The 288,358-nt window shown below is 44.4% G+C and overlaps 1 protein-coding gene, 2 long non-coding RNA genes and 1 pseudogene across 6 annotated transcripts; 1 reads left to right on the top strand and 3 right to left on the bottom strand.

The window, feature by feature from the left end:
- Nucleotides 1-56,119: 56,119 nt before the first annotated feature.
- Nucleotides 56,120-57,779, bottom strand: LOC102528687 (uncharacterized; annotated as a pseudogene).
- An 821-nt stretch (nt 57,780-58,600) lies between these two features.
- Nucleotides 58,601-177,028, bottom strand: SEMA6A (semaphorin 6A). Of its 3 annotated transcripts, XM_015238875.3 has the most exons (20): nt 176,169-177,027; nt 115,669-115,806; nt 113,442-113,559; nt 109,332-109,392; nt 108,286-108,348; nt 107,471-107,572; nt 102,077-102,167; nt 99,061-99,180; nt 98,274-98,362; nt 97,200-97,417; nt 93,626-93,757; nt 91,308-91,463; nt 89,653-89,829; nt 89,133-89,273; nt 88,967-89,047; nt 86,632-86,690; nt 84,220-84,240; nt 84,033-84,083; nt 78,957-79,121; nt 58,601-60,344 (listed from the first exon to the last, which is right to left on the bottom strand). In XM_015238875.3, exons 2-20 carry the CDS (start codon nt 115,766-115,768, stop codon nt 59,146-59,148), a joined length of 3,144 nt encoding a protein of 1,047 aa, XP_015094361.1. In that variant the 5' UTR covers nt 115,769-115,806; nt 176,169-177,027; the 3' UTR covers nt 58,601-59,145. The 3 variants fall into 3 exon arrangements, with proteins under 3 accessions (XP_015094361.1, XP_006204012.1, XP_015094362.1); XM_006203950.4 differs by lacking the exon at nt 84,033-84,083 and having other exon boundaries at nt 176,169-177,020; XM_015238876.3 differs by lacking the exons at nt 78,957-79,121; nt 84,033-84,083 and having other exon boundaries at nt 176,169-177,028.
- LOC140695009 (uncharacterized) lies at nt 60,339-64,787 on the top strand. The gene is made up of 2 exons (XR_012070689.1): nt 60,339-62,029; nt 64,520-64,787. It is a non-coding gene; the product is annotated as an uncharacterized lncRNA (long non-coding RNA).
- On the bottom strand, nt 132,347-135,012 carry LOC140689523 (uncharacterized). Of its 2 annotated transcripts, XR_012064566.1 has the most exons (3): nt 134,963-134,988; nt 134,039-134,205; nt 132,347-132,817 (listed from the first exon to the last, which is right to left on the bottom strand). It is a non-coding gene; the product is annotated as an uncharacterized lncRNA (long non-coding RNA). The 2 variants fall into 2 exon arrangements; XR_012064568.1 differs by lacking the exon at nt 134,039-134,205 and having other exon boundaries at nt 134,963-135,012.
- Nucleotides 177,029-288,358: the final 111,330 nt, after the last annotated feature.

Genomic DNA, 288,358 nt, shown 5'->3' with positions numbered 1-288,358 from the left:
GGGGGGTAAGGCAGGAGTCATAGTTCTTTAAGTTCAGATGTGGTTGTGGTTACAGGGCACCAACTTCTGTAGCAGCTTGCACACGCCGGTGTGGTTCTGCTGGCTCTCCCAGGTGGTGCGGGGCAGCGCCTGGCTCTGCAGATCCCCCAGCTCCCACCAGATCTCCTGCAGCCTCTCCCAGGCCTGGGCCAGGAAAACCCCCGCTTCGCCTGCAGGTCACCTGCACCACCGAGGTGCAGAGACATTGAGCAGGGTCTCCTTGGGTTCCAGGTATCATGTGAGTCTCAGATCCTCTGTGCAGGTTCCAGTTTGTCCTTGTGGGTTCCACCCACATTCGCTTCTCAGCCGATGGTGTGGCTGACCCAGAGTGACTGCCAATCCAACGCGAGACATGGAAGCAGCGGGCTGTGTAGACTGCCTCTCTCCACTGCAGACGGTCTGACTCCCTCAGACTCTAACGAATCCTGTTCTAAATCACCCAGAGTGAATCTGCTTCTTTGATCAAACCCTGCCTGATCCAATGAGTGCAGCAGATGACATCTGCCTCATCATGTGCAGGTTCGGTGGTGGCACCTTGTCTAAGAGACATATGCAAATGATAGGGAGAGGCATCCACCACTCGTCTCTTTCCAGGGTTGTTGTGTCCAGGCTTGGGGTAGATGGAGAGGCGGTAGGATTTGTGTGTATGACCACGACTGGAGGAACAACCTGCTCATCACAGAATGGGCACCATGGAGACGCAAGGTGACTTCCGCTTGCTTGGCCGGACTGCGGGGATGCAGCAAGTTCCTTTCAGTCCAGCAGACGATTGCTTGGCTTCTGTGAACTGGCAGTGGGAAGAGGTCCCGGGGAATCCCATTTCCCCCATTTAGGGGATGCATTTACCTACAAAGGGCCACCACAGCTGTACTTGGTCTTTGAATGATGTGGCCCAGGACCGGGTGGGGGGACGGGGTGTTGCACACGTGTCCCCTCGGGAGCAGCACTGGACCTGCGGCTCCTGCATCACACGGGGGCTGACCCACAGCCATCACTGAGCATCAGGGCAGCGCGGATCTAGGGAGGGATGAGATGAGCAGAAACATACATGCTGGAAGTAAAACACGCGACAATGTCCATATTCACGTGAGGAAAACACGGGGCCATGGAGAAGGAAGTGGAATGGAAACAGGGAGCCTCCCCGGGGGCGCACTTTTACAGAATGAGAAGCCAAAGCCTGGCTGGCTGTCACTGTGCAGAATGCCGTCACTGTCTCATTCTTCCCACGCAACGCTGCGCTATTTTGGGTTCTGTTATTCCCCCCCACCCAACCTCAGTACGCCCGAGATGCCTGACAAATGAATGTGTAAGAAAATGCTTTCTTTTGCCCAGTTCAGATGGAGAATTTATTGCGGGAACACTGCCTCCTCCTCCGTGCCGTCATGCTCTGCCCTGCTGAAGATTCCTGCCAAGTCCAGAAGCCCAGGGCACTTGCCTGATGTGGTCCTGTGCCCGGGACCTGAAGCCCTGTTGCTGTTTGCTGGGAAGACTCCTTGTCTTAGCCACAGATCCGAGCTGAACAGAGAAGCATGCCAGCCACCGTTTGCAAAGACCACATCCCTCCCCTCTCCCTGACACACAGTGTGCCAAAGATTTGTCTAATTTTCTTGTTAGAAAAACGAAATGAGACAAAACCGGAAAAAAAAAACCCACCAAAAAAAACAAAAACAAAAGACTTGGAACTCTTTTGAGGACAAGGAAGGAGAAACCAGAGGAGGTGGAAACATTCAATGTTATCTTCCTCCCATCTGTTCACCTAAGTGAGCTGTTTAATCAAATGAACAATTAAGTACTTGTATAAACCGGGAGACTGGCGATCACCCTCGTTCAGCCCACTCCTTCCTCGCTGCCCTTCTTGGCCCGGCCCTCTCAGTCTCAGGGAGACTGAAACCTTCATCCCTTGTGAGCATCTTCCCACTCGGGGTGAGGGCAGAGCTGCAGGCTGGGCCCAGGCAGGCCCTGGTGCTCGGTAGCTCTCAGCCTGCACCACCCAGGCGAGTGTGGTGCCAGCTCTCCTTGGAGTAAATTGCTCTGCCCACGACCCTGGGGCCGGGATGGCCCCCAGCAGAGTCCCAGAGGCCACGTTGTCTTGAGGATGCGATTTTCAGCAGTGGGACAAGCCGTGAAACAGAAGGAAAGAAGGTACCAGCAGTCTCCAGCAGGGCATGCATTCCCCTGAGATTCAGGGCACAGGACATGGCTGGACACTGGTCACCGGTCAGCTCGAGCCCCCATCTGCGGAGATCAAGTCATTTCTCTCTGGAACTTGATGACACTTCACCTTAGAGAAAGGGAACTGAGCCAATCTGGGGCGTCAGCTTGGGCTTCATCTAACTGTGATAATAAAAAGTTACATTTCCCTAGGAGAGTTCTGCAGCGACAGCAGAAAGATGACTGCCTGGGTTTTAATGTTCCACTGACAATTACCCCCAGCCCACCTCGTTCTCGTGGCACCCCCCCCCCCAGGCAGATGCTTCTCCATCCTGCCATTTATATGCTTCTCTGTGAGGGACTCAGACGTAAATGAGACCTCCAGTGCTTGGAAGGTTTATTTTGTAATATAAAATGCATGACCTCCTCTCTACACATTTTCCATCCTGCCTCACACGCCTCTCCTTTGACTCTTCAGCCGGACGCTTTACTATTCCTACGTTTCTCTGTTGCTTCTAAGACCACATTGTTGCTACTTGAAAAACTCCTCCAATAGGACCAGTTTTCCAAATTGATCCGTTTGTGATGTGGACACAAATGCCAAATCCTTCATGAAGACCCCAGTGCCCCCGTTCCCCACCCAAGAGTGATCTCCATCTCCTCCAGGTTTCCGTAGCTGTTTATTGTGACTGACTTTCGGGGTCCCGTTCATTTCTGCACGGTTCAGTGGTTTTCTGGCTTCTTGGTATAGTGGCTGAGTATGTGGAGGCAGGTTTTCTGGGTGCACACTCTGGCTTCGGGGTTTGTTGTGTGACCTTGGGTAAATTAACTAACCTTTCTGTGCATCAGTTTCTTCACCTATAAAATGAGATAATAATTAACTACCATAGAGAACTGATGTGCAAGTCAAATGAGCAAATCCGTGTTGACTGTGTAGAACAGTGACTGGCAATGTTAGCTGGCTGCTGCTGCTTATTTTATCATCATTGTTGTATCTTCTTTAGACTTTTTGACAGCAGGGGCCCATCTTACCCGTCTTTCTGCTCCACCACATGGCACTTTGCATTATCGATGCATGTTCATTTACTTTGCATATTGATAGATGTTTATTTATAAATAAGTAGATGGCTCAAGAATAATTGAACCTTCCATTTCTTACACAGTGACCCCATTTTCCTCCCTTTGTTTTAAGTCACAGGGGACTTGATAAAACTGACTTAGACTTTAGATGACACTATTGCCACATTTTCTTAAATGTAATACATCAGATGAGCACCCTTTCCATGTCAGCATGTCGGCCCCATGCTGTCATTGCTCAGAGGTGGTATCAAGAGTCCATAGCCCAAACCAAGCCTTCCAGCAACAGAGCATTAAGAGGCAAATCAGCGTCGGGCCGAGGCTTGCCTGTGAGTGCCTGGCGTCTGGCAGTATTCCTCGGCCCACTCTGCAGAGGTTGGCCTAGTATGGCCAAAGGTGCATTCTAGGAGTAGAAATTGGTGATTCAGATGCACCTGGGATCTAGGAAGGGCCTTGGAGAAGCCATGGGATTTTTGTCATAGACATAGAGGGACCCTTCAAGCCGGGACAGTACTGCACACAAGTACTGCTGTCTGTTGTCCTCTGGATCTCTTTGTGAAGGGACCTGGTGGTTGGGAGCGGGCGGGAGGTGGGGAGAGAGCGTGGGGGTACTGGAGAATAATAACCACAGTGAAGATTACCGGGGAGAAAAAGGAGAGACTGCAATTTTGACATCTTTTTCCACTGCTGTTACCATGAACGAAACAACAGTGGAAACTGCCTGAAGTATTGATCACCTGAGAGGGAGGGAGGGAGGGAGGGAGGGACGGACGTGTGTGCCCAGACTCGCCAGGTAGGTGCGGCAGGCTGGACCCATCTGGGGATGCAGAGGAGGCGGGCGGCCAGGTGAACGTAGGTGATGGAGGTGTCACAGCATCTGAGTTATATTGAAGCCGTCATAGTCCTTCTTTTCTTTCTTGATGAAAAATCGGTAAGTTTTACACCGTGGCAGAGCAAATGGGACTATGACTGATGGTTCACAACTCATGTGGTTTGACAGGGGTTTCATGTGTCTCACTGGCACAAGCTATATTGCACTCAGCTTCATGGAGAGACACACGGAGGGGAGGGGAGGTGCTGTGCCCGCTCCATCCTTGAAGTCACGTTCATAGCAGGTGTTTATTTCTTTAAATTCATTCACCCAACCAGAAAGCAATCTTTGAGCTGGGTGGGAGTCTCGAGATGCTTACAGAACTGTGTAGGAAGGACCAGGTGGACCCAGGAAATCTGACTTGGAGATGAGGAAGGAGAGGTCTTGAATAAATGAGAAGAGTCTGTAACGCAGCAGAAAATTTCTGCATTATGTGATGTGTTCAACCTCGAATAACAGGCACCAGAGAATGGGGGTGTGTACCCCCCACTGTGATGACTTCTCCAGAAGGGGATCCAAGTAGAGCCCAAAGCAGCAGCCAGCCGCCCCAGGGGCTGCATTTGGTCTGCTTTCGCACCCATGAACACAGCAGACTTCTGTTGAAAGCAAATACGATTACGTTGGTTTAAATAATTTAAGGGCCAAATAAAATATTCGTAGAGTCGGTTGGGGGGCGTGGCGGGCACTGGCTGTACCTGTCTGATGCATCCTGCCCGCATATGTGGTGGTGGGGAGAGTATCCTCAACGTGTCCAGGGACGATGAGGCCACTACAGCTTGACTTCCCTTCCTGCCCAGGACAGTGGGAAGAGACTTGTGTCAGGGCTGAGCTGTGTGGCAGTCAGAAAACTCCACATGACCTCCTTGGGCAGGCCCTTTGCTCCCAGACTTGAAGTCAAGGTTGGGTTGTGTTCAGCTTGTGCTGGGAGCTGCCCACTCGTAGGATGGAGGCTCCAGATTAGCGGGGGAGGGTGCCACATCCCACACTTTGGCCAAGCTCATCCCAAGTAACAATCCTTCTGATGGCCTGAAAGCTCTTCATCCAAGATGCAGGGTCCCTTCCTGGTCACAGTACAGCCAAGAGAAGACCCCAGGCCCTGTGGCCTCCTTGCCCCCAGCCCAGCAACCACTCCCATGACCCTGAGGAGGTATCAGACAAATCCACTGAAAGACTAACTGAATTGTTTCTTGCTTACTGGGTGACAGACTCAGCTGGAAGACAGAATGGAGGGGCGTCTGGCAATGTCCATCTGCATTTTAAAGGAATTCACCCTTGGACCTAGCAACCCCACTTCTGGGCATCTGTATGCAGACATACCCGTGTGTATGTTCAGTGCACGCACAAGGCTCTTCACTGTGATAGTGCAATAGCCAAAGATGAGAATCAACCCAGGCATTCACTAGCAGGGAATTGGTCAGATGGTGGTACATCTGCACAATGGAGTGCTGCACCCCAATAAAAAGGGACGAGGTGGATCTGTAGGAACTGATACGGGAAGATCTCTAGGATGTATTGTAAAGTGAAAAAAAGCAAGGTGCAGAGCAGTGCCTGTTGTATACTGCTTTCTGTAATGGTGTTCCTCAACCTTTTCTTCGTTATCTTCCCCTCCAAGAAGCCTGTTTAAGCTATTTTTCCTAATTGCCACCCCCATGAAAATTTAATACCATGTTTATCTGTTTGTGTGCTGTATGCATAATGTGTATCTGTGATTTATACATAAAAAGAGTAAGAATTTTTCACTTCTGGAAACCAATTTTCACCCCCATGGGGGCGGTACCACCCTTGTTGAGAATGCCTGTTCAGTAAGGGAGGGAGGAAATAAGTGTATTGGGCAACAAACTGGAAGAATACACTCGAAACTCATAGAGATGGTTGCCTATAAGGAAGGGAGAGAGCAGGGAGAGGAGGGCAGAGGTGTGAGCAAGATTTCTCCAGGGCTTCAGTTTTATATTATTTTTGTTTCCAAACTATGCAAATGTATTGCCTGTTCAAGAAGTTAAGTTGAAAGACATGAATTCATTTTTTTCTAAATTAAACAAACAAAACAAATGAAGGACATCTGAGGCACTGCCAAACCAAACACACACCCAGAACCTGCCGCTCTGTCAACACTCTCCTCCAGACCCCGCAGGGTCCTGCCCGGCGGGAGGCAGAGCCGGGTAGCCAGTACCACCTGGGCACCTCCGCCCCTCAGCAAGCGACTTCTGTCCTCCGAGGTTTATTTTTCAGCACAAAAGGCACCCGAGAGTCTATTCTGCACTCTTATCAGTGCTGTTTGCACACGGGTTAGTTTTGAAGAGTGTAGCTTCCACTTTGAAAGCATGGGGTGTTTGAAAGGCAGAGGGAGAGGCTGCCCTGGGGCCATGGGGAAGCACTTGCCAGCCAGCCTGTCCAAGGGAGTGTGAAACGAAGGGGGCAGTCACTTGTGTCCTCCCTTCCTCCCACGCCTGCCCCAGGCTCTTGCCAGGATGGGACTGGGATGGGGCAGCGCAGCCCTGGTGGTGAGAGAGAGGTCAAAGGGCAGAGACCCTGGGCCCACTCGGCTTCCCAGCCCACCCGACCAAGGCCGGGTCAGCTTCCTGCAGCAGAGCGTGTTTCCTCCTTCCAGAAAGATCGCTCTGGCGGAGGAAAGGCCAGGCTTCAGGTTGATTAGTAGACCAGAAATTCCGCTGTGGCATTAACAAAACAAAACAGAACAAAAAAATTGGGCTCACACTTCAGTGTATCAGCAACTTTAATTTGATTGTGTAATGAGGCGAAACGATAAATAAGATTTGCATGATTGCGCCCTTTCTTTTGCTTAAATATCAAACATTGCAGTGCGTATGTGGAATAAACGGCTGCCTTGGAATGAGTTTTGGTTTTTAAATGCTCCAATAAGTTACCTAGGGAGGAGAGTCAGTACATTAGGATCAAGTCCTGGTTGTGCCCCTCAGCCTCAGTTTACCCATCTGTAGAATGTGTGTAAAGTACCCGTCACATCTACATGATAATGCTGTTGTGAAGAGTGAACAGTTGACACAAGAACTGTTTCAGGAGAGTAAGGTATTGTCATTGTTGACAGAGCTGTTTCTCAAAGAGAGAGGGGGTCTTGCCTTTTAGAACTAAGTAGAGGACTCTGACCAAACTCATTGAGCTGAATTGAAGTATCTCTGCTCCATTGAAAGAGATTCTAGAACAAACACTTCCCTTTTGTAAGTGGATTAATTTCTCAGCTTCAGAAACACAGAAGCCACTTATGAGTGGATGGTTCAGATATCCATGGTATTTTGTACAAAATGACAGCTTCTGATGTGAAGTCTATACCTCTGGCCGCATCTCCCTGTTGGGCCTCAGGTTTGTCACTTAACTTTTCTGCTTTCTCTCCTCTTTCTATCTCTGAGTTTTGCTCTTTGAAATACCAGCTGGGAAATGCAGCATCTCTCAGGCCACACCAGTGCTGAGCTCTTGACTGTAAACATTACGGGCTGCTGCTTTCAGAACCGCCTAGCCTCTCAGCATCTTTCTGTATCGTAGTGAATTACCCTCACGCTGTCCATCTCGCTAACATGCGTCCCTGGCAGAAGAAGCTGGGTTTTTTTTTTCTTTTAAACTAAAGAAAGAAATTATATATAGTTGTTGTATGTCAACCAAAATATTGCACAACCTAAAAGCTGAGTTCTGTTTTATTTGGTGGACTTTCTGAGAACTCGAGCCCAGGAAGTGGTCTCTCAGATGGCTCTGAGGGACTGCTTGGAAGAGGTAGGGGAGGAGCCAGGATACACAGGAGTTTTTCCCATGAAGACCAGGTAGTTGGAACATCAAAAGATTACTGTTAGTTAAAGAAAACCAGATATCTCAAGTTAAGGAATTTAGAGCTTTTCTGTGTATGGGAAGGTACAAAGATCTGGACTCATTGAAATCCTCATTCCTTTGATATGCACCTGGCTGTCTAGGGCCAGTGTCCTGTTTCTCCACATCCTGAGTCCCCTCAGGGGGCACCTTGGGGGTGGCTGCAGTGACCGGGCTGCCTGCTGGTCTCCATCCTGAGTTCCCTCCGGCTCGCTGTCGGGGGTGGTGGAAGCTGGCTGATGACTTGATGGCCTCAGCATCCTTTGTTTACTGATGTGGCAGGCAATATTTTTCATTCATGTGTAGAAAAAGTTCTAGAACAAACAAAATCTATGCAGAAGAAGACATCACTCAGAATCCTACTATTTAAAGATATAGAATGTTAACATCTACACTTACAGAAATCTACGTATTTATTTGTATATATGCCTATTGTGTGTATATACATATATAGAGAGAAATATAGATGTATGCATATGAGTGTATATACTTATATGTGTATATTTAGGTTTATATAATTTTGTTTGCTCATTTTACTTTCATACACAAATGGAATCAGAATGCACATACTCTGGTGTGACTTGCTCTACACCTTTTCTAAAATTTGATAATATGTTGTAAACAATCTTCCATATTAATAAACCTATTTCTTATCCATTGTTCGCGGCAGAAGTGCCCCACCCCCAACACCCTCCTTGAGCTGGGAGCAGGACGCGCTGTTCCAAAGAGATAGGAAACTGGTGAGAAAAGTTGTTCTCCACGCTTCCCCTTTCCTCCAGAGTAGCAGACCACCCCAGGAAGGATGCACCGAGCTGCTAAGAAGAGAGCTTTTTCTCTATTACATGTGAGCCATGCAGGAATGACATGAACCTGAGGCTTTTCTGTTAATGGCAAAACTTTTCCAGGTTTGTATTCCCAAGTGGGGCAGCAGACCCGTGATGCTGCAGGGTTCCGGGGCTTGCCCTGGGGCGCAGCATGGCATCCGGCCCTCCTCACCTCTGCGGAGCCCTGCTGGTTTTCCTGGACCCTCAGGACACCTCTTTGGGAGAGGCAAGAGAGGCATTCAAAGGGCTTCTTTGTGCTTCTTTTGTCTGAATCTCCCTGGCTTCTGATTTTTTATTTTTTTTATTATTATTATTATTTATTTATTTATTTTTTTTTTGCACAACATCCCTGTGCTGTTTTCGGCCAGCTCTTTACCATTTCTGCAGTTACCGCGTCTCCTGGCTAGGATGGCTGCTGCCGCTGTGGTCTTCTGGTAGTTCTTGTTTACCTCTAGGGGGCTTTCTTTCTTTTACGACAGGATTATGTAGCACACTCAGCTCTGTGCAAACTGTTACATTCTTTTCCTGGGGCTAGTCAGCAGCAGAGTGCAGAGATGCTCTGGAGTCTCCCTGCAGACTGAGCTCTGTCCCCGAGAAGGCCCCTGCCGCCATCCTGCCGGGACCTACTCCAGGAGGTAACTGGGTGTCTGTAGAAACGTGCTTTATGAGGGAGAATGGCCTGGAAGGGTGAGGTTGAGGAGGGCAAGGGTGTCCCCTAAGAGTCAGGGAGAAAGCGCTGCCAGTTTCTCAAGAGCTAAATGCCAGTTGCAGAGCCACAGCTAGGGGCCTGCCTGCAGCTGGTGCTCTGGGCAGGTGAAAACAGATCTTGGGAGTCTGGGAGCAAAGGGCCTGCTTCTCAGAGAGGAAGAACAGAGGAGGTTTATCTTCCCAGAGCAGCGGTTCTTAACTCTTTCTGGATCGCGCATCGCTCAAGAAATAAGTAATAAGCCCCGGAAAGAGACTGATAAGAGACCAGTAGGGGTCTTCCCTGTCACATACACACACGGTACAGACATGTCACGGACAACTTCAGGATGCTCACAGACCCACTAACACCCAGCCAAAGACCTGCTGGGAGTCGAGGCTGGGAGAAATGTCTGGTTAGAGCTTTCAACGGAGGAAGCCCGAAGCCCTGGGGAGTGACTCTCCACACCCAAGCCAAGTAGAGGACAAGACCATTTTCTGGATAACTTAGGTAGAACCTCCCTCCCTTCCCCCAACATTTCTGTACACTGGGAAGTCAAACCATAAGTTTCTGGTTTGCTAGGTACACAGTGCCTTTTCTGCCAGCCCTGGACTCTTGGCCTGGAGACCCGTGGCCGTGGCTTTGTGGATAGTTCTCACTGGAGAGGATTCAGCAAAGCGGGGAGGATGTGCTCCGATCAACCAGGATTTATGAACCAGAAGATAAATCCTGCAGCACTGACTCTGAGTTTGGCCTGTGATAACAGGGGCCCCCTATAGCTTCAAAGCTGGTGTGTTTGGACTGATTTATTGCGCAGACTGTGGGGAGCCACGGACCTCCTCTGCTAGTGGAGGAAGGAAGGCTTCCTGGCCTCCGTTCGGATACATTTCTCTCCTATTGGCAGGACAGCCTCATGGCTCAGACCATATCTGTCCCTCAGCAGGGTTGCTGGTGGTGGCCTTGGCCCGAGCTGTCTTTCAGCACCTGGCCTGAGGCCGGGGGCCAGGCCAGTGAGGGCAGCAGTGTGAAAGGGGTTCCACTGGCTTGGAGTCCCGCAGGACCCAGAGATGGCCTTGGGCAAAACTGGAGAGCCTCCAGCTTCTTTCAGGGCCGCTTCCTCCCACCGCCTCCTTAAAGGTATCTCCCTCCCGTGACGGCCCAGCATTGCCAATTCTGCTTTTGGAGAAAGAGCCCATGCTTTGCCTGGCTGCTTTGCAGCTCCCCCATCTCTCATTCAAAGCACACCTACTGGCAATGTCCTCCCTTCAGAGTTGAGAAGTTACTTTCTCATCTGAGCTTCAAAATGGCCCTGTGAAGTGAGCAGACTGGCCTCAGCCCCAGCCTCACTGCCTGGTTTACAGACAAGGGACCCAGGATGCTGAGAAGATGGGAGTTGGTGTTTGTTAAGCAAAGGTGTGACTTCTGTGGACCCTTGGGTTTGGGATCAAAAGGACCTAGATTCAAACTGAGGCTCTGATACTGGCTTGCAAGTTCGCCTATTTTAGTTTTGGGGACCATTCTGAGCCTCACTTTCCTTAGAAAATGTACAAAATGGGAGTAAAATTGTGCCTAGGGTTGATAGGAAAATTAAGTGAGATCCCATAGCAGATGTTCTGTTGTGGTGGAAATACTCTATGGAAAGCCAGTGCACCATGTTTTGTTTTTAATTGCCTGTATACCACTCACGTGGTGGCACCTCTTTAGAGCCAATTTCCATTAATGATGACGCAATGTGAAGTTGAGGTGATATGGCCAGGACATTTCCCAATGTCCTCACACTGAAATGACCTGGCTCATTTATTTTGTTCCTCTGCTGTTTTAAATAGCTTGACTCCAAAGGGCACTTTCCATTCTCCTTCCCTTGGCAAATGGTTTGGTGCGTTTGCCAGGATCTCCTTGGCTACTCTCAAGTGTGGGTTGGTGGAACATGTTAATACTGAGGCAGACAGATCCAAGCTGAAGATTTCACATTTTCAGCATGCACATGATTTCTTTTAACTGGGAACTCTCCATTAAAGCCTCTCACAAACTCCTATTCTGTGGGTTTGCAGCTGTCAATTCTCCCTCTCGCAGCTCCACTGTCACTGGCTGCTCCCCGTCACTCCTCTGATCGCTTTGTGGCTCCTCATCACTTACAGCATCACGTCTCAGACCTTGGCTGCTGAACTGGACAAACATGCTCAAGGGTCTCAACACGATCCAGGGTGCCCAGGAGAGGGCGCTCTTTCCTCCTGCCAGTTATGCCCTTCCTCACCAACAGCCCGCCTTCCCAGATAGAATTCCCTCCGCAAATACCCCTCATTCCTCAGCCAGAAGCAACCTGCCGGCCTCAGAAGCCCCTAGCTCGTGTCTTTGTCTTTCATATACCACTTACCACTTTCTACATGGGAGAATATTCGTTAAGTCTAATCTACCTGGCTTAGCACCCCTTATAGAAATCTCCTTGAAGGCAAATTCCCTTCCTGATTTATCTTGGTAGCACCGTGATACAGTACCTGTCACATATTTTCAAATGAATTAGTAAATTGAATGGATAGATTAAAATCTTCTAAGTATGGAATAAAGTGGTAGAAGTAGGTTGAATTATTGAGACGTTAGGATCTATTTGAAGCCATGTGGTCATATTAAGTGTATGTCTTCAGCTAAGCTCATCTGGTCTTCCTTCATCCATATCTTTAGGGAACCTATTTGAATGAATAATTAAATTATTATTAATATTATATCAATTATTTATGATTTCTGACATACTTCTCAGGTCTTTAGAAACAGTTTTTTTCCCCTTCTAGGTGTCTTTATATTCCTACCTTGAAATCTAGCTTACAGTATTAATTTCTTGTTCCTAGATGTGCATAGATGTATCTCAGCCCAACTCCTGTCTCAGTGACCAAAATGCATTCTGGACAGCACCAGTCCTGGGAGATGTTCCATGAAAACAACATATTTTGTCATCCAGTCATTTCAAGATACACTGTGTCCTGTTCCTTACTCTGGAAGATTCCCAGCTAGTTCTCCAGAAGAATGCTGTGTTGACTGAGTAGGCTTCTGCTTCAACTCAGTCTCTCTTTACTGGAGCCTCCACTGGGTATCAGGCACCCAGGCAAGGTGCTGGGGTGCACAGGAGAAGGACACTGTCTCTGCCCTCTGGAGACACACGAAAACCAATCCGTACAAGGCAACATAATATGAGGCATAATCAGAATGAGGACAACAGTGATGCGGAGGTGACTCAAAGGAGTAATCCCTCTGACCGCTCCGAAGGGGCAGGGTCACCTCTGAAGCCCACTGCAGCCTCCACCCAGTGGGCAACAGACTGAGTCTCCCTGCCGCTCGGCCTCATTTTTCACCATCATCCCCTCCCCCACCTCCTGCCACACGCAAATTTCAGAGGCTCCCATGTCTTTCCCCTCCAGCCTTCCCACCAGGTAAATTTAGGTTAAACCATATGAGATTGCCAGTAGTCAACCATCTTGGACCTAAAAATGGCAACTTCATACAGTTCAACTCAGCACTTCTTTGTTGGCCTCAGCGACCCTCCATTTTGGGTAGCGACCAAGGAGGAGTCTGCACAAGAGGAGGCAAAAAGACCATCCCATCTGGGCCCCTGCCACTCCATCTCTCTAATCCTCTTCTGCTCTTCCTCCTCTTGCCCCCCCTGAGGTGGAGTGTCTCCCACCTTCCACCTCCAATCCATTGTTACCTCTGAGTACTCAGAGCTCATCCACTCACAGTTTGACTTACCACTTGCTACAGAGACCCCAGACCAAACCTCACACTCTGTTCTGAGACAGAGCCCTCCACATCCTACTGCTGGATATACAGGCCATAGGTCTTGCAGAGGGAAAAAGAACTGATGGCTCTGTCCACCCGTGATGGCCCCTCACCCCAGAGCAAGAGCAGACACAGCATGGGTGAACTTGCACACCCCTTCCCACTGCTGGAGACGTGGCTTAGGCCCCCGCCCCTCCTCACTGCCGAAGGGCACCATCTGTAGCCTTCGTACAGCTCCCTTCAAGCAAGGACTGTCAGGCTGAGGACGAATCTCTTTGTAAGGATGGGAACCTGAGGCACTGAGAAGTAAAACACCCACCCAGCAGAGCAGACAGGAATCCTGCTCAAAGCTGGAGCTCAAAAAAAGTGTTACTAGCCTGGATTTTAAAAAGACAAATTCAAAACCAGCTCTCTTATTAGTAATGATGTTGCTGGGTGTCCACTACTGCATGCAAGGCTCGGGGTGTGAGGTCCCTGGGGACAAAGGGAGGCTAGGAGGCCCCTCCCAGTGAAGGCGATGAGTTCCATAACCAAGGGGAGAAACCAGGTTGGACACAACAGGATACATTTTTGTCTTCAGAAATCCGAGGACTAAAATATTCTCATGTATGCCATGGTCACATTTTATGCAACGGGTGCTTTTTTGAAGATCTGGCATAATTCAAGACAAATTTTCCCACAGCAGTAAATATAAAGTCAGGGGAACATGTTCCAGGAGAGCATAAATCTCTAATTACTATGTTGTCCTTTTGCTTTAAAGCTGCCTTCCCCCCGACATTATCTTTAATATTTGGCAGAGCCTTTCCCCACATTAACAGCACCTCAAAGTGTATGCACACGTTTCATCGTGACATTTTACCCCATCTGACTTCTCTTGCAAAGATTTGATTTGGGAGCCCCTCAGATCAGCCTTAGCTGAGCATCCCCATTCAGGGGTCTTTTAGGTGATACTGCTACAACAGATTTTTTAAAAAATAGTAAGTGGTACATCAGTAAAGATTAATATTAGTAAAATAGTCGCTAAGATAATAACAAACTCTTTGACACACATAAACAATGAGAAGGTTCACAGATTCCAGATCCTGAAAAAGGATGGCAGGCATTTCTGTGGCCTGACGTGGGAAAAATACACCGTGTTTCCAGGGACCTCTGCTGCTCCTGAAGTTATGCTGCTCTTGATGGCTTTTTTGGGAAAGTTCATATTCATTCCAATTCTGTGCATAACCTGCGACTGTTTTCTATCACCTGGTTCAGATTTGCTGTGATAATGAGCTGGGACCCCTCTCCCGTGTGTCTGCCAAGTTGGTCTGGAAATCCTGTGGGCAGAGAGGAGGGGCAGGGCTGAGCAGATGTGGGGGCGGGGTACGGGGCAGGCTGGACCAGGGAGACAGCTGGTGGTGATGAACGGAAAGTGAGTTTTCCACCCCAAGGGTGCTGCCCTGCCAACTGGCCGCCTCTGCCAGCAAAGGAAATGAGTGCTTTTAACTGTCTCCTCTAACTGTACAGGAAGACACCCCGGGCGATACTCCAGGGGTGTAGGTTCCCTGAATAGCTCTCCGGTAGTGGTTCTCAAAGTGTGGTCCCTGGTCAGCAACCTCAGCACCACCTTGGGGTCTTGTTACCACACGGATTCTGACCCAGCACCACTGGTGGGGCCTGAGCTTCCGCATTCCTCGCAAGCTCCCGGGAGATGCAGATGCTGCCGGTCCAGGGGCCGCACCTGGAGAAGCAAGGCGTTCAGGTTCTTTTCGGGCCCATCAGCTCCCCGCCCCCCACCTCTTCACCCATTTGCGAGTGCCTGGAACCCGCCTTGATTATACAACAAGAAGGCTAAGCACGGCTGAAGGGACAGCATCGGTGAGGACTCCTCCACAGGACACAATGACTGGCGCATCACAAAGAACTCTCCCTTTTGATGGCGGAGAGAGGATGAGGGGCCCTGACTCTGACCTGCAAGAGAGGACAGAGAGAGGAGTCTGAGGAAGCCAGAATCACTTTGGAGACTGGACCATTCTGTGCAGAGTGGGCCAGGGGAGTCCTAGCAGCCACCGCCGCTCGGAGCATCTCGGCTCCACGCTGCTTCTGCAGTTTACTGTGTCTGACTTCACAGAAGGGGCTTTGTTTAGGGAGAGAGCTAGTTGAGACATCGAGGTATGTGATTCAGACCGTGCCGACTAGGAGAGTTTCCAGAACAAAGACTTAAGCAACCCAACTCTGCACAGAAACCCCCATGATCGGTTTTCGGTTTCTAGGGACTGTCATTCTGGACGGAGAAGTGGACAGTCCTGCAGGAGTGTGCTTTCTTCTCCGAAAGCCACAGGTCCCTTACATGTCAGAATATCGTCCGCTTTTGGGGGAAATGACATGACAACTAAGTTTCACGCAAAATTCACGTTGGTGCACACGCAGAAAACAGCTGGAAATATGCGATAGCTGTGCGTGGGATTCCTGAGAGTTATTTTTCTTCTTTAAACATGCCTTTTACTGTGGTTTTACTGATGTGCGTACCATAAAAACATTCGTTTTAGAAGGCCGGTTAGTCCCTGAACCGTTTCTCTTGTGCATTGTATCGGTAGGGGTAGAATAAGCTCATTATTCCCATACAGTCAGGAGAGCGGGAAGTGATTAAACCTTTTGATAAGAAGATAAATGATAGGAAATCCATCTGAAAGCCCGTACTGCCCGAGTCAGAGTTTCCACACTGAGCCAGCACAAAGCCTGCCTTCTGTGCCCGGCTCCTGGGCAGCCTCCTCCTTCCAGCTGTTGCCCCGCTTTGGCTGTGACACTCATAGAGACCCACACCTGGGGCAGGGGAGTTCCGTGAGAGCAGGACCCCGGGGCGTGGTCAGGCCCCGGGTTCTGCACTCCTGTCATACTCATCTCTCTGAGGACCGTTTGTCGTTCAGCGTGTGGCTCCCTGATGCTTGATGCGTCCGGATGTTGGAGGTCGGGTCTCGTGCAAAGCCTGGCACACTGGGCACTTGGGGATACTTGTTAGATGGATGGACGTATAGATGGACAGACAGATGGATGGGTGGACGGATGGAAGTTTATCAAGCTTTAAAGTGGCCTTCATTGAGTGCTTGGCCCTAGGCCAGACTTTTGAACGAAATTGGTACATCTCTTGCCCCTCTAAGGGGCAGGCTTCCCCTGGGGGGAATCAGGGAAGCCCTTCTTTCCCAGGAATTTTGTGTACACACTATGATATATTTTAAAATGCACTGAAAGTTATATCTGCAGAGCCCCACACTCTCCAGCAACACAAACCACCTTCACTTTGTCTGCTTCAGGCACCATAACTCACAGGCAGAACCTCGCAGGCACTCAGTGTGTATGGTCCTCCAGCTCCCAACTGCCTCGACTTCACATCATGCAGAGCAGTGTCTGGACTTCCCGTCCCCAGTTTAATATCCGGGAAGCAGGGAGTCACTGGAAGGTGATGGAAACACTACTCCATTTGTGTCAGAGCACGTCGTCGTCCCGTTCTGTGCTTCTGCGCTGCAGGTAAAGCATCGCAGGGTTAGGCTGGCCAGGCACCAGCCAGAGTCCACTCGTTGCATTGAAACTTCTGAAATTCAGTGTAGCAAAGACAAGGATTTTTAAAAAATCTATTTGTCATTTCTCTGGGAAAAAAAATAAAAAGAAAAGCTCCCTCTTCTTCCTTCTGTATAAGTAAATATGAACAAAAGAAAGCCCCCCGAACTTCACATTAGGCATCCTGTTTGTGCTCTTCATCTCTTGTCTGACAAATTAACAGCTTTGTCACTTCCACAAGCCGTATTCAGCTCTTCACTTTTGAGATTAACTGTGATAGGTTGACAGAACTCCAGAGAGCACTGAAAAATGCATTTGACTCTATCGCCAGCTTACTGGAAATTTTGTCTCACTCATGTGAAAGCAATGGCAGTTTGTAATCCTGAATCAGGGGCTTATCAAATTAGAGCTTTCTCTGATGTCAGAGTAAATTAGAGCACAAATTATTTTCTTGAACAATATTTATAAAATGAGGCCGATGGTCTCATTTGCTGTCATGTATATGAAATGATATTGTTTACATGGGTTTATTTTTAGCAGATCCTTGACCTGGGAGTGCTGGATAAATTGAGTTTGGGGACCCCAAACTTACCTGCTAATGCTGGCTGATAAAATAGAAAAAGAGGGACACATCAATGAAATTTCTCTGGGCCTACAAAAATCTTTGGTTTGGGAATCAAGAGATCTAAGTTCTCATCCTGGCTTTGCCGTTCATTTACTGGCTCTTTGTCCAGAGGGAACATCTGTTGATTTTGCCTGCCCGTCACCCATGCCCTTGTCTTCAAGTGACAGCATCTCTTTCTCACTCACACACCACGTTTTCCCTGGGACTGATCCCACATCCTAGCCCCAAGGAACGTGAAAGGCCAGGACATTCAGAGCCAGGGTGATTAGTTCAGCACTGGGTGTGCGTTGTAAACCAGGTCAATGATATTCAAGCTGTGACTTTTACTAGAACTACTCATTTTTGCTGGGATTGCCCACTTGATAGAATACAAGGCTAGAGATCCTGGTGGCCATTTTTGCTCACAGGAAAGCAAATGCATTGCCAAGGAATGGAGAAACATATACTTGGGACAACATTTATTGAGCACCTGGATACAGCCATACCTGCACAAGTAATGCCTGGACTTTTCAAATACAAGAGCTAATTAATGTTCCACCTATTTACCTTTTTCTTTTCCCACCCTCTCTTCTTTCCTTCCTTCCTTCCTTCCTTCCTTCCATCCATCTATCCATCCATCTGTCCATCATTTTTTCTGGCTTGGATTTTTTCATATGCAACCAGAAGAAGAATGACTTTAGCAATTGCCTTAACCTCTCTGGGCTTTAGTATACATTTGATAAAATTTAAGTGAAATGAGTTTCCTTTTAAGAGTAGCTATGACTCAAATACACGTTCTAGAGACAGTGAGGCACTTTGGAAAGTGTATTTATTCTGGGACACCAGCTGAACATTCAGGGACTGGGTAAGAGGCAGTACATCTCCAAGTCTTTCTAAGCTCTGGCTCCAGGGAGCAGTGGAGCTTCATTGTCTCCCTGGCCATCTCATCTGTCCTGCCGGGCTGGTGAACAGAATGCTCTCACCAAGTCAGACCTGTCCAGAGGGTGATAACTTAATCCTTGCTAGCACACGGCCGCCCCTGAAGTGTGTGTAACTGGCACATTGAATGACCCAAACTCAGTGGGGTGTAGGTGGAAAACAGCTTTACTTTCTCACTGTTGACTCTTCACATCTATTCTGTGGACCAGTTTTTACCCACTCGTGGGATGAATGCTTAGACAAAACCCACGGCTTTTCCTTTCTTCTTAGATAATAAAAAGTCTTCTAGTCACTCTAAGTTTTAACAATAGTTTCAGTTCAATAATTAAAATACCCAATCTGCCGTAATAATTAAAACGTCAAACTTAATTCAAACATTAAAGCTCTCTGTCCTCCCAGCTTAGGTCTGAGCTGTGGGGGAGAAAGAATGGTTGGCTTCTTCCCCATCCCCCAACTCCTCCTTGTCTTCCTCCTCCTCCTCACTTCCCCAGGCTGCTTCTGGCTCCTTCAGGGCTTGGAGATGGAGACAGGTGTGGGTAGAAAAGCTCACATTTGACTGGCATTGCTGTAACCCACGTCGTTGCCTCCTGGTTTGACAAGTTCCCAGCAGGGACCATCCTGTTAGGTCTTGTGGGGGATATAATCTTCTTGGGAGCATCCCCTTCTCTCTTTCAGCCCCTGCACAATCAGCAGTCTGCTGGGCCTGCTGGGTCCCATTTCTCTCCAGGTGGTCTGCGTGGGCTGGGTCTAGGATTTTGCTAAGCCAGTTCCCTTCCTGGGGTCTCGCCCCTCCTTCTCCATCCCAGTGTAAGATGGAGCACCTGCAGAGTCACAGTACACTTACACCTCTCTCCAAAGAAGTCTGGCGACTTCACTCACCTCAGCCATTTTGTCTTCTCCTGGCTAATGGACAAATCTTCACGATGGTCTGTGCAATGGTCAAGCACCCCACTTTGGGTTGGGGCTTCCTTGGCTCCTAGTGTTCACTGATATATCTCAGCCTCTGGGGCTGGAGCCAAAACTGAGACGGAGTAAGTCCCATTTAATATCTTAGTCCATGCCTTGGGTCCAGGTCAGAATTTTCTGGCTCCACTTCTAACTGTAAGTGGAATCTTCTTGGTAGATGGGTAGATGAGCTTGGTCCCCCAGCTCATCTTTGGGCTTTCCCCCTAAATCCTCTCTCTGTCCAGGAACCAATAGGATCTGGGCCATGGGGGTCCCAGGCGTGTGAAAGGAATTCACCTTTGCGCAGGAGTGTATATTCAGATGCCCTGCCACTTTGCTCACTTGGGAGGACTTCAATCACATGTGATGGGAATTCCAGCCACTCTTACCAGTAACTTGCATCATTATTTAGATTCTAACATAAATAATCGGGCTAAACACCTTTGTGAGTTAGACTCCTTAAAGGAGATCTGAGAGGTTAAGTAGCTCACCCAAGATCACACAGTAGAACCGTGGCAAGCACTCGGAGTGTGACCACCAGTCCATTACTTTGCCTCTAGACCTTGCAGACTCCTTCCTAAGCTCATTATCATCCGTTAAGATCCCTTCTCCCGTTTTGCACACAGCCGCCGGAGATGTCTGCAGACTCATTTTAAACAGAATGCAAACATTTTCAGAATTCATTTCCATTTCCATTTCCAGCTCTGAGGAGGTGTTAACTTCGGAGTACTTCGCTGATCATTTTTCCTCTAGCAGCAATAATTGTTTTGAAGAACTTGACACACATTTCACCAGGGCTCAGTGCTACCGGGCGGGCAGGGAGCAGTGAGGAACTGAATTCCAAGAGCTAAATTTGCATTGTGCTGCATCCCAAGAGTGAGCTGATCACCCCGCTCCCATTAACGATAATGATAGGTGTGCATTAAGCTCTTCCTCGTTGCCAGAAATATATTTCATCCTTTGGGGAATCTGTTCTGATCCTTGGCCCTTCTGTGCACCCAGCCTCCACAGCATTTGCTCTGTAATTTACAAAAGATGTGTGTTGCACCTGGGTGCCTCAGAAAATTTAAAATAATTTCAAAGTATTCAACACCAGCCTTAAATTAAAGCTCCCCAAATCCCTTGCCAGACGAGTATAATTAAACTCAGACCCACACAGGTGAGTCTTTTAATACATTTTCAGGATCGGGGGCCTGGGCTGAGTTGGAGGCAGGAGCAGTTTGGGGACTGGAAGGGGAGAATGATCATCCTGCTGGCAGCGAGGCATGCTGAGGGCGGATCACGGTCTATAACAAAGCGTGGGAGAGCGCCATTATTCCAGGGTGCTCTGCCGGCTTAACAGACGTCTTCTTATTCATCTGGCTCCACCCATCAAGGAGAATAGCTTTTGCTTCCCATTTAACACCCTGGCCGGGAAGGTTTAGACTGACTTCACCGCAGGCTTCTTAGCGGAGCCAGAAAGTGAGGGAACCAGAGCTTCTCCCAGTGCCTGGGTCACCTGCTCAGTCAGGGGGGCTTCCGTGTGCACAGCACTGGAGTTTGGGACGTGAATGAGCTGCTACAACAACAACAACAACAACAACGCTTCCCGTTTTACCTTAGGTTTTATTTTCTAAAACAGTTATTTTTAAATCCAAGTCCCTGGAACCTTGGGTACCATGAACAGCACCTCTTTGGGAATTGGTGGGGCCTGGTTTGAGTCGTGGCTCTCCTACCCACTGGTGAGCGGCCTCCAGTCGGTCACATCCCTTCTCACCCTCAGTTTGCGCATCTGTTGGGGCAGGTGGAAAGCCCTGTGCACTCGGCCACAGCTGTCTTGACAGTCAGACGGAGCTGGACACTCTTGTATGTTTCTGGGGTTGCCCTACGTTCGTGGGGCAAGCTGGGCAAATTCACATGATGCTGAGTCCTTGGTACTTTACCCAAGGCTGGCAGATCACCTCAGTCTTCCCCTTATTTCCACCTCTAAAATCAAGGGTGCTCCATAGCTCCCAGGTAAATATGTCCTTGTGCGCCATGGTAGATGGAATTCAAAAACACTCCATTTAGACAGTAAAGAAAAAGATGAGCTTAGGACCTAAATGACCCAAGTAATGGCTTTACCTGCTTACTTAATGGGACTGGAGGCTCCAATTGGGATGGTCCCCTTGAATTGCACAGTCCAACGTGTGTGTGTTTGTGTGTGTGCATGTGTGTATACATATATATATTCTCATTAAACATTTTTATATTGATTACATGTTGAAATGATAATATTTTGGAAGTACTGGGTTAAATAAAACATTTATTAAAATGAATTGTTATTAAGGAACTTAATAACAAAAACAACAACCCAATCCAAAAATGGGCAGGAGACCTAAACAAGCTATTCTCCAATGAAGACATACAAATAGGCAACAGGCATATGAAAAAATGCTCAATATCGCTAAGTATCAGAGACATGCAAATCAAAACTACGATGAGGTATCACCTCACAACAGTCAGAATGGCCATCATTCAAAGTTCCATGAACGATAAATGCTGGAGAGGGTGTGGAGAAAAGGGAACCCTCCTACACTGTTGGTAGGAATTTACTTTGGTGCAGCTATTATGGAAAACAGTATGGAGATTCCTCAAAAAGCTAAAAATAGACTTACCATATGATCCAGCAATGCCACTACTGGGCATATATCCAAAGGGAACTCGAATTCAAAAAGATACATGCACCACAGTGTTCATAGCAGCACTATATACAGTAACCAAGACACTGAAGCAACCTAAATGTCCATCAATGGATGACTGGATAAAGAAGTTGTGGTATATTTATACAATGGAATACTACTCAGCCATAAAAAGAATAAAGTAATGCCATTTGCAGCAACATGGTGGACCTAGAGATTATCATACTAAATGAAGTAAGTCAGAAAGAAAAAGAAAAATACCATATGATATCACTCATATGTGGAAACCAAAAAAAGGGGAAAAAAAGGACCTTATGAACTCATCTACAAAACAGAAACAGACTCACAGACATAGTAAACAATCTTATGGTTACTGGGGAAAGTGGGTGGGAAGGGATAAATTTGGGAGCTTGAGATATGCAAATGTTACCCACTGTATATAAAAATAGATTAAAAAAACAAATTTCTTCTGTATAGCACAGGGAACTATATTCAATATCTTGTAATAACCTGTAATGAAAAAGAATTTGAAAACAAATGTATGTATATACATGCCTGGGACATTGTGCTGCAAACCAGAAATTGACACATTGTAACTGACTGTGCTCCAATTTTTTTTTAAAGGGCTTTGATAGCTAAAAAAAAATAATTTAATTGTACTGGCTCTACTTTTTTAAAATGTGGATACTAGAAAATTAAAAATTACATGTGTTTTCTATTGTATCTATACTGGAGATATCTTTTGTGTCCATTGCAAGAGACAGATACACTGCAGGATCAGCTCAAACAAGGGATTTTATCATCTGAATCCATGTGTTATTGCTTAGAAACCTCAGAACCCAAACCCCAGGGTGGATGCAGCTCAGGGTGACTAGATCTGGAAGGGATTCCTTGGTCCACAGTGGCTCAAGGACCTCTAGCAGCAAGGTCAGAAACGGTCTTCAGTCTATGTGCTTCACTATCTCCTGTCCCTGCGTCTTCTCTCTTCTCCCATTCCCAAGGGGTGGCCTCTCTCCAGGTTTCCTGTTTATTTTCCTGAAAGAGAGGGGATCACATTTGCCTAACTAATGTCACGATTCTCCCTCAAACTCTCTGTCAATCCCAAAAGCATCCAATTATTGTTTGAATTCTGGACAAGTGCAGAGAGAAGCCCAGGTGAGACGTTCACAGAGTGAGAGGAAATCATGGCACTGGGGAGAGAGGGCTCTTGTCACGGGCTGAGTTTTGTCCCCCTCCAGATTCGTGCTTTGAAATCCTAACCCCCAGGACCTCCAAATGTGACTGGATTGGCAGATAGGGTCTTTGAAGAGGTAATTAAGATTGACTGAGGTCATGAGATGGGCCCTCATCCGAAATAACTGGCGTCCTTATAAAAAGGAGAGTAGGACGCAGACCTCTATAGAGCGAACACCACGTGCTGACACAGGGAGAAGACGGCCCTTGACAAGCAAAAGCGAGAGGCCTCAGAGGAAACCAACCCTGCTGACATCTTGCATCTCAAGACTTCTGGCCTCCAGAACTATGAGGGAATGAATTTCTGTTGTTTAAGTCACCTTACCTGCAGTACTTCTTTTATGGCAGCCCCAAAAAACTAGCGCAACCCCCGAGGATGAACTTGCCCCAGGCTCAGCTTTTCTGTCTGCTCAGCCTGCCTGGGCTGCAAGCTTGTGACGGATGAAGGCGGCCAACAAGATTTCCCGACAGGAAGCCAGGCCAGGCAGGTGTTCCTTCCTCCCTGAAACTGGCTGGAGGCACAGGCCGTGGGGGGCCCTCCCGTCACCCTTGCTGCCCTGGCACTTCAGCCAGCCGCTCCTTTCTGCTCCGTTAGCTCCTGGAGGACGAGGTCTGGTTTCCACACCTGCTGTTTACTCTCTTTCCCTCCAGAGTTGGCAGCGGAGACACAAGGACTTGCCCTGGCTGCTCAGCAGCTGCAAGGCAGCCATTTCTGCTTTGAAAGTCACAAACCTGGGAGCGATGAGAACTGCTACCCCTCTGGTGGAACAGGCCCCAAAGAGCAGATGGCCGGGACCCTGAGTGCCAAGAGAAAGCTTAGTTGTCATCCAAGGCCTTGAAACTTTTAAAGTGACTCAGCAAAGCTCTGTACACAAAACTTTATCAATTATGCATCATAAATAAGTCATTTAGATGCACAAGGTACTAATTGAATATTACTTTAATTCATAGCAGTATGGAGTCATTATGAACCCCCTCCATACCCTTTCAAAATGCAGAGTCGAGCAGAATGGACTGCCCTTGAGATGCCTTGCCATTGGGGAAAAATGCCCAGAGTGTATTAATGGGAGAAGGCGGAGAGATGCCTCTGCAGTCCATTTCTGTACCTGTGTTTGCCTATCCTTCTGTGATTGTAGAAATCTGCAGGCAGCAATCCCCATTCGTCTTCTCTGCTGAGTTTTTGAATCCAAAGAAGGGACAGCTGTTTGGCTCCTGGCAGCATGCAACACCCCTCACCAGCACCGGCCTCCGATGGGTATGCGTGGGCCTGGGATGTATGTGGATGGCTCCACCTTCACCTCCAAAACCCAGGGCTTATCCAGAACCTTGCATTGTCTTGGAAAGTTCCTTATAGAAATCACTTACCAGGTATCTTGTTTCATTGAAAGAAAAGGATTTCATGAGAAATCAGAGTGGCAGTAATTTAGTTTTTAACGAGAGGATTGAGATACTTACAGATGAGATTCACTTACTTGTCTCCAACGGGTGACATCACCAGAAACTTTTGTTTTTCTGCTTCATTTTTTGGTAGCAGGCTATATTCATTTTTTAATAATCATAAAAAGAGACAAAAGCATATAAATGTCTCCTTTCCACACTTGAATCAGATGCCCTGCATCGTGGCTGTGGCAGACCATCCATCCACGCTGCAGGGAGTCTGGGATGGCATCCAAGCCGCGTGACCCACCAAGCCCATCGCTTGGAGTCTGACTGCCAAACAGGCCTGTGTGTTGGAAAGAGCATCCATGGGAGAGAACATCCAAAAGGTGGCCTCAGGCCAGGGAGAGGCCCTGGGCAGAGCCGGCTGGGAGGCGGAGACTTGGCCGCCCATCTCAGCCCAGTGTTCTCTGCCCTTCCCTGACCCGTCTCCTCCGTGAGGTCTGCTTGTCACTGCCAGACGGTGCGAAAGGAGCTGGTTTCCCTGAGAGCATGGCACAGTGTTCCTGTCTTTAGGGCTGGAGGGACAGGGGTGAGAGAAGTAGAGCTGCAACTATCTGCCTGCAAAATCCACATCTAAGTGTTCCCCCAGCCCCCTCCTGGCAGCAGCCAACTCTCCATCTTCCCACGGGCTTTGCATTTGAAGGAGGAGGTGCGAGGGAACTAGGGAATGAACAGTCAGTATTTGTCAACAGTGAGCCAACAGCTCTACGTAAAATAATCCATCTGAGTTGGCGCCAGGACTCAGAGAGTTTGGGGTGGTAATCCACTTTTCAAAATGGGGAGACTGGGGCTAAAGATCTAAGAAATAAGTCAACTAATGTTACGTAGCCAATAAGAGAGACAGTCAAGATCGGACTCTAGGTTTTCTGACTTTGAAATTCAGGCTCGTAGCTTTACTTCTGGTGCATCCTTCAGGGTTAACTCGTTCCGTTACCAAACCAAGCTTGGGTTCGCTCGCCCGCTCTCAGTAAAGCCAAGCTACTGACAAAGCGAAAGTACAGAGTTTACTGGAAGGCGTCAATCAAGGAGGATGGGTGGCTCAAAAGGGCTCAAAAGCCCTTAATGCCCCTGAGGGTTTCAGCAAATCATTTGTAAAGCCAAGGTAAGGGAGGGGTATGTGATCGGTGTATGTGATCAGCTCGTGCATAGTTCCCCAGTTGGTTGATCGTGGGGTATCACCATCAGAGTGATGTCACTGGGGTTAAGGTTATCAATCCTCAGGGCTCAGGAGGCAACGGGCTCATGGTCATCAAGTAGTTAACATCTTCCACTTGGTGGAGGTTTTCACATCTGTAAAACACCTTAGGAAATGTACATCAGATACTGTTATCTGGGTACTCAGAGAGAAGCTACAGCAGAGAACATGTGGGAGGGGTCTGTCCCAGGAAGGCCCAGGAGGGACCTTCTATGAATCTGGCTTACAGTTCTGAGCCTTCAAGTCCATTATTTTTCCTAAAATTTACTTCTATGAGCTGAGAGGCTCTTTTGCCTGGCTTTGCGGTCTGCATAGATATGGAGACAGCGATATATGGTCCATTGGGTGTTATCCTGCAAGAGCAAGGGGAAGGAGAATTGCAGATAAAACGGGTTGTGTGGCTTTGTCATCCTTCCTCTGGTGGACATGGACATCCCCGAGCATGGAGAATGTGGTCTCCCTTGCCCAGCCCTGCACTCCACCTCACCCACCACTGCACCCAACAGTGCTCTTCCTTCTAGTAGAAGTTTAAAAAGTGTTGAACCACAGTCAAATTAAGGTTGTGAACAGATGAGCCTTTGATTATATGCCCCAGTGTGAAGTCTGCACGTGAATGGTGTGTTGGAATCCCGTAACCGCTGCAGCACATTTAATAATGTAACTCATTGTTCTTTCAGCATAGTTGAGAAGTTCTTGTAAGTCCAGCTGCTTAGTCACTGTTTTTATATAGCCAAATGTGACATTTCTGGGTTCAGCCGGAGGGGTGGGTGGGTGGTAAGGATTGAAGGCAAGAAAAAGAAAACTAAATACTCTGAAGAAATTTAGCCCAGAGAAGCAGACCCTTTTTGAAGGCATTGGAGTGATAACCGAGAGCAGAGTTTACCAAATTTCTTTCCTTTCTTTGCCATCTTTATGATTTTTGTCAATACAGTAGATCACTGAGCTATCATTTATTTTATATTCTGATTTAACTTGACTTTTTTTTTTAAGCATTTTGGCTTCATCTCAGGCAATAATGTCCATGAAATTACTTACTAGTTGTCTGTTTTTCTAAAATGCCCTTAAATTAGGACAGCGAAACCAAAAGTATCTGTGTGGCATTTATAAATCATCTGAGTGCCACACTTTAGTAATCGAGACCTAAGGGGAACAGGAACTCTTTCTTCCTCTGCACAGGACGCTCTGGATTCAGGGCTTTAAAAGAGCAGGAAGCTGCCAACTCCCACCCTCCCTGGTATTGGGAAGGACGACGACAGCACGGGCAGGTCCTGAGTGACCACTGGGTGGCGCCTACCCTCTTGGGGTGGGAGCTGCATTTCCTGAGAACCCAGAAGATCTTGGTTGCCACTTTGTGAACAGTCGCCATGCTTTCAGAACCCAAATCTGGACATATGGCTTGGTCACAGGATAGAATATCTAAAATGAGACAGCCCTAGAGAAGACGGGGAGTGAGAGCTTGTGGGGTGGGGGGTGGGGCAGCTCTTCTCCGTCCCCTTGTGCGCCTGGTGCTTAGGGTTAAAGTGGACCCACCCGGGGACAGCTTGTGCCCTTTGCTGCCTCGCTGGGTTGTATGGGCTGGCTTGAAAGTAGCTGTACATTTTCTAAAACTTTAATTCCTTGTTTCTTATTACTTGATACCCTCAGGCTCCTTCACTAGCATGCACTGCTGTGGTCCAGACTAACTGGAGGGAAGGAGGGGGGGGGGAGAGGGAGGGAGGGAGGGAGGGAGGAAGGAGGGGAGAGAGAGAGAGGGAGAGAGGGAGGGAGGGAGGGAGGAAGGGAGAGGTGGGAGAGAGAGAGGGAGAGAGAGAGAGAGAGAGAGACACACCCTGGGTGGAGTTGATGTGATGCAAGGAACACTGAGAAGGGAAATAATGTAGAAGCCCATGGGTCCCCTACCATCACCCTTCTCCAGCTTAGAGAAGGGGGCCAAAAGAGAAAATAAAAGAGCCCCCATGGGGGTGGGCGGTCTTTATATTATTTGGGCAGACTGAACTGTTTATGGTGTGCTTTTCCTGTCTCCATCACCTCAGGGAATTTTCTTTGTGTGTGTTGATCTTGATCGGACTCTTGATTGCAAGTGACACAAGAGCCTGCCCAAGTCCTCAGCAAAACCAGGATGTATTGATTTATGTAGGTGGCAATGCAGAGGGGTAGGACTGGTTTCAGGCATGGCTGGGCATGAACCTCAGACAGTGTCTGCAGGACTCATTTTCTCTTCATTTTTCATCTCTGTTGTTGTGACCGAGGTGGCTTTTTTTTTTTTTTAAACTATGGCACTTTTTTTTTTGTTAATTGAAGTATAGTCAGTTACAATGTGTCACTTTCTGGTGTACAGCACAGTGTCCCAGTCATGCATATACAGACATATATTTGTTTTCATATTCTTTTTCATTATAGGTTATTACAAGATATTGAATGTAGTTCCCTGTGCTATACAGAAGAAACTTTTTTTTTCAATCTGTTTTTATATAAAGTGGCTAATATTTGCAAACCTCAAACTCCCAAATTTATCCCTTTCCACTCCCTTTCCCCTGGTAACCATAAGATTGTTTATTATGTCTGTGAGTCTCTTTCTGTTTTTTAGATGAGTTCATTAGTGTCCTCTTTTTTTTCTTTTTTAGATTCCATATATGAGTGAGATAATATGGTATTTTTCTTTCTCTTTCTGGCTTACTTCACTTAGAATGATGATCTCTATGTTTATCCACGTTGCTGCAAATGGCATTATTTTATTCTTTTTACAACTGAGTAGTATTCCTTTGTATAAATAGACGACAACTTCTTTATCCAGTCATCCATCAATGGATATTTAGGTTGCTTCAGTGTCTTGGTTACTGTATATAGTGCTGCTCTGAACATTGGGGTGCATAAACTTTTCGAATTAGAGTTCCCTCCAGATATATGTGCAGGAGTGGGATTGCTGGATCATAGGGTAAGTCTATTTTTGGCTTTTTTGAGAAATCTCCATGCTATTTTCCATAATAGCTGCACCAAACTACATTCCCATCAGCAGCGTAGGAGGGTTCCCTGTTCTCCACACCCTCTCCAGCATTTATCGTTCATGAACTTTTGAATGTTGGCCATTCTGACTGGTGTGAGTTAATACCTCACTGAAGTTTTGATTTTCATTTCTCTGATAATTAGCAGTACTGAGCTTTTTTCATATGCGATTGGCCATGCCTATTGGTATGTCTTCATTGGAGAATAGCTTGTTTAGGTCTTCTGCCCATTTTTAGATCGAGTTATTTTTTGTTGTTATTGTTATTAAGTTGTATGAGCTGTTTATTCTGGAAATTAGACCTTTGTCAGTAGCATCATTTGTAAATATTTTCTCCCATTCCATAGGTTGTCATTTTGTTTTGCTTATGGTTTCCTTTGCTGTGCAAAAGCTTCTAAGTTTAATTAGGTCCTCCCACTTTTTTTTCTTTTGCTTTTGTTTCTGTTGTCTGGGTAGATTACCCTAGGAGAACATTGCTGAGATTTATGTCAGATAATGTTTTTCCTATGTTTTCTTCTAATTAGTTTATAGTGTCTTGTTGTTTGTTTATTTTGAGTTTATTTTTGTGTATGATATGAGGGAGTGTTCTAACTTCATTGCTTTACAAGCTGCTCTCCAGTTTTCTCAACACCACTTGCTGAAGGGACTGTCTTTATTCCATTATATATTCTTGCCTCTTTGTCAAAGATTAATTGACTGTAGGTCTGTGGGTTTATTTCTGGGCTCTCTGTTCTGTTCCATTGATCCATATATCTGTTTTTGTACCAATACCATGCTGTTTTGTTTACCATAGCTCTGTGGTATTGTCTGAAGTCTGGGAGGATTATTCCTCCAGCTTTGTTCTTTTTCTTCAGTATTGCTTTGGAAATCCTGGGTCTTTTGTGATTCTGTATAAATTTTAGGATTATTCTAGTTCTGTGGAAAAAGTCATAGGTAATTTGATAGGGGTAGCATTGTATCTGTAGATTGCTTTGGGTAATATGGCCAATTTAACAATATTGATTCTTCCAATCCAAGAGCATGGGATCTCTTTCCAATTTTTTAAGTCATCTTTAATTTCTTTAATCAGTGTTTTGTAGTTCTCCATGTACAAGTTTTTCACCTTCTTGGTCAGATGTATTCCTAATTATTTTATTGTTTTGGATGTGATTTTAAAAGGGATTATTCCTTTACTTTCTTTTCCTGCTATTTCATTGTTAGTGTAAAGAAATGCAATTGATTTTTGTATGTTAATCTTGTATCCTGCTACCTTGCCGACTTTTATCAGTCTAGTAGTTTTTGTGTGGAGCTTTTAGGGTTTTCTATATATAGTATCATGTCATCCACATATAGCGACGGTTTTACCACTTCTCTTCCAATTTGAATCCCTTTTATTTCTTTTTCTTGACTGATTTCTCTGGCTAGGACTTCCAAGACTATGTTGAATAAAAGTGGTGAGAGTGGGCATCCTTGTCTTGTTCCAGATTTTAGTGGGAAAGCTTTGAGTTTTTCACCATTGAGTATTCTGCTGGCTGTGGGTTTGTGATAGTTTTTATTATGTTGAGATATGTTCCCTCTATACCCACTTTGGTAAGAGTTTTTTTTTATCATAAATGGGTGTTGAATTTTATCAAATACTTTTTCTGCATCTATTGAGATGTTCATGTGGTTTTTATCCTTTCTCTTGTTGATGTTGTGTATCACATTGATTGATTTGCATATGTTGAACCATCTTTGTGTCCCTGGGATGAATCCAACTTGGTCATGTTGTATGATCTTTTTTATGTGCTGTTGGATTCTGTTTACTAATATGTTGTTGAGGATTTTTGCATCTATATTCATCAATAATACTGGCCTGTAATTTTCTTTTTTGGTAGTGTCTTTGGTTTTGGTATCAGGGTGATGGTGTCTTCATAGAATGAATTTGGAAGTACTCCCTCCTTTTCAGTCTTTTGGAAGAGTTTGAGAAGTATTGGTATGAGTTCTTCCTTGTATGTTTGGTAGAATTCCCCAGTGAAGCCATCTGGCCCTGGACATTTATTTATAGGGAGGTTTTTTTAATTGCTGATTCTATTTCATTTCTAACTTCTTCCAGTGCTAACATGGCGGCAGGAGCACCAGCACCTACACTGTCTTTGGTTTTCCAGCAGGTGTTCAGCTGCAACTCACTTCCCACAGCTTTTCAGCAGATTCAATGTTGCAGGAAGGTCAAAGGCCATTTCCACCAAGTTCAGGTCTAGCTGCGAATTGCAAAAGAGGAAAACTGAAGGGCAATGACCAGGCATATAACTTAGTTCAGAAAAATCTCTGGTGGTGTTTGCACCTTTCAGGACAAACTAATTTATGGATTTCCATCACCACATTGGGAGGACTTGGACTGTCATATTTCTGCTCAGTTTACAAAATATACTTTAAAAAGATGGGGAAAATATTTCAGAAAGTCAGCAATACAACAGCCCTTTGCAGTGACTGAAACTTTTAGAAACACTCTCTGCGCCAGATTCACTAAGGCCAAGGATGGCCATGCATACGCAGTGCCGGTAGGCCCTGCCCCATTCTCCAGGCTGTCTCTTTGACTGGCTTCCCCTCCTCAGCCAAATCCCCTAACTTGTTTCCCCATTTGAATTTCTACTTTTGTTCCCTAATGTATCTCACAACATAACCCAAGGGTATGGGCCAAATAGGAAACCAAAGGGACTTGGTTTAGAATTTCCCGCAGAGAATATAGAATAACTCAGACTTACTGCTTGACACTGACATTTGTTTTCTCATAGAATCTTTATAATAAAATCAATATTGTTCATGTATCTGTCTGGAGGAAGGGTCTCAGACAGCTGCACAGGGTCACCTTTAGCCCTGAGATGATAAATTGCAGCCTCCTGTCCCGTGTTGCTCCTTCTTCATGCCCACTCATCCTCCAGCCTGTCTCCTCTGGTCGCTGCCTTTAGCAACCATCTTCTTCCTGCTGAACGCAGGCCAGCCGCTGACTTGGCTGGGAGAACCAGGGCTTTGCTGCCTGTTTACTTTGGGATGATGCAAAATAAAGCCGATTTGACTCTCTTGGGATTTACTGAGAGTTTTCACTTTTCATACCCCCTGTCTGGTGAGACTGCCATAACACTTCCATGAGGAAGGCTGAGAATATGACTGGCTGCATCACAGCCCCGAAGAGCAGTGGCTGGAAACACCAACAGTCATTTACTTACCACGTGGGTCTGCAATCTGGGAAGTGCTCCACGGGAAAGGCTCATGTCTACTCCAGTGGAGGATAAGCTGAGACAACTTGACTGGAAGCTGCCACATGAACTTCCAAGACAGCTCCCTCACCTGGCTAACAAGTTGGTGCTGGCTGTCCAGCTAGGCTTCTCCAGGGGCTAGTTGGGTTTCCTCACAGCATGGTGGCTAGGTCTCAAGAATGAGCATCCCAAGGGGTGTAATGTGAACATTTGCCATTTTTAATTTTTATTTTTTTCATAGGAAATACTTTATTTATACAGCATATATATATACAGAATACCTGGGTGCTCATTACACTATTCATTCAAGTTTTCTATATATTTAAAATGTTTCATAATAACAAACTGGAACATAATAAAATTTAAAGGGGCCTAAATGCAATGAGATACCCAAAACGGGTCCTGCTTTTAGCTACGGAAGGTCTTCCACATTGTCCTCTATGAAGTCTGACTAACAAAGACGTCTTAAATCCTGGCCACGGTGTGCCTCCAGGCCTCTCTCAGGCAGTCTCTGTATTCCCCTTCCCTCCATCTTCTCCTAAAATTTGCCATTTTTAAAAACCTGAGTCTGGACCCCTGCATAGCAGAATTTATGCCAGATTCTACTGGTCAGATTTTCACAAAGCCCCGATTCCAGGGGAAGGCACCAAGACCTACACCTCTCAGTGGGAGGAGTGGCAAAGAATTTGTGGACCATGTTTTAAAATTGCCAAATTGAGATGAGGAAACTGAAGCGCCCCAAGAAGTCTAGTGACTGCTTTGAGATCACTTCGGTAGACACCTTCTGAGGTGCCTGTTACTGCCTTCTCTGACATATGCTCCTTATTCATGGTGTGGGCCCGGAAGCCCTGTTCATGCTGAAAACAACTGGGGGCCATAGGAGTTCCATGGTTGGTGTAAATAGCGCCCCCTGGAGTTTTTCAGTGCTGCCATCCTGAGAGCCCCACTGTGACTGGCTCCCAGGAATTTGGAATTGGGATGCAGGCAGATGGGGACTGATGCTGGCTGCAGTTTACAGAGACAGACCTGTCTCTGGGTCAGAGGACCCAGAGTCCAGAGCAAGGGGGCACCGCTGATCCATGTTCAATACAGGGAATGTTATTTCTTTTCTCTGGGCCTCAGCCTCCTGTAACTGAGGAGGGTGAATGATGTTACTACTCTGTGTTCTTGTGAGTCAGCGCAGAATGGGAATACACATGCTTGGCCCCCAAAGCATTTTCAGTGTCTTGTTTCCCGGTATTTTGATTCCTGTTGTAGGACTGCCAGACGACTGAGAATAGGGCAGGAGGTGGCTCATTTTGTGGTTATGCAGCAACGTGAAGTCACAGATTCTCTACTTCAGAGTGGAAAGGCTGAGGCTGAGCTCCAAAAAGCATCAGGATGCCCCAGGCAGTGGGGCAATGGGAAGTTCCAGTGGGGCCTGTCTTACCCTGCAGGTCTGCTTCATGGGCCAAAAGAGATCATGGCTGGAGAAGAACTTATCAACCATAGGGCAGATCATGACATTGGTTTTGGCACCACTGCTATATCCCAGTGGCTCTCAGTTAGGGTGGATTTGCCCCCGGGGGTCACTTGGCCGTGTCTGAGACATTTCTGGTTGTCCCACGTCGGGAGGGAGTGTGCTGCTGGCAGCTAGTGGGTGGAGGCCAGGGATGCTGCTAAACATCCTATGAAGCAGAGAACTGCCCCCTTCTTCCCCAGTAAAGAATTCTCCAACCCAAAATGTCAGTAGTACTGAGGGTGAGAAAGCCCGCTATATCCTATCGCCCGAGGAAAAATCTGAATTTACAATGTACATTGACTCAGAGTTTAGGTTATGGCTTGAGTGTTTAATACTGGGCTTTTCTTTCTGGGTTATGGCTTTGTGGTCCAGATGACAGCTGAAATCTCCCTGTATCTTGAGTTATTTTCATGCAGTTAATTCAGATTTCCAAGTCCACACCACTTGGTCCAAGATTTCTGCAGACTCCCATGTGTGAGCTTCTGATCTTCTTCCTTTACTGCATGTGGTGTGTCTGTTCCGCCCCACGTCAGCGCATATGTGAAACTCACCTTCTGTCTCAATCTCCATTGAAGTGTGAGTGTGCACACACACGCCATGGGCACTGGACGATGTGTGTGTGTGTGTGCAGTACAGTATTTGTGTGTGTGTGTGTGTGTGTGTGTGTGTGTGTGTGTGTGTGTGTCAGAGGGGACTGGGATGGAGTAGAAGATTAATAATGCAGCAATATTCTTGTTCTTGGAAGTTTCTCACCTGTCCTGCTAATGGGCCACATGGTAACCAAAGGGCTGCCACAATGGGTGTGTCAAGAGAGAGTGAGCAGATGTAATAATTGGTGGCTATAAGAGAATGATATTTTAAAAATGGAACGTTCTGTGAATGAAAAAGCCAAGGGAAGTATTTTCCAAACTTATTTGACCATAGCTTTCAGGGAAAAAAATCTGACACTCCAGCCCATCAAATATGTGTAATTCAAGCAAAAGTTTCATGGAAAAAAATACCCTTATTCCATGCAATGCTCGTGGATTTTTCTTTTGTATTTTCTTTTGTAAAGATGCTGCAGCTCACAAAATTCACTTCATGACTCACCATCCGCTCTGACCTGCAGCTGGAAAATGTGGCGAGGGTCATACCCTCGGGTGAAGGCCTGGGCCATGGAGGTGGGTGGTTGTGGGGGACAGTGAGGCTGCCGGAGGTGACAGAGTTGGGGAGAGCGAAGCTCAGGTACCATATGAGCCTTCACAGTGGTGTCCAAGTTCCCCAGGGTAGTGGTGGGACCAGTGGGTCGGGGAAGGCTGTGCTATGTGAACCCACATCATCAGTGAATAAACGCGAATCATCAGGATGCCACTTGATGTCTGAAAGGAGAAGGGAGAGACAGCAGGTTGGAGACAACCTCAGAGGTAGTGTTTTTCTCTGAATGGAGGAGTGTTGGTGGTTTAGAAGACTTCTAATCACCCTTCCAGTCCCAGTCACCCACGACGCAACACAGCTGCGAGGCACGGGTGGATAATCCTTTTTGTTGGATTCATTATTTTGATAAATATTTATTCGGCACCAACTAACTTAATACCAGATCCATACACTTCTGCGTCCTGCTTTGTTCTCCTGAAGAGGATCCTAGGGATTCAGAGCTACACCTGGGGCGCTTTCTGATCACATTATCGTTTTCCTCCTGTACTTACCGTCTGCATTAACACATAAGTCAAGTGCAAGAAAGCAATTAGAACATGTAAAATTTTGAACTTGTTATAGAGGACTTGATCCCATTATAACATAGATTTCAGGGCAAGATTGTGTGACTCCTGTAGTCCCAGAGTGGCTTAAATGCCTGCAGGAGTGCTGGGAATAAGTGCACAGTGGATGTACAGACTAATGACGAAAGACTCGGGTCATTGGACTCTAATTATTACTTCAAGCATAATGTTCCTGCTTGAGGCCCTTTGGGAGAAGCCTGCGTTTGAAAAGATCACAGTTTACTTACCTCCTTCCTGGCTCAGTATCCATCTCTAGCTCTGCAAGAGGGAGAGAGAGCTTGCCATCTCCAGCTGGCGGTCCACTGGCGGGGTCTGGGCTCTGCTGGACCCGTGTGTGAGTCCTGGCTCAGTTGCTCACCAGCGTTCCCAGCTAGATGTCGGTTTTCCACTTACAATATAGGGTTCTTGCAGAGATAAAATAAAATTCTGAACCTAAAACACATAGTAGAATCCTTGGCACAAAATAGAGCTCTAAAAATATTATTTCCTTTCCTGTCCTTCCCTTTATCCTCCCTCCTGATGGTAGATGGCTTATTGTCAGTTCTTTTCCCCTCTCTGTGTAGCATTTCCTTTATAACGTTGACACTCCTTCCACTAGAGGTAGAATGTATTTTTCTGCCCCACTGATACCAGGCTTGGCTACTAGATTTGATTGGGTTTGGTCACGTGACTTGCTTCGGCCATTGGCATATTAGCAGGTATGACATGAGTGGAGGCTTGGAACATGTTTTTGTGGTTATGCAAGTGAGCTTATTCATGTGTACTCCCGCTATTTACCATGAGAACAACATGGTTCACAGAGCTGCAGGGCCAAGGGGGATGGGAAACGTGGAGAGACCTGGACCTAGTCTGCAGCTCGGAGTCGAGTCCAGCTGAACCCAGCCTCCATCCGCTGAACCCCAGCTGATCTTTGGAGAGAGAAATAAATGCTTACGGTTGTAAGGTTGTACATGTCTAAGTTAATACAGCATTATTGTAGCAATAGCTAACTGATAACTGCCTTATGGTTTTCACCACCCATAATAAGTGCTGCATAGTTTAAGTAGCAGAGAGAGTAACTTTTCCAGGGAAACAGTAGAACAAAGTAAATCACTGGTGCATAAAAGGGGCTGGAGCTTTATTCTTCTGCTCGGCCCTGACAACGTTTTGTAGTGTCACCTACTGCAGCTCCCCTCCGTCTTTATTTGTGGGCAGGGGATTTCATATCCAAATGAAACTCTTTGGAGATGGCACTCTTACCTTTAAGATAATAATTTCAGGATTATTGTTTCTCTGAGATTAGACCCAAACCATGGTTAGTAGAAAAAAATAAGCTACTTTGCATGGAACTAGATTGCACTGACCTCAAAAGAATACTAATTCTTGCTGGGAGGTTGTTCACTCTGAGCTAATCAAAAAGTAACCTGAGCCAGCACAGTGGAGAAATTAAAGTGGGTCCTTGTCATGCATGGGACAGAGCGCCCCTCTTTCCACTTTGCAGTCTGCGAAGGAAGCAGAGGACAAGGGGGCACCACCACACACATCTCCCAGGGACATCATTCACACTGGCCTGCAGACTAGTCTCTCATCCGGAGGGTTGTATCCAAATAGATGGGGCAAGAAACAGGAAGCAGCAGCAGAGAGAGGGGCTCCAGGAGAAAAGGGATGAGTGACCCAGAGATAGAGTTAGGAGACCTTGGGATCCCCCAGAGCAGTCGGGCAGTTTGTGCACAGAGCATTGGTGGGTGAACGAGGACTAGAATTCCAGATGTGCTCCACTGACCGAGCCAGGCGTCAGGCAGAAGCCCTGTCTGCCTGGAGCACCTTTGGGATGGAGGAAGGAGCTTGCTTTATTTTTCTGACTCTCACACAAGCACAGCATGAACTGGCAGCTGCTCTGGGGAAGAACAAAGCACTGCTGATGTGGACCTGTCCCCATGGGACATCCTCTGAAGGCTAAAGTCTGAGGTCTGGTTCTCCCAGCCCCGAACTGGTAAGGAACAATGTTAGGTAAATACAGCTACACTTTCCGGCCCATCTACCGTGTCAGCTGTAGGGATACCTTCTTGAACTCTCAGTCAAGCATCCTGCTGGGTTCAGAGTGCGCTCCTTCTAAGGAAGGCGGGCGTGGTGTTGCTTCCAAAGAGAAGCACCTGTTTCCTGATCACCAGGGAGCGCCCGGCCCTTCCGCTTTGGTCTGCGATTCCTCAAGCCCCAGGGACCATCGGGCGCGTTTCTCTGCTTGTCCAGGACCCCCCCTTAAGTGGTGAGGGACAGCCCCCTGTGAGACAGAAAGAAGGGAGGGTCCTGATACACCCTGGTTACAATTCTGTTCTACTTCAAAAGTAAAAATCAGCTTCAGCTTTTAATTTTTTCCGGAGAGCTCCCACCTTTGAGTTTCCTGGTTTTATTTCTCTTTCCTCTGTTTGTATTATACTCAGGATAGATCCAAGTTGTATGGGGGCCAATGCTTACACAATTTGGAGGGCCTGCTTTATGAAAAAAAATATAAAAGAACAATGTGGAACCAGGTGTAGAAGTGGGTCTTTGTTTAGTATGAGACTGGATGGGGCTGGTGTAAGTGCTGGGTCCTGAACCTTGAGCTTTCTTAGCTTCGTGGTAGTCGGCCTCTGACCACAGCTGATTTAACGTCTACCCCTTTTGTCTAGGAGGATGCTCGCCAGGAGCCAGAGCCTCACTCCTCACAGGGGTGAGGGAGAGCGCCCCCTCCTTCCTAGGCTCCCTGATGGGGCGTCTGCCAGGTGGTCCTGGCCTGCACCGCGGGGCAGGGGCACCCTGCCTTCAGGGCAGCCAGCCGTGTCCTGTGTCACCCTGGCCGGGCTGCTGGCACAGATTCATCCCTCCTGACCGGAGAATGAGGGGGATCCTCGTGCAGAGGTCTCGGCACGTGTCAAACGTCCCCCTCAGCCCTTTGATGGTCCCCTGAGTGGCGCCTACTGGTTGAACAGGGGTGCTCTGAGAAGCCGGAAGCACCTACGGGCATTTCCTGTTTTCTCAGGGCGCACACTCAACCTCCCGAAAGGCCACTTGGGCTAAAATGTTCTCTTCTCGGGCTTCCTTTTCTTAAAATGTCCGTGGTTTACCATTCTTTTAGGTAAGAAACGACATTAGGGCTTTTTGCCCTGCAAACAAATCTAAAGGAGAAGAAAAAAGCTGGGGCATGGTGGTGGGGGGGTGCTTTACTGGGGAGTTATTCGGACCTCAGAGGGGACAAGAGGGGAACCGGACCCGGGTGGAACTCTAGCTGGCTGGAGTTAACGCCCAGCTCTTGGAGCCCTGCTTTTGGATCAGTTCGTCCCAGCTGTTTGTTATCCTTTAATCACTTCCCTCCAGGACAGCCTGACCAGCCTAGTTGGGGTCCTGGGTCCACCCCTTGTTCATGATGGATCAGGCCATCCTAGTAGTCCTGATAGTGCCCTCAAATGAGGAGACAAGGTTCTGCAAAGGAAGTGGGAGAGCTGTTTCAAAGAACAGGGGAGGCGTGCAGCGTGGAGCCCGCACTGGATTATACTCTGCTTCTCTGAGCATCCCCCTGTTCCACCAACAGGTGCCCCCAGAAAGCACCACCTTCTTTTGCAATCTGCCGTCAGCAGTGCCACTTCACCATTAGACTAATTCACAGAGTTCAGGGTATGAGGAGACGGGGACATGGGCCAATTTGATGGGAGGTTGGGCTTCAGGAAAGTGGTAAGAGGCAAACCTGGGTGCAGGATCCCAGCGGAAGAGAAGAATCTGAGCCCTAGAGAGGCGTGGAGAGTGTGGGAAGTTAGTGCCCGACGAAGGAGGAGGATCAGCCCTAAGCAGAAACGGTTGAGTTCACCAGTTTGTCTCGGGAGAGAGCACTGAGATTTTCCTGTCACGAAGCTCTATCCTTTTACTGTAGCCATTTTCAAACCTGTATCCAGGCATCTCAGCCCAAATGGGGGTCAGGGAGTAAAGGAGGCAAGCTCAGAGGAGAGAGCAATTTTGTCTTGATTAGCTGAGTCTAAGGCTCTGAGGAGCATCTCTACAAGGGATTCTGAGAGATCTGAGACATTGATCAGGGGCAAAGCCACCAGGGAGATATTTGTGGGGAACTTATAAAAGCCATGGGAGACTGTGACAAGTTGGTTCTCAGGGAGAGCAGAGGACAAATAAATCACTTCTATATTTTAGAAAGTCAAACAACGAACTTCAGACATCACGGAGCTCTTTACTGTATCAAAAGTCACAATTAATGCTCAGGGTCTACACACCGAGGTCTTGGTCGTCATAACATGAGGCTGTCGTGGCTGGATTGCAGGCTGCTCCTGCTTCAGGGTTTCTGGGATCACAGATCGCTTGCATGGTCCACCTGTAGAAATACTTCCTTTTCCCACCAGGTCCTTCAGGTTCAGAACACTTGCAATGAGCAGATGTTTAGAGTGGCAGTCTTGGTGAAGAATCTTGGGCTCTGAAAGGGAGGCTGGTGATGCTTGCCAGCGAGGAAGGGGCGTTTGGTTATTGTCAGAGGTGGAGCAGAGGTGAGTGGCCCCATCTCTCTTCCTGTAGAGGCCTCTGTGGCTTCTTGCCTCTTCTTGGCTTCCTAGCTCCGCACCCCCCCCTCCTTTAGAACCTGTCCACATCCCCCCAAACCACTGGGCTCGGCCTGGAACCACCAGCCGTGGTCTCTAATCTATTCTAGGCTCCTGTCCTCACTCAGCTGTGCTGCCCTTGGCTTTCTGTCCCACTAGAAGCCTGCTGCACTGATGCGAGTGAGCCACTTTTTGTCATTGTTCTTCTAACTGCACAGAGAAGCAGAAAGCACCTGTGTGTCCTTGACCAAGGAACATTTTTTAGATGGCTCCCAAATGCATGCAGCTTTTCTTTCTTTTTCTTCCCAAATGCTTAGATTTATTCTTGGAAGCAGCCCCTGCTGCTGACTCGACTCTTCTTGGTTGTGCCCAAGTCGGAGCGCTGAGCCAGAGTCCCTGTTGTATGTTTCATGAGGAGGAAGTATATGCAGTTCTGCTTCGCAGAGACCATGGGGCTTATATGAATATGCCCTTGTTTCAGCTCTTGGTTGCTTCGAGAGAGGATTTGTTGGCCAGTTTTAGATTCTCCGCAAGCCTTGTGGGCTTTGAGGATCTGAAGCAAAAACACAAAACCCATAATCTGAGTTCATTACTTCCTGCTTAAACATCTTTGATAGTTCTCCTGCCAAAGCCTAGATTCTTTATGATTTTTAAAATTTTTTATTGAAGAGTAGTTGACTTACAATGCTGTGTTAACTTCTGGTGTACAGCCTAGTGATTCAGTTGCATGTATATGTTCTTTTCATATTCTTTTTCATTATAGGTTATTACAAGCCATTGGCTATAGTTCCCTGTGCTGTACAGTAGGACCTTCTTGTTTATCTGTTCTGTATATAGTAGTTTGTATCTGCTAACCTAAACTGCCAATTAATCCTTCCCCCTTTCCCCTTTCCCCTTTGGTAACCATAAGTTTGTTTGCTATGTCTGTGAGTCTGTTTCTGTTTTGTAAATAAGTTTATTTGTATCATTTTTTAGATTCCACATGGTATCATATATTTGTCTTTCTCTTTCTGGCTTACTTAATTTAGTTTCATAATCTCTAGGTCCATCCATGTTGTTGCCAATGGCATTATTTCATTCTTTTTATGGCTGAGTAGTATTCCACTAGATATATATGTATACACATACCATACCTTCTCTATCCAGTCATCTGTTGATGGACATTTAGGTTGCTTCCATGCCTTAAAGCCCATATTCTTTAGCAGTACATAAAAGATCCATCACGGTTTCACTGCAGCCAAATTGCCAAGCCACCATGTCTTCAACTGTGACCATGCACTCTACACCCCACAAGTGCCATCCTACTCCTTTCTGCCACAACTGGCTGCTCTTCCCCGACCCTGGTATCATAGACACTGGCATCCCTCCCAAGTGAAGTTTCTGGCTCCCTTCTGTGTTTTCATGCTGATGGTCACCCCTCTTCTGGGACACTTATCCAGGTTCATTTTAATTATCTGCTCACATCTACCTTCCCTGACTGTGAGTTCCTTGAAGGAAGGCTCCAGGTTCTTATTCTCACTTTTAAATCTTCAGTGTGGAGTCTGGCCAGAGCTGGTACCCAGTAAATATTTGATAAGAAAAATGAACAGTTCTGCAAGGGAACCTGTTTCTCATATACCAGAAAATTAGTGCTTTTTAAATGGACACACGTCCCTGCAGGGGGCCGGATGTTTGGGGAGGGACTCACACCCGTTCTCCTCCCTTTGCCTGGCTCTCTCTGGCCAGAGGGACCAGAATTCCCAGGAGGGAATCCAACGCCTCTCTGATGACCTGTTTCCTGTTACTAGCTAAAGGAAACTATATCCCATTGTTTGCTTTCTTTTTGTTTTCTCTTGGAAGCCAAGAAGTTCGGCGCTAAGCCAATGCCTCCTGGTATAATTATTCTATAGACCACCTCCCCCTTTTGCCTTCTCTCTTTCTTGGCTCTTGCCTTCTGACTTTAGTTTTGAGGTTGCATGGTTCTTTCATATCTGTGCTGTTCATTGAAAGTGGTGTCACATCCTTTTAGAAGCAGGTGGGACGTAAATAATAAATGAGAGATGAGCACGTGACACAGTGATCTTCTCGTGCTTCATGACAGCCCTGCCGGCGAATGCAAGAGGTGCCCCACTTCGCTCTGCGGGCGTGTGCTCCTGGCCTCCTCCGATGCACCCCCTGGATTCTTGGTCACACTCACGAGGCAATGTCACTGTTTATATCATCCCTAGCTGGATCTGGGGAGAAAGTCCATTAACTCTGTCCTTCTCCAGAGTACCTCTCACAAATTTTAGAGAAGGCAGTCTGTGTATGCAATGCATTCCTCTTTACTGTGGATGTGTCACCCTGATTTGCCTGCTATGTGCTTTGTAGGAGATTTGGAAAAGGTAGGGTGATTAGAAAAGTATTATGCCTTAGTGTGACCACCTTTCATAGCATCTCTGGTCACACACACACACACACACACACACACACACACACACAATTTCACATGTAATTTCAAGGGGGTCAGGAACTCTGGTTTAAAAGTCCACTCTCTACAGGATGCTTCAATAGGATGTTGTTCTGAATCAGGGATAGCTATATCCCAGTCATGGCTACAACATATGTGGATGAATAAATATCTGGGAAATGCCAAGGAAATGCTGAAAACAGAACAGCGTGATAGTTTTGCTTTCCCTGCTTTAAAACGACCATAACTATCTGTGTTGTACGGAGGCAAATGCAAATATTGATTAATGGAAGAGAATAAGGAGAGGGACCCGAGTACCTTTGCAAACTGTATGATAAAGGTGATGACATCACGGGTTCCGTCGCAGAAGCAGAGCCACTACCAGTGACAGAGAGTGGTGTAGACTGGAAGCCTTGGGGTGCCCGCGTGTTCCTTCAGGAGCCGTGTTCTACTGAGCCTTTGTGTATATGCGCTGTTTCTTTCTTGTGAAACAGCCCCTCTCTGCCATCCACCCCCAGGCTCAACTGTCATCCCCCCGCATGCGCTTATTCCCACTCATCTTTCAAGACACAGCGGGAGAGCCACCTCCTCCAAGAAGCCTTCTCAGAGCCCCTCCAGCCCCGCCCCCTGGGCGGAGGCCCCGCCCCTGGCCTCTCTGTGGGCCGCACGTCACCAGAGCGCTTGGCGCGCCACCTCCCTCTCGTCTCGGCTTGCCCGCTCTTCCAGCCCCTAGAAGGGCAACATGCCCCAGGACGAGCCACCCCTGTCTGCTCACGGGATGAACCCATTTCCAATTTTCTGACAAACATTTTGGGAAAATGCATTCGATTGTCGTTTTGTGTGTATGTGTGTGTGTGGTCATTAGAATTATGTCACAGTTCTTGTCAACCTAACACTAAAAACAACCAGAGAGGCCTGGCCAAGCCAGGGGTGTGTAGTCTTAAAACTCCTGTCCCCTCCGCACTGCACTCAAGCCCCGCACACCTCACCCCGTCTCCGAATACAATGCATGTATTGAAATTCTTCCCTCCTCACCTGACAGCTGGGGCTCTGATACTCTGGAGGAAAAAATCTATTGCAATTTTTACCATTAAGGAGTAAAAATACATTGAGCACCTATTGAGTCACATTAGCCGCGGAGAATGTCATGTTTGTTTAAACACATTCAAGGCACAGAGACCACTTACAGTGTTGTCACTCAGCCTAATGCTCTCACATGCAGAGTCTGGGTGTCAGAGCGGGCTCAACAAATTGGTATTTACAGTCAGAACAGACCTTCGAACAAAGCTAAGAAAAATCCAGCACTGCCTTCGTGTGTCTGAAACCTCAGGACCGTGTGAACTCCAGAGGAAAGGGACCCTGTCCCCCCACCCCTCTGTGTGACAAGTCAAGGGGAGAATGGGAGGGCTGACTGCCATTTATTGACAGCCAGTGTGTGCCCACTATTTTCTTAAATTATCTGATTTAATTCTCTCCTCAAAAGCCTTCTTATTTTTTTAAAAGAGGAAGCTGGGACTCAAAAAGATTCAGTGATTTTTCCCAAGGACCCCAGCTTAAAAGTAGTAATGATCAAACTCCAAAATCAGACTTGGCTCCTCCCTTCTGTCTTTAGATGGTGCCGGAGACATTGGCCAGTGGGCAGGTGATGCCCGGGTCTGCATGGAGGTTCCAGGGCACAGGTACACTGTGATCTGGCTGGGCAGGATGGCTGCCAGGCCTCCAGGGACACGGGCCACCCCAGCTATGGACTCCAGACCCCAGGCTCCAATCCCAGATCCCAAGGCTAAGACTCAGCCTGGTCAGACTGCCAGCTGTTTGCATCAGAAAGTGATGTAGATAAACAACAAGGTCCTACTGTACAGCACCAGGAGCTACACTCAATACCTTGTGATAACCTATAATGAAAAAGAACATGTGTATATGTACATAGAACTGAATCACTACGCTGTACACCAGAGACTAACACAACATTGTAAATCAACTACACTTTAATTTAAAGAAAAAAGGAAAGAAAGTGATGTGCTTTGGAAGCTCAGATTGCCTTTCTGAAGTGGCCACTTTAGATCCATGGGCAGGGAGTCAGAGATGGGCAGTCTCTAAACTTAAGACAGGGCACTGGAGGCCAGGGGGCCCAGGGACACAGAGATTCTTCTTTCCAGTTCTTGATTTCCAGTTCTGGGTTCCAGGCCATCATATGGCCCAATGAACTCTTGCATCCAGTATTTGAGAGACCCTCATTTCCTGATAACAAACTCCCATTTTCCTTCATTCAATCTTGACTACGTGTCATGTTGGTTTGGTCTCCAAGTTGTGTGCTTTGTCCAGAGGGTTCAGTGCCCCGGCCGAAAGATTCCCTGAAGCTGGGTGCAAACCGCCATTAACCACCACGCCTTCCGCAAGGGCTGGCAGGAGGACTGGTCTGAATGAGGCAGCCCGCAGCCCCACTCGCGGTAGACTTAGGGCTCGTACAGCGGCTTCTGCTTCCCGTCTCACTTCCTGGCATACACCACATGCTGTCCCCTTCCAATGGCACTTACCTGAGACCTTAGGGCATATGGGTGTTTCCCTGTCTCCGTCCAGCACAACTTCCACGTGGACCTGCGCTTTGGAGGGTACATCTGGTGACATTCCTTTTGTTCAGGTATGCGTACCAACCACTGAGAATATCCTTCTTAAGATTCTGGGGAAAAGACTTAGATCTAGCTTGGGTCACCTATCTCTCTCTTGGTGAGGAGAGGACACCCAGCCTTAATAGTGGTCCCATCAGGACAAACACCTAAAGGGGCATTAACTCTTGAAAAGGGAAGTAGGATGCTGTAATCAAAACTAGAGGCAAGGGAGCAGGGCACCCAAGTGCCTGCCACTGCCTGAGGTTTTCACATGTAGCCTCCGTTCATTCTCACCTGCCTCCTCCTTGTACCAAGGCAAATGGGAAAGGTTGCTTTGTCCTCTCCCTAGGTATCCCCACAAGCTGCGTTAAGAACTGAATTTCCCACCTTCCAATGAGGTTCCTTATATTCACTGTGATCCAGTTCAACCTGCAATAAAAAATGTGGCGGGGATGGGGGGCTCGTTGTGGGCTCCCTCTGGGGCCCGCTGTGCCCTTCAGCGTGAGCTGGGACTCACGAAGCCTCAGGGATAACCGTTGTGCGCGTCAGCTTGATTTTGTTGGTTGGGCATTTCACAAGCTTCTGATCTTAGTGAAAAGCCTTCAGATTCTGAGTTCTTCCCTCTTCCAGGGCAAGTCCTTACACTGTCCCATTTAAAAAGGCAGTTATTAAGTATTTTGATGACCCTCAGGACTTTGACACCGGTTCTCCTCAAAGATCCTGAAAGCGCAACAGTGGTATTGTTTGCAGATTGAAGAAGTTTCCGCCCAGAACATCATCCTTACTCAGTCTGGGGGGTTGAGGAAGACAGGTGTGGTGGGCGTGGCCTGCTGCTGCTGGGAGGGGGTCCGCCACCCTCTGCCCTCCGGCCCCACTGTCCTGTCTGGGCTCTCCCCAGTTCTCGGCCCTGAGAGTGGGTGAGAGGACCTCCGAGTGACGGACTTTGCATGAGGCGGCAGCCCTCTCCCACCCTTGCCCACCCACAAAAAGATTCCCAACTTCTTTAAAGCAACATTTTCATCTCCAGTTTTTGAATAAGTGAAACTTGAAGCTTTGAGGCCTTATTTATTTTAGAATCACATTTAACTCCTTCCCACGCAACCCAGATGTTCTTTCACTTTTCCTATTTTGACTTTCTCTTGACACGAGTGATGAATGATGGAAATCAGGGCCAGGGGAGGTGGCACGGCCAACAACCCCGTGCTCCTTGGAAGGTACCCGACCTGCGGATACCCCAGCTCTGCATCTACAGTCTCTCTGGCCGCTCTGGACCCTGGTGATCTTGCAGCTGAACTTGGGAAACGTGTACGCTTGCTGATTCCAGCACACTCTGTCAGCTGGCGTATGCTGGCACATCACAGAGATGGATGAGGAGCCAGAGTAAAAATAAACCTAAAATAAATGGGATTTGAAGACCTTGAAACAAATTAATTTAGACATGATTTGAAAAAGAGTGGGTTGGCTTTTCCCCCCCCTTAATTTCTTAGTTGGGATTTGAAGATTTTCCTTTTTTTTTTTTTTTTTTTTTTGCTGGTAAAGCAAAAGATTCACATTCTATTCCTGTAATTTCTTACTTCAAATTGCTGCAGAGAGTCATGAAGGATCCACGTGGCTCAAATATTTTTCCTTTGTGTAGAGCGGGCACTTAGTTAACGAGAGGACACTCAGACTTCTGGGGACGAGAGAACTTCTACCCTCCTGGCTTCCACTGCGGGGAGGGGGAGAGGCAGATATTAAACACTGCAAAAAAGAAAAAAATTCAGTAAGTAGAGAAGAGCCCTGGTCCTTGAACTCCCTCTAAGAGATATCCTGTTACATTTTTTTCAGGGTTTCCTAGGAAACCAGTTCAGTGTAAAAACGTATTCTTTGTCTTCTGCTCTTTGCAAAATTGTTTGAACCATCATATCTCATAAAAGGTTGCTCCACCGGCAATTTGAACAGCATTAAAAAAAAGCTTAATCTGCAGTTTGCTGCACCACTGAAGGTGAGACACCTTTATCGGAAGCTTGAATGCTTCAGATTGTATTTGCTGAAAACGGATAAGATTATGCCATTATTTCTGAAGCGCCTGTGAAATCAAATCTTGTTGTCTTTTCCCCTCCACATCATGTCTTTTTTTCCCCCCCAACCCAAGTTGCATTAAAAAAAAATCTCCTAAGATAGTTGTAGGAGATTCTTCTTGGCACTTACACAGCGGAGCATCAAAGAAAAGAGAAATAACCTCTCTCCCTCATATTCAGCACGAAGGTGCTTGGTGTCCCCAGCACCATCACCAGGTCCCCCATGGCCCACTCTGCTGTCCTGGGTCACCTCTGATTTATATTCCACTCTCAGTGCATGTTTAGTTCTTTTTGTGCTTTTGCAAACGATTGAGGTATTTGAATGGGCGCTGGGATGGAGCTCTCATGAAGGTCAAGGGTTTAGGGTATTGGAAGATGTATTTAGCTGTTTGGTTTTAACACTTGAAATTTTAGCAGCTAACTTCATCTCCCATGTGAAAGCCCCTTGGGAAACAGGACGAGCCTCTCTGCAGGAGTGACGTGGGCGTGCACATACGGAAGAGCTGCGGGATAGGCTGCAAGGTGTTGTCTGTGCTGTTGGAAGAGTGTCGCTAGGGATTAGCCTGACTCCCATCCCTCGTGTCATTAATCACGTAGCTTCCTGCAGTGCTGGCTGCCTCTAGGTTTCTGATAGGCCTTCTTTATCATGTTAGAAAAGCGCCCCCCATCCCCCCTCACCTCCTAAGACACAATATGGTTAGAAGCACTGGCTATGGGGAAACCCAGTGTACACCAGTTACCAGCTCGGTGGGCATGGGGAGGTTCTCTCATTTCTCTGTGCTTTGGTTACTTTGTCTGTCAAGTGGAAATGACAGAGGTAGGATCCTCGTGAGGATGAAGTGAGCAAATGCTGGGGAAACACGTCACCCAGTGGCTGGCACCTGGCAAGTGTGTGATCAGTGCTACTGCTGTTGTGACAACTCTGGCACTATCAACAGTAATTTTACTTCTGTGTAGATGTGTGTGCAGACTCAACTCTTACTATCTTAAGTCTGATGGTAACTTAGTTTAGCAAACAGTTTATTGTGTACTTGCCATTTGTCAGGCTCAGTGTTGACTGTAGACTTATAAAGCTGAGAAAAATTCAGTTCCTGTTCTTAATATGCTTATAGTCTCATGGAGAAGCAAATCATTCCACTGAGTTGTGGTACCTGTTAGAAACCTTTAAGTAGGGGCTGCTTTGGGGACGGGAGAAGGAGGGAGAGACAGCTTTGCCTGGGGGTCCAGGGAAGCTTGGGGAAGGCTGGGTGCCTAAGCCTGGTATCGCTGTAGCAGTTATGGTGGTTGATTATATTTCATTTTTGTAAATGTATATATATGTGTATAACTCACGTATTTGTATGCACTCTGCAATAAGATTGATGTGCTTTTATGTGCAGAGAATGTGGCAGGCTGCTGATATCCTCTATCCATCCCCCTTTCTTTTCAAAAAGTCCCAGCACACTCCTGATTATAGCAGAGCCCAAGGCACTAACGTTACAATTCCCAGCCACCCTTGGGGCCTGACATAGTGCCATGATTACCCTCCTGTCCCGCTAAAGCGTTCTGCGCAGCTACTAAGATTGGCCCTTAAAAACGGCTGGGGATGCTCCACCACTCCCTCCTCTGTTCTTCTTGTTGACTGAGACAATAGCACGCTTAGAAAGGCTTCTTGGCTATAAAGTAGGAAAGCACACACTGAAATTTGCAGAGCTGCCCCACCGATGCTGGGTCATGTGCTTTCGGGCTGTTACATGAGAATGAAATAAATTTCCATCTTTTTTTCAGCCTCCGAGCTCTGGTGTTCCTTCTTTTTTAGAAGTTGAGCCTGTACTTCACAGAGTATGGTGTCATGTCATGAATTAGAAATTGGGATGCCTGCATCTTGCCTCCAGCTTGGCCACGAACAAGCAGTGAATTATTGAGCAACCTCTCATGTCTTGATTTCATCTTCTCCAAAAAGAGGTGTTGAACCAGAACTTTCAGCACCATGAGATATATAGCCATGACTATCACTTCCATGTTTGGTATAGTGCTTTACGGTTGTAACTAAGCAGTTTTCCTCCTGAAAGAAATGTCACAAACTCTTGGGATGAGAGATAGGGATGTGTTGGGGACTGAGTGAGTGGTACTGCCGTTCAGGCTAACAGTAGCTCAGACTGGAAACGCTCTGGACCTGGACAGGACAGCACTGCAGATGTGCTCAGGGAAACTGGCTGAGCGGGTGTTGGCTCCAAGTGCAGGTCACCAAAACACATAGGCAATCCAGGGCCACCAGGCGTAACATGTTGGTACCATGACCATTGCCTCATTGGCCAAGGCAGCAAGTGAACTTACAGCTGTGTTCCTGGCAGTGCATTCAGGGGCCCATAATGAAGGCCAGAGAGTCCTGTGCGGAGGTAGCAGCTGGGGCCAAGCAGATAGGAGGAGCCCTGGGTAGCAGGGAAGGCAGGACACAGTGACAGCACAGATGTTCTCCCCAGCCAGCCATCCGGGAATGGAGGAGGAGAGCAGCGCTGTAGTGTTCGGAGCCCCCAGGCCTCTAAACAGCGTCGTGTGGCTGAGATGGCCCCACCGGTGAGAAAGAGCCAGAACTCTATCGGAGCAAGCAGGGCTTTTGTTTAATCAGGTCTGGCTGGCTGCTTTCGCTGGCAGATAAAGAGTGTTTAGAAGAGAGGGAAAAAAAGAGAGAGAAAGAGAGACATTTTCATTATCAGCGGGATGGGACTCAAAGTCTTTTATTTAATTTGAAGGTTTCAAGAACTCGGATCTCATTTTCGATGCCAAGTTGGAGAAGAAGGACACAGTGGGATTTTGAGTTTTGTCAGCACCAGGAAGCATTCACCTCGTGTGACTTTTATGCGCTCCTGGGAGGTAGACGGGGCGGCCACCGTTGTCCACTCTGCAGATGGGGAAAGCGAGATGCCGAGAGTCTGAAAGACTGCCCTACAAACTGGGAGGCCAGCTTGGTCTAGAACCCAGGCCCACAGACACCCAATACAACGCGCTTCCTTCTCAGCTACTTTGCCTCATCAGAAGCGCAGACTCCAAGATGCCAGATGAGGGATGACTGTCCCTAAGAGCCTCTAGGGGCTGGCCTTGGTGGAGCTGGTCTGGGAGCATCTCACCCTCGTGACACTGTACCCCGCTGAGCCCTGCTCTGTCCCTGGCCCCAGGACTGTCTGCTGCTCTGGCCAGGTAATTAGAGAGGATCTTTTTGGGTCACTCTTTCCTGAGGACAAAACAAGCCCTTTGGTTTCTTGATTAGAAAGCTCCACAGATTGAGTGACAAGGAAAAGGTTTTGATCTTGCTATTATAGTCACCTAATTAAAATGAGAGGCAGGTGCTCTCACACCTAGTAATTTTCACCTCACTTACTCTGGCTTCAATTACAGCCCTTCCCTACCGACTTACACTGTTTAAATTACAATGTCAGAAGGAAATATGACTATTTACCTGTTTCTGTTCATACATATAAGTCTGACACAGTATCTTTTCTCCTCAAGCAAGAAATGTGATCGCAGGCCATCTCTTCACCCTAGAAACAGAGGGGATAAATCTTTGGTTCTTCAATAAAATTAAAGACCAGGAAGAAGTCCCATCAGCCAACACCTGTGTCAAACTTCAGTAGACAATTCTATTTCACAAAAAAAATGTATCCTTTCCCGAGGCATGGAGGAGGCAGGTCTTCAGAACAACTACATCATTTGGGATTGTCTTGGAGTGCACACGTTGGACAGGAAAATTTCTTTTTCGAAGTTAACTGGTTATTATTTCAGACCCTTTAGATCTGGGCAGGTTAATTGCTTCAAAGGTTATCTTTACTGAGCATGTAATTATATGAATAGCGCCGTACAGCAGTTGGAGTGATGTATACATTTGATACCAGAGTTATCAAAGTGGGTGGCAGCCAAGCCTTCATCTTTACTAAAAAGCATATTTGTGTGCTGAGAAAAGGCTTGCAGACTGGGAACAGGGCTTCAACTGGCAAACAAAGAAACAAACAAATAACAGCAACCCACCAACTAAGCAGGAAGAGAACAGCTGGGTCAAGAAGAAGGGCTCTTTTCCTCTCCCTCTGAGTGGAATCTGTCTGAGGTTATCTGTTGAGGAGGCAAGGGAAGATGCTGGCCTCTTCAGAATATTCTAGAATAGCTCTGCGTGGAGATTGGCTGGGCCACGTTGTCCCCAGGGCAGGAGGGAGCCCAGGCGCCCACTCCAGAGAAGATGGCCCTACCTCTTCTGTACCATGTGCCTTCACACCATGTAGCTTCTGCACTCCAGGCCAGTTTGCGGCAGCAGCAACATGGAACATAAGCAGGGGTGTGGCAGTGGAAGATGGGTACCCAGGCGGAAACCATCTCTACCTTCTGTCTCCTGCTGAGAGACTTTTCTAGGCCCTCAAACAAATCATCCCACCATGATAGATGAAGTCAAATTGTTTAGTTGGAGTTGGTACCCAGTGCCAAAGTCATCAACGGAGCTAACATAAGAAGTCAACAGGGATGTTTCTTCTCTTTTTCTTTTCTTTTCTTTTCTTTTTTTTTTTCTGAAGCTCAATAGTAATCTTTTTTTTTTTAAATTGAAGTGTAGTTGATTTACAATGTTAGTTGCAAGTGTACAGCAAAGTGATTCAGTTATACATATACATAGATACGTATATTTTCTTCTCAGATTCTTTTCCATTATATGTTATTACAAGAAACTGAATATTGCCCCTGTGCTATACAGTAGGTCTTTGTTGTTTATCTATTTGATATACAGTAACGTGTGCCCAGCAGGAATGTTTCTTACCTGCCTCCTCCTTTCACATTCACTTTACGTCAGTCTTCTACGAAGGGAAGGGTGGGCAAATTCTTTGCCCTTCTAGGTACAGAGCACTTCTTCTCTGTTCCCATTTAATCCTGCATTCTCTTAAGCTTCTGAAATTCCTCCAATGACCCGTGGGGCTCGGGTAGGATGAGGAAGCTATAAAAGCTGGGATTTTCACCCTTTTCTTCCACTGCGGCAGCCTGTGTCACTGCCCCTGAGGTGGCAGGGTGCATCTCAAGAAGGGGGGAGGGTCACTGATTTTGGCTTCAGTCTCCCTTTTCCTGCTTTGTTGACAGTTCCTAATAACACTGCTGGCATCAGGATTTTGCAGACGCAGGAAGGAAACGATGTGTTCCTTAATGATGGAAAAATATTAGAGCACAATACCCTTAAAATAGAATGTGTGCGCCCAGCCTTTATTTCGGGGACTTGATTGTTGTAACCGTTCCTCCCGGGAAATGCTGTGGGAGGCTCTTCCCCTTTGGTGAAGCAGAGTAATTGTGTAACCCGAGGTGTCCCCGGGAGAGCTGAGGGGATGATGTCAACACACAGGGTTTTGAAACAGCGCTACATTTTGATGTTGATCTTTGCACCAAAAAATCCCTCCTCTCCAAACTCCGATTTCTGTAAAGTGAGGATAATCACATATGTGCTGCTCACCCCACTAGGCTGTTATGAGGAACAAATAATATAATGGACAAGATTATGTCTGCAAACTGTAAAATGCCACCAGTATAAATTGTCATTGTAATTGATGATCGGAAGCCCAGTCTCTCTTGGGTGATACCATTCCACTTTTCATCTTTTAAGAAACAAACCTTAGCCCTGTGGTTGAAATTCCTGCTTTGGTACTGACATGAACCAGGTGTGCAAAATATTCAGTGTCTACAGCAGAGAACTAAGTTTGCCGAGATCCACCTACTTTCTCACTACTCTGGAACGTGGTCAGGGTAGTTGTCGTGATGAACAGGATAAAAGAGTTGTCTGTCTCTCAGACAGAGTTTTCATCATCCTTCTCATCCTGGGAGACCTCTGGGAATCCTGCCTGAGCTGCTTTCGTGTTGGTTGCCTGGCACTGCTGTTGTGTCTAATGTCACCTTCATCTGGTTTTTCTTTTTTTTACTGAAAGTCATCAATGAAAAAAATGCCTCTGACTTCATGGTGACCTACTTTCCCCTTCATTAGCGTCTCCTTATTTAGACCATTATTACGGCTCCGTCAGCGGGACTGATGATTTGCTCAGGGGATGGTGTTAGTGATTCTCAGGGGAGGATTTCCTTCTATCTGAAGGAGATTAAGAAGAATAAAGAATCTACTAGCCATCCCAGTCAGTGTCCATAGGCTGCTGCAAGTGACCGTGTCCAGGCTCCTCTGCCAAGGCCCTGGATCCCATTCCTGACACTGTAGTTTACGACAGTTCACTTTTGACCAGAACGTGCTGAGGTGGAACCCATGTTTTACGAGAAAGAGGAGTGAAAGACCTCTCAAAGGTCTTTAGCAAACATAGGTTCTGAGCTCGGGGATATGTCTGGAATTAGACACCAAGAAGAAAAGGCCCCGTGACAGCATTTGTGTGCACGTGTGTGCAGAGGGGGATGGGCAACCCCCCACCTCCCCCACTGCTCAGCTGCCTCTCTTGATTTACTCAGATTTCATTTCCATTTGCTAGAGGGACATCTGCACATTTTTCTGCCTCAGTCACATTTAATGCACATCAGTTCAGCCCTAACCCTCTGTTGAGGTCAACTGCCCCCACCTCCAGGCATCCCAGGGGGGTTAGAGATAAGGATACACAATAGTCTAAATGGAATATTGAAGATCCCCATCTGTCTGGCAATCCTGATCAATAAATGTGCCCCCTTCCTTCCTGATCCTGTAGAAGACGCGTCACCACCTGGGTTTAAGACGAGTGTGTGACGTGGATTTCTAAGGCTTACTGAGTCCAAGCACCCAGCTGTCACAGTGTTTCAGCCAGGACAAGGATAATGCTCTTAATCATGTTATTTTGTTACTAAAGGGTTCTTTGAAATTCCCCTCACCCCTTTCCCTCCGGCAAAGTGTACCAGCGTCTGAAATTGTAGGTGCCTTTCTGACACTTTTATTTCACTGGCTGAATGACTTCTTTGGAAAGACCTTTTGTTGAGGCAGTCGGACCTCGGCACTGCAGTCCAGGCATCTTGTTTGGCCTCTGCCAAATTACTAGGCTGAACAACGAGACCAGTTGGTGTTTACTTGATGTTGCATTTAAGAAAAGCAGGCAGCTCTAGGATGTCAGCTCTGGCCCCATGAAACACCTAGTCTGTTGGCTGTGCTGGGACAGCCACTCCTGAGGGCCAGCAGTCTGAAACATCTGGCAGAAACCAGCAACGCTGTAACAAGCAAGCAAGCAGATGCAACAGTTACAAAGCTGGGTTATTGGAGGCACTTCTCCAGGCTGAGCTGGACATCCCTGGGGCCCCAGGTAAGATACAGACTGCACCTCTTCTGCCTCTGTCACCTCTTTGTCAGACCAGAACAAAGCTGACTGCAGCAAAGGCCACCATGCTGACTATCAGGTTGCACCGCAGGGATTGTCTGCAGGGTGTTCTGAGCTCCAACCCCTACACCCTTTCGTCAGCCCAGATGAGGGAATGTGGGATGCCCGGCTGGGGAAGAGTAAGATGTGTATAAAGGGCTTCGTGGGAGAAAGGATGCCTCAGTGACATGGAGGTGCTGTTTGGGAGGAGCGAGTGGCGGGTCTTCCTTGCTAGTATTATGCTGAAGGTATGAATGAATGCACGTAAGTGACTATAAATTTGTCCCCAGAAGAGCTGTTCTACTGCCAGCTTTGGGATCAAGAGCAAATCCTTTCATTCAATGGACCACAGCGTCCCCATTTTTTAAAACAAAAGGGTCAGACTAGCTGTCGATCATTCTTACCGTTTGACATTTAGATGTAACTGGGCAGGGCAAACCTGCCAGTCACATAAGGAGAGGGTGCTCTTTGGACTGGCAAAAGAAGGGGTGGTCACAGAGCTGATTCAGTTCTGTTTCCTAAAGAATCTGAAGCTGGATGTGGGGTTTTCACTTGCGTTGCTCCTACCAACTTGGCAGCCACTTGGCACGCTGCCTGGCAGCCAGCAGCCTCTTCCTGGACCAATCCATTTTCCACACTACTGCCAGGTAGCTTTCTAAAGCACAAACACACATACTTGCTGCTTTATACACTGCAAACACGCTCCACTGCCCATCAGCTAAAATCTTAGCATGTGGTACCCAGGCCACTCCTGGTCTGGTTCCAACTCCCCCTTCCCAGTCCTACCCCCGCCAGGTTCTCTTCTAGACCCAGCTCAAGACCTACAAAACTTTCTATTTCCCAATCATGGCATCCTCACCCTCAGTGCCTGTGTACAAGATATCCCCTCTGCCTGGGCTAGCTGTCCAGAGAACTCGTTCCGTAAGAACCAGCTCAAATGTAGCCTCGTGCACCAATTTCTGAGGCTCCTGCTCAGCACTGTGTTCCCTCCTCCCAGCGGCAATTACAGAGGCTGTGCCCACCTCTCCTGCTACATGAGGAGGCAGAAACTATAGTGTAGTCCACTTTGTGCCTGACCCTATGGGTGGGATTCAAGAAACGCAATTGGAAATGACTTATCAAAAAGTGACGGGCCCACTATAGGTGTAAGTTGAGGTCCAAGGGCAGCTTCCCACACTCAAACTGACCCAAAACACTTGGAAAAAATGACTTCAGAAGGTCAAACGTAAAATACTCCAATTGAGGACTTATTTAAATCATTATTTAAAAATCTTCCAAAAGGAAAAACCTGATGTAGGCATTTCATAATGCTATCCTGCAAAATACAAATCAAGCGCCACATCCCAATGTACCTCCGACCGTGTCTTCTGGGTAACAAGAGATAAATGCTAACAAGGAGTAAAATCCGGCACCCTCTGCTTTATTAATATGTAAAAAGACTGGAGTCACATCTGTGCAAGGATCTATTTTTAGTGGACCCTACATACTAAAATCCTAGCCTTGATCTCTTAAACTATCAAGCCTACCATAAATGTTTGATGATGAACAAGCCCATAAAAGAAAATGCGTAAAATGAATTGAGGGAGTCAACGCGTGCTCTGCCTTTTAATTACCGGTGGCTTCTGCTCCGATTCTGCTCCAGGCTGGGTGCAGGCAGGGAGAACACATCAATAATTTGGGGAGCAGAGTGTGGGGACTGCAAACAAGTGGGTCTAACTATGTTGTGATTTATGTTTTGGAAACCAAATAGAGATGGAGGAAAGAGTGGACTCCTGGCCCAAAAGGGGCCAGGTGAAAAAGGGAACAATTATGAGATAAATAAAAGCATTCAGGACACCAAAGAGAATGTAGAACAGTCTTGTTTTATTACTTTTAAGTAATAAAGAGCCTTTTCCTGGCCTTTTTTTTTTTTTTGTCTTTTTTCCCTTTTTTCTTCTCTTTTTTTTCTTTTTTACAACATACATTAAATCGTGAATCAGATGTTAGGGGATGTGGAGATGGAAGGAAAATTGGTGACATCACAATATTTTTACAACTTTACAACAAATATAAATCTGAGTTTGTTGCATCTACCAGTGTCGAGCAAGGGTGGAAAGCAAAGGCACACTCAGGTTCATGGACCCTCCCCCCATACGCCATGGGGAACAAAAGAAAAAGGTAAAAAAATGCGAAGACCCGCTCAGTACTTGCGGGCATTTTAGGGTTAACACCACAAGTGATGGGCTGTGGGATGCAGGGATTGGGGTGGAAGTTAGGACCCAGGGCTAAACAGCTGAGGCAATGATGGGATGAGAGAGTAGGGGCTGCACCTCAGTACCCTGGGAGTGAAGCTTGGGGAAGAAGGTAGCAGGGTGATATGTACCCATCACCTTCCTAAGTTCGGCATTTCTAGAGAAAATAGAAGGGAGAAAACAATATTTCTATTTCTAGAAAAGTTTCATGGTTTCAGAGTACACTGATTCTACTAACAAAACAATACAAAACAAAACAAAAACCGATAACATAACACAAGAATGACAAAAACCGATCCCAAACAGTAGCAAAACTGCAAAGGATGTTTGGAACAAAGGCTGTGCACGTGCCCTGGCTATATACATCCAGGTCTCATTCTGATTATAGAGGTACCACTTCTCACCAGTCAATTCAAAATTATCCCAAACTGTTTTTTTTTTAAAGTTTTCTTTAAAGACAAAACTAAACCCAGAAGGTCAAACCAGAAATGAAAAGGAGACAAAGAGACCATCAAATATGGTTTAGCTGTTTAAAAAAACAGTAACAACCAACAACAGTGCGCCTGGTTTGCACTATTTGACAATTCTTTTGTTCGTGATAGAGTAAACAGACGTCCCTTGTGTGTGCTCGAGCTAATGAAACCCAAGGGGAAAAACATGCGCCCCACCCCTCCCCCTCCAAACAATAACAAGAAAACGGATAAAGAAATTACAAAAATGAAAACCCTTTTGCCCCAGTCAGGGTTTTTTTGCAGCATCCATTGTGGTTGGCCTTGTACTTGGAGTGGCTCATTAATCACTGCAGGGACCAGCCTGCCTGCATCTATTTCCACTCTCATTTCTTTGTGCACATTGCACGTGCGTGCTGAGCACATGGCTTGGAGACTCCTCCCAGGTCTCCTCCTGCCCAGCCTCACACGGGGTGTTCTCCAGGCAGCGGACACAGCAGAAAGGAGGACTGGGACGTGAGTCCCTTTTCTGCTGGCTAATGAGGGTATCACCATGTTGAAATGATCTGAAAATATAAGGGGAGCAGGGAGCTCTGGAGGGAGAAAGGGGATTTGCCACCCACAACACTGGGGTCCATGCTTGGCAGCATGGCCAGAGGGTGGCTGCAGTTGGCACAACTAGAAGGAAGTGTGAATCCGAGGGTGTGGTGCCGCCCAGCTTTCCCAGGCTGCAGGATTAGAACCATCACCGCTGCATTCTTCTTCCATCTGCTGGACGCTAATCTTCCAGAGGGCTGGAGTGGGGATGGGGAGAGGGAGGGAGGGTTAAATAAATATCTGCATTTATTTCCAAGGGGGGAAAAGTTTATCATAATGACAGTTTACAAGTGTACACAACTCAGGGTGTAAGGCACAAATTTACATGTGGAAAACAGGCTATTCACAGATGTAACCCCACGAAAAACCTGTGTGATCAAACCATTAATTTATGCAAGATAGCAGCCAGCGTATTAATTAGTTCACACCATTGGTGGATTTTGTTTGCTGTCTCACATGCAAGGTGAAATGAGATGGCGTATCACAAGCTGGTGCCTTCACAGAAAGTAGGAACCACTGACAATGCCATGCTGGCAGCAATGGGACACGATGTGCCATTCTGAAAGTTCCTCTCCTGGTTGCATTAGAAGTTAGGATCTGGAAGGACTTCTAAACTAGTTACTCTTTTGCATGTTACAGGCCAGAGACCTGACCAGCACATTAACTGGTAGATTGAAATAAATATTCCCCTCTTAAGGTTTTCCTTTAGCTAGAGATAAGACAGTCCAAACACAAAGCGCAGAATTCCAGCTCCAACTTATTTACTCAGTGAATTTATTGTAAAAATAAAGAAACTCAATTATTCCAGTTAATGGATTTCACGTTAAATAGTTTTAACTGTCAAGGGGCTTTCTGAAGAGCTGTTCAGAGGATGGTATGTGGCAGAGTCCTTTCCTTAAGGAAAAAAAAAGGGTGAACAATAAATAAAGAGTTACTTGCGTTAACGGTCACGTTATTTCATTAAAAAGAGAGGAGCAGAAATCTATGGCATAGTCGCCCAACATGGCATTCATCTGCTATAACAGAAAGCTGTAACACTGGTGGGCATTTCACAGTATCTGCGCATAGTAAACTTCTGCCATTGTTAAAGTCTGAGTTAGAATTATCAATGAATTCTTTTTTTTTTGTCTTTTTAAGTTTCATGATTTTTAAAAATGTATTTGTGTTTTGCAGGTTGGGACGCTAGCCCCGCTGGGCGGCGCCCCGTGCAGTCCCGGACAAAATGTTGCACTTGCTGTTCACGTGTGTGTACGTGTACGTGTACGTGTGTGCGCGTGCGTGGTGTATGCGTGCGTGCACGCGGGCGCGCAGGCGCACATGTGGGAGGGGGTGGGTGGGTATGTGCTTTTGGCTCATGTTTGTGATGCTGACTGAAGTCTTTCGTGAGTCCGACCTGTTGTGGAGTGTGGGGGAGAGTGAAGGAAGAGGATGGAGGTGAGTCCCGCGTCGCGAACCTTCACCGAACCGCATGGCCCAATTCTCCAGAGGCCCCCCCGCCAGCGTCGCAGGGGAGGACCCAGCGTCCCGGGCGCCGCCGCGGCCGTCCTGGTCGGGTGGGTACTCAGCAGCCGAGAACCTCGCCGAGCTGAGCGGGCGCCTCGCCTTTCCTGCTGGTTCGACACCTGACCCCTCCCCCTGGGATTATGTACACGCATCATTGGGCTTCATGGATGTGGAAAGGGGGGCAAAGGAGGGTTTGGGGGGCACGTCCGGCTTTAGGGAGGGTGTGCGCTTCAGCCCCGCCCTCGTCAGTGAGTTGTAGGCGTTGAGGCTGGGCTGCCTCGAAACAGTCACGGCCTGGCCCGAGGGCTGGGAGCTGTGCACCTGGATGGAGTCCACCCTCTGCGGGGCGGGGGGCGGGTTGTCTCCCCGGCCAAAGCTCTGGTTTCTGGAGAGATGGGAAGAATTGGAGGAGTTAGTATTGTTTCTTTTGAGCGTGGCGGCCTGGTGGCTTCTCGTGAGCGAGTTCGTGGGGTAGCTCCTCTTATAGTCAAGCCCGTAGGACGAGGAGTGGTGCATCTCCAGGCGCTTGCTCAGGCCGTTCTGAGACAGGGAGGCTCCGGGAGGGCCCAGGGAGGCCTCCCGCTGGGGGACTTTGGGGGGCAGGCTGTCCAGGTTCTCTACCAGGTTCACCCCATGGTTGGGACTCTTGCTGCTGAGATGTTCCTTGATGGTCTTATACTCCAGGGTGGCCGCCTGGTCCTCCAGCGCCATCTGGGCCACCTCGCTCATTTTGGGCTGGTCCACGTACTCATGCTGGTAGCCCTGCTGCGTGATCGGCAGCACCACGACGCTGGGGATGTGGCTGGGGGAGGCCCGCAGGGGCAGGTCCGTGGGGATCACCGGGGAGCCCATGGGGGGCATGTCCTTGGTGCAGGCGTTGATGAGGTTCTGGTTCCTTTCCCACTCGCGGCTGCCGCGGCTGGGCTTGCGCTTGTGCTGCAGCGTTGGGGTGGACTCTGGGGTGGGCAGGGCGGCCAGGTCCAGGTGGTGCTGGTCGGCCTTGATGAGCATCTTGGCCGTGTTGCTGGGAGTGGCGAGCTTGCCATTGTGCATGAGTGGCGTGAGGATGGCTTCCGGCTTCGGGTCTTTGGACTGGGTGTCCCCAAAGAGGCCGCTGAGCTTGGTGACGCTGCTCATGGAGCCGCGGCGCGAGTGGCTGAGCTCCTTCTCCTTGCGCTGCACGGAGGCCACGTCTTTGCGCCGGTGATCGCAGACGCAGTAGACGATGATGCCCGAGAAGACGGCCCCCATGACGAAAGCCAGAATGACCGCAATGGCCAGGAGGGTGACAGGGACGAGCTGGTCATGGCCTTTGAGGTAACTTTCCCGAATCACTCCTGCAAAAGATACCGCACATGGTGTTGAGAAATGAAAGCACACCGCGTGGCTTATTTTTTGTTTGGCATTCACCCTGTTAATTAATAACAGTAATAAGTGACAGTAGCACCTCTGCAGAACTTGTCATCGAGGCGCAGCTTGACAAACATTAGCTAATTAATCCTCCCCACCCCACCCCCAAGCATGTTGTTGCCTTCTTTGTGTGCTGGAAAATGCTTTTCCCTCTTTCTAGTACGTGGTGCTCTTTCTACTTTGCTTCACTCTTTGGAATATAGCAGCTTTCCCCTTTCCAAAATGTACCCCTCTTTCCCTCTTCATCTTTTTGTCAGTCTTCCCCCCTTAAAATTGGGAGACATTTTGAGTCTGGGGGAAGAGGCAACAATTTCACACGTGTTAAATGAACAAATCTTGCGACACTCCAGGCTTCCAGGGTCTTCTTCTCGGGTGACTTCTTTGTGAGTACCATGGCCTTCACTTGGAGAAAAGCTATGTTAGCATTTCAGGCAGCTGGGGAAAGGCTGTGTATCACTTACAGTGAAAGAGAATAGTTAAGGCTCAGAGATTACAATGTTTATGCTGATTTTTCATCACCTCTCCAAAAAAAAAAAAAAAAAAAACCAAACCCCACGCACACTCAATTTCAGGTAAATACATTGAATATTTGAGTGAAGTGGTTCCCTTACTTGAACTGAAAGAATAATAAGAAAAAGAGAGCATTTGGGGCCCTGTAGTGGGTTTGAGAAGTGTCAGGTCTCATCATTACGGCTAGACTTTGCTGTCACGGTGAGGTTCTTCAGCAGAGCTAATCTCTTCAATTTAATAAAAATTACGTGACTATAGCCGTCAATAATCTTACACCGCATTAACCAAGATGCTGTGCTCCTGAAGAACGTTGCTCTCCCCGTTCCTGCTTAATCAGCCACCAAGCTGAGAGACTCTAATCAAATGCAAACACTGAAGCTTTTATTTTTTTAATACCAAGTGAGACAACACACCACAGTTGTCAGATCTTAAGTGCTTGATGCAGTAGCTAAAAAATAAAATCTCAAATACCTCAGTTCCTGCCTCTGGAGAATGAAAGAACATGAATACATTAGAGGCTCTGCCCTGGCTGAGGAAATGTAAACATTGTTCCTATTATGGAAATGATAGTAAGACAGAAAATGTACCTTCTCTGGTCTCAGGAGACACATTTTTCATCTACTGAATCAAGTCTTTCTGGGATATGTTTAATGTATTTTACTGGCACTTATCAGTGGTACAGAATTAGAATGAAATGAAATAAAAATCTCTACGCCTTCTGAAACCCACAATGTACAACCCTTAAACTTCTGCGGAAACGCTCTGTGTCACAGCTGAGACCTTGAAGTAATGCAGCTTTGTCGTGGGGTTTTTCCACTAAAATATTTTAGTTAGTGAAGCGATGGTTTTAAGACTCAAACTGTATACTGAAGAAAACATAGCCTTCTCTTTTCTTTGTGAACAGTCCTCCCCTCAGTTGTGACATCACACTTGGTTGCTGTGGAAATGATTGTCCTGTGACAAAGGATTCTGGCTTAAGGTGGGGAGTAAATAGAAGCAGCGAATACCTCTTGAGAAACTAAGATTCTGTGATTACACACATGAGCTTGGTAGTGAGGGGCAGGAGAAGCAGTTCACCCCAGGGAAAAGAGAGTGTAAGATGGTAAGACACTGAATAATTTCCAAATGTGACACTTTTCAAATATTTCCAGATTTATCTTCATGAACTTTTAAGGGGTAGAAACTGAGAAGCAGAAAACCAGCAGGAAATGCAGCTATAACTCACACCTTTTATGATGTGGAGCTACCCAGTGGAGTGTCTTGCATCCAAATATATTTTAATACCTACTCACCAAGGAGCTGTGCTAATGAAAATTTCTTCCTTATATTTTCATTTCCTTATTGTAATGCTAAAATAGCAACTGATTTTCTTTCAGTTTTGATTTTGCGTGGGGTTCTACTGAACATCTTTCTTTTTTTTAACCACCTACATAGAATGGCACAAAAACATACACCTGTGAATAAAATGGGTTTAATTTCGCTGATTGACTTGGTGATGTCAGTGGGATGTTACGCGGGCTAGACCCTACAGATGCAGAATACTAGATAAACTTGTTCATAGCAGTGGGTTATTTCACGGATCCCTTCCAGGCAACTGTGTTTATGGGAGCTGTGTCTTTCCGGTAAACTTGTAGTAATAGGTAGTTAATATAATTGACTTTGACATTTTACAATTTAAATTACTGTTTCAGCTTAAGAGGACCATAGAAAGAATAAGGCTAGCAATCCATTTCTTTCATTTATTTTTTAATTGGGAAAGCTCCAAAATTGTCAAGTACATCCATTGCTTCTTAACTTTACTTTTAGCTCCCAAATAGTCTTCTTTTATGTCTGAAGGTCCTTGACTATCTTAGACGCCAGGACCCCACTTGCTCTTTCCCTGGGAAAAACTCTTTTTTTTAGTGGATGACATTTGAGTTCAGGTTTTTGGTTGTTAACAAATCAAGCGGAGTCTGACCTTTGAGAAAAATGGTATCCCAGACAGCTCTGTCTGTCTCATTTTGTTATGTAAATAGTGAGATATCTACCATGAAGCAGGTGGCTTCCCTCATCTGCTTATGCAAGTTCAGAAACCCTATGTCCAAAGTTAGAAACAGATCAGAGATTGAGTTGAAAGCAAAGTCAAGAAGATAAGACATTAAAAGTTACTTCTGGAAAATGCTGTCCAAACTTAAAGCTTTCTGCTTATATCATGACAGAGGGCAAAAGCATAGCTGTGGAAATGATCAGATCAACTTTGTGCCGTTGGTCACTGTGAAGGACTGAACACCCCCGACTTGTCAGGCTCGGGGTGCATTCAGGCAACATTAGAGATCTCCAAAGGCCTGGAGTCTTAGGCTCCCACTTACTGCTGGGTGACCCTTTGGCAGGTGACTGAACATCTCTGGGCCTCAGTGTTTTCATCTGTAATGTGGGGTTAACACACTTCATCTTAATGCCTTAAAGGGTTGTTACAAGAATCAACTAAAGTAATGAATAAGAAAGAGCTTAAGTGCTGTAGTTTCCTGGGCAAATCTAAAGGTCAGAGGAAGCTGCGGAAGAGAAGCGGTGGGTTAGTAGCTCCCCAGGGCTTCAGAGGAACAGTCACTGCTGCGCTGTTAGATGACGTTTGCTAGGAAGGAGAGGGATGGACCTGTTCTTCGCAGCTCCAGGCCTTGGGCTTTCCAGACGTTGCCAGAGGGATGATATGTTGGGGCAACATCAGGGAATGTGTACCTCTGTTTCAGGACTGCCTGTAGTCCTGAATTTTGAAATAAGTAAAACAGCAACAGCGTGAAGTGTTGAGCAAAACACAGCGATTATTGTTAGACTCCAAAGTGGGGTAACAATCCTGCAGTCAGCTCCTTGAGGAGAGGGACCATATTTTATATGCATTTATGATCCTCCCCATCCCCAGAGCTCTTAGTTGGGCACTTAATAAATGATTATTAAATAAATGGGTTTTGCAATACATTGTAGTGACGTTTTAAAGTGGACTTCTAAACTTGGTGGGTCTTCTTTGGAGTGACCAGGCATAACCATGCTTCTGAAGTCACAGAAACAAATTATATCTCCAATCATATAACAGAACATAATCATACTAACATCTGTTAGACAAAAGAAATTTATAAGGGTGCTCAGCATGTATTCAAAATAATAATAAAATAAACTATTTTTAAAATGAAAAGACATTTGTTCTGGGGTAACTCCAAAAGAGAAGAAGAGGGCAAATGGGTTATTGGTATCAACCGAGTACTCCAGTGGAACTGGATAATTCAAATGCAAAGGATGCAGGGTTGGAGCTGGATGAACATCATTGCTTCAAATGCTGCACTGAAACCCTGGGGAAGCGGGAGGGCCTGCGTCGGGCGGTACACTCCTCCCACAGGAGTCCCCCACTGGAGAGGGACCAGTCAGAGTTGGTTTCCCCACTGGGATATTGAAATGCCTTCCTCTGCCAACTCCGGGGCCTTCTGCTCTCACCAGTTGAAAACGGGGCATTAGTAATGAAAACAGTGTCTGAAGAGCCCTCTGCATTGATTCATTAACCGCCAGCTATTTCTCACCAGTCATGAGGTGCTAAATGGTTATTCTTTCCACCTTCCTTTTGCAGGAAGCAAGACACACAATGGCTTAGAGATTTCTCTGAAATCATGCCTTAAATTGGCAGAACTGAGGAAGAATAGAATCTCCACTGTTCCCCCACCCCGCCCCGAGGTGAGAGTTTCCAGGTGCCGGAGGGATGCTAGAAGGTCTCAGGAGGGCAGTCTGAAACTCGTTAGAGGCAGAAGCAATTAAGAGATTATGAACAGCCCCACTCTCCAGGCCCTACAATATGTAATTTAAACTAAGAACAATTATAAACTATAAAATAAGAGGAAGTCCAACATGGTTCTGATTTTTCCTAGAATGACCACGTCAATGCGTTTTGAAATTTCAAACATCACTTTCCTTATTTAAATAATGCTTTCTGGTAGTCTTGCTCGTGGGTTCTCTACCGTTGCCTCTAGTCTGCACGGGGGGCCCAGCGCCAGGCTCTGGGACAACGTGCCTCAGAAAAGATGCTCTCCTAACTCAAGTTTGGATTGTGATGTGACTGTCGCTCTCTTGGACCAACAAGGTTTGGGCTCCAGGCATCTCGTGGCCGCCTTCGGAGAACATCTACTGAGCATGGACTAGGTGCTGGGGAGACAGAGGTGAAGGAGGCACAAACCCTGAGGTCTAGTAGGGGAGAAGGCGGGCGCGCACTCAGACAGTGCACCCGAAGTGTGGAAGCATCGTGAGATGCATCGCTTCTACTTCAGTAGAAGTAGAACAAAGGCTTTCTGTAGGAGGTGGCGTTTGAGCTAAGCCTTCAGGGTGGGTAGGTTGTCTCTGAAGTGGAGTGCAACTGGGACCCAAGGCATGGGAGGGAGGAAAGTGAAGGCTGTGTTCAAAAATGGCTCGTCCAGCTCCCTCCTACTGTCTTACGCTCTAGGCACCAGCCCTCTGCTGCATTCTCGCTTGCTTCTGGGGTTTCACACAGGCTGTTCCCTCTGCCCAGAATATCCCTGCTCACCTCCCCAGAGGTGAGGGGTCGGAGCAGGGATATTTAGCTTACATGAGCTTCTCCAGCTCCCTCAGACAGGTTAGCTTTAGCTCTTCCTTCTGTAAGTGTCCCCTGAGCTCTGCCCTTCCCTGTCCTGAAATCATCACCCTATGATACTGCCCTATGTTTCTTTTTAACACCTAAACTGCTCCAGACAGCTCCAGGAGGGAGAGATTTCCTGCTGAATCCCCAGGCTTAAAGGTGCTCAGTAAATAGCTGTTAAATAAATAGTGAATCCATGAATGAACGGGTACTTGCAGAGGAGAAGTAAGAGCGAGAGTTAAGCACTGTTTGGAAGCAGGCTGTGAAAAGCCTTGAAAGACTGAAAAAGATGTTTAGAAGACATGTCAGTTTTAGAAGGAAAAGCTATTGGTTAATTCACATGCTATTTCAAGGGCCTTCTTGCCTGAGAAAGCGGACTTTCAGCTCACTGTGTTCCATGTTGAGTCCATTATAGAAAAACTACAGGCTTCAAAGAGTCAGTACCTTGGTACCTTTACATCAAAAAGCACAGCTGGTCCACCTGAATTTAATTATTACTGGTTTTAAAATGAAGACTCTGTCTTCCACTATACTTAACCCCTGCATCATACAGAAATAGCTGGGAGATGTTATCTGTCCTATCAAAAAACGAAGCAAAACAGACAAATAAAAATGCGTGAAATCTGTTGCACCTAGTAAACTAAGTTCCAAGGAGAGCCCTACTCATCCCCACCGCGGTTACCTTGCCGAGTGAGTACGTGAGATCTCAGGCAGCCAGTACCTTGAAACGGTTAAGTGCACACTTTCCCCTCTCACCCCTGCTCACTGGACTGCCTGTTTCAGAGCTGCTGTGATATGATGGATGTGTCTGTCTCCATAGTGAAGTGATTAATAGGCATCTGTGTAAAGCGGACCCGGTAACCACAAAGACAACAAAGCCTCTCTGTGTCCTTTAGAGAAATATGCAAAGGCAGAAAGGAGGATGGACACTTCCTCCACCACCGAGCCAGAGCAGGCTTCGCGTTGGGTCTGAGAGCTCGGAGAGATGGCAAAACACCAAGAAAAGCCCCAGAGTGGGATCCCCTAAAAATAGACTCTTGATTCTGCTTTATAGTGAGACAAGCCTGTAATTTCCTTGAAATCCTCATAACAACTTGGGTGAATGGAATCTAACAACCCAATTTTTCTTGTTTGAAAATCTTATTGCAACAAAATGCCAGCCTCACAGTCCTGCAAGGCAGTATGAATGAATGAACTCATCATGGGCCAAGCATCACGGCCGCTAACCACAGAGGGCCCGCTGTAATCCCTAGTAAGGAGAGAAGGCAACAAATAGGGGAAAAACCCTAACTGGCGACAGTTTATCCTCAAAGCCACACCCCAGCCCATGGAGATGACCACAGGGAAAGTGCAGTGGGAGCTCTCTGTGGTTATCTCGGCAGGAAGCAGCCTTCTTCTTGTCTTACGGCATAATGTGAACCAGATGGCTTAGAAATAAACTCAAGCGCCAGCAGCAATGGAAATGGGCTCAGAGTTTATAACTCAAACTTCCCTTTTTCCTTTTCTTTTCAATTTTTTTTTTTTCCTGGCAGGCAGAAGTCTAGGTACCGGGAGGGCCATGGTCTTCAAGATGTATCAAATTCATGACCGACCATGCCAAAGTAGAGGCAGCTTCCTGGCTGGTGAACATCCTTGGTTCAGAGGCTATTTGAAAACTCACATACTGAAATAACACTGTGGTTGTCTGCAGATGAATCCACTTCCACTTCTATCACCCAGTCGATACACTTTTTTTGGTGGTGGTGGTTGGGATGCGATCACAGAGAGAAAAGGGAGAATGAGTATGTAACTCATTCGATTTCACATGCTTTTGGAGGGGAAACAGATTCATTTTCCCCTCTGTGCCATCGGGAGTGCTGGGTTCACTGTTCCTCCTCTGCTCCCTTATTTTAGACTTGGCACTGCCAGTGGGAGCCCTGCACCCAGAACAGCGACTGAGGTCTTGTCACAATAATACAGTTCTTAAAAGCCACGCTCTGGAATGTTCCATGTTCTAGATCTGTTACTGTCTTTTAAAGGTAATGCCTATTTCAGATGGGCAAAGTTTTAGGAGAATTTGCATGGTTTATTTTCTTTCTTTTTGAGGTTTTCTTTCTGTTAAGACTAGAAGCTCAACATCTAATAATTTTTAAAACCAGGCAAAGCGTTTCTACTTTCCACTTTCCTCATCTCATCTTCTTCCTTTGCTCTCCTAAGAGACATCAAAGCTACAAAACAAGGAAGTGGATCTCCTCATAAAATTGTGAAATTCAGGTGATTCTTTGGCTTATTTGCAGTGCTTTGATTTTTTTTTTCTGCAAAGCAAAGAAAACAAATAGGAGGAAATAAGTTTGTTTAAATACTCCTAAAACTGCCAACGTAAACTTGCTAGAATTATAGTTCTTGGGATGTGGGTTATAGATGAGGCTGGGTGTTATTGGTTAAGAACTTAAACCTAGGACTTTGTGACCTCAAAAGTTAAGTATTGGCTCTATAACTAACTAGCTTTGTGATCTTAGGCAAGTAACTTGGTCTCTCTAAGCCCCAGTAGCGTTGGCAATGAGATGAATGTTGTTGGAAGGACTAAATAGATTAAATAAACAAATGCACGTAAAGCGGTTGGCATTGTGCAGGGCACGTATTAATGCTCGCTTAATAATGTAATGTTTCTAGAATTTCTGACAAGTTACCTGCCTGCTACATCGTCCCAGATAGACTATTTTAATGCTACACTTTGGTTAGGTTCAATTGTGTTAGCCAAGAATGGAAAAATAAGGACTTAAAAATATACCAAAATCATGGAAAGTGACCTTAAATAAGACAGCCCATACAACTTGAAAAGTGTCCTCAATCAGTGTTACTCAGTCAGCATCACCAGAAACTTGTTAGAGATACAGATCTTTGGGTCCTACCCAGGCCTTCGGAAGCAGACTCTCTGGAGATTGGGTTAAGAAATTTATGTTTTAACAAGGCCTCCAGATGATTCGTATGCTCACTGAAGCTTGAGAAGCACTGCCCTAAATGATGTGAATAATATTCCAGAAAACACATCAATGTTTTGCTTTAAAGTCCGACCCCAGACACCAGTGAGGCAGTGTATAGCCAGACTTTCAGAATTATTTGTGAAATGAACGAACGAATGAATGAATGAATGCAGTCTTCCTTGGTGTTCAAAGTATGAGTCTTTAGTGGGTCTCCTGCATGACGTTTTCTGTACTGTGGTTGCCACATTCTGAGAAGGAATACAAAATTGATGTGATTTCATTGGAGAGGCAGACAAATGTAACAGTTCCCCTTGGTACCCGACAGAAGCTTGACATATGTCCTCAAGTGTTGGGCCACTATACTTCTGTAACAGAATCAGCTCAATCTGCTGGAGCCGAAAGTTGCTAGAAAAAGGCCTGCAGTCTCTTTGTTTGCCCTAGCATAAACACGGGGGTTTCTGATGCTCCCATCACTGTCATAGATAGAGGCCATCAGGTAGTGTTGGTACTACAGAGCCCAGGAGAGTCCTAGGTTGGGCCAGCCCAGTCAGTTCTGGGTCCCAGGGACAGAAGCAGCAGAATCTTAGGAGGAACTCACTACCGAAGAGAGCAGCCTCCTTTAATGCCTGCATCTCACGTCACCTTCAAATCGCCTTGGCTCAAATGGTGCACAGCCACCAAGCAACACTGGATAATGGTTCTGGGGATCCTTCCCCCTACCTCTACGTGATCAGACAAGAGAATAAGAAACTCAGGAAGATTCTCTTCCTTTCTCCTGTGGGTGGGAAGAGGGACCTGAGCTCATGTTTTGTTCCCTAAATGAAGGCCCTGCTTCATAGTCATAAAAATGCCTCGCACAACAGTGCACTCAGCGGAACTCCGTGCTTACAGGTCTGCTGAGTTGAACTGAATCTGCAAATCCACAGACTTACATAAGACATTTTAAGTTACATTAAATTTCTGCTGTATGCTTTTAAATTGTGGAGTGCAAGACACATCAGCACTTTGGCTATATTTATTACCTTAACAAATGTCAGAGGGTTGTGTCCAGTGTTATCTGTTATTTATGAATAACAGGAGGCTCTCGGACTGGAAATGACAAGCTCTAGTATGTCCAGAAGGTTAGGCATAATGCGCTTTGCTGCCCTATAAATTTCTTGACACCATTTTCCCTCCTAATAACGCATTGTCGGTGGTCACTATACAGAACTTCCATGATTTCTGTACAGTTCATAATGACCAACCCTGCCTTCAGTGAGGAAATGTAACTGCAAATAAATGAAAAAGAATGAATCTTTAAAAAATCGTAAAATTAATTGCAGTGGAAAATTCCTGTTATCTCATTAAAAAGGAATCTCTTTACAACGATAGTTTCCAGGTTGTTCTAGACTTACAAGAGCTTAAGAAATATTAATTAGGGATGACAAAACTTCATACTGCTCGTAATTAGCTTTCTGACAGCGATTAGGAGCCCAGGTACTGTGTACCCAGTATCTCTGAATTTATCCTACTGAATTTCACTAGTTGACTCCGGGGCCTTTCTCTGATGAAGGTGCTGGGAGATTTGCACCCACATGATGCAGTTCTTGTGGGTCTGCTCAGGCCGGCCGGCAGTGCAGTCCACACGCTGTGCAGGACTTTAACTCAAGTGAGCACAGCCTGTAACCTCCCTGGGACGAGCGCGTGGATCCAACTTTTCTGTCCTCTTTCTCTGTACGGCAGTGGCATGAACTGTGTACTCTGAGCAACTCTTGAGGCTTTTGAGGCCATTCTTACGTATAATGTCAAGAAAGGAGAAGCTGTCCTTAGGAAGTTTCCCAGTGTCCACTATTTTGCTCTTGCTAGACTACTTTGTGGAGCAGTGAGGTTTGCAAAGGAACACCTATGACAGGCATTTTTCCCCCCTAAACTCCAAGAAATGAGGCTATCAGAAAGTTTTGAGAAAAAACTAGTATTATTTTCCCATTACACATGGTCCAAAGTATAAATTGACTCTTCACAATTTTATTGTTAGGGCAAAACAACTTTTAGATGAACATAGTGCAGCCGAAGTAATTAAAGAGCAAATTTTTAACTACACCAGATGTTCAGTTAATACGATCATGACTAACCTAGTCCCCAAAGTCCTTGGAAGTTCCATTAAGCTGTCAGAAAACTGTGTCATTTGTGTGTGTTTTCGTGCAAAAGATAAGGAGAGAATGGGAAAAAAGACTGAAGGAGAAGGGTGGGATAAAATGAATTCATGTCAAGGGTGACGTGGCTGCAGATTAAAGTAAGAAGTACCTCTAGAAGGTGAATGGATTTTTTTTTCAACACCTGAAGGTTTAAGTTGCTGATTTTAAAAGGAAAAAAATTAAAGTCTCCATAATCATAATTTAAATCCTTAATTTTTTTTTTTGAGAAAAGAAAATGATGTTAGCTGAAGGAAGAAGGTTTAATTGGTATCTTTGGAAAGGAAAATTCGAATATTGGTGTGCAGATTCAGGTAGGCAGGGAGATGAAGCAGCTTTCTACAGGGCTGACATTTAACTTTTTTTCCTTCTACCCTTTCCACAATAATCTCATCAAGACCTCAGATAAATTCAGCAAGTTGTCAAGAGGATACAAAATTAATTAGATCAAATCTACATCTCTGCCTGCCTGGCTGTAAGAAGAATTACAGCCAACCATGTGGGCTTTGCGGTCCCTGCCCCCCTCCCCCCACCACGCTCTCATGGAAACTTCCATGTCGGGGCAGCAGAGCCCAGCACCTGACTTGCCCTCAAGGTATCTTTTTCCTTGGTTTCTCAAAGGAAAGCCAGAGAGTACAAGTAGATTACTTTTCTGGCAGGTGATTAAGAAATGCTAATATAGTAAAAGTAAATGGTAGCACCCTGGATTCTATTATCATTTCTTTGTCAGTTCCCCTGATTTCAAAATCTGTTCTGGATGAAGTCAGCCGCGTGCCACGCGCCCCAGTGGTTTAACCAACGTGACAGGGACAGCCAGGTCTGGAGGTGGGCTTGCTGGGGGCTTTACCTGGGACAGCGCTCCCAGCTTGGCAAGGAGCAGGTATGGAAAATGCCAGTGATGTGGAGAAGCGCCCTGCAGATCCAAAATGGATGCAAAATTCCGTTTCCCAAACTTAACTGTGTATAGGTGACGAATAACCCAATGTAAGTGGACATTTAATTTATTATATATCCATCATCTACCAAACTCTTGATCTCTGCTTTCTCTCCCTTCCACCCATCTTCCAATCACCCACTGCCCACAGGTGGAGCCTCACACCCTCAGCATGACTTTTCAGGCTCCAGACTAGCATTTCAATCTCAGTTCCCCTTCTGGCCCGTGATATACTTCTCTCGCTCCCAGAATTCACTCTGCCCTGCTGCCAGCCAGGAGCCACCTGTGTGCAACCTCTGCTAACCTGCAAGCTCCTTGAGGGCAGGGTTTGTGTCTCCTGTAATACGCAGCATAAGGCTTCTCTGTAGCATGTTTGCTGCATGTCTACTGAGTGCGTGAAGAACAAAAGGCAGGAAGGCTGCCATTCTGCCTTTCTCTGAGACTAGGGTTTCTGCCACCATTACTGCATTTTCTATTAAATTAACTATTAATTTCTTGTGCTTTTTGGATTCCACTTCATCTCCTTCAAAGTTATGGAAATGAGGAATGGCGGGGGGAAAAGGCAGCCATAATAATTAAAGAAGAAAAATAAAAAATACAGTTTATGTAACAGTTGATACAAATTTGAGGTTAAATTAAAATTAGAAAGGAACTATTTCAATCATGTCCTTGTTTAGGAACAGTTTGATTTCGAAGCCTTCTTCAACTTAAAAGTGGCATTTGAAAGCCTGCTTTCAGAAGTAATCTTTTCAATTACTCTAACGTATTTTGCACACATATATAATTTGTAGTGGCAGTTCTCTGGAATTAAATAGAATGATAATATTTTTCACAGAATGGAAGTTTCACTTTAATTTCTCTAACATGGGTTATTCTAGATTTTCAGAGTTTAAGGGCAAATTTCCTCCAGATCTTATACTCACTGAGTAAGTTATCAGCAACCTCTTCAACAGGATTACCAGGTAGCAAATAAATAGAGTACCTGGTTAAATTTTTACTTCAGGTAAATAATAATGTTTTAGTACAAGTATGTCCCATGCAATAGATGGGGCATACTTACACTAAAAAATGACTCATGGTTTATCTGAAATTCACGATTACCTGGGCACTCTGTATTTTATGTGGCAATGCTTCTCTTCTACCTCCAAATAATGAGCTTCTCGTAATGGTTCCCATAAGTATTCTTTAGACTCACTCTAAACTTCTGGAGATTAGAATAGTTTAACAGAGCATAATAAAAAGGATACTAAACCTTTACAGGGCAGACACAGCACAACTTAACAAATTAAAAAATATACTAATGGACTAAATTTCCAGAATTGTATATATATTTTTTTCATTATTGGCCACAACAGCAACTTAGATGCCAAATTTCTTACAAACTTTGAAGGACACCTTTCCTCTACCCTCAAAAACTGAAATAAGTAGACTCCAATTCAAAAGAGTAGTTGAAACAGTAGTGGCCAGTTCCATATCTCCTCATGTTCCCTTGGCCCTGACCGTCATGTTCCTCTCTGACTGAGTTAGCTGTCAGTTGTTAGGCGGCAGTTAGAGCCCCCTCTCCGTCGGACAGAACCCCTTCCAAGCCAATCCTCTGAGTCCTCTTCCAGGACTGGGCTGCTCTCCATCACATTTAAAAATGGCTGTGATCCTATAGGTGTTACTAGTAAAAGCTATGTAAATTACCACGGGGTTAGTTTTTTTGAAATAAAGCTCAGACTGCTCAAAAGAGCCTGAGTTTGCCAGCTTTTCCCCCCAGATTTTAAAGACGAGTCCCGTCCCAAGCATCCTTCACTTCCCTGACCCTCCCTGTCAAGGGATATGTGACTCTCATATTGGTACTGAGCAGGAGGACTAAGGAAAACGGGCTGGGAAACTGCTTCCAAAAGCTGTGTCCTCGGTGCATTCGGCCAAGTGTCTTCAGTTGTCTGATGCTTTTTCTGAAGTCTGTCGCACAGGGCTGTGCCTTGCCCACCAAGACAGCAGTGGCCATAAAGGCTTTCGGGTGCATGTTTGTGTCTTGGTGTGCTTCGTCTGTCTGGCGGCTCGCTATTTCTTGGACAGAAACCATGTCTATCTCTTGTACGGCCTCTAACTCCTTACTGGCATCCATACTGCACTGTGGAGCCAGTAATAAATTCTGCTTGACGACTCCTCAGAAAACGTTGTTATGTTAATGTTACTGAAGAAATGGCAGAGAAAATACAGTCCAAGTTGAGGAGTCAGGAAGAGAAGAGAAGCCTATTTTTCTTCCTTTACTACCGCCATCGGCAGTAATTTCCTCTGTACACAAGATCACCTTCATATGACTTGATAGAGGCCAAGAAATCACTTTCCCCGTCGGGAGAACTGAGATGCTTAAAAATCCTCAGTCCATTAGATTCGAAGCATTGCAGATTGTTAAAATGCAACAGCAGTTGGGCTAGGCTCTGTTACCAAATGTACTCCCTTCAGGTGGGATTTCTTAGCCTGTTCACGAAGATAGCCTGGCTCTAAGGGCCTGGGACTCAGAACAGGTCAAGTTTGAAAGAGAAAAGCGAAAGGAGGGTCAAGTGTAGGTTGCTGCCAGGCCAGGGACCCCACGGGAGCTCAGATACGGGGAACGGGGCCAGGAGGCAGGCATGCTGGAGGGAGACGTTCCCTGGGCCACCACCTGGGAAATAACCAGCTTCAGCCTGCACCTGGATGCTCGCCGTTGGTCTGGAGAAGCATCTCGCCAGATGCTTGACAAGCCCAGGATGACTAACTTCTTTTCAGTCCAAATCCATTTTCCTCTAAATTCCTCCTTGGCCAAACTTCTCATCCCTCATCACAGAGCTCAGTAGGTGGACGAGAAATCAGAGGAGTGCTAGCCCAGCCAGCGGAAGGTAAGGCCCTTGTTAAGTCTCCCCTTCCAAATGCCAGAAGCAGAGTTTTGGGAGGAGTTTAACCCAAACTTGCGTCACCAACTCCTAATGCCACCATTCTAGTGAAACCCAGGAGTCTCACCTACCATGTTATTTACCTTTAGAATTTCTGTATCCTTGTACTTCTTGCATTACTGTTTAGTCAATATTTTAAAAATTACCTTCAAAGTGTCTTTCAGGTGGAAACTTTATATCACTATCGTAAGTGGAAAAAAGGGTCACTTTTCATAGCTAGAAGGTAACCACAAAAATAACACCAACCGAAAGCAAAACCGTGTTCATTCCCACTAGCTCCAGCCACATGGCAAAGCCTGTTCTTTTGTCAAAAAGGGACAGTAGCGAGTTTCTAGATTTGTAAACTAAGACTTTTGCTCTGACATAACCGAGGAGACGGATAGAGAAATGAAAAGGGCATTAACTTTGCACCACGTGATTCAGTATTCTTGAAGGCCATGCCTCTGAGCCATCTAAATCATCACATGCAAGATCCACCGTGTCCTACTTGGAGGCGGTGATGTACTGAGGGATAAATAATTGGCTGTAAAGAGGACTGTTGATAAACTCTGTGACTTATAAAATTCCACTCTGGATGGGTATGTAAGTGTGGACAGTCTACTCACCATCCTTTCTAGACCTTATGCATCTCACTGGAATATTATTTCCCAAACTAAAAGTTGCTGTTACAAAGTAGCTTGCACATTGATTAAAATATATTCAGCATTTACTGTACATTTTCGTTTAAATTATTCATTTGATCTCTAATTTAAATTCTATTTCTGTATCTTTTCCTTGTCTGTAATGAGCACATCTTCTTGACTAAATATAATAATGTGATAATATCTTGTTTCAAAGATTTCCCAAAGTACATAAGCTCACTACAGTTCTGGCATTTCCAGTCAGATGGGAACATCTTTGTATATATCGACTGTTTCACCTGTTTTCTGAGAGCTCACAAGAACTCTGTAAAATAAAGTGAAGTAGGGGATTTTCTTCTGATCTGATTTATTCTTGCGTAAAAGCAGCAGTGGTCCACGTTTACATCATACATCTATGCTGCACGGCTCCCTCAACAGATCTGTACATGGCTAATTTCCTCATGCATCTTGCAGTCTTCTTGGAAATCAGGTTTTATAGCACTGGTACTTTTGGTCAGAAACAAGAGGCACAAGAGTGGCTATTCTCAGTATTGCTTAACCTAGAAAAGAAAGCTCTTCTTTTGCTGTGGGAAGGGGGTGAAGGGAGAGAAGCCAGATCTAAAAATAAACTGGATTTTCTGTCTTATTCCTGTGTAATTAGAGCCCCTTTGTAACTGCTCATTACCACCTCAGGAGTTATGGGATGAATAAATAATATATGTTTTCAAATGTGGCAAAACCAAGAAAGAAGTAGCCAGAGCTGCTTCTAATTTATCAACTTGGTGATTAAAGGGCTGGCTCTGGAGGCCCCAGACATCTAGAGAGCCAGAGAGAAAACAGAGCGGCTGGCCGTGTCTCCACAAATGAATCTAGGGCTTGCAAGATACCAGGCAATTTTAAAGAAAAGCAGCAAGGACAGGAGACATTAGACAAGGCCAGGAGGGTAATGAAGGGCAAGGCCAGTTACTGGGAGAGAAAATTACTTCATTTTCTCTGATAATGCTTCTGTGTGCTCTGCAGGTCTCTTCCCACGCTTTGTTAGTACGACCGCGCATGTCTGTCCAGCCCCGGGCTGCCACCCCCAGGGTAGAAGGAAAGAGCCTTGGAACGTCCCACGGAGGGGCGGAGGGCCTGGGTCTGTTACCTTGAAAGGGGGAGGCTGAGAACAATGGTAGCAGAAGGGGGTGGGATTGCAGGTGAGGAACGGTGCTTGGACAGAACGTGAGGGACGCACAGGATTAAATCAAGACGAAAGACACAGCAAGGGAAGGAAAGAAAAAGGCAAGCAAACATACTCTGGAAATGCAAAAGCATCTGGAGGGTGAGGCGGCACCAGGAGTGGGACCGGCCCCTGGGTGCTCAACGTTTCTGCGGAGCAGAGCTGTGGGCTCCTCGGCTCCCTGGGCTTTGTTCAGCAGCCAGAATAGAAAGGGCACGGGATACTTGCCTCCTCCTCAGCTAGCTGGTCAGCAGACACATTTTCTGCTTAGCGGGGAAATGTGCAGTGTTTTAGCAACAATTCCAGAGTATATTTAGCTGCGAAAGCCGGGGCACACAAATGTCACATTCCCAAGAGACAATTGGCCCAGTGAGAAGAGCACGCGCCAGAGGCCCCCAGAAAACCCATGAAACCCGCGCGTCGCGGGAGATGCTGCACACACGGATGTGACATCGCTCAGGCACCCAGGGCAGGGAATGAAAAGAAGCGAGGGGATCACAGATTGGGTCAAGTTAAAGGACGTCATCATGAGTCAGAAAAGAAAGAAGACTTTTCCAACAGAATAACGCCATCACCAAGTCATACCACACAGCGCTTGGCAAAACAAAACAGAGGTTCAAAATAAAATCATGAACAGTAAACAGAAACAGTTCAGAGCAAAATGGAAATTAAAATCATAAAAAAAATCATGGTCAAAGGAACATTAAGCTACATTTTTTTTTAATTTCTAAAATTTCTGCAAAACAACTCATTGTCATTGCCCCATCAAATACCTAATCAGTTGTCACAAATCAAGCTCCGATTTGACCGGGCAAGGCAAGGAGAAATAGCACGAGAACAGTGATCATGTCAAACACCCATGCAGTCACCTCTGCCACCATTGTCTGACAATCGGTAGACTGCTTCCAGCTTGGTCAGGATTCATAATAAGACCCAAGAGAATGAACAATGCCGAATCTGAAAATGATCTGTCAAAGTGTTAATTGGACTGTTTGATAACCTCCAGCCCTTGGGAGAGTTAACGATTGGAGAAAATTCCCACCATCCATCTCAGTGAAGTGAAGAGAAAATGACTGTAACCAACAGCTAGCTGTTTGGTTGATATATTTCATGCTTTACTGGCAGGGCTGGCTGGTTTTTCAGAAAGTCGCAGTGGGCAAACACGAAGTGATTTTTACTGTGTTGTCTCTTCTCGAGAACTCAGCCAAGACTAACACGTCTGCGGTCTGGAGCCACACATAACAAATAATGGCACATGCTAGGGCATGTGGCCTGTTGTGACAGTTCTGTCCCATCACAGGTCGGCCTGGTGCTTCCTCGTGATGCTAAGAGCAAGGAGCCTACCGGCTTAAAAGAGGCTGCTGAGACAAAAGGCACTTAAAAAATTAAAAAAAAAAAAAAGACTGGGGTAGGACCTATTAATAAAAGTTATAGGAGAATAATAAAATCGTTTAAGGGGATATGTTAAAGAACAAGTTAAAAAGGCTACCTACCCCGTCCCATTTCGGCTTGGCATTAGCGAGTGTACAGCACTCTCTAGAGATGAGCCGCCAAAAAAAAAAATTAAAAAAAGGACAAAAATGTAGCGTGTGAGTCTGCCTAGAAACATTCTCTGAAAGTTCAGATGGACATATGTGTACAGAGAACCCTGGGGGAGGACGTGATGGAGATTGTCCTCCAAGGGTCACTGTGGCTGGTCTGCCCTCGAGACTCCAGCCCCCCGCTTGGATGAAACTCTTGAAAACATATAGAAATAAACAATTCTGAATGGGGGGAAACAGCTCGCGACATAACTGAGCTTTTCAGTCTCTGCCTTACAAGACTGTTTTTTGGACAAGTAAAGGCCTCTTTGGTTGCAGCTGCAACTAAAGTAGGATGTGTTACCAGAAGCAGCCAATGGCGAGAAAAGAGATGACATTTCCTGTCTCCAGTTGAGCAAAGAAAGCAAGGGAGAATTTAGGACAGTTCACAGTAGAGTCCCTTTCATGTCGCGCAGCTTCCTTTCCGTTTTAAATGCATAGCAATTCTGCTTGATTAAATAACATATTTTTGTTTTAGCCGTTGTCCTCTAAGGGCAACTAAGAACGTCTCAGGACCTCGGCTCTATTCAAATTCAGCACCATGCGAGAGTGAGGGATGCTACCAGCCTGAAAAGACTTTGCTCTGCTATTTCTCCATTCACTGATTAAACGGGCTTTTACTTCCATCACATGCACTTGCCAAAGCCCGCACTGCATTCCACTCCATTATGGTGGGAAAAGAGGATCCAAAAATCAGTGAATGAGCTAAGAGGAGTTGAAAAGGGATCTCAGGAGCCAGCATCTGCTCTGGGCCAAGCCACGCCCTTCTTGGGTAGAGGAAGCTTAGAGTCTGTGTTATTTGTTTTGTGTGGTTTCTCCTGGGTTGGAGAGTAATTTAGGATCAAGCCTAGCACAGGATTGGGTTGCAGCCTTTTTTGAGACACTTTCCATCATGGTGTGTTGGAGGTTTGTTCCTCAAATGCTGCTGTGATTCAGCTGGAAGCAGTTACCCAGTCCTCCCCACTTTTCCCTCCCTCGCCCCCAAGAGGAAGAGGTGCTTCCAAGGCCTTACCCTTCTTGTCTTGGTGGTTATGGGAAGACACTGCCCCCAAAGAGTCTGTGCTGTCAGGTGAATTGAGCAGATCCTTCCAGTCCAGCATTCCTCCCCTAGACTCATAACCCTCTTGAGCCGCCGAATCGGATGCAGTGGTGCTGGGCAAGAGGGAACTGGAGTGCCCTGTTTTCATCACAAATACAGTTAGGGAGAACATCACCGGAGACATCCACATTCCCTTCACTCAGAGGCCAGGAGGTGGGACACCCATGCTGGCTGTGAACGACTTAAAGGAGATTGCCCTAGCAATAGCGAGGCTGGCGGGTAGGGTCAGCAGAGGACCCTTTGAACTTGCAGTTGGGGGAAGAAGGGCCAGATCTTATCTCTGCTGCTTGCTGGGCAAGCCCGAGAATCAGTTAACCTCTCTGGGCCCTGGTTTTCCTTGTGCGCATAGTGGAGATGATGCCCCTTCCCTCCCACTGCTGGGAGGACAAACTGATGTAATGCTGGAAGTTCCTAGCAGCACCCGACACATAGCAGGTGCTCAGGAAATATCAGAGTCCTTCGCTGGCATCCCCACAGCCGCACTGGAGCGGAACGTGTCCGCTCTGGGGACACCATCTATGGCCGATGGGGCAGGTTTACGGCAGTGGGTGAGGCTCTCCCCCACTGCAAATGACTCAGCTGCCCTGAGCCTTTCTTGTGGAGCATGTGTCTAGTTCTCAGCTGTAGCTCAACGTCGCAGGCCTTCCTCTTTCTGGGAGAAGTGACTTCCTTCTAAAGGGGTCTGCTCCCACCTCCTCCCTCCCTGGAATGGAGGTCTCGGCTGCTCCGTGTTGCTGTGGCTGTGCCTTTTGTGTCTTATTCCAGCCAAGCTAGTTCCGTGGTTTCACGACTCACACTTGGGAGAGGGGGCTTTTGAGGCCATGCTGACTGCTACAGTTCAGATTACAAGGGGACGGCTGTCTGAGACCCCGAGTAGCCTACCAGAAGATAATGCCGGAAGCATGGCTAGGTCGGGGTTACGGCAGAAACCGGACGTTTCCTGGGAACGCATCTCTAAGCCTTCCCTTCCATCACCGCACAAGGTTAAATGCAGATCATATCTGCTGCTTTGATCTCAACTGTCACAATGATTTAAAGAAGCCCCGCTACCTGTACTCTCTGGTGGAAATAAATATAACCTCTCTGTGAGTTTTCAAGTAGAGTCTTTGGCTTATTAAACCACCTTACCTATAGCAGCCTCTTGAACAGTTTTTAAAAGGACATCAGGGCAACCACAGGGAACGTGTAATTGGTGCCTTTGCTAGAAAATAGGACAGATTCACAAGTGGCTCCCGCCTCCAGCTGTGATCACCAACACATGTGATAAATAAAATACTGGCCAGCGGAAAGATTGATGATAATGAATGCACTGCATTCTTCTTTCTTATAATTACTGTTGGAAGTTGGATTTCCAAAAGACTTTAATACTATAAATTATAGACCATATATATATTTATATAAATATAAATAATAGCAGGGAAAAAGCAAGTAATCCAAGTGGCTGATCTGAGTTATAGGATTTCCATGGAAGCACCACACTTAAATGTTACCACAAAGCTTTGGTAACATTTAAGAGGCCCCTTTCTGTGTAGAGTTTGGCTCCTACACAGCTTCAAACATTTGCTTTGTTGCAAATAGTCTAGTTCATATTGCAACTGCTAAAGACATGTTCGTTTAAAATTCAAGAATGCATCTTGACTTTTTGTTTTTATATTTCTGAATTTCACATCTCATCTCACAATACTGGTAAGAGAACAGGGGTAGGAAAATTATTAACCCGGGGTTGGAAATACAGAATTTCTTTTACTTCCTTTTTGCTTATATTGAGGTCCGTAATGTTGCCTCTGTGTTCTACTCTTGAATTCAACAATGCTCAAATGAAATAGATGATCAGCCTAAGAGAGAATTCAACACCCAGCATAAGCAAACAATTAGAAACAAGCTTTGTAGGGAGTTAGCAAGAGGGGAAGGGGGGGAAAAAACCTCTCTTCCAAGTAGCAAGAATTTCTTTTACCTGAATTGATATGCATTTGGAGCACTTTCAATTTAACTGTGTTCAAAGGGCAATTTTATGGTAATGCCATAAGTATGGTTTAGGGAGAACATTTTTTAATACGGTAATCTAGGGGAAATATATGCCTAAGGGACACATTCTCTGTAGAAAGATTTCCTGGACCATATGCTGCAAATACATGGAAAACTCATTGGTAATGGAAAGCTATGGCTATGAGAGGGAATTAATGGGGACCAGATGGTAGTTAGGTAGGAAAATGTTCTACACAAATGTGAGAAATCAGCTCCTTCGTATTGCTGGAGTGTTAGTCTAATACCCAACTCATCTCCATTTTCTGTGTGTAAATCTAGAGAAACCATGCATCCGATGTACTCAAAAGAAAACAGAGCAGCCTGAGGTTTGTAATCTTTTAAACTTCTGCTTGAGGACAGGACATGTGTGTCAGTGGTGAATCAGACAGCTGGAGAAAGCAACGCCTGATTCTCCCAAGTTTTAGAACTACCGTGTAAGAGCACTGTTAAGCAGCAGTCCTTGGTTTTAAATTGGAGCGGTGTATTATCATTACCCCTCCAAGCTTACACAGCTGTTAAAAGGAAATCACTTATATTCCGTCTTAGAACCTGATTCTAAAGGTTGTATTATTTTTGTGCGTTCCTTAAAGACTTTTGTAACCAAAACGATGCTACAAAACCAGGCAGTCCTTTGTAGATATCATATTACATGTCAGCAATTTGGAACTTAAAATTTTATCTCGTTAATCAAATAAGAAAAGTCATTCTCATCAGTGGAAGATTCTTCTTCTTCTTATAATATACAAAAATAGATTTTTAAAGTTATCTTTAATATGCATCATAATGTTTCTCTATATCTACAAGTCTTTGTAAATCCAGAGGTTAGAGACCGTTCAAACTACTCTGACCTATTAATAATGATTGTAGCCAATTAGACACAAAAAAGAGACATTAAGTCAGTATAAGAGGAAGAGAAAAGGAAGATAATCAGGGTCCAATTCACTAAAAAGGGGTTCTTGTATATGTGACTGGTGTTGCACAGAGCTTTTGCCCCACAGAGAGTTTGCATGGTTTATTGAATGATCCCTTTTCAGAGTGAGGCAGTGCTGGTTCTGTGGGTCACTCTGTAAGTCTTCACTGAGCCACTGAAATTTTATGGAAACATCTAGAGGACACAGCTAGAAACAGTGGGTGCACTTTGGACTTTGGGGTTGACTTCTTGGTCTACACCCATGTTCAAAAAAACCCCCAGCAATTTGGTTTTAATAATCTAACCACTTTCCACTGGAGCGATTTAGCTTGAAATGGACAGCATCGTTAGCTGAAAGGAAAATTTCAAATCTTTAGTTTCATCACAGAAACCAGTGATTGAGCTGAGGGTTGACCGGGCACTGTCCTTTAAAGTGTTAATGTGGAGGAATTAATAAGTTCTTTTCCTTTTGTAAAGACAGTAAGAGAGATCCATAAATGGGAGAGTGATTTTTGTTCATAAAGAGCACCCCGTGGTTTAATTATTCTGTCTACAGGAGAAATTACCTGGGAGTTAGAACTGGTCTTAGTATGACTGATGAATGCCGGGGAGGTTGCTGGTTCAATTAGACTCAAGACCCGAATCTCTCAGTATCTGATACAGATTATTCAATTATAGGAAGTGATTGCAGAGTATGATACTGGAGAAGAGCAGATGCTAAGTGGGTTCTCCTTCTGAAGAGCAAGCTAAACTAGGCGGCATTTGCCTCCTGGGGGACTTTTCTTCCAGACGCTGGTGGTTCAGTATTGTGGCTTGAATCTGAGAGGAGAGAATGTTGCAGGTGGATGCGTTCAGTGGGCTCCTCTGCTCCGCGATGCCTGACTTCACGACAGGAGAAACCAGGCACTGTTTTCCAAATCTGCATGGCCCCATTTTATGAGATTGCCTTCAGGACTTTCAAAGAGGCTAATTAGACACAGGGAGTGAGAGTCTCCACAGCTCTACCAAACACCTCGGTAGCCATCTTGAACTGTTTTTTTGAATCCTGAATCCACCTTGCTTTCTTTTCTTTCCTCTTTTTTTTTTTTAACATTTTTTATTGATTTATAATCATTTCACAATGTTGTGTCTTCTTTCCTCTTTTTTCTTTATTTTTCCCCTTCCTTTATTACCTAGGTCTCCATTAAAAGACTGCCTCAGAGCTATTACTGTTACATGTCTTAAACATAAAAATGATAAAATGTCTGCATGTCAGTGAAACTTATCCCCATGATAATGTAGAAGTTTAAATTTGCCATTACATATATGTTTTTTTCTATCTTTAAAAAAACAGATAAATAGTTTACCTTAAGAAACATTTGGGGGAAGCTTGAGAAGTGGAACCTTTTCTTATAAAGCACTCAATATTTTGCTTATGGACTGACTGGTTCTGTTTAGTACAGGATCTGTGTGTTTCAGAGCAGGAACAATGGGATGAATCATGTTGCCACATCATTTCCAGTGTGTTACTCTTCCTTGTATACATTTAAAGAAATCTCACTGAAGATAACGTCTAAATATTCATACTCTTTCTGAGCTTAAATTTCAACAGCTATACTGGAAAGTTCTGCCTAATAAGAACTTGGCATCTGCACTCTGCATGGATTTTCCCTGCGGAGGGTGCTGTCCTGAAAGTCAGCATTTTGGGGAATGGTACTGTCTGTCAGTTAATGGAGCTATGTATGTCCTGTTAGTTATAAGCACTGTTCTTTTATCTGGATGTATGTATGTCCAGTTTCTTCTCCCTCAAGAACTCATTAAATGTATTCACCAAATTCCCTAAGGTTGGCATCTTTCATGTTACATGGATTAAAAATGTAGGGGTCATTCTCACATGTCAGTTGTCTCATATTATAGGTAGAGTAATTTTTGAAGCATCATGAAATCTATGAATAATTTTAGTGAATTGGGGCCCTGATATAACAAAGAATGTGGTCCATGATGTTTAGGAATGAAGACTATATGCTACCAAAGGATGAGTGGCTTGAAGAATAAAAAAAAAAATCCAAACTGACCATGTACTGTGTTGTAAGACATTTCATGATCTGGTAGAGGAGTTGAAATGTCTATAAAAAATGATGAGAATTAAAAAATTAATTTAAAAAGAATTGTAAGATTTGAAAATCCTCAAGAGGGTTAGTGAAACAGGATTTCCCAAATAGATTTCCGTCGATATTAAATTATGAATAATGTCTTCCTTACCATTCAGTGCCACGAAGGAATCTGAAAGACAAAAGGGAGGAGAAAGTCACTTAATGTTTAACAATCTGCTCTGTGTGACTTCCATACTAAGTGGGAGGGAGCTAATACAGAGCTGTGCCAACATCTGACCCCCAGTACTAAGTAAGTGCTGTTTACTTTCTGCTTGTAATGTCAGATGCTTTATATTAGGTCTGATTTCACATCCCTGTATCTCTTTCCCAAGTGAGTCTCCTCAGAGCCATGCCTTTGTTGCCAAAAGGCGGAGAAAAGGCAAGATTAGCGGAAGGAATAGCAACTGCAATTACATGCAAGCCCTGCTCCACACAGAGGGACGTGCACGTGGCACAGTAGGTGACACCTGGACCACACTTACGGCACCTCTCCTTACATTATCTCATTTCGTCCTCCCAGCCGTGCTGTGAGGAACTGTTTAGGATCACCATGTTCTGAACTCAGCGGCGGGGCTTAGTTAGGTGATTCAAAATAGAAAGAAGCACACACACACACACACACAGGCAACATGTATATACATGTGTGTGTGTCTGGATCAGATCACTGGTTCACTCAGCCTGCTACTCAGCCTCTGAGACTGGCTCTTTGTGATTCCTCATTTCCACTGAAACTCCTGTTAAAATGTCATTGTGTACCACATATCTAAATCCCCTGAGCCCTGGGTGTGAACAGGTATGTCTGATAGAAGTAGGTCATGTGCCAGCAGGAGCCCCGGAGCAGGGAGGTCACCAGGAGAGGCGTTACCTCCTGCCTGGAGCGGGTGGACTATGCGTCTCAGCTGGAGGCTTAGCTTGCTTGCTTACTTACTTAATTAATGAATTAAATGGAGGTGCTGGGGATTGAACCGAGGACCTCATGCATGCTAAGCATGCACTCTACCACTGAGTTATACCCTGCCCCCTCAGCTGGAGGCCTGACCACTGAGGTTAAAGAGGAAATCAATGGCTTGGGACCTGAGGGTCTGCGCTGTGCTAGATACAGAAGCTCTGCTAGGTTCCTCTGCCCTAGGACCCAGGCGTGGTGTGAGCCTCCTGGTGCTGTGGACGCTTTGTAGGGCCACTAACACCCATTTTCATATTTTTCAAATATTTACCTATTCAATCGAAACCAACATCCCTATTTTTCTACAGATGCCCATATCACCAGATCATAAAAATATGAAGAAAATTATCCACTGAAGCCAGCTAGTTAAGTTCACTTGCATAGACACACAAACCGAAACCTGTTTCCTGGAAAATGGAGTCAAAAGGCACCAACTAAGATCCACCATGACGTATCACAGTGTTTCACTGCACGCACCACACACATCTTGTGGTGACGACACTGTCTCCTGTGCTAATTCTTAATGCAGCTTTGTGTGTGGAGACATAGTGAGAAGCTTTTGCCAATATGTATTTACAAACAGAAAAGATACGTGACCAAGAATTTGGAGATGAGGTTGTCTGCAGACCTCTTTATTTGATTATGTCTGTTCCCCCCCAAAAGATAAGGTATTGAATGACACCTTAGAGTCTGTAATTTCAGGACTCATGGCTCAAAGATTTAGAGTCACAGCCATGATTTTCATTATCAAATCAAATATCAGAAGTAATGATGTTTCATTCGTGTAGGGGCTATTTTTGGTCTCATTTTGAATGCAAACTTCTTGAAATTCATCACATAGAACATTTAAAACATGGCCGACTAAACATTTTCCAAGAGTATGGCATTATTCTCTAAATTAGCATTAACAAAGCGTTTTCAAGAGGATATTGATATCAATCAGATCATTGGGCAACTGGGAAGAGCTTTCACCAGGATCCTTTTTATAAGGTTCTACCTAGAATGTCAGCATTTAATAACTTTTGAAATGAACTCTGAGATTAGCATAGTAGGCTAATTCTTAAAGAAATTATACTTAGTGGGTTCTTCCTGAAAAGTTTTTCTACTGCAAATGGTAACAGACATAAATCTAACTTAAAGAAATAATTGCTTTTGTTAGTCGATACGTTCAAGAAAAATAAAACAGTCCCTGTTCAATTAAAAAGCTAGAGTACAGTGACCAGTCTTTTTATTATTTGGCTAAAAATTATGGCAGTAGCATATTTGTAAAAACAACAAAATTGGTTTTTAAATGGAAATGCTGATACAACTTATTTCTCTGCTATAATTAGTATCCTCTAGAGTGAATTTGTTGCACAGCATCATCATAATGAAATAGGTGCCAGGGTTTATGCAACATTGGCAGCACTGGCTTTAAAACACGCTGTTTTCTTTATTTGATATTTAGCAGCTGATTTCTGCTATTCATGTCTTAGAGGCAGCTACGCTCAGCTCCACACGTGGGGGGTCATGTTTCTGTGCCATTCAGTAAAAGCATCTCTGCCCGAAGATACACCTGGCTAAAAAAGCGGTACTTACTGTGACAGTCTCCCAGGCCGTCCGTGTTGCCACGCTCTACGTCCTGTTCAAAAGTCAGTCTTTAAAAAGAGGGAGGGAGGAGAAGAAAGTTAGGAACAAGTTCAATGATATGAGTCTTTATTTCAGGACAAGTCTTCAGTTTCACTAAAGAAACTAGCACAATTTGATAAATTTGGGGCAGGTGGGAAAAGAGGAGTAGATAACAGCTTGAAAATATATCTCTGAATTTACAGAGATGAGTCCTTTACGAAGCTCCAAAGAGAAGCCATGGTTTAGGGAGTTAATTCAGGTATTATTCAGGGAGTTAATTATTTTGTGGATTACATGTATCACTCTCTGCCTCTAATTCCCTGAGCATTTCTTAATGTTTTGAATGTTAACATACACTCCTTGTATAGGTGATATAGAAGTCTATAAATTTAAAAAAAAAAAGGTCTTTTCCTCCCTATTGTCTCTTTCATTCTAACTCTTGGCCTTCCTAGACCTTTATCTGTTTCGTTGCTTAGAAATAACTTTGTATAACAAAGTGTTCGGTGGGGGTCAGTGGATATGGGGGGCCCATGAGGGGACAGACTTGGTGGTGCATTTTGCTGAGAGCACTCAGGTACTGGGTTCACTCCTGGCCCCACACCCTGTCCTCAGGAGTATGACCTGCACGTCCCTGTACCTGGTCACACTTCTTTCAAGTCCAGTAGGTTGCTTTTGTGCTGTATAAACTCTGTGACAGTTACAAGACCAATCTATTGTCTGTTTTGATTTTTAAATAAGCACCCTGGAATAATCCAGCGGAATCTTGTCGTTTTTCAGGGGCACTTTGCGCTGCTTCCTACAACATAATTGAAACACCTATTTTGCAACTGCCTTCCCAGTTTATTTATGAGCTATCGAGGAAAACTATTTTGAAAGTCACACCTTGATCTAATAATCCCCTGTGTCTGCCTTCCAATGTTCTATGCTGTGTTAAAAAATCAGACTCAAGCTTAAAGGCTGAAGATGTCTAGTGGCAGGGAAAGGCAGCATTCACCAGGCTCTGAAAGCCGCTCTCCAAGTACAGTTCCACACGTTTTGAACAAGGATGTGTGTATGTAGATCCTTACAGAGAACAATTTTGGAGTTCTCATATTGATTTAAAAATGATGTTTAAAAATCATTCTTATTGCCTTTGGTCACACCTGACTAAAGAAAGGAGATAGGCTCTGAGAGCACGGTGAGGGAAGCTGAGAAAGGACCTTTCTCCTTCGCTCCAAGGGTTCCCAGGAAGAGCTCTAATGCGCTAGCAGAGTAGTGTGTCAATATCGCTATTTGCAAAGCTGATCTAATAATTCGTGGTGAGTCACCCCGTTGCATTAGTCACATTTCCAGGTCAAACTTTACAGTTATCATTAGCTCTGCTTATGCAAATCCTTTCTCTCAAAATTACACAGGTGGTGGTCATGAGCTCTGCCCTTCTGTGTGTTCGACTGCTTGTTCTAAAATGGGTGAGGAGGCTCAGAGAGATGTGAGGATGATCCTTTTTGCCCTTTGCATCTCAGGAAGTTGAAGAAATGGCTAAGAAAGAACTGTGCTGCCCATCTGGCACCGTCCTTGAATTGCCATAACCTGTCAAGGATGTGCACTGAATATTTTCCCAAATGTTATTATGGATTTCACATCCACTGAGGTAAAAGTATAAAACCTTTTAAATAATACCATCCCAGCACTGAGAGTCAGGGTAACAGTTGTAAGCACCAGAAGCACATGCGTGGCAGACTGGCTTGATCTAGCGGATCTGCTGGAGAAATGCCAAGAATTGATTGACTACCTAATGAGTAGTAGGGTCAGCTGCTCTTCAATGCAGGAGGGTTTATTGGATGTATACAGCATGCTTGCAGAACAAACACGTCACTTAGCAAATGCTCTGTAATTTCTTCTCAGCCCTGTATGGTCAATTAGAGTGGCCAGTCTTGCTGTGGCTGGACAAACCACATCACTAATCTAATTGGTACCCTCTTGCTCCTTTTCTCTGCTGTTCTCGCACCGACATGATCAAGGCATGTACCAGCCTGTCCCTCTCCCCAGGGAACACTGAGAAGTCCACTGTGTTGTTTTCCTCTGTGTTTTTAATCAGTCTGAGGATGGATGATTACTCAGTAGGGAATCTGCCACCTGTGACGGGGTGTTCGTGAAATGGGAAAAGGAAGGAGAATGGCTGGCAGTCACACTGATGAGGTTTGTCCACGGAAGGCTGAGCAGCAGCGGTGTGTGTGAGGCCAGCGAATCGGACGGCGTAAGTGAAGTCTAGAATGCACAGCAGCCAGAGGCTGCTTCATACCCTCCCACGGCCCAGGCTCCTTACCTGCTGCCGGGTGACAGGTGGGCGCAGGCCCCTCCTTCCTTCACCCACCCGCAGTACGGGTCTCTGGAGGCGATGCACGTCCTGCGGGAAGAGGGTGACCGTGAGCTACCCAGCACTCCTTTCTCAGCTTTGCGACTTTCTAAAGGGCACTGGGGCAAATACGTACTTTTTACACTTGCCATGTCGTTCACACCGGCCAAGAGGGACCTTTATCACACAAGTGGAGAACGCAACATACAGAGAGCTGCTGGCCTTGTCCAGCTGCATGCCCACAATCCTCTTGTCTTCTACTCCGTCATAGCTGCACCTGGTTTTGTAAGGCAGGGCGAGACCGCTAGTGTCCGCTCTTGGGTCAGTTATCTTTTTCCTGCCACCGCCTCCACACCCTCCTCCCAGCCAGCGAGGCTGGTCCTCATCGGACCCAGCTGAAGGTGAAATGGATCCTTACGTGTGCACCCAAACACACACACACGTAAACACACAATGTTTGAGTTATCTGTGTAAACTCACGCATTTTTGGTAAGGAGAAAATGATGCTTTTAACATATGAAAAGATTTCTACAAATAACGACTTAAAGTCACGGAAAGATGCATAAAACCTAAGTCAGCCATGATTTATCTGAATGGAAAAGATCATCATAGCGAAACAAATAATTACTAAGAAAGAACCAAACTGTTCTACGTACTTTTCAGGGTTGTAAACGCTCATCTCCTCCAGGAAAAGGCTGTCATTTAGGAAACCACTGTTTCCTATCCTGGCCAAGAACTTGAGGATGATTCCCTTCTCAGATCCGAGGAAAACCACAGTGTGATTCTGATACGGCCCGGCAGCGGTGTCCACTGCAATTTTGGTCAGGCGGTATCTACAATGACAGGACCACATTTTTTATCTCTTTGTTGGTCTTTGATTGAAGTATCCCCTTTTCCACTTCAAACAGTTGTGCTAGGGCTTTCTAGTAATAACCTCAAGAAAAATGTATGCATATAAATAATGCTCTCAAGCTGTTCTGGTCCTTTATTTCCATATGCAGAGCATTAGTATGGCTCCGAGGGGAGGAAAGAGGTATGTACATGTGGAGGCCAAGTTACATAACAAATACACAGCCATAACCATCTGAAACCACTCAGCAGTTATGCCTTCCATGAGCAGCAAGGGAAGACTGATGTCTCCTATGAAGAGGAGAAGAAATAATAAGTGAACTCATTTTAACATTTCACAGCGCAGAGTACTAACCACTATAGGATCACAGCTAACATTTCATTGAATGTTGAAAAGAAAAGTCATGGCTACCATTGTTCCAGACGCCTCCTCTGGGGTGCAAAGACCTGTCAACAGAATGTCAGGTTGGAAAGCTTTCTGATTGTGTGTGGAGGGGCTGAGGTTATGACAGATGGGGAGGTAGGGTGCTAATGACACTATTAATAAGTATAAGGACGTATGAGCCAAACAGGATCCATTTACAGCCAAAGGTGAAGGCCATCAGTCCTGTCACCTGTCTAGGATAAGTCCTATTGGGCATCCTTCTCTCCTCTAAGCTCCTATAGCTGTTTGACACTCCATGGGTACCCATTTGTCCTTGAGCATCGTGGCAGGAACGTGGGCCCTCCTGCAGGTTACATACCATGGTTTCCATCTTATTGGCAAGAGCCGTTATAGTGCCTGAATATCTTTCAGTAAAGTCACCTTTTAAAAATGGGGGTAAAGTTAATTAACATTTGGTTTGATGACTGCCACAAGTGGATGGTACTTGGGAAAGCCTGTTGAACTGTTTGGAAATAAGCACTAAATAAATATGAGAAGGAGGAGTATTTAATGCCATCACAGATTTTGAATCAGCTACCCCTTCTCTGTTGGCCCCCACTTCAGATAACAAATGCTAAAGCATAAACTCTTTGTACTGGGGCACTTGTGCAAATGCTCCATTAGTCATGCTCGGTCTGACAGCTGACAACCCAGGGACAGTACTCAGAGGGGATCTGCAGCCATATCCAACCCAACAGGTATCCACATGCATTGCCGGATTCTCCTTCACTGCTCCTCTGCTTTTACACAGATGGGACCAGTGGGCTAACCGGGAAGGAAGTATCTTCAGTCCCTCTAATTGCTGGCATGTGTCCAACCAGCCTGCAAATATCCAAACTCTGCTCTCTGGGAGTGTGGTTATGGGGGTTTGGTGGCATCCACCCAATTGCCCAGCACTTCATTGCTGAATCAGTGCCCAGGATAACAGAAGATGTCTGCGGCATTTCAAATCACAATCCACTGATCATGTACTTTTTCTCTGAACATGAGAGAGGAATAGGGGAAATCCACTTAGGACATGGCTTGCTTGACACCCACCTGACCATCGTCCTCAGGAACCATGGCCTGTTGATGATGGAAGGCACAGCCTCATCCATGAGCGGGTGTGTTTTGATGAAATTCAGGGTATCATCAGGAAATTCATTGGAGGTTGCGTATCTTTCTAAGGAGGATGAGCCAGCACAGCAGCCTGGCCTGAAAAGAAACAAAGGGAGAGAGAGCTTATTTCATGCTTTATGGCAAATTTTTTGAATGCACTGCTTCTCTCTTCATCTGGCATGAAGGAGAATAAATATACCGTAGGCTGAGAAGAGGAAGTTGAACAATGCAGAATGCCACCAAAAAACATCCTTAGGTTTCCTCTAGGCCACCTCCTCCTGCCACAGAGAAGCCTCAGCCAGGCTGTCCAGGCTCGGCGAGGGGCAGCCTGGCTTCCCCACCGGAAGCACAGACAAACCCATCAACAGGGATGGAGCTTGAAACCGGTGAGGGAGGGTCTGGTTTGCACATGTCTCTGGGACTGCTCTGCCTGTTCTGCAATTCCCCTGCAAGTTCTTAAGGCATTTGCTCCACAAAAGGAGACCAATAACTGGGCTGACCTTTTCACGAATGTAGAAAACGAAGTCGTTCAAAAAGCCACCAGCCTTACATACTAGCTAAAATCAGTGTAACCATCTCTCGTTACCCAGGGGTCAGAGAACATTTAGGTTTTGATTTTTATTGTTTCTGTTTGATTTGGACATGTGTGAAAAGCCAGTTAAACACGGAAATTCTTTCCTGAAAAGGCATTTTTTAAATTATTGAACAATGACAGTGAAAATTTGTTTCTATAAGAAATCATATGATTTCAGGAGTTAAGGGACATCTCAGCAAAGTCAGATCAGGGAAACACCGGTGCCCATCCTGTCCAGACGCCTGGTTTGCCCGCTGGTGCACAGGGAAAAGTGGACCCTGGCAACACGAGCAGGATCTAGCCCCAGGCACATGCTGTTTCATGGCACTGATGCAGCCAGCCAGTGAAGGCATCCTGTTGTCTGTGAGAGGCAAGCATGGGGAAGGAGGAGGGCAAACTCTGTCCCCAGTAGAAAATCACTTTAAGTATGTGTCCTCGGACAGCTGAGTGACCATCTTTCCTCACCCAGGGGGTCATACTGCATAAGCACTCCCTGAAGCCTGATCCCTCAGGTTTAACTTCCCTTCCTGCTTAGCTGGAAGTTAGCTGACAATCCCAGGCAATGACTTAGAGCATCTGCCTGCAGTTGCCAAGGTGTGCTGTTTGCACCTCCTCTGCTCTCCGTAAGTAACAGAGAATGCACGTGCCAGATAATTCAGGTGACGAAGACGGATGAGCCAGAGGGGTTTCTCCCCTGGGTATAGCGTTTCATATTATCTAAGTTAGTTCGATTAAGTGAATTGTGTTAGGTATTTGTGTGCGGGATTGAAGGTTGGAGGAGAGAGTTGGAAACCAGAAAATGTAAGAAGACTCTGGGTTTCCTTCCAGAGGCACACAGATTAAGTGGAGGAAGCTGGACACACAGGGATGTTCCTGTATCACTTAGATTTCAGAAACCATAATGGAGGGTGCCGTGTATGTCATATAGAGAGGGCAGGCGCAGGGCTGGGGGAGTTTCATCCTGTCCCAGTAAGAAGGAATTAATTAACTGGTTTAGCGTGAGGATTCGATGGAGGCTACCGGAAGTTCTCTGCATTGTCTCTGAACAGTAAGTAGGCTCCTCATAAAAGCAATTTTGGAGCACGTTGTGGGGAGGGGAAAATCAACGGTGCATTTGGGCTCCAAACAGACCAGAACCTGGCAGACCAGAGACACCTTAATGGCCCACTACCCGCTGGTCTCTACCTGCCCCTGGCCTGGAGTCTGGGATCAGCTCTGAGTGAGTCCAATCCAGAGAATGCCATTTATAGTTCACTTTTTATTAAGGTTTAAAGACATGGGCCTCTGTAAAATTGAAGAAAAGCAGGGAGGAGTGGTGGGAATCACTGACCCAGCTCTGTGAACTTGCACAGTACATTTTATACCTCTGGCCTCAGTTTCCTCACCTGTAGACCATGGGGGCATCGGACCAGATGGTTCCGATCATCCAGGGATTACACTGGTAATCCACAGATACAGAGGTTAAGCAAAAGACTAGAGAGTCACTGTTTCGAATACAATTATAGGTAATTGGGGGTTTTGATTAAAGGAATGAAGGCAAATGGCCTCACAGGCCTTTCTTTGTTGTTGGCATTTGTGTCTGTGTGGTCAGCATGGAAGCACTGGTGTGCTGTTCATAAGATGCTCATCACCAAGGGAGCCAATGGCACCATTTCTCAAAACTCACAGAACTGTTTGCACACACCTGGGCTTAGGCACTCGTTCATCAGGAACCGGCGTCCACGTGGAGTCTGGAGACTTCTGCTCTTTGAACCTCCCAGTGAAAACGTTGGCAATATCAAGCATGTCATAGGCACAGACCGCAGATCCCGGGATGCTGCAATATGACATTTCACACAGAGTGTTACTCATACAACACTTATGCATGCAGTTTGGAAAACATACTCCGAAGAAACTTTCCTAGTAATGGCAGGTGAAATTAGTCTGTACCCTGAATCCTGTAAGTGTAAGGGATCCCAGTGCATTAAGAGAATGTTTCTGTGAATCAAATTTGCATCAGTGGCCTTAAAGAAAGGGCTGGTTACAGCAGACTTGTAGGAAAAAAACCTCTTCTTGTGTCTGGAACTGCTTTTGTTTACGAAGGAGGAACGATTGAGCTGGTGATGTAGAAGTTTCATGAATTTCCTGATAGTAATTATCAGTCAGTCACCCAAAGGTAAAATCGCTGGAAATCATTCTACATCTCTAATATTGCTGAAAATCTAGCGTAAAGGTGCCCCTACTGTCCACACATTCCTTCTTTAAATTTGGTTCCCCAGGCCCAGGACTTCAGGAGTGAGAAACTCTTTGTGAGGAGGCCAACCATGTTTTATGTTAGTCCCTGCACATTTCAGTTTTTACTTCCTGTTTATTTGCATAAGACTAAAGAATTTAAATCTCTAAAGCACCAACACTTTGCAAATAAAGTGCTCTATTAAGTGCTAAATAATAATAATGACAGTAATCTCTACCTATAATTACACCCTTGCCTGGCCCTCCTAGAAGGACTTCGGTTTTTTTTTCTTTCTCTCAGTGATGAGTTGACATGAATTATTCATTCCTCCAGGTACACTGCTTGAACCCATGTTTGTTTCTGACTATGGACATTCCTCGGTTTTGATTAAATAAATTTCAGACACTGGCTGGCCACCAGGTTCAGTCAGGCTTTGAGGTATTGGGCGACTGCACAGCAGAAGCACCCGGGACAAGGCACAGGCGCTCCGCAGCGTGGGGACACCGTCCGGGGCAGAGAGAACGATTTAGTCCTGATTTTGCAAATGTTGAAAGGATATGGAAATTACTTCATGTATCATTAGGAGAACTTTATGCCACCTTTAATTTTATAACACAATTATTGAAGTATTACTAATAAAGCAAGAAATAGGGAGAGGATTAGAAAGCTTATTTAAAACAGGGTGGCAGGATGAATTGCTTTTAATGTGTGTGTGTATGTGTGCGCGTATTATTCACAGAGTTAAGTGTATAATGAAACAGCGATCCGCATTTGGTTTGAAATTTCAGAACCCCCAGTCTTATTTAATCTTGTAAGACTCTCTTCACATCTCGTTTTCTTAAAAGTAAGAGCTGTACTTATTTCCTTTAAATATTAAGAAAAAGAGGATAAATATTGAAGTATTTTATGAGGCACTTCATGATGACTGAAGATACCCTAGGGTGTTAAAATCTTCCTAAAGCTGGAATCATTTGTAAAATCATTTTTCCTTCCCTACTTTACTCCCTCCTTTTCTTCCCATCTTCTGTTCATTCCACATGTATTTATGGAATCCCTCATCTCAGGCAGCGAGTGCTTGGTGAGTAACAGAGTCTTGCTCTCAGCTGACTCACAGTTCTGAACTGGAGGCAAATAATAACAAAAACAACAGTAATGGTAATGCTAACAACGACCCCTGTTCTAAGTCAGTCTGGTAAGAGCCTTGTGGATAAGAAGTATGCACAAGGCTCCGTGGGAGGTGGCTGCAGCTGAGGCTTGGAGCCTCCCCAGGGGTTCGGCGGGGTTGGACGAGCAGACTTGGCAGAGCAGGGCAGGAGCCAGTCCAGGGAGCCAGCTGAGCTGGAGGAGGAGTGTGGGCCTGACCGCGAGGGGCCTGCATGTCCCCAGGGCACAGAGGAGCACCTCGGGATTTGAAACAACCGGACGTGACCACCTGTGCCTGTGTGGTGGACGGGATGGAGAGGGATGGATCCAGAGGAGTAAAACCAGAGAGGGGCTATAATTCATAGATGAAACTGGGTATGCGTATTTTTGCCAGCTTCTGATTTTACAACATACGGTTTCTGGGACTGCATTAGCACGCACTTACTGAACGTTTCTGAGGGGCCTTTCAGGAAATTCTTTAAATGGAGTATACATAATACGCAGGAATCTACTACTCTGTTGTGATCACAAAGTAACTCACCCCCTCAAAAACCAAAGAAACTAGAAATGTGCTCTGAAATTCCACTAGCACCTGCATCCCCGTGTTCCAAAACAGTGTCCTTTTTCAGCACTCCTGGATCCATGGCTTCCGAAGTATGAACAGTCCAGGCAGACTTTTTATATCTTTTCTATCCTCAAGTTTAAAAGTTCCTTCAGAGGGTGACAGCTGACTAAAATCTAACTGGATACTTCTTGTTACCGTAGGGATTCATACTTTCTTGTATCTTCGGAGGGGCACTCTTGACTCTTGCCCCCCAGATGGCCGAGGAACAGTATTTCCCCTCTCCACTTGCTCTGCTCTGGGCTCTCGCGGTTTTGAAGCCCTTCCTACTAGCTGCTGTCCTCGGCCTCATCGTGCATGTGCCTGCGTCTAGTCACTCATCACGCTCTTCCAAGGCTTTGTGAAAAGGACAATCCGAAACAACACAGTGCATTCCTGAAGCTAACAGAGGACGTGCAGAGTTCTCCACAGAAGCGAGAATACAGCACGTGTATTTCCGTTTCAGGAGCATCCCGCACAGCGGTGCTGGGGCTCTGAGGTCTGCGAGAGCCGAGTACCGGGGAGCACGTGGCCCTCTTCCTTCTGTTCTCCACACATTCCCACTGTTCCGGGAACAGTGATAAGTGTCTTAGCTTAAATAAATGAAAAATAGGAACGAACAGGCTGACCCTCAGTATTTCTCAGTACAGTGTTTGATGACTTAGAAATAGTTGCTAGAACCCCCCAGGGTCAGACAGTGGTGCTGTGGCTGGGACTCGGTTCCTCTGACAGCATAGTAGCCAGTGCTCCTTAGGTGGGACACCAGGTGGACTCATCTAATCCCTGAACTTCTGTCTGTAGCATTTCAATAAGTTTCCAATATTTTTACTTCAGAATTTACTGATCCACTCATAGAAATGTTTTAAGTCAAATAAAATGTTAGATGACATAGAACAGAAAGGAGAAACACTGTTGAGTTCCAGAGCTGCTGCTTCCACCTGCTGACTACCTGGACCAGGTAGCATAATTGAACTCGGTTTCCTCAAGTGTGAAAAGGAGGCAGCAGTATTTACTTTCCAGGATTACCAGAGGGATTGAGAAAGAACACATTATCAGCGTTTATACCTGACGCATACAAAGAAGATGCTGTTATAACTTATCTAATTACTTTCCCTGAAATCCTAAGCCAGTAGTGCTATAAATGACGTTAACTTGTTGATAACTGAGCGTTAAGTTCTCAGCTACAAATAGTAGAATGGCAATGTTTTTGTCTGTGGCAAATCTTGTGGATTAGACAAGAACCCCTCGAGAAAAGGAAGCCGGAAAGGATGGATTAGGTCCACACAGCCAGGGCACGGTTACCTGTTATAAGGTGTGGAAAAGGTTGCCAGGACAACGTCACGGCCATTAATCCGAATCACGTCTGTGACTGCCTGCAGTATGTTGAAATAAAAGTGAGAGTCTCCAGGAACGGAGCAGTTCAGGCGAGCCTTAAGGAAGGATGTCCACTGTTTCTCCAGAACTCTCTGAGACCCTCCCATGTCATTCTTACAAACCTGGGCCACTCTTGGGAAAACTACCTGCAGAGGAAAAACACAGGGGAAATTAAACTCACTCACTTTTCGATGAGATCTTGGTAGAATTTGCCTTTCTTAGAAAATAGAAACAGAACAAGGTGCTTAATTTAATCCCATGTTTCTAAAATCAGTAGCAAAAATAAAAGGAAAACCTCAGCATTGGAACAACATGTTTTGGAAGATAAGGCTGTGGCATTTAATACAGAGCCATAAATCCTTCAGGGGATCAGCTCCCAGCCACATAAACTCATTTCCATACAGACTGCTTAGCTTTTTATTTCCTCAAACAAAAGCGTACTTTGTATGCACCGTCTCTGCCATCCTCACTAGCTGCCTCTGGGCCCTGAATCTCATGCTCCGAATGCCTCTAACTGTGCAAGCCGCCCTGGTGCTCAGTTTGTGCCCTCCGACCTAGTGATCCTGCTCCACTCTCGGGTAACAGCAGCTGGAATAGACATCCCCTACGTGTTCTGTTGCTCTTTGCAATGAATACGATCAAGACCCTTGGTTTGCCTAAAGACACTGAGTATTTACTCTGCCTTTGTGGAGCAACTCGATTTTTAAAAAGGAAAAACCTGACGAGTAGACCTGGAAACCACATCTGAAGTTACCTGCAACTCAGTATGAAATCAGCGAAACATCTATCTATTAAGTTTTCAGTATAAATATTTAAGAAGTTCCCTGTAATCTGTTACCCTTCGGAAAAAGCATACGGGGCTTCAGGGAAATAGTGTTTCACTTCCACCAATCTCTGGCTGGATCTGCTCAAAATGGTGAATTTGTTGTTAGATTTATAGTCCTTATTTCAAGGTCATTCACAACAACACTGGCCCCAAATTGAGACATCCTCCCCTCTTACCTTTCCCATCGTGTTGTATTCCACCGCTATTTCCCTAAAGAAGAAGTAGATGTAGTCTCCATAATCCACCGCTTGGACAAAGTACGGTTCTGTGGACAAATGGGTGCACTTTAACTGGGTACATGTCACACAGAGTTAAAAGAACTTCAATCAGTTGCAACCAAAGATATGTTATTAAATAAAAGTGTAGGGCCATTAGTCATTTGGTTAACACTAACCGTCTCCAGTGACTTCACACATGAACGTGCTGGTGGTTTCAGAAAGCATTTAAGCTTACAAATCTTATCTTTCAGAAGCAGTTGCAATCAGCAATGAAGAGTAAATGAGCTTTGCATATCTCTGTAATTTTATTTTCCACAATGGAATGCTCACATTACAGAAAGGATTGTGTGCACATCTCTCCATGTCATCCTTGACTCATACAGGGTTGTGAATAGCTTTTTTCCTGATCCCCACCACCTCCAATCCCCTGTTCCCTTCCATGAATGAAATGTTTCGTTGTTCTCATGTGGGGCTCTGAAATGAGAGCCTGAAGCAGGAAAGATGAATGTAATGTATTCTATTGTCGTGGCATTGGTAGTTTTGATAATACTCCAGAAACTCATGGGAAGTGAAAAGGGGAGGTAAATAAATCAATTGGAGCAAAAGATTGCACTTCCACCTTCCCGTCTGTCAGAAGCCATTACTGAAATGAAACTACAGTCCGCTCTGTCCAGACTCTAAATGTCCCTGCAAGTTACATCTCTCCCCCACCTCCCTTCCTTTCTTCTTTCAATTGTCTGTTCACCTTTCAGCCATTTTGAATCATGCTTGACAGTCCGTAGGGTTGGGCTGTCTCCAAGACTCCGGTAAATGACTGCATCAATGGCAAGGAAGTCAGTCACTGTGGCCGAGTACAGTTTTCCATCTTAGAAGAAAAAGGAAAGAGGTGAACGGGGTTGGAGCAAGACAGTGGGCATGGGGGAATCGGAGAGACACCCCCCACGGAGCTCTCCTACACCAGGCCAGTAAGATAGGACAGCTGGGGAAAATCTGAGAGTCGCTTGGAAAATACTTGGCCCACGTTCCCACCCATTTTTAAACTGGAATCATGAGAGCTGAAACGTTTTTCATGTTTAAATTGCATGGCAATTTCTAAGCAGCAGCAGCTCTGGAAACAGGGCAAATGAAAAAACGTTATTTGCTTCGCTTGATTAGATGGACCTTGACTGAAATCTCAAGGCCACAGCCCCTTGGACACTGCAACTGCCACCACCCCGTGGTAAACTGGATTAGGTGGGAGCCCAGGGGAAGATAGAGCCTGATTGTATCACCAGAAAATTTAACTACAGGCAGAAGTAAGGGTGCTCAGCCTGAGCGGGTGAGGGAAGTTGAAGAAAGGGGATTCATAAGCAAAAAAGAGCTGATTAAAATCGCTTCTTCTGTCTTGATAGTTTCTGCTCTGTTCTACCTTCTTGAGAGCCACGAAGCCCTTCCAGTCCAGCTTTATGTTTAAGAGATATTTGCTTCGGTATTTCCCAAGTCCCAAACTGAGAACATTCTGATACACAAGAGGCCAAAGAGAAGAGTGGGGAAGGGATGATGCTGGGTTCAAACTGGTCTCTCCTTAAGAATTCATGCTTTTAGGGATGTACGCCTGAGGATATGTCCAGGGCAGAAGAGTGTGAAGGTTATTCCTTAAAATGTTTGGTTTCTTCTCTGGATTAGCAAGCATTCTTCACACAACTAATCAAATGGGCTGTGCTGGAATAGCAAAATCTATGTCGATGAAGTGGAAACAGTAATTATATTCAATATAAAAATGAATTCCTCTTGCATTTTTAATGGTTTACATGTCTTCATTAATTGTGGCTTCAAAAGCATCTTCACAAGTGGCCTATATATAATACAGTCCTCTTTAAGCTCTTCTATTTGTGCGATTAACAATTTTTTTTTAAAGCTTATCCAAGCATACCTGAGCCAAGTTCTTGATGTCTGCTTTTGGTCTTAACTGAAATTTGCTCAAGCTCAAGATAGAGCTGTCCTGATGTCTACATTATTAGCAGTAATATATCAATAGGTGTTGACTGGGGTAGATTTGAACTGCAGACAGCAAACCTTTCTATTGATACAAAAATCACTACTTTTCTCATAGAATCATAGTCCCAGGTCACACAGATGCACTTGAGAGATGGGGGGCTAGGGGAGGGCAGCGTGTGTGTCTGTGTGAGAGTGTGTGTGGTTATCGCTCTTGACCACTTCCCAGCGCTCTTTGTGTTTTGCATTCTACACTGGGTATCTCAGCAGAACTTTTACTTGTAAATCAGGGTACTGTTTCGCCATTCTTGGTAGTATGACAACCGTTCAGGTGCAAGAAGTGTCTTCTGTTTATAAGGGCTGAGCGTTTATGAGATTTCAAACATTTCAGTAAACGCTTATTCAGATATGCCTGCTGGAGGAGTGGCAGTCTTAGTGTGGTCAACCTGCTCCTGGAAGGCTGGTGGCCTTAGTAAATGCTCTGTCCATTCTCCTCTTTGTACCTCAGGCTGCCTCTTTTTAGTTGGCAGTGAAACAGACGTTCTCTCCTGCAGCCCGCATCCTCCATGGTACCGACTAACGCAGGTCCCAAGAGTCAGAAAGTGCTACAGAAGAAGTTATGCGCTTAGAAATACCCTCAGGCACTCCCCACTGGCTCTGCCCAGCCCATGCGCACAAGCAGGTTGACAAGACTGTGTGTTTCTCACGGGGCAGCTTCCCAGCAGTACTGTGCTCAGCTCTGGGGAGAACTCGAGGAACCTTCCTTCTTAACTTGCCACAGGCCACTTATTCCGCCTGTGGCCGCAGATTCAGGCCCACAAATGGATGGCATTGAGGATGGGTTCAGGGGGCTAACCGTGTTTCATAATCGAAGCCCTAAAGCCCCTCATCTAGCTAGGGGTGCCACTTCTTACCTTCGTGGTGGAAATACCAGCTAACGCTTCATTACATGCTGTAGCGATCACTCTTATACCAACACTCCCCCCCCACACCCACCTCCACGAACACAGCTGGCAGTGAATTCCTACATAAATTAACACACACACACATACACAGAAATCCCACTGAATGTGATAGCTCATTTGCTGTTGTTCTGTATCCTTTGCAATGGAAGGAAGGGGTGAGGGGTGAGGATGGGGAATATGGGTCAGCCTCGGCTCACAAGCATCATCGCTTCGGCCATTACAATTTTTCAAACACCAGAGATGGGCATGTAACCTGATCGGCCAACGACATTTGGGAAGATGTGGCTGGTGACTTGTGAGTAGGTCTCCCGGAAGCCTCCTTTTATCTCTTTCCTTCTCCCCTCTGTATGTGGACAAGAAAACCCATAGCCCTAGTTGGGGCCTGGCAGCCATCCTATGCCTGTGAGAAAGGAAGTGGGGCAGGGAAGTGACAAGGACATGCGTCCTGGATGAGATTATTGAGTCCTTGAATCAACCCAACCCCAAAGCCTACCCTGCCTTAAATAATCAATCCACATCAGTGGTTCAAGGTGGGATTTTCTACTGAGCCCAAACATGCCCTAACCAACATGTCACATGGTCAGTGCAAAGCAGTTGTTCTTTCTGAAGGCACAGAAGCATGGGTAAGCGTGGCAGAGACTTCTCTTAAAAAGCAAAAGTACAATTTCCGTATGAATTTCAAATGGAAAAGGCAGCCTTAATTACAGTATTCACCAGAGAATCAAAGTACAACTGTGACGCTGCGAATTCTCCAGAGTAGATCTGCAGCCACAGGCTGAGCACGCGAAAGCAGATGCAATGAAGAGAAATCAGGGCATTTACCTGCAAACAGTGCAATGTTGGCATGTTTGGCATCATAAGGGCATCTGGCCATTCCACTAAATTCATCCCCAAAAGGTTCCAAAGTATCCATCTGAATGAAATAACAGGACTCAATTAGGAACAACAAGCAACAGTATTAGTAGCAACTGATACTTACAAGGCACTTAACATGGTAGGGACTTCATGTGCATGGTACAGATAATCCTCTAATACCCTCTGAGGTAAGTCTTTTGGTTCCAGGTGAGGAAGCTGAGGTTTAGAGAGGTAAGTCACTTGACCAAGATTTTACAGTTAGGAGACTGAAATTCAGTCTTGTCTACTTGACTCTGAACCATTACAATGAAGAGATTCCCGTATCCTCTTGAGATGCTCAAGAAGTAAGCAACTTCTCCTTGGACAAAAAATTTCTGAGGCAGTCACCAGGAGAACTTAATTCCCCTCTCTCCTCTCCCCCTAAATTATCTGCTGAGTCATGAACTCTACAAAGAATGACCTCAGTTTGGGTTTTGCTTTGCCTGAGGAGTCCTGTCTCTGTGGGTTAAATCCTAGGAGAAGACGCTGGAATTCTTCTCGGGTTCTCTGGTAGAACAGCATGGCATCAGCAAAGGTGCAAAAACGTGGCTGCAAGCAGAGCTCAGCTGGCCTTTGCACCTGCTTCAGAAATGGCGACCCGGCTTCAGGCTGTGGAGACGAGGAAGAGAGGCCCAGAAGCTGAGAGGCTCCTACAGGCCACAGGCAGGAAGGAGTGGGGCTGCTCTTTGACTTCCATCTCCTAGTGCCCAACCTGGGCCATGTTCGTGTGCGCTCAAGGTATTACTGGCCTGCCTGTGAGCGTCATTTGGTCATCTTAGTATATTAAACAAACAAACAAACAAACAAAACTAGCCCTATTTTAAAACAGGGAGATTGTCTATGAAAAACCTGGATTTCTTGCTTCTTTGGAACAGGTGGAAAGGTCAGTTCAGGCCCTTCTTACGCAGGGGGCAGCAAGCTACAGCTGAGTAACAGCCACCCCTGCCCTTTTCTTCAAACATGTATGAGGTGTCCGGCACCATGGCCCCTTCACCCACAGAATGTGTCGACATCCTGCTTGCTTCACTCCTGCAAGTTACCTGCCCGGTTCTGCAGGCGTTTACAGGTGTGGCAAAGCCTCACTAGCTGTTCACCAAATTCCACTTCCCTTTCCAGCGTAGCACACTAAACCGCATTTCCCTTCCTCCCGTGCAGTCAGGTGCGCTCACGTGACTGAGCTCTGGCCAATGGAGTGTGAGTGTGGGGCTCTGCACCACTTCTAGGTCTTGCCCCTGAAAACCTTCCAGGGTCCTCCACTCTTAGTTTTTCCACATTCTTTCCCTGGGTACAGAGGACCCAGTGGAGAATCCCAAGATCCTAGGACATGGCAGATGTATGAGCAGGATGGAGCCTGGCCTGAATAACCTCCTCTAAAACAAAGCCTTTCTCGCTGAGCCACACTTGACTGTGATGTGAGCAGGAAATGACCCTCTGTGGATCAGCCACTAACACTGGTCAGTGGTTGGCCTACCTGGACCAGTGATTCAGGGGATGGTACTGCATGGTCTTCTTCCTCACACCATGGCATCTTCCTAGCATTTAGACCCCAGCACCACAGAGTGCATACAGTGCTCTCCTCCACATTAATAACGTTCTGCCCCCTACTGTAGTTCACTCTTCTTTATGGTGTTACAGTATTTGTTCATCATCTGGCAGTCGCATGATTTGACTATATATATGAAAACTGAAAGAAGATAAACCTAAGACAGCACTGGTGCTGACGGAGGATCTGCATTTAGCACTAAATCCCCGGGGCCTTAGATCAGAGGACTTGGAGCTGCTGCCCTGGAGGAAAGAGCAAGGTTCTTACTGAGCAGCCGCTGGTGTCATCCAACCACGTGCGCCTGTTGCTCTAAACCCACAGAAATCCTTTCAGTGATATGACAGGTCCCTTCTACGTGTAACTACTTTGAGATATCCCCTATCGAAGCCATCCTGTTTGTTTAAACTGTAGCTGAGAATCAACATAAAGCAGTTGTGTTACAAAGATATTTTTAGGGGAAAGATGTTCAGGTCAGATATCCTTTAAAGCAAATGCACTCTTCCCCCAGCACATTTTTATGAAAGTCTTTTCCTAATATTTTATCCTTATAGGAGCTTCCTGTGGAACTGTGACAGACTTTGCCGTCTGTGGCAAGTGTTCAAAGTGGTGCTTAGTACACGATGGTGCGGTGGAAATGCCTTTATCCCCAGCAGTGCATGCTGTAATCCTGGCCATGGGGGAAACTGTAATATATACAAGGGGGATATATATATTTTTAAATGTGCCTGCCCCTAAAAGAGTGGCTGTAACTATAGCTATAACATACATGGGCAGGAAGCACTGAAGAATTAATGTAATGGTTTGTGAACTTGGAAAGGTCCAGAGACCAAACAATGCCATGGTGAAATCCTCTTGCCATAAAGTAAGGGCTAATCCTTGTAGTAGTCATCAAATCTCAGACTTACCAGCAGCCCCTGGGAAACTGAATCACTATAGAGTGCAGATAATTATACGAAGAACCTGACTTTTGCAGAAGTTAAAGAGGTTTAGAGAACAGGAAGGGAAAGGTATGGAGTTAGTTTTAGATTTATAGCGGGCAGCCTTCTGAGTTCTTCCCCAGATAATCTTATTTGGGCCTCTAATCTTTCTAATACATTTAGCTTACTTCTGTTATAAAAATTGTGTAAATCAGGGCACAGTGCAGTGGCAGAGACCAGAAATATGTCACCTTCTGCTTCCAGTGAGTTCAATCAACCTGATGCATCTGTGCTCTGAGACTTGGGTTTTCCAGTGGAAGACTGGTCATTGTTTCTGCTTTGACCCTTTGGTCCTGATCTGTTGGTAAAAAGCACTTAAGAGAGGGGCTCTCCATTCTCCCTGCAGCCAAATACATTATGTCTATGTCCTTGGCAAAGTCCCCCTGTGCCCTGAGTCTAAAAACGCTTTTCTGAGCAACGCCAAGAGTTCTCACTACTGCTCGCCATGCTAGGCATGTAGACAGGACTGTGTGGGGAGAACATCCTGTCTGTGTTCTTCAGAGGCCCAGGCTCCTGGAACACGTGTCAGCAGGTGTGGCCAGAACAAGGGAGAGGTGAAGGCATCACGCAGAGGTGAAGCATCCTGGGGAACAGAACACGTGTAGGAAGAAATGAGCCGGACCATGGGCAGCCTGTGTATCACAGTGCCAAGCAAACCTGTAATTTGTCATAAAAGATAGCTTTCCAGCTAGGGAATTTGTTAGGATTTGTTAGAAGCATTCATCTTAATGAGTCCTAAACAATGACAAACAGGGATGGAATATTAAATGGTGGGATGAAAGTCAGAGTTCCATTGGGCCATCACTGGCTCAAAGTTTGACAGGCATGGCCGCCTCTGTTACAACCTGAATTGGATCTTGTCATTATTTAAAATTTTGGTATCTGATGATAGTATTTTTTTGCATTAACTCAGATTTTACAAAATATCACTGAAAAGATCATTTCTCTTGATTGCTAAATTATTTTTTTGGTGCCTCTTGCATTTTGCATCTGAGGGGAGTGCCTCCCTTGCCTCCCCTGATCCTGGCCCTCCTGGTGCCCATCTCCAAACAAGATGGAAGATGAGCACGCGGGAAAACGGTCCCTCCCTCCGACGTCTGCGCTAAGACAGAGTCTTTTACAACCATCAGACCGAGGCTGTCCAGCCGTCTGGTCCTGATGTCGGCCCCTCATTTCGCTTCTCATTCTTCACACCCCTAATTTCACTTTAGGCTGGTGAAACCCAGATCTAGACATCGTTCCATGTCTCTCTCTCTAAACCAAGGCTTACCATCCATTTCCTTGTTGGGGATCTCTGTTCACATCCTGCACGCTTTGCCATCCACAGTGCTTGGCACACTCATAATGTGCGAACCTGGACCCCCACCCTCTCACAACCCTCTCAGCCACACTGCTCTTCCTTTATTCCCCATCTGAACTGCTGGCCGCCCCACCCACCAGGAGAGAGCCTGGCAGTCAGTCGTTGGTAAGTCCTTGCCCTCCTTATCTTGTGTGGTTCATGAATTATTAAGTCCTCTTGGTGTTGCTCACTCAGGTATTTCCCAAATCTCTTCTCTGCCCGCATCCCAGGGGCCACCTGCCTCTATAGTCTCTTTGTTCTTGTCACTTGTCACAGCTCAGCAGACCGTCTCTCACTCCGTGCCTTTGTTCGTGCTGTTTCCCTACCTGGGATGCCCTTCTCCCTCCATTTGGTAACGTCCCCCTCTTCTTTGAGACCAGGGGTGAGCTTTATCTCGTTCACCCCTTACCCCACAAAAACTAATTGAGCTTGTGATTGGAAGCACTCTGTCAGGTGTGGGCGGTCCCCTGCGTGGTCCCTGTGCTCACAGAGCTAGGGTCTCTTCTGGGCCGGGGTGTTCGCAGCCCAGAAGAACAGCAGCGGGAGGGAACGCGTGCAGGGGGGGTCCTCTCCCCCCTTCTGGCACCCTTCCCCGACTCCTCGTCTCAGGCCAACGTCAGCACTTTTCTGTTGCGCTCCCGTCGTGCTCTGCGTCATGTCGCGTGGCAGCCGACCCACACAGCTGTGCTGCTCTCCCCAGCCTGGCTTCCCAAGGGATGGAGGCCTCCTACCTGTCCTTACCATGTCAGTGCCTGGTCATAGGAGGAACCGGATACGTGTTTGCAGAACGGAGGGCTGTCGCAGAGAGAAGGGACAAGGAGAGCTAAAGGTTTGGAGCCAGGACCTTAGATCATGGCCGCCTCTGCTCCTTCCACAGTGCCTCCATCAGCTGTGCCAGAACTAACTAGATTTATTAATGCTTTGAGAGTTAACTGCTTTTCCTTGTCTGAAGGCCAGGGTAGGTAAGGCCATTGTCAAGTAAGCCGAGTGCTAAATGGATGTAAATTCCTGTGTTCTTGAAACATTTTACCTAGAGGAAGGTCTACGGTTTCCAACGGCATGCTTTCGAGATACCTTTTAAAATAGGACTCATTCACAAGATCAGAGTGTTTTTGTGCTCAGAGAGGAGGTGGTGGGGGGAGGGAGAAAAAGAAAGGGAGCCAGAGGAAATCCGCCTGGTCTGTGTGGTACGCACACTGGCCTCCTGGACAATAGAGAACAGGGCCTTAGAGAAGCGAACTTTGCTGGGCAGGCTCTTTAAAGACGCGTCCGTCAATCCTGAACAAACAGGAAGCTTGGCAGCCTGCTCAGGATCGCTCATGTGGAGCAAAACATTAAGTCGAACGTTCGAGAGGAACCCAGGTGGTGCTGAATGAACCCTCTTAGGCGGCTGCAGACACAACCCTGGTAAATGATGAAATACCTCTGGGCTGTGTGGCTCCGAAGGACAAAACAGCATTTACCTTATAGTTTCTGCAGGAGGGGTTGAAGGCATTAGTTCCACAGACAAACAAGGTATCATCATTTTTCTTGAGAAGAACCTTAATAAAGTTGTGACACTCATCCTGAAAAAGAATTCAGACTCTTGGTGACTCTGGTGCATTCAATACAGAGACCCATTCTTCACTGTGGACCATGATCCGCTGACAGCACGGTTAAAATGAAGGTGGCTGAGGAGCCTCCCCCCGTGCAGAGTTCGAGCTCCTCCCGATGTTCAGCCCACGATGTGGACAACAACCATTGCTTTTTCAACAGTAAATAAGAGCATGGCATAGAGGGGAAGTGTGTGTTTATGTTACAAGAGGAAAGCAGGCCTGGAAGTTCCAAACTCCCATCATACTAATTTTAACGCCAGATGCTCCGGGATCCCTTGATATGCAAGGTTCCTGGCTGAAGTGTGTTTTTATGTTGTTCTCTGACCAAAGGCACAGACCCCCATGTGTCTGGGGCAGCCTTCTTGAGCTCTTCTGCAGACTCCCTGAGGGCTCTGGGCTGCGAGGTGGGCTCCTGACGAGGGCACTTAGAGAGGTCGGGGTAGCCAGCTTTGTGTCCATAATCCCTAAGGCCCCTAAATAGTTCATGATGCAGCCCTCGCAGCTGTTGTAATGTTTCATCACATTAAAAGCAAAGTATTTTTGCAAATTAAAGCCTTCAATACGTTGATGGAAGAAGCAATTACTGGGGGAAAAGGGACTAGCGTGATCCTGTCTACGGCTGGAGATAACGGTCAAAAACTTAACCCAGAGTGGCAGCTGCAGGAGAAATGAAAATTACCTACCTTATGTTTTCCCTTCATTCTGCATGTGTCTACATCAGCCTGTCTAGATTTCCATGTCAGTTTCTGCAGGGATCAAGAAAGAAATCAATTAGAGCCCAGAGGTTGCTGCATTTGATTTTTAGAAGTAAGAGTTCCCTGGGGGAGACTAGAGGCTGAACGTATATTTATTGAAAGCTTTCCGCACCCTTTCTCCATGATTAATTCACCAGAACAACGAAAGATTAGAGTTGGGAATGCTCATTTAATTTTGAGCTCATATCTATTCATTAAACTACAAAATGATCTCCTTCTCTTTGAGATAAAGATGAAGGAGAAAGGAAAGAAGAATAAACAACAGTGTGGAAATTTCACAGAAAATACCCAAATTAACTTGCTAAATTATGCTTATTTTGATAAAACACGTTTCCTTGCCCTTTCCTTTCCGTTGATAAATCAGTTTTCATAAAGCGGGCTTTTTCCTTAAAATATGGAAGTCATTTTCTTAAATATAAAGGGGACATTCACTTTAGGTGGACAAAGATTTAATTCAGGTTACACTCCTCATAAATTCATGGACTGAAGGGATCATCTACTTCTGTAGCAGATTTTATTAACTAAAATACCTCCATGTGGAGTTATAGGGGAAGCTTAGGTTATATTTTATGTCTGTCTGAAATGGATAATGATCAAATTCCTGGACCATAACAGTCAGCTCAAGCTTAATACTGCAAGACATGGAAGCACAACAGTGAAACAATTGTGCAACAGAATTTTACAGATGAAAACTGATAGTTTCCTGGACAAGCATCCAATATTTTACTAAAGGAATTTAGGAATTACCTAAAACTCTATAAAGTGTATGTGCACACATAATTGATGAATTCAATAGGAAGTATGTAACTGTTTCTGACTATGTGTTAAGCCCCAACGTACCCCCAAATAAGGATCTCACAAAATGTCCCAAATTATTATTGGCCATATCATCTCAATCAGTGCATTTAAAATACATAGTCTCTTCAAGAACTATCCTAAGTTTATTTCAGAAAGATGGTTTTAAAACTACTTACTTTGCTACAGTAAATTTCTTCTGTGTGTGAGGTGTCTATATCAACAGTATAAATATGGTCCCTATAAACAAAGAAAAATGAATACATTGTCAAGCACGAGAGTCAAGACAGTCCATTTTCTCCTGAGTACGTGTCTCATTCAAAGCAGATAAATCCACACCCATGTTATTAAAAAACCAGACATCCACGTGCAAGAAAAAGGGAAGCGTTCAGCCTGCAAGAGACACCTTGGGGTCACACTCAGCACTTTCTGACAAGTCGTGGCATCCTGCTGCAAGGGACATCTTTTATGCAAACTTTTTCCTAGTCTCCCTCATACTGAACGGAACTCTAACTTGTACGTATGTAGTTAAATGGGCCCCCCAGCAGGAACATGGATGGTTCACAAGCCCTTTCAGTACCTTCAAATCCATGGACCAAGCACTTGGTATTCACAGACCACAGTTGTTCATCAAGAGAGCTAACAAAAAGCTCATCTCCATCTCTTTTTAGAAAACATACTTGCAGCCTTAGCTTTGATGATTTGATTGACAAGATGGAAGATGATAAAAGTAAAATTGTTTCCAGAAGCCAGTCTTTTTTTTCACACAGTGATGGTCAATTAAGGTCTAAAATGTACTTGAGCTGAGGTTTACATTTCTTGCTTCTGTTCACCTTCCTGTTTTGCTGAGAATTTAGTTGTCTTTATGACTGGCTGCCAATCTCCCCTTGGAAGGGGAGAAACAGAATCAGCAGCTCAGGTGTGGGGCTATATTTAAACATCCCCTTCTGTGTGAGCTGAGCACAAGGGTGTTTTTGTCTGGAATTCAGAAGAAAGAAAAGAAAAGAACTCCGCTCAACTGGGGAAATGGGGGGCTACTGAGGGGAAAGCAAAACAGCTCATTTTCCCTTGAAATAACATTGACTTTTTCTAAAACGCAGGAAGTCCTGGGGCTGGAAAATTACCCACAGCTTTAAACCAAGACCTCAAGGCTCCCATACAGACTTTCAAGCCCCCTCATTACTTGAAAGAAAGGGAGAGGGGAGAAGAAAAAAAAGCGAAGAAAGAAAGGAAGTATCTGCTGTCAGGATTCACTTCAATTTTTTCCCCCCAGTTCTTTGGAAATCTGTTTGCTGTTGCTTTTGGGGAAAGTACAACAGAGAAAAACAGAAATAAAAACAGGCTCTCTCATGTGAAAATGAAAGGAGGGAGCAAGGCGGTTGGCCCACGAAATTCCCCTGCCTGCTCCTGAAGTGTGAGGGAGTGTGTGCGTGTGCGTGTGCACACGTGTAAGGGTGGTGAGGGTAGAAGGGGAGCTTGTTTTGTGAATTGCTGGATTGGGAAGTTCTTTAAACTTCAGTAGGGTGCCAGCGTCACGCTGCCCTTCAATTCCAAGGCAGTTTTACGGCCTTCCTTTATTTCTTCTGGCTTTATTGGCGGTGCTGCGGGTCAGGGTCATTACTGGGATGGAATTGCCTATTACTTTGGTACCAGGTTTGAGATGACTCGAGGTTCTTCCCTGCCCCGCCTCCCCTCAAAACTCGAAGCAGGAGCTGAATCTATGAATTGTAAATTAACAGCTGATTAACATGCGTTGGCAGTGCTTCAGAGAGCTCTTGGATGGCCCCCTTTTGGCATGGCCTGTTTATGTTAATTAGCAGTTCAGAGATTAAACAACAAAAAAAGAAGAATTTACAAAATGGATAATAATAAGGCAGAACTGAAAGGGGTCCTGGCCATCAGGCTTCACTCAGTCCCTGGGTTCGGGACGGGACCTGGCTTCTGATGACTGACACCAATTGTCTGGAAGGACTGGGGAGCTTTTGGAAAACAAGACTCTGTGAATGAACTCTCCTTCTGGACAATGGCAATCTTTTTCAGCATCCAAGAGATCGCACTGCCCCGTGAACAGAACGATGCCTTATGCTAAACCACAGCCCAGGGTCATGGGTTATTCCCAACCCCCTGTGTGTGCATCCCAGTGTTCCTGCGCTGCTCTTAGTGAATTAAGTTATCTGAACGCAAGCTGACTTAATCCTAGAACTCCCTCTTCCCCGCTCCAGTGAGCACCCCTGAACTGTGTTGCCATGGCTTGAGTCTGGGGAGAGGATTTAACTTTAAATCGTGTTACCTACTGCTTAGGAACACGGATCTCTCGGGGCAGTGCCAGGAAATGTGACATTAAAGGGAGAGGAGAGACCCTAAATACGGTGACCACAGGAATACTTGAAGAATTTCTCCAAGACTGTGTATTGAAGGGAAGTGGCTGCATGCAGAGTGAATACCAACATGTCAGTGCCAGGGTGTTACCAATGTGACCTTTAACTAAAGGTGGTTCTGTTTGACAGTCTTAAAAAAGTGAATGTGTTTCTCCTTTTTTCCCCTCCTGTTCCTTCTTTCTCCCTTTCCTGTAGGGAGTTAGGATAAGACTGTCTTGGTTTTAACAGGCTGTAACAATGGTTACTTTTAAGTTTGCACAGCACCTTGCTCCTAAGTCAGGTGCCACCTCGGGCGTGTAGCTCACAGCCATGTTAATTCATCGGGCCCACTGGCAGTCTGTTACACCAGTTCTTTTCCCTTAGAGACTCAATTGTAAAGTGAACAATTCATAGAAGATTATTGAGTTAAGCTATTTCTCACAGATGCAATGTTTAATCATTTGTTTTGACCAGCCTTTAGCTAATTGGGTACAAATGTAATCTTCCAGCCCTGCTACGTTTAGGAAACTAAACATGGTATTTAAGAAGGCGCTGATACCCTACCAGAAAGGTGGCCACTGAGGACCTCAGTGCCGGGCTTTTGAATGAATACCCACAATGGCTCTGGTCTTGGGCAGCAGCTATGAGACGGTTATTACCAGGACAGGTGATACCACTCCTACTGCTCAGTGGGCTGCACGGCACAGGGAGTGGTGACCCGGACTCCCAAGCAAGACTGTTCCAGCTTAAATCCTGCCTCTGTCATTTTGACCCAGTCATTTCCCCCCTTTGCACCTTGGTTTCCTCCTATAAGACACACAGATAATAATAGCTCTGTCTCGTAGGGTTTTCTCCCAGGATTGAATGAATTAACATTTATAAAGAACTTACAACTATATTTGCAATTTATATAGCACATTCAGCCAGTATGTACTATATAAGTATTTGTGAAGTAAAATTTGTTAAAAAGTGCTTTGGCATGGCTTCTTGTGACCAACTGTGTGGTGCTCGCAAGATGTTTTAATCTAGCTGGTGGTTTTTTACTTTATGTTGATAGCTTGTATTTTCAGAGCATCTAAATTGTGTTGAAGGAATCCAGCACTGTTGTTTTTTGCCTGTTCTTTACCTATGTTCACAGCCAGACAAACACTACAAACATAATGATTAATCAGCCTAGATCCAGACAAGACCACAATGGAACCCCATAAGATAGTGATCTTTGTTGCTGTTCATTTGGAAATATTCTGAATGAGCTCTACACTCACCCTAACAGGGGATCATATCTATTTAGAATCCCAAGGGACTTCATTAAAATAATCTAATCTAGTTCCTCATTTAACAGAGGACTTTTATGGCCAGAGAGGTTGTGGTCCAGGTAAATTAAGAGAAGAGTTAAGCGCCTAAATCCATGTGATCCCTGTTGAGGCAGGATTCTTACCACACCATTTAGCCATAAGGCAGGGCCTTTTTAAATGACATTTCCCCACTGGGTGAGTATTAATTCTTAACTAGAGTCAAATCAGAAACTTCTAAAATGGGTGCTATTGCCATCCTGCTAAAGTAATGATATATACTATGTATTAACTACAGAAATACAAGTTCAATATACACACATTCAACTTAATTTGATACATGTTTACACATTCACCATAGTTTAACAAGTATCAAGGAGAAAAGCAATTTGTGTGTTTGAGTAAATATTTGTGTATATATATACACACAGTGTTCAAGATAAGTAGTGGATTATTTGCGTCTCAGCTCCAAAATACGCAATTACTTCTACTCAGGTCCACATAATAAACGGACACAGAAGATCTTGAAAGAATGATTGCTTGACAAACGAAAGTACCCTGTAAATGAAATAGCACTTCGGGAGCAGTGATCTTTAAGTGATGCACTGCGGGTCCACTGAGGCCTTAAGTAGGTACTCACCGAGCAGCAATGTAGAGGGTTCTGTTCATGATCAGAATCATCTGGATGTCCAGCCTGTGCCTCTGCGTGGTGTTCCGTCCTGGCTTGTGGCCCACAAACACCGGATACTGTTTTGTATCTGTTGGAAAGAGATGGGGGCAAGAGAGGGAAACGGAAATCAAGCCAATTATTGCCAGGACAGGGAGAGGAGGGGGGCCGACCACAAAACAAAACCAGAATTAAGTGAGACCATGCCACCATCTTCCATCCCCACTGAGTCTGCTGTTTTAGGAAAGGCTGTGATCAAAGAGTGCTCTCTAATGATCAAGTTCCAGTCTCATTTCCGGGTGCTCATACGCCTGAACTTATATTCCTAAGTGTCATCATTTCTGACTTGTCCCTCTTTCTGGGGGTGAAACTTGCAAGGGAACCCTTTACATGAAGGTTCTCTTTTCTTCCACAGTTTTCTTTTCATCTTCTTTAGAGTGCTAAGCCTGAGGGGCAGTCTGCCAAAGATCTTGTCTCGGGGCAGAACTGTTTCAAAGCAGCCTTCCCATCAATCACCACAAAGGCAATGTGGTCTGGAGGCAAGAGCCCTCGTCCAGGAGCCAGAAGGAAAATGCAGTGTCCACAGGCGCCCAGTTGGAATAATCTGCTATTGAAGGCGGCCCCACTAGGTTGGTTGGCATTCTAGGAACTGTGGGAAGTTCGCTCTTGAGTTAAGCAGTTTGGCTGATCTCACAGAAACAGGGGCTTTGACAGGACAGGGTCAAACTGAGTGTAGCCAGTCGGGTGATCGGGAATGTTCCCTGACCTGGAGAGTCAGTGGGCATACTTCTCCTCTGCTGCAGTTCTTCTTAGCTGAGAGGGGCAATTCGTAATAATATCTGACCTTTGGAAATACCTACATTTCAAAAATCTCTCTGCCTTTAAACCTACAACCTCTAGAGCACGGGTAATCCTCCAGAGAAACTAGGGAAGAAAGGAAGATGAGTTGCATCTGAAAGGCAGTTTTTTCGGAGGTGAAGGGGGTGTAAATAATGACTTGAAATCCATGCACAGATTTACGCTCAGACACCTGCACTTTAAATCCCTGTAGTATCTGAGCAGGGCTCACAGTGGGTGTCTTCTGAGAGCCTCGGGGTACCTCACTCACAGTTAAGCTTGGTATGGGGTTATTGTGTACTTTCCCCTCCACTGCTTGAAATTTCATTTCCCCAGTCATCAAGGAGGTTGCTAAAACAATCATGTCTCTCTGCTACTATCAAGGATTTGAGTGACTATCGAAGCACAGTTTCCTGCAGCACGTGGGCTGGGGTCTCTTCCGTGCAGGGGCACCAAAGGCGGAAGAATACCTATCACAAATGCAGATAAAGAAATGCTTATTAAGGTTTGGTACCTTGAGTTAGGCAGACTCTGCCACGTCCCGAGTGATGACCCTGACCTCCAGTTTGGCCCTTAGTCATACCCTGACTTTTGTTCTCAGACGTGTCAAGGCCGGCTACATCAGCTACCTGTAAAACTACTTCCTTTCACAACCCAGACCGTCCAGCAGAAAGCTGCATACTGATGGATCTCTTTAGTATCCTATGTTAATGTTAAAACACCTTTTTTATGGTTTATTCAGTGTTTGGGAATAATTACTGTGAAGATAAATATTTGGGTAAAAAATGCTTTTCCCTTTACTGTGATAAAATATTTTGTCTTTTGGAGAGAAGGAAAAAAAGCAGTAAGTTGTCTGTTTCATCCCACACGCAGGTAGAACTTTCCTCTTTTGAGGAGTCAACTGAATTGTTAATCATGTTGCTTTCTCCCCTTGACAATGAAGCAGAGAGCAAAAGAAAGTTACGAACTGTTAATATGAGTCCACTGTGAATTCAGAAATCACTTTATCCAAGTCTCGCAGTGATATAACTAAGTCTAAAAATGAGTTAATTTTTGTCCCTAAAGTACTCCGAAACAGTCTTCTTATTTTCTCTTCTTACCTCGTAACAGTGCCTCTGTGTTAGTTACCTATGAAAATGTGCGGTACTGGCCGCACCCCAGATGACAGCGATGCCTTCCACAGCTGGTTTCCAGGCAGATCACAGCCTCCGTGCAGTAACTGAGACTGCATCGGAGGTAGACTCTAATTAAAGTGACTGGCAAGTCTCCTATTTTATTAAATTCTCAACTTTTACGTTCTGCTGGTTGATGCAGGCTGAAGCGCCTGCCGAGGGAGAGTCAGAGTGAGACGGTGGGTACTTACAGTTGCCATGCGAAATACTGATTGGCTCAGAATCTTCTGGGAAGCCAGCCCCAGCGAAGTGTAGCAGTGTGAAATATAGCAGCAAGGCTTCTGACCTCATAGTAGTTCAGCGGGGGGACCTTATTTCTCTACTTCACCCTGCCGAAGAGCAAAGAAGAAATTTTTTTTTTTTGCAAGTCAGCTTTATTCAACTCCATAACATGAAATGGTATTGGAACTAAATTTCAGAGAAAAGGGGCCTCTGTTTCATATCTTTTCCACTGTGAATTCACTGATTATTGTGCTTTTTTGCGTCAGGACCCTGCATCCATTGCTGCACCTCCCATCCCTATGCCTCTGAGCCCTTGCAGGGCTCCTCCCAAACAAGTGACTCAGAGCCTCAGTTCTTTTGTCCTGAGCCATCAGCATTATGGGTGGCTCTGTCGCAGTTAGGAAATGGCATTCTCAAAGTTGTGGATGATTGAGAAAGGATTTTTTTTTTAAAGGCGGATACGGTTTTGTTTCTCAGCAGGTTTACAGCAGCATGCCAGCCCCAGACATGTTTTGTTCTGCCACCCCAGGATCTTTGAAAAATTTGAAGTCGTTGCCCAATATGGAAAAACTAGGAGGTTTCTAACCTCCTTTAGAGAAATCAGAATAACATACCGACCAAAAGAACTGTTCCCTTCAGGCACCATGGCCCAGTCCACCACACCTACACACACCCTCCACACACCCACACGAATGCCTGTAACTGGCTTGGTTTACTGATTTTCATTACCTGCTTGACCCCTTAGTTGAGACTTTTACTCCTAGTTTATATAATTCTACAGTAGTTCTGTGGTGACCTTAGACATAGATAAAATCACACACTCTGTGTTTAAAAGGAAAGAAATGGATCCTTTCAGACTCTGTGAAGAATATTATAGGGAGCATCTGAAACCACATCCTGAAATGGTGGTGTTGATTTTAAAAAATCATATCTCTGTGTATTTTAGTGTCAGATACTACCTTGCAGTGAAATAGTAGTGAATAAAAGTGCCAGATACACTGTTCTCCCCATCTGCATTTTCTTAAAGATGCTCTTTATGTGTAGAAAAATTCTCCTAAATCTTAGCAGTAAAATGCTCCCATGTGAGACTGCTGGCTCCCGTGAAAGAAGGCTCATAAGGCAGTGCATGTCGCATAATTCTCAGGCATATTTCACATAAGTGTTGATCCGCTGGGGAAATTAATGGAAAATGGGGATATCTTTTTATCTTAGTAAAGCCTTTGAAGTAGCCTGCCAAAGATTGTCTTTTTTGAACAGAGCTACTTCAGTTGTCCATCCATCATTTAAGATTTATATGTAATAAAGTCAAACTTAGAAACTTAGATGTCTGTGAACGTTAATTTGGCAAACAAACTGCTAACTTACGCTTTTTAGAACACACTTAATATTAGATACCTACGTCTCTCTCTTCTTCATGCCAAAAAAAGCATTAACAAGTCCCGAGTGTTGCATCGCAACTTGTAATTTCACAGACACAGCTGGGTCTTAATCATTTCTTCAATTGAAAAGTGCACGTTAATTAATTTGCTTTATCTCAAAAATCAAAGAGGGAGAGAGGTTGAGAGAAAAGCCTAAGCAATTCCGTATCTCCATCTCTGATGTATAGATTACAGTTAAACTCTAAGTAATTACTTGTTCACAAGGGGGGTCCATTACCAAGAGACATACACATGTATTTACAGACAGGTTAAGAGTACTATTCATTCATTTATTTGCTAGTTCCTCCTCTTCTAGAGAATCTAAACCCAAAGGAGAGAAGCCCTGAGTCTGCGTGTTGTGGCTCCTGTTCAGTGTAACATTAAAGAGGAAAAATCAATAACGAGTAAGGAAAACACAACCAGATCCAGTCAGAAGGAATACGGGGAAGAGGGAGCGGCAGGGTTTACCAAGGACTCAAGAGCAGTGTTACAGAATTATTCAGAAGCCCGTGGCCCCGGCGCACTCATGGCGCGAGGTGAAAGTGTCCAGTGGTACCAGCTAATCGCGGCCAGTCCACATGAACGCTTTTATAATTTTCTTCAGCTGAGGTTTTGATGTATTATTCCCTTCCTACACAACTTTGGGCTCTAGCCGTTGTAAATATGTGGACAATATATTATTTCCTTGTTGAAATGATTACTTTGTGGAGAGATCTCAATTCAATCACACTGTCATTTCCCATCCTGCAGAACACGGGCTAGGTCTCCCCCGAAGCCCACAGCGTACAGACCTGCACCAGCCCAGGAGAACAAAAACAAACAAGACCTTTCCACTGGATTTCAAAATCTTGAGTGAGCCGGGCTGCTGGGATGAGGTTGTTTAAGTGATTCTTGAAACTTTTTGTAAAGTGCTGCCCACACAGGGCATTTTTATAGGCATCTGCAGACATATGCTGACTTCCCTGTGACTTGTGCTCACAGACGCTAAATGACTGAGACGTAATCAGCTCCCCAGACAATTAGATAATGGGAGGGCTGTCAATCTGGGGATCCTAAACAAAAACATTTACTTCAAAAATAAGCTCATTATGCCTGAATTTTCCATCTAAGTTGTCTCAACCTTCCATTATTCTTAACCTGAAGAGAAATGGCCTTTGTAAAATACACGATTACTAAAAAGTGATGATCATACTCTCCCCCACCTACAAAGTCCATGGACAACCTTCAGAACAGGCAGGTGAGGTTCATGGGTGAAAAAGGCTCCCTAAAACAAGGGAGGGACTGTTTCCACCTGGAGGGGGCAGCCCCTGCTCGGCTTCAGCGTGCTGGCCGTGCGCACTGTTGGCCCACAAAGGCAGAGCTCTCATTGTTTGTTTTTCCTTAAGAAGCCAGAAATCTGGAGTTGTATGTTAAATCTCCTATTTTTCCTAAATGTTGGCAAACTAATTTAGTTTTCTTCTTCTCTGTGAGCCAGCTTTGGCCAAGTCCTGCCAGTTTGTGCGTCCAAGTAGAATGGTGTGGGGTCAGGAGTTGAGGAGTAGTGGGCAGAGCATTAGAACTAGTACTGGGGTAAGCATGAGCGATGCTCCGGCCGGGTGGGCTTGTCATGGCTTTCCAGTCCTAGTGGCTCTTCTGAAATTAACCTGATTAATCAGAAGTCAGGTGTGGCCATTTGTGACATCATTCTCTGACTTTACAGTCATTTCTAGTTCTAGTGAAATTCCCTTTGCTTCATACTTTTCTGATACAAATGACCTCTGTATGACAAGGGAATGGGCATAGATGGAGGCCCCAGTTATTGCTCATACACACAAATGAATCAACGTTGGTTGTTTTAAAGACCCATCTGGGCTGGTCCACGTACTGTCTACACATCCAGCTGCAGCAAATATCAGTGTCCTTGCCCTTGGACTTGGCTGTGGATATAGCTTGCATCTGATTTGGTCCAGCAGCAGCATCTTCCAGAATGTTGGTATCCAATGAACATTTTAATGCTAAGTGGTAATAACAGGGAAATAATTGATCTGGAAACTTTTAAGTACAAAATGCTTTTAATAACACTTTTTTTTAGCACAGGGAAATATACACAAAATGTTATGATAACTCACAGAGAAAAAAATGTGACAATGAGTGTGTATATGTCCATGAATGACTGAAAAATTGTGCTGAACACTGGAATTTGACTCAACATTGTAAAATGATTATAAATCAATAAAAAATGTTAAAAAAACCCACTTTTTTTCCCTATGAGGAAAATCATTCCCTACCATGTTTCTTTTTTTTTTTTAATTGAAGTATAGTTGATTTACAATGTTCTGTTTCTGGTGTGCAGCACAGTGATTCAGATATAGGTTTATCTATTTTTTTCATATTCTTTTTCATTATAGGTTATTACAAGCTATTGAATATAGTTCCCTGTGCTGTACAGTAGGACCTCGTTGTTTATTTTATATATAGTAGTTAGTATCTGCTAATCCCAAACTCCTAATTTACCCCTCCCCCTCTTACCTCCCTGGTAACCATTAGTTAGTTTCCTTTGTCTGTGGATTTGTTTCTCTTTTGTAAATAAGTTCATTTATGTCATTTTTTTAGATTCCACATATAAATGATATCATACTTATATTTATCTTTATTTATCTTTCTCTGACTTACTGCACTTAATATGATAATCTCTGGGTCCATCTATGTTGCTGCCAGTGGCATTATTTTATTATTTTTATGGCTAAGTAGTATTCCTTTATATATAAATACCAAATCTTCTTTATCCAGTCATCTGTCGATGGACATTTAGGTTTGTTTCCATATCTTGACTATTGTATATAGTGCTGCTGTGAGCATTGGGGTGCATGTATCTTTTTGAATTAGAGTTTCCTGTGGATATATGCCCAGGAGTGGCATTGCTGGATCATAGCTACCATGTTTCTTTTTAAAAGCACCTTTTCTTCTGACATGATAGGAAGTTTAATAGTTAATCATTTACTCACACTGTCATTAAAAAAAATGGAAGGGTGTGACCCTAGGAAGTCAAATAGCCTCAGTGGCTCCTGAAGGGTTATAAAATGTAAAGGCTTATGAAACTCCTCAGGGCTCTAAGATTGTACAATTCTAGGTGATTCTGCCCCAGTGAAGAAAGGTGTGGGTATGTGACTGTGATTAGGGAGGACAGTGCATGTAGTGCCCTGACCTGGGACACTTCAAGGCCATGGGCACCACCAGGAGGCGTGGGGCTGGGACAAGAGGAGTAGGATTGAGGCAGAGTGGGGTCTGGAGCGCCACACAGTGGGAGGGGCCAGCGGAAATGCAGCTGGGCCCTGGGGATGGTTGTGCCAGGCACCCTCTGAGATTCTCGCGGAGATGGGGCAGAGGAATTCTGTATGAACCAGGGCAAGTGTTCTTTCTGGAGAGAACAGAACTGATTCTCTCCCCTCTTTCCTGGTTGCCCCTAACTTGCACGAGGTTGGGAACTCAAGGGTCAGTCATTGTGTCAGCGCGGGTGCTGTGTGTGGGAACCAGAGGGGTAGGAGAGGCCCTCTTCACCGCTGCTCACTGGAGGACTGCACTGTGGAAAGTTCCTCACGTTGGAGCAAAGAAACCCCAGCCTGTGACGCTGCCCAGTTTCACAGTGAGGACAAAGTTCTAGTCCCATAAGTGGTTCTAACCTGGCCGAACAGACTGCTCTTGTTACCATTTAATCACACTTGGACTTTAGTCGGGTTTTACACTAAGGGTACCATTTTCATTTTTATTGCTCCATCCTTCTGAACTCATCATCTTTGTCTTTATGGTGTGACTGTCTTTAAAAATCTGAATCAAACCTGTTGTAAAGGCTTTTACACGGAATTTAATGATTGGTAATGATACCCGGAAGCAGCAGGAGCAGAGGGCACAAACCCGAGACTGAGCACCTCCGCTCCACGCACCGGCGGGGACCTCGGGTGAGATGCTGCAGGCCTCAGAGCCTCGGCGGCTTCGTCTTTACAGTGGGTAAAGCAGCATCTGAAGGTTGGTTGTGAGATAATGTGCAGAAGAATTGTAGCCCTCCATAAATGTTTGTTTATTCTTCAGCTGAGATACTAAAACTTGCCTTTTAATAGCTTTTCTTGGAATTCTTTAAATTCTCAGACTGCCAGCTGGGGTTCTCCCTCTTCAGTGGGAGAAGCAGCCCGCTCCTCTTTCTCCTTCCCGGTCCCTAAGCTTCCTGTCTCTGGAGGCGGGCATCTGGGAGAGGCAGGAGGGTCTGCCTCAGGATGGCACAGCTCACGCTGTGTGAATTGTAGCACTCACGCAAGTGCAGGGGCAGATACCGATGTGGAAAAACGGAGAAAGGGTGGGGTGGACGTGAAGGTTGACGGAGCACTTCTCTGTGTGACGTACACAGGCGTGTTATTTTACTGAAACGTCACAGCCATCCAGAGAGACAGGCCTTATTATCTCCATTGTGCACACAAGGAAACTGAGGCTCACGGAGGTTAAGTCACATGTCCAGGCGGTACAAAGTCAACAGTTACAGCCCATCGGCACAAAGGGAAAGTCAGGACGCAAAGCCAGAGCTGTGTGATGCCAAAGTTTATGTCCTTCTCAGCACGTCAAAGAAGGTGGAACAGAAGGAAGGTTAAAAAGAGAGAGAGGCAGTCATAAATGGAGACTGCACTTAAGATCATAGTTGAATATTGGTTGATGCATCTATGCTTACGTGGACAGACTGGCTGAAAGTCCCTAATGGCTTCAGTAATAAAAATCTATAAAAGGAGTGCACAGTCACTTGCAAACATGCAGGCATGCAAAAGCTCGTTCCACTTCATGGCCCTGTGATTGCAGGCTTAAGGTGAAAGAAAGATGCACGTGCTTCGTTAACCACAGTTTCAGGAGGAAGTGATTATCTCGTGACACCAGTGTGTTAAGTTGCACTATCTGCCTGCTTGCAGCCCCCTCAACAGTGATGTTTTAAAATCAATGCATCATAGAGAACAGTGCCTGTTATGAAGGGTAAAAGCAAAGCTGCCTGTTTCAACAGATCTGGACACCCCTCAGGTCTGAGTGAGCAGACGTTGGTGCAGAAAATCCAGCTTGCTGAACGCTGGAGACGTGCTTCACAGAGATCTGCACTGCTGATTATTCCCGCACCACGGGGACATTTCAAAAATTAAGGAGTGTTTAAATAGCAGGTGTCCTTCCCTGGCCTGGACAGCCCTGTTTCAAGGACTGCAGCGTTCAGAGGATGCTGCTGTCCACAGCGTGCCTGGCCGGACCACAGAAGAACACCTCCCAGATGGAGGTAGGGGCTAGCATGGGCCCATCGAGCCCTGTAGAAACATCTGCTGTATCCAGCCTTCAGGAACCACGTTGGCCACCTGTTCGGTGATAGTGCGTCAAGATACACGCTTTATGCAAAATGAGAAAAGCTCTAGACTGTTACCAAAAGCGTCTGATCTTTTTCTCCTCTTCTCAGCCATTACCAGAGACATAAAAGCTCCCATTTCAGAGGAAAGGGAAATGCCGCAGACCTAACTTCAACATATTTTGGAGAAGGATGATGGCATTCACTGGAGTATAATAATAAATATCGACTATGTAATAATAGATGTTCCATTTTAGATCTGAAACCACTGTCACAAAGGAGCAGCAAAAACAGCTGTGAATTCAGAAGTCCTTTTAGAAAAAAAACTTTTTTTTTGGAAAGTAGAGGTTGGTTGTAAACCTATGATCTTTTGCGAAGAGAAGGCAAGTCTTGTCTTTCAGGTGATTCTTTGTTCTGACAGTTTTCTTTCTACCAATGCTCTCCTCACCTCTAAATACATGCCTGAGACAATGCATTTAATGCACTTGGCTTGGATGTTTCAGATACAGCCTAATAACTCATTAGGGCTCTGCAGTTATGGTCATGATCTTAGCAATCTACACCGAAAATACTGTGGCAGACTACTTGGATCTCAAAAGGCTGCAGTGGTCCTAACCACATTTACCAATGTCACACCCCAGCTTTTTGCCATCTCTGTCTTTCTCAACTTTTGTAATATTGCTGAACTCAAGCACCTACTCCAGAGACAGAAACAAATGCCCCCTCTGTTTTACTGTTGGAGAAACTGAGGTCCCTCGTAGTGAGATCACTGGCTAGACGTGGAGCAGCTCAAAAGTGGCAAAGCTTATCATCCTTGAGGGCTCCTGACTCCACCACCAAGCTCTGTCCCTCCGTTATGCTGCTTTCAGAAAGGAAGCCAAGGCTCATTCATTTCTCCTTGGCCTGCTGCCTGATGTTCATTACTTCCATTGCTTAATTTCCCCCTTACAGATCCCCTGCTTTCCGCTGGGAGCCGGGCTGTGTGCTGGATGCTGAGACAGACAGGGAGGGAGAAAATAAATCCCCTTGTCCCCTGGGATCTTGTGGTGTATTAGATGGGCCTGACAGTTCCAGCTTATTGTCCAAAAATAGAACACAGAAATAATAATTTTTTCCAAAGAAATGAAAATTCTCTTGGGAAGAGCACTGTCTGGAGGGTGAAGGTGATGCAGAGGGATGCGGGTGGGATGCTCATCGGAGATCTCTTTCGGGAGAAAGCCCCGGCCGGTTGCGTGCTTGTTCGCTGTGGACCTGCGGGGTTAGAGGAGGCAGGTGAGAGGACCCTGCAGGTAGAAGGACCAGGTCTAGAGACAAGGCATTGGAATGCACAACTCCAGGCCGACGGACTTTCACGCACTCACAACTGGACCATGTCACTCTTTGCTTAAGGAATTTCAAATATTTGTCTAGAGTAATGGGTGGACTTTTTTCACGTCATCCAAGTTTGTTTTAAAGAATTGTAACCAAGAATAAAGATGGCATCCGATTACTTTTTCCTTCTAAGAATATGACAGAAGATGAAGAAGAAGGGAGGTGGGGGGTGGGGGGGGGGACTCTGAGGCCACAGCTGAGAATATGGGTATTTATTCTTTCTAGGTGCTGAGTATGTGAGTGATTTTCACATTACTCTCCCTGGTTTTCTCTACATTTGTAATTTCATTAAAAATGGAAGAGGGCAAAAATAACACGCCTAAATGGAAGGCACTTTCCCCCAGCCCTTAGGAAAATATTTGCACAGCGACTTTAAAGGGAACCAGCTAGAGATATTAGTGACTGAAGTTTTCCATGAACCTTTGTTAAAATCTTGAGCTGATTTAAATGGAAACAGAGCTCTTTGACAGGACGGCTCTCCCTAGTAATTTCTCCTTGGTTTGCTCTCAGCGTGGTGAACAGAAAAACGGAATCTCCCAGCTGCAACCCTCACCTTCCTTCCTGCCCTTCCCCCGGACTGGGATTGCTCAGGCTTAGGTGGCTGCAGGGATGGGATCTTCCCTGGTTTTGGGGTGGAAGTCAACTTCACACGTGCCTTGCAGAGAATTCAAAACAACCTGCAAGTCCCTCCTTTGAGCTCTGAAGAACAGCCCAAAATAACAATATCACCAGTCACAGATGATTCAGACTTTGACAGAGCCCTGCAAATACTTATTGCTTTTTCGGTGAAAAGTCTCAAGATGAGGAAGTGAAAAACATTTCCTTGAACTAAACTTTTGGAATCCGATTCTCTGATGTTGACTGCATGCCGTCTTTCATTATATTCCTTGTCTCTTTCAGTGAACTCTGATGCTCTCCCAGCACCTAGAAGCCAAAAAATAGAATGTAGGCTGGACTACAAGCTTCTTATTGTACATAGAGAGAGACAGAATACCATTGCAGGCTTGGCCCCATAACAGAGCATGATGCTGCGGACTGATGTCATCAGAATATCCACGTCCACAGTGGACTATCGGTGTGCTTCTCATGTCTAGACACATCCAGAACAGAAATGATGCGGACGCATTGCCTCTTAAATTTACAGAATTTTCTTAACATTCTTTGAGAAATTCATTTTATTTATTAAAAGGGGAAAAAAAAAGTCCTCTCTATGTCCCAATAAACCAATTGGAAACTACAAAGCCATACATTTAAACTTTTTTTAATTTATTATTGTGTTTAGTAGATACCACTACATTTTTCTGAAATTAACGATGTTTTTGTTGGCTCTGTTCATGTTCTTTACATATAAAAAGTGACTAATTAGGCTGGCTTGATTTAAGTAGAGCAGGTATCAGTTTGAACTGAGGTGGAGAGAGTGCCACTGACGAGCTGCCTCTTCCCAAATCAAGTCAGATCCAGCGATGACACTCCCTGAAGTGTTCGTTTGTTTTTAATGTGAAATCCTACCCTCAGAATTAATAACCATTTCCAAACATCCTGAAAACAAGCTTCCTTAAAGCCAATGAGAGTGTGTTCCAGGAAATGATGAGTTTATTTAAATGTCTCTACCACTGAGTGACTTGATTCCTCACACAGGTGACTTAAAGGTCACCATACAGAGACATTTAAGGGTCCTGTTCACCGAGATGGTGGTCGGCACCCAGATGAACCACTGATTTTGGTGGGAGCAGCTGTTTTTAAAAATTCCTCACTTCTCCTTGAGTTTAAAGAAAAACATACAAGTTGCTGTCTGAAATACAGGTACACAATCCCTTATTTGCAATTACAAAACAAAAAAAACCCTGAAAAATCAAGGATTTTTTTCCTACTCGTTTGGTGACAAACCTTGACCTAAACTGGCATGGCACCATTTATTGTCTTTATTTATCCTTCTTAGGATAAATATGTATACATTTCGCTGCAGTAACAGCCATGGGTTTAATGACTGGATGTCGCCCCCACTGGGAGATAGGTCCCGTGTTACTTTTCTAACATCTGAAAAATTTGAGTTCTGAAACACATCTGTTCCAAGGGTTTTAAAAAAGAGACTATGCAACTAGATTCCTTTGGCCCTGAGGGATCAGAAAACAGTGAAAAATGGGGGAAAAGGAGCTCCTTTAGGGCAGAATCCCTAACACAGGTTTTGCTAAACCCAGGAGTTCTCTAATTACCCCTCAGTGTATAGTGAGATTCTCATAGAATTAGAAAAAAAAAAAGTGATCTGGTTTCACCTGAAAACATGTATATCATATACTTCATTGCAAGAATAATTCGGAGATGAGGAACTGCTGACTGAGTCATCTAGTCTTAATTTCCTCTTTTCTGTGCTAGGGACAGGGTTCCGGGCTCCTGTCTACGTAAGGGACTGACAAGAACAGGCTTCCACAAAAAGAGTGATGCTCACAGAGCAGAGGTGACCTTGGTAGGGAGGGTCTCCAAGCCTTTGGTGTGTGAGCAGTGACGTCCAACAGTAGCAGGTGACCACCTCACCTGGCAGAGCAGCCCTTGCCTGGGTGATGGTTCCCCCCATCAGCCAGCCAACTGTAGCAGTTCAGCACTCCTTCCTTTTTCTGGGTTACATAGAGAGACTTCACAGGCTTTTTGTGCAGTTGGTGGTGGTTTCTCCAAGGGGATGTCTGTAATGTCTGCATCCTGTCATCTTTTCCCCCCAAGGAATGACCGTGGCAATGGCTTTCCCCTAGTGCTCATAATCAGAAGGAATTGTGGGCTGGCAGTATCGCTCGCAGCTTTGTTATATGTGCCCGCCTTTAATTTCCAAATACCTGGGAATTTCTTCCCATAGAGAACACCAGCAGGTTGAGGGATTTATTAATAAAATGAAGAATCTGAATTTCAAGAATATTTGGGCAGGACAACTGTTTTCTTGGGCAACAGGCTGGAGTGGCAGAGGAGGAAGGCACACTCTCTTCCATTCCTGTCTGAGGGGCTCTTCAGTCCCCCTCTTTCCTTCCTCTCAGAATGGACACAATGGTAATCACTTCTGATATTCTGGGATAAAATGGATGGAGGCACATGGTTAATAGCAGATAACCTGGACACAAGGTTAATCGCTGCTGTCCAAATTATCTGGAGGGAAAACAGCACGTGGACTTCGCCAATTAGCCTCTGAATCTAAAAATAAATAGATCAGTCAATCACAGATCCCATAATTAATAGCACAGCAGACAATCAGTATAATTACGATCTCTGGGAGAGAGACCAGAATCAGGGGGAAAAGTGAAATTATCCAATAAGCTTGAGCGTGACAGGCTGAAACCAAATTAAAGTGCTGAGGGTCAGACAAAAGGGATGTGCTGTATCTCTCGAAAGCGAGCGTATGAGCTGTGCCCAGCCCAGCAGACGTGCTGGGGTGGCCGGTCACCCCCATACGGCACCAGGAGCCCTGCGCACACAGGCTCACCTTTCCGGAGGGGAACGGAGGCTCTGGAAGTGCATAAATGGCTCTGAAAGCTTCTCAGCCCCTGGTGACTGGAAAGCACAGAGGCCCACCTGGGGCCCCCAGGCTTTCACTGGTAAGGATTCTAAGGTCTGAGCAGTGAGATGGAAAAAACACAGCTCTGGAACAGGCGGAGAGGGGATAATGCGTGCACTTCTTCTTGAAAGGGAGAGTCCCTGGGTAAACTGTGAATAATGACAAGACTGAGGCAGAATAACTTTCTACTCAAATAGCAGTATTCTTCCTGTTCAGTTAACGTAGTCTTCATCTCTTCAAAGAGTAAGAACAGAAAAGTCATTCTGAAGTGTTATTATGCAAGGATGGGCACATGTGTTCCTTGCTATCTTTTTAATCAGCCCTTCCTAGCAGCACTGAGACTGGCTGTGTCTCCTCCAGGATCTTCAGTGAGGAGGGAGCAAGGTGCTATTTGGCACCTGGGCAAGATTCCCCAAGCTGGGGCTCTGCTTCACCATCCACAAGTGAGGGACATAAGGATGCCTTCTCCTCCTCCTGTATTTGAAGGTTGAAAGTCGTTATTTGTAATTTTGCCAAATTTTGCAAGTCATTTTATTCCAAAGGCGCATTGCTTTGGTACATCATGGATTCCTTCTTTAATGTTTTGGGAGTTAACAGTAAGAACACAAGATGTGAGGAAATGTGATACAAGTGCGTATAGACAGGACTTCATTTTTCAGTGTTCAATAAAATAAGAAACTGCCTTTGTTGGTGGTTCATCTTCACTCATTCACTCATCCATTCATTCACTCAAGAAGTCATTGCGTGTAATATGCGCAAGCGAGGCACCGTGCTGGGGCTGTGGGGGATCCCGAGGTCATGGTCAGTCACGGGCTCTGCCCTTAGGAAGCCCCAACATCGCTGGAGGAGATAGTACACAAGCAGCTATAGCAAAGTCGAAAGCAATGTAAACATAAAAGGAAATGCTATGAGTGTTCAGAGGACTGAGAGCTAACGTCCAGGTACTGATTCTACGTCGAAAACACACGTCAGATCTGTCCACTCATCTACACACCACCTATGATCATCTAACCCACCATCAGCTGCTGTCTGGACCACTGCAATAGCTTCCTGATTATACTCCCTGCTTCACTTGGCCCTCCATCCATTTACTCTCCATACAGCAACTGATGGTCTTTGAAGAACACAGATCACATCGTGTTCTCCACTGCGTAAAGCTCTCCAGTGGTTTCTTACTGCATTTACAACAAAGTTAAAGCCCGCTCTCTGGGGTGCAGAAGGCACCACCCATTTCCCTGACCCCATCTTGTTCCCTCCCCCCATTTCCCACTCTGCTCCAGCCTCTCTGCCTGGATGTCCTCAAACACACAGCTCTCATCCCCGCCGTAGGGACTTGCTTCCACCCCAGTCTCCATGTCACCGGCTCACTGTTGTCATCCAGAACTCAGTGAAAATGTCACTTCCTTGAACAGGCCCTCCCTGACCCTGAAAACAACCCACTGCCTTTCCTTTCATCACCTTATTCTACATTTCTGTAATGGATTTGCCCCTAATTGATATGTCCACATTTATAGTCCTACTTGTTTTTATCTCGCCCTCCCTTCCCTTAGAATGTAAGCTTTGTATGGGCAAGTGTGTCTTGTTAATCACTGTGTCTCCACGTTCCGTATCAGTGAACTCCCAACAGATACTCGCTGAATAATGAGCAAATGTTAACCTAAGAAAGAGCATCAGAACAGTTTCTGACAAATCAGCATTAAAGAAAGCAGAGGTGCAAGGGCAAGGATACGTGTTTTCAGCTGGCTGAAGAGAAACCTGGAAGAGCGTTGTGAGTGTAGAACTCAGATCAATGGCAGAAAATATGAGGAGATCAATTCTGCTGAAAATAAAGAGAAACTTTCTAGGAGTCCTAGTAACGCAGACATGGCCTGGCCCACCTAAGGGGCCAGGGGGCCGGATACATGCTGGGTGGAAGGAATACTGTCCAGGGGAGTCAGCCATCAGATGTGGGGCTGGAACAGACAGCATTTCAGGTTCCAGGAGAGAGCCTGATTGCCTACGATTCTTGGATCCACTGACGAGTCCTTCCTCCCACGTACGGAGGGAGCACCGCTTAGAGCAGGGAACCACAGGTGGTCCAGTACAATCCTGCTGTTGACTCAGGTTCTTGCTAGAGACCGCCCATAGAGCTCTTCCGATGAAATAAGATGCCTGCAATCAGCGGATCCAAGAGGAGGTCCTCAGGCTTTGGCCAGCCCTCATTCCTTCAGGATCCCAGTTTGACCTGCTTGTAGAGGCCATAGGTCAGAAGCCAAAAAGTCTATGCAAGGAGAGAGATGGTCACACTCTAATGAGCATTACAACCAGAGGCCCTTTGGGCTGGGAACAGACAACATGCATACTGCGCTGCCCCTGCCCATCGCTGCAGAGCTCACGGAAGGTCTGGAAGTGTGGGATACAAAGGGAAGCTCTGGTGTGTGGCCTTCCTGGGGATAAATGTCATCCACTGGCTTGTTACTGAGGCTCAATTGCCAATGACATACAGATTCCAAGAGATGATTTAACTCCACTCTTGTCTCCAATCCCTTACCAGTGACTCATAACTTTCTCCTGACACCAGAACAGCTGGGCCAGCCAGCTGGAGAGAAGACATACAGATGTTGCTGGCTGGAGTTAGAGGGGGCTGGGGGCTCTTCTCTGTGCAATCAGCCCAGGATGCTTCAGTGGGCTATAGAGTGGGGGTGTCTCCCCCTCTGCAGATAAGATGTCAGCTCTGTCGTGGACCATCTCTCATCCTTCAACACGTGTGTCTTTGAGCAGAAAACCCCGTAGCTCCTCTTCTGCGACTCAGAAAAGGTTTATTTCTTTGGGGAATATTAGATCCTTGAGCCAGTCCAGCTGGAGAAGGTATGAGAGATCTTGGCCGCAGTGTACCACCCACCCAGATGTCTGGGCTTAAAACAGATCCTACATTAGAGGATGTGTGAAAGGATGAAGTTAAAGTTGTGGGGGGCAGGGGGCAAGAAAGAGATGCTCTTCGTTTCTGAGAAAAGGGTTTACAACAAAGACATAAAATTGGATTAGTTGATCATGCACCAGAAAAAACATGAAATACATAACGTGTGAAATTCTGATTAGAAAGGGCTTGCTTGGGCAACATTTGTACACTGAAGGCACTTGTTAAATATTTGTTGATTTTGATCCAGGTGGCTTTGAGTGTTTTTAAGTATCAGCACATTGAGTTCTATAGTGATTATGAGAGGGGCAAGTTTTTAAATGAAAATTGAAAGACAGGTCAGGACTGACTGATTTTTTGAAAAATTGTGGTGAATTCAGTTCCGTTGCACATGCAACTAGTAACAGTGGTTGTCTCTGAGGTAGAAGGCCTGGGGGTCAGATGTGGGAAAGAAACTCATTTTTTATGCTGGGCCCTTTTATGTTTTGGTGGAATTTTTTTTCTCTCATGTATGTGTTTCATTCTTGGAACAAAACAAAACTAGTATTATTTTTGTAATCTGTGTCTCCAGAGGCGAACCTGGAACGCAGGCCTGCTGATACCTGCCAGTTCCCACAGTCTTCCCCGGGATCCCGTCCCTTCACAGTATGTTCAGCCAGTGGTAATGTTCTGGAATAGAGGATGAGGGTGAGGGAAGTTTACAGGCACTGCAGTGTCAGCACAAGTTAACATTAGCTGTGATGCAGATGGATGTATGTGGTGGCTGGTCATTTACACAACCCTACAAACCCACCTGCATGCCATATGAGTGGCTGCCTAATTTATTAGCTTTCAAATAAAAATGTAACAAACTCAGAAAGGCAGGGTGCACTGAAGTCAAATACAAAGAATCAGATGAGTTCAAAGCTAATATCCGTCATCTTTAAAATCTCATTTTCCATAAGCAAGATTTCTGGGCTGTGTATGGGAACTTCTTCCCTCCATTTGCATGTTCATTTCTGGGCAGACCCCCCTGCTCCCATGTTCTCTGGCATCACTGCCCTTTCTTGGCGTTCACTTCCCATGGCCAGGGAAGGCCAAAGGATGCCCAGCTTTTTACAAGCAGAGTGAGTGTTCTCTGCTGGGAAGGAATGGTCACCTTAGACTCTCCCAGAATAACTGCTCCCAGGAAAGAGGGGTCACTGACTACAGAGAAAACACGGCTTCATCAGAAGAGCGGACAGGGCTGACTGCAGAGGTACCCACTGTACCTGGATACGGTGGATGAAAAGCATCCTTCAGGCTGTCCCGGTGCCCCTCTCTGGGAGGTGAGCTACAAGTGACGGCCTCCTTCTTGCTCTGCTTCTCACTTGTGGACCCAGGAAACACTGACCTCCATGCTGAGTGGGGACAAAGGCTTGTTTCTTCCTTCCTTGGTACCCCTTCTCCTGGGAGCCCGTCTCAGCCACTGGGAAGTTGTTCCTCTTACTGGGTGGGTCACTTTATGTTCCTCTTCTTGGGGCTCAGGGTCTCTAACTGGGATGGGATACAGTAGTTTCTAATTCGAATTTCAACTCCAACTTGAACCTTGGGGGCAAGTCCTGCCCATTGGAACCTGCACGTTCTCTTTTGCCTGGCTCCCCCAGTGTATGCTGCTCTGTCCCTAGCTAAATGCAAAAACAGATCATATTGTGTGCATAAACTAATGGTTTCCAAACTTGCCTGCACACTGGAGTTGCCTGGAGAGCTTCAAAAATTCAGGGTGCCTGTGTCCCACACCCAGAGATTGTGACTGACTTGGCCCGGGGACGTGATCTGTGCTTTGGAAATTTTCACAGATCCCCAGGTGATTCAAGTGAGCAGACAAGTTTGGGAACCACTGATACAAACACAAATGGTATCCAAATTACAATCCTAATCCCTTTCATTTCAGTGCCGTCGGCTACAGCCAGGGATGATTAATCATGATTCAAACAACCTACACTTGTGCCAGCTGCATCGTGTGGCTTTTAAAGTATCTAAGTTTATTTCATGCCCACCCACCCTCATGCCAAACCACTAACAAAATATAATTTAATTCATTAAAAATTACAGGGAGCCACGCAGAAGCTTCTTTTCCAGCATGGGGCTTGCAGAGTATTTTTTTTTTAAATGTAAACACAGACAATAGGTATTTATGACAGAGTTGAAATAAAGCAGACCTAGTTAACCCACCCAGATGCTGCGGAGTGGAGGCCATGTGAATACTGCCAGTTAGGGAAGCCTATCTCGCAGCCTTACCGAAATGTCTTTTCTCTTCAACAGTGCCCTGGTAACCTGGGGAATATAAATTTTGATTACTGATTGCTGCATTGTTAGTAACTGACTGTATATCATCAGGAGCTGGTCACCAGTGTCATCCCACACTTAATTATCTCGGCTGAAGAGAAAGCAACCCCATGAAAGAACTGTTTTCCAATTAAAGCATCGTAGAGTATGCGATTTGTCTCTCTGGCGATGTCCAATTCATACCCCTTTTCATGTTATTTGTATTGTCTTCTTTTTCCTCATTACAATCTCAGAGTTGTGCATCTTGGGCTCCCTAACAAGAAACACATAAATATCAAGAGGGCAGCTGTCAGACCTTTGAAAAAAATCACGGCCAGTCACCACCAAAAACACAACCGTTATTACAGAGTTTCTACTAGCAAATGCTGCAGTTAAGGTTAAAGACAGCTTTCCGCATAACCATTTATTTTCACAGGTTCCTAACCTCCAGAGAATGTGTGTATGATTACTTGTATACACCCACACACACACTCACACGCTTAATTTTTAGAAGATACTCTTTAGGGGTCAAATGTTCTATGCTTTGTTTTAGCTATTGTTTCAATGATAAGGAAAACATCTTTCTACGAGTACAAGAAAAAATATTTTGGCTAAAAACCTAGGCAATACTATCTCTTTCTCTCCTCATTGTGCTTATCTTGTTTGTTTTTCCTACTGCTAATGACTGAATGTCTGCCCACTTGCTCATCAAGGCAATTCTTTATCCCAGGATCAAGTATAAGTTTGTCTCTCTCTGACTGATTCGACCTGACCACGTCATAAACAGAGGCTTTGAAGTCTGGGTTGTTTCAGAAAAGATTTAGTGAGCACCTAGTATGTGCTGGGCACGTTCTAGGCAGTGGGGAGTCCCCAGGGCACAAAGACGCCTCTGCTTTCTTGGACATTCTAGTGGGTTCCCGTCCGTTCCTTCCAAGAGTGGCCCCGTGGCCTTGGGTTAGCTGTTAGCTGTTTACTCTCTTATCAGCCTCAGGTCCCTCCCCTGCAGAATGGAGTGGTGACGCCTTCTCTCCATACTGTCATTATTAGGACTAAAAGCCCCCGGCCCACAAAGGGGTGTTTAGTCTAAGCTTCCATTTTCTTCTCCATCTGCTTTGTGCTTGGGGTTGGCATTTGGAAACTCTAAGTATCTTCATGTTCCAGCATTTTGAATTTTGTATACTTCCGCAACACTTGTTTCCTTAAAGATACCTCTCCATTGTAGTTTCACTTTTCCCCTTTCCCCCAAACCTCCCTGCCATATACAGCTTTCTGTGTCTTGCCCTGGACCCGTCCACAGTTTGGTTCACTTCTGCGTCCATCGCTGCCATTGTGAGAAGATGACAACTGCAGTTTGGTGCTTAACCAAAATCTCATGGAAGTTTAAATGACTCCTTTGGGAGAGGGAGTGCCGTACTTTTTATGAAGCATTATTTTTTTAGGGCCATGTCAATGTAAAAAGGGAGACTAGCCTACGGTCACTGGTGTTAGTCATTACCTGCTAGGCTCATATCCGTCTTCCCAGCTGTCTGACAAATACCTCAAAGGGAGGAGCCCCTTTACGACAGACCATACACTGAGCACTGACTGTACTGGTGAGGGAGGTACTCCTGTGTCAGGCACTGCGGACAGTCCAAAGGTGAGGGCTGGCTGATGTGTAAGAATCTGGGAAGCAAGCAGCGTTAGGAAGCTTTCTGAAATCTCCTCTCTAGCAGTCCTAGGTGAGTGCCCTGCCCTAGCACCTTGGCTTTCCTGCCTGTGTCCAGGATTAAAAATAGATACCAGCGTTTCAGTGAACTGCTCCTAATGATAAGGGTGAGGATTTCTCACAATTCAATTGAATTGGCCCTTATTGGTTTTTCTCTTGCTTTGTTTTCTTCTCTCCTTTTGATCCTTTGTTATCTGTCTTGTATTGCTCTTCCCTCTGCTGGAGTGATTCCGCCCCCCCTCCCCCCGCCCCCCAGTGCTTTCCTTATTGCCATCCACCCAACCCATTTGTTTTTCTGCCTCGGGAATTCTACCCTTCCCTTAAGATACTCTTCAAACATCACCTCGGTGGTGAGGTCTTTCCTGATCCCCACTGACAGTTAATCACTAATGTCTCTCTCCTTTCTTCCACATGAAAACGTTCTATCATAACAGTCAAACTGACGTAATTTGTTTACTGATCTGCCCACACCACTGAATGGACAGTGAACAGGGCAAGGGTTAACAGAGTAACAAAGGTGTGATGGATAAATAAATGGATCAGTGAATGAATAATCAAATACATAATCTCTGCCCTCAGAGGATTTACAATTTATGGGGTAGACAGATACGTCAATAACAAACTGCAAAATAAAGTACAAATACTTATGTACTCCAAGGACAATGCCACACATTTTAAGTTTTAATGTTTCCAGAAAGGCTCAGGTTTACTTACTTCGTTCACCTCATGATGGGTTGGAGCTGTGAAGCAGTTACTGTAGATTGCACCAGACCTTCTTTTTTAAAGGCCGTGGTGCCTGCTGGCCTCAGAAACCCCATTATGACTATATGCCCTGGTAACACACAGCAGCAGACTGACACAGCATTGGCCTTTCTACTTCACATACAGGCTCTTGAAATATACATGAAATGTAAGAGGCTGGTATTCATACAGTAACATGAGCACCATATTCTACGAAATCCCTGACCTAGTTATGCTGCAGAAAGCAGAGCTTAAGTGCATGTAATGCCCAGTACGTGGAAGAAACTGTTATCTTTAGAAAAGTAAATTTTGCATTCCCCAAGTTCTGTATTATTAAATCTGTGATTTTAATATTACATTAGAGTAGATATTTTATTCAATTATATGGACAATGAAATAAGAACCAAGAAAGAAGTAGCTGGCCCAGATTCCCCCGGGTGTGAAAAGATGATACTTATTTTATCTACTCCTGACAATTCAGTTTAAATTGTTACTTTAAAGCTCCTACCAGCAAAATATCACTTCAAACAGAGGCTAATTCTTCACAGTCATACTTGGCTTTAAACGTTTTGACATCAGAACTAAGCAATTGAACATTTCTGCCCAAAAAATGGGTGGAGTTGGATCTTTCAAAATGCTGGATCAAGAAAACTGAATGTGGCCAAAAGACAATTATTGCCAAATTAAACAAATGGATTTGGGGCTTGCTAAATAAAATAAACTGTTTCTAATGATCCAGTGCATGGAAATAGAGGGCCTTTATTCTATATGTAGGGAAATATTTCTCACTAGAGTACTTTCAGAAGGTGATCTTTTATACCCAGTGAGTGGGCCATGAATAGGTAAAAGTGTGCGTGAGGCTGGAGAGGGAATTCTTCTCTGTCTCCCTACTGAGAGCTGACACCCTAGCTCTGTGTTAGGAGAAAGGGGCAGGTAGCAGGGAATGTGTCATTTCTCTCTGTCAACCAGTCGGTTCTAATGAAGTCTAGTGATTAGTCTTAGGCGGTGTGTTAACAGCATGGCATGAAAGTCGGTAAGAACTTTCAGTTAAAAGTCAACCCTGAGACCACAGAACCTTAGATAAGATTAAATGTTAACATCCAGACAGCTCTCAACTACTCTGTCTAATAAGCTGAATCCGACTCAAGTGTCATTAATAACACTCGAGTCTAAGGACCACAAAGCAAAAAAACTTATTAAACATGAACAACGATGCAACTTGGAGAACCAAGAAAGGGAGGGGGAGGGAAATGAGGATTTTTCTTTAATTAACATCTTGCAGGATGCAAGTTGCAGGTATCATTCCCTCTTGGCCACGTCATTTAAGTGAATCTAGGTGTAAAGCAATTTGCGCTCTCCAGGATCACTAGAGGTCAAACACCTCATCAACAAATGTGTAGCCCTTTTTACCGCTTCCCTTTCCTTTCTTCATTTCCTTTCTTAACAATTGGACACTATTCTTAAGTGATTAACAAAGCACGTGACCTCCTTCTCATTTTCCAACTTCATCCTTTGAAACCAAAAGCGAGTAACAGGCCTCCGTAAACTTCCTGCCGTGTTTCTCGCTTGCTTGCGGATGTGATGTGGATTTCTGGAAGTGCCCAGTTAAAGGAAAGCGCAACCACAGAGGCCCAGTACCCCGCTGACCGGTCCCTCTCGCCGCACTGTATCCTTGTTTGCCTTTCTGGTATCAAGCTGATGCTGCAGAAGCAGCTGATTATCAGGAAAGCCAGCTCAGGTAAAGTAACTTAATGAAACAGATGACTTTGTATGTGAGTGTACCTTTGAAACTGACTAGGCTCAAATATCCACTCAGCTAATGAGCCTGCGATAGGACGCTGGCAGAAGTGTCCTCCTTCTGCCACTATAAAAGCCTTCCCACAGCCCTGCATCCTCTTTCTGCCCGAAAACTAGGCAGGAGCTTAACAGCTACCCAGCTTCCAAAATGCAAACAGCAGCAGTTGCCTATCCTGAGTTGTGACTGATGGTACACAAAAATACATGGTTACTTCATAGATATTCTGGCCCGCAACAAATTAAGGATCTAAACCTTTGTGCTTGGCGGATAGCCAGTGTATTGTGGGGGACTGTTGTGGCTCTATAATTATATCCAGCCTGATAATCACCCATTCTACCACTGTGAATAGCCAGTACCCAGGGACTTTAATTTCACTGTCCCCTCCACCAGATAATGCCTGACCCTGTGTCACTCGGACTGTGAAACACACTGAAGGAGACAAATGACTTTTTCTCTGACTGTGTTAAATTAACTAAGGGATTCTGGTTGTGCAACTGACATCATCATCATAATCTAAGGCTCTGCCCTACTGGGTGGACACAGACAGTCTCTAAGGGTGTTATTAACCTCAGGCATTAAAACAACACAATAAAAACAGAAAAGAATCTGGCAAGTGTGGGTAAAGAACCTACTTGCTGTGGATAGTGATTAATGAAAATACTTTATATTTCAACCCATTATTTTGGTATCTGGAGACACACCTAGAAGAGAGCTGTTGTGTGGTCTAAACCTAGGGATCAAGTGAGCAGTTCTCATTAGCATTTCCCCGTTTCCTCTGAGTGCTGGGTTTTTAATCATAAGGTTGGCTATAATTCACCGTAGCTGCACATCCATTTGAACTAAATGTAAATCTTAGGTATCTTAGAATGAAAATAATCACTGTTTTCATTGCTTTCATTCTAATATAAAAAGCACTGTTGCCTCCAGTACTTGGTAAAGGATGTTATAATCTGTACAATAGGGTAACTGGGCAAATTCCAGTATTGGAGCAATACAGACACTCCCTGTTACACATGGTCTTAATTTTTAATAAGCATTTTCCTTTTAGTTCACTAAAATATAATGGGTTTTATTTTCATGCGGCTGAAAAGATAAATGTCCTTTCCCATGTTCCCATCAGAAGTCTGTGTGTTCTGGGAGGTTAAAAAATTATAACTCAGCTGTTTTATACTGTATTAAGAGTGAAACTTGGCATCTCAGATGTGAATTTGTTTCCAAAAAGAAACAGAATCTGGTAAGTTTTTGTTCTTTAGAGGAAAAAATATCTCAGAAGCGTAACTTATTTTTTAAAGAGATTCATACTGGTTTTTTAAAAATAATTAAAATTGTATATAACTTTATTAAAACCCTTTGGACTTCTGAAGAGTAAAAACCCATATTAATCTGAAAATTTTACTTTTGGGAACAGGATATTGAAAATGCAGAAGTTGTAGAATCTTTCCTAATCAGTGACCAAAAATACCTGTTTACCTTTATTGTAGGCGGTGTATTTTCAGAAGGGCTCCCTCTGCCCAAGGGGAATTTATTTTTGCAAAATAATATTTTATTGTGTGTTCACCATGTGTCAGGCTCAGCTCTAACTCTTTACGTGCAGTGACTCATTTAATCCTCACAACATCTCCAGACATATGCTATTATTACCCCCCTTTTACAGGTTAGGAGACTTCCCAAAGTCACACACTAGTAAGAGGGGGAGCATGGATTTGAACCCTGGGCCAGCTGACTCCAAAGCCAACGTTCTTAACTACTGTGTACACTGCCCTCTAATCATAGTCATTTCCTGAATCTGAAGTTCACTAAACATTTATTAAGTACCTGTTAGTCTAAATGCAGGGCATTATACTGGAGGTTGGGGGGTGGAAATGGGGAGGGTCTGCCATGGAGAAAAGGGGGAATAAAGTTTAAAAAAAAACACAGTTCTTACCACAATTTTGTGGGCCAGAAGGACATGACTCAGTGACGATAATATGATATTATAAATTCTGCCTTTTCCAATTGGCCTTTCCAGTTTGGGGAACTGTGGGACCCAGAGGCCAGTATCTAAGGCACTTGGGTCCCTCAGGTGGTGTGACTGCGTCCCCGGCCTATTCCACCTATGTAAAGCCCCCACGTACCACTGGGGACATTTCCAGGGCCACCCTTCTACAGGCACCCACAACCTGGTGGTATGAAAGTCTGCACCTATGTCACATCACGGTGCCTTGTTATTGTCCCTCAAACTCCAGTAGACATGGCTAACAATGTCTTTGGATGCGGTTGCTTTGAAACCACTGGCTCTTAGTTCTCTGTCACACACAAGCCAATTGTCAGAGTGTCATTAACAGAGACCCAGACAGATGACAGGTGTAAACAGTTCATAATTTACAAAGTGCCGGGTCAGGTTTCTCCATGCCCTCTGCCAGCAGCTCACAAGCACACCTTAGCTCGGCCCTGCGCCTGCACTGTACACGTTTTTACAGGACTGTTTTAAAATCCTATGTGGTGCCTACATCATAACCTTTTGGCCATTTGAGTCCCTTTGACTGTTCATGCAAACTATGCAAAGCTGTTGGTTAATTTCAAAGTTAACATTTCAAAATGCTGTATCAACTAAAGAAACACACATGCCTTGGAATACTCTGAATGGACTGTCTTTCTGCTCTCTGCTGTGGATCTCCTTCTTTTTTTCCTCTCTTTTGATCCCATGGTGCTCTTCTTCGTTGAGATCACAAGTTTGAAATGACTCGCCTTTAAAGAGACTGCCCGTTGTTGCTCTGTGCACAGATGTGAGAGTTCTGATGCCTTTTCAGTTGGTCCTACTTAGCTGCCTTCTGTGTTTTTCAATGCTGACATGTTTCAGTAAAACTGTAACTAACTGGAATACTTGGGGGAGGGAGGTTCCCATTGAATGATTTCCTGGTTAAACTGAAAGTTATTTAGAAAGCCCTTGTTATTGAAAATCTTTCCAAAGTACATCAGCACACTTTCCTCTGGAGTGAGGCAGCACTGCTGGAGAACAGCTGAACATAGCTGTTTGGAAGGGCTGCAGAACAAATTTAGCAAAGCTGCTCACCGCTCTCCAGTCCTTTCTCTTCTTCGAAAGCAGCCCTTTTTGGATTGGCTAGGCAGTTAGGATTCTGGACTCTTACTGCCCTCCTCAAAACCTCTTTCCCTCCCTAGGCAAGAGGCTCCGCTTCCAGGGGGTTAAAACTGGGACCGGGCAGCCATCCACCCTCGCCTTCCCTCCCTCACACACTTCCAGGCTCCCCCCTCCCTCAAGTCTCTACACGTGTTCAAGACTGACCCCTCCCTTGCCTCCCCAAACCTTGGCCCTTTCTCTGGGAGTTCAGTTCTCTCCCAGACCACTGACATGCCCATTAACACGCGCGTTTCCCTCCCCCAGACAGCCCTTTCTCTCCATCTGTCCTTCCCTGGAGGTCCTAACCTTCATGGCTAGCCGCCAGGCCAGAGCTGGTGCAGCTCTGACCTGCATTTACTTCCGACCCCCGTCCTCTCCCCAGCTCACTGCTTCCCTTCTCCTGTGCCTCCCCCAGAACCCTCTTGCCAAGGCCATCAGTGACCAGTTACAGAGTCCAGCGGCTTTGCCTCAGCAAGCCTTGTTGACTCTTCCTAAACACAGCTACAGTTCCTTCCTTTTTCTCCAGCTCTGCCGCCACCCTGGTTCTGCTGACAGAGCTTAAATCAGGTTTTGTCACTCCCCTTCCCCTCTTCCACTGCACCTGGAACAAAACAGACTCCCTAAACCACAGCCCTGCGTACTCCGCTCCTGAGAGCCCCGCCCCCCAAACCATGCTCCAGCCAGCTGGCCTGGGGTCCTCAGGGACCCTTGAGCTCCTTCCTGCCTGGAGCTGTTTTTACCTGTGGCTCCCTCTACCTGGAGAGCTCTCCCCCGGCTTCCCCTAGCTTGTTCCTCCTCCTCCTGCAGGTCTCAGTTCACAGGTTACCTTCTCCCAGTAACCAGACCACCGTGTGGGTTCCTGACACCCCCTCCTCACCGCAACGCTCTTTCTCATGAACCCCATTCTCTCCCTTCGTGCTGCTGACCACAGTCTGTCCTGGAGGTGTCCTCGCAAGCTCACAGTCTGAGTAAGCTTCTAGGCCTGCTAGGCTGTGAGCTCATGAGTCCTTGGGTCTTGACCTCTTTATTCTCCACTAGGCACCCAGCGCTCAGCCTGCTTCGGGCACAGAGTTATGGAATGACCGAAGGAACAGATGAAGACGTTCTCCTTTTACAACAGGCTTTTCTAGAAGGTCCCCTAACCCTAGCGAGAGACAACAGTTCAGTAAAGAGCAACTGAAGAGCTTCATGTTCTCACCTGTCTAGCATTTGAAATGCCTTCCTCATCTTTACATGTATGTAACTTAGGCCACGCAGCCGGGGGAAGAGCACTTAGCACCACACAAATAGACTTGCTGTTACAGGGACACGAGAGTCTAAAGAAAAGCACACTGTGTTGAGAGCAGTGACTAGGGAGGCCTGAAGGAGTGAGGAAGCAGCGAGAGCAGCCTGGTGGCAGGAAGGCTGCTGGCCGGAGGGAGAAGAGCGGAGCGCAGAGAAGGAAGCTGGATGATGGGGGGTAGGGTGAGAGTCCCCAGCCGGGAGGCCAGAGTTAGACCAAGTAATAAGGTTGTTGATCTGCTGGGCAACAGGGAAGCTGGGTAGCTAGTGGGATGTGCAAGCCTGCACAAACACAAAGCTGGCTTTGCATTGGTTGTGGGGAGAGGACAGGAGGGGTTTGGGTGGAGATGAATAGAAACTGCAGTGATGAACAAAAGCTTGGGGACACCGGGGGGGCTGTTGTGAGCACCTGTCCGTGGGCAGCAGGGGTTTGGTGATATTCAAAAGCCAGAGATCACGTGCCTCAGATGAAACTGTGATCCGGGCAATATCACAGTTATCCTGATTTTGCAGCCAGTCAGAAACACAGGGCACTGGGTTGCTGATGTCTGAGTGTAACATCCCGGGAAGAAGACTGCCGTCACCCTGAGGGAGGGAGCGAGTAGCGGCCCGTCAGCTGGGATGCCAGAGTCTCAGGGCACCCCCACTCCTCCTGAAATCCTCTGCGGTCCAGGGGGCCAGCGTGGGGCTGAGGGAGACAGTGGAACTGTGCAGCACCCTTTAACAAATGGTCGTGGAGTAACTACAGGAGCAGAGCTTCTGCTCGAGACTCCTCCTAGAAATGGTTTCGTAAGACGTGTTACAGCCCCTCCCCTTACTCTTCAGTCTAGACTTTCCTATACTGAGACTGTTTCAGCAGGGGACCTCTGTATCGATCTGAAGCAAGAAAGTACACGAGTCATTTTGCATACACCTTTAGTTTTTAGGTAGTTTAAAATATTACTAAAAAACTAAATGCCAGTACCAAAGATCTCAGCTCAATCCTATTCACCGAAAAGGAAATGATTTCAAATGAAGATGCCCCTCTGGCTTTTAGTTCACCCAGCCCCGTCCACCTGCAAGGAACGCCATCATTTCCTCTGCAGAGAAGAGTTCACCAGAGTCATCCATGAGAGAACACACATTCGGCAGCATGGGGACACAGCAGCCCACACCTGTAAATTTGCCTTCATCTTCTTCTACCCCCTGCTGCAATTAGATTCGGGCTTTTTTGGTTTTATTTTAAGAATGATTGGAAGTTAATTTTAGTTTGGAAGAGCTGAGTCCATTGTTTACTTACAAACAAACGAAAGAATCCTCTCTCTGGCACCAGAATCTCTGCTTGGCTGGTTTGAAATAGATGATGCTGACCAGATATTTACCATCAGCTTGGTGAAGAAAGAGACACTGTCCTAGGGAGCCAGAGTCATGGGAACGCAGTCCACACAGTGATGCCTTGCTAACTGGGAGTGGACTCTGACCAAAGTCTCACTGTACATTTCATGGAGGTGGGACTGAAACAGGAAAAGAAAAAGTCCCTAAGTGCCCAACCACGTTGGGATGATATGGTTGCAATAAAGCTGTGAAACCAACGCTGGCAGGCAAACAGCAAACACCCACAACAATCAAGCTGCAAAAGGCTTATCAGGGTTTGACCAAGAAAAAGGGCCCCAGCCTTTCAGAGGACACTGGCAAAAATCCCAGGTCCTGCAACTCCTGAATAGCTCTCTGGGCAGTGTTCCCTTCAGGTACTGCATTGTTAGTGAGGAGATGTTCTCAGCAGTCAAGGAACAGCTACACAAGGCGAGCGGCGTCTGAATGGTCGAAGAGCTTTTTATTCAGGCTTCGTGTGATTTAAAACACACGCACACACACACACCCAAAACTGGTGTTCTTTTGTGCTGTACAAAGGCAGTCCTTTCCTCACTCCAAGTTCAAGACTCATGGGCTATTAGGAGAGGCAAGATAGACAATGTATTAGCATGTGTGAAAAAAAAAAAAGAGTAGGCGTTTCTGAAGATCAAGTCTATAATGAGAGCAGTCCAGTGCTGGGAGCACCTACCTAGCTGGAAGCAGCTCCAGCAGCAGTTAGAAGACAAGTGTTTTGATTCATGTGTTTTTGAAGAAAGTCTTTTGGCAGTAATCACACACACACTCACAAGCTCACTCAGACCTATCGGTAAGAAACTATAGCACGTATTCATCATTAATACATTTCCTAAGTAGGGATTAGAAACTGGAATCATAGGAAAGTTAGAGCTAAGAGAACACCTAATCCAGTACCTCCGCCCGCAGAGAAGAGCCTGTGTTTCTGGAGAGGTGAAAAGACTCGCCCAAAGACACAGATTTCTTTCACAAATAAACAAGTTCTTAACACCCCCAAGGGAGGATGCTCTGGTGCTTCCATGCCGCCCTGCGTGTGAGACAGTGGGTTCAGGGGGTCACTGGAGACCAGATCACGGCTTTTGCCGTCAGTCCAGTCTGGGCTTGAACCTGAGCACTGGTGATTTCCAGTTGTGTGACCCAGGAGAAAATTCCTTTCCTCTTTAGAATCTCAGCTAATCTTACTAAAAACTGAGTCTCGCAGTAACACGTGCCTTTAGGGTTGCTGCACAGATTAAGTGAACAATAGCAGGTACTAAATAAACGTTGGTGACTGTGATGGTGGCTATTTTAATAGTGGTCGTATTTGCACCTTTTGGGGAACTTTAACGCATTTAGGAAAAAAATAACGGGAAAGACACAAAAAGCCATAAAGGTGAATGAGTAAGCGTATGGGGAATAAGTGAAGGCAGGTCACACGAGCAAAATGTCTAATTGCTTTATCTGCTCTTAAAAACTTAGGCCAAATGCTCTGTAGGGATAACAGTCTGCTGTCTTCACACCAGAATATCATGCCTCTTACCCATTTACTTGGACTCAGTGATTTGAGGGTTTTGTTTCCCCCAGTGTTAGTAACAGGTGCTTGTTGATTCTTTAGAAAAACTTCACTTTCCTCAGATAACTTACTGCTGAGCATTTTAATTTTTTCCCCTCACGACCAGTGGGTGTCCTGAGGTAGCTGACCTGGATGGCCAAGATGCAGTGCCACTTACTGTCCTGAGACGCCAGCCGCACCCGTGTGGAGCCACTCAGGCCGGTGGGGTAACGAGTGACTTTCAAGTCCCTCAAACTTGACGTTTTCCAAAGCTCTCGTCACGCTACATTTTACATGACCTCCCAGGATAGTTTCGTTCAGAGGAACAGAATTTCAGGTAGTGCTTTTGCTTTCAACAACAGTTTGGGGGAAAAAAACCCCAAAACTGTGTAATATTTTTGCCTGTTATCTTCCTCAATCTGTTGTGTATCTGTTAGAATATATTTAATAGCTGCTTTTCATAGACTTAAATATTAACTTGGAGTTGGCAGTATTTTTGGACGGAAGTTATTCAGAACAACTAAGAAAATACCATTTTCAATTGTATGTTCTGCCACCAAGCAAATTTTTCTTCATTATACATAAGGTGCAATTTTAAACATCTGTGCCTTATCCTTAGGTACCACAACCCAACACCTTGTCCCCTGAAAGTTAGAACAAATGGCATTTCTTTCTTGAGCAGTAGACAGCCTTTCACAGTGGGGTTTTAGCGGTGATGACCTGGGCAGGCATTATGTGATAGTTTTACTGCCTAAAACTGGAGGTGATACTGAGTTGCTTTTGTAGTTTTTGTTGGCTTTTGGTTTTCTCCCTGGAATATATGTCGCATATTCCTAATTCTGATGGTGTTAAAGGGCTGTAGACTGTTGCGTATGCACATAAGCTGACATGCTATGAGAAGCGTTCTCCTTGCTCTGCAGTCAGAGAACTGATGGTCGTTATTTGTAAGAATCGCCAGGCCCCTGCAGCTGTGCTGGGTGGCGTACAAGCTGCCCTCCGCGCTCTTAGGTTACACTTCAAAGAACTGGCTCCCAGTGTTCCAATATGGTAACTTCGGACTTTTCCGTGCTATACATCTTAATAATTCCTCTAACGCTGACTTGTGTGGCCTTTCTTTAATTTGTGCCTGATTAATTCCCCTCCCATCTCACATAAACATAAAATAACTGATGGCTCTCCTTCAGTAACTCGGTTTTCACTGCTGGAATTGTTAACTACATTTCCATCAGTGGGAGATGCTCAGACTAAATGATTTCCAGCTCTTTGATGTCCAGATACTTTATATTTTAGTTTTTATTTTACTTCTGTCTTGGACTTTCTTAACCTTGTGGTTTTTATATAAAAATTTAATTACTTAGGTCATCAGTCACATCAATTGTCCTTCACTTAGCTACAGAATGTATTATATTGCTTAGTCTGGAGAATTTTTAGTTTGTTGAGTAACTGTTCTTGAGAATTTTCTGATCTTCTTACTCTGTTAAGTCTTCTTTCCATTACAAGTTCATTTCATCATATTCATGTTCTTGTACCATACCTTGTATTTCTTTTTACAAAACTTTTTTTACACCGTAACTTCTTGGTTAGATAAAAGAGTGATCTTTCTTATATGCTCAGTCTGATATTTTTTCAGATAATGAGACAGAATTCAAATACTTATTGTTTTCAGGGCATGTAGTTACTGTAACACTAAGATATATATTTTTTTTAATTGGGAAAAGTAACCATTATTGTGCTTTTGATTTACCATCAGTTCAAATACCACTTTTAAAGTAGGTGAGGTGAGTAAAAAATTATTATGGCCAAAGTGGTCTCCCTCATCACCACAAACTCTGCAGCATGTTATTTCTGGCCCAGCCGCCACATTGGAGGTCTCCATCCCTGGACAAACTCCTGCATAAACTCCTGCCTCAGGAGTCCACAGAGATCCCCTAATTTCGGGCTGTAGCTCTGTTTTAAGCCACTTCTGCTGGAAGAGGCTGGCCTCCTCTAATTCCTGGAGAAGGGAGAACTTCCCCACGTTTGCTGTAGGTCACTCTAATTTCACTGTCAGAACTACGCTGTGGCAAGATAAAGGGGTGGGGCGTGAAGTTGCGCTAGAGTTTGGCCCCAGGATTCCCTGTGTACTTACAATCAGGCATCCCACCTATTTCATAGACTGATGTGGGGTGTATGCATGTGTTACACACCTGATCTCAACAGTGAGGGAGAGAAAAACAAACATGGCCCAGGCTAACATTTTTGTGTCGTGTCTTCCCTGCCAGTTTATTCTCCTCCGACTGGCACCAATACCAGCCAACAACTTCTTCAGATCAGCGTCTTTTGGCACTTAGATGACAGTATATTTCTGCATGGCCGAATGCAGACAGGAAAAAGTCTTGTGTAAATAATATTTTACATTAGCAACACTGAACTGATGTCAAAGCTCTCAGTCCATCCCAAGGCAGTAAAATTCACAAGCATGAAAATATTAAGATGACAACATAAATGGCTTACAGTGGAGATTGTTCTGCCCCACTTCATACTAATTGGGGCAAAATAAAGGAGTCAGATCTGGATCGTGTCTTTCTTAGGCTGCAAATGCTTGATAACATTCATGTGGCTCAGCACTGGTGGGTGGTGGGGGTGGAGGGTGAACATAAAAACAGTTGAATCACATGCTGGCCTGGCTACACAAAATGCTAATTAGAGGTGGTCACTGTCCAGTGCATTTTAAATATTCAAAGTAAGAATCCAAATTAATACCACAGGTCTTTTATCTAAACCTCTTGTGTTTGTTTTCAGAAGTACTATTATGTCTGTTGTGTGTGGGAGACTGGGGAGGTAGAGTCATCGGAATTATTATTATTTATTTTTTAAGTGATAACCAGCATTCAAGGACATTTGAAAGCAATACTCTTAAAGGGTAGCAGCCCTAGACTAACATGACTAAATAAAGGGTTAATTACTGTGCATGATCCTGTGCTAAGAGGCCACCCACACAAGCTCATTCTGTCAGTACCAAGCTCACAGTATTGTCATTATGAGTTCAAACACTAATTAGTAGTTAGAGTGAACTTGGTGACATCTTACACATGAATGGGTATCTAGGGCAGAAGGAAACCTTAAGTTTCTTAAGATGCTTTATTTGTCCATTTCAGATGCACATGTCGTATCTTGGTAAATGCATCGGTAGTTGCCCACTCCTCTTCTTTCCCATGTTTTCTGATTATTCTATCCCTGCTGCTGGCAGGGTAGCCTGGAGAACCATCAAAAATTAAATCTCTTTATAGTCCATCTTCATTTGAGATACAGGAAGTGGTGTGGGATTTTTGGAAAGATTTTGGATAGGGAGCTTGAGATGATCATTTCTTTTATCTTTTATAGTTGTTCTTTGTTAACCAAATGGTATAAAGGTCTAGGAGCCATGCACAAAACCTGCTACCATAATTGACAAATATTCTGGTATTTATATAAGAAATCTGGACAGTTCTTTGAGAAATAAAGTATCTTCTAAAGGACACTCAGTATTTCCTCTTCATTGCCCTGTTCGTGTTTTATTTCTTCCCAGGAGATGCCTCCCCAACCTCTCTGCATACAGATATTATTTTCAATAGCCTTTTTAAAAGACCCTGCCTGTCCCTTTAGCTTTCATTAACAGGGTTCAGGAAACATTTGTTTTCTCCCCTCTTATTTATTTTAGACTACAGGGAATTTAAAAGCAACATGGGTCCATACATCTATTGCATCAAAGAAACTTAAAAAAATGTTTTAAGGCAAATATCATACTCTCCTGGATGCTGAAAGAATTTGGATTTCTTTGAAGGTGACGTTTGACCGTCTGCAGATGCTAGTAGATTAGGGCAAACTCCTGGGGTTTATCCTTGCTTTCAAACTCTGCGTAAAGCTGGTTCCTGCCTCACGCTTGGAGAAGCGGAAAGGGCTGAATGGGGCTGAATGGTACCACAAGCCAGAAGTGAGGGTGGCAGAGCCCCTTCTGCTCAGGACTGCACGGTTCACTTCTCCATCTCTTCCCTCCTCTCGGCTGGCAACTGCTTCCTTTACTTCCGGGGGCTGCTGCTTCAGCCTTCCCCGTGATGCTTTCTGTCATGTGGGAGATGGCACTATTTTCTGTTTGTAACACGGAGACTCTGAATGGAGGTCTGTTTGAATACTCACAGAGCCCAGACAGCACACCATCAAGTTGAAGGTGTTTCACCCTAAGCTCTAAAAATACCAGCTTTTCCCTTTCAAGACTTATGTCAATTTCATTTTTTTTAAACTCCTATGGGATGTGGTTGGTTTCTTAGTTATGACTGTAACTGAATTCCTTTAAGCCATAGAAACGCTGCCCTTCTATTTCATAACTAATTCAATTTTACTTAATGTTTTTGAAAAGCCCTTACAAGCTCCCTTGGCTCAGTAGAGCCCCCTCCCCATGCTCCCTCCCATGCATGTAGCATGAGAGCCAAGTGACCCAGTTCAGGAAAGATTCTCTCCCTCTGGGAACCCCTCCACCTTCACCTTTTCGGAGGTCGTCTTTGCACCTGCAGATGTGTCTCACATCTTTTGTTTTTCTCTTGACCTAGTTTCTGCTGAAAACACTTTTTTCTTCCTACAATAATTCTCATTACTCTTGAACCCTAACAGGCTGTCCTAGAGAAATACTGTAGAAACACCTACTAATATAAAAACACAGCCTATCTTTAACCTCTGGACTTGTTACATTTTAAAATAGGGCCAAGAACTTCATTTTCGAATCCGGAGTGGTCAAGACTGGTCAACATGTGGTAATATTCTGTCTTCTCCAAAGGTTTATAATCTGACTAGTTTCCTGACTTTGCAGGGCTGTTTCATCCTGATTAGGCAGCAGAGATACCACTCCCACATGCTAACATGAGTTTGTGCTGGAAGAAGAAAAAGAAAAGTAAACTGGGACAATTTGATAGGCAAACAGATGAGTTCAGATAGTGCAGTTAAGCCTCAATGCTCCTGGTTGAGTCTCCAGTGTGGTCAACTCTATGCCCACTAGCCCTTTTCACATTTTTGGCAGACTTCATAGGTTCTCTCTTCCCCTTTGCTTCTCCATTATATTCTTTAACCTTTTGGGCAGCTCTTAAAATACATTTGGCTGGTCTTTGATTCTATGGCCAGCAGTGTTCTCTGCCACATTTCTCATGAGATTAAATGTGCCTTGGTAGAGATGGGGGAAAAAATTCTCTTTGGTTCCTACTGTTTCCAAGAAATAACATGTTCTGGAAAATCTGGGACTAGACTTTAGTCCTTTGAGCAACATATTTACACTTCCGGTTTATGACCATTGAACATACTCCTTCCACCCTCTGTCTCTAGGGATGGCCCTTCCTTATCAGAGTTAGTTTCTGAGATCACTGAGGAGTCTCCTTCCTAACTCTCTTTCCCAAACGTGGGGAAGCAGTTTGCAGTTTCCTTGTGTACTTCTCAGGAGAGGCCTCCTGGGATTCTCAGAATAGATATGCCTGCCAAACAGGACTGAGAGAATTACATCAAAATGTTACAAGGACAAAAGCACATTTGTAATTACTGTGATATCACCATTCCTAGTCAATATTTCTCTAGCTCAGTGTTTATTGCTTTTAGACTTTGGCACAAAAGCTGAAGTGGCAAGGGTTTATCTGCAGCCTCACCCTCTGCTGTTCCGGGAAACTGTAAGAGGCTTATTCACAGACTACCTAGTGGACTTGGTTGCCCTGGAAAATGGCAGCTGAGAGCGGGAAAGTGGAGGCAAAGGCCAATCTAGCCTTTCTACGTAGGTGTGGAGAGGCAATTTAGACATGGTGACAGTCTGCTCTGCAGAGGGGTGCCTCTCTATCCTGCCATCTTCAAGACCCTGTCCAGTTCGGCCATCCATCAAAATCGCAGGGGTGATGGCAGAAATCCTCATTTGTCTCAGAGTCAGGGAACATAATTCTGAGCTATCCTGGGAGGTCATGATGATGACAACAATGGTTTTGAAAGGGCTGTAAAGCATTTTAGAAGCAGGAAGTTTTAATAAAATGGCTAGTCATCCCAGTAATTAGTACATGCTGGAAACCAAGGGCAGAGTCTTGTTCCCTGGAGTCAAGGCTCTGAAACCTGACGATAGCCATGATCCTGAAGGCCATGACGTCAGTGTCACTCTTCCCGTCACCCAGCTCTCTTGCCGCAGTGCTACTTGCCCATGTGGTCTTGGGGCTATCAGACCAATATTGGACTCTCATGACTCCACAGGTACAAGCATGCCAAGGTCTAAGTTAATGACTTCCCTGAGACGCTCTGCTTTCTGTCCTGAAAGATAAACTCCGTGCAAATATTGTCACGTCCCTACAATGCAGTTAGCTAGCTAGCCATCTAAAATTGGTTTGGTCCTCCTTTTTCTATGACAGCCCCATTTTTGCACCCCATGTGCTGCATGTCCTCATCTCGTGTCCATGGTCGAAAAGTCGACCAATGCCTCGCACACATTATTGGGTACCACAGTCACCTTGTTAAAAAGCAGACTCACCTGCAGTCAGTTGTGTGGAGGGCCTGAGCACCTGCATTTCTAGTAAGTGCTCGGGTGGTGCTGATGCTGCTGGTTGGTGGCCACACTCCCAGGAGCGAGGCTTTGGATCACTTGTCAACCGCATCATAGGGCTGTAACTAGGTAGTGAGGGGGGCCTCTTCCCTGGAGCCAGGAGCCTTTCCAGATGGCCCGAAAGCCCCTACACCATTACACAGATCCTTATCCTAACCCCTTCCAATTAACGTGACAGGACAAGGGGGAATTAGAGTGCCTTCAAAACTCAGATCCTAAAAACTATCCCGAGCCCACCCATTTTCCCTGATTCCATCTCACCCACTAGTTAGCCATGCCCACCTCTTTTGGGGGCTCATTATCACTAGTCTGAGCAAACACAAGCTTCAGCCTGATAAGCAGTCAACTGAACCTCCCATAAATATAGATTCTCATGAAAAACAAAAAGAAAAGGGAACAGAATGGAGAGGTGTTACACATTCAATTTATTTTCAGTTCCAAACCTGTTTTTTTCCTTAGGCTTGTTGCCTGATTTCCATTAAGTCATCCTGTTTGCTCTCTGCCTTTGCATCAATTTTTCCTGCTACTTTACAAAGACAGTCAAAGGATTAAAAAAAAAATCTATTAGCTTAAAAAAAATCCATCCTTTTTATTCTAGTGGCATTGAAGAAATGGTAGGTCATACTCAGACATGTATACCAAGTGTCCTAAATAGGAAATAGCTGTTGAAGACTCATATTCGATTTTATGGAAATATTTGCTTTGATCCTTTTCTTCCAGGTCATCCTAAGTGGATTTACAGCCAAGGAATCCAATGTGCTAAACCTTCTACATATATTCACACTATATTTGTATTTGTTTATTTGTCAGTATTCAAGCATACGAAATGAACTCCTAAAATGTGAGCCAATCTGGGATGTGTGTTATCAGAAGAGAGTGGTTTTATATATTTTTACAGTGAAAAGGGCTATTCTAAAAGCATTTATCGTTTTTCTCATTACTCAACTTTTTGATTAATAATCTCTCAAGTACTGTACTGATTGGGAAAAGGCTTTTGTTTTCTCTGTTAAGGAAGCCTCTGCCACAGGAGCTTTTATTTCATAATAGTATTACTAAGAAGCAAGCACTCAGACTGCCTAATAATGTTGTTGGATCTCAACCAGAGGAGAAAATCCAATGATGTAAACTGCTATACATCCGATACTTAATAAAAGAAGCCGAATGATCCCTTGAGTCAACACCCATGAGTGTAAAGCGTTTTGCAAATAAGGAGGGAACACGATCAGTGGTATTAATTAAGGTATATTATACTCAGAACCTTGCAATATGTAAGCTACTCTTTGGGAGGAGCGAAAGCGCTTTTAGGGCTGCAAATTAATGTCGTCTCCTAAAGTGCTGAGCCGTATCCCCGGACATACCTTTTGTGCTGGGAGACTCTGGCCCGGTGGCTGTCATGGTTATTGTGTAAGACCGTCCACCCTATCACTTACATCTACACCTACAGACAGGGATGTCTGGCAGCCTTGGAACTTAATTGTCTAGCTGGTGGCTGCTTGGTCTTGAATTGGTTCCAAAGCTCTGTGGGTATCCACCCAGCTGGGCGCTACAAAACAGCCAGGGCCAGTTATAACACCTTCACCCTCCTCGACAGCTTTCTTTTCTTTCTTTCTTCCCCGTACTTGAGATTTGATTTATGGACCTTAATTCTTGCTTCCAGGGAGGACCAGCACACTCCCGATACCGTCCATTTAGCTGCCACGTCCGAGTTGGCTGGACAGTGGTTCTCAGGGCTCATGGTGTGTTTCGGTGAACATCACATTTCTTGTCACACTGGAGCAGAAAACTTGCTTTGGGGCGGTGTATGGAGAAGAGTTTTAAGCTCCGGTGCGTGTCATTCTGTACAGACAGCTTTGAAAACGGGTTCTGGAGGGCTGCCGTGGGCTGCCAATACATCTCTGGGTTTTTGACGGTCAAGAATTATAAAACAGGCCTCCCAATATTTGTGTTACATTCTTTTCAATTTAATCTTAAAAACGGAATGGTGTTGTGCTTAAATAATACATTTTTCATCACTATAGAGCCAGCTAAAGGCTTTTTAGGTATGTTTCCCAAAGTCCCCTTTGCAGTGGAGAAACTGAGGCCAGGGAACAAATGGCTCGTCCACAGGTTATACCAAGTCATCAGAAGTTGCATGAAAGCACCTGTATTCTCTTTGCCTGTATAGCTTCAGTTCTCCTTAAAACAGCACTGCTCTGCACAATCCCATTCTATAAACAGGGATGGATAACCAGAAGGGTTTTGTCGCTACCCCAAAACATTTAGAAGTCTATTCTTACATGAATGCTATCTTGGAAACTAAAGGAATAGCGGGACAGGCCTGGCATTCTCTGTTGGCCATTTTACTTCCTGGTGGTAAGTAAAGCATTGTCTTGTACCTACAGTATCCCACGCGGCTGATTTAAAGGTTCTCAGTGCTAGCTGATGGGAAGACCAAATAAGCACTTTTCAGGCTCTTTGATGAATCAACTAAAAATAAAATTAAAAATCATTACAAGCAAACAAGAAAATGGGCCTGATAAATCATCTCTTAAATGCCTCTGAAAATTAGGGGGAGAACAATCACACTACATTCCCTTAAGATAGCCAAAGACCCACTAAGAGGTTACTGCATAAGCTTTTACCATTTGAGGACTGACTCAAGAAATAAACATTTCTCTTGGAATCTGAGAGGTTAGCCCTAATGATGGGATACGCGCTGGTCTGTACCATCACACAGCATGTGGAGATCTCAGATACTGGGACACAATTAATCAGGCTAGAGCCTGAAGAGAGATAAGAAGCAGAAGGATCTTGATGATTATGTCTATCTCCTGGAGAAGACTAGACCACCATGAACCCTCGTGACATTTAGAAGGGGAGGAACAGGATGGGGAGCCGGCACAGGGGGTAGCTTCAGCTGGAACCCCCAAGGACCCAGTTTGCCCATCCTCTGATTCAGGGTTAGAGAGATTAATTTTCTTTCCACTTCTGCCAGCACTGACCAGAGAAATAAAATGTAAACAGAAGACATGAAATAAAAATGATTTTATTTATAGTAAATGAGAAATTACACCTTCCTCTTCTAATGAGGCATAAATAGCCAGTTCTTGTTAGCAGAATGTGCCATGTGAGTACTGTTGGAGCAACAACAGGGATGCATGTACCATTTACGCAAAATTCACAAGAGAGCTTCCCCCGTATCATTCATACCGTGTATAAATTAGAGATTTTCTGAGCATTTAAAAGTATACAGACGGTAACCAGAACGCTTAACCAGTATCTGCACACCATCACAAACACCTCGCTGACAAAGGCCAGTGCTGCCTTTGGGACCGACAGCATGTCTTCAGTTTAGTTGGCTGTGACTGGTTCCATCATTCATGGGCCTTCTAAATGGACATCTTGTGATCATGTTTGGGTCAATGATAGATCCTGACCTTGTACAAGTAGAAAGCAAGGAACTGTACCTCTTTAGAGTCTGCATGGAGAGGGTTTGTGGTTTCAGAGTTTATTTTTTTAGAAGGCACTGTAAACCACTGTCCATTTAAAATACGGATGTTCTTATGAATATCCTTCAATTATTTCAGGTCATTAATTTCCATAATAATATCCTTTATGACTACTTCTAAGCCTCCTTAATTTTATTTTAAAAGTAAAATAAACATATCTACTGAAGGGTAGTCACAAATTTCAGGCTGTCAGCATTGTCTGGCTTATTTTAAGAAAGGCGAGATTACCGAGAGAATGACCCTCTCCAAGGTTATCTGACACCATTACTCTACCTTTTAGTTCTTGCGCTTGAAACCAGCTCTGTGAAATAATACTCTGAAAGTGCTAATGTTAACAATATCTCAGGCTACAGAGAACCCCATGTCTGGCTCCGAGGGCTTGAATCCTTGCCTCTAATTGGCTTTACTGACTCACAGCAAAAGCAAAGGAGATGCCAGAAGAGAGATTTTCTTCAGTGACCCGTCTCTGAAGGGCCTGTCAGTGTGTGTTCAGCAGACATCTCTGTGCCCTGTGGTCTGGGGACCGCCCACAGCGCCCAGGGGCTCAGGTTTACCTGGGGCTTCACGCTGGGTGAAAGCAGACATGGCATCTGCACCAGAACCTGGGGAGAAGAGCTTGGCTCTCTACTCATCTCACACCGTGAAGAACATACTCAGAACAACTCAGTAAATCAGGGGCTCCCCAGATTGACTGGTCATCACCATCATCTGAGGGACATTTGACTCCTACTGACTCCGGGCCTCCACCCTGGAGATTCTGGTTAGGTAGGTTTTTGGTAACCCAGTTCACCTAATAGCCTCACGCCTAAAAAAAAATCTCACCTTTAAGGATAGGAATCCAACACTGTCAAAAGAGGTCTCAGGTTAGCCCCGGTTTTAAATGTTAGCATCCATTAGTACGCGCAACAGGAAGCACTGAGTGCAAAAATGATTAGGATATATTCTCTGTTCCTGGGGACCTCAAAGCTGCGTGGCTTTTCGGAACTCATGGAGCATCACTTGGATGAGATGCAGGCCATGACCAAAGAGAATGTGGGTAGAAAGATCTGAAGGGGAAGGTGGAGGAGGCGAGTGACAGCGGAGGCTTTGGGAGCAGGGAAGGTATCAGAATGGATAAGGCGGGCAACAGCAGGCAAGCCTGTCCATGTTACCATGTTGCCAAAGTTCAAGTGTAGAATTAATTCTGTGTCCCATTCTCTAAGTATCTAGTCTCCAGTGCGGGTGTGTGCACACATATACACACACAACACACTCTTTGTAGCTTATGTCCCATCAGCATGCTCACATAAACAGAAGATTTGGGGGGAAAAGTAAAAATAGGAAACACTTATCTAATTCTTTGTGCATAATGGGCCATTAAGGCAATTTATACATGTTGACTCCTTTAATCCTCACGGTAACCCCGTGAAGCAGACATTATTCCTACTCCATTATAAAGAGGAGTAAACTGAGGGGCAGGGAGGTTACGTAGTTTCCCTGAGGTCACACAGCCGGTGATGAGCTTTGAATCTGCACCCAGGCTCTGCCCTCTCCGCAGGGGACCACTGACCTGCGGCCTCTCTTCCCTTATGTACGTAGTTTCATTTGCTGAAGTCCCTTCTCTCCCGCCCACCCCTAAGTTGTGACTTGACTACTGGATTCAGACAGAAGAGGTATCTCAGAGGATGTAATCACAACAGGCTTGCTCTGTCAGCTTCCTGTTTGCAGTTAAATGCAGAAATGCTACAACATCAATAATCCCATAAGGAATGAGAGTGTCTGGACTGACAACTTGAAGTACCAGGAGCCATCAGCTTTCTGACATATAGGGTCGGGCTTTAAAAAACACCTGCCTGATGTGTGCCACAAGGACTCTCCTGAGAATCTGTCACAGGATCCTGTCTGGATCCTGAGTCAGTTATCTACATTAACCTGAAGAAGCGGTGACAACAGAAAACGTAGGCAGGCTTCCACCACTCACCAAAAGTCACTGACAGCGGTCAAAGAATCTCTGATTGACTTGGAGAGCAGTGCGGGGTGAGCGTGGTCTTTGTTCCTACTCTTGACTATTTCCCAGAATGTGTAAAATAACTCTATCCATCTAGCCTAAGGCTTCCTCTGATGTTCACATTTCTTTTAAGAAAAGGATTTTGTGGCCAACCATCCTTTTCAACACGTTTTACTTTGCCAAGCTGAAAATGACGAAGCCCAAGAGCTGGACAAAATGATGAGAACACATAACTTTACACTGACTATCTTTTTATTCAAGGGGGCAACGTTCCTTCTCTTTTTCCAAACCAGGGAAAGACAGATGCCACAGAGTATCGGAAGGATGAACTAAGATGGTGCATATAAAAGAGTTTTGAAAGCCTTGCACTGATTACTTCGTCACCTTCCGGGTCAGTTCATGATTTGGTACCAAATGAAATCATCCAGGGTTGGGCCCGTTAGGGTGATGCTCTTCCCCATCTCCCCGCACAGCTGCCCGAGGCCGTGCAGCGAGCCAAGTGAATACCCGAGGGGCTGGAAGGTGAGAAGGTGAGCTGGCTTCGGCCGAGGTGGGGCATTAGGCTCTGAACCTGCAGGTACACATCAAACCAGAGCCTCTCTCAGAACCTTTTTACATCAGTGGGCGGACAGTCACTTACAACTCACCCTTATTCCAGGAAGTGTGACTAATGGGGCAGCTTTACAAATCCAATAGAAAATTATTTCATGAGTGGTGCCACATGTTGTTGACAAAAGTGAAAACATTTTCTTTCAACCACTGCCAAAATCTACTAGGAAGTTTTAAAAGGTAAAATCTTCTGTGGATTGGGTATAGGAATAATAAGATATGATGGAGATCCTGTCTCCAGAAGAAAAGCATCTCCCTGACAGCTTAGGGTCCAGGGGGAATCGGCTGTGCTCTAGAGAGCGTTTCTTCACTCCCTACAATCCCTGTGAGGCACCAAAGGACACCTCTCCATCGGGGAAATGAGGACAATATTACTGGTTTAAACTGCTTTGAAAGCTGTAGGTGAAAAAATAAATGCATATAGTACATTCAAATAACACCTTATATAACTTTGCTTCAGGCCTGTTTTTTGCAACTGTATTGGTAAACTTTTATTAATATGTTCAATTTAAACACAAATGGCCACCTCATCGACAGTTAAGCGCTTGAAAATCCACCAAGTATAATTTTAGCCAGATTTCTCATAAACCTCAGTGCAACCACTGTAAGGAAACCACCTCTGAACTCCGAGTTCAGCCCCTCCAAGGGATTCAATGTTAAACACACCATCAGATCGACTGCGTTGGCTGATCACGCTCGGTGCCATTAGCGTCTGTTTAATAAGGCAGCTGATGCCTCGTGGTCCCCTGCAAATGGGGGAGAGCAGAGCTGGGGAGAGAAGTGAATGATAATTGCCCGCCGCAGGACTGCGTGGCGCTGCTGGCGACAGCGGCAAACGGGGGAAACAGGAAAGCATTAGAGAAGGTCTGTTGTACTGCTGAAGTGGAATTCCTAGAACACACTGTGCTATAAAATGAGATTTGGCTCCACAGTGCTGGGAGCAAACAATGGACTCGGTGGTACCCAGCACTGGTTGCTGGGCATATTCTAGCGCCTTCAATCAGAGCTGCCTTTCATTCAAGGGAGCAGGAGCCACACTAGACAATGGAAAGGAGGGGGCGTATTTCTGGACCAGAGAAATCCCGAGAGTAAGATGTTAGGGGGAAAAAAACCTAAAGAATTTCAACAGGGGTGACTACAATGGTAAGATATCTTCTCACAGGCAACATGATAATAGCTTCGACCTAGTCTATAAATTTTTTTGGATAAACAACTATAGAAAGGACTAGTAACATGAGTCCAGCCTCTCTAGCTGGGTGAGTAGAGATCATGTTTTAGAAAGATCTGGGTGGAAGATGAGTCTTTCTTAAATCTTTATCTCTGGAAAGGGGACGCTTTACTGCGGGGGGTCTAGGGATGGGGGCTTCAGTGCCTGAAGACTTAGGGAGGGTCTCTGTTCTGTGTCCTAATCTGCATATGATCTGGATCCAGGGAAAACAATGAAAAGTAGTAACATCAGAAAAAAAAAGTTCTAAATCACCTATTATAAAACTACTTCCTGCCTTAGAAAGAATTCTTTGTCACTCTAGCTAGGTAGCATTCTATTAGTAATAAGCCAGGAGTTAAGAGTTTGTTCCCAACTTGTGAAACTGAGAGAAAAAGAAGGGAGAATTCCTGCTTGCCAAGTGCCCCAGGCCCTAAAAAGACAGTTTAACTGTTGAAATCAAAGCCAGTTAATTGTAGCCTGCACAGGCAGGAACAACGCCACCTCATTATGAATGGGGCATTGTCAAACCAGTTTGCCCCTGAAATACTCACTTTAAACTAACTTACGTTTTCTGTTAATCCATTTTAACTAAAATATTTGAACCAAATGACACTGCAGCTACAAAGAATCAAGTACAACCAAAGGCATGACGTGAAGCACACACATTCTGTTGGAGGGGTCACAGGAAGGTGATTATTTTGATAAAGTGTCTGTTCAAAAAATACTGCATGGAAACCAAATTGGTGGTGAAAATTCTGTACTTGAAGACTTCCATTGGTGGGTGGTGAGGTCCAAACAGCCCTAATCTGCCCACCTTCTTGAAAGGTTTCAACTGCTCAGCACATACCCACAGGCATACACACACACAAAAAGTGAACACTGAACATCCATCATGGAGGTTTTCTGTCCCGGAGCCCAGGAGCCAGAAATCCCTGAGCATGGAGAACGCTGGGTTTCCCCACAAGGTCTCCCCCCGAGCTGGGAGAGGCAGGCATGGGCTTTGAGAAGGTCATGGTAGATCCAGCCCACTCCAGCCTCCTTGTTCACATCATGAGGAAGGTGCCAATTAGTGCCTATTTTGATGACGGTTTTGTGTTGAGAACATCTGTCCATTAGCATCTGGCCAGGACCCAGGTCCACTTCACAAGAAACACCCAACACCTGTCAGAGGGTCCTGAGTTTGGGCGAATACCAAACAGACATAAAACGTTCCCTGCCACTGGGGAGGGGGGCTAAGTGCCTGCTATCCCTCTCAGAGTGTCCCCGTCCCCAACACATCACCCGACTCCTGACCTGCAGCTCTCTGGTTTGTGTGGCTTAGGCTTCGCCAACCGGGGTAAATGCTTGGAGTGGAGGAAGCCAGAATTAACTTGTGTTTGCTTGAGAGCTAACGAGTGCTTGGCCCTTGTTTTCCTTCTTTAATCACCCGGCCTCTTTTCTGTCTTTTCATTACACCTCAGGGAAAGTCGGAATAAGGGTTCCCTTTCCAGTCCATCTACTTTGCTGTTCCTGCTTCAATTCCTGGGTTTTGTGGAAAACAAGTGGTTTTAAAGCCATTGAATCAATTTGATGTTTTCATTTTATTGGTGTAAGCAGTTAATCTAATATGCAATATTGTAGGTATGTACTAAGTATTGCCTGAAAAAAATCAAGAAATGAATGATTGTTCAATCAGCTATTTAAAAACATGCCCCAACATACAAAAGACCACAGACATGGAGACAGAAACAAGCAGAAAGACTTATCTGGACACTGTCATCTTATCATCCTCTTGTCTTTTCAGTTTTCACCTACATGCCAACAACCATGCCCTCCTGGTGACATAAAGCACTGAATTTAGCCAATTCCATTAGGAGAACTTGGTGTCAAATTATAGTAGATAATTTTTATTGAGTGCTTACTATGTATTTCTAGTACGGTCTCATTTAGTCATCAGAATCGTTTATGAGATTGGCACTATTATGATTCCCATTTCACAGATGAAAAAAATGAGGCACAGAGAGGTTAAGTCACTTTCCTTAGACCTCACAGCCAACAGAAACTCCAGAGCTCATACTTTTAACTCCTTCATCGTGTCACCCCTCTAGAAGAAAAGAAGTTAAGTCCCAAATGTAATTTTAACCCACAGCTTCTTTCTCTGTGTGTTAAGCACTAATATGATCTTAGTTGTTCTTCTGGATCTTAGTCTCAAAACCTGAGAGCAATCATCATTGTCATCAGTCAACATTTTTGTTGAATTCATGTCAGTCACTCTGCTGCTATGAGCTGGATGTACCTGGAACATGGTAAGCTCACCTCCAGAACCCTGTGAGGATGCTAACATTACACATGCGAAACACAGCTACCGAGTCTGAAATTTACTCTCGTCGTATTGCAGACTCAGGAGTGTGCTTACGCTTCATCCAAGAAAAAGCAGAGCTGGCACTACTGTCAGAGAGTACTAATGCCACGGTTTAGGCTGCAGTGCGTGCTTCTCTTCTTAATATCTTCCGAGGATGATCTATAAAGTGCTAGAATTTACTCTTTGAAGGCCTCTAATAGGAGACGGTACTGAAGTTAGAGAACTCTTCCCTGAGGACTAATTACACTGTAGACTTTGAGGTGAGGCTATCTAGTCAACCATCTCCCACCCAGTGGTGGTTGAAAGTTTTTTCTTGACATTTGTAATTTTTATTTAAACTTATTAAAGAAGGTCTTCAGACTTATTTGACAGAGCTTATTTTACCATATACCACTGTTTGCATGACACAAATGAAAATATAAGTGAATTGGATAATGTAGTCCTAAAACTTCTTGTTCAGTGTTTGACTTCGTATTTGGGTTTGGACTTCAATTCCCAGTCATCAACATGTGTGTTTTTCCAGATAGTATTTTCCTCTGTGCCATCAAGGGCTTTGGTGATGGGCACATTTAAATTTGTTCACCACCTTTGAAACCAGGAATCATAAACTTCTTAACACTGTATGGAGAAATACTATCTAGCTGGACTGTGTTAGCTGCTAACTAGTTAGTAAGATGCTCCGTATGTTTTTTCACCTTTCTTAGGGTCTAAACAAAAGTGATTGTGTTGAGATTACGTAACACTAGAGGGCAGCCTACAAGTTAGAAACAAGTAACACTACACCAATGCAATAATTTGGCACATCACAATAGTTAACGCCTATTCAAGTATGGTGTACCAATATAAAAAAACAAAAACAAATCACTCCTTACTGTTTATTTTGAACATGCCTTTAAAAGACATCAAAGCAAACAATTTCATAAACATTTTCTCCCTTCCAGAGACTCACTTAGTTCTCAAAGCTCCCTAAAGAAACTTGCTGTTTCTAATCCTGTTTTGTTTCACTTCTGTTATTCAACCTATTTTTAAAATATAAATTTTATTTTATTATGGAATAAAACTTTCCTGCTACAAGTTTTATTTAGAAACCTCTGAAATGAAAATGCATTGCAAAGGGTAAATACAGAATATCCATCTTTTTAGGATTCTTTTTTTATAGCAGAAATACTAGCTATTTGCAACTATTTAAGGCATGGAGGATTCTTGTGGACAATGATACTTTATCAGTGCTCGTCTAAAGGTTGAAACCACACAAGGAAATCTGTAATACCTCAGTCACCAATGTAATGAGGATTTCTTCCTAAACGAAATATTACTAAATACAGTTTTTCTTCCACGATGTAAGCAGTGTTCAATTTTAGCACAATGCAGCCAAAAAGTTCTAGCTGTCTGCTAACACTCCCTTATTAAATAAACAACACCATGTAGGTGTTATTTGTGTTTTGTGAATTACGTCATCTGTAACATTTCAGTTGCACAAGGCAACTTAAGAGATAAACACTGGTCTAAATCTGCCCGAGGTGGGGTGGGGAGGGGGAAGGAAGGGACGAACACATGTACATTTAATTTCAGAATTCCAAAACTTGCATAAAGTGAAACTGTTCAGAATGGGGGAAAAAATAGGAAACAGGTGGCTTGATCTGGGCCCCGATTCTTACACGCGTGGAGCACGTGCCGCTCCTGCACTTTGTAACCAGTTTTTATAGATGCACTGGGCGTTGTTTCTGTCTTTCTCGTATTATCCACCGCATGTCATGCTGTTAACCTCCCTCATGTTGGAGAAAGTGGTCCCAGCTGCCAGGCCCAATGCAACAGTTTAAACGTTCTTAATTTTAAAATCTTTAGCACTTGTTTTATAGAGCTGGGCGTGAGCACAACAGAACTAAGTCCAAGGCTTTGGTGTTTGGCTTGTGTGCCATTTAAATATGGTTTATGATAGCTGTTAAATATTAACTGTTTTGTCTGTAAACCTGGGTTCCGGTCTTGGTCAACGCCACCAGTCTCCACTCTGTTCCCCAGATGTGGCATCTTGGACGTCATCTTGGACCAGTTTTTACTCCTTTTACCTCCTTACCCCACACATCCAACTGGTCCCTAAGTCCTGACGGCTCTACTTTGCCAACACACCCAGCATCTGTTTCCTTTTTTTCCACTCACAGTGCTAGCAGATTTATATTTCTAAAACACACGTCTGATGACATCATCTTGCTGAAAAGCTTCAAGTGCCCACAGCTCCAAGGCTCACCTCTTCAGTGCAGCAGAGCCCTCCACAGGCTGCTCTCCATCCCACTTTCTGTCCTCGGGGCTTCCACGCCACATCACCAGTCACCAGGACGCCGCCTTACTGCTCTGGGGCCAAATCCTCTATTTCTCTTCCTCTGGCCTTTGCTGGTGCCTCTCCCCGGCCCCAAGGCCCTTTCGCCCCTCACCTCCCACCTACAGAGATCTCACTCATCCTTTAGACACAACTCAGGTGCTTCCTTCCTGGCTGCACGGAGCCCTCTTTCCTGTCCTTGGCATCCTTACCACTCTGCTTTGGGGATGGACACTAGTCAGACCTCAGACACTATGGTGACTTTTCACACATCTACAGCCATCCTCGATACAACACGGGCCCAACGTCTGGCCTCAAGTGGGTATGCAATTAATTAATAAATTATGAACTAGGTCACCATGGTGTCTCTGCCGTATCTAGAACTTGCCTAGAGTAGATGTTAAATATGTATCTGTCGAATTAAATGGAGCTGCGGCTTTCACTGGGCCAGCAGCACAGACCAGAGGAGAAAAATGACTTTGGTCAGAGGGACGATCCTCTTACGTTGAGCCGTACGGTGTACGGCGTTCCTTGCTAAAAACATTTTCGGTTTTATAGGTACAAGTTGCAAGCCCCGGGAGGACTTTCCTGCCAGAATACCTGGTTCTGCCTCCTGTCTCTCCAGTCCTACCCTGCTCCAGGGTCGAGGCTGCCACACTTAGGTTACTGTTTAGTTTTATCCCGACTACAAAGTAGGATGAGACTCCTAAGTAAAAGCATCCTCCCTTTTCCAAATGCGCGCCTTTCAGATGACAGCCTCGTGCCCTCGGAGCCTCCGGAGACCGCGTCCGGCAGTGACGTTCCCCGAGAAGCAGGAATTCAGGTCCCAGGGGCACTGAACCCTCAGGTGGGGTCCTTGGGAAGCTACGTCTAAACTTGTTTTGTGTCCTTCGTCAGTGTGCACAGGAAGCACGATGGGAGAGTGTCACTGGTCGGAAGACTACATTGTTTAAACATTTTTAGTATTGAGTAAACTGTGCAGTGACATGGACAGGAAAACTCATATTCAGATGGTTAGGGATCTTCCCTTATAAGAATTATATACTCTTAGACCAATTATCTGACCTCTCTGAACCTCGGTCATGTCATCTTTAAATTGGGCATAATCGTACATACCTGCCCTGCCTAACCCAGGTTGTTAAGATTAAGTAAGGCAATGCTGATAAATGCACTTTGAAAAAACTATAAGCACTATATAATGAAGTCTTTATTAGTAGTAATAATACTGTTAACTACTGTTGTTGCTGATCATTCTCAGGAAGCCTGATTACTGAGTCTGATAGGAGACTCAGCAAGACTCCTTCCTGGGCAGAACAGCCCTGGGCTGGCCTCACTGCTGCAAGCCAGTCCCTCCTCTCTCAACAAGGTGCCATTCCAGGAAGGCGTGTCTACACTTTAAACACAGGCAAGGAGAAACAATGAGATATGCAAATGTGTTAGGATTACTTTTCATAGAACAAGCCCTCCAGTTAAGCCTGGGTATGGCTGACAACAAGCAAGGAAAGACTTGGTCCCTAGTCCTGTGTTTCAAACCTTTGCAAGTTCTGCTCAGAAGAATTTGCATTTCAATAACAATGTGATAATGTCAAGCTATTCACAACATTTCAAAGCCTTCTCTTGCACACCTGGCATGTTCTAGGATCCGCTGGGGAACTGGAAGTGGCTGTTTTCTAACAGCAAAGGCAATTATGTTGTCCTTTTCATTCTAGGGAACGGATGTGTTTGGGCAATATTAACAAGTCTTGTGTTCTGGACATGACAAAATATGAAAACGAAAGCTCCACCCTCCAAGATCTATCTCCCAGGAGAATGAATTAATCAGCGTATTCAACAGGGTTAGCTTCCCCTCAACACAAATGAGCGGAAACACCTTGTAGACAGAAGTTGGCTTTTTTAATAGGAAACTTTTCCCTGTACTCTCAACACCCCTTTAACAGAGAAAAGTATCCAAAAGATGTTTGCTACCTTCCTCTTGGCTGCATATGCGACTACTCTGTGCTTTCTGCTTTTGACACCACTAATATCTCCTTGTCTGGGCAGACATGGACCACGTGATTGGGTTGACTTTATTTCTATTAAGAGTAAAAACCACATTGCATGCAGTGGGACAACCACCTTGACAATTATGTTAGATAATCAATACCCTAGAATACAGTACAGCAAATATCACCAATCAATTTAATTTAGGTAATTCCTCATTAACATGCTTATAGATCGGTAAGCTGAATTGTAAGAGCTAAGCATTCATAATTCATAAGCACATATAATTTATGTGCTAAAACTAAATAGGTTATATGCTATTGAGAGTTTCTTATAAGCTCCAAAATGATTATTCACACAGAAATTTAATTCCTAAATTGGCATTAATATATTATACCTAACTTTTATTAGACCCTCTAGTTAAAAGTTGAATGTAAATAGCACATTAACATCGTAATTCAGCTTCTTGATATCTGTTCTAAAACTCATGATACAGGAAAAAGTACTATAAGCCAGAAATAAGGCCTGTTTCTCTCCAGTGCCTGGAGTATTCCATGGTCATGATGGTTAGCACTCGGTCAAGGGTAATTTTTGGCAAAGGAAAGGCTACTTGGTCCGGTACCCCCAGAATACAGTGGCCTTCATTTGAAAGAATTGGGGCCCATTCAAAGTCCTATTCAATCTTTGGAAGGCAAGGCTTCAAATCCAGCTAGGAGACAGTAAATGTCAACAATTTTGATAAGTAAATTCCTTTAAAAGAAAAAGTGGTTTCCCCTAAAGATGCAAAACATTCTGCATGACTTATAAATTTCAGTTGTCCCCCCAAGTGATGTTTCATTCTTTACATGACCATTCTGCAAATGATACACAGTCACGTGTCTCATAAAATAAGAACCAGTGTGGTTGGCAGGGCAAGATAATGGAAGCACGTTCAAGTCACTGCTGTCTGAAAATGTTCCTCCAAAATACCGCCTCTGAGGCATTGATGCCTGGGAGGCACACACACAAAAATCTCTAATCAGAAATCATTAATTAAAGTTAATTAAAGTCTGCATTGTATTTGACTGACAGCCTCACAGAAGTGCTGCTTATTTTTCTTAAGGCTACGGTGTGCAATGTCGTATCTGACCAGACACCACAGGGCGATCACAACGGTGTTACCGTCTAGAGGACAGCAACTGAATTCACACAAACTCTTCTTCCAACAAAAAAAGGCTTATGATGTGAAATATAGTCCAAACTGTCCTCACTACCTGCCTTTTTTTTTTAACTAACTTAAATAAGACCATAAAATGAATAGGACCTTATTTTCTGACCCTGCCAAATGATCAGGGGTCCATAATACTGAATTTACAAATGCATGTTTTCTTTGCTTCATGGAGACGTTAGAGGGGGAAGTGGAGAAAGCTGGGGGGATAATTGCAGCCTATGGGTAAGCCAGACCACATGATCAGAAACTGCTGTGACACTTGAAAGTGTTTCTTCACAAGGAATTCCGGTGCCCAGAAGCCTGGTGAAGCCAGTAGCAATTAAGGCCATGATATCGTTTTAATTTACTTCAAATTATTAGCCTCTAAAATCAATCATTTGGTGTGGTTGAGTAAGGGAGGGGTCAATATAATAGGCACGTGCATTGAAAACGCTTGTTGATCCTACACCAAAATTTTGGCAGGCTGGATCTGGGGAAATTTAAAACGGCTGCTTTGAAGCTCACCCTGAAATAAAAACTAGTCATTTTCCAGTTAAAAAAAAAAATGACTTATTTTCTCGATTAGGCCCATTTGTAATAAATTCAAGGCTTTCTTCTTTGGAACCCGCCTGGATTTTCATTTGAGGCATTGTGTGTCCTGAATTCACTGCTGTTTGCTTCACGTATGAGATGGTTTTATTTTATGTTTTAATCTACAAAGGAATTAAATGGCTGGGCTGAGACTGGTAGGAGTCCTTGACAGTCCACTTGAGAAGTGGGAACTAAAACATTCAGAAGTGTACCAGTATCCGTTACTCGAGGCCAAATTTACCTAACAAAGGAGAGCTGTGTTCTGCGTCAGCCACGGAGAACATAAATCACTGAGTGTGTGTATCTCCCTCTTAGGGCAATTTATTCCTTCAAATCTTTTCTTGACTGGGTCACACAATACACAACAGGAGAGCTTTTCCTAATCATCCCTAAATAGCAAGATATTCTAATTACAGAAAGAAAAAAAAAATGTTCATACACTCAAGAGCTGGCAAAGCAGTAGGCCTGTGAGCCAGTGGGGCAAAATGTAGTCAGACGGTCTCCAGCCCTTCAGTAACATGGGTCGAACCTAAAAAAAATAAAGGTTAAACCTGCAGTAAAGCACTAAGTGTTGACACTGCCATACCGAAGCACAACACACAACACTCGTGAGGTCATCTTATTTCTTTAGCAGTCTGCAGAGCCCAAACCAAATTATGAAAACTGAAATTTGAGCGAGGTCAGGCATGGCCTCATTCACCTCCACATTTGTGAACGTCCTTAATGAAGACTTCGCACCCTCTTGCTTTCTTGTCGAAAGATGAAAGTGACACCAGCCCCTGGCCTGTCATTTTTATCCCCGGCAACACCGAGTAAGAGGCAAATCCTGGAGTAAATACCAGCTGGATGTGCACATAACAAGGTCCAGGGAGACACTCTCAGAAGTTGCCTCTTTTAATCCATAGCTGAAATTATACGAGAAGTGGTTTGCAGTCCTTTCGGAACACCACAACTGCCAAGATGACTGCGAGGCTTGCCAGCCTAGTAGATCTCAAACCTTTCCCAAGGCACCCCAACACTATCTCAGGCCCTGAAACTATGGCAACCGAATAAGAAAGCAGCCTCCATGATTAATAGATGAAGATCCCAGCGACAGTGTCTAGCTGGGGCCATCATTCATGAGGCGGGAAGAATTAGCACAGAATCCATCTCGGAAACCATTAGCAAGTATTCCTCCTTAACCCCCAGCCCCACCCCAGGTGCCATCGTGCTGCATTTACTCCAGTTGAGAACGCTGTCAACAGTTTGGTGTCTGTTTATCGCTCACTCTGCAGAGATGAGAATGTTTTTAGTCACTTGGATGCTCACGGTTTTAGAATAATGAAAGGCTTAATGGGCCGGTTTTCCACCTGGGTATTTGAGGCCTAAGAACAGATGCATTCAGGCACCAAAATGTGTGAATGAAGTCAAGTGGCTCTCGGGGTAGAAGGGAGGAGAGACAGTTGTTGGATGGTTTTGAGTGTGTTTTGTGGAGTGCAGTTTTTCATAAAGCATTCCATTTTCAGGAAAGGAACGTTTCCATTCGCCAGCTCCATCAGTATTCTCTTGGTTTCCTCATTCAAGGACGGTAGGAGTCTGGGGGAAGGGAGGGGAGGGCAAATGCTGGGGTCTCTGCAATATTAATGAAAAGACTGAATACTCTCCTTAAAAAAAGTCATGGGAATAGGAAAAAGGAGACAAGAATGGAACCACCTTTCTAAGGACAAAACAAGCTGCTTTTTAAGGACAGAATGCTTGTCCTTAAAACTCTCATAGAACCATAAACCGTAATTAATAGATTCCTTCTTTCTTCCCAGCCCCTCAAATGCTTGTTTTCCAATGGCATGTTTTCATTGTGTTGGATGCCAGATCCTGTTCTGTTCTATAAATGCTTCAAATCAAATCATGGCCAAAGGCTTGGTCTTAAACACGTGGGAGGGCAGAAGGGATAAGAGGGGGTAAGTAGCATCAATTTTAAGAGATTCTTCTGCTAAGGTTTTTAAATTGGTGTGGATTCTTTGAATTAAAGTTTCTGCGGATGGCAATTATAGGTTAGTTGGAAACCACCAGAAAGCGCTGAGTCATGTGAAATGAAAGCCTCAGGTCCTCAGGCTGTATGCGGAAGTATCTCTTACTAACAATATTTTCGAAGCAGCAGTCATCGCACTGGCTGCTGCTCTGCCGGACCTGGCCTTCAGTCTTTGGGGAATGTGAATTGCTCATTTATTCTGCTCTCTTTACATCCTCTTTACACTTACAAAATTTAAGAGAAAAAAAATTTTTTTTTCTAAATGAAAATAACTGTAACTCAGAGCCATGCAGGGAGTCCTATTCCCTCTCCTTCAGGGAACTGGGGTGATAATTCCAACTTATTGCCGCTTCTGCTGTGCTTTTGAGAAGTCGGGTTCTTCTCACTGATAAGGACACGTCTGACTATCATTTGAATCAAATTTCATGTTGTAGGGCAGTGTATCAGCAGTAGCGTAGTCGCTGTCTCCCCTGGGGTCAGCTCTTTCCTGCACGTGGTGGGGAAGACAGTGGCTTGCTCCTGTGTGGAGATTTAGGCTCTCCCAAACAAACTGATTTCAGGCTTGAGCCAGGAAGAGTGACCTGGCAAGTGCACGGCCACCATAAGGCTGTCACGCAGAAGTCCCAGCCACAGCCTCCTGGAGGAGGCGATTGGCAGCTCTCCTAAGACAGGTGTGGTCCTTGAGGGGGTCACTTCAGCTCATCCCTGAACAGTGATTACGGGCAGCGCTCAGATTCCAAATGTGGGCACTCTGAGATTCTTTAGTGGGTGCAGACTGTGTATTTTACTTTTAAAATGAAAGCAAGTGAAGGCTATCATTTAAAAAAAAAAAACAGCTATCCTTTGGGTTCTTACTTAATGCAAGGTCCTGAGTTGCTTGCTACTGTCTTATTTGTGGAGTGTTTTCTTCTGCCATGTTTTGGGTGTGATGTTTCAACTTCCAAAGTTAGGAAAAGGATCATGACTCCTCTTCCCAGGCAAGTGTCTCTTTCACACACTTCTCTGCTTAGAGCCCCCGACACTGTGGCCAGCTTATGGTGTGAATGTTCCTTTCCTGTCCAAAGGTCGTTTCCTTTGCATCATCTCTTTATGTTGCAGACTTTTAAGGCCATTTCCTTTTGTACGCTCCCCACCAGGGCACTCTCCATGACTACTGTCATCCAAATAAAAATAACACCTGATATTTACTGAGTGTGTATAGTGTACCAGGCATTGTGCAGAATTTTACAGATGTCATGTTACCTCTTCTCAACAACCATGTGATCATCATACTGGCATTTTACAAATGGAAACTGAGGCAGAGAAGTTAAGTAACTGGCTCAAAGTCACACTCATCATTAATGGCAAAAAATGGGATGCAAATCCAACTGTGTTTTTATAATGCCTGGCAGAGTGCCACTCCTATGACCTTGTCCAATTTGATGGTCACACTGAAAACCATCATTACTTGACATGGTTGGCATCCTGGTTCGTAAAGTTGCCATCTGTGTACTACAGAGATTGTGCGTTTTTAGTGACTTTCAGGATCTTACTTAATTTCATCATATGGCTTATGTGAAATGACATCAACAGAATATAATTTTTCTTTTATGATTTAGAAGACAATGAAGCCGAGTTTCTGCTGGGCCAGGGGTCTCAGGAGGAAAGGAGGGCGTTAGCATCAAACTTTTCACATTTCCAGAGTGCATTTCATATTTTACCACAGTCTCATTCAGGATTTCGTATTATTCTCCCAGTAATTCTCCAAGGTAGGAAGCACAGGTTTACTGTTCACAAGTTTTATTTAAAATAAACTTCAGCAACTTCAGAGAGGTGAAGTGGCTTGTCCATGGTGGTGGGTCTGGAAGTCACCCGACTCCAAGTACAGCATCTTCCACAACAGTGATCACTGCACTGGGACAGGGCAGAAATGTGGGTTAATAGGCATCCTCCTTTCTCCTGGTAGAAAGTTGAATTTTAGAGACTGCCATTAGCTAACTCCAAAAATGCAAGAAGGTTCTGTGGCCACTGGTTAGAATGCAGAACAAATGAGTCCCAAGGTCAAAAAGCTCAGTCCCTAGAAGTGCTGGCTATCTTCTCAGCTCTGTTCCTAACTCAGATTCCCTCCAGCTTCAACCAGGTGTCCCACAGATGTGGGCTCTTGGCCTCAGAAGGGGACTGGGTTAGAGTGTGGGAATGAGCAGGCGCCAATCCATCACCCAGACTGGGAAAACAACCCACAGTGACTGCTCCACGGATGGTGCATGAGAGACATCACCTATGTACATGGAAGATGGTGTTACACACACACACACACACAGACACACACACACACACACACACACACACTCTTCATGCAGGCAGAGAGGTGTCTCATTGGATGGACACATGACATAGAAAAACATGAATAGGAAAAAGAGATGGAGACTAGCTATTTGCAGCAAGATCCTCTTTTCATTCATTCCACAAATGCTTGTTATGAAAGGCCTGTGATATGCCGGCCATGGGTTTGGGTGCTGGAGAGACAGCAGTGAGAGAAACACAAAAATGTCTCCCCTCATGGCAGTATGTTCTAGCGGAAGACAGAAAATAAACGAGGACGACAGACAGTTGGTCAGGACATAAAAAGTGCTAAGGAAATAAAATTTTTAAAAAAAGCATGAGGCAGTCCAGGGAGGTAGGGAGTGTTGGGGCAAAAAGATGGAGTAAGTTAAGATGATCAGAAAAGGTGTCACTGAGAAAGTGACACGTGAGCAGAGGACCTAGGGAATGTGAGGAGCAAATCCTGCTGCTCTCTGGGCAAAGGACTTTCTCCAGCCTTGAAAGAGCAAGTGCAGAGGCCCTGTCAAGGGCCCTGGGTGAGGGGCAGCAAGCCTGGCTTAGTCAAGTAACCCCGGAGAGGTGGGGACCCGAGTGCAGATCACGTGGAGCCACCAAGGCCATAGAAAGGGCTCTGGCTTTTACTGGAATAAGATGGGAAAGCATTTGAGCACAAGTGAACTGATCTGGTTTCACTGAAAAAAAAAAAATCACTTTGGCTGCTGTGTTGAGAGCAGACGGTAGGGGGCCAAGAGACTAGCTGGGAGGTTAGCACCATAGATAACCCAGCCAGAAGACAGACTGGCTTGGCCAGAGTGAGGGCCACAGCAGCAGAAGATCTGGAGAGAGTCTGTGTGCATTCTGCAGGGGGAGGGAGGCAGGCAACAGCATGGCAGCTGGAATATCGGATGTGGCTACCAGAAAGGGAAGAGTCAAGGATAACTCTTGAGTTTTTGGCCTGAGCAACTCAAAGGCTGGAACTGCCATTTACCGAGATGGAGAGTATAAAAAATGTGTAAGGTGGGGGGGAGAAAGATGGAGAACTGGGTGTTCGGAACATTTAAGTTTGAGCTGTCTATTAGATCCTGCCCTGGAGGCGTTGAATATTTGAGAGGTCCAGGAGAGAGGTCTGGGCTGAGGGAGTTATTTGGGAAACATCAGCGTACTAAGAGTGGTATATGACTGTGCCTTAGTGTAGCTAGTTATTCTAATAAAAACGTTTTGCAAGCACTCATCTGCTTCACAAAGCAGCATACCCCTGTGTGTATGCTAGACTGTAACTGTCCCATGCTGAGAAGTATCCTGAACTCCCTTCCCCCCTTGAGGTTTGTGTGGTATGACATCTTACTTGCCCATTTCGAAGGGATTAAATGCCTCCCTCCCTGCCCTAACTTACCATATCCCCAAGAGGCAACCATGTGGTTGCCGGCAGAGAATAGCTCAGTTGCTCTTGCAGCCCATTTTAAGGCAGAGGAGAAAAGCCTTCATTCTGGAATAGAAACCTCTCAGAGACAGCTTGGCTGCAGGGCACCCCAAGAGGGTGAGGAGGGGCACTGAGAGGGGAGGGTGCAGCAGAAGGCTTCCAGGCTCCCCCTTCCTCTGGAGGTGTGAACATCCAGGGAGCGCCAGCTCTGGGAGAAGGACCATAAATTGTCTAAACTTCAAGTGGGGGGTGGGGAATGCAGTGCAGCAAGACACGCAGGCTTTCCTTGGCTTTACACTGCTGCAAATGGCAGATGCCTAATTAAAGCATTTGCAATTAGTTGGGCTTGTTCTGTGATTCCTTTCTGCAAACAAATATGATGGGAGAATATATTAGCTGTAGGCAATCTAGTTCTAAAAAAACTTTTTCTCCCATCATCACTCTTTTGTCCTGCTCAGAGAAGAGCTGAAGCACTGTGTACACATACTAAAGTATCTGACTTACCTCCTTGTTCAAAACAGTATTTTTCCTTCCATTTCATAAAGGAGTGGCACTACCCATTTGCTTTAAAGCATGAGTATTTATCCTGCATTTAATACAAGTTCTTAATTTGGGTGTTTTATTTTTATTCAATGAAGATAACAGTCTTCCTAATTCTTGCTATCCTTCTGATTCAACACACTTGGCAATGTTATCCGCCTACTCTAGATGCAAATGGTATTATTTTTTTAACGATGGGAAAAGCACTCACTAGACTTAGAAAGTAACCTGAGGAGTATGTGTTTGTGTGTATGTGTGTGTCTCTGTGTAAATAAAGAGTTGCACTTATTGCCAGTTTGTAATAACCACTTAAAGGCATAGGTTTGTAGTTGTTGTTATTGTTTGTCGCTGTAGGTGGAGAAAAAACCAGGTCCGCTCTCAGTGGAGAAATATGAACCAGGTGGGGCTATTTCATTTATTCATTCAACGTTTACTTGAGTTCCTACACTGGTTCTTATGAATTCTTAACCTATTTAAACTTAGATGTTTTATTCAGTAAGTATATTTTGCAGGTAGCTCCTGAGATAATGATTTTGGGTGTCCGTTGAATATTTACGTATGCGGATTATGTGCATTGAGAATGTGGCCCATCTCTAAAGGGTGATACCTGCAAAAGAGAACACTTTGGGAAGATTGTCGTCACACAAATAGTGTAAATAAGAAAATATGAACTAGAATGTCCCTTTATATCAGGTTGAAAAAAGACGTTACCACTAAAATGAGGTTTAAATCTGATGTTCATTCTTTCTGCTTTCTGATTGGTTTGCAAAATGCCTCATTTGAGATGTCCTAAAACCATAATTATAACAGAGTGGGAGTTACTCAAGAGTCAAACAAAAGTTACCAAATAAACAAGCACGGGTAAATCAAATTCAAGAAGTTAGTGCAATTATTTTTTAACCGATAGTTTAGGTTAATAGGTGGAGACAGTTTTGCCACTATATTTAAAGTGAGGTTAATAATTAACTTTGGTGCCTGGTGTGGTTTAATCAAAGCTTACTGTAAATCATAAAACTGCTCCATGCAGACTAAACAAGGTATTAAAAAACATACAAAATACTAGGGATCTTAACCTCTGGTAGTCATTTGGAAAAAGTGTAAAAAAAAAAAAAGAAAAAAGATGTTTTCATTAAGAAATGTGCACAGGCATCTTTGGGGAATAAACCTTCATAAAGGATTCATGTAATCTGAAACCAATCTCCTCCCTGCCATGAGAGTGGCAAACCATGGACTTAATGCCCAAGATGTATGTTGAAAAGAAGACCAACTACCAGGATTAGAGAAAGGCAAGGCAAAGGCATTGGACCTTACTACCCAGAAAGACGAAAGACGTAAGACGTAAGACGTAAAAACCAGTGCTGGGGGTAGGGGGCATTAAATAGCTTTTCTGAGACCGGCTGGCAGAACACTGCAACTGGATTAAACATCTTTTCAGATTCGAGGCAAAGAAAGTTGTGGGTATGAGTAAGAGTGTGTGTCTGTATGTATGTGTGTCTTAGCGCGCCTGTGCTTTAAACCTTTCATGGATCACATTCAGTAGCAACTTGATTTCCACCCAGTCTAAACAGAGATCCACCGTGGTGGTGCCTGGCTACCACATTCCCAAAGCAGCCTCCGTTCTCCCACTGGAAGGGACAGCGAGGCTGCTACTGCAATACAGGCAGGAGGCTGCCCCTGGAAGTGCTTGCCTCGGCTGTGAAAACGGCAGTTCCTCCCCGGCTCCATGCACACCTGACTCCTTGCTCAGCTCCTTCCTGGACACCCGCCGGCAGGAAAACTGCGCGCCGCGGGGAGGAGGAGGGAGGAGGTTGGGGATGCTGCACTTGGAACAGGTTCTTGGAAGCCGGCAAGCCCCGGCTCGCGACCACAAGCATCCGTGCGCCAGCCGCTGTCCACAGTGGCCGCACCAGCTCCCCGAGTCCTGGCCCTGAACTTCCCCCATTCCTTCCTGCCTCCGCTTCTCACGCCTACCGCTTCCTCAATTGCTTAAGAGACTGGTCCAGCAAGTGCAGCCCCAGGACCCCAACCAGGCTGACCACGGGCCGGGGGAGCCACTGTTGGAGGGGCCAGCTTCTACCTCCTATCCGTCTGTTGGGCGCTCCGCCCGCCTCCCTGGGGGTTCGGTTTCCCGTGGGTTGCACACGCTGAGCCCCAGTTCTGTCGTGCCCCAACTCCTGGCCTTCAGAGAAACTTTACAGAAGCGACTAGTCGAATGACCCCCGTGCTAAAAAAAAAAAAAGGCGGCGGCGCCGGGCAGAGGGGTGGCGAGGGAGCGGGAAAGACAGCGGAGTCCTGTTTCCTTTTCCAGTACCCGCAAGTCCAGGACTGCTCCATGGCTCCCCCTGTACCGTTCTGCTCGTGGGAGGAGGGAACGGACCTCAGGGTCTTGCTTTGCACCGTGAACCACAGTGGGAAGCTGAGAAAAAAGCGGAGAATCTCGAGAAAAGACACTTCCATCCCAGCAGGGTCGTGCGGGGGGCGGGGGAGGGAAGGGCACTGTGGGGCTTGCTCCCGAGCGCCCCACTGCCAGCGAGGCAGCGCTCTAGACGCAGCAAGTAGTTTGGACAACCCAGAACCGGGGACCCGGGCAGAGATCGTGTGTGGTTAGCAGGCACTGAACCATCTCTTATTTGGTCTTCCCACCCTTCCCCCTCCCGGGACATCTCCTTTCCAGAGTTGGACCTCGTAGATTTTAGAGGAGGGAGCAGCAGGCGCCAGCCCCGGCGGAGTGTCGGGTTCTGTGCTTGAGGGGGACGCAGACGCGACGGACGCTGTTTTCGCCGCCCAGGAGGGAGCTGCGGCAGGGAAAAGGGCCCAGGGTGGGGGCGCCGCGCCACACCAGGAGGAGGCCACTCATTCGAGCAAACAAAGCCCGGAACCTCTGGTGCCAGCGGTCCCGGGAGCTGGGATGTCACCAAGTGGCAGGGCGCGCGGGTGCCAAGGCCATTACAAGTTTCCCGCACTCCACTGAGCCCAGCCCAGACCGCACGCCGACAACAAAAGATTCTCTTCGCTTCCCCACCGTGTCCGCGGAACCCCTTCTCCCACCCCTGAACCCAAACCTAGTGCTGAGCGAAAACGCATTCTTCCAACCAATCTCCTCCAGCTCTGGAGAGTAGAACCCCTTCCCCTGCCTTCGCACCAGGACAGGGCGCTTCCGAGAATCTCAGCCTTTCCGGGTCTCTCTGCTGCCTGCTGGCCGGAAAGTGAGGACGAGCCCCGGGTACTGCACACACATCCCCGGCCAGGCAGCTACCCGCGCGGTCGGGGTCCCGGGCGGCGCCCGGCTTGTGCGCGGCGCGAGTGGAGAAGCTCGGTACAGGGAGACCCGCGGTCTCTGGGGCGCAGGGCGGAGAGGAGCTGCGGGCAGAGTTCGCGACTGCTCCCCCCGGGCCGGGCAACGCTCGGGAGGCAGATACAAGACAAAATAAAACGCAAGCACCACAAAGCCGACAGCGCGTACCGACCACGGCCCCGGGACCCGCAGGAGGGAGCCGAGCCGCTCGGGAGGTGGGGCGCGCCGGGGCGCCCCAGCCGTACCTTTTCGGTGCATCGACGGGCAGGCGGCCGGGGCTCGGAGAGGGCTGGTATAGCGTGTATCCCATTTAGTAATCCATTATCGAGGGAGTCTCTCCGGGCTTCGAGCTGCGCTCTCTCCTTCGCAAGCCTTTGTCATTCCTACATGTGTGCTTGTCTCTTTGGGGGTAACAGTCGCGACGACTACTTTCTGGGATGCAGACGCGCTGTGTTCATCTCCAATGACAGGCGGAGAAGGGGAAAGGAAAAAAGAAAGAAAAAAACCAACAAGAAAGGAGTAAATGTTCAAGAAACTCTTCTCCAAATCCAAATTCCACTTGGATTCCACTCCGGCGAGTCCCTTCGGTGGTGTCTCCGCCGATTAACAGGTCATTTCAGGGTGGGGGGTAGGGTGGGGGCTGGGGCAGGGGTGCAAGCTATAGCCCCGCTTCGCGACCGGGAGCGCTCTGCCGCGGGTGTGGCGACGCTGGTCGCTGCCGCCTCTCCTAAGCGGGCATTGCGGGCTGTGGGCCCCACGGAGAAGCGCCGCTGCTGCGTCCCGAGCGCCTCGGCAGCCGAGTGCGCGAGGAGCGGAGTTGGCTGCAGCCTCACCCCTTGCCGCTCACTACTCCTCTGTCACCCGAGAGGCCGCCGCTCCAGGGCGGAGCCAAGTCCCGGACTGGATTGCGCAGAGCGGACTCTCCTCCCGCAACCCCGCCTCCACTGGCTGGCGTCTTCTCGACCCAGAGGAGAGCTGTGCTGTATGTGCGTGAACGCGAATGAGAGAGGCGGAGAGAGGAAGAACCTACGCGGTGTGGCCGCAGGTGGAGCCTTGGACCGACTGGCCAGCGCAGCTTCCTTCCACCACTATTCACGGACTCGCCGCTCGCTCGGCGGAGGTCCCCGTGGGGGCGACGGCGTCAGGAGCCCAAGCCCTTCACTTCCCCACCCCCGCATCTGCTCTAGCAAGAAAAAAACAAAATCACGGACAGCATTACCGAGCCCTGCCAAATCAGAAAAATAAATAAAAATAGACGTAGTGCAGGAGCGAGTTACAAGAAAGGATTTGTTCATCGATTTTCTTAAATGGAAAAGTTTTAAAAGACGAGGGTAAGTGAACGGCGATCCTTTCCAATTCTGATTACAGTATCGAGGTAGACTCCAGAAGTGATGGACGCCCTGCACATCCGGATGAATTGGACAGAAGCCGGTGCCCTTAAAAATACACTTTGAAGACATGAACACAGCTGTTAGTTAACATACATACAACACAACGCGTTAATAAAGCGTGTTAAGTAAGCAAAGTGCAGTGCAAAGAATGCAGTTAACAACAACGATCTGTTTTTAAATTTAGAAAGTGTGCAGACTATTCTGAGAAATAATTATGTGAACTTCAGAAATACGACACATTTCCAATGAGAATCCAACAGTTTCATGCGATAAGTAAAACAAGTTCTTCCAAGGCGCTTTTGTTACCATCACAAGAATGGCAGGTACAGCCTTCCTCCACCGCCTAAAAGTTCAGTCGCCAAAGAACCTTGCAGTTACCGGCTAGAGCCAACCGGCCAGGCCACACGATGTCCCCCCTCCCCCGACTGCTGCGCGGTCCCCGCCTGCTCGCCCCGCTCGCAAACTGCACAGGGTGGCATGTTGCTTTCCAAGTGGATTTCTCACAAGGTTCGGGCCGTAGCCGTAGCCAAAGCTCTTAAAGAAACTAACACAGGGCGGCCAAGCAGTTCTCCAGGCAATATTTGCTAGTCATGGGGTCGGCCGAGAAAAGCACTGGGAGGAGACCAGGGTCTCAGTCGCCTTTAGGCCAAGTGCCCTCAAATAAATGCGTTAGAAACTGTACCTGTTCACTAATTGCGGCTAGGGCCACTAATAAGTCCCCAGTTTTGCCGTTCCTACAGAGGACGAAAGTTATATACAGACATCTGTTCATGAGGGCTCACGAAGAATAAATGCTTACGCGACGACACTGTGTATTTTTTCTATAAACCATTTAGAGAGGGTCGGGAGAATGGTCGGGAAAAGTCAGTCAGTCTCCCTGCTGTTCGCCGGAGCTGCCAGCAGGGGCCGCTATCCCCACCTTTCCCAGGCAAAAAGCCGCTACAGACCCTTGGTGGCGGCGGTGGGCGGGGGCGCTGTGTGCGGCCGTAGGTGCGCGCGCAGCCCCCGCGGCACGCGGAGTCGGCTCTGGAAGGGGTTGGGGCGGGGGGCTTAGCTGCGCGCTCCCGGTAGCGGGTGGGACTGGCTCCCGGACGTCCCTTTCGAATCCGGTCGGGACCTGGGGAAGGGCGGTGGCGGCTCGATCCTTGGCTGCGCTATTTAATGCCCAGATTTCGGCGCTAAATTCCGAGCTCGTCCGTGCGCCCCCGGCGCCGTCTGGCAGCCAGAAGGTCGGGCCCAAGGGGTCCTCGGGGTTCTCCATCGGTCACCTCCATCGCGGCCGGGTCGCTGAGGTCCCTCATTCGCTCTCTGCCGCTGATTTACATGCTAATTGTGTCAGGGAAAAGTTCTTTAATTGGCAGAATTAGGCAGAGCAAACGGATTGTTTCACAGACTGAACCAAATTAATTCCGAGTTTAGCTTCTTCCCTTGGAGAAACAATTAAACTGTCTTGTTTGCTTTATGGATATATTGGAAATGCCCCATATTGAGTTTCAGGATATGTTTTTAAAGAGAAATTATTTTCATTATTAATACTTACATGTTTAATTTGCAGTAATGCTGAGCCAAGAAGCTAAAGATTAAATTTACCAAATTTAAAATGATAGAATACAAGAGGAAAATAATTTGAGTTAACTTTTGCAAAGCTAAGAAATATCACCCAGGATCTTCCTGGCAATTAGTAGATCCTGAAACCTCGCAGTCCAATTAGGCGCCCATAGTCATGACCAGGTGAGATTACGTTTCCACCTGCCAAGGGAGAGATGCTCCCGGAGCTGGCAGAAAAACCAGCTATTGTGTTGCTCCTGAAGCCCTCGGGGGAGCACCTGTGGGGAGGCCGCCCTGTGAAACCTCATGATGTCATTTCCCCTTCTGTGAGCCTCAGACTCACTCCCAGAAGCCTGCCTTAACTTTTCAGTAAAAACGCTGCCGCTCCAAAGCCTTTGAAGTCTGCAGTCTACCCTGTCCCTTCAGGGAAAGAGAGCCATGGGAGTTAAAGAATCATGGAGTGTTGGAACTAGAAGGAAGTTTGGACTGTTTTATGGTTAAGTGGCATGAGGAAGGCCTTGGTGTTTGGAGGCCGGCTGTTGTTAGGTAACTTAGTAGCTGGTGACCTTGGGGCAGTCACTTATCTCTCTGGAGCAGTGGGCTCATTTGTAAATGGGGATTCAGGTCCTCCTCACTTTCCAGGGATTGTGTAGATTAAATGAGATGGTGAGTGTAAACCAGGAGAATAGTGGTAAAGGTTAACTAGCACCTGTAAGGATGGCCTGGCACCATTGTCATCGTGGTCACTCTCCACATCAGTTCTACCACCACATTGTATCGGAGTCAGATGAAGGCAGAGGAAAGACGTGGCTCGCCTTGTGTCAGTGCTGGGAGCTACCCCTAACAATTCCTCTTCAATAAATGTTTGGATGACAGCACCTGCTTTCCCCCACGTTGCCTGGAAAAAGTGTGATGGAGGAAGAGGAAATAGGAAGTAAACTCACCCGGGATCCTTTTAAAGAGCATATCTAGCTATTTGATCAGAATCTCTGCTTTGCCGCCAAAGGGAGTAGTGAGACGTGTCTGCTGGTGCTTACTGTTCAGCTCCTTGTGGGTGTGTGTTCCTGGGGGGCACCTGGGGAATGCAATTTCTACAGTCCAGCTATTATTGATCATAATCAGGAAATCTCTCTGTATCTACAGTCCTTTCTCCAAGGTTTCGTTCACCTGCTTGCTTTAAATCAGCAGTTTTACAATCCATTTGTACATTAGGCTTACGGGGGAGCTTTTGAATAAAACAAACCTCCAGGCTCCGAAGATTCTGGTTTATTGAACTGGAGTCGGGGGACGTGGGCAGGGCTTTTTTAAAGCTCCCTGGATGTTTCTAGTGTGTTGCCAGGGAGGAGAGCCACCATCACCATGAATCCTGGCTGTGTTCTGGAACACTCCTTTTTCCCAGGCTTTTCTGGTGAGGCTGTTTATTTTCCCTCTTGCCCATTCATCCCTGTGTTGGGAAGTGTGGTCACTGTCCAGTTTGCTTCTGAGACCATTTCTCCTGCTCTCAAAAACTCCTAGACCTTTGACAGCTGTGCTTTACAAACACACTGGTGCTATCCTCCACCGACCTCATTTTATCTCACTTTTCAAAGACTTTGCACTATGCACCATGCTCATGGTCCTCCAATCTGTCCCACCACCTGTCACCATTCATGGAAGTGTTGGGGTCCACCTAACCACTAACCCTCAGCTTTCTGTTTCTTGCCTTCCTCATTTACGCTGTCCTTTCTTCTTACTCACCTTTGCCCCCGGCTTCAGGGCTTCATGCTGGATGTTATTATCAGAAAGGGCTGCATCTTCTAAATCACTAATTCTGACATCCCATTCTCCAAGCACCACTTCTTCTCATTCCAGCTTACTTAGCCATGCACCCCTCCATGCTCACTCTGATTTCAAGCCATGGGTCCTGCCACTCTCTGCATCCATCCACTCCCTGCCTCTTTCATCCCCCTCTCTGTCCAGCAGAGCGTTAAAATAGCATTGTCTCCCTGGCAAACACTTTCAACTCCCCAGCTCCTCTTTCTTTTGGTCACACCTATCTGAGTGAAAACCAGTCCTGAACTGTAGAAATACCAGCCTTCTCTGCTTTTGCATTGGGCAGCTGAAGCCTGCGAGAGCAAAATTTCAAGCACACATGTAGGCAGGCTGTACCCTCCGTCATCAGTCTCGTTTGGACCCTCATTACGCCTCGTTGTCGTCTTCCCTTTCTCTCAGTTAGTCTCTCACTTTCTCCTCTAACCAGTATTTCGCCCTCAGTGCCTCCTACTTCCCTGAAAAAACAGAGTCCACCAGTTGGGAACTTTTTGCTTCTGTACTCCTCATTTCCTCCGTGTCTCCTTTTATGGTGGAGGCACTGTCCCTCCCCAGTCTGAGGCCAATTCCTCCACCTGTTTTCAGATCGTTAACACATTCTCAGAAATTCCTACTGCCTCCACCTCTTCGGCATCTCCCTATTGGCATGTAAACAAGCTTTAGTCTCTCTCATCCCAGAAACAAGCCTTCCCTGGGTCTTCTCTTTTTTTCAAGCTACCCCATCTCCTCTCTCTTCCAAAGACAAAGGGTTGTTGACAGTCACCGTTGCCACTTCCTCCTCTCCCATTGACCCATTCCTGTCTGGTTCTCAGCCCTTCACTGACAAGGCTTGTACTCAAGTCTTCAGTGACGTCCACAGCAGTAAATCCAGTGGACATTGTTAAGTTTTATTTGAAATTTCAACAATGATGGACACTACCACTCCTTCCTCTCTGAAATACCCTTTGCTCTGTGAAATACCCTCCTGGTTCTCCTCCTGCCTCTTTCTCTTTTTTTTTTTTAATTTTGCTTTTCTTTTGAGGCAATTGAAAGAATAGTAAAACATTCCGATTTTCATCACCCAGAATTAACAACCGTTAATCTTTTGTCTTATGTGTTTTCTGTGGTTATTTTAACAAGTGAAACATGGTATCTAAAGCTTAGCTTCCTTTTAATCAACACTGTCTTTCCCATTCCCCCCACTTATGTATGGTGACACCGTCATGAGTTCCTGCGCATCTTTATAGTTCATTTTCTATACTTTTACATATACCATACGTACCCAGAACCAGTATATGGAGCAATATTTTTGGTAGATGTTTTTCTTCAAATTAACAGCAATAATAACTTGTTTACTCTTGTCTTCCGATTCATTCTCCAAATTATAGCTTAAGTGATCTTCAAAAGATGCAGATCGAATCACATCACTCCCTTGCTTAAAAACACTTTGACAAACCCAGACCTTCTTAAGGGCCTTCAAGGCTGTGCATGATTTGGTTCTTGCCTACCTCTCTGGTCTCAGCTCTGCCGTGCTCTTATCACTTTCTTCCCTCTCCAACATCACTGGGATGGGAAGCTGTGCGCTCCTTTGTAACTATAGGCCTGCCTTGGAATACTGTCATCTCCCCTATTCACCTTTTTACCTGGCTGCTTCCCACTCATCCTTCAAGTTTCACCCAAAGTGTTGCTTCCTCGAGAAAGACTTCCCTGATACTCCAGAATACATCATACCCCCCCAATGATGTGTTCTCTAAGTACCACATTAGCCCATGTATCACAGTAGAGTTCGTTTTTGATACAACCGCTTGTTGAGTGCTTCTCTCTTCCTGTTAAATCAGAAGCTCTTTGAGTCGTGGGACTACATCTCTTTCATTCCTCTTGTATCTCTTGAGCCTAGTAGAGAGTAGGGGCCTGGTACATGAAACAGGGGTAAGTTAGTGAAAACAGTGAGTTATTTTTCAAGGATTCGGTAGGAAAAGAAATAGATTGCCAAATGGGGTAGGACCATTTAAAAAGGGAAAGAAAAAAAAACTAAAAAGTTATTTTGAGGTTTCAGTTCTGAAGATGAACAAAATCTAGGCTTCCCCCCAACATAGAACATGCAGTATACAATGTCTAACTTGGTTTTTGTATGAAGTATAAAAAGGATTTACAGATGTTAGTGACGAGTAAATACCACAATTACAAAACAGGATGCTTGAAAATAAGTTCCAGGAAGAATATAAATATCACTCTAGAGGACCACCGTGGACGGAGATAAAACTGCAATTTGAATCCACTGGGAACAATTTTAGAGCATCTCTGAGGACCACTCTCGCAGCGGCAGGACTGCGCTAACAGTGATTAACTGTCTGCCCCTCTGAATAGCTTCATGGGTGGCACTCTCTCCGAGTGTAACAATCATGCCACTGTCCCACAGTGACGCTGGGCTCCATTCACTTCTGATATCAAATTATTGTTTGGGAAATGAAGAGAATGGTAGATTAGAAATAAGGTAATGAATGAACAATCAATGTTAAGTAAACCAGAACTCCATTTTTCTCTCACAAAAGCCCTTTACATGGGATTGAAGTCTTTGGTTATGTAATGCAGAGCACGAGCCATCCCTGTAAACTTATTTTCATCTTTCTCTTCCAACATAACTTCTTTTAATTGTCCCTCCTACTAACATTTAGACCGAAAAGTATCTACTTGGATATGAGTTTGTTGAAAAATACAGCTAGCTAAATGTCATTTATAATTTTCACAACCAGATAAACCAGAAGATTAAACACCACTTTGGAATTTGCTGTTTGGCCAAAAGAATGATGAAAAGTAAAATATACTTATTTTCTGAGAACTGTTTTCAAGGCCTTTGCTTCCAGGTAGTGGGAGGCCTCTAGAAGAGAGGACCATTCTGGCCTCTGCGCAAATATAAAATTCATTCCAAATCTAGTTTTCAGATGATGTGAGGAAACACTGTACTGATACCCACTAAAAGACTTTTTCCAGGCTGTTTAGGATGAATGTGTATTTAAGAGCAGTTTTATAACCAGAGAAATGGAGACAACTGAGGGTGTTTTGTTTGTTTTAACGTCGGAACTTTAAAACAGAAGACAGCTGCTATAAACATCAAACTTAGGCTGGATGACTGTGGACAGCGAAAGTACTTTGGAAAAAATGATATACTTGCATCTAGAGTAGACTTTTAAATGAAGTTTAAAAAAAAATAACATCGTCGAATATAAAATTATTCTCTGAAAAGTCCCCTATACGTATAATTATGTAAGAATGGTTTCCTGATGTCTTGATCTGACTTTGGATTTTGTACCTGCGCGAGTCTCTCGTTAATAGTCCTATAAAACATTCACAACACCTAACTTGGTAGATTTAAGAATGTTCTCAGAGATAACTTGTAGGGGGAAATGAGCTTAAATATTATGTTGTAAAATAAATAACGTGTTCTTCGGCATGACCCAGAAGTTTTAGATGATTCAGTCACGAGCTACTACTGCTTACTTTGTGCTTCACCAGGACTGAAGACAAGTAGAACAATTGATGTCTGTTTCTTTGTGAACCCTCTTAAATACACTTTTATTTATAACTAGGTACTTACTAATTTGAACTGGAATGTTATATTTGAACATTGGAACTGAAAACCTACACACTGTTCTCTTAAGAAATATTGTGTCATGAACTGTATTATTAAGACTCTTACAAAAACACACACGTTGATTTCCTCCTGGTTCCTCTCCCCTTCTCTCCATGCTTCAGAGCAATTGAGTCATTTCCTTTCTCCAAATGGCCTTTTAAAGCCTCTTTCTGTTTAAGCAAACTCTTAAAAGGCCCTCACCCTCACCTCCTCCTCCCCACGTCCGGACCCTTCTCTCCTCTACCCTGTGAACAAGATTGCAGGCATGGATTTTTGTATTATTATTAGAGCCCAAAGTTGACAAGTATTTTGCCAGATTCTCTTGCCTTGGGGAATTTTCCCTTTTTGCTTAATTCCTTAGTCAATAAATCACTTTTTCCAGTCACGTTTTTGGGGGGGAGGGGGAGTAAATTGTTTAGCTATTTTTCTTATAAAGCACACCATATAAACTATAATAAGAATATTCTACGGTATTACTATTTTTTATGAAAGTATAGTTGATTTACAATGCTGTGTTTCTGGTGTACAGCATAGTGATTCAGTTATATATATATTCTTTGTAATATTCTTTTTCATTATAGGGTATTACAAATTATTGACTATAGTCCTCAGTAGGCCCTTGTGATGTATTCTGTATGTAGTAGTGTGTATCTGCTAATCCCAGACTCCCAGTTTATCCCTCCCCCACATCCCCCTGTGGTGGCTGTAAGTTTGTGTGGCATCATCGATTCGCTCACACGGAGCGTGGGTTAGTGTTAGGCCCTCAGGTTCCTGTCAGTGTGTTAGGGGATGTCGGGTACTTTAGTTACCAGCGTGCTGTCTGGGTTCACATCACAGCATCATCCTTCCAGCTGCTCAGACCGAACAACTTAGAGGCATCCTGACTTCTCTCATTCTCCCGTTTGTCTCAGCCAGTTCATCAGCACATCCCGCTGGCTCTCCCTTTAGAATACACCCAGAGTCTGACTACTTCTTTCCCCGTTATCACACCGGTCCAGGCCACTGTCACCTTCACCTGGAGTCTCCTCATCACTGGTCTCCCGGTTTCTGAACTTGCCGTCTTCTCCACCCTACAGTCTCGTCCCCGAATCGCCACCAGAGTGATCCTTTAACGTTTTCAATAAAATTCTAACACTTCTCTGCTCCAAACCATCCAGTGGTTTCTTTCCCACTTCCTTCAGGGCAAAAGCCAAAGCCCGTGCCTCACAGCCCGTCCCCTCCCCCGGCCCCTCACTCGTGCCACACCCCACCTCTTGCGCCTGTTTCTCCTCTTCCCCAAACTTCATTTCCTGGGCTAGCAGTGGGGCGCACTCCCTCACCTTCTTCAGGTCTTTGCTCCCCGACCACAAGCCCTCCACCTTGTACTTGCTCCCATACCCACTGCGCTACTCCATTTTTCCTCATAGCCCTTGTTGCCAGATGACCGCGTATATACTTAATTGCTTATTTGTTTCATGTCTGTTTCCTGCCACTCAGACTAAGCTTCAAGAGGGCAGGAACTGACTGTCAAGTTCCACTTTATCCCCAGCACTCAGGGCAGTGCCTGCCACATCCTAGAAATGTAATAAATATTTGTTGGGTGATTGAATGAATAACGACACCTTCCCAGGTTTAATGTCAGTCGTGTTAGAACCACTAGGTACCTGGACTGCATAGTAGGTAACAGTTAAAGCATAATGAGTGGCTCTCTGTCGAGAAGTAAGCTCCCAAATACGTGTTTCTCTTTAAAGAGAGTTAAATGAATGTACAAAAGAATATGATTATAATCTTGGGATAGAAAGGGCCTTCTTATGACCCTAAGAGCAAAGCCTCGAAAGGAAAACAACTAGAAATTTTAACTATTTCCAAAATCAACACTTTAATAAGACAAAATATGCCATAAAGAAAGAGGCAGATGGTAGATGGGGAGACAATATGCAACCTCACTCACGGACGAAGGGGAAAGAACCTACAAAGGAGTCAGATAAATTGAATAAGACTGTGATAAACAATCTGATAGGAAAAAATGAGCAAAACCCGTGAAGAAGCAGGAGGGAATGCAGTTGGCTAATAATTATCCCAGAGGATGCTCAACTTTACACTAGTCAGGGAAATACAGATTTAAACAGTAACATAGCTTTTATACTCATCAGATTGGCAAAGAATATTTAAGTTTAATCATCTCAAATGTTGCAAGGATGCTCCGGCAGCCTCATAAATGACCGGTGAGCATGTAAGTTAGGACAGCCATCTTGGAGGGCAGTTTGATGGTTATCTATTAACATTGATGGTGGGCTTATTCCATGATCCAGCAATTCAATTTTGGGTACCTACCCCAGAGAAATATTCACGTTTGTGCACAGAGAGTCATGTGTAAAGATGTTCATTGCAAGGTAGTCTGTAATCAGGAAAAATTTTAGAAATGATTTAAATGTTTAGCAATATGGTGGTAGTTGTTTAAAATAGCTCATACGATCTGGTGATCATATTTTAGAATATCATGCAGCAACTGAAAAAACAATACAGCAGGTACCTCTATACCATTCTGAGAATTCACCAGGACATATTTTTTAAAAAACAAATTGAAGAAGTCTACACACAGGTAGGTTCTTAAAACTGGACAGAACTAAAATAACCTCATAAAATCCCTAGTGGTTTTTTTGTTTGTTTGTTTTTTGTTGTTTAAGTAAAAAGTTTGGAGCATCCCTGTACCTGAGAATTGATAATGGAGGTCATAACTGGGGAAGAAGCATTTAGGTGGGGGAAAGAGGGGAAGATGTTGTTATGGACTGAATGTTTGTGTCCCCCCAGATTTACATGCTGAAGCCCTAACCCCCCAGCGTGGCTATATTTGGAATAAGAAAGTAATCTAGGTTAAATGAGGTTGTAAAAAATTCACAGGATTAGTGTCCTTGTAAGACACATGGGAGAGCTAGCTCTCCCCCAGCCCAACCCACACACCATCACCAGGTGAGGGTACTAGAGAAGGTGGCCATCTACAAGCCAGAAGAAGAGCTCTCACCTGAAACCAAACCCAGTAAACCCTGTAGGAACCTTGGTCTTGGACTTCCAGCCTCCAGAACTATGAGAAAATAAATATCTTCTTCAGGCCACCCAGTCCGGTATTTTGTCATGGCAGCCCACGCTAATACAAATGTAAGGGAGGACTTTAGCTTTGCGGACGAGTTAGCTGTAATGTTCTAATATTTTAGAATGAGAATGTATTTGCGTATGACATGCGATTAAAACACTGACTTTTTTAAGTCAGTTTTCTCTCTCTTCCTCTATAACTGCCATTCTCCCCTTCTCCTCACCTTCCACTCAGCTGTTTTAATCCAGGCAGACACATACATTCTAAACCTCCCAGCACAACTTTCCAAGAGGACCTCCATCAGGTCAGGATCCCTCACCATGAACCTCGAAGAAACACCATAGGAGGTACTTGAGGTTAGATCAATAAAGTAAGGCATTGTGAACTGGGGAGGGGATTTACAATAAGGGGGAATCACTTTCTCTTAGAATTAAAGGAGAAGTCTCAAGTGAAAAAGTCACTTTCTGTCACTTTCTAACACTGAATAACACGCACACAGTGTATTTTCTTAATATTGATGACCAGTATCTGTTTTATCTTCAGAATGTGGCCAGTACTCCCTAAACACTTTATATGTGCTATCTCATTTAATCCTCACGAAACCCCTTATGAGGAAGTTGAGATAATTATTCTTAAATCATAGAATTTTCTCACCAAATTTTATTTATTATGAAACAATAGTATACCAACATTACAAGAAACTTGAAGATGAAACAGTTTTCCATTGCCCTCCACTGTAAACATGACTTCCTAGAAAGGTGTTCCTTTCTAGGCTTTGTCTACATGCTTACCTATTTTTCTGCTGTCACTAAAGGATTATGTAATTCCATACATACCTTATTTCACTTATTATATACTCTCCATAATTATCATTTAATGGCTACTCAATATTTAATTCAGTTGCTTTGTTACAATTTACTTATCTATTCCCCTGTGGTTGACATCTTGGCCATTTCCAACTTATCATAGATAATGTTGAATAAACATTTTCAAAACACATGAATTTTTAAATTTGAATTAGTGCTCTAGGCTAAGTTCTCAAAGGTATCACTAAGGGTCAGATGATACAAGCAATTTTTATACCTATTGATCAAAATTGCTCAATAGCTTTCCAGAGTCTTGTGGCAGTTAACAATGGCCCCAGTGATGTACAGATACACTAGGTCACCACAGAATTGTTGGCATTGGCTGGTATCATTTCAAGGTTTCTGCTGATGTAATAACTTCAGGAGTGCTCCAGCTCTTCTGAGACTCCTTGGGAAGCTGATTGAAAATTACAGAGATGCATAAAAGGTCAAGGATTATTTTTCCTAGCTCAGCATCCATCCTCTTCCACTAGGAACAGCACCCTGAGCTCCTCTACTCTCTCAATCCACACGGTCTGATGGGATCCCCTCCCCACTTTCAGATCCAGGAGGTCAGCATGGGACGTAGCGAGCACACATGCGTTCTCTCTCTCTAAAGCAGTTAGGCACACGCGCATGCGTGCACGGAACGGAATAGATTCAACAAAAGGCAAGAGGAGCCAGTGGGGAAAAGTAAAAGTAAGTCCTGGTGACCGTGTTGGAGTCCCTAGGTCAGCCAGGCTCAACGCCAGATTACCCTTGGTTTCAGGGCCATTATACAGAGTTGAGCAATTTCTGAAGTGCAAAGGGTTCCCAGGCCAAGGGGAAAAGGGGGACTGCAGTCCATTTTGTGGGTCTGGGAGCAAGGCTGCTTCTGCCTTGAGGAAGGGATGTGTGTTTTTGTTCTTTTGTTGTTGTTTTGTTGTTTTCACACAAAAGCGCCCCTTGCTTGCCAAACCACATGCTCCCTCAGGAGTTCCTTTTTCCATTTCTCAGAAGGGGCTCTGTGGGCTGCCAATAGCTTTGCAGTTATATGAACCAGCAAATCTCCCCTTTTGCGTAAGTCAGTCCGAGGTCTGCTGTCACTTGAAACCAACTAATCCTGATTAATATATCAGATCAAGGGATTTAAAAACTAGGATAGACCTTAAAAATTCTTGAGTCCCTGGAGTTACTTCCCAGATGAAATGACGGAGAGTTTAGTAACTTGCCCAAAGTCACTGTGGGCATGTGGCAGGCCAGTTGTGAGTGGCACTGTGTTAGTGGTGGGCCGGCACGAGAAGCCTGGTTCCCAAGTGGGCACTCCTTGCGACATTGTATATTGCCTCTCTGTTTACTGCCTGCGACGCCATTTTTTAAGCTTGGGTTTGAGAGACCAGCCCTGCAGGCTGGTTTAGTTCCTCTGGGCTGTTCTGCCTACCACGTGGCTGCCCCAAGTCAGTGCTGGCCTCTCCACTATTGCTTTATGGTCTCCTCCATGGCATAAAGATCTGAAAAATAAACTGCAGGATGTGATTCGAAGAATGTATTACTATGTATAAGAAATCAACTCAGAAGGTGCCAAAATGCTATGAAATACTATGACTAGGAAAATTAACCATCAGCATTCTTTAGCCTGTGATTTAAATAAATAAATATTTAAATATATTTGCACCTGTCCTTTAGCTGTTGTTAAACACTATTTAATTTGTGTGTGGTCCTTTCAGAGGCCTAAGTAGAAAATTCCTCCCAGGTCCTCTCAGATTCACGATTAAGGTTTCACCCTGGTCTGTCCCCCAAAAATGCTGAAAGGTGTTGCTGTGTCTTCTGACCATCCCCCGTTGGGTTTATCATTCCCCTACTTGTTCTGATATTCCTGGATTTTATTTCTCCTGGAGAATCTGTCTTCTGCTGTAAATGCCTCTTTAAGCTGGAAAAAGGAGAGAGCTTTGAGCTTGTTGACAAACCCGAGGAAAGGCTGCCCAATTTCTCTGGGTTTCTGTCAAAGCCTGTTACGGTCTCCTCCCAGACAGAAGAGAGTCGTTTTCTTCCACCAGACAGCCTTCTCCCTCCCCACATTTGCCCTGTAACAATGTAAAATCAGATTCTCTGCCAAATTCTAGATGTCTTCTCGTTTTGAGGCCTAGTTTCGTTGACAGTGATCTTCGAACAAATGACTTGTCAAGGAGTTAGGCTCCTCTCCTTCTGCTCATTGGAAAACCATTCTCGCTGAGCTGTCAGTCAAGCTCCTCCTCTTGCCACGTTTTGTCAGCGCGGTGGCGTTCAGAGAAACGTGTGGGATGGGTTTGTCCAAGGACAGCTGCCCCCCTGTCCCCAGGAGCCTGATTCTGCCCACAAGTGTGGCTTCCATCTCCTGCCTCTTGGCAACTTTCCACTGTTCGTTATCCCTGTGCCCCTGTGTATCGCGTTCCAATCACGCTTGAGCCTCACCCACCTAAACAAGCCCTTTTGATAACCCAGATCTCCCTCCCAGAGATCGCCGTGCCTTATTTCCTCCCCTCATCCTCACGTCCACTAAAGATTTGTTTGCTGTCACCATCTCTGCTTCCTGACTCCCACCTACTCTTCACACCATTCTCTGTCTGCATCCTCCTCCATCTCCCCACAAGCACAGCTTTGGCTAGGGTGTTACTTAGGGAAACACACAGACATCTAAGTGGCTCAAACACAGTAGCCCCTCCTTGAGCATTCCATCATCACTTCTTGCTGACTTTCCCGCTTCCATCCAGTCCTTAAATATTGGGATTCATTTGGGCTCTAGAATGCCCGCCCTGCTTTTTGCCTCTGTCCTCGTTCTCATGGTTTTAAAGACCTTCCATGTGTGATGACTCCTGAGTGTGCATCTGCAGTCTGCAGCTCTTCTCTGGGAATTAGATTCATATACTCAACTGCTGCTTCACACTTCACTGAGATGCTGTACCAACATGATGACCCAGACAGAGCTTCGCTTTTTTCCCCAAACTCAACCCCCTCAGTTTTCCTCATCTCAGTTTTCAGACTAGAAACCCAGGGACACACCTTGATTATCCCTCACCCCTCACAGTTAACCTCTCAGCAACCCATCATCTCGTCTGTTCTACATCCAACATACACCACGTACCTCTCTTCTTACTCTGCTATTCCCCTGCCACCCCCCCCACTGAGGTCACTGTCATTTCTCAACTGTTTCACTGCAACAGCCTCCTAACTGATTTCCCTGAATCCCATCTTGTCCCTTTAATCCACTATTCCCACTGCATGTAGAATAAAGATAGAGATGTCATTGTATCTCTCTGATGCAGAAAATCATTTCGTCCTTTGCCATTGACCTTAAATCCTTACCGTGAGCTACAAGACATAGCTAATCCTCTGGAATGTAAGCCTCATGAGGGCAGGTGTCTCTTCTCTCTCATTCTCTATTTCATCCCCAGTGCTTATCATTATATTTAGCATATGGAAGATGTTTCATAAATGTATATAGAAAATTGAATGATGAACATGTTACCATCCTGTGTGCAGTTGTTTAATGTCTGTTCTCCCCACCAAAATGCAAGCTCTGTAGAAACAGGAACCATGAATTTTCTTGTTTGACCCTTTATACCCAATAACTAGAAAAAGACTCCATCCTTAATATATAAGAATTGGAGATAACAGACTGGTGGTGGTATATATGGCAATTTAGCTGTAGCTAAAAACAAATACATAGTGGCCTCAGTGGGAGTGATGCCAGTGGAACAGGAGAGACAGCAGAGTGAGGGTGTTAGGAAAGTAAATCAGACATATAACACAAGGCCATTTAAAAAAATAAAAAATACATACATGCAAAACAGCAGTACACATTTTGCACAATACAAAGAAAAAGATATGCATTAAACTTGCCAGAATGGCTGCTTGTTAAAGGGAGGGGTAGGCATGGGCCATAAGATAAAACAGAAGAATATCTAAAGTGAGAGAGGACTAATGTTTGTCAAGTGAATGACGCATGGAGTCTGCAGGTGGTATGAAACTCAAGGTGAAGAGGTGTGGATTTTTGAAGAACAGCAAAATGGAGAGTTGAAGATGTTACAAAAATCCATTTGTTACTTCGTGATTCCCTCCAAGCTTTTGAGAATAATGATGGAAATGTGGCTGTCAGAGCCTGGTACTTTGAAAAGACAAAATTCCTCAGCACAGACTAAATAGAAGCATTCTGATTCCCACTGGCATCTAACATTCCAAATAAGAGTGCAAAGTTGTCCTCTAATTCTTAATTACAGTCCTGGAGGGGAAACCTCCGTTGTGCTTTTGTCTTGTGCGTGCGAGTTAAGAAAGGTCAAGTTGCAGTATCCTCAGAAAAGTGATTTCGAAATCTGATTTTGCTGGTCTCGAGGAAAGCCCTGTGTGTGCCACCACATTCTTCCAACACAGTTTGTTTTAATTCATTTCAATTAGGGCAAATAAATATGTGTTATACAGTACTTTTAAGAGAAAGATGGACTATCACATCAAATTAATGAGGCTGGAAATGATTAGTGGGACACTGTTGTCTTAAAATCAAACCCTTAGGCTTGAGGTGGGGGAGGGTATAGCTCAGTGGTACAGCACATGCTTAGCACGCATGAGGTACAGCACATGCTTAGCACCTCAGTACCTCCGTTAAATTAAAAATAAATAAATAAATAAACCTAATTACCTCCCCTTCCAAACAAAACAAAACTTTAGGCTCTGTACAACATCGCGTTAAGATTTTAGGCCAGCGAGAAAATCTCCACGGTCATCACATGATATATTCATAGCTCTGCCTGAGCATGTAAAGCCTGCTTTTTTCTGTTTGAGAATCACAGGCTGGTGATTCTAGCACCAAAAGCCCTGATGCAGCCAAAGCAAAATTAAAAGTCTAAGCAGACGTTCATTAATGAGCAAAGAAAAGGTGAGGAGACAAAATTGCAATAAATCTCATAATTAAATGTAAGTAATGTATCAAAGAAGGCTAACCTCACTAGACATGCGTACTCACACTTTGTTGTCTAAATTAGACAAATGTAGTTCTTAAAACATGCAGCTGCAACTTTTCTTACGAGTTTACTATTTAGTAACAGCAGCTGTGTTGTGTAATGATTATGAGATATAAATTTGGGGGATTTGATTTCTAAACTTCACCAGTGACTCTCACATCAATTTAATTGTAATCATAAACTTGACTTTAGCATCTGGAATACCACATCCTAGGTTTCTGGGTCATCTTAACAATTCCCCCATCTTCATTTCCAAACAGAGGAAGAAGCAGATATTAACCGGGAATAAGTCCACTTATAAAATATGACCAACATATTTTATCATGAGGAATATAACCAGGAATGTTTTTATTTAGTTGCAATAACTGGTTTGTCGCAAGTGGTTCAACTTACTAGTACAATTTCTTGAATACTCACTGTGTGCTGGACTGAGTTAGGCAGGATGTCTGTGCAGTGGTTCTCAAACTTGAGAGTACATCAGATCACCAGGAGTGCTTGTTAAAACACGGATTCCTGGGCTCTGGCTCCAGATTTTCTGCGTTGACAGGTGGGAGTGGGGCCTGAGAATTTGCATTTCTAACCAGTTCCCAGGTGATGCTGTGGTAGAAAATAAACTCTGAAATCTCAGGAGCTCAACACAAGTAAGGTTTGTCTCCTGCCTTCACAGAGTCCCAGGCGAGTGGGCAGCCCTCTGCATCGTGGTTGTGCGATCCGCATCCACAGCCTCCAGGGATGAAGGAAGCACTGAACTTCCTGGACCCGCCTGGGACGTGGCTCCTGTGGCTCCCGGTGCACTGACTGGAGCTGGATTCCGGGAGCGCTCTTTCTGCCAGACAGGTACTTGACATTCACCTCAACGTTCACACTCCTTACCGTGCACCACAAAGCTGAGAGGCAGATGTGTGCGCCCTGGATTCAGAGATAAGAAATTGGAAGCTCAGAGAGACTAACTGCCTTCACAGGCCACACAGCTAGGGGAAGAGGTGCACGCGGGATTTTAATCTCTGCCTGCAGAGCTGGTGGGCTGACCTCTTCAGAGCACCACCCAACACCCTGAAGTGGCTTATTGAGTCAGGGGCTGGCACAGAGCAGGCTACCTAAGAAATCTGTCCCACGTCAGTAGAACAGATCCAGAATTTCAGGCCGGTGGCAGGCTCCTTCCCCAACTACCTCTCTCTCTAGTTTGCAGCCTCAGGGGCCCTCAAAGTAGCATGAAATAGCCATGTATTTTCACAGTGGTCTATGCCCTTGCAGTGGCTAGGTATTTTGAGGAAAGGGATCCAGAAGAGGAGAAAGAGAAAGAAGTTTTTTACACAGGAAACCTCAGAAGTTGGCAGAGGAACAATCCTCACAAGTCCTTACAGATTCATTTCTCAGTTGGAAACACTAAGGAGAGACTGAGTCAGCCCAGGTCTTCAGTCTGTCATTTTAAGAAACTCCCAGCCACGCACCTCTTTTCTCTCTCCCTCTAATCAAGCTTTGTCTCACCATAAATAATACCAATTTCATGTTTTAAATACAAATCTTTTTTTAAAATTGAAGTATCATTGATTTATAATATTATATTAATTTCAGGTGTATAGCAAAGTGATTCAATAGTTTTATAAATTATACTCTATTTAAAGTTATAACATACTGGCTATAATCCTTGTACTGTACAATGTATCCTTGTGGCTTATTTATTTTCTACATAGTAGTTGGTACCTGTTAATTCCCCACCCCTATCTTGCCCCTCTCCCTTCACTTTCCCCTCAGTAACCATTAGTTTGTTCTCTATATCTGTAAGTCTGTTCCTTTTTGTTACATTCATACATTTGTTTTATTTTTTAGATTCCACCTGTAAGTGATAACATACAGTATTTGTCTTTCTCTGTCTGACTTATTGTACATAGCATAATACCCTCTAGGTCCATTCATGTTTTTGCAAATGTCAAAATTCCAATCTTTTTTACGGCTGAGTAGTATTCCTGTGTGGTGTGTGTGTGTGTGTGTGTGTGTGTGTGTGTGTTTGTTTATATTTATATATACATCAAATCTTTATCCATTCAACTTTTGATGGAACTTGGGTCGTTTCCTTATCTTACTCATTATAAATAACTATGCTGTGAACACTGGGGTGAATATATCTTTCAAATTAGTGTTTTCATCAAATACATACCCAGGAGTCGAATTCCTAGATTATATGGTAGTTCTAGTTTTAGTTTTTTGAGGGGAACGTCCATACTGTTTTCCATGGTGGCTGTACCAATTTACATTCCCACCAACTATGTACAAGGGTTCCCTTTCTTCATATCCTTGCCAGTACTTGTGGTCTTTTTCATGATAGCCATTCTGACAGGTGTTAGGTGTTATCTCATTGTGGTTTGATGTACATTTCTCTGATGTTTGGTGGTGTTGAGCATCCTTTTGTGATGGCCATCTATAAATACATTGGCCAGCTATAGATACAAATCTTGATTGAGTGATTCAGAACCCAGTGATGCCTGCATGTTCAGGCCTTCTCACAGATGGTATTGACAAGTTAATTCTAGGAACAAGTGTATTTATTTAATACTGATTTAAAACTTGATGTTTCAGGAGTTAATGATCTTATTTGTGGATTATGTAGTCTTTACCCCCCTTTTACCAGTTCATTCCTTTCTATGGGTTGTTTTGCTCTTCAAAAGAGCTTTAAAAAGAAGCTCGTATGTTAAAGAAGATAAAGCAAAGCTCATCCCTTCCATCCACCTCCCATGTGTGTTTGAATCTTTCTAGTAGTTCTTACAAAGGTAGTAGACAAAGGTGTCTGAAATACTGCCTAAAAATTAACATTTTCTGTGGATTTGCTTTATCATTACACTGTGACTAATTGAGAATTGATAATCTCTTTTCTACAAATTCTGTCGCTTAAATTTCACGTTGATTGTTCCGTATCACTTAAACTTGTGTTTATTTCTTTGAGGGAGGATCTATAGGAATTTCTGATGGAATAATCTTTTAGATAGTCTTTAAAAATCATTGTTTAAACATTTCTGGGAAAATCTAAAGATATATATTATCTATAGCATTTTCTTTCATTTTGTTTAATGACAATAAATTTGGTTTCTTCAGGTCTACATACTTGTTAAATATTAATAAAATGAACCCAACCCTAATGTATGCCATTTAAAAAGAACCACTGACGTGGTAAATAAAAATGTAATTCAGTACAAGAACTTGTTCCTTTTAGATTCACAAAGTAAAATTAGCCACATTCTAAGAAAAATTAAGTATTGTGTATCTTTTTCAAGAAGATGTCATTAAACTGCTGAAGATGAATGTATTCATGTAGAAAGAATATTAAGATTTCCTGAAAATTACTGCAAATAAATAAGCACTATATACTTTGAAAATACAGTGATTAAGTTTTAAGGAAAGCCACTTTATTAAACATTGAAATGTCTTATTCATGATTCTTCTTTTAAGAAGGGCACTTCTGCTTATCTAAATAGGAGTAATAACATAGTCTAGAACAACTCTGAACTAACATATAAAAGATGTTTTCATATGGGGGTCTAATCAAAATTCTTCTTGACATATTGATGCATTTTAACTTTCATCAGTCAGAGTCATTGCTCCATCACAGAAATAGGTCAAATTCCACAATTCTACCACTGCCACCACTGCAACTGCTACTGTCCCTCCAAACACTGCTTCTATTTACTAGTCTTTCTACTCCATTCTCATTACTATACTCAAAGACACACACACACACACACACACACACACACACACACACACACACACACACACACACTCACACGCCTCTACAACCATCCGAATTATGTTTTAGTGGGGTCTGGTTTTTATAAGTATTAGTTTACTCATTCATTGGTTCAACAGGTATCTACTGAATGCCTGCTCCCTCCAGGTAACCTTGTGGGTGTGGGAGATCCAGAGGTGAACCAAGCAAAGTCCCTACCCTCATGAAGCTTACATTCTACTGCAGGAGATAAATGAGCAAACACGCAGATGAGAAAGTAATGTAACTTTCAATAATCATAAGTGCTATGAAGAAAAATAAAGTTGAGTAAGGGGGTTGGAATTGAGCCAGTGGGGAGGAGCGAGGGACAGTTATTGTAGACAGGGTGCGCATAAGTTTCTTATTGCTACTGTAACAAGTAATTACAAATGTAATGGCTCCAAACAATACAACTGCTTCCCGGGCTCTTTTGGTGACTCAGTCAGGGAAGAGAGTTCTAAACCAGAAAGGAAAAGTCAGATGTCCTTCTCCCTCCTGTGTTGAGGGGTGTGGCTGGGTAGGAAGGAGAGTTGAAAATAATGTCTTCTTAGTAGAAACCTTAGTAAATAAAGAGCTAAGATGATCTTGCCTCTCTTCCTTTATTTTTATTTTTTTTTCCACAACAAGTAAAGGACAAAAGGAGGTCTAAGGGTTGGGAATACAAACTTCCTGGCAGAGAACAGAGAAAATATGTATTCCATAAAATAGTTCGTTATAGAGGATTATTCTTAATTTAGTTGTAAATCTTTGTCATCCTGGTTTATCCCCCCAAGATAATAAGGCAGTTTAGCAATGCAAAATGTTTTTGTAATGATATACTTTGTAATGTAATTTTACCTGCAAGTTAAATTGGTCTGCAATGATTCTCCCGTTATTGGTTGCTCTTTCATCATCGCTATTTATCTTCTTCTCGGATTTTTGAATTTGATATTTTCTATGATCTTGACTGGCAGTAAAAGTAAGCTGACTATTTTGCATTGTAAGCATAATTTTTTCCCTCTCTAAATATAAAGGATTTAAAGAAAATCGTATTTTTTTGTAGCGATCTTTAAGCAACAATGAAACCAAATGTTTGTAGAACATACCATACCTCACTACCTCCAGAAATCATACAATAGTTATTTTTAAATTAAGACATTTTGCATTTTCTTTTTGAAGCTCTTTCTTTTTAAGTATTAAATTGAAAACTGAGGACCAAAAACAGTACTAATTCGTAGTTTTGCAGCTGCTCTCCCCGTTTCTATGATCTGGGGTTACAGCTAATCCCACAGTATTGCTTGGACAAGAAAAAGCTTCACTGGAAATGTGCAAAAAGACATCCTGACAGGAGCGTCATGGATTAAATGCTGTGTTCACGGAAAGACTTCATGAAGGCAGAGCATCAGTTAAGAATTTAGGAGAGCAGGGGGAGAAGACTGCGTTTGTCTTGGCAAGGTCTATGTTATTACAAAAGAGGACTGTGGACCAGTGTAGACCATAACCCTGCCTCCCAAAATAGCCAAAGTCAAGGAAAGGGTGTAATTGCCCTAATTGTAAGTAAGTGGCCCAGAGAAGTCTGTATTATATCATAGAGGCTTTATATACATTTGTAACGTTGAACAGATTGTTACAAATCAATTGAAAATAATGGGAAAAGTATGAATGGGTAAATTGCAAGCTGTCTCTGTGACCTTTCCCTTGAATCCTGCCATGGACACAGTCTGGTCCATGGGATACAAAGCAGTCTTCAGTAATGGACAAGCCATCTACACCTTCAGAGGCTGGATTTTAATGGCTAATTTCAATTATTGTGAAGCCAGTCATGTTTGTTCTTGAGATAAGACGGATTGGAAAGAAGATGACACTCAAACTTTTAGAGGAGAGATTGTGCTAGAGGGAAAGTCAAGGCAAAAAAATAAGAAAAAAAATCCAGAAAGGAGGTAAGAAACAAAGGGAGGAAATAGAAGGAAACGGTGAATACATGAAAAGGAAGAAGGAGAACCAGGAATCTTATGTTGGAAAAGCTGGGGAGAAGGTGTTTCTTTTCCCATGTTAGTATCTAGAACACAGCTGATATTTGGCTGTGTTTTAGCTGAAATAGGCTGACTGCCAAATCCAGATGAAAAGTGAAAAATGTAATCAATTATGCAGCTGTTTCCAAATATCTGAATTTTTTGGCACCAAATAGATCATACATCTCAATGATCAACCGATTTTTTTTTGCTTTGCTTATATAAATGTTGACATCACGTGACAGCCAAAGATTGCTTGGCACGTGTTTGCTCTGACGCTGACACAGCGCTGCGCCGCCACTGCCTTTGTCTACCAGGAGGAGAAGTAATGTTAAGGACATTGTCATTACCCATGAAAAGAGATGACAGATCTTGCACAATACTTGGAAAGAAGAATAATGTCTCTTTCTCAACAGTGTGATGTTCACTGGTGCTCAAAAATTCCAAAAATCATTTTGATTTAATTCTGATCCTTGGTAAGAATTGAAGAGCAAATCCTGGAGCTGGTGAATAAAAAAACATCTTCAAACAGGGATTGGCGAACCCCTTCTGCAAAGGACGGGAAAGAAAATATTTTAGCATCTCTGAGGCTACTTCTAAACTCTGCTGCTGTACCATGAAAGCAGCCGTTGGCCATAGTTACATGGATGAGAGTTGCTGTGTTCCAGTAAAACTTTACTTATGGACAAGAAAATTTGCATTTCATGTAATTTTTGTGTCACAGAATATTCTTTTGATTTGTTTCCAACCGTTAAAAATAGAGAAACAATTCTTACTAGTCAGGGTGCACTAAAATGGTGAGGTGGTAGACTGAGTAGTTTGCTAACCTCTGCCCCAAAATATGAGAGATTTAGATGAATAAGAATGCAAGAATAATAGTAAAGATTTGCAGCATGTTTAAAATGTGCAGAGCACTATACTAAGTAAACACTTTACGTGTTCTATTAGTTTAATCCTCAAAGCAGCCCCATGGGGTAGATACTGTCATTTCCTTCAATATACAAAGAGTAAATGAATGCACAGATCTCGAGTCATAGAGCCACCATGCGCAGCTGTGTGGATGGCTCCCTGCCTGTGGGTGCCTGGTCACGCGGGTGGGTGGGTGTGCGTCAAAACTGGACTCTCAGCCTCCTTGGGATTTCATCTACCCAGGGGGACACCTATTTTTAATTCGCTCGGAGGTCTTAAGGGCCAGTCTTTCAGGTAACTTGCTCAAGGCTACATGGTCTTGAAGTGACTGGAGCAGGATTTGAAGTCAGAACTCTGCCTTTGCTATGTTCTTGAAGACTCTGCCATGCTCTTGAAGCAATTCCTTGGGTCCTTTTGAATAAATCGTATGTTCCAGAGGTGGTTTCTGCAGACGTCTTGTTTGTTTCTTTGTAAATTCTCTCTTACTTCCCGAGGACTAACAGATGCAAGTACTCTAAGGTGGCTTTGTTCCTGCAATTAGCTATGTTTGTCTTCGTAGCTGCCTTGTGCAGCAGTGCGCCCAAGTGTCAGAAGACATAAAGCAGCAGTAGCACCAAACGTTACAAGAATGAAAACATTCAGAGGAGGGAAACACTTGTTTTCTCTTCACTTCTGTAATTCTTTCCCAGCCCGAACCAAGACAGCACGTTTCCAGTGGGACTACAGTGAACAGCAGCTTAAAATAGCAAACTAAAATATATTACACGATTTTTGCCTGTAACGTTACTTAGACAGAACGAACTCCCTTATGCCCAATGTGATCGGTTGATTGAATAGAACGCAAGATCATAGATCCCGACTCGCCAAAATGAATTCCACTCTTCCAAACGTTTTCTTCCACTATCTTAGGCACTAATTTCTTTCTCCATCCATTCCTAATGCAAGTCTTCACTTCCTTTTTTCCCAGATTACTTTCATGGGTCCTGTACACTCTGCCTTCTTCCAATCTCACTGGCTATCAATGACCTGCCATAACAATTTCATGTTATGAAATTTTTTTTCATAATTTTTCAAATGTAATTTTTCAAAACCAATTTCACAGTCTGGTGTGAGACGCTGTGTTGGCATCTTGTTGCCTGTGCTATCCAGGGCAAACTTGGGCCAGGCTCTCAAGACCTTCTGCAGGGATGACCACCTTTATGTTTCTAGTTACCCACTGTTTCCTCAGCTCATTCTGTTGAATTATCTCCTTCTTTTCATCACCCTCGAGTACATATGCTCACTCTCAGTTCTGAGTCCTCGCTTATGCTGCCCCCGTGGTCTGGAGAGCCCTGTGCGTTGCAGGAAAATGGGGCCTGAGAGGATGGTCATGTTCCAGGTCTCGGCTGAGTCTCTGGGATGAACCTCTCCAAAGGAGGGTCCTTGGCTTCGCGTAGGAAAGTAGTCAAGAGTGAGTCATAGTAAAATGAAAGTAGATTTGTTCAGGGTGATACACACTCCATAGACAGAGTGAGGGCCTTCTCAGAAGGCCAGACTCCCCAGGGTATGGCGTTGTTAGTTTTTATGGGCTAAGTTATTCCCTAGCTAACAAGTGGAAGGATTATTCCAACTATTTTGAGGAAGGGGCGGTGAGTTCCTGGAATTAGGCCCCACCTACTTTTGGCCTTTTATGGTCATCCTGGGAACAGCTGGGGTGCCTGTGGGTGGGACATTGAGCATGCTGATGTATTACAGTGAGCCTGTGATGGGGCTCAAGGTCTCCTGGAGGTCGAATCGTCTGCCATCTTGGGCTTACTAGGTTCTAACCAGTTTTTGTCCTATCCTCAGTGGCTATGCCATTCTTCCAGTGGTTGTGCCCTGTCCTCTTCCCTCCTATCTCCTCTGCATCCTATTTCTACATACTCTGCTGAGGTACCACATCCAATGCTACCTTCTCCTGAGAGCTTCTTTTGAGTCCCAAGATCAAAATCCCATCTCCTACCCAACATTCTATTATTTAGCTACTTCCTGTGTCTGTCGGTCTCCGGCTCATCTTCTCTCCATATCCTGTATACTAGAAGATTGTAAACTCTTAGGGCAGAACAGTGCATTCTCCTTCAGCAGTCCCAGGTCCCACCCCCCAAGCTCTGCTGCACAAGCAGTCCTTCATCTTTCCACTTTCTGTGTCTCAACTTGCGATCTGACTGCGATCTGCTTGCTCTGTTAGGCCCGTGGAAAAACAAGCCAACAAGCAAAACACAACTAAATTTTAGTTCTCTGGGGGGTGCTCTAACCCCCTCTCTGGAACTGTGCCATGGTTCTGGGAGCTTCCGCAGAGCCGAGTGTTGGGGAGGCAGGAGACACTGGGCCCTCTGTTAGTGCTCCAGCCAGGGTGAGCCTGAGAGCCTGTCGTCTCTGTCCTCAGCTTTAATGGTCTTCTGCTGTTCCCATGTCATGCTGGGAGCCCTGGAATCTTCGTGAAGGCCGCTTATATTTCTGTCAGTGTGCACAATGTAGCCATCCCTCTCGGGGCTGGCAACCTTCCTAGTGGGCTGCTTAATGCAAGGCACAGCCCTCTGCTCTTGGGCCTGGTCCCAGGCCTCTGCCTCTTCCACGCTTCCCCAAGCCCCGGGAACCGGGAGGGTTTAGAGGAACTTCTCCATTCCTGTTTCTTCAGGATGTGAATAGAGAATCTCTCCCCATAGGTTGAGGCTTTTGTAAAACAAAGACACAAAAGCTTGTGGTTTGCCCTGTTTGCCACTCTATTGTGTGCCTGTCCTGAATGCGTGGAGATCTGATGTTGCGCTGGAATGGGTTAGGGTGGGAGAGGTTTACTGGGAAAGGAGGGGAAAAATGAAAAATTCAGAGAAGAAAAGTAAGTGACTATTTTAAAATAGTAACCACCTACAAGCACTTTTTGTTGTTTTCTCTGGTGTCTTATACAACCTTGGTGACAGTGCAGATGGAGCTTAATACAGACTGTCTCATTTCACTCCTAGAGCTCATTGTTTACATGTACAGTGACAACAAAGGGAGCATCCATTTCTAGCATCAGAAGTTATTTATTTTTTTGTTTTAGCCTCGTAAGTTTTAATGCATTATTTTCTTTTGTTTTCTTTTCTTTTATAGCTGGATCAGGGTTAACTAACATGCTTACAATGTAAGCAAAAATATATCCTCTCCCAAATAGGTGCTTTTCCATCCTAATATGACATCCTTGTCAGTAGAGAGGAGTGAGGGAGAATGGTAGGATCTGTTTACAGAGAGGAACTCTGGCTCTCAGTGACATCAACAGGTAAGTAGGTGGCGGCGAAGTCTGTGCAAGTAACTGGCAAGAGAACACTCTCTGTTTACCTAGTTCCTTGGCATGAGTCACTTGCAGACACTGTCCACTTAGGCTCTGCCAGGTACCTCTTGCTTCATCAGGATGAATCCTAGGTGTTCTGAGTTTCAAAGGATGTTATAAACAGAGGACTCAGGGAATACCCAGTATTGATAGTGGCATATTGCTATATCACCCTTGCATTAAGGACCAAAAAGGCAAAAGCAACAGAGGGAGATGATGCCAGCACTGGAGCCAATCTGTGGCTTGAGTTGCAGATCTAATGAGCTGTGGGGCCTGCGGTGGGGACACCGTACTTAACCTCTGGTGCCTCTGTTTTCTTCTCTGAGAAATGGAGCTAAATATAATATTGTTGTAAGATTACTGTGAAGAGTAAATGAGTTAATATGTTCACTGCCTAGAACACTGCCAGGCACCCAGTAAGCACAATGTAGTGTTATCATCATCATCATCATCATCGTCATCATTATTTTTGCTAGATCTGTATTTTTCTTTTTTGTCTGTTATTCTCTTCTTGATCACATCTTTTAACCCCCCGCCCCCAAACCACTAAAAAGACTCTATCTAAAATTCTTTACAGTTTACTTTTCTGTTCAACATAACTGCAAGAGTGACGTATACTATGACCTGCCACTTTAGGAAAATTAGACTTGTGATCTGCTTAAAACCATTGCTTTGAAATGGGCACCTCTTTTCTAATTTTTGTGTTCCGTCCATGTCTACAGACAGCTGGGTTTGCAATCAGTCTGTAATTGTGTCAGTTCAAGTGTGTCAGATGCAGAGGATCAAAAACCCAACAAGCAAAACTGGCTTAAGCAAACGTTAGAAGGAGCTGTACTGGTCTGCATAGCCGGCAGCTAGAGGTGGGACAGACCTCTGGGTTGCTCTAACTCAGTAGTTCATCAGTGTCAGCAAGGTTTCTTTCCACTTCTCCTCTTACCCACCGCCATGGCGGACACGTCCTGGGTCTGCTCTTACCTCGTGGTGATGGTTTGGCTGCTAACAGATTCATCGGAGGCTTGCTTTCACATGCGTCCTTGGAGACAGCTGGAGGGATGGTCATTTTCAGAAGCTCTCAGAAAAGGGCAAGGATGCTTCTTTCTTGAAAGGTACGGAAACATTTCCTCTGGCCTTATAGGCCCACATAATAGTGTCCATACTTAAGTCAATCAATATAGCCTGGGGAGGGGGGTGGGAAGGAGATTAATTTAGGCCTGAGCTACATACCCCAGCCTAGTGGGAGCAGGGGGCATTCACTCCTTCAAAGCCCAAGGGCTCATGGGAGGTGTGGTTCCCTGAAAAAAAAAATCAGAAGACTTACCCAAAGAAAGGGGAATAGAAGCTAGGGGGTTATTTCAGTATCAAATACAATACTGTACCAGCTGACTCGAAGCTAGGTTTTAGCTTGTCTAAAAGCATTCTTTTGCTCTCTGCGGAAAGTCTCATTTCTGCTCATTATATTCAAAAGCACTGGTTTAGGGGTTTTTTGTTTTGTTTTGTTTTTTATTTTTTATTTGCTTATTTGTTTTCTTCTGTATTAAGAGCAAATATGATTAATACCCGTCTTGGCCATGTGTTAATGTAACTGGTCACAGCAGTAAGTTAGAAGATTCTACCCTTTGCTAATTAAATTAGGCGTAACTTTAAAGAGCTAATTAAATGCATATGAAGACTTATTCATATATTTTAATTTTTTTATGAGTTTTTTTTTAATGGAGGTACTGGGGTTTGAACCCAGGACCTCATGCATGCTAAGCATACACTCTATCACTGAGCTACACCCTCCCCCCTTATTCATATATTTTAAAAGTAACTCTTTACAGTGCCATACTTTCGTGAGAGAATGTTGGTGGAATTAGACTTCCACAGCTTGGGTACATGTTTAGATATGTTCGTTTGTGGATCCTAAGTAACCTGACAATCTAGCAGCAGATACGTGCTCTTGGACAGGGACAGACGCCTCAGCCCTGCCAGCCCCAGTGTGACAGTCTGCTGTCCTCACCTTTTGTCCACCAAGTCGCACGTGAAGGAAGACGCTCACCCTGAGCACAGGCTCCCACGTGCGCTTCTCAGTGCCTGCATGTTTTTTTTACCCGCCCTCTTCCACTCAGAAACACGTCAGCATGCAAGTAAGTGAGAGACTTATTTGTTCAGGCATGAGCTTGAACTTCCCTAATTTATAAAAAGAGAAAAGTTATTTCCGAACTTTAGTTTTTGTGTGATTCAGGTTCGGCTCGATCATGCTGCAGTAAGAAACAATTCTTAGTAGCTTCACGTAACATTTTGTGTCTTACTCAGTGTGAGCTTACAGTGGAGGGGGCAGTTTGCCAGTCATCCAGGGACCCCCACTGACAGAGGCCACCTTGAAGCAGCCCATGCAGGCACAGAGCTGGACCAGTCACAAACTCGCTCTTAATGTTTTTACCCTGGAATGACACACCACTTTTGTTCCCAAGATGAGTCACATCGGCCATGCTATGAGGGGACAGGGAAAAGCAGTCCTCACAGGCTCATATGAAAGCCCTAATGACCACTACAGGTTTAAAGAGAGAAAAATTATTAGTAAGAAATCAGTTCTATCATACCTCTCTGCTCATTAACTGCACCTCCTGCTCTCCAATAAAACTCTGCTGGCAAACCCTTATGCTAAGGAGGATGCTTCCTGGACCATTTTCTCCATGTTTGCTGCCTGAAAAGAAGGACTTTTTTGGTATTTTGCTGATGCTGATTTGTTGCACAGTCTAGTTTAGCAGAATTTAGAGTTGTACGTATGCAAGCATATTGCATAGAGAAGCATAGGGTTACTCTGTAATGTATGCTCCAAACCAAAGATGAAAGTAGTCCCCCCAGAGCACAATGACAAACCAGCCTGAAAACTCAGTTTCAGTAGCTATGGAACAGTCTATACAGTGAGATCTCCTGTCTATAAATGCCCACATGTGTATATTTATAATGGTTAGGAACAAATTAATCTGGAATGTAATTTGGAAGCAGAAATAACCTGGATATAATTTGGAAATAGATTCACTCAAGTGCTAAGAGTGATTCTATCTGGTTACAATAGTGGCAGGTCGAATTCTAAGAGGGCCCCAAGTCCCCCGCCCCCAGAGTACGTGCCTTGTCGGGTCCCCTCCCCCAGGTGGGCGGGGCTGTGAATATTGGGAGATACCACTCTCATCATTTTGCAGATGGAATTAAGGCCTCATATCAGTTGATTTTGACTTAATCAAGAGGGAAATGATTCTGGGTGGGAGTGAACTGATCTATTGAACTCTTACAAGAGACAAGGCAGCAACTGCCACCTTCTGGCCTTGAAGAAGGAAGCTGCCATGTTGGGAGAGGAGGGAGCCACATGACGAGGACATGAGGGTGGCCTCTGGGAGCTGAGCCTTCCCTGGCTGACAGTTTGCAAGACAGCAGGGGCCTCAGGGACTCAGCTGCAAGAAATGAATTCTGCCAACAACCAGTGAGCTGGGACGAAGGCTCTCCACCTCCGAAGGAGCTAGCCACCCAGGCCCCTACCTTGATTGCTGCCTGATGACGTCCTGAGCCAAGGCCCCAGTTAACCCACTCCTGGACTCCTGCCCACCTGGCCTGGAGAGGGAATAAAGTCACTAGTTTTATGGTAATTCATTACACTGTAATAGAAAACCGAACAGCAGTGTCAGCAACTGCCAGAGGAGTCTCCGGCATAAAATCAGGGAAAAGTGAGGATGAACGAGTGTTTTCAGAAGAAGAAAAAGATTCTTCAACTAGAAATCAGGATTGCAGTTAGCTTTGTGGAGAGTTACTGGGAAGGTCAGAAGGGCACCTGTTGGGATGCTGGAGGTTGTCTGCCTCTTGCAGTGGGTGCGTGATCTGGGCGTTGGTGTGTAGACATATGAAAAGGTGGTGACTTGTGTGCATGTAACATATCTCAATGAAAAATAATGAACGAAGCACGGTGAGCCTTGATAGCAGTCACTACCAAAATTCTGTAGGTAAGATCCATGTCTCCTGTGCACAGTAGGTAGTCAGTACATACTTAGCTTATTTGGTTTTGGAGGGAGGTGATTAGGTTTGTTTATTTATTTATTTACTCAGTGGAGGTACTTGGGATTGAACGCAGGACCTCGTGCATGCTAAGCATGAGGTCTACCACTGAGCTGTACCCTCCCCCCAATGAATACTTTTTTATTGTGGTAAAATTTTTTTAAACAAATATACATTGTTGTGCAACCAGCAACACTGTCCATCTCCACAACGTTTTCATTATTCCAAACTGGAAGAAATATGTTTTTGTTGTCGAAACACCTGGCTCTGTTTTCTCACAGCCATGGGAACAGGTCAAGAAACAGTACGGGATGGTTATCGAGGCACTGCTCGTATTATGCTTTATTTCTGTGTGAGTTTGACATGTGCTCTGATATGCTTCTAGGTTTCAGTAAAGTAAAAATTCTTGGAAGATGGCAATTTATTTTACCCAATTTTATAAACCAGGATTTTTATCATCCCTTTCCAACCCCACTTTTCATCACTTCCTCACTCAAACTGTATTCTCCATTGTAACAAGTTATTTGTGATTCTCGGAGTGGACCCGGATCGCTGGACCCTCGCCTGTGTACCTGCCCTGAGATGCTGTCACGTCCTTGGCACGTCCTGGCAGACTCACTCCGTTAACTCACTCATAATATCTTGTTGCGCACATACTCTGCCTTAGGTACTGGAGATATACTGGTGGACAAGGCTTAATCCTGCCTTCATGACATTAAGGGCCTGGAGGAAGGTGGACACTTGTCCTCTAAATCTTTATTCAGATATCAGCTCCTTTGTGAAACTTTCTCCAACTGCCTCCCCTCTCTGTGAGGCTCTCCCTATCGCCTGAGGCTTTTTTGGCAATTTATACACACCTCCCTCCTCAGACAGCCCTTGCGGTGCCAAGTTTATTTATATCCTTGTCCTCCACTTAACTGAAAGCCCCTTGAAAATTGGGCTCTTCCTGTTCACTTCTGTGTCCCAGGTGCCCAGCACACAGCCCGGCCAGGGTTGCCACTCGTTGAACATTCCCTGAATGACTGAGTTGAGTCTGGGGACGTTCAGGGTGTCATTAAACTGCAGACTCTACCTAAGAATCATGGCACATCTGTAAGTTACTGAAAAGTTTAGTTAATAGTTAAATAGGTAGAGAAAATGAGGAGGGCGCTTTTCGAATCTCCTTATGACGGATTTATAATATTAATTAAACAGAGGTAGGTAGGAGTCTGGGAACATGGACTTCCTCCTCTAGACATCGGCTCCCTTTCTTATTAATTAAGTTGGATATGGTACAGGATAAATCTCCCAGTGCTTACTCTGCTCATCTCATTCATACTAATGAGGACCAGCGTACAAGTGTGGTGGTGCTGGTGAGAATCATTTATTCAGCTGTGGGAAAAATAACACCAGGACTCAGACCCCCTGCTGACTTTGCACACGGTTTTTTAAAGATTTATATTGGTCTACTAATTAAGCAGCTGAGTGCATTAAATAAAGGGCATGTCATCGCAGGGGTTATTAGCGACTCATGTTTCTTCAGATAGCATCTTGCAGGGAGGATGGAAAGTACGGACATTAGCTACCGTTTTCAAGTTTTCTGCTTCCCCCTAGAATGAATCATGGAGTTCAGAGAATTTTCAGAGTTCCCATTAACTGTGGAAAGACTAATTTTGACACGAAACGCCACAGTTACGCTTGTCTCCTTGACTCTGTGTGTATTTCACATTTAGAAATTTGAGTGATAGTCTCATTAGCTAAGAGAGAATGTATTCTAAAGGCATATCCTCAGATTTGAGGATTGTGCCTAGATTATTTTTGTTTCTTTGTTTCTTTTGGGGGGGTAAGTAGGTTTATTTATGTATTATTGTTAATTTTAATGGATGTACTGAGGATTGAACCCAAGACTCATGAATGCTAAATCCCCTGAGCTATACCCTCCCCACCTAAATTGTTTACTAAGTTCTAGAAAGAGAGAAAAGGGTAAGGCAAGTTGCCGACTCTGTTTTATCTGCAGGAAATGATTTGCGCTCCTCCTGGAAGGGAAATACGCATTATTTTCTACAGGCTTTCATGCTTAGTCAGCTCTGTTTGTGTCCTGCCTGACTTCAGTTAATGATGGCAGAACTGAAACACGGCAATATTAATTTTACACTGTGTCACCTCCTTGTTTATTTTTTGAATGTCAGTACAAACAAAATTTTTTAAAAAGCACAAGAAAGTATCTGCATGTGTGTGTGAATATGTAAAGGTGACTTTTAAATTATTTCATAAGAGTATTGAAGTGAAACAGCCTTCCTATAAGAAAGCAGGTGGCTCAGTGTAACAGTTTTCTTCCTTTCCTTTTGCTTCTTTGTATGTTATGGGCATAAATATATGGGAACCATTTATGATGGGTAAGTGCGGGTGGATTAACTGGTTGAATGTGTTGTTTCGATTGTGGCTGGACCAAAACCTGGAATTGAGGGCCAGAATGGGCAGTGTCTTGCCCAGTGTCACACAGCCAATTAGTAGCACGACCCAGACCAGACCATCAGTTCCGAGTGCCAATTTGGTTGTCTTTCCACTGGAAAAAGAGACACAGTTGCAAAAGTTTTCCCCTTTCTTTGCCCTCCTTATTTATGTATCCCCGTATGTTCTCCTCCATCTGTATCTTGATACGTGATGAAAGAACTCCCTTTTGTTTTCGTTTCTGTTTCTCTTGATGCATCCAGTTTTCTCCCCACTGGGCTCCCAGCTAACTCTTTCCACCTCTTCTTGTCAATATTCTCTTCCCAGGGAGCTGGCTCTGTTTTCAATGTTTTTCTGGCTGAATCAAGACAGCAGGAAGAGTTGAAATGTTGACTTTGTCTTGTTTCTTATTTTACCGTGGAAGTGGAGGGAGGGAGGATAGTGGGGAGGGAAATCTTAAATCATGGAGAGAAACTCTCCCCTCCTTTTTATGAGAGGGGGTTTTCCCCTCGCACCCGTTGCCTTGCAGCACTGAGTCACGGGCTGGATGATGTTTTCTTCCCATGCCTCGTCCAGTGGCCCCCTCCCCGGAGACAGGCACCTCTGCTGGGTCGGGGGGAGGGAAGCCCTGAAGAGTGGGGGGCTTATAGCCAGCCTGCCTTGGAAGAAATGCACCACTTAAGAACAAACTTCTAAGATTTGGTCCCCAGCTCTTCCACCTTCTAGGGCACTCCCGGGTAAGCCGTGACTCCTTTGTGCCTTGTTTCCTCATCTACAAGGTGGGGACAAATAACACCTCCTTCCCAGATGAGCGGTGAGGATTAACCCACGTGCTTGGCTCAAAGCCTGGCCTGAAGTCAGTGATGATGTTCTCTGAGCAGCACCAGTAGGTGGGACAGAGTTTTCCGGGAATACTCACAGATTCTCTCTGAACTAAGAAGTCATGAAACCGAGCTCTGTTTCAACAGGTTTTCTTTCTCTGAGGTTGGGAGACGAGAAAGGTCGTGCTCCTGGGAGGGTGAAGGAGAATGATGGTGAGACACAGACAAGATGCTGGGTCTCGGCCAAGTGGTCTGAGTCCCAGCCATGCTCTAATCCCCAGAAAGAACTGCAGTGTGAGGCTGGAAGAGGAGGCAGAACCCAGAGGCCCAAGGGGAGCAAGGGTCCTTCCGCTGACCCTCCTGCCCACTGGCTAGAGGTGCGGGGCTGACTTCTGTGCAAGACAGGTTCCCAGGGTAACAGAGCTGAATCCGTGGAGTAAAGGCATCACCTGCTTCTACCAAGTTGATTCTAGCTCCTGGTTCCCGCCCCACCTGGCCAAGGGGGGTGCCTTCGTGCCACCTCCATGAATGTCCTGACACAGGCCCCTCCCTTCACGTGCATGTGGTGCCTCCCTGCTTCCTCCGTGCGCAGGCCCGGCCCTGTCACCTGCACCCCTGGCCGTTCCAGGCTCCTACCTCTAGGCCCACTGACAGTTTTCCTGCTCCTAAACAGCGTCTTCCTTCATCTTAGTACTATGGACACAGGCCTTCCCAAAGCTACTTCTGTACGTGCAATTTTAAAATGTCCACACTGGCCCTCCTTACCCTCTGTTTAGACAGAAACCTCACCTGGATGTAGAGACGGCCAGGATTATACAGGACGGATGGCCGCGGAATCTCTTGTCTCAGAGAGACTTCACGGGAAGCCTGTTTAAGGCCCTTCCGTGGGGCCCCAGGCCCAGATTCCCAGCCTTAGGCGTGGTCCTCCAGTTCTGGTCAACCACCACGATGGGACCTCAGCCCAGCGGCTCTCCGGGCAAAAGCCACACGGGCCTTGCAAGGAGCAGGACTCCTCTTCCCTTTTGAGCATCGTTCCATGTGGACCAGACCCGTGGGGTTTCACCGAGTCCGCTCCCTGCCTCGTGCTCCTCCCACTGTGCCGAGAGGGAGAATGAGGCTCACTATGATAACTGCGTGAAAGAGCAAAGCAAGCAGAACTGAGGGTAAAAACCCATCTTTCTCGTCACCGTATTTCTTGGCTTGTTCCAGTTTCTTTGCACCCTAGAGCTCTTGCCGGCGACCCATTTTGTGAATGGAGACATTTCTGCTTTGAAGTCATAATTTATCCGGCAAGAGCTGCTAAAAGAAGCACTTTTAAACTCAGATCTGAGCGTGGGCTGGGAATTGTAAGTCACCTCCAAGCGCTTGGGTAAATTGCAAAGAGTGGAGTCTTTTTCCCTCAGGGAGTCAATTTTAACTTATTGCTTTTTCCTCTGAAGATAGTTTTCTCAAACATTTTCTCCCCCTCCCTTGCATTGCAAATTCTGACTTAAGCTGTACAAATGAGCCATTTGTGATTTATTTATGATATGTAGTTTGCTGTTAAGTTAACTTCTGGCTACCTTATTATTAACCGTCCAGCTAAACAAGAGTTTTAAAAATTAGCCTATGGAAGGCTGAGGGAAATAGTATATTTTGCAACCCACTCCAAGATAATTACAGTTACTACCAGCTATCTCTCTTCCTAAGCCTCAGAGAGAGAATAGGGCAGAGAGGACGAGAATGTAGATGCTGGCATCCACATGCCTGGATTCAAATTATGCCTTTATTACGTATGGGCTCTGTGGCCTAGGGTAAGTTGCTTAACCTCTCTGTGCTTCAGTTGCCTTATCTGTGAAGAGAAGTAAATCTCACACCTTCATAGGGTTGTTGGAAGATTTTAAAAGTTGCTTGACACAAAGAAAGCAAGATGGAAGTGCATTTTCTTCTTATGAAATTGTCTTCTAAATGTGTGATATTTGAATACTGAATAGAAAGACATCTAGATGGATCAGGAAATCATATATTTGGAAGAACAGGTATCATTCGCTTTTATGGTTTGATTAATATTCAGATGGCTATTAGAAGCAGGTCAGATTTAATCAAAGGTATTTCTAGATTTAGCCACTGAAAGTGTTTTGGTTTTTATTCAATTAAATCAGCTGCATTATCTACTTAAATCTTCTGGGTCTTATTCTTATTACTATGCTATTTTGAATCTCATGTTTTAAAGGTTGAAAAGAAATGTCTTCAGTGTGTGAGTTCATAAAAAACCCATCTGACTGAAGGAAGCTATATTAAGTGACCAGCCAGCCTCCCTGGGGCTCCCCTCACCCTTCCCTACCTCTCCACACACAGTCTCAAGAGAGACATGTAGCATACGTTATGCAAGCTCTACAGGATAAAAAAAGAGAATAAAAACACACCTCTGTCTCCTTATGTTACTGCTTTTTCCACACACTGAGTTTTCAGGGTAACTATCTTGTTGTTAAATTTGCCTGTTGCTGACAAAGCTGTTCAGTGATAAACAATACCCTCTGTCATTTGCTAGGCAGCCAATATTCCCTCAGAGGATTCTTTTGGAAGCCCCTAAAATGTCCCTTTGTTGCAATCCACAGAAAGTCACAAGGGAGCAGCTGAACTGTGCAAATGAGTTTTATTCATTACACATCCACATGTACGCACACATGCAGGCACACACACACGCAGAGTCCTTGTGCCTCATTCCTCCACATTTTTTCTGGGCTGGGTTAGTGAAGAAATTTCGGGGTGAATTTCTGCTTACTTTGGGGCCATGATTACTTATGTTTCTAGAAGTTCAATGCTTTGCATTCATTCCTTAATCTTCACAGTGTGCATTTAGTTGGGTTCACTTATACCCATTTTATTGCCAGAAAGTCCAAGGAGGGTTCCAGGGATTGGCCAATCTTGGCACAGAGCAGATCAATCACCTGGAAGCCGCAGCTCGCCATGTGGACTCAAGCGGCTCTTGAATTGTCCGGGAGCCGCTGAAGGGGAGGCCATGCTCCTTGAATTTCTGGGGCAGGTGGATGTAGGGGAGAGTTTTGCACAGTCTTAACCTGGAGGAGTTGCTCTGAGGTCTGTTTCCAGCATGGTTCCCTTCCTTCTGATCCCACAGTCAAGGTCAGGTCCTCCTGTATCTTGCTTTCGGAGCCAGCATACATCATCCTCTTCTAGTATGTATTGTGCTGTAATCTTATATTGATTTTTATGATCACCTGAATAATTGCCTCCACCAGAAGGTCAGAACTCCATAAGGAGAATGTTTTGCTCATCACTGTGTTCTCAATGCCTGATCCAGTGCCTGGCACGCAGTTGGTGCTTAATAAATAATGACTGGTCGAGTGCTCGCCACCCTGGGCATGCTCCTTGGCCAATTCCCGGTGTCCTCTGTAGTACCACTGACTCAGCTGATGCTGACTGGGGCCAGACATGATGGCGGTGGCTGAAATTACCCTAGAATTCCCTAGGCCAGCAGGGAGGTGTTCTCTTAAGCAATACTTGAATGAGAACTTATTAGGTGTGCACCATCTGCTTACTTTAGTGCTCAGTGCTAAACCTTTAGGGAAGTATTGAAAAGTGTAATAGTCTCCTTGCCTACAGAACCTCAAAATCTAGCTGGCCAGATGAGTCCTAATTAAATGCTAATCAAAAAGATAAAAAGCCAAAAGACTGAGACTGATTGATTCTAAGGGAAGTAAATTTTCAGTGAATGGATAGATGAAGCTGTTCTGGAATGAAGAGAAAAGGTTCATATGAAGTTAGGACGAAAGCAGGAATGATGTGTAGGACGTTGATTCTCCAGGGGCAGAGTGAGAGTTTCTAGATGGGAGAGGGAGACCGCACGAGCAAAGTCATGGGACTGACGTGAGCATGGCTTCTGTGAGGACGAGACAGGCCACTAACCTGGCTGGAGTGGAGCATGTTGAGAGAGAGGAGGAGCTTGAGGCCAAATGATGGAGAAGCCTGGCATGTGGTTTGTGATCTTGATACCACTTCTTGACCCAGGCTGGTCCAGCTGGGACTTGGGTGCCCAGGAACACCCAAGACAATAGTTTGAGCAGTAGTGGGGGCTGGAGGGAGATACAGGAGCCCATCCTAGCACCTCCACTCCACACTCTCCTCTTGGTTTTGATTTCACTACAACCAGCACCAGATTTTTTGACTTAAAAACTCCCACTGATGAACCAGCCTTATCTCTCTACAAGGCAATGGTTCTTAAACTTGAGTGTGCATCAGAATCTTCAGGGATCTTACTTAAAATGCTGATTCCTGGGACCTGTCCCCTTCCCCACACCCAAGTTCTGATTCAGTAGAATGGGACTGGGGGCTTAGGGAGCTACATTTTTGTAAGAACCCAAGATACTCCATTGACTGCACTTTGAGAATGTGGCTCCAAGGAGTAAGTGGTCTAAGGAGCCATAAGAAACTTAGAAGATGGACAACCAGCAAACTGGCATGTGTAATCCCAGAAAGCTGTACAATTAGCCACTGCTCTTTGGTGAAATTTAAGCACTATCCAAATAATTCTTCTCTTTCCCATCATCTGGGGGCCTACCTCAATCGGATGTGTAGGGTGATATGTATGATAGGCATGGAAATGACCCCATTTCCAGAAGACCAGGTAGTGAGAAGAGTCAAGCTCCCCTTAGTCCAAGGACATCCTAAGAGCAGCCACTTGAATTTATGCTTTGCTATCGGCTGGGCCCAGATAGCTCATTTTAAACCACAATTAGTAGCAAATTACAGTCAGACTGACTTTCAAAAGAGCTGGTTACGTTCTGCTAGAAAACAATTTAAAGGATCAGATTGGTGCTGCCACTAAATCAAGCTCATCTGGCTCCTAAGACTTAGGCCACCCGACTCTGCCAAGTCTGCACGTTGGCTTCTCTTGTAGCAAAAAGCTCAGCTCGGGGCTTTGGTGCTCATCAGTGTTTCCTCTTACGGCCCGATCTGCTTGGAGAAGGTGCAGAGAACTGACTGGCAAGAAAGCAGAATAGCAAAGATGTGTGTTCCTTCTACGTCTCCAGATGGGAAAAGTGCCAGGGACTTGGTGGTACCTGATCTGGTTTCCTCAGTCATGTGATGTAGCCTCTCTGCAAGCCTCGCTAGGAGGTGGAGAGGACCTCAAGGTAAGCAAAGGAGGGGAGCTCTCCTCTGTCGACCGTTCTGTCATTCAATATACATTAGAAGAAAGGCCAGACAGCACAGAGCGAAACCATGCCACAAGTTTACACTGTATAGCACAGGGAACTTCATTCAATATCTTGTAGTAACCTATAGTGAAAAAGAATATGAAAAGGAATATATGCATGTATAAGTATGGCTGAAACATTACTCTGTACACCAGAAATTGACCCAGCATTGTAAACTGACTATACTTTGATGAAATTTAGAAATTAAAAAAAGAAAGCATGCCACTGGGCTCTCTACGAAGTCTTGGAACACTGTCTGCTGATATAAACTGGTACAGAGTTGGAATCTGGGGTTTGCCGAGTGGGGTCCAGCTTTGAATGGGCCAAGTGAACCTCCTCAGGATTAGAATTTCAGGAAATTATAAAAGGTGTGTCATATCTTGTATCACAGCTACAGGGGGATGGGTGGGGGAAGCCTCCATAATGTGAATTTCACCAGAAATCTATTTTGTGTTTTTCATTCTCCTACAGCTTTATAATGAGAGCACAGCCATTTTGCCTGAGATAAAAGCAAAGAAAAGAGAGTGAAGGAAACACATGTTAGGACTAATCCTACTCATCTTTTTTTTTCTTTTTTAACCTGCTGCAAATGTATGTTTGCCTTTACGTTATGTGGTTATGTGATGCTGGCTGGCTGGAGTCGGGCGTTCATTAGGGACTGACTGCACTGAGCTGTGTGTCTTAAGCTTGAGTGCAGCGGAGCTGCCCTGGCTCTTCCAAGTCCAAGCACAAACATCTGTAATGCCCGGAGTTAGGGAAACAGAATCCCCCACTTCTGTAAATCTCTAATAAAGGCAGCAAGGCAACCTTCAGCTCTCCCAAAGACACTACAAGACAAGAAGAGAATGTTGTTGAACTCAGCTGACTTTGAGTTGAAAGACAGCACCCTTTTCAAAAATGTGAAAAATTTTACCTGCTTAGAATATCTACCAGGCACTGAATGGGTGGGTCACTGGCAGTTTTCCAGGACCACCCAGTCCCTGACTACCACCTAAGTATCTTCCAGTCTCCAGCCCAGGATGAAAAAGAGACTCCTATCATAAAAGACATCTTGCATAATTTCTTTTTAAATTTTTTTTTTGACTATTCTTCATTCACTGTTTACCACGGATGAGTTAGCTGTCTTAAGGGTAGTGAGAGACATACTCAGTGTCTTCATGTCCTGTATTACACACTGAGGAAGAAAGTAACACAAACCCCGGCCACAAGGCTCCTAAATGCTTGAAGAGTGGAGAATGGAAGACTTGCCTTCACCCTCTTGAGCTGGGCGGCTGGGAACCCAAAGGAAATAGAGTGGATGTGCCCATTCTGACCAATATTATTTTCACTTCCTCATGCGCGTCATAATGACATTTCCAACTCAGGGGTTTCCTCACTGAACCTGTATCAACTAGAAAAAAGAAAGGGTAAATTGCTAAGGTTAAAAGGGAATGAGATGACCGATTGCCAAGATGGAGAGGGAGGCTAGAGTCTGCCCATCTCTTGACAGGTACTCAACATCTCTGAGAATCTGTATTTTGAAACTGATGCTCCCTGCGCCTTCAAGATCTCCGCTTTGATATGTTTTCAGAAATCCTGGTAATATGGCCTCTTCAAGGAGTCTGGACTGGGGAACAAGCCTGAAGGAAGGTGTCTGTGTATTGGGGGTCTGCTTGAAGCTCCCCTCCGTGCCCCTCTTCTGCATGTGCACCCCTCTCTCTGTTTGGCTCAATAGCAAAGGGGGAGAAGCATTTCCAACCTCAATGAAACATTCTTAGTGTCTGCTGTTGAACTTGTTACCTTCCTACCATCCTTGAGTGGCGTTTATGCTGGTTGAATTCTGGCTTCCTGCATCCTCTGGGATGGAGGTCTTTAAGGGAATCAGAAGGAATCCCGGTGATCCCCTTAAGGGCAGCCCTCTCAGTCCTCAAGAAGCCTGCAGGCTTTGATCGTACCTTCTATCCTGCTTTGAGGTCTGTCATTCCTTTGTTCACTCATACTTTTTCTCTTCCTCAATTGTGGATCCATTCATTTTTTTCATGGAATTGTCAAAATCGTGCAACCCAACCTTCTGATTCTACATATGAGCATGCTGAGGCTCAGGAAGCTTGAGTGACTTGTGTACGTAACTGCTTGTGTTCTGCCTCTTGACTCCTCCATCCCTTTCGTCTTAGAGTGTGTGTGTGTGTGTGTGTGTGTGTGTGTGTGTGTGTGTTAGAGAGAGAGAGAGAGAAGAGGGGAAGCACTGATATTTGCTGGGCTTCTACCACGTGCCAGACTACAATCTTTTAATATATTACTGGAGCCTTATTTGAGCCTCCTGTCAGCTCTGTGAACTAGGTACTATTATCCACAGGTACCATATGAGGAAATGAGGGCTCAAAGAGGTTAAGTAATTTGCTCAAGATTGCATATCTGGGAGGGGCTGGGATCCCCAGTCTGGCTAGGCCTATGATTATTCCATTATACCAGGTCCCTGGGGTTGCATGTGGAGCGCTGCCCTGGTCCTCAGAGATAGGAAGCTGCGCATGTGCATCCAGGATTGGTGGGGGAAGGCTGGCAGGAGCTAGTGCCTTGCATCTGATGCTTGATGCAAGGGAGGGGCTGTATGTATGTATGTATGTATGTATGTATATATGTATGTATACGTGGGTGTGTGTGTGTGTTTATGTCCGGAAAGACAGCGACACAGGTGAGACAGGATATTCTACAGCTCAGCAGGCACTGTTCTTAAACCACCTGCCCTACTTCTCTTCTTTTCACTTTGAGGATTTTTTTCCCTCTGAAGTGACATCGGGAGGGAAAAAAGGATCTTGCAGAGGTGTTATGAATAATGACGCTAGTGTCATGGTGCTGCAGAGGCTGTCTGAGTGCATAGAGGCTACCAGGGACCTGGATGGGGGTGGGGAGGGGGAGGGAAGGAATGGTGCAGGCATCTTCTTCTTTTTAGGGGGATGAAACTCAGAGCACCCTGCCTGCTGGGCAAATATACACGAGGACACCGGTGCTCATGCCCCTAGCAGAGCAGATGCTTTTGCTGAAGCACTTTTACTCACTTTTTCTGGGCAGCTATTTAGAGGCGGATGAGTCCCTCTCCAGGTGGCCCTCTGGATGGAGGTGGGAAGGGAGATCTGGGGAAGGGAGTTTGCACATACTGACCAAGTGCAGTGGGTCAGGCACAAGGCTCCCCGGCTCACCTACCTTTTTAGAAGCAGAGAAGGCAGTGCTGGCTTCCCCTGGGCCCAGAAGAGCTGACCTGGATCTTCTTCATCTGTCAGCTAAGACTACGTCAGTGAGAAAAATGTTTTCTGATGTGGGACTTTTCTTGGAGGAAGCTCTAAAGATGAAAACCCATAACCTAGTTAGGAAATAATTTCTTCTTTTCTGTATGTTTGCTCTGGCCCTTCATTCATTACTTTTGTCTTTTAAGACATGGGGACTGTAATGAATCCCACTTTTTCTTTATCTCCGGGGTTTAACTTTCACTCATTTTAAGATGGCAAATTACCAAAACCATTTTCTTCATCTTTCCAAAGGTTTGCAGATGGGTAGAGCTATTTAAATGCAGGTAATTTGAAGAAATGTTGGCTTATTCTATTCAAACATGGACTTTTTTTTCCCTAGGAGAGTGCGAAGTGACCTTTTGGAGCTCAGAGGAAACTAAAGTTATTGTATTATTTTACACAGGAAAACAAAACCCCAAGAAAGAGCAGAAAATGATATAAGAATAACATTAGACTGGGGTGGAAGTTTCTCTAGGTTCCTGTGCTTTTAATTAGCATGACTGCTCACTACCCTTTTCCACACAAACCTTGATATGAATGCTGATTTATAGCTGCTGCTTTGACAGGAGTAAAAAGTCCATCCACTGACATGAGTTTGACTTGCAAGATTATCACTGGAAGGAAACCTATAAAAGTATGTTCTTTTGATGGCCACGGCAGGCTTTTTCATTTCTTTGATAATTCCTTCTCTGTGTTCTGTTTTGGTAGAGCTGGGACTGACCTACTTTGTTCCTTGATTTCAGGGTTTTGCATAGGTAATATAATAATGGGATGAGGAGGCTCTGATGTTAAAACTCGTCCCTGAAACTCAGCAAGACCTCTCAGCTTCAAATCCCGAGGCCAGCTTCATGAATTTTATTTATATATTCATTTATTTATATACTGTCTCGTGCCAAGACGCAGATAAAAAATTAAAACATAAATTCATCCACAGGACCCAGAGTGGAGCGAGATTAAAATTTGAACCTCTGAACGTCCAGGCACCTCCTGCCACAGAAATAACAAGATCATTACTGAGCTCCACAAACAAAGGAAGCTCTCTCTTCTCCCCTCCAACCACAGGCTAAAAGGCAGACCTGAGACGACTCAGGCTGAAAACATCACCCACAACCTCCCGAACCAAAACAAAAGCAGTGCGCCAAACAGCCAAACAAACAGAGGCAGGATCAGCCTCCTGCAAGCCCTGGTGAGTTGCCAAATTTGGCTTCTGGCTGATTGCCCTGCGGGAATGACGTCATTCCCAGGCCAGGGCCCTCGACTTAGAATGTCAGCCTCTCATCTTAGACTTTTACTCCGACGAGCTGGCAGCAAAAATAGGTGAGAATCTCACTTCCACTGCTGCAGTGAGGCTGCTGATTTTTATTAGGTCATTTTGTTGTTGGTCTCCTTGGGACGGTGTTGGAAGGAAATGCTATGTTTGTGAGATAATAGAATGAATTCCATTCCCCTCTCCCCCCAAAGTAACTAAATTGCCCTCCATTTTATGCTCTTAGGTAATCCGTGCCCCATTCTCTGAGGCCAATAAATGTGAGTATCCAAAGCAGGGAGCCCTGCTTAATTCATCCTTCCACAGTAGGATGGCAAACTCAGACCCAAGGATGGGGCTGCTGTGCTGGGGATTCACTAAAGAGAAGCAGGAGGTGCAGGAGAGAGTTGAGGTTGGGGGCTGGTATCAGAAGATGTATTAATCAAATGACCTCTGTGAACCAGATACCTTACAATGTCCTCTCCTTCCCTATCCCCAACAGCCCTAGAGAGTTAGTATTACTCTCATATAGAGGAAGAAATCAAGTCTCAAAGAATAAAGCAGCTTGCCTGAAATCATACAGCTAGTTAGTACGGCCAGGGCCTGTAAGACTTCAAAGCTTATTCCAAGAGCATTGCTCCATCAAGGGCAAGGGATTTAGGTGAAGTGTCTAGGGGCTTCGTTAGCCCATGGGACCTTGTGTGGTTGAGCCTCTAAAGGTCTTTGTCGATCGGATCAAGGCCTCCACGTTCCATAGTCTTTGTGTTGTCCAGCACAGTGTCTCCTAGCCATATGTGGCTATTTAAATTTAGATTAATTACAATAAAGTCTAGCAAAGCAGGAAAATAGTCTCCATCCTAGAAGGAGTAATTGACCCTGGAGGTCAGAAGGAGGTAGGGCTACTGTCACACACTGGGCTCTCTTTTGGGACCCCCTTACCCACTTCTAACAGTAAACGGACAAAGGAGTAGCCATGGCCTGAGAAGGGCGTAGTAACCATGGGCTCAGACCATCTGATTGATGAAGACCAGGGTGTCCCCACCAGGTAAGCCTCGTAGACACACAGGGGTGCTAACCAAGGCTGAGAGGAATCTGAGACGAGAAATAGAGGCAGAGGTGATGGGTATCAGTTACCCTGAGAGCTGCAGCAGCAGGGGCTGTAACTCATGTCACTAACCTTCCTCTTACAAGTCTACCCAGAAGAACAGGGCAGCCAGAATCCTGGAGAGGCTGCTTCCAGAGTGTGCTATTGAAAGCTGATCCAAATGGCTGGGGGCTGAACTCTCTTGAGTGCTATGGGGCACTGCCCTGGTCTCCCTATGGGAAAGAGGAGATCATTCTACCGGCTTCTGAATGTCAGTGACTTGGTGACTTGTGCCTCTCAAATGAGGCCCTCTCCCGGAATTGCCTTCCACTAAAGAGAGCCACTGGGCACACTGTCCCAGGTCACACTCCACTCGCGGGGCAGCCTCCATCCAGTGTGTGGTCAGTGTACAAGGCCCGCTTCCTTGCATCCTGCAGGATGTCTGGGAAGGTTCGTCCCAGGCCCTGGGTCAAATGAGGCTTTTGGTGCCACTTCTTCTCAGTTCAGCCCTTCCCTGGGCCTGACTCCACTTCCGTCACTGCCCCCACATGTAGATCTTGAGCATACGCCCCAGTAAACTTCCTGCACACTCATCTCTCAGAGCCTTTTTTTTCTTGCGGCACCGACTTAACACAGTCCTGTGCTTCACCTCAGAGCACTTTCCCTGCCCACACTTTTGGTGGAGTCTCCTTGAGTTATCCTCATTTGAATGTGCCCTCTGCCCCCTGCTGGGACCCTCACTGATGGGCACAGGGACACGGGGCAGCTCTGCTTCAGGCCCTGGGTCCTCTGACTGGTGGGTAAGTCTGCCCAGTTCTGAGGCTCAGTATTTGTGGGACCCCCTACTCACAGATAGAATCCCCATCCTCAGACCTACAAAAAAAAGCCTGACCAAGATGTTTTGATCTCTACATTAAATCTGTGTTTAAATTATTCAGAACCTGAGTTGGGAAATACTCACTGGTGGCTCTCAGAAAGCTGACCCCATAAAGTGGGTGGAACAGCCAAGTGTTTGGCCTATTCAGGGAGGCCTTTTTGACTGTGTGTGTGGGGGGTGGGGGGGCATCTAGCAAGCTTGGCCTCCTTTTAGTAGGACAGCTGCTTTCACCTCTGAATGGAGCCCCCCTAGGATAAGCAGGTTGAGTGAATCTCTTTGATCCTCAAGGTTGTTTAAGACATTGATGTGTTCTGTATCTAAAATCTCTCTTTTAAAAAATTAGTTTTTCGTTACATAATTCATAAGTGAATTCATTCTCTTTGTTTAAAAAATAATTAAAGCATTACAGATAAGGCTAAAATTCCTTTCCGCTATCACCCCAATCCCCTCCCAGAAGACAAATTATTACCCTCCAGACCTTTTCCAAATTGGCAGTATTTATTTAAATTAAAGTTGTTCATTGTCTTTGACCTGGAAATTCTACTTTTCAAACGTTCTACTTAAGAAGGCCTCTTGGATGTGCACAAGAGAGGATGAACAGGGATATTTAATGCAGCATTGTTTATAACAGCAGTAAACGTAGACAGCTTAATGGAGATTCCTCAAAAGACTAGGAATAGACTTACCATATGACCCAGGAATCCCACTCCTGGGCTTGTATCCAGAAGGAAATCTACTTCAGGATGACACCTGCACCCCAATGTTCATAGCAGCACTATTTACAATAGCCAAAACATGGAAACAACCTAAATGTCCATCAACAGGTGACTGGATAAAGAAGATGTGGTATATTTATACAATGGAATACTACTCAGCCATAAAAACCGACAACATAATGCCATTTGCAGCAACATGGATGCTCCTAGAGAATGTCATTCTAAGTGAAGTAAGCCAGAAAGAGAAAGAAAAATACCATATGAGATCGCTCATATGTGGAATCTAAAAAACAAAAACAAACAAACAAACAAAAACAAAGCATAAATACAGGACAGAAATGGACTCATGGACAGAGAATACAGACTTGTGGTTACCGGGGTGGGGGGGCGGGGTAGAGGGTGGGAAGGGATAGACTGGGATTTCAAAATTGTAGAACAGATAAACAAGATTACACTGTATAGCACAGGGAAATATACACAAAATGTTATGATAAATCACAGAGAAAAAAATGTGACAATGAGTGTGTATATGTCCATGTATGACTGAAAAATTGTACTGAACACTGGAATTTGACACAACACTGTAAAATGATTATGAATCAATAAAAATGTAAAAAAAAAAACGTAGACAGCTTAATAGGGGTCTAAGTAAATCGTGGTGTATTTGTACAATGACATTGGATGAAGTAGTGGAAACAGTAAGGTGGTGGATCTGTGAGCGCTAAAATGAAAAAAATCTTCAGGAGATACTGTTGAGTGAGAAAGAAAGTTGCTGAATGAGAAATGCACTATTCTTGTTTTACCACCGCTATTAGAATAACTGCCTCCTAGAAGTGACCTGGGTTAGGGAGAGCGGAGAGCAGTAGGGAGTGATTAGTTCTCTCCTGGCTCTGCCTCTGTTAGCCACGTCTTCCCATTTCCCTTAACCATTTTTACCTTCCCTTTCACGCCACCTTCTTGCCTCTCATAATCGCTGCTTTTCATGGGTTAAAATGGGAGCCAGCTCTACATCCTCGGAACTGTTTGTTTACTCTCATTAACAACCAGTTGAACTCTGTTGATTAGCAACATGGCCAATCCAAACTGGTAGTTAAAGTGTCAGAATAAATGGATGTCTCGCCTGCACCCCAGCTCACATGGTCGAGTTAATGAATAATTAATCGAGCAGCAATATGATCTTTTTATGGAAATCGGCCTGCTTTGGCTACTAGATAAAGCTTCAAAGAGAAACCAACAATTTGATAAAGTACCAAAAAATGAATATAAAAAAGAAACTTCAATTGCAGGTTGAATAATAAAAGTCTAGAAGTGTTTCAGTTAAACAAGGGGCTGGCAGCGTTGTATCTTGTGCCACTAGGGCATGTAGATTATTTGAATTGAACAATTCCAGTCTCATGGCTCCCTTTGGTATTGGAGAGAATTGTGACCCGAGGAAGTGAGGTCACATAGTAGCACTCCCCGTTCAGCTCTTTGCTGATGACGCCTTTTGTGGTCATTCTCCTTTGCTTTGGGAGTGGTCCTCTCTGTCTCTGGCATGATAGGCTCCGTTGCGTGCTCTTTTACCCGTGGGTCTGTGATTGGGGAACAGTCTTTCTGGGATGGATGGAAATGGCTGCCATAGTCCTGAATGAGGGAATGGAGGCGGCACCGGCTCTGGGCTTCTCTGGAGCTCAGTGTCATGGTTTCAGGATGTCCCGATGCTAGAGGGTCTGGGAATGAAATCATATGAGAACTGGTCACAGGAACTGGACATTTTTTGCCAGAAGAAGAAACCTAGGAGTAGGATGACCAGATTAATACAGGGCACCAGTTAAAATCTAATTCAAGGTGAACAATGAATGCTTTTGAAGTATAATGATGGCCCAGATACTGCATGGGACAAACTTACACTAAAAATATTATTCATTGTTTATCTGAAATTAAATTTGATTGGGTCTCCTGTATTTTTGTCTGTTAAATCTGTCAAGTTACCCTGGATACATGTTGAAATACTTAACTGACAATGTCTGAAAAGTTGAGGGTACATTATATGCATGTTTCTTTGTCTCCCTGACTTTAAAATGATAAATTATGACCAATTCTTTGGACTCAAAGAGTGTTGGATATTATATCAACTCAAGAACACATTTTCTAACAACTGGGGTGTCCTGCAATGGAACTGGTTTCTTAAAAATAGTGCGTCCCTATAAAATAAACAACAAGGTCCTACTGTACAGCACCAGGAAGTACAGTCAATACCTTGTGATAGCCTATAATGAAAAAGAATATATATATATATGCACAGAGAACTGAATCACTATGCTGTACACCAGAAACTAACACAACGTTATAAATCAACTACACTTCAATAAAAATAAATAAAAATAGTGCATCCCTGAGCCAAAGATAGTCCTATATCAACATTTTTAATAGCAAAGAAACTGGGAGGAACAAACAAGGTCGTGAATATGGGACTGTTTTTAAAAATTAGGGGCACATCTGTGCAGTTGGATTTTCCACAGGTAAAGCTGCTCTAGCTATTTTAACGATAGGACTGTCACTACTTTCATACCACCACCACCTGTTTCCCCAGTAGACCAGCTGGTCTTTCTGACTCTACAGCGACACTCCTTGTGCCCTCCAGGAGGGTTCCCAGCATTACACAGTGGGAGGATTTCCAAAGTCCATCCTTAAGTCAAACAAACAGACAAACAAATAAAAACAAGAAAGAGCAGCATCATGATTAATCCCATTTGTATAAGTTTTCAAAAGCATAAACTTGAATACAGGTCAAGACAACTTTTTTTCTAGTTCAATACCTAAGAAACTCTTAAGACTGTTATTTAAGGAAAGGGATGAGTTATTGGAGGTGGGTGAGGAAGACTTAGTGTTTGTTTTGTATCTTGATGGGTTTTTAAAAATAACTGATCACATTGAAACAGTCTGTGTGTCCACCTTTCAGGAACACCACGGTGGCGCTCCCAGTGATGGGTTGGGTTTGGTGGTAAATGGAGGCCATTGCATGTTCCTTTCAGTTTAAAGGTGGTATGAATGTAAATACTTTGAGGAAAGCCCCAACAGACAGTTTGGGTAGCACTATTGATGTCTTCAAGCATTCTCTGTCTCCCTGCCACATAAAGGCTTAGGAAGAGGAGAGTGTCTCCCAGTGCAGCCGTGGGCAACGGCACGTGTGTCTACAGTGAGTGTGTGCGCCCCGCCTGAGGGTGAAGAGTATGAGCTCAGGGTCCACAAATCCGCACGCCAATTCTTGGCCTTACGTTCAGGGCAAGTCTGGACAGTTCAACAACCAGGAAAACAAACTTCTTTATTCTCTTCTTAATAACAGATCAAACCACTCGACATTGCTATTGCATAGGAAAAAAAGTTGGCTGAATATCAGCAGTTTCATGTGGTTCAACGAATACTACTTCTGAGAATCTCTTTTTACTTTCTCCCTTGATCAGTTTAGAAAACCAAATCAAGAACCCAAGCATGTATATTTCCAAGCTTCCAAATCTGTCTCACCTTTTATATTATATTATCCGTTGTTTATGACCCATTAATAACAGCTGAAACTCACATAACATTTGGTGTATGCCAGGTACTCTTTTACTTAACTTTTAAATTTTTTTCGTGTAAGAATCAGGCTATATTTTGGATAAAATTAGTATATCTTATTTAATCATTAATTCATTCAGAAAAAATTCTTAAGAGATCACTAGTTGTGATAACAGTGACTGTTTCAACACTGTTCCCTTGTCCAGAGTTATCCAAGAATGCCAGGTATTTCAAATGCTTTGCATATATATGCTCATTTAAACTTCACAGTAAACCTATGAAATAGTTGTTTCTTTTGGTTTGCAAATGAGGCACCTGAAGCACACAGAGTTTAAGCATCTTGCCTGTGTTGCTGCCGCTCTAGGTATTGGAGCAGGGCCCCCTAGCTCAGGTAGGGCTGGCTCCTAACCGCGACATCACACTGCCTGTCCTCTGTTCTGGCCCCTGAGTTCCTGTTGTGATAGGTCTGTCCCTGCCCTCTTAGCACCTGACCAGCAACTCTTTCCCCAGCGGACAAGTTGGTCTCTCCGGATTCCACAGGGGCACACGTACCTACTCTACGACGGCCCCCTTGAAGCAATGTAGGACTTTTCCCAACTGCGGTGAGGCCGGGGTGTCCCTGCACCCAACTGTTTGGAATGTAGGCCCTCAGACAGGCAGCCGGATCCCTGGTCACTTTCAGAGCCAGTCTCACTGCGAGGAAACGCTACTCGGCGAGACTCCGCCGTTTTCTCTGTCGCTGGTGCTCCTGCGGGCCCAGCGGAGGCCCCTGATTGAACCACCCCCCCAAGTCATGCTCTCCACCCCACCCCACCGCACACTGAGCTCCCCTGGGCGCCTCCTCTTCCTGTCCTCTTTCCTGAAACAGTGGTGCTGGGGCAGCAGGAAGGCGGAGTAGCTCGTGGGTGTCCCCCAGACAGCAGAGGAGGGCCCATCGCTTAGGACCTATGGGCATGTTAACTTTTGCGCAAGTCAGCTACATCTTGTGTAGGACGAACGTGCTGGCGCGGTGGTGCGCCTTAACTCGCTCTTGGATGAGAAGCTCAGTATACATGGGACGAGCGGAAATTCAGAGGGAAAAGCAGCTTTGGGGCTGGGTCACTTCTCTGTGAGGCTGGGCCCGGCGTGTGGGCTAACGCAGCTGTCTCTGGCTTAAAGTGTCCTTTTTGCAATAACCACCTCATTAAAAGGCACTTATAAATTTGTTCATCACATCTTGTTACCTGTAAGTGAGGAAGTTTAGACCCTTCCGTGAGGGTGGGACTGTACCAGTTTTGATATCTCAGCCCACACTCAGTCCTTCCCCCAGGGAAAGAAGAGGGTATAAAATTACTTCTCTGGTGAGTTTCTTCTTGCCTGTCTTCTTTCTCGTGGGGCCTGTCATACACGGAGTGCATGATGCCTTCTGTTCCAGCAGAGGCAGCTCCCTGTACTTGGTGGTTCAGAGTCTGGGTGGGGAAGACAGGTTCTGGATCACAATTTGGTTGAAATGTTAGACTATGGGATTTTTCTGAGAAATATATCTCAGAAGATCTATTAGAATTCATTTTCTCCTTTGCTCTCAGACCATGCTTTGGCTTTGCCCCAAATTTCAAGTGCTAATTATTTAAACTCATGTGTTGCATATATTCATTATTTTAGTAGGCAATTGCTAAGGTATTAATAAGAACACTTGAGATTTGCTGTTGGAGATATTTGACTAGTCTGATAGATGAATTTTATAGGCATTCATCCTGATGTTTAGATACGTAATGGCATAATAGCTTTTTCATTTATTTTAGTATTATTTTTTAAAATTGAAGTACTCAGTTACATTGTGTCAGTTTCTGGTGTACAGCACAAATGTCCCAGTCATGCATAAACGTACATATATTTGTTTTCATATTCATTAAAGGTTATTACAAGATATTAGATGTAGTTCCCTGTTGTAAACAGAAGAAACTTGCTTTTTAAAATCTATTTTTATGTAAAGTGGCTAATGTTTGCAAATCTCAAACTCCCAAATGTATCGCTTCCACCCCCTTTCCACTGGTACCCATAAGATTGTTTACTATGTCTGCGAGTCTGTTTCTGTTTTGTAGATGAGTTCATTAGTGTCCTCTTTTTTCCTTTTTTTTTTTCAAAGATTCCACATATGAGTGATATTTTTGTGACTGTTTTTTTCTATACTCAGTTTTGGAATTAATCGAACACAATATTCCTTTTAGTGTGACTGAACTTTCGGCTTACTGATGAAATGGAGTCTGTTCCCTCAGAAACACCTCACAGTTTGTTTTTAAAGTAAAGTAAACATACAGAAAAGTACATTATAATGTAACCAGCACCCAGATTAAGAGAGAGAACATTACCAGCTCCCCAGAGCTCCCCGTCACAGCCTCCACCTAGTCAACTACAACCTTGACCTCCCACATCGTACATGAGTGTGGCTGGTTTTTGAACTTGGTATGAATGCAGTCCCACAGTGTGCACGTTGTGGTACCTGGCTTCTTTCAGCTAGTATCACTATAATTTCTTGATTCTGCAAATAATGCTCTGATGGTTTCTAAACCAACTCTTGGAAAGACCGGGATGTGGGCAGGGAAGGGAGAAGGGAGAGTGGGGAGGAGAGTGGGTGGGCAAGTGTGGTTGTAGGTACCATTTGTCTGTAGCGACTCTGAGAGCAACGCAGGTCCGTGAAAAGTTTGGAGAGAACAGAAACCAGCTGTATTAGCTAGTCTGTGACTACCTTAGACCTTATTTATGTGAGAAAGTAAATTGGATCTGAATGGAAGTCTTGTTGAACTGCTTTGGCTGTGCAGTGGGGATGTGGACACATGGTTCTGATACCTGTGAGCCTCAGGAGGAGCCCAGGGGGATGGGCCTGGCTGGGTTTTACAGCCCTGCCCCGAGTCTCCTTTGCCTTAAAGTTACAGTCTTGTACCGCAGCCATCTGCCCAGGGTCTACAAGGAATCTCTGCTGGAACACGTTTCCTTCTAGGTTTTCATCGCTGTGAGAGATAAGAAATGGATGACAAGATAACAGCACTTTGTAGGAGTTACACTGGTTGAAGAAACGGGGTAGCAATTGGGAGAAGGCACAGTGGGGATTTTGGTGATGATGGTTATGTTCTGTTTCTTGACCTGGTCAGGGAATACATAAGTGAGAATTCAGCAAGCTGTATGAATAAGATTTCAGCACTTTCCTACTTGTGTGTTGTACTATAATATAAAAGGAAATTAAAAACAAGTCTAATCTAGTCGCTTAAAATGTAAAAATCTATTTTTTCAAATTTAGGGTAACTCTCACCTCACCTGCTTCTCTTATCTCCCAAACATATGACGGGTGGCTCCGAGTTTGAATACATAAAAGGGAATGGGGTGAGTGGGAACTAGAGTATTTTGCAAAAATTTATCTTTTTTAGATTAAAAAAAGAGAGTATGTAAGAAAATCTACCTTTTAGCTTAAAAAATAACGTTCTAAATAAACTGCTGCTGCCATTAAAAAAAAAAAAAGATAACAGCAGCTTAGCTCCGTTACACATTACACATCCTCTTTGCAACACACCAGACATTCTGATGAAGAGGGAGGCTGTATCTGCAATGGCTGTATTCACTCTATGGAGACCAGCTTCGTGATGGAGGCGGCCGTGTCTGACATTTAGTGTCTCCCAAATGCTTCAACTTCTGTTGCCTGAACATCATCTTTCAGGGCCTGGGGGCGTTCATGTTGCTCACTCTTCAGGGTGGAGGGGGCAGTTAGGTAGTTTTCTCGGGCTTCTGAGTGAGCCAGCTAGAATTTGCATCTCGCAGTCTGATTTCCAGTCCCACGACTGTTTACTCTGCTGCATGGGTGAAAAGTAGTGATTGCCACCCACTCCTGTAACTTTTCAGATGGGGAAAGAAGATTTTGTAACCCTCCCAAGGCCCAGTGCCCTTTGGCTTCGTGTCCCTGTCTCTTGTCTTCCTCACCTCTTTGAGTTCCTACCAGCATCTCGGAGTACATGTGTGTTTTTGCTATTTGTTTTTTCTATTCTGGACTAACAGTGAGTGAGTCTAAAGGTAGGACTTGTGGACAGAGAGGAGAGGACAGTGGGGCCTTGGGGTTGTGGTGGGAAAGCTGCTTTGGGACACTGGAAACCCCATAATGTTCCTAAAAATCGCACCCTGTAAGTTCTTTTCAACTCTATTTCTGTATAGATCTTGTCTTCACTCCCTTTTTTTTGTTGTTCAAAAATTACTCATGAAGCATCTACTATCTGCTGGACAGTGTTCTAGAGGCATGGGAGTCACGTCCATGAGCAAGACAGACAGAAGTCTCCAGCCTTGTGAGGCTTGTATTCTAGCAGGGAGTGAGTGACAGAGGACTGACAGTGAGCATTGTAAATGCTAAGTGCTAAGTGAGGTGGTCTGTTGGACGATGATGAGTGGTGCCAGAAACGACAGAGGGAGAAGGACTGGGGACGTGGGGGGCCAGGTCCTGCAGGTGTAATAGTGGTCAGAGTGGAGGCACTGACAAGGTGACATTTGAATAAAGACTTGCAGGTGATGAGGGAATAAGCCATTGAGGCAGCTGGAAGAAGAGCAGTCCAGCGAGAGGGACAAGCCAAGGCAAAGGCCTTAATACAGGAGCGCGCGTGGGACGTTCAACGTGAAGTCCAGACCAGTGAGGGAGGAGGACAACGTTAAAAGGCGAGGTCAGAGAAGCAGTCAGGAGTCGCGCCGTGCGGTGACTTGTCGGCCACTGTTGGGCCTCTAGCTTTCCCTGTGATTGAAGTGGGGGGAGAGATTGCAAGGCTTTGACCAGAGGAGAGACACGGGATGAGTTATATGTTAACTAATGGCTTTGGCTGCAAAGTTGAGAACAGGTGGGTGGGAGACAGAGAGGGAGTCCAAGTAGGAGGCAACTTTAAGAAGCAAGGCGAGGGAGGGTGGTGGCTTAGAACAGGGAAGTGGGCATAATCTGGACACACGGCTTCCTGATGCGATGATACGGAATATAAGAGAAAGAGAGGCCAAGATTGACTTGTGTTTTTCGGTGTAAACAACTTCAAGACTGGAGTTGCCATCAGCTGAGATGGGAAAGACTGCAGGAGCAATAGCACAGGAGACGGTCTCAGGGCGCCATGCTGGGCACGTCTGTTAGACGTGTCAAGCAGCGATGCTGAGGCGGGAGTTTGGGAGGGAGGTCTCTGTGGAGACACTGCGGGAGTTGTTTCCCGCATACAGGTGGTATTTAAAGCTCTGTGACTAGAAACTTGACAGCAGTGGGGGAGACAGAGAAGCATTCAAGGTCCGAGCTTAGAGCACCCAGCATTCAGAGGAAAAGAAGAAGACAAGGGGCCAAGAGCGGAGATACAGAGGGAGTGTCAGGGAGTTAGCAGCGGGACAGTGTGGTGTTTTGGAAACCAAATGAGAAACGTATATGAAGGAGAAGAGAATGTCTCCTGCATCAAATGCTGCTGATGGGTCCAGCAACGTGGGGACTGAGAATCAGAAACTGGATTTAGAACTGAGATGGTTTGGGGTAACCTGGCAAGAACAGTTTTGGTGGGATGGTGAGGGGGAACTCCTTATTGGGAGGAATTTGAGAGACTGTGTGAAGAGATGTAGATAGAGCAGTGAGTGTACACAGCTCTTTCGGGTAATTTTTTTTTTTTTTATGAAGGAGAGAAAACAAATGGGCCAGTGGGAGAAACGTGGTTGAGAGAAGTTTTTTTTTTTTTTTTTTAAGTTGGGAGAAATAACAGTATCTCAGTATGCCAATGGAACCGTTAGTATAAGGAGCAGAGGGATGGACAGCTCGGAGCACTGGTGGGAGGGAATAGAACCCAGGATTAGAGCAGAGGGACTGGCTTTCGAACAGGGCGTGGATGATCCACGCATGGCAGCTGCGGGACCTGTGTGCCAAGGCTGGTGCGTGGCAGATGAGAGGGTAAGGGGTCTGCGGGGAGTCTCTCTGAACTGCTTTGTTATTTCAGAGAAGTAGGAAGGTCATCACCTGACAATGAGGATACAGGAGACATTGCTGAAGGTGGAGGAGATGGGGTAGGTGTGAAACAGACATTCAGGCAAGTCGGGGCGTGACTGAGCTAGGGAAGCGCAGCGCAGTGACTGGCAGTATTAAGAGCCTACCTGAGGCTGAAGGTCATGGACTGGACATGAAACCTGTCAGCACGATTGTGCGTTTTTCTCCAGGGATCTTCAGCTGCACAGCTGATGTACAGAAAAGGTGGAGAACTGGATCTTTTCTCCTTTGGAAACTTCAAAAATGTAACCGTTTAAATGTTTTGAGAATGAAGGAGCCACTTCAAACAGTGATGCTACCAGTTTGCCTTCCATCTGCCCTCCCTTCCTTGCTTTCCTTCTTTTTTTCCAAAAGCACTTGTGGAGTACCTCCTAAGTATAACACAATCATATCTGAAATTTGTTTAAAACAGTCCACGTTTCTTCAGTAAACTTTATTGTGTGTTTATTAAGTGCCAGGAACTCTGTTAGCTACTGTGAAGATTTTCTTTCTTTTATCACTACATAGATCATTTCTATTTAATTAACAAATTCATGTCCTAAAAGAGACAATGACAAGCTAGAATGTATCCACAGGAAAGTTGACCCTGCATGCTCACAGAGGAGCGGTGAAGATGAAACTTATCTATGGTAATCACGGTATAAGATGGAAATTGGTGGGTACCAATTTGAATATTGAACATTGTGAGGATTTAGAGAAGGAAAGTTATTTCCAGTTGGAGATGAGAGATCCGTGAAGACATGGCAGATTGTTATCTTCCAAGGGTGGTCACACAGTGTCTCCCATCCCACGTGCTCTTCTGTGATGAGACATTGATACTCCTCCCATTCAGAGTGGGAGCTGATGTCTTCTCCTGAGCGGGCTTGTGACTCATTTACAAGCAGTACAATGCACAGCAGCAGTGACGCCATGTAACTTCTGAGGCTAGGCCAAAAAGGAGCTTCAGTTCCCACCCTGTTTGCTGGGACATTGTGTAAAAAGTCCTGCGCCTCCCTGCAAGAAGTCCAGTTCCTCGGAGGCCACCATGCTGTGAGGAAACCCGGGCCACAGTGGGAGGCTACTTGTAGGTGCTCTGGTTGACAGTGGCCAGCATCAACAGTGGACACGTGAGGAAAGGCACCTCTATGTGATCTAGCCCACCGCTGCTGAGTCATGCCCAGCTGCTAAGTCATCCCAGCTCAGGCCCCGGATGTCACGGGGCATCATCAAGCCATTCCTGCTACGTCCTGCATCCCTGCTACACACTCTCTGAGTTCCTGACCCATGAAATCTGTGAGCATCAGAAATGGGTGTTTCATACCACTAGTCTCAGAGTGCTTTCTCAGATAGCAGTAGTTTTCAGAGCAGATGATGTCTTGAAAGAGGGAACATTAGAACCAAGTCAGTATTTTGCTGTGGGGAAAGTGTGATACGCAAATGAAGCTGGTGATTTTATTAATTGTGGAGGAAACTTTTTGCTTTCCCTTTCACATTTGATGTTCTGGCTTGGAACACTCTTGTAGAAAAATCTGAAGATATTTATCTGAATTCAGAACATTTATGAAGACTTTGGAATGCAGCCCTTCCTTCTGACTGGATTTTGTGAAGACACAGCACCATCAAATACGCTTTCACAGAACCTAGGTCTTGAAGAGACCAACTTTCATACAAAGAGTTGACAACTTCATTGAACAGTTGCTAGTATAGTTCCTATAAAATTAACAGTACTAAACAGTGCTATTTACAGGGTAGCATAAAAAAACTTTGTAGAATATATATAAAATATAATTTACTTTTAAAACTAATTTTTATTGTGACACCACCAATGTCTTTTTTTTTTTTTTGAACTTTTAAAGTTTGGTTGACTTACCAAAAGAAGAAAAAGGGAGACATTTTAAGTGTGGTGGCTCTATTATTGGCTCATTCACCTGACTAGTCTTCCCTGCCTTTCCTAGTACAATAGATTAATAGGTGATCAAATGGTTTGATTTGATTTCCCCTCCTCTGTCCACCTGCTGGCTGCACACATCTGCTGCTGTCACATTTAAGGTGTTTTGTTTGCTAGTTCCTGGGACCAATACTAGGCAACTCAAGAAAAACTAATAATAACAAGAGGCATTGATGAGATTTAGTGCGAGGATGTGAAAGTGTTTCCAGAATTAAAGGGAAAGCTGAAGAACCAGGCAGGGCAGGCTGAGAAGCAAGGAGCTCTAGGCACACAGGAGGTGGGAAGCCTCATACAAGCTCCTGGAGGCAAATGAGCTCCAGCTATTCTTGGGCGCCATATCCTTCTGCTCACTGCTATAATTCTCCTGATGTATGGCTTGGCCCAAGGAGGACAGGTCCTTTGATGAAGCTCCCTTCATGTCTCTCCAGTGGGCGGTGTATCCCAAAGTAAATCGGTACTTTCTATGATCAGAAAGGAAATGAAAGTCAGGCATCACAGACAGCAATGTCTACCCCACTGGTGATTCCTGGAGTCATCTAAATGGTCAGTAGCATACTGGACCTCATAGATTTTTGGTTCGATCCAAATGTTTCTGTTAACTTGCAATATACATTGTCTTAAAAATTAACTCTTTACTTGTATTTTGAAGAGTTAATATCTTTTAAAATAGTCAGCTCCTCTTTACTTAAAATCTTGATAGAGTAGAAAGAACTAGAATTAATATTCCCTCTGGAGAGGGGAAAACTGGAAATGCTGGCTATTTAAGGCACTTGTCCCTGGTCACCCTGATGTCTTAAAAACATAGTCAAGGCTCCAAATGAGTTTGACTTTCGTCCGTCAGTTCACTTTCTCTTTTTTATGAAGCAGTTTCCCTCAAGACAGTTTATTGCACCTTCTGCCCCTGTTCACTAAAGTCTTAGCATTCACTAGGAAAGAGGAGTGTTTTGGAAAGACAAGAATTTCTTGGCTTTACTGCCTACAAGCTGAGGGGCCGATCACAGTGCCTCTTACCTGAACCCTATTGGCTGGCTCCCTCCTGCGCCTGATAAAAGAATAAAATGGCAGGATAGATATTACAGGATGGGTTATAAAGCATGGAGTCATGCAATTGTGAAGTGTTCTCAGCTTACTTACCCATGCTCTTAACTCTTCTTATATGTGCAGGCACGTGGTACACTCTCACTGACTGTTACTCCACATGGAGTCAGTGGATTCAGTTCTTTCTTTAAAGTCTATTTTTGTCTAAGTATTATGACTCCAGCTTTTTTTTTTTTTAATTTCCATTTGCATGGAATACCTTTTTCCATGTCTCTAGACAGTCTGTATGTGTCTCTGGATCTGAAGTGAGTCTCTTGTAGGCAGTAAATATAAGGGTCTTGTTTTTGTATCCATTCACCCAGTCTTTGTCTTTTGGTTGGATTGTTTAGTCCATTTACATTTAAGATAATTACCAGCATATATGTTCTTATTGCCATTTTGTTAATTGTTTTGAATTTGTTTCAGTAGGTGTTTCTCTTCTTTTTCTTCTTTTGTTCTCTTCTCTTGTGATTTGGTGACTCTCTTTAATATTATGTTTAGATTCCTTTTTCTTTTTTGTGTCCATTATATCCATTATAGATTTTTTGGTTTGTGGTTACCATAAGGTTTTGGTGTATCATTCTGTATATATACATGATTGCTGTAAGTTGCTGATCTTTTATTTTCAAATGCATTTTAAAGACCCTGCATTTGTACTCTGGATTCAGTCCTTTTGACTTGATTCACATTTTCTGGAATTTTTTTTTCTTGAAACTTGTTAAGCATGCAGTAGTAATAGTAAAGGTCTGATTTCCCAAGAATAATTAAGCCAAGGACACTGTGTCCCATCTTTGATGAAATGCAGTTTTCACTTTAAAATCAGATCCTACATTTTTAAAGGTTGAATAGAATAGCATCTAAAAAAAGAATTCCCACTGGTTAAATTTAGGCTGCCGAAAAAAAGAAGAATTTAATGTAAGATTATTCTTGGTACAGAAACATTTTCACTTGGCTGTGAATTGGATACATTTAAAAATCATTTTAGGCTCTTGCCTTTGAAATTGTGTGTGATAAGGGAGATTATTAAACAAATGTCGATAGGCACATTGGATCCAGTGGTGCTGCTTCCCTCATTGTAATGAACTGCTTCACATGTGAGTGCTGGGTAAAGGTGCTCTTTTGCCTCAGGAACATTTGCAGTGACTCCTTGGTCGAGAAAGGTTGATGGTAATTTTACATGTGTTGGCCTCTCCATTCAAGCTTGGGTTACCCAGTTCCTGGACAGGCAGGCCACTCATCTTGCTTCTTTAAAACTCTTAGCCTTATCTGCACAGACCTAGGCACTCAAGTCCTATGTGACAGATCTAGCCATTTCAAGAGATGTACTGATTTATACCCTGCTTCAGATCTTATGCATATAATTACAATAATAGATGGCATTTCATGAACTTGTACTGTGTACCAGGTGCTGGGCTGATAGCTCTCCATATTGTTTTTAACCTCATGCTGTGAACATAAAAATTATTGAGGAAGATAATATGACTCATCTGGTCATGAATAGTCCAGCCATTTGGCACGTATAAACTTGCCCATCACTGGCTGAGAAAGAAAAAAGAAGGTCATGCATCTTTCCTTGAAATTTAGATATGTTTGCTTTCTTGCTGCTTTACTAAAGAAAGAGCATTAAACAAACCAGAAAAGGGACCATCCTTTCTCATCCTGTCCCATTACATTATCATCTCCCAGACTGAATGAAGAGAGCCAAGACTTGAGCTAGTCCCCCTAGTGCCTCAAACCCTGTGTGTCCTAGTAGACTCAAAAGGAGGAAAGTGACCCGACGGGAAGGTGACCAGCTTTCATCCCCAACTTCTCCACTCTTACAAGACAGAGCTACTGGCATGTGCCCACGTGGGCGGGCTGCCCTTTTTCCAGGACTCTTCCTTTCAGCCACTTGCAAAGCCTGGCCACCTTGTCAGCCCTGGAGGACCTTTCTGAGAGGACCCGAGTGACGGGGTTGCTTCCCCTGCTGTGGGAAACAACAGCTCAGTTGTGAACCATGACTGTTGACAAGGCAGTGGCTGAGTTTGAATAATAATGCCTGCCCTTCTACCTCATGGGGGTGTCATCTGTATGAGATGACATCATGGATGCAGAAGTCTTTTGAAAAGTCTAAGAAACGCAAGTCAAATTAATAAAAGAACTAAGAGGACTATGATTGCTATGACATCAGAGCATTCCACTCCAGGACAGCTAGAGCTGTCAATGACAAGCCAAGTTCTCTCTGCAGGCCCCAGGGGTTTCACCCAAGTTTTGGGCAGATTTGTCTAAAACGAGCCATTCTCTTAGCTAGGGGAAAAGAGGAATAAAAAAGAGCAGTGAGCTCCTGTACTGGGGTCATTTGGGTCATACCCCAAATCTTCCCTCTCACGCACGTGCGCAGACTCACACCTACATGTACACAAGATATACATGTAAGAAATCCATCAATGCTGTATAAATGTTGAGAGAGGGAGAAGGTATAATCCAGATGTAGCCGTAACTTCTCTGCTCAGAGATCTGGATCAGATTATCTCCAACTCCACAGCAAGGGTAATTCCAAGCACCCTAAGTCTGCAAGATTTCTGCAAGCTCCCTGGGTTTCTTCCAGTTATGCAAGCTCATATGGTTTCTGTCCTTGGGTTTCGATATCTTATAGGCAGACTCTTTGCTGCATAACCTGGGCTGTGCTGAGAAGCTCAGCTCCTCTCTGATCTCAACAATCAACAGTACCCATCCCAAATATACCAAGAGATTGGGCTGGCGTGGGCGAGAATGCAGTGGGGTGCAGGTGGGACTGAGTTTATATAGCAACAGTGAAGACAGCATGAGTCCGTTCAGGACATGTTATCCCTAGTGAGCACCCCTTTCCAGGCAGGATCGAGAGCCTGCTTCCAAAGGCCTGCCCCTCTCCCTCTCCTCACTTCGGTCTCCCTCCCAACACCCTATATCCCTAATGCCTCAAGGGACCCAAATAACAAGTTTCCCTTCCTTGTCTCAAGCAAGGCACCCTCTCCCCAGTCCTGAGGGTGGGTGGGCTCCCCCTCTTCCACAAAGTGCTCTTTCAAACAATGAAGTCTTCCTGTTACTCTAGAGAATAAATTGTCTTCGCCTCCTTCTAAAAGTATAAAATATTTACATATTACCTGAGTCATGGGGCCCATCAGGGCTGAACACTGATAACAGAATCATGTCCAGTATGTTTTTTTTTAAGATAAATCTAATATGTTTTGACTCTAACTCTAAATAGGTCACATAGTGAAAGCTTTCGGTGGGACCCAGTTGCTTTGAAGATCTAGCTGAGCTCTGACATCCTCTGTTGTTCTCTTATTCTGTTGAGAGAAAGACAGGGGAGAAAAAAAGCTTTATTTCTGTCAGTAAAAAAAAATGATCATCTGTCTAAATATAATGAAAGGAGAACACCCACTCTTCCCGTCCTTTCTCAGACGTCACATCACATTGACCCAGGTGAGCCAGGAAGTCACTCAGTGCATTCTTTAAAAAGTGCTATTGTCCCGGGGATGAAGGACACCTTCTTTCACTTCCAATCAGCCAGCCCATTACTCCTTTTCTCCATTTGTAAGTTTGCCGAGGAACTTAAGCGGCGTGAGTCATGTTCTGCAAATCAAAACGCACACGCAGAGCATATAAAACGAACTAGGAAGAGAGCAGGGATTCGAGACACAATGTGGCCCTTTGTGAAACATGACAATGTCCCTGGGGACCAAGGTTTCTGAGTGTTGTTGAACGAAGGAGGGTAATGACCGGGTTCAGGGTTTGCCAGAGAGTTATCATAACATGGAGGTTTTGGAGAAAGCGCAGAGGGTCTTTTATCAGGACGCAGACGCGCTTACTCACGGTGCCCTGTTTGTCCCTTGTTGAGGCGGGTGGGCTGAAATCGGGACGGGACCATTTTTTGTTAGGAAAATTTATAGCGTGTTGATCGACTTTTTTTTTCTTCTCTGAAGAAACATTTACAAAATGTTAATTACCGAGATTCTAGCGTTACCTTTCCTGAAAGATTAACTCTGGAACACTACTTTTACTGGAGTCCCCTCTATTAACTGGGAATTTGAGTTTTAATGACTTGGCATGGTCCCCGAAGGGGCTCTCCGTGTCTTCAAAGCAGTCCCTTGGGGTCCCCCACTTGCTGAGGGGAAGGTATTATTTTGTCTTGTGGGTGCTGGCAGCTGGACAGCACCTTGGGAGGATCCCAGCCACACATGAATGGAGGAACTTTTACTCGTTAAGCCTTCCATTTCGCCAAGGTAGTTATTACCTTATTTCTGTGGTGATAGATGTTTGCGCAGTCACAGAATGTTATGTCTGAGTCTTTGATCTCATGTCCTGAAGTTAATTGTAAAACATTTGCATGATCCCCTGTATTCCTGGATTACAAAATGACACCATCAGGCGGTTTGTATTGCCATGGGTAATTGCCATAGAGAGGGGAAATAGGATAGAGGGCTAGAACAAAGAATGAAAGTAAACACTTATGGGGAACATTATGCTTTAGAAAAAGGCATTGCAAAGTAACAGCGTAATGATTCCAACCCCAGATTCATAGTGATTTAATGAAATAAGCAGCATGCATTGGCTCTAAACATATGTTGACAGAGGCAGACTGAATCTCAGATATTTCTCTTGTAAAGTAGTGATTTTTGTGTTCAAAAAGTCATTATCTTTAAAAGATATATAGTCCTTTGAGGTCTGAAAATACCGACGGTTTCCTTTGAATGCTGCTTAAGCTTAGCACTGATTGTTTTATCTTGGAAGACACTTGCTATTTCCCAGTACCGGCATTGTAATAGGATTTACCTTTCAGTAGTCAGCAGTCCCAAGACTGTTTGATAGAAAGGCTGGGGAGCGAGTGAGAAGACATCTCCTTCTGGCTGCCATAGAGGAGGATGACTGGGTTTACAGAGGACTTCAGATATAATGATAACCTGATGCTTTCAAGTCGGTTTCATGGTCTGCTTTTAATTAGAGCTAGCCCCCTCTCTCTTTTTCATTTGCCAAGTAACATACCTTTCCTTAATTTTGGGGGGCGGGCGGGGGAAGTCTACCAAAAGTGGAGGAAAAACTGTTGATTTGGAATCATGTCATAAAATAGAACTAAAGGAAAGGGTTGAACTGGCCGCCTGGGCCTGAAACGGCTCTCCAGGCTCGGTCCCACGGAACGTACTGCTGCGGGTGGAGGGAGGCAAAGCACGCACCAAATTGTGTTCACGTGGCAATGAGCGCGCTCCCACTGTGAGTATTTGCCAGAGCTGGGATGTAGGATTTCACTTAACCCATCAAGTATTTTATCCCACGGACGTAATTTGAAATTTAGGGCCCTTTCCCACACAGGACTGGGGATTCCTTTTTGGTTTGGTTTTCATGTAATGCTCACCGAACCGTGTATTGATCTAAGGCTTCCTTGCAACCCTCTTCTTTGGTCCAGAGCCTTCCCTTGTAGGGCCGTGGCTTTCATGCATCATGAGGGTATTCGGTGCTTAAAATTTTACCTGTACTTCTTATATTTCTTGGAGTGCAGACCCGGGAAATTGTTACTGAATGAAGAGATCCAGCAGCTCCATTTTAGTATTTCCCTGTGCATAGATCTTGAATTCTTCTGCTTAGTCCAGTCTTCATTCATCCCCTCCCACACTAGAATACAAGATTTCAGAGGTTATTTTTCCCCTGAAATTCTCTGTGTTTTTTTTTTTTTTGTCTTACAGAAAACGGCTCCTATTCAGTAAATAATTTGTCTAAATTTGAAGAAGGGGATTAGAAAGTTGAGATGTTATTCCCAATGGATGTTAAAAAAAAAAAAACCCAAACTGTCAAAAATGAAGGTGAAATAGAACTAAATAGAAAACAAAATGCTTCCGATTGGAATAAACAAAATCCATTAGCTTTTTTTCCCTTGGCTATCAGCCTTTCCAGGATTTTGAGTGCCTAGTCATTGAAAAGCTTTGCTCATTTTCTATCACGGCAACATACAGATGATGCAGTAGCTAATTCCAATTATTCACCCTAGACAAAGACTGAAAAAAAAAACCCGATTTTTTCTCTTTCCAATTTCTCAGTCTGTGTGCAAAGTTGCCATTCCAGATGGGGCCCATTATATGATGTTGTATTTCAAAGGGAAACATTTCTTAAAGTTGCTGGGGAAAAAAAATGTCTATTAAGAAAATAAACGCCGCTGAAGGAAAGGCACGTGTTATGTATTTCTTCAATTAGAGGCAAAATCCTGGTGGTATTGATAAAGAACCGTGGGGGTTCTAAGTGAAATACTTGAATCTTTTCTTCTCCCCAACCCACCCAGTGCTATTGTGAAAAGGGAGAAAGAACCATCAGAATCATTTCTGGGGACAAAACATTGCTGATTTTGTAGCGATAATAACAGAGTCGCACAATTTTGCTTAATGTGTCATTTATTAAAAGTTTTTCTCGGTAGGACAGCAAGCAATTATGTGAAGCAGCTGGGTTACCAGGACTGATCACGCATTATTACACGCAGAGGAATTATGGATTATGGAAAGATGAACAATGTAATTATGTGCACGGAGTGTCACTTGTTAATTTTTAAGGTGAGATTTGTACTAATTTCATAACAGCTATAAAAATGTCTGGATTTCTAAAAGTCTCCAAGGATTAAAGTAGGTCCATGGCTTTCATTTTGTTAAAATGTGGTCCAGTGCCTGACAATGCTCAGTGTTTCAAGGGAAGTGGAATCCTACAAATGCTAAAGACAAAATCCACAATGTTTAATTTAGAATTTCTCCTTTGATGAACTCTTGTTTATCACAACCTCATTCCCTTGCTGTGTTGCTGAAGGGGTGGACTCAGGATGCAATAGCCCACAGCTGCCTTGCATTTCCTGGCTGATGATGCAGGAGTGAAAGATGCTGTGATCACGGAAGTCAGTTCACACCTTTTCTGGTTCCACTGTGGTAATTGAGAAGCATCGTTTTCCAGAAGCTGGACAAGCACTCAGAAATCCAGGCCATCTTTGTAGAGCCCCTCCCCTAAACTGTTTAAAATCATTTCTCTCTCTCGTTCTTCCCATGGCCTCTTCCACCCTTCCCTTTTTCATTTCTTGTCAGCATTATTGCTAATTGGGCCACTTTCCCAAACAGGATCAGGAGCCAGGTAAGGGGGTGGTATTTGCAGTAAGTAATTAAAATGGATTTACTGAATTAAAAGAAAAAAGAGAGAGACTAATAATAACAATAGCAAAACAGCAGCAGCAACAACAACAGCAAATGAGGGTAAAACAAATGCAGTGACCTACAAATAAAGCTGCATTAGTAAGTAAGCCGTGAGGTGGCCTGAAAATCCTACAGGTGTACATAAGGAAGTGGCCTGAGCAGTGGCCCTTTTGCCAGCGACCATAAAATTAAAAAGAAAGGGATACAGAATCATTGCAATCCCCAGTCCGGTGTATTTTAAAACTTCCCTGCTGCTGTATCGTTATAGAGCTTAAAATCTTACCTTTAAGTATTTTTCCCCCCCAAATAGCAGTAACTTTATTATTTTAGCCTCTAAATGCAATGGAAACTGTTAAAATTCAAATGAAGTAAAAATCGCCCAGAATCCTCAGTGAAAAACTGCTGAAATTTAGTGTCTATTTTCCTAGCACTTTCTATATGACACATACATATAACTCACAGATACAAATATATGCAAATTCATTTTAAATGAAAATTCATGTCGTCAGCATTATTTATTGAGCACCAATCATGTTGTATGCTCTGGGATACCATGTGAGTGAAAACAGAGCCCCTCCCCTCCTGGAGCTTAACAGCCTGCTGCAGGAGAGAAACAGTTATTAAAGAGTCACATAACTGAATATAATGTTACAAATGTGGCAAGTGCCGTAAAGGAGAGTTACAAAGAAATCCAGAGAATCGGCTGGTCAGGTCCGTGAAGGGAACTGTTGGGATTCCACTTGAGATTGTACGGAATGTGTAGATTAATTTAGAAACAATTGGCTTTTTTTTTTTTTTTTACAACACTGAGTCTTCCTGTGAGGTTTGTCTCTCCATTTATTCAATGTGGTGTGTCTTCTTTTAGGTCCTTCAATAAAGTTGTATATTTTTATTCATATAGGTCTTAAGGCAGAAGTATTTTGTGTGACTTGAATTATTTTAGGGTTTTCTGTTCTAGGCTTCAGTTAAGTGTGTGTAAACAGACTCCTCTTCTCAGTGGAAAATATCTGGACTGATAATTTTGAGAAGTCTGTGTAATTAAGATGTGTCGTCTCTCTCTCTCAAACATTTGTTCCAGGTGGGGGGACGTGAGGAAGGTAAATTTTTCTTTTCTTGGAATAAATAACTTGATGGAGAATTTCAAATCAATCTCTCTCGGCAAGTGATGGCCTGCCTCCTCTAGGACAGGGTTTAATGTGAGCGGAGGAGGTGTATGTGTGCCTGTGTGTCTGCTGCTTTAGAAAAACACACTCTATAATGATTTGGAAACCTTCCAGCGTTATTCCTCTGCTGGTACATGTTCAAGGCCCAGCTGAAGAATTGTTCACCCTTATCCTTGTATGTTTATCTGCTTGCTGATCTTTCCTTGCTTACTACCTCTTAGATTCATTGAAGGATTGAGAAAGTCTCGCCATAAGCCCTTAAGGACTCTCTGTTTTTGAAACTGTGTTTTCCTCTTCTTGCCCCTCCTGCTCCAGCAGCAAAGGGAGTTATCATTAGATGTTTTGGTTGATAACATACACACACGAAAAGATCAAAGACTCCAAACGTATTAATCTGTTTGATGGATCCAGCCTTCTTTGTTCGATCAGCTTTGTTCAAAACTGTTCTTTGAGCGCCCAAGCTAAGCTTGAGTCTGGTATCGCAGACTTGATTTCAGTTGGAGAGCCCTGGTGGGTTCCTGGGAGAGCAGGCAGGGACGGAGCTGGGCTTCCTCAGCCTCGCCGTCTCCCCTCTGTTTGCCCTCAGTCTCTCTGGTTTTGCTTGCCTGGGAGTCTCTGTCAATGATGCTTATGTCTTTGTTTCGTCGCCGCAGCCCGAGCTCCGCGGTGGCAATGGCTCGCAGCTTGCTGTCGATTTCATCTGGGGTTAATACTTTCCTGTTATACCTATTGTCCAGTTGTCCAGCCTGCGCCTTCCTGCCTGGTACTGTAATACACGGCTTTCGGAATGCTGATGGGACCGCCTGAGTCTGCCATCACTGGCTTGGTTTTTAACAGGAAGCCAGGACAATACAGGCCTTGAGAAACCCAATGTGAGAAATGCATGCTTCTGTCTCGGGACACTAGTGCAAAATGAGAACAATACTGTCTTTTTTTGCTTGCTTCTGCCAGCCACTTTTCACTAATAAAGAACCAGAGCCCTTCCCTGATCCATGGGCATGAGCAGAGAAAAGTGGCTGCAGCTATCGCCTGCACTATGAGATACTAATATGAGATACTAAATATGTTTCCTTGAAAATATGCAGTTATCACCTGGTGTCTGCATTCATTCCTTCTCCTCAATACCCAGCTCTAAGCAGATTCCTTCTTGGTTTAAGGAGCACACCCGGAATAACACTAATAATGCTGATCCACCAGGACGACTACTGACAGTAACAGTAAATGCCATTTTAAAGGAGAAACTCAGAAAAGCTAGCGGCAGGTCACTATTAACAACTCCTGTGTGCATTAGCTGAGCTTGAGCAGATGGCTTAGGACAGCTCTGTTGGGACCAGCTCCATGCAGTGCTGGCCTTTGAAGAAGGGACCTCTGTTTATCTCCAGACTCCGTTAATGATGCTCTATTTAACAGTGATAAGATAATGAGACTTTAAACAGGATTTTGGGACTCCTGGAGAGGAAGAACCTTCCAGAAATGATCATAAGTTGTCACTATTCGAAAGGGGGGAAATATGGAAAGTCAGAAATGGTCACTGTTTTAGCTTTTAGACAATTTCAGATAGCTGGCTTCTTGTTTACAGGGTCCTCCTGATCCTCCTCCACTGCAGTTACCTGGTTGTTCTTGCTGTTTCCTTTTCCTGTCCCCTGGGTCTTTAGTGATGTTGTCATTCTCGTGCCTTCTCCCATGTGGTACCAAATTCCAAAATTCTGTTGCTTCTTCCTGAATGAGGGAGTTTGGGCCTGGCACATGGCTGCCTGCTTAGCAACTGTGTTCCCAGACTCTCTTGCAGCTAAGATTCTGCCTATAAATTGGTTTCTCAGTTAGGTTGAGATTTAGGAGAAGAGAGACAGGGTTTCTTTTGCATCCTGCCTGTCTTCATTGACCAGCAAGACTGTGGGTTTCTTGTATTGGCTCCCAGTCTCCTCTCACTTCCTGGTTGTCCCCAAGCAGTGGTGATAGTGCCCCCCCCCCCCCGATCTGAGCATGACTTCTCGCTCATTCTCACATTCGCCTGCTTCCTGCTGCAGCGATGATGTCAGACTGGCCTATGGGCCATGGCTCTACTGTGACCCTGAGTTAGCCGTCCCTCTTTTAGGCGGGTTCTAGGTGTTCTGGGGTCATCCCAAGAAGCTCATCTCTCACTCTTCATGGTGGTTTTTTTGTAAACCCCTCAATCCCTGTTTGCAACTCATTTTGCTCGAAATACCTGGGGTGATTTCTGGGTCCTGCTCTGACCCTGCTACCAATAATGATAATTATATCTAGTGCCATAAAATTTGCAGGCAGGGACTATCCCCACACAGGAGCCCTCACCGGGAATCAGCGTGTTCCACGTGCCGGGCTCCTCGTGAGACACTTGACTGACAGTCTCTCATTGACTCGTCCCAGCCCCGCTGGGAAGTGGGCATTACTGCCATTCTGTTGAGTCCCTGTCTATAGCGGGTGAAGGGGGTCTGTAACTTGCCTTAGGCCATGGGGAGAGGAAGTGAAATTCTGTTCTTCCTTTCAGCCTTCTCAATCACCCCAGCTATGAGCAAAAACAGTTGGAATGTCAGAAATAAATGCTGCCTATGAAGATTTCAAGATCAAGTCCTTCATTTTCAAATGGGGGAAACTGAGACTGTCAGGGCAACATGAACTTATGACTTGGGCCCCTCATTGTGAGCTGGACTCTCTGCGGTGCTATGTGAGGCTCGTCCCCAGATGCACTGTGGGATGTGATGCATTGGTCCTCCCATCTCCCCCCCACTGCCCTTCCTCTCCTCCAAGGAGGAGTAGGTTCTGTAATCAGTCCCTTGTAAGAACTGCTGGTGGCTGAAGGTTTCGTTATACTCTATTTAAAAAAAAAAAAATAAATGAAAGCAGCAGTGCACCTGTTGTGAACACTGCAAAGGATCCAGGAGTGGAAACAAGAGCTGGGGCTACTCCCTGTCAGCGGCCTGATGCTCTTGCTCCCTCCTGCATCCTCGGCCCCCGCTTCCTTGGCTGGAGTCGTTCGCGGCCTGGGAGGCTCCGGGCTCTGCCTCTCTCATGCTACCCAAGCCACCGCATCCTGCTCTCTCTAACGGGTCCTCTTACACGGCGCTGTGCTCTGGATTAGCTTTTCCTCAAACCGGAGTCCTGAGACATCCCCTTTGGATTTGGGTTTGGGGTGAAATAGAGCAAGCGTCTATGCTGTTGGGATTCTAAGGCATTTCAGCTGCCCTGACTTAGATCAAGGCTTTTTCCATGGGTCTCACTTAGCTTCTTAGAGATTCTACTAAGGTTTGCGGTGGGAGGGCAGGAAGCTACAAAGAAAAACATGAGCTGGCCTAATTTTGTTTGTTTGTTTTTGTGCACATAGACCCTGAAGGGACCTTGAGGAAAAGGACTGGGGAGGCCAAAGCAGAATTTAGGGACGATGACAGTACCATTTTATCATCACCCCTTATCAGTTCTCTACACAGCCATCCCTGGAAAGCCCTCTCTCCTGTGCACACCCCTCCCCTGCCTGAGTGCAGCCTGCCTTCTGTGAAGGCTCAGCCCAGCGGTTACTGCCTCTGAGAAGCCTGTCGGGCAGCGCTGATCTCTTTGTCTTCAACAGCCCACCAGCTTTGTTGACACAACAGAAAGACTGCTCTAGCCCTGACCTCAGTGCCCTGTAATGAGCTGTTTGCTTATCTGTGTCTCCCAGTACACATGGACCTCCCTCAGGAGAGTGACTGCATCTTATTCATCTCTTAATCCTCCCAGCTAAATAAATATTTGCTAAATCAAACTGAATCCCCCCCCCCCAATTCAATGGAGTGTATCAGGTACAGAGGTATCATGCAGACCTGTTTAATGTTTAGGAGCCTTTGATTGTAAGATGCATCTGTGATTTAACAACTGTTCAGAGGTGGATATATTCAAAGCATGTGTCCATATTCCCTTAAGTTTATTACTCAGGAACATGGAGGCCAGCTCCCTACTGCGGACACTGGCTCCACCACTGACAAACTCTGTGGCCTTGGCTGGGTGAGTGTCTTAACTAGTCTTCAGTTTCTCATCTGTAAAATGGGGCTGATGATAGTATGTTTCTCTTAGGATTGTTGTGAAGATTAAATGAGTTAACAATTGACGATCATTTAGAATGTGTCCTCAGGCATAATCTGTGCTATATAAGCATTTGTTATTACCCTGATACCAGATAGAGTAAAATGTAAAATAAAAAACGAACACTTTAAACTCATTTTAAAAAGCTGGTTTGCACAACTCTCAGTGTAGAACAGTTTCCACAACGCTGGCTGTCTCCAGAACTGCCACTTCTTTTCCCTGGACACTCCCACCCACGAGGACTCTGATCCGTTTCGTGCATTTACCATTTTTCTTCCTGTGCATCAGTCTTGTTTTCACCTGAAGGGCCAGCCCGACGTCTTGTGTGCTTTCACATCAGCTGGCAGGACTTCTAACAAACAGGAAGTACCTAATAAAATAGTAAATGAAGCAATGAATCACCAGGAGAACCCACACATAACACCTGGAATCAGTGAACAGATACCATATATTCTGACACTTGGAGTAGAAATCAACAAAGTAACAAGCAAGCCCCCATTTTCCTGCTCCAGCTCTGACAGGCACGTTTTTGTATTTTGGGGACAGAGCTCCATGGGCACCATGTTGCCTTTACATCTTGTGCCTATTTCCTCTGTTACTTGACCCCTTCTCTTATCTGAGATGAGATGTGGACAATTTTCTCCATGCTGTTCTTCATTATTAATCCAGTGGCATTTCTTGCCCTCTGCCTGCCACCTCATGGGGCATGAAATCCACTCTCCTGCTCACATGAGTCCTTGGACTGGACATGATGACTGTCCTCATTTCCTACATATCCAGAATTTTCAGTCAACCATTTATCCTTTTGATGCCATCTTTCTTGCCTATGTGCCCTGTTCTGTGAAGGCATGAATTTGCCTACATTATTATCCCTCCAGGATTGCTCCAGGTGCTACAATTGGAAATTATTTAATAAGTGCTCTGGAGTTAAACACTGGTTTTGGCTTGAGCAGCTTCTTAGATGAGAGAAAAAGACTAGAGGTGGTGTGGCCAGCATAATCATTCATTGTTTTATTTATTAAAAATCTATAGAGCCTGTGGCACAGGTATAGTGCCAAGTATTGACAGTCTAACTGGAGAGACAAGGTTAAAAAATAGTGAAATACATCATTACTTGCTAAGTTGTTTGACACAGCATTGTAGATACTCAGTGTAGAGGCCATCAGGTGGGGAGGGCTGGAGTGGTCACAGTCAAATTTCACAATAAGAGTGGAACGAGACTGACCTCATGAATGGGGAGGTAGTCAAGTATTCGAGGAGTGTGGCAGAGAGGCAGGAATGACTGTGCCATGTGTGGGAGTGAGACCAGTTTGACTGGAATGGGGAGCTGGTAGCTTTGAATGCTAGGTTCAGATATTTGATGCAGACTGAATTAAGTTTCTGAGAGGGGAGGAATGTGATGGAATCAGGTAGGAGAAGATAATCTAAGTTTTGAAAATACTACTGAAGGATAGGAGGCACTGCCTTAGGGAGGTTAGCCGGGAGCCCCACGGTGCGTGGGTGAAGATGGCAGCATGGGAGTGGGGAGAGGACACGGATGTGAAGACGTTCGGAAAGAGACTCAGCCGGACAGGTCATTCTTCTCGTTATTTGCGTGGATTTCCAGCACATCGCACATTTTCTTTCCTGTGGGAATTGTATGGTTGTTTTTACATCACATGTCGCTAATTATTCTGGGTCCCATCTCACCTTATCCCTTCTTATAAACTATTCTCATAAAGTACAGCCCCATCATGAGGTGATAGGTGGTGTGATGGTTAATTTTATGTGTCAGTTTGCTTGGGCTCCAGGATGCCCAGACAGCATATTAAACATTTGTTCTGGGTGTGTCTGTGGGGGTGTTTCTGGATGAGATTAGTACCCAAATCAGTGGACTCAATAAGGAAGATGGCCCTCCTTAACGTGGGTGGCTATCATCCAACCTGCCCAGGGCCTGAATAGAACAAAAGGTGGGGGAAGGAGGAATGTGCCTCACTGTTGCGCTGGGACATCTTGTCTCCTCTTCTCCTGCCCTTGGACTGGGACTTACACCGTTGGCTCCCCTGGTTTTTGGGCTTTGGACTCAGACTGAATTGCCTCCCTGGCTTTCCTGGGTCTCAAGCTACAGATGGTAGATCATGGGACTTCTCAGACTCCAGTAATTGATTGAGCTAATTCTTTAAAATCAATCTCTCTCTCAATTAAAAAAAAAGTCAATTTCTGTTTCTCTGGAGAAGTATGGCCAAAAATTCAATCATGTAAAACACAGGTTTCCGTTACTGGGTTGTATGGAGGTGGGGATGGTGACGGGTGTCAATGAAATGACTAGGAAGACCCTGCACAGCTGGCTGGCTGGCCTGCGATTTCAGAGAATGTCCTTGTTGGGGCTTTGATATAATGAATGATAGGTGTCTGAGACCCTTACCCTCTCTGCCACATCTCTCCCCGCTGCTAGCAAGAAAATAAGAATGGGGGCACATGGAGGACAGGAGCCAACTGATCATCAAGTCCCTCCCTCCTCCCCCAGTTCCCTTTATGCACGTTTGGACCAGATCTCTTCGTGACGGTGTTAATTGTCTAGAAGACAGCTTAATGAAGCTGCCCTGGCAAAGACTCAGCTTTCTCAGCCACATCTAGGAACTTGACAAACATCAATGATATTTTCTCCTATGACTTTGAGCTTTAAAGGTATTTCAGCCTGATGTATTGGTTAGGCCTCGGAGAAGCTGCTAGTATTCTTGGCTGTTGTTTCATGGTGATCAATTTTCTTGAGGTTCAGCCTCTTTTGAGGGCCTGCCATATCTGGCAGAGGTGCTCGGGAAGCAGTGGTTGGAAGAATGAATGAATCCACGAATCCCCTGGAATGCTAGCAGCAGTGACAAGCTCAAAGAAATGACACAACCTTCTGAGTGATCATGATTTTTGGAGAACTAAAAATAAGTGTATTCACGGGTGGGCAGATGAAGTAATATATAAAGTGATGGTAAATGTAGCTTAAGCATCGAGTATATTTATATAGACTTTCAATGATAATCAGTGGAGAAGTGGCAAAGCTGGTGGAGTGTCCTGGTTACAGAGCTGCAGACTTTAGGAGTGTCTGCTCTACCCAGATCCTCCCACTTTTTAACTGATCTTTAGAAGAAGAAAGTGACTGGTCCACGATCCTGTATATGCTGGTCATACCTACAAATACAGTCCAGAATTGAGGCTTTCCCTCGATCTGCCTTCAGGTGCTGCTTCTGGAGTGACATCCATCAGGGACCCCTCCAGGTGATCCACAAATGTGGCTAGAGCTTTCAGTGCCCAAACTCTTCTTGCTCCAAAGTCTTTGGCCAACAACTCTTCCAGAGTCTTTGCCAGTGGGTGGAGCAGAGAAAAAGAAGCAGAAGAAAGATTAGGAATGGAAGAAGGAGAGGGCCAGGAAATGTGGTGGCACTTGTGATGGTGGTGGGGGAGTGGGCCTGATAACCAAGACACTGGTGGCTCAAGCTGTTGTGGACTGAGTACTGGTGTCCCCTTCAAATCCATGTGAATGTGATGGCATTTGGAGATGGGGCCTTTTGGGAGGTAATTAGATTTATCTGAGATCATGAGGGTGGACCCCCATGATGGAATTAGTGCCTTTATAGGAAGATGAAGAGACCAGAGCTCTCTCTCCTCCACATGAGGACACGGTGAGAAGGCAGCTGTCTACAAGCCGTCAAATTCAACAGCAGTTTTCATCTTGGACTTCTCAGTCCCCAGAACTGTGACAAATAAATGTCTGTTGTTTAAGCCACCCAACATATAGCATTTTGTGATAGCAGGCTGAGTAGACTAAGACACATGTCGATGTTCTGAGAGTTTGGAGATCCCCTTTCTGCTGCTGGATAGATGTTTCCAGTGAACCAGAGAGTCCAAAGAATATTTACAAACCTATTCAGAGGTTGCGTTTTTTTTTTTTTAGGGATGTATTTGAACTGGGACGTGATGTAAAGTGGGACATTCCCCCATTCCTCCGCCGAATATGGGAGGCAGAGAAAATTACCCTCAGAGAGAGAAGAAAGGGCAACCTCACAGAGCAGAACAAAGGCAAGAAGTGAACCCCTGGAGCTGGAGGCTGGATCTGTTCCTGCTGGCTTTCCCATCTGAGCCTCAGTCCCCGTGATCCTCCTCTATACTTAAACTAATCTAAATGAGTTTTCGTTCCTTGCAATCAGATCGTCCCTGGCTAAGATCTAGTGTGATGAATTGCAATTTTTCATCTCCCTTTCCCCACAACACCTCATCCAAGAAAATAAAGAAAAGGAAACTAACCAACAAGTATGCAGCAGGGATGAAGCACTTACATGAAATTCTGGTGTCCACTTGTTTGCCAGCCGGTCTTCAAGCCTGTCATTTATAATGATATTTCTATAGCAAAACACACTTGGAGTTCCCAACACCCAAGTTAATAATTTTAAAACTTGTTCAAAGTGTGTATGTGTGAAATAACTTGGTCTGTTTGCAGGTTAATGGTATCCATAGTGTAAAGAGCATGGATGGTTTTACTCTCTGGTGGCTGGATTACTTGTCGCTGTGGGACACTAGACAAGTCAGCTAAGTTCTTTGAATATCAGTTTCTTTCATTCCTAAAATGAGGGCCAAAGTATTTTCACCATCGGATTGTTATGAGGGGTAAATGACTTAGTCTACATGAATCACTGCTGTTTGACCCATAACAGGCTCTCAATGGATGATTATTCTTTACTACTTCTTTTTTTCAACCATGGCCAAGTGAGTTCTGCCCATTGACATAAATATTAGTCGTCTCCTTATGTAAGAACTTCAAACACATCAATTATTTGGTTCATTTTTGCTAAGCTCCAGATGGATGAAAGTTGACTTTTGCATTACTAATGACCCTCTTTCAAAGTATATTGTCTCCTTTTATTTCAAATGAATTATTCCATTATTCCCTAGCCTTAGAAAGAGGTTTTTTTTTTGACCTCCAAAAGGCAATTGACTAAATGTAAATCCTAACTCAAAGAGTTGTCCGTAAAAATACCTCTTTATTTTATAGAAAGATGACTATAGCATGAAGGAAGGAGTAAGACCTTCAGGAAAACAGCAGAAATGGTACCCTCTTACATTCTTTTAATAGTCAGCTAGAGGGATCCTGACTTGATTTTGGTGTGATTTAGTTTGTAACTGGATTAAACTTAGCACTCCATTAAAAACCAATCCGCTGATGGCCCTGCAGGAATTTTGCTTTTATGAAGAAGACTTCATTTCAGAGCCCCCCGACACCTCCTTTTCTTCTTCTGGAAGTTATTTAGCCTACAGCTTTCCTGGGTTTTCCTTATTGGTGTCTCCATATCTTAATTTGAATACAGACATGAGCAAATTATAGATTCCCTGTTGGCTATGGTTTTGTTCTTGGGAGTGGAGATGAATTTCTCCAAGTTCTTTTCATCACATACCCTGTGAATTCTATAACTGGAGAAGTTGAGAATTACTATGCAGAGTATGAGCCTGGGTTTAAGAAAAGATTGGAGTATGTTTTAATAGCCTGGTGTAGCATAATCATCACACAGAACATTGGGAGAAACAGCTCCATGACTCAAACGGGACAACAGAGTACCTACGATTAATTCTGAGAGTAGAAAGCCCATACTCTATTTCTTCAGTACTTGCCGTAAGCCTACACACACATATATGAGCTTCATAAATGTGCTTTCTAACTGTGTTGCCTTTTAACGCATGGACAACAGTTAGACTTTTACATATGAATGTGCCGTTGAGTGTTCGTTGTAGGAAATCAGTTCGCATCCCTTTGCAACAGTAACAATATCAACAACAGAAATGAGACAGAAAAAAACAATGACAAGAGTAATGAGGATTGCTACTGCCTGGGCATTTACTTTACGCTCCGCACTGCGCTAAGCACGCGACCTGCTCAGTGCCGCTTAATACTCAGAGCCGCCTTTTGAAGTAGGTTCTGTTGTCACTTCCTCTTTCCCATTGCTGAAATCAGATTAAGATACTTGCCCAGGGACACATAGCTATTATACTGTACAGTGAGGTTCAAACTCAGGCAGTCCATTCTGCTGGGTAAATCCACCAGTACTTGGTGTCTCAATCCACAAAAGGGTATCAGTGAACCAAAGTCAGATTGAACTTATTAGTGATGTGGGGACTATTGAGAGATAGGAAATTTACAGCAGTTGGAAATATCTCTGTTAGTGACAGATGTTGTTGAACACAAAAGTTCTGACAGATTGCTTGCTTCGTTGGTCACATTTAGTTCTAGAAAGGTGTTGATGCACTGACACAGTTGTTTTGCATTAAGGCCAGCTGCTTATTCCATTCTTGAGAATGTTTCCTTTTGATTCAGTCTAAGGGGAAATTAACAAGTGACTTTTAGGGAAAGCAGAAAGTATGAAAGGGCTGGGGTAGGGTACAGAGAATAATCTTGTTCATAAAGAAGCTGCCAGCCCCCCTCCCCACCCCATCCACTGCTGAAGGCATCCCAGTGATCGCCAGTTGCTTTGTCTTGGTTGACACAAAATTCTCTTGTTTGTCCAACTGTTGCCAAGTGACACTCTGACATTTGCATAGACAGGAAGTGCTGGAAAAGAGGTCTCCAACATTTCCCTCTATTATTTTTATAGTAATTAGGAGTAAAACTTATTTTTAGATTTCTGGCAGGAATTATTTATTGCACCTTCTATTTTAACTTTGTAAATAAAGTTCTATTTCCTGGTTGCCTGGAATGAGAAGTTTATGACTTAGATTATCTCCTGGAAGACTAAGTGGATTTCTGTGTGACTTCTATGAGACAACTTCCAGGATTGCGTCTCAAAGAATACTTCATGGAAAAGTGTTTTCAGTGGGAACATACAAGGGAAGGATTACTCACTATCACTCAGTGTTGCGTGCAAAAGCATAGCACTTTTCTTGTTTCAGTTGTTTAAATGTATAAAGATTGGCAATGTCCATGGAATCAGGAAAACCCCTACTTTGTTCTGATAACTTACTAGAATAAAAGAATATATATTGCTTTGGCTCTAAATCTTTCTTGCTTACACATCAGCTCTGGGTCAACTTCAGCATACTGAATATATTTCATCTCTGAATCAAGGAAAAGTTCGTTTAGAGGATATTACCATGGGTGTATAGTTCTCTTGTTTTCTTAGAATATTGCTCCTTTTAAACTTTACTGTCCATTGTTCTCTTTCATAAAATCTCATAGGTTTTGCCTGGGAAGAAAGACCTTGGTTAATGATCAAACCATTTGATGTGTCTCATGTGTGCGTGCACCGTAATCAGCGTTGTGAGAGGGATTCAGACATGAACTAGACATACTCTGCTCCTCCAGAGTATATAGCAGAAAAGTCACCAATGAGGGTTTTACATGGAAGGAGGAGGAAAGAAACAGGAAGTTAAAATATCTGTCGTCACTGAGAAATCTACTCTACTTCTCACCAAATTTGGGGTTAGAAATATTGATTTCTTGTCTATAGAATCAGTGCCAGAAATATCAGTGAGTTAGCCACTATCGACCCCTACCTTGGGAGCTTTCAGAATTGAGTATTTCGTATTCTGTTCCCTTCGTACGTTAAAAAATGCTATTCTTACTTGACATATTGCATAAGTTAACAGTTTCTGAAGAGCAGTAACTGACTTAGCAGAAACAATCTCAAAGTGCACAGCAAATGCAAAGTCATATTCAGAGAAATCTACTGCAAGAAATTCCATGCAATGTGGTTTAAACACGCCTCTAAAATGTGAGGCTTGACCTTGTAGTTTTCTTTTGGATCAAGAAGACATGTGAGGTTGAGAAGTGGAAACAGAAAAGAATCATTGATGGTTTGGTCTGTCCTCTATCCCATTCTCATGGCCTCTAAGTGCACTTATGTCTATTTTATTTGAAAAGGGAGATGATTATTCTTCAGCATGTGACCCTCTCCATTTGAAGTCTGTACCCAGACTTTCTCATTTCGGTGGGGTCATAGAGATCCATCCCTTCCCAATAGGTCACTGTAAATTTGGACTCGGTGCTGGCGGCGTAGGAAGTAACAGTCAAATCTCCGTCCAGGTGGATGTTAGCAGACCTCACCTCCTCACTGGCTATTGGCTGGAGGCTTTATTTTCTCCACCACATGCAACTCTTACAGGTCTGTTCACAGCATAGCTGCTTGCTTCCCCCAGAGGAAGTGATGGAGGTGGAAAGGGAGGGAGAGAGAGAAAGAAAGATTGAAAAGCAAGACAGTACCCAAGAAGTCACAGTCTTTTATAAGCTAATCTCAAAAGTAACATATCATCACTCCTGCCATTTCCTATTGGCCACACAGATGAAATCTGATACAGTGTGGGACGGAACGTCACAGGGATGTGAATCCCAGGAGGCAGGGCTCATCAGGGGCCATCTGAAGATGGGCTATCCTAGGATGCTGTTTATGATTTGGGTAACTTTCTGGTAAAACTTTACTCTTTATGTTGTGCTGATGCAGAATGGGTAAGAATAGAGGTTCAGTGGTGTCCATGTATAGTATTGTCTTTACTTGTGACATTTGAAATAACGGGAATGTGTTTCATTATGCATGCAGTCCGATGCTTTTGAACCTATGATTAACTTTGACTAAACTAACGGTTGACAACCCGTCTCAGAGAATGCAGGTTTATGACTGGTTGCTGACACGTGCACAACAGTAATGGTGTGAAGTATCCATATGATGCCTGCGTACTTAAAAGCAGCTTCACATACCTAGAGCCTTTTGGTCACATTTTAATATGTGGGATTTAAACTTGCCTGTTCTTCACTCTTTCTGAGTGATTAGATTTGTTTCTCTCAAATTGTATCCAGTTTGCTGTAATTCTGTGTATGAATAAATATTCAAATAGCCTGCCTATACCAAAAATACCCTACTTTAACCCACTTGATGGACTTAAACTGCTTGAGGTCCCAGTGTCTCAATTCACTTTGTACAGAAGAAAGAAGCATGTATGCTTATAGGTCCTAATACCATGCTGTATTCCATCAGCTACATTCTTTAATGAATTGACATCCTTTGGACTATGGTTGATAGATGGGCTATGAAAGAAGTAGAGAGGCTGAGAAATAATAAAATCATGTTAGGACACTAAGCAAAGCCTGGTGTTTGTGCAGAAGACACTCAAGGGCTTTAAGGAATGGAAGAAAGAATGTGTTCTAGTGATTAAGTCAGTCATATTGATCTTGCTTTTTGCTTCCTTATTTTATTCTGGAGGTATGGGCAGCATGTCATCCTAGAGGAGCACAAACAGGAGTTTGAAGTGATATGGAGAGGCTCCTGAATTTGACATCTCATCCTTGAGGTTCAGTGGTAATAGCAGTTTGGCCTAGTGTATGTGATGGATGATCCCAGTTTCTTCAACAGTGTGCACTGTCCAGCCCTTGGAGGATGACAGCAGTGGTGGGAAGAACATGGCACATGATTTATAACCTGAGCAGGAATTAGGCTCTCCTTCAAGGGTGCTTTGTTTTTCCTATGAAGAAGGTGTTTATAGTGAAAGATCTCGGTCAGAATCCAGTGATGAGCCGGTCAGGCGGGATTCGTCAGAGCTACACCGGAATCTCTAGCATTGTTGATCGTATACCTCTTCAGCTTCTGGAATCTCGGGTTCCAGAAAGCTTGACTACACTAGCCCTTTGCCTGTGGTCTCTGATGCTATCTGATGACTTCTTGGCTACCACCCGGATGAAGCAGGGATGAATCCAGGCCTTTAGAACTCTTTAGGAAAAATAACACACAATTACAAATATAAATTAGATGTGAAAAGAAATATTAGAATGCCAAAAGAAATCAGCATTTCAAAAAGCTGTCAGATACCAGAGGAAAAGCCAGAATAACTTCAGGCTCCATGCATTGCCAAACTTTTTTTCTCTTTTACCACCCACGAACTTGTGGTGCTGGGCACTGTGTGACAAATGCATATCACAGTATTCCTTCAGGCCTAGTGCCTTCAGATCCCAACTGGGTGAATTGGCACTGGGTGATAGGTCCATTATTGGAAGTCACTGTTAACTCTGGGATGTCTAGTGATAATTATGCACAGAAGTCACTGAAATCCTCACAAGTATATAATATTAAACATAAGACATGGGACATCGACTTCCCATTATCAGATACTCCAAATGCACATGGCCACTCTGGGGCCGCCCAGCAGTAAGGAAGTGTGTTGGAAAGCAAGTCAGAGTGGAAAGAGGCAGCAGTCTGTATCCATGGTAACTGACGTATCTTACTTTAACAAGTTTTAGAAAAACACATGATCCCAAGAGCACATACTTAAGGCCCCTCTTGGAATCTGTGCAGTGAGGGGCCTTAAAACTTAAGGGTCATGAGCATCACTGCAAATCTGCCTTTAATGCTTAGACCTAAAACCATTATTCTGAAACATGTTGATGGGCTCAGACAGGCTGATGGCATTTGGCCTTGACCTTGGGTCTTAACCCTTATGACCAGGATTGGCCACCTTAGACATGTGACTGCTTCAGCTGTCCTCATGTCCCTGTTCAGCTGGTCCAGACTCAGCATACTTTTCTCTGCTGTGTTCAGCATTCAGGCCCTGCAATGGGGCAAATGAGATAGTGGTGTTGATGGAGCATGGCTGGGATTGGCTGGACCATCATTTTCTTTCTGTGTCTTCTCCAGTGGACACTGAGCCCTGAAAGGGGGTGAGGAATGCTAATTCAGGGCTTGCCTGCTGTCATTTTACAGCCATGGAAACGACTTAAGGATATTTTATTTCTCTGGAGACAGGATCAAAACAACTGACATCCTTCCATTGTAGATCAGAACAAAGCATGATCAGAAAGTGAACTCGTCAGCTCTCTCGTCCTTGAGTAACATAAGCATTAACCTTATGAATTTTAAAAAGCAGGCTTGACTCATCTCTGCCTCCCATCATACACATTTTCTACCAATTCCTGTGTGTTAAGCATGCATCTTGCAATGTAATGGATAGCCCAGGCTGGATTTTAGTTTAATCCATCAAACATGTCCACAATCATACAGAATTCCGTGTTGCACCCACCCGGGGAACATTGTGCAAGATCAGGCCGTCATGACAGGACAGGTAGAGCTCTGGGGACTCTGGTTTTTTCAGGCTATCACATTCCTGCCTTGCTTTTCGTTTCCCTAATTTCAGGTAATTATCATTCTCGCTAATCTAACACATAACACAAAAGCTTAACCATTCCCCCAGATCTGCAGTTCAGATTTCCTCCTGGTTTTTATTTCAGTGTCCTCCTCCTTTCTTTCATTAATCAATTCCTAGGCGAACAAAAGTCTCGTCTTTCTAGTCCAACTCTGAATTTTCACTCTGTGTTGGCGAGATTTTCTTATCTATCCTGGTGGGAGACTTGGGCAGAAGTCAGACCTCCCGCTGGATGGAACACCTGGCTGAACTTGGAAGGTAAACCAGGTAACATGTGACCGATTTAGCCAGGAGGCTGGGCGATGTTTTTGTTTTCCTTTCGTCTTCTCTTCTTTCCAGGTCTCATGTGCTCCATAACCCCAAATACAATCATGCACAACTTATGTATATGTTTAATTCAAAAGCATTCTGTTCAGAGATAAAACTGAAATTTCATCTTAAATGGATCTGTTCATCCAGTGCTTTGGAGGCCAGCCAGGAATGAACTCCAAATGTGAGACTCTGCCACAGCAGCTGAAAGCACATGCCCCATGTGCCTTAAACCTATATTTTCAAATGGCCAATAGAACAAGCTTCAAATCCTCTCAAGCTGCGACTCGGCTCATATGGAGAGATAAACAGAGGCCCCAGACTGTGCACTGAATATATAAGTCATCAAAGCAATTTCAGAATCAATTCAGCATTGGACAAGGAGCCAGTACGGTTCCCCTGTGATTCGAATGACATGCTCAGGCTACTTCGATGGGTACAGTTCTGACAGCAGTGTTTTGTACATGCTGGAACCTATGCAGGCCACCCCTCGCTTACTCCCCCCTCCAAGGAAAACTATAATGAAGCCTTTCAGTGGTGTATCTGCGGGATCACTAACACATGGGCACCACTCAACTGTGAGGGCATTGATGAAATTCTAGTGACTGGGCAAAAGCGCACAAGACCGCAGAGCGTATGGATGGCCCCCGCCACATTTATAACAAGCCAAAGGAACAGTCATCTCCGAATCTACAGACAATGGAAAACAGGCTGCTTCTAAGGATGGGGAGTTTTTTGTTTGGTGGGGGAGGGTCAGGACAGATGGAGAATGGTGTGACTGAAACAGCACTGCAGGTCCTCGTATTTTTAATCTTTGTGAGAGAAAAGAAAACAAATCTTGCTCACCAGTGGCCCATTTGCCATTGATATCTTCCCTCTATGTGAGCTCCAGTTCTCTCTTTCTTTCTTTTTTTTTTTTTTGTGGGGTTGGGGGAGGGTAATTGGGTTTATTTATTCTTTTTTTTTAATGAAGGTACGAGGTCTTGAACTCAGGACCTCATGCATGCAGAGCCTGCACTCTATCTACCACTGAGCTATACCGTTCAAGTCTCTCTTTCTTATTCTAAGAAGTTCTCTTAGCTCTTCAAGGTTTAGAGAAGACCTGGTGTGAAACCAGGGTAGAGGGAAATGGGGCGTCTATTTCCTCCGGTTTCACTTTATTGTTTAACTTCTGGCTTTGGCTATGTCATTTTGTCTCACTAGAACTTCAGGAATAATTATCTCTTTCTTCTTGGGGAAGCCAGTGGAGACCAATGACCCACAGCTGTGATTCTGATGCTAAGCTACCTTCTCATTGTAAGAGGCTCAGAGACAGATTTTCTCCTCAGCCCTTATTTCCCCATCTTTCAACCTCATGCTCATCATCTCCAGCCTTTGCTTTTGCACCCTTGCCTCCATCTGGCATCGTCGAAGCACCAGCCTCCTTCTCTTCTCTTGCATCTCCGCGTGGTGCTCCAGTCACAGTGGGCTTTGCCCCGGTCCAGCATCATGTCCCTGGTCCTCATGCTCCGAGGAGAGAAGGTGACAGCGAAGGGAGCCCTGCACGTGCAGACACACAATAGGACTTTGTTCTTTGTTACACTTGGCTCTCCCTGTTGTGGAGCAAAGCCCAGGTGGCAGGCTACTAAAGGAAAGTCCCAGGTGTGGTCTGGTCTGCTCCCAGCGGAACAGTCCCAGGAAAAGCACAGTCACAGAAAACTGCTCTGCTTTCCGCCAGGGGTGTGAGCAGCAGGCATGGACAGCCTCTTTCCACCTTTCTGAACTCATCCCCAGGCTGTTTCCTCCCCTCCCCTTTAAGTCCCAAACACACAAGTTATCTGCATTTCATTCTTTGCCCTGTGTCGAACATTCTCGCATATCTTTGCACCTTTTTGTCATCCAGTTTTAAGCTTTATTATTACATCCCTGGATGGCTGTTCTCACTTCTTACTCCATTTTTTCCCCTTTGCAATTATACTGATGTGCATTGATATTCTGACTTTGTCTACTTCCTTGTGTCTTCCCCTGGCAGAATAAGCTCTGTTAAGGCAGGAAGCTTGTTGTCCAGTTTGCTGCTGTATCCTCAACACCCAGAACAATGCCTGGCATGGGAGAGACACTCAGTAAATAGTTGTGGAATAAAAAATGAGTGGGTGAACGTGGAACGGCCCGATGGTAGACCTTTCTCAAAGTCATCTTCCCGTAGAAGTATGCCTTTGAACAAACAGTGCCCAATATGGCATCATCATAAATGAAGCTTACCCACCAAAAATTAGGTGTTGTGGCAAATTAGGAAAAAGCTTATTTAGACCATACTTATGTAAGACACCATTGAAGGCAGGTGACTGAGAGACTGTGCCCGTTATCAGGGACTTCAAACTTTGTTGAGCGTAGTGGTACCTCTTTGGGAGCAGTTTCTACAGAACAAGACAAAATGAAGTAAAAGCTAAATAGAGACCCAGCATTTATCCTTCCTCCTCTGTTCACATTCATGTCCAACGTCTGAAGTTTCTACTTCCTTAGTATATTTTGTGTGTGTTCACCAGTCTTTGGACACGTTGCTGTATCTGGAGTTTTCCTCCAGCCTCATAACAAGGCTCTCTGGCTCGTCTCCAAACTGGCTCTCATCTATTCTCCAAATGGTTGCTAAAAGGTTATTTTGAAGCTCAAAATATTGGCAAGTAAACCTCCTGCTTAAACCCTTCAGTGATGCCCACGTGCTACAGTGTAACCGTAAGGCCCTGTCTGAACTGCCCTCAGCCACTTTCCCAGCTCCTCCCCACCCTGTCCCATCCTCATGCTACAAAACAGCCACAGAGTCAAATACTCACTTCTCTAGATGGTCCACGATCTCACTTACTATATGGCTTTTTCGCAGTTAACTTCCTCTGCCAGGAGCTCTCGCTCACATCAGGACACAGTTTTAATGTCCAGTTCTCTGTGAAGTGTCCCTTGATCCCAAAGTCTGTCTGGTTAGATGGTCAACCCTCACACCTCAGGTTCCCACACCATCCCTCTTCAGAGCACTCACAATTCTGTTTGTGCCTTGCTTGTCTATTTCTCTCATTAGATTAGAACCTCCTTGAGCACAGGGACAGTGTCTGGTTGGAAAGAAATAAAAGAGCAAAAGAAATAACACATGAATGATTCAATAAGGAAGTACAACTAATATGCTGTAAGAGTTCCAAAGAAGAGATCTTTGAAGGCACCATGGAGAAATGACATTTACTCTGGGCTTTGAAGGATGACCAAAAACTTTCTACAACCGGGAGGAAGTATGAAGTATTTGAGGCTGAGGAGAAGGGGAAGGGCACTGGAAGGGTGTAGAGGACAGTGAAAATGGCTTAAAGCTAGCTCACTGAGAGCTTTGAGGGCCTGACCACGGAGTTAAGACTTATTCTGAAACAATAAGGATTGTTTCTATATAAGTGAGTGATGTGAACTGGTTTATGGACCAGAAAGGGTGAACAGGGTGAAAGATGGATTGCAAGGGTGAGAGGCTGAAGGTAGGAAAGCCACTGGACCCCATTCCAATAACCCAGATGAGAGATAATGAGGCCCTGGAAGGGGTGGGGGAAGACACAATACACATTGTGGAAGGAGTAGAGACAGTGTTTACTGTAGGAGAAGAAGGGGGAGGGCTGATCAGCAAGCGGGGAGGGTGGTAAGGACTTGCAACGGGGCTGCCGAACTGAGTGTCCCAAACAATAGTCCTCTGTACTGGACGCTGCTCAGCCCACGGGGGGAGGAGTGTGTTCCACATGGTGCATTGCAATTTAGAAGGACATTCAAAAAATGTAGCAGATTCTGCGAAGGTCATGGAAGAGTCCTGGAAACCTTGACTCATAAGAAGTAGAATGAAGAAACCGGAGTTGTTTAGTTTGGCACCAAAAAAAAAAAGAAAGTCAAGGGAAGAAGTGATGGCTACCTTCATGTGTCTGAAGACCTGCCTGTAGGAGGGGAATTGCGCGTGTCCGGAGGGCAAACTAAGGCCGAGAGTGAGCTGGAACTTAAAGCAAAGGCATGTTGTGGCTTCATAGCAGGGAGGTGGGGGAGGCTTTCTAAACTGTAGAGGTGTAGGTGGCTTTGTCTGGCTTGGACAAGAGGCCACCAGAGAGTGAAATGTCCTGTTGAGACCCATAGTAGGGCATCTGAGGGATTCGATGGGAGGGTTGAACTAAGGTCCCACAACCTCAGAGACCGCACGTTTCTCTCCACTGATGTCCTAATTCACACTGTCTTTGTATCATATAGTGCTGAGTACAGAGACCGCAGCCGGGAAATCCCGGGAAGAGGAAGTGCACGAGGAGGGCCACACGCTGCAGCCCGGGGACAGAGAGCTCGCGTGGTGAAGCCCCTCTGGGGTGCTTGCAGACCTCCCCTCTCCCTGCTCCCTTCCTTCCTTCCTTCTCCATAAACCATGGAATCGTTCTCTGAGCTGATACGGCCGTTTTGGTCCCTATGCACCAGCCATGTGGCAGTCAGGAAATGCCCCCTGAATTCCTCCCTTCTTCAGTGTTTTTAGCCCTAGAACAGGGCAAATTCAGTGTCCCGTCTCTGTCTGCGGGGAATCCCTGCTTTCCTGTGCTGGGGTTCTTCCCCATTTTCCACCTTCTCTTTCAAAACCATCCAACTAACTGACTAGTTCTCTCTCTCTCATCCTAGGGCTTCGTCAGCCATCGATGAATTAGATCCTTTTCGAGGATCTGGAGATGAGAGAATATGCCAAATTCTTAACAGAAATATCCATGATAATACAGATTTTATAACTTATGTAATTAGAGCTAATATTTCTCTGTTGCTAATTAGGGCCAGACCTCAAAACACCTCTCAGAGGTGAAGAAACTGAAGCCTGGAGGAGCTAGTTGGACTTAGCCCAAAGTCACCCGCTAGTAAGAGCAGAATTGAGGTTCTAGGTCTGACTTCAGAACCTCGGCCCTAAATCACTAAACTCTCCCATCTCCTTTTTTCTGGAATAAGCCTTCAGGTGACTCTGCCTCACAGGCAGATGGTCTCAGACTGTCACTGTCTCTGCAGACTGAAAGCTCCTTGGAAACAGGGACTGACTGATCACCACAGGGCTAAGAACGTTAATACTGCACTGCCCAATACACAGTGTGAAAAATAATACATTTTAATATCATTTATAGGTTAAAATGATGCTATTTTGGATATATTCGGTTATGAAAAGATTAAGTTTACTTTTACCTGGTCCTTTTTAGTTTTTCAATTGTAGCTATTAGAAGACTTCAGATTACATCGTGTGGCTCTTGTTGGTTTCTCCTGGACGCCACTGCTTGAGAACATGGCATCTGTGCCGTTTCCTTGAGACTCACTCAAGTATTCCATTAAGAAGCTTGCAAAGGGAGGAGGTTAGAGAGAAAGCTGGGAACTAAATCCTTGTGGAGTCTATGAATGATGTTCCGTATGACCGAGGCTGCCCCTTTACCGTGACTTCACATTTTTGGTCCCTTTCATCCCGTAGAATTCTGTTTTGTTTTAAACGTGACCTCATGCTCACAAGACAGGTCCCTCTGTCCCGCCCTCCTTCCCAGAGGGCCTGTCCTGAGGCTGTGAGCATAGCTGCCCTCCCACCCCTGCTCCTTTCCCCGGTTCCCTCGCTGCACTGCCCTGGGCCTGAAGAGCTGTTTGGGGTGTTGATGTATAAAAGGCACAAAGGAATCCCTGGAGATGTAACGAGATGGGGAGATTCGTATTGACCAGAATTCCTTTCTGCGTGAGAATTGTTTGGGTTAAATTGTTGTAAAATTTGGTGTAGTACTCTGTATGGAGGGGTAGAAGAAATCGAAGGGCCTTAAGCCAGTCCTAAAGTTACTAATTTGCCTTCTAAAGAACATAAATTTGGTGAGTTGCCAAGCTTTCGTTGTGCTGAGCTGTGAGTGCAAGTTGGAGGCGAGAGGTGGGCCGCTCAGGGCAGCTGAGAGGTGGGAAGCGGCCACAGGGCTTCTCCTTCCCACTTCATTCATCCAGCAGATGTTCTTCTGTAATAATTTAATGAGTTCCCATTGGCTGAGGAAGTAGATGACTAGTCTCTGGGGCACTCACATGTCTTAGGCTGGCCCTGGCTTGCTCTGATGAAAAGCATTTCCCTTATAGTTGCTTTTACCATCTGACCTGGTTTGGTTAGGATTGTGTGTGTCCCTGGATGGAGAAATGATGGAGGTGCGTGTGTGCACGAGGCATCCCCGCGCTTTCAGAGACCTTCTCCAGGAAAGCAAGGCAGGGGCCATGTCTTCAAGCTGGACAATTGATTTCTAGGGTTTAGTAAATAAAACTGTTGCCTTAGTGAGAAATGCAAGCAAAGACGTCCTCATACAAGCCTGAAGTGAGGCTGAAGTAATGATGGAAGATGGAGAGGGAAAGCCAAGGAAATATTTGCTCAAACTATAACCCATTCAGTCAGTATGAAAGGAAAGAAAAAAGAGAGAACTGTTCGTGGGTCTGCTCTTTCTATCCATGCCCACCCCAATAGCCGTATGCAGGTTCTGTTCTTTCCTGTAACCCAAGAGCAGCACCATCTTTAACTCCTTTCTAATAGCCTTCCCACCCTCCCCCAGCACTTAAGCTGGTACTCTGCGCCCGGTGGGTGCTGACTACTTAAAGACAAGTGACTGAAAAGAGAACTTGGCAGGACCTGGCAGTGAGGGTGTGTCTGTGATCAGTCCTAGTCAGCCTGGCCCCCCGGGACTGGTTCAGAGATGCTGTCTGCCTGGAAGCTGAGTGTGACTTGAACAGGCCCACGGCTGTTTGCCGAACCTAAAACTGCACACCTGATGGTGTACGTGGTCCAGGCGGAAGCAGGCTGTCTGAGCTGGGCGTGGGGGTGGGCGGCTCTTTGAGCTGTGCCTGGAGAGCGTGTGAGGCCCAGCAGCTCTGCACGCATGGGCCACTTGATTCCCAGAGCAGATGTGGGTTGATGAGTTTGCCGAGCTGCGGGGAGTTGTTGTGGGCTTTCTCAAGAGATCTGAAGGACGCAGAGTCGCACTTCTCCAGAGGGTGCTGGGCATCAGCCCAAGAGTCCGACAGGGCCTTGTCATCTCTGTGACCCCTGCGTGGTCGGCTCTGCGGAGATGCCCGTTCCTATCATCTCGATGCGGGAAATCAGAAGGGTGCCAAGAGAGACGCACTCCTTCCAGAAATAGGGACGAGATGAGTCTGTTCTAGTGAACATGGTAGCAGCAAGTGCTGCGAGTGTTAGTCATATTAGCACATACTTCCGTGGGATTTGCTGTGTGCCAAGTGCCATTCTCAGAATTTTGCCAACACCGAGTCATTTCATTCTCAGAATCCGATACTGTTATTGTCCCCATTTTCTAGATGGGGAAACTGAGGCACAGAGAGGTTAAGTAATTTGACTAAGTCCACACATTTGAAAAATAGAATAATCTGAACTCAACCAGAGTCTAAACTCTTAATCACTATGCAGGATTGCCTTTGACTCTGTATTTACTCACTAAAACATTTTTGTTTGTTTGTTTGTGTGTTCACTGATATCGCAGTGAGGGAAAGTACGTGGCAGAACTCAGCAGTCACAAGCACATTGATCACAGGAACCGAAAAATGTTCAGTCTGACGCACAGGCATCTGTATCTCTGCATGGAATTTACTAATGCCTAGTAATTTAATAAACTTAGGAATACTCCTTAGACCAAAAGGTTGACGGATGTGAGATCCATACACCTGTCTCGGTGGTGCACCTGTGGTGAAATTGCATAGATCTCATTTTTACCGTCAGGTCTCTTTGGCCCTGGGTAGCATAGTTGTGGTCTCTGACACAGGGTCTATGTACCTTCATCTCAATGCAAATTCCAAAGTTTGGATTTTGAGAAAAGAAAGGAGTCTTAAAACATACTGAGCTCAGAACCCCATGATCATTCTACGGAGACTGTGAGGGCTCGGTAAGGCAGGCCAAGGGGAGAAGAGAGGAGACAAGGATGTGATAAAGGGTCGCCAAACCAAGAAGCAGAGACTTCTTATCAGGTGATCTAAATCTCCCTTCTAAAAGAGAGATGAAGATAAATTCAGAAACTATTTCTTGAGTGGAAGGATTAAGAGTTTGCCCGAGGCAGGCATGCCACTGAGTGTGGTGTAGTGTACTGTTCACGAGAGTGTGTATTGCAGACTTTTATTTATTTAGATTTGGCATGAAAATATGGAGGTCGTGTGTGTGTGTGTGTGTGTGTGTGTGTGTGTGTGTGTAACTTAAAAAATGTCAGTAAGTTTGGGGACTGGGCCAAAGAGATGGATGGAGCAGCTTGCACTATCTCCCCTACCATCCATCTCCTGCAGAGGTTAGAATGCACAGACACAAATTTTAAATACATGTAAACAACAACAACAACAATAAAAGGGATAGCGTCAGTGGGTCAGAAATTATGAGGAATCCCTGAAAGTTAGAATTGAGATGAGATCAGATTGAACGAGGACCACAGCCCAAAACCAGTGCAAAAGAGGGTGTGGGAGGAAGCGACATTGGCCTCAGGGAGCTGGGCTGAGAGGCAGTGGGCGTGGCCAGGGATCTGTTGTGAACACATCCTGGAGGTGAGCTGCTTCCTTCTCTCTTAGGTACTACCTGCAAACCTGGGAGGTGGGGCGGTGCCCCGGGGGTTGATGCAGCCCACAAGGAATTGGTGAGACTCCTGTGCCTAAGACTCCAGGTTGGCCATCGTTTAGAGGCAGGCTGTGGACATAGGCTAGTGGCAAACAGCTCATAAAATGCTGACCTCACAACCCCAAGTCAGGACACATTAGAGAACAACCATCAAGAAAAAACAGGCATCACGTTTTACCAAAAAAAAAAAAAAAAAAAAAAAAAAGAGTATCTGAAGAGATATAATTAATAAAGCAACCAAGAGGAGGCTTTAGAATATGTATAATAAGTATTTTCAGAATGCTATGAGAAAATAGTTTTCTGTACCTTATCAAGCTGTTGTTCAATTTCGGGGTTGAAATAGGACATTTTAAACAACCAAACGCTTGAAAATACCACACATGTAAACATTAGATGAAATAATTAATAGAGAATATGCTTCAGTAATATTAAAAATGAACTCAAATGGGAGATATGGAAGCCGTAACTGAGCGAAAAAAAGCATAATTTATAATTGAGTATTAGATATTAGTTGTTTAGAATATAACAAAATTTAGAACTAAAATCCCATATAATTTCAACATGTGGAAAGTTAGCAGAAAGGAGAGAGGACAGGAGGTTATATATATGGATTAGAGCTAGGCATAGTAGGTAATCTCAAGTTTTATGTAAATTTTACAGAAGTTTGAATATATACGTTAGAAATTTGAGTAGAACAACTGGAATAGAAGAGATAGAAGCTGTAACTTCCAACCAATTAAAGGAAAAACATGGAGTAAAAAGAATATGTAAAACAAATATAATCAATCTAATAAATGTATCAAAGGGTAAAATAATAAATAATAATGCATAGTAAATATAATACGCACACAAAATAATGATTGGGACAAATACAAAGTATAAGAAATAAATGTAAATGGTTTAAATAACCCTATTAAAAGACAAAGAACTACAGCTAAGAAAAATGAATATCCAGCTATATGTTTTTTTATGAGCCATACAAAATGAAAGACCCAGGAAATGTAGAAAAAAAAAAAGATGAGTAAAGATATTCTAAACCAATACTAATAAAAACAATAAAGATAACAAAAACTACTGTAATGTATTAATATTAGACAAAACAAAATTCAAGGCTAAAATTATTTAAAGAGCAAAGCAATATACATCATGTTGAAAAAGGTTAAAACCAATAAGAACTGTATCTGTCATGAGCTTTTATGAGCACCAGTGTCAAATTACCTGAGGCAGAAATCACTAAAGGTATCAGCAAATGTATATTAACATTGTTTTAGAAACTGACAGATCAAGTAAGCAAAGGTTAAAACTATAGTGGGTTTGAATAAAAAATGATCAAACTTGATGTTCTTCAACTCTCAGGATCATGAGTTAGTTACTTGGGACTACACTATAGAGGATTAAAGACACATTTTGTTTCATAATTTATACCATCACACAGTCCCTTCCTCCATCCCTCTCTTTCTCTTTTTCTCTCTTTCTTCTACCTACATACCTACCTATCCCTATTTTAATTTATTTATGGTAAATAATTCAAACAACACAAAGGAGAATCTCGCTCTTCCCCCATCCCTCAGTCTCCCACTTTTCTACTCCGGATGCAATGACCATTTTCAAATTATGTATCATTCAGGATAATCTATGCAAATACAAGTTTATACCAGTATACATGTATCTAAGTGCTTAGGTATATAGTTCTGCTTTTTTTAAATGCATGCTTTAGACATACGCATTTCCCCACGTTAATATTTTTCCACAGCATCATTTTAAAGTTCTCGATAAGGTTCTGTTGCATGAATGTATCACTTTTTGTGACCTTTATGAATACTGTGTCTATGACCATCCTTATAAGTATTTTGATGATCAGTTTCTAAAAATGGAATCAGTGTAGATCAATGGAAAGAAACCTTTGTAAGACTTTTGAATATATGTTGCCAAGTTGATTTCTATAATGTTTGCATGTATTTTTATTGTGAATTCAACACTGGTTACCCAAATACTACTGTTGAGTTTATATTTAACAAGTCAGTAAAATCTTAGCTAAGAAATTTGCTAGTGATGAACTGGGGGTTAAAGCAGACTAAACCACTTTAAAGTTGAAGACACAGGCCTGTTCGTGTGTGTTGAAATCTATCAACCCAAATTTGCTGTAGCCAAGACCAGTGCATTTTTCACCCTAAACTTAGGGGTAAAAAGTAGGGAAAGAAATGAATGAGGTTTGCTCACTAAACCTTGACTTCCTCTGCAGTTTAGCCTTAAATGTATTATGTAATTTGCTAGCAGGGTGGAGAGCGAGATTCTTTAGAGGGAGTGACAACATGGCAAAGTTTCCTTTTAGAGGGTTATACAAGTCTTTTAATTGAGTAAAGCAAGAAGGCAAACAAACTTGTTTCACAGCATAAAGCACCAAATTTAGAATTGACCATGGGGCTATGCCAGTGGTTCCAAAAGAACAACTGTACCTTAATATAACCCCTTTATATCACCAACATAAAGATTTCCTAGAGACAATGAATTTGGAATTTGAAACTACTACTTTTTATTTCAGTATCTTGAAGATTCATAATTGACATTAACATATTAACGTCTCTGAGAAGCCCAATTAAAAAACTTGTTAACTTCATGTTACCCGGCACTTTTGAAATTTCTTTCATCGATAACCCACACTTCTTTAAAAAATATGTGATGCCTATTAAATGCCCTCAGAATCAGTTTCCTGGGGAACATATTTTTAATAATGTTGGTCTAAAATGTGGTGGATTCACTGAAATAATACCAAAATAGTTCATTAGCACAATTTCCTAGCAGCTAACTTAAGACTCTTGAATGATATAAAGTGATAGAAATGAATCACGCTGAATTAGGTGGCTTTAACTTCTCTTGTCCCTATTGACTATGTCTTGATACTGTCGACTGAAATAAATGCGCAGCCTAAAACTTAAGAGTTGTTTTATTTGGCGGGAGGACTCGAGCCGGGATGACAGCCTCTCAGATCGCCCTGAGGGACTGCTCCGAAGAGGTAGGGGAGGAGCTAGGATATACAGGAGCTTTACAACAAAGACCAGGTAGTTGGAACAATAAAAGATTGCTTGCTATCTAAAGAAAACCAGGCATCTCACGTTAAAGAATTTAGTGCTTTTCTATGTATGGGAGGAAGTACACATTTGGGCTCACTGAATTCATTCCTTTGACAAGCACCTGGCTATCTAGGGCCAGTATCCTGTCCTTTCTTATTCCGAGTCCCCTCAGAGTGCACCATTGTGAGTAGCTGCAGAGGCTGGGCTGCAGGCCTGTCCTCACTGGGGGATGGTGGCAGCCGCTGATGACTTGGTTTCAGCATTCTTTGTTTACTGATATGGTTGCAGTATTTTCACTCACATTGCAGTATTTTCGTTCACAATACTAAGATATAATTAGCTGTCCCTTCTAATTACAACAGATGGTAAAGAAGTTCCATGATTTTTCAGACACCTGGGAACAGGAATAGGATACAGGACTTATAATACTGTTTTGCAGACTTGCCATTTCTACAGTCACTCTGATCAAAGTCTATCAATAGCCATTTATTCTTGAAAAGACATGGGGAAGCAGGCTACAGGATTGCTCAGAGGTGGAGGAGGAAGCTGTTGTAGGAGAATGCCCATCCCCATGCAGCTCATCTCTTAGTCTGACATCAGGGTGTATGACCTGATCAATAACGGTTGACAGAGATCCCTTAGTTCTGCTCGCCAGTAACTAACAGGAAATAACTTCATTATACGCTGCTGTTTAAAAAATATAAACAGCACAGATCAATCTTCTTTTCACTTCCCTCACTACCTATGTCTTACTTCATTTCTCTATGCTGCTATAGATTCCTTCTGTTAAAAAGATTTAAAGTGAAGCTTGTATTTTATTTTATTAATTGTTATGTCTTTATCACTTACTTTTGATTGAAAATCGACAGATACTCATTATAATGGCTTCAAACCACCAGAAACATCTAAAGTAAAAACTGAGTGCTCACCCATCTCCTAACCCTGCTGTTCAAGAAGTAAGCAATGGTAACCACTTGCTTTGTGTACTTTTAGATCTGGCAAAAAACATTTATATTTTTATACATTTATCCGTACATACTTTTTATTTTCACAAAAATCTTATTGCTAGTTTATGTTCCTAGAGCTTATTTTTCTCACCCTTAACATTGTTTTTAACACTATTTCACTTTGGTCTAGAACTACATTATTCAGTACGGTTTTACCAATTCCTAGTATATGGATAATTATATAATTATGTTTTTCCCTTTACAAACAATGCACAGTGAACATTATATTTAACAGTGCAGTCGCATCTTAATTCTAAAGTCAATATGTAAGGCAACAATCCCTAGAAATGAAATTAACTTGTAAATTCATTGAATAACAGTACTTGGTTTATCATGTGTGTGATATATGTGATTTGTAATAAATATTTAGTCTTCCTCCCCATTTCTGGCAGAGGGCTTCTAAAACCCTTGGCATTTCCTAGGTGATGAGAGCCAGAAAGGTGTTTTTGTTATGTTAATGAGTTGACTTTTGGAAAGCACCTAAAGATGGGGGCTGGTTGCCCAGAGAACCAACTGTGTGATTACAGGGTTGGAACCCACCCCCAACCCCTGGAGAGGGAAGAGGGGCTGGAGGTTGAGATCAGTTGCCAATGGTCGATGATTTAATCAATTGTACCTTGGTATTGAAGCCTCCACAAAAATCCAAAAAGGAGAGAGTCCAGAGGGTTTCCGGGCTGGTGAACATGTGGCGATTTGCGGAGAGTGGCATGCTGCGAGAGAAAGCATGGACATGCCTGGTCCTTTCTCCATACCTCCTTGTCCTGTGCATCTCTTCCATCTGGCTGTTCCTGAATTATATCCGTTTATAACAAACGGGCAATCTAAAAAGTAACATGTTTCTCTGAATTCTGTGAGCTGCTACCAAATTAACTGAACCCAAGGAGGGTGTCATGGGAGCCTCCCATCTATAGCTGGTCAGTCAGAAGCACAGAAGACAACCTAGGCTTGTAGCTAGTGTCTAAAGTGGTGGTGGTGGGCGCAGTCTTGTAGGACTGAACTCTTAACCTGTGGAATCCGATGCTATCTCGGGGCCAATAGTGTTACAGTAGAGTGTGATTCTTGGACTCCCTGCTGGTACCCGAGAACTGCCCGTTGGAGGTGTGGGGGAAATGCTTCTACAGTGGGACTGGGTCCAGAAGAGCCTTTGCCATGTGTGGTACAGACCTGCACTGTCATACGTATGTACGGATGTATAATACATACAAGCATGCATAGTAAGCAATGCATTCATATGCACTATACAATTTACAGTATTTTAATTATATAGAAGAGAGAATGTGTGGTTGAATTCCTCCAGGTGCAGAGATTTTATTGTACTTACGTTTTTGTGTACATGTACCAGAACGCAAATAATTTTCTACATAATTTTCCAGCCAGCAGGATTTTTATTAAGATGTAAATTTGATCATGTCACTTCCCTGCCTGAAACTTATCATTGACTTTCAACTGAACTTAGACAATATCTCAGATCTCTAACATGGTCCACATGGCTCTGCTCTGTTCAGCCGTGACAGCCTCTCCAGCTTCATCTTGCGACCCTTTCCCAGTCACTCACTGGCCTCGGGCCACTCGGGTCGCCTTCAGTTTGCTGGGTGTGTCTTTGTGTATCCTCTTCACTTCGCCGGGAAGGTTCTTCCCGCTGGCCCTTGGATAATCCTTCACGACTGCCAACCCCTCATGCACATCGGGGACCTCCTTCATTAGTTCTCATATCAAGCACAGTTTTCCTGTTGGGATAGTTATCATAATTTTAAGAACACGTATATTTGTTGCTTTTGTCAACAACCTATATAATTTCTTCCATTAGAATGTAACCCTCATTAAGTTCTTACCACTAGATCCGCAGTCCCTGGCACATAATGGGAGCTCAATAAATAGTGAAAAGAAGGATAAAATAAACCCTTGCAGAGCACGTCACAACTCTGCTCCAAGTGGTACTCCTGGGGACACATTCCATCCTCACTGTAGTCCTAAAAATTGGTATTACTTTTATCCTCACTTTACAGATGAGAAAACTGAAGAAGCGTGGAAATGGTTAAGTCCCCTGCCTGAAGTCACACAGCTGGTGAGCGGCGCACCGGGGACCTGGATGAAAGTAGTCCGGCTCCGGCGCCTGCGCCCTGAACCGCTGTGGTGGCGCCTCGGCGTTTGCGGTGGCAGAGCTTTCACACACGCCAGTGAAGGGAAACCCCTTAGGCAAAAGTGCGGCAACTCTCCACCATTTTAATTTTGTCCAAAGGGTTACTTACAGGTGTAAGACATATTTGCACTGTTTGGGTTTATTTTTGAGATATTTTACTTCTGATCATTAACGTCATCATGTTCAGTAAGTGTAAAAAAGTCTAAACGTTAAAAAGTGATAGAGTCCATTTATTACGAAAAAATGTTTGAGTTAAATAATTAAAAGAGATAAGAAAAAGATGACAATTTATAGAATCAGTTTGGACTGTCAAACTTCCCTCCCCAAAGATTATATATTTTTTTCATTCTGCATAGTTTACGAAAATGCCTTTTCCCTACCCTCTCCCAAACACTGAATATGATTTGTCTCTTACTTTTCTGTCACTCTGATAATGTGTTTCAAATGAAGGTGTTTTTGGTTAAATGAAAACTGAGCATGCGTGTGTCCTTGGGAAGTGCTGTTTTGCAAAGAGGTTGCTGTTTAACAAACTTTGCATGAATCATTTTATTTAAGGCTTCATAACTGCGTGTGTGTATAGTGTGTGTGTGTGTGTGTGTGTGTGTGTGTGTGTGTGAGTGGCACGATGAACAATTCTAGGGTTCTATTCACCCAGCACTTACTGTGTCCTTAGTTATGTGTCAGTTGCAGTGCTGATGAAGATATAAACCACTTGGTTTCTGGCCTTAAGGAACAAGTAATTCAGTTAAAGGAGCCAGACTAACACTTCTGACTTAGAAGTGAACACTGTGAAACAACAGATGACTCAGTACTAAACAGTGTCCTCCAGACCACAAGTGACGCATCATCAACACTGTGTTTTGAGTGCCATTGTGTGTAGGACACTAAGAGAGGCCTTGGGGGGAACCAAGAGAGGAGAGGTAAGGTGTCCGTAGTCAAGAAAGCAATAGGCAGGTAGAGGTCAGTGAAGGCTGCAGAGGCAAAAGCTGATTAGACCTTGAAGAAAGATCAGAATTTAAATAGAGTTGGGTGTGGCTCTTCGAACAAGGGCCATAACACCAGCGAAGGTATAGTGAGGGAAGAATTAATGCGACCTATTTTGGAGAGTGACATTTTCTTCCATTTATGAAAAATGATCCCACAAATAAAATCACCTTGCTCCCTCAGAAAATGTAACAAAATGTGACAGATAGCTGGAAGTAATTAATGGAACACCGTGTAATCGCTGCGTGGGAGAGCAATCAGGAATCGGAGAGCAGTGCTCGCTGATAAGGTAATTTAAACTCATTTTCAAGGATGGGAAGAACTGAGCTCTGAAGGACTTGTTGATAGGATTCCACTTGGCCTCAGCAGCATCCTGAGTGTTCTGCTACCCAAGGCAGATGGTGCATATTTACGGGGCTCCATCTGAGGGCTTACAGAGACTCAGCCTACACAGTTGCCCTTAAGAAAGGGAAATAAAGCAATTTGCTCTGAGAACCAAACCCAAGCTCTGTGCATCTGGTCATCTACCAGAAACACAGACTCCTGAAAGTGAATTCTGCGAACAGCAAAAGTGCTAATCACTCTTCTTGAGCAAGTTGGCTTTTTTCAGGACTTGAGTGAAACACATAAAGAGTGCTGAGTTGAGAAGCAGCCATCTTCAGTCTTGCATTCATTAGTGTGTCCTCAGGAATCTCTGGATGTTCCCTTTCAACCAGTTTGGGAGAGGAGGTAATCCTCCTTTTGAAAACTTGCTGTCTAATTGTGGGCAGTTTCCTTAACTCATGTCTGACATGAAGGTCACATACAATGTACCCCGCAGAGTTGTGCAAAGCAGAGAGTATTTAACGTGCAGTGGTTTCCACCGTGACTAGACACCACCTGAAGGCTGCTTCTCGTTAATTATTATTTTTCTTTTTCAAACGGGATTAAATAAATTTGAGAAAACAAGGTGAGCCCTCAAGGAAAAGGGAGGAAAACAGACATTCACTGGGTGCACATCATGCGCTCAGTGGCTTAAGTGGCTTACGGATGCCATCTTACCTTTTTGGCTGAAAAGTGGTGTTTCAGCCATAGGCAAAGACCGAGCCATGCATAACTTATAAAGTCTAAAGGATTTTTCACAAAATAAAAGTTGTTAATGTTAACATGTACACTTCACTTTCTGCTGTCGTTTCAACCCGAAGTTGAAATAATAGGCTTTGACCTGATGTTAACGGATTTAAGAGAGTCATAGAAAACTCCAGGTTTTCAAAGCTCCTAGGCTGGTGACAGACTGTAAGATCAAGTTGTTGTTTTGACCTTTGCTTGGGCAAATAGACGCAAGTTATTTTGAAGTCTCTCAAATGGCGTTGTTTAAGCCTGTCTTTAGGATGTCGCCCTTGAGGGAGGAATTTGCTTTTTGCTTTTATTAGACATTGCAGTTCTCTGTTGGCTTTCTGCGATTAGAACTTGTTGAATACTTAAAGTATTTCTTATCAGGAAGATGCAATTGAATCTCCTACGTTTTGCATCTTCAAATGTATTCTCTGAATGGCCACCTGAGAAGGCATTTAGCAGAAACACTTGTTAATGGATTTTTTTTCTTATCCTAGATTTACTTCTAATGCAAGAATAATCACATATATGTCCAAAGTGCTTTTTATCCACATGTACCGCGGAGCTTTACAAACTAAATGTGATTCTGGAATCACCTGTCCCATCTCAGCTCGGCAGCAATCTCTGGCGTGGAACAAAGGCAGCACAAGGAAATGAGTGATTCAGAGTAGGTTCCAAGATGAGACTGGACTTGGTGGGCAGGTGGCGCGCGATTGTTTTCTGTTGGAAATGCTGCCGCCTGGCCTGCAAGCTGAATGCAAATAAGTCCTCCAGGAATGAACCATTCTGCTCTGGGCCAGAGTTCGTGCTCTGTTCCCACCCTCTTTTGTCCCGCATTCATGGAGAGCCATTGGCAAGCCAGCCAGGAGACAGTTTTAGTTATAGAGAAGAGTAAAGATTGGGCTGGAGAAAAACCAGTGGAATTAGTTGCTTCACTCTAAAAACATAACCAGTATTTCATTGTTTTCCTCCTTCTCTCCTGATTACCCAAGCCATAAATTAACATTGCCTGTTGTCAAAATCTTGTAAAAGTGAATCACGAACTGTGCGCTATTTTGTGTCAGTTTCTTTTGCTTAAAATTTTGTTTGAGATCCATCTAGGTTTTGGATATAGCAGCAGTTCATTTAGTTATATTTGTTAATATTATAATTTTGAGCAAATATCCTACAATTTATTTTACACTCTCCATCTCTCTCTCTCTGTGTTCACCTAAGAACATAAGGTTTAATGGCATTTAACTTAAATATATAAAACAAATTTTATGTTAACCAAAAGATGATAAAAGTAACTCTATGCCAGTTTCTAAAATGAATGCTGTAAATTGCAGAATATCTACAGACTTGGGTACTTCATAATCAGATTGGACAGGGAATTCTATCCAAAAGGATTTTTCTTTCCATGTGTGACTTGATGGTATAGAGGAAAAGATACACAGGAGTTAGGTTGCTGAGAGGTAAAAATCCAATTGTGTATGTGTTTCTTGGTACCTACTTCATAAAAGTTGTCCGTCATTTTTCCTGTACCCCTTGCCTGTGTATGCACGGTGTGTGGGATGTCTCATATATGTTAAAAATAGCAGTAACACACAAATAGGAAAATAACACCCTGAGCAACTGTTTGCCTTGGGAACAAAGCAGTAAACAAGATGCTAATTAATCACTGATACACTTCAAAAACCACACTGAGACTAGTAACTATAGTTTGTTACTATATAGTAACAACATTTGACTGAGAAATGTTAGCATAGATAAAATCTAATTATATTTGAGTGAGTAGTCAAGATGTATTTTCAGTGTAGAACCGTATTTTCTCCTATTCAGAGAAACCTTCTGTGATGTAGTGTAAAGCAGCTTTATTTTCCCCACTGCTCATCAGCTGTAAATTTTGCTCCTGTAGTTGGCTGTCTTCTGAGTGTCCGTTTGGATTAAGCCTGTCCTCATTCGGTCAGGAAAATGGGTATGCTGAGCTCTGCGTCGGCTAATACAGTTGGAAGGAGAACCAGGTGTGTGGCTGTTTTCCAACAAAATTTCTGGTGTAAATAAGCACATATAAAAAATGAATAAATCATAAATGTGCAACATGGAGCATCACTAGATGAACACATCTGTGGAACCACAAATGAAGTCGAGAAACAGAGCATGACTGGCACCCCGGGAGCTTCTCTCGTATCCCTTGCCCCGAGCCATTCCCTTTCCTGTTCCTCCCCTGATGGCCAACAATATGACTTAATTTTGCCTCTTTTAAAATTTTTATAAAAATAGAGTTACGTATTGTGTATTATTTTGAATCAGCTTCCAGGTTTTGGAGAGAGCTATAGTTAATTCGTTCAGGCTGGTGAATAGCATTGCATTATATGAATATACCCCAATTTATTTACCTCTTCTACTGTTACTGGATATCTAGGTTGTTTCTGGTTTTTTTTTTTTTTTTGCTATTATGAATATTGCTACTATGAACATTTCTTAGACCTATCTTTTGATATACACATATCTGCATTTCTCTTGGTTATATACTTTGGAATAGAATTGTTAGACTTAGGGTATTTTTTACCAATCTTAACATTAATAGATACTGCTAAGCAGTTTCTTGTATTAATTATACCAATTTACACTTCTACCAGCAGTGTATGAGCGTTCCCCTCGTTATCCATGCTGACAAACCCTTGGTATTGTGTGTCTTAAATTCTAGCCATTTCGGCTGAGTAGTAGTATCTCATTATAGTTTTATTTGTATTTCTCAGTTACTAATGAGATTGTGTCTTTTCATATATACACTGATCATGTGGCTATTGAGAAGGATAAATTTTCATTTATCTTTTGGTTGTTGGAGTAAATTTTACTGTATGCATTAATCAACTCTCTAGTATGATTTTGTCCTGCAAACATAGACACATGAAAAAGTTACGAATTCTTACTCTTCTATGGCCATCGTAGAGGCATATGATTAAAAGATAGCAGAAGACACAGTGCCGCTAACCTCAGGAATTGGCCACCCCACAGCCACATTCTCAAATCACTGCTTGCCTGAATAGTCCCTCCACTTGTGATACGTGCTATAAAGAAAAATTGTCTGTTGAGGAAGATAGAGAGTGATGAGGTCGAGGGAGAAGGGGCTGCTCTACACAGCTTGGCTAGAAAAGGCCTCTTTAAGGAGGGGTGTTATTTGACCAACAGGCTTGAATGTAGTGAGTGAATTAAGCAAGTGCAAATGGATTTGTTTGGGTTGCATTCTGCGTGAGAGGATGAGTTTGGAACATGATGCTTAGGAGAATAGTGTGATGAGACTGAGGTTTTAAAAACATGACTCAGGTTTTTCTGGGTGAAGAAACACCTTAGGAGGTGAAAGCGAAAACAAGGGGACCACTTCAGGAGGAAAGACAAGGGGGTGACGATGGTGGCTTGACATGGGTCGCAGTGGTTCAGGTGGCAAAGAGGGGCCAAGTTCTGGATCCCTGATATGGATCGACTTCAAGTTCTTGCTGAGGGATGGATTGTAGGGTTGGAGGGGATGCAGGCTCCCAAAAATGACTTTAGTGTTTTAAGCCTGGGACAGGCAAGTGACTGGGACTCTCGTTGACCGACGTGTAGAAAACTGAGGGGAGAGAAAGTCTGGAGTGGGAAAGCAGACTAGAGTTTTCCTTTGAAAATGTTAGGCTTGAGATACTATTAGACGTCCAAGTGGAAATGCTGAATAAGCCATTGTACGTATGGGTCAGGAGCATCGGTGAGAGGTCAGGTCTAAGACGTAAAAGGGGGGATCACTTAACATTTAATTAATGCCATGGAATTTGATAAAAAGACTTATAAGTGAGTAAACACAGAAAAGAGGGGAGTGGAGGAGACTCCAGATTGAAGGCAGGGATGCTCCAATATTTAGACGTTTGGAGGAGGGAGCAAAAGCAACGGAAACTAAAATACAGTGGCTCATCAAAATTGGAAAAAAAAAAAAAAAGAAGGAGTGTTTTCCTGGAAACCGAGTGAAGAACATATTTGAGAAGGAAGAGAGCGAGTGACTGCGTCAGATGATGAGAGGTCAAGTGAAATGAGGCTGAAAATTGAGCATGGTGTTTGGCAAGATGGAGCTCCTTGGTGACGCCCACAAGAGTGGCTTCAGTGTAGCGGTGAGGATCAGATCCTTTCTGGAGTGGCTTGGGGAGAGAATATGAGACGAGAAAGCAGAGACAATTCTTTCATGATGTTTTCATCTAAAGAGAGGCAGAGAAATGAGATAATAGCTGGACGGGTTCATGGAGTGTATGTGCTTTTTTAAATGGAAGAAATAACAAAATATCAGTGCTGATGGACATGATACAGTGCAGAAGAAGATGATAATTCCAGGAAAGACGACGAAGGGAAAGAAAATATAGATTTTTTTAAGAGAAAGAGAATGAACCATGTCTGCTCAACTGCAGTGGACACTAGCCAAAGGGAAATGATACATAAAACACTTACTGTCTGAAATTAAGAAAATCCTTTGTTTCTGTCTCAGAAACATTATTTCCCCGAACATAAATTATTGATCTTGTGTTTTGTTCACGGCTATGTTTGTGCATGTGTTTAAGAGTACAGAACATTTAGACATTCCTGATGGAGATTCTATCCCTGGGCTGAACATTTACTTCATACAGATCATGGCTTATTTTCTCAATAGTTATCTGTAAAACCCGATTTTCTCAGTAGCAGGGTCACTCTGAAGAGGCTTCTTCCACCAAACAAACCAGTGAAAGAAAGTGGTTTCAGCTAGTGTTCCCGTGTTACCCCAACTTCCCCAAGCAATTGTGTCACTGGCTAACCATCCTAGCAGTTTAAACAACTGTGAATGTTTACTAAAATTCTTTCCTAGTTGCTTTATCAGAGACATGCTAGAAGAAATTTGAGTGTGTCTCCCCTTTTTCTCTCTCCTTACTTTTGCTGCCTTTTATGTTTGTGCATAAAATAGTGGGGGATGTGCTTTCTGAGTTTCTTAAATTCTTTCATCTGCATACTTCCTACATTTTCTGGGCTCTGTTGACAAGATAGGAAGGAACAATGTAAGCAGTGGAGCTATTTCTTGTTCTTTAAATAAAGACAATTAATAAGTTTAATTTTGTACAAATATGAAGAGGGAAAAGATATACAAAACAAAATGGGTTTTCTCAGCAGTGAATACAGCACATATGATTAGATGTTCTTTGCAAATATCAAACAATGACCATCAGCTTTCTGGCCACCCTTTTTGGATTTTTTCAGACAATAGTTTTGCTGAATGTTTATATTTCTTGCAGTTTTCCATTGATGATTAGTCTTATTCCTTATGTGTTGGGTGTGATAAATGTGGTTCCTGTACTTTACATTTTTAAACATTCATTTGTATGGTGCAGCCACCTTCTAGGCTTCAAAGCCTTTTAATTCTTTGTCTCATCTGAACTTTTTTGTAACACATGCATGGCACCTGCTGCTCTGGAAACTGAGGCTTCGGGAGCATCAGTGACTTACCAGCAGCGAGGCTGGGTCTGAAACCCAAGAGTTCCACTCTCAACCCCGGGGGCTGCACAGCTAGCTGCGCTGCCTCTCCACGTGTGTTTGCTGCCTCTTTAAGCTCCTTACAATTTCTGAGAGTCAGACTTGGTGTTACCCTTTGCAACTGCTAGACGGGCTTTGACAGGATGATCTTAAAATTGTATTTCTTTGTAAACTTTAAAGAATTAAAGAATGAACTTTCTTTAGTTTCATTATCAATATCTTTTAAAATCATTTGTTTGGAAATATGTATTGGTCTTGGATGTTAACTGAATCATTTTGCAGTGTATACAAACGTCAAATCATTTTGTTGTACACCTGAAACTCATATAATGTTATGTCAATTATGTCTCAATTAGATATACATATGAATGACATGTAACATAAAGCAGGCCTTGTTTTAGCTTCCGGATATAACATGGAGGAAAAGACAGGATCTTGGCTGTCATGGAAACTTCAGTCCAATTACAGAGCTTTTTGACTCAGAATTTGGCCCAAATTCTTCCTGGGTCAGTTGGGGAGAGATTTTTTGCTGCAGTCTTCTTTGCGAAAGTCATTTGTATTATATACTTGAGGTCGCTGAGTTGGCTTTGTCAGTGGTTCAGGTGAAGCCCTTTCATCAATTTTCTAAAACAGTACACAACTGCAGTCATGGAACCGGGCACCATTGAGCATCTCTGTAGCTGGTTTGGGTCGCTTATTGTAATAGGCGTAGATGGTGTTGCGCTTGAAAAGCTTGAGGACCTGGAATTTGAAGGGCTTTAAAGAAATCCTGTGAAAATCGTTTCTATTTACAGATTGCACTAAGTGAAGGTATGATGCTTATAAAATGCTACCCAACAGTGTGTAAGATTTATCGAGCGTCAGGGTCGTGGTGAATGCTTTGAAAGAACCATTTCATCTAATTTTTGGAGGGAAGCTTTATCATTATCATCCATTTTAAAATTAAGGAACTGAGTCTCAGAGAGATTATTTAGTTTATCTAGGAAGTGTCATGGCTAGAATTTGAATCTAGGTGATCTCACTCCTTAGCTTTTGTGCTAACCACTACGCTGTATAGGAGCTATTGCAGGTTTGGTTAGACCACTGCAGTAAAGCAAATACTGCAATATAGTGAGTCACGTGAATTTTTTGGTTTCCCGGTGCATGTAAAAGTTATGTTTACACTATACTGTAATCTATTAAGTTTGCAGTAGCATTATATATAAAAAACCAATATGCATACCTTAATTAAAAAAAAGACTTCATTGCTAAAATATACTATTTTAGTATCATCTGAGCCTTCAGCGAGTTGTAGCAGGAACAGCAAAGATTACTGATCACAGATCACCATAACAAATGTAATAATAATGAAAAAGCTTGAAATATTGTGACGATTACAAAGTGAAACACAGAGGCACAAAGTGAGCAAATACTCTTGGAAAAATGGCGCTCATAGACTTGCTTAACTCAGGGCTGCCACAAACCTTTGATCCATAAAAACGCAGTGTATCGGCGCTGTGAAGCCAAGTGCAGTAAAACCGGGCATGCCCCTACTCCTCATAGTGAAAGACACATGAAGCCTTGTGTGGTCAAGGAGATGAAGGTTAGTGATGCACGGTAGGTTTGGTTTCCCTAAGAAACCTGGCAAAGTTAAGGAAGCACAGGCTGCATCAGCGTATGGCAGGATCCCTGCCTCCTTGTAATTTTACAGTTGTAGCATCAGCCCTCAGCCAGGGCAGTTCAGGAAGGATTATAAAGGATTGTTGTAATCCATTGAAAGGCTCCGAAGACTAAAAACAACTCTACATTTTGAGATTCCAGTCTATTTGTTTCACAAAAACCTGTGATTTTTGTCATCTAAAATCTGAAAACAACCCCATTTTGAAGTTTTTATAACTGCATACAGATGTGGCCCTGACTCTTGCCTTCATTTTGTGACTGACTAGTTAGCAGTAGTCAGATCCAACCTCGAGTCTTTGTTGTTGGTTTTTACCCCCAACTTGTTAGGAGAGGGTGAAATTCTGATTTTGCCTTCCCAGGCATTCACTTTGGAGGCTAACTTAAAGTCTTACAAAAATCTTTGTAAGCCTTCTTTGCATCCTTTCGTGCAGTCCGCTGGTGGAAACGATGACTATCATGCTATTTATGTGAAAAATGGGCGAGTTTGGCTGTGGCAAATTGTGGAAGGAATTTTGTCTACATAATCTCATTCATATTTTTGAACTTTCTATCTTCTTTCTTTATCCTCCTTTTTCCCCTAAATTGAAGTATAGTTGTTTTACAATGTTATGTTAGTTTCTGGTGTACATCATTGTGATTTAGTTTTATATATATATATCTTCTTTTTCATTATAGGTTATTACAGGCTACTGAATACAGTTCCCTGTGCTGTACTGTAGGACCTTGTTGTTTATCTATTTTATATACAATAGTTTGTCGGCCTTTACTATCTTCTAAACAAGGGGCTAATTGGCCTTCAATGGTATATCATCTAATAAATCCCTGTAAAAGGACAGTTTTTCACAGAGTCAGCCATGTTTAAAAATGCTTCATAAATCATGGAGAGAAATCTTCTTGTATTTGGGGGTCCTCAAGCAAGTGCTCAGGGAGGTTTCTATGTGTCAAGATCTTGTTTAAGGTGAACTGGGCCAAAAACAAGTACAAATGTAAAGGATTTAAAGGACATGATTAACCAACTTTGTTATATTTCTCTATTTAAAGCCAGTGAAGAGGGAATGTATAGATATATATTTCCCTTAAACTTATAAAGCATGTACCACATTTAATTATATACTTGGCCTACAAAAAGCTTTAACATTGTTTTCCCTAACTAGAATATTTGTAAGACACACTCTGACCAAAAAACCAAAATATTAGATTTCACTGGCACAACAAAACAATAAAAATCCACTTAGAATTTGAAAAAAAATTCTAAATGACTCTTGAATCAAGAGGAAATAAAACACTGAGAATATAAATGCTTTAGCAATTAACGCAAATGAGCCCTCTTCATTGAGAAGTCTCCGTGATGTGAATAGAGCTGCACTCAGAGCAACATGCATGTTAAACTTTTTAATTACTTTAATATAAATGAATCAAACACTTCACTTCAGAAACTACAAAAAGAATAACAAAATAAACCATAAGAGAAAGCAAGAGAGCAAGAAATAAAGGCAGAAATTGCTATATTTTAAAAAACTTACCCCCAAAACTTACCAAAGCACTGGCCTTAATCAATTATTTGATTTTAAACAAAGATGCTTAATGGATAGTCTTGCTAGATAAAATTAAAAAATATATATATATATAATAAATAATAATTTAATACAAAAATTATTATTCATAGTTTATCTGAAATTTAAGTTTAACTCTGTGTCTTATATTGTTACTTGCTGATTCTGGCAGTGCTTTCAGTGGAAGAGAATAATTATTTAATTTTGAGACTCCAGACAGATTAGATCATTTTGTAAGAAAATTAAAATTAAACAAATTGCCTCAAGGGAAGATAACAGAAACAAAAACTAAACAAAGAATTAAGTACTGAAGAAATGAGGGTTTTTAAATATCTATGATCAAAAAGGCACTAGGAATTCTGCTTTCATCCTTGGAGGAGAAACAATGATCAGATTTCACCTTCTGCCATAAAACAGGACAAAATATATGGAAGAACTATTTTTAAATATTGGACAACAGGCAGTGCACATCATGGTCCCTGAGGGAAGGGAACAGATGAAGTAAAGCCCTAAGATCGTCTCGGCTTAATGCTTGGAGGCAATTTTCAGACACAAGCACGGGGTGAAGAAACCCATGCATAGCCTCGCTGGCTTGTGGAGATGGGGACTGGAATTTAGGGGGATGGAAACAACTGGAAGTTGTAATGCAGAGTTTCAGAAATAAGGGCCCTGCAGATTAACAAAAGCTCCAAAACCTGTATGGGGTGCCTTTAAGGCTTTGCTGAGCATGAAGGATATGAAACTCCACAAGGGGGACGAAGGATGATTGGGAAGTATCAACTGAATGATGCCCACAGCACTGGTAGGATGGATGGGAGACTTTTGAGTTCAACAGCAACAAGGGTGGCACCCAAGCTACAATTAGTCTTAGTATGACTGTCGGTACAGAAATCTTCAGAGGTACATTTAAAATTATATACAGAAATCTGTCATGCCCAAGTGAGATTTATTCTAGGAGTGCAAGGATCCTTTAACTTAGCAGAGAGTGGAATTAAATGGGATTTATTCAAGGAATCCAAGGATAGTCCAACATTAATGAATCAGTCTATCAACTTAGTATCTATTCTTGGTGGAAGCTCGAAAATAAATAGGAAGAGATGAAAAATATCTGAATATGGTAAACAGTATTAGACATAAATAATCATCACTTTAAATACTATTTTCATTAAACTCAGGAGTGGAAAGATAGATGCTGTTGACATTGTTTCACGTTATTTTTGGAGGATTCTAGTTAATGTAATAATATACTAAATAAATGACATTTATATTAGAAAAGACACAGTAATAGTCATATGTAGAAAACATGACCATATGGCTAGAAAATCAAATAGATCTAAATGAAATAGTATTCAAACACATAATAGAATTCACAAAAGTGTTTGGAAGCAAGGCAATTATATAAGATAGTTTATTAAAATCAGCAATAAGCAGTTAACATTAACTTTAATTAATTTATTTTTTGAGGGGGGAGGTAATTAGGTCTGTTTGTTTATTTATTTATATACAGAGGTACTGGGGATTGAACCCAGGACCTCGTGCATGCTAAGCACACACTCTATCACTGAGCTATACCTTCCCCCCAACATTAACTTTTAAAATATTAATGATAGCAGCAACAACTGTACAAAGTTTCAAACTAAATGTAATAAAAAGTGCTTAGGTCTTCATGAAGCTCATGATGGCATTTTGCCCAAAGAGATAGGGGCCTGAATAAATGTAGTCAAGATACCGTCTTTCTTAAATTCCTTTATCAGTCTTCTGAAACTCCTGGCATAAACCTAATATGGTTTTGGTAGGACATCAGGGGAAGAGGACTTGCCAAAAATTTTTTTAATTATCTGAGCGATTATATATATGTGCGAGTTCACTCAAAAATTTTTGAAAGTGACTTTATTAAGAAGAGACTTAACTTACTAGGTATGAAGGAATTCTGTAATAATATAATTAAAACATTGTGTGTTGGCCCATATTGGACAAATAAATAAGGGAAACAGTAAAGAGGATGTGTTAGGATATGAAAAAAAGGGTTGCATTTGAAATCTATAGAGCAGGAATGTGTTTTATAATAAATTATGTTGGAGCATCTGGATTTCTCTTTGAAAATAAAAAGTTAAATACCTACCGCGTAGCAAATGTAAAATAAATTCTATTAAATTAGCGATCTAAAGCTAAAAAATAGAACAGTTAACATAGTACAAGTAATATTTATCTTCAGTAACTAAGGCCTTTTAAATATGATACATAACTCAGAAATCATAAAGAAAGAGATTAACATATATTACTGAATAAAAATTTGAAATCTTAGTATGGTAAATAAAAGACAGATCAAGGAATATATATTTCATTATATATAGTAATGTGTGTATTACTATGTTATATATAATGTATTACATATGTATCTCACAGGTTACTCTGATGCATATGGATATAATATAATCATATTATATATATCATATATCAATGATATGTAAAGAGTTTTTATAAATCAGTGAATGAAAGGCAATACCCAACAGGTTGCCATGCAAAACCTATGAACAGATGATTTAGAAGAGTAAATTCAGATGAACAACACATAAATGAGAATATTTTAAACCTCACCAACAGTGGGCATTTGAATTAAAATGAGATATTATTTTTCATGTTTCAACTATTGTATTTATGATCATTTAATAACTGATAATATTCAGAATTGGTGGGATTATCAGAAAGTAAGAACTCCCATGCACTTTTATGCTTTTAAACTTCTACATTTTGGAAGGCAATTTAGTAGTATTCATCACATTTAAAAATACATCTACCTTTAGGTAGAAACATACTACTTCTTGGGTTTATTATACTGAAGCTTCTTCCCTAGCAGGCTAGATGAGTACAAAGGCCACCTGGGTGCTTTGGTCACCTGCTTCTTCTAGATCTTGGATTTCACATGATGTAGAATCACTGTATGTGGTTCTCCCCCTTTAGTCTTTGACTTCTCTAGGTCAGGTGACTACTCCATGTCTCTTCAGAAGAGCCCATACTCCATGCTTCTTAGAATATTTTGCATTAGCGAAAATAGTTTCTCTTCCCTACTATTATCCCCTTGTGTAAGATTTTTCAGGACAAAACTCAGCCTGCTCCCTCTAAAGACGATACTTCTACCATAAAACTAAGCACCTGGACTGTGACATCTTTATTACTGTGACAGAGGGCCTCTATTCATCTAAAATCCTGCTCGGAACAGATCACTCCGATACCTGAAGTTGATAGGACCCCTCGGTGCCTCAGTTATTATTAGGCCCCTGGTGTAATACATGTAACCACTATATTTCATGTATTTTAAGATGCAGGATATTTGTCTCCGTAGAGCACCCCTGTACTCATGACATGTCTTACAGTCGGCGTCATCCTGTGGCTTAATTGGCAATATTAGAAGCACGTCTTACAAGCTGTGGTATTTTAGTTTCAGTAACATTCAGTTGTTACACTTAGTTTAATGAAGCGATCAGGTGTTATTTTATTTTGCTAGTGAGATATGTC

Source organism: Vicugna pacos, chromosome 3, assembly GCF_048564905.1.
Source record: "Vicugna pacos chromosome 3, VicPac4, whole genome shotgun sequence".
NCBI lineage: Eukaryota > Metazoa > Chordata > Mammalia > Artiodactyla > Camelidae > Vicugna > Vicugna pacos.
The sequence above is the reverse complement of the archived record's forward strand: the minus strand, read 5'-3'. Positions and strand labels throughout refer to the sequence as shown.

What these genes read in the sequence shown, in the direction of transcription:
- SEMA6A (XM_015238875.3), bottom strand. Translation starts at nt 115,768, where the DNA reads ATGAGGTCAGAAGCCTTGCTGCTATATTTCACACTGCTACACTTCGCT. An exon ending in TGATTCAAAATGGCTGAAAG is followed by an intron (nt 98,363 to 99,060) that starts GTGAACAGACAA and finishes ATTTGTCCACAG; the next exon opens with AACCGTACTTTGTCCAAGCG. An exon ending in TTCCTGAGGACGATGGTCAG is followed by an intron (nt 89,830 to 91,307) that starts GTGGGTGTCAAG and finishes CTGTCATTGTAG; the next exon opens with ATACCGCCTGACCAAAATTG.